Source organism: Astyanax mexicanus, chromosome 1 (genome assembly GCF_023375975.1).
Source record: "Astyanax mexicanus isolate ESR-SI-001 chromosome 1, AstMex3_surface, whole genome shotgun sequence".
NCBI lineage: Eukaryota > Metazoa > Chordata > Actinopteri > Characiformes > Acestrorhamphidae > Astyanax > Astyanax mexicanus.
The window spans coordinates 85,252,678-85,518,151 of record NC_064408.1 but is presented as its reverse complement, the minus strand read 5'-3'; the positions used below and the strand labels follow the sequence as shown (position 1 = coordinate 85,518,151).

The 265,474-nt window shown below is 38.1% G+C and overlaps 1 protein-coding gene across 3 annotated transcripts; it reads right to left on the bottom strand.

Annotated features, from left to right (window-relative positions):
• Positions 1-21,934: 21,934 nt before the first annotated feature.
• On the bottom strand, positions 21,935-263,191 carry fut8b (fucosyltransferase 8b (alpha (1,6) fucosyltransferase)). Of its 3 annotated transcripts, XM_022684459.2 has the most exons (11): positions 263,040-263,191; positions 217,154-217,240; positions 119,576-120,083; positions 103,162-103,277; positions 81,890-82,055; positions 71,816-71,930; positions 62,481-62,718; positions 46,102-46,348; positions 27,252-27,428; positions 26,022-26,172; positions 21,935-25,199 (listed from the first exon to the last, which is right to left on the bottom strand). In XM_022684459.2, exons 3-11 carry the CDS (start codon positions 119,776-119,778, stop codon positions 24,858-24,860), a joined length of 1,755 nt encoding a protein of 584 aa, XP_022540180.1. In that variant the 5' UTR covers positions 119,779-120,083; positions 217,154-217,240; positions 263,040-263,191; the 3' UTR covers positions 21,935-24,857. The 3 variants fall into 3 exon arrangements, with proteins under 3 accessions (XP_022540180.1, XP_022540200.1, XP_022540209.1); XM_022684479.2 differs by lacking the exon at positions 217,154-217,240; XM_022684488.2 differs by lacking the exons at positions 217,154-217,240; positions 263,040-263,191 and adding an exon at positions 262,638-263,004.
• Between the last annotated feature and the right edge of the window lie 2,283 nt (positions 263,192-265,474).

Sequence of the window (265,474 nt, the reverse complement as noted above, 5' to 3'; positions counted from 1 at the left end):
CTTGTCCCCCTACATTACTTTTACTTTTATACTTTAAGTAGTTTTGAATCCATTACTTTTACACTTTTCCTTGAGTAAAAAGCTTGAGCTTTCTTAAACCCTAGTATCTATACTTGTACCTGAGTAATAAATGCCAATACCTTTGACACCTCTGGCTGTGGTCTCACACCCTGCTGGCTTTGAATGTGGACCTTTTTTGTCACTGCTGTAGATTTGTGATTCAAATAAACGCTGCATGCTTGAACATTTATCCTGCACCAACAGTCATTCATTACACAAACACTTGAGGCCGTGTTGTACAGTGAGGTATTGGCGCTGACACCTACGGCCTTGCGCCTACAACTGCAGCACACCAACGCCAATATCTCAAGGTACAGCACTCTCTCTAATGTGTTATTGCATAAACTGGAATGTGTTGTGCTGTGGGAATAAATCTAAATAAAAACTGCACTTAAGGTTTGGCATGAGTTTACTTTCACTCATCTTCTAAAATGAAAATACCAGCTCATGACAATCCCACTGCTGAGCACTCCACATCATAAGATAAGACCACAATACCAGTGTAGTAGTTAAGTGGCTCATCCTGCAAAATTGCTTGAATTCTTAATATGGTAAGCCTGGTTTAGTTTTTAATTGAGACACAATAATAATCAACCAAATAGAACAAAATTAACATTTACAAATACTGATCATTGAGGCACAAAAACAGAAAGGGCCTGTACAGCCCTGTATGTGGGATATACAGTGTGTGAAAATGTGTGTACCCCTTCATGATTTTATATTTTATTGCATGTTTGTTATTCTAAAAAGTTTCAGATCATCAAACAAATTTAAATATTAGTCAACACACATAAGACAACAAGACAACACACGTAAACACATAAAGCAGTTTTTAAACTAAGGTTTCTCACAAAATCGGATTACTGTTACACCTGTTCTCAATCAAGAAATCATTTAAATATGACCTGCCTGATAAAGCGAAGTAGATCAAGAGATACTCAAAAGCTAAACATCATGCCAAATTCCCCCAAACAATTGAGGAACAAATAAGAAATAAATTAATAAAGATCTATCAGTCTGGAAAAGGGTTTAAAGCCATTTTTAAAGTTTTGGGACTCCAATGAACCACAGTGAGAGCCATGGTAAAAACATGGATATGGCCGGCTGACCAAAATTACCCCAAGAGTGCAGCACCTACTCATCCAAGAGGTCACAAAAGACCCCACAACAACATCCAAAAAACTGCAGACCTCACTTGTCTTAGTTAAGGGAAGCATTCACTCCACCATAAGAAAGAGACTGGGCAAAAATGAAAACCACTGCTAAACAAAAAGAACATTAAGAATTGTTTTAAAAACAATTTACAAAAAACAAAAAGTCCTAAAGGAGAATGTCTGTCCTGGAGAATCTGTTCGTGACCTTAAGCTGTAACAAACTTCTGACTTACTTTTTACACTTCTGTTGGTCAATCTCAGGATGAAAAAAGTATAAAATGTTATGTCATTATGTTATTGAATGTACCTTACTTTTCTCGGCTGTGTAGTGTGCACTAAAGAAAGTAATGAAGAATTAATCAATCAACTCAAGGCCATCGTTCCTCTTGCAGCTCTTTCTCTAATGCACTACTGCATGAAAAGCAAGTGACTGAACTGTACAGTGAGAATAATGTAAATGATAATCTAAACTGCACTAAAGGTTCGGTGTGAGATTACTTTCACTCATCTTCTGAAGTGAGAATATCAGTTGAAGACAATGCACACTATAAGCTGTAGAGGCTGCTAGACACCCTGTGTGTTCTGTCTATACACGCGAGAGGGATCGTTATGTTTCTGAAATGGCAAATAAAAGCACACGTTTCCCGCGCAGCAGCCCTGAATTGGCTGTTAGAGCTTGTATAGTCCGCTGTGACGAGGCTGTGGCAAATCAAAAGCCACAGAGACTAACGAGCCGGCGGCTGCAGCTAAAGAGCCTAGACAGATGCTGCAAAACCCTGCTGAAAACAAAAAACGGCATAATACGGTGAAGAACAGAAACAGCTCTGGGCACGACGTGTCCCTCACTGATCCTCGAGCGGCTTTGTTTATCCGCAGTCTAATCTCACCCACAATGAGATAAACATATCTGCTCTTAGATCAGTGACTAGAGGAACATTTCTGTTTTCAGCACAGACCACATTCATCCACAACACTCAGGGGACTGGTGTAATGCTCTGTAAAACTCCCACTGTTTACAAGCTCCATATCATGAAACTCCCTTCACTCGTTTAAAATAAGAGATAAACTGTCAAACTACAGATACAAAAAATGTGCTCAGTCCAACCGGTACACAAATGGGAACTAGTGCAACAATAAGTTCATTTTGAGTCTGTGGCCTCACAACCATGAACTGATTACCCATAGGCTTCTGAATGCATTAGGTAGATACTTAAGATTTAAAGGAGAACTTTTTATTGTAATAAAACATGATAAAAAGTACTTACCTTTGATGAATAGCACACCTCCGTTCTCCCACAGCGTTCCCAGATCCAGACATTTTAACAGTTTGTCCAAACACCCTTCAGACTGGGTGACACTGAGCCAAATTTGCCCAGATAAATCGCTTTTTCCACCGTTATCCAGGCTCACAGTAGCTCCACACCTCCTTGCTAGAATCCAGAGATCCCTCACATTTAAAACGAGGAAATAATAACTTAAAAAGTGCACAAGAAGCTTATTAAAAAACACTATTTACAGCTCTGTGTGCCGCCATCACTGTTCTGATAATGACAGACATAAACAGTATATACATAGATATATATGCATAACAGCTGGCACCAGGAGACAGGCTATATATAGGATATATACAGGATGCAGAATCTATCTATCTATCTATCTATCTATCTATCTATATATATATATATATATATATATATATATATATATGTCTGTTATTATCAGAACAGTGATGGTGATGAAACATAAAGGGGGTACAAAACTTAGCTTCAGAAGGAAAAAATACATAATATCAGCTCTTAAAATTGTGTTATATTCATCCAGATTGAATTCAGGTTTTATTCTTTGTTTTCCAATAAAGAAAGACATTGATCCATTCACGCCCATATTAGGAACTATAGGTCTGAGCTGTTTTTTTTTTCTATGAGACACTGACTGCATCCTCGTAATGACACGACTGCTATAGATATTTGTGAAATTTGAATATTTCTACATATACGATAAACTAACGCCACTGTGTACTAGACTGACATCATATGGTTGGCCTTACTATAGTGCCCAAACAAACAAAAAGCTTGGTTCTGTGTGGATATGGCAACTATAAGCTACAGCTTAAGTAGCGCATGTTGTTATACTGTGTTATACTGTAAAGTGCTGTTTAATTCTCCAATAAAGGAAAAACAGGAAGCTTGATCTGCTTTTTAATCAAGGCACAATAGAGGTCAACTAATTAGAACACAGTTCAATTACATGTATCGATCACAGAGGCACAGAAACTGAAGGGCCTGTTTAATTAAAGGAACTCCCAGCATGCTTTGCAGTTTCCGTTTTCTGTATGTTGGAGGGAGCATGGTTCTGTGTTTGTGTGGCTTAGTTGTAGTGCTTCCATTGGTGGGACGTTATTCACCATTATGTAACTTATGTGGTGTTGGAATGGAGAGTAAATAGGAGTCTCTGCTGGTGGAGCTGCCACTTAAGAGAGAACGACAGCATGCTGATGGTCATATCGTGCTCTTTCCTGTAATAAATAGTTGTTAAGTTGTTAAACTCGGCCTTGTTACTCCAATCCAGGTGATACTACACTTCCTGCCAGCTCTGTATTTTGCACTAAAACAATCAACATATATGTTAAGGAGAATCAGTCAATTCAAAGCCATTATTCCCCTTAAAGCCATAAATCCGTTTTTACTGCGTATAAATCTGTCCTGGATCAGATGAGTCAGAGCAGACTGAGCTGTGTATTCACACTGGCCTCTATTTAAAGGAGAAAAGACTTGTCATCAAGATCTTAAAAACGCTAAATAAGCAAAAAATAAGAAAGAAGAGAAGGAGAGACAGACAGAGAGAGAGGGAGAGAGAACACCAAAAAAGATAGAGAAGGATAGAAAAAGAGGGATAAAGAACAAACAAGAACAAAGTTAAATACGTGAATAGAATTAAGAAAGAAAGAAAGAAAGAAAGAAAGAAAGAGAAAAAATGAACAAAAGGGAGAAACTGATTTGGGGAGAAGTGTAAAGAGAGAAAGTGTAGAGATAAAAATGTAAAAAAAGATGATGTGAAAAGAAAGATATGTATATAGGGCAGGGGTGTCAAACTCATTTTGGCCGAGGGCCACATTGGCATATTGGCTGTCCTCCGAGGGCCAGATGTAACTTATAAATATAAGAAAATGTAACCAAATGTAATATATGTAAATGAGTGTAATTACTCCTTAATGTTAAATAACTCTCAATATATTATTTATTCAATCAAATATTACAGTTGCATGGAAAAAATGTTTGCTTGTTGCTCTATTAACATAAATCCTGTTATGAAATCCAAAAACTCCATCAATCAAGAACCAAACTATACAAGTGAATAGAAATGACATAAAATACAAGTTATATTAACTTTGATCAAAACGTTTGATACTGAAAAGAGGCTTAATTAATATAAAATCAAAAATTGTGAGCTGTGACAGATTTAGCATTTCCTCATCCAACCACTAGTGGGAGCTGCAGCAGCACAAGCCCACAGTCTTTACTGAGTCAGAGCTACAGCCCAGCCACGGGCTACAGGACTCAGCTGAGCCAGTCTGGAGCATTTTTAAAATTTTAAGTTCTTCTGTGTATGAAATAAAATAACCCCACTAACCGGATAATACAGCTCTCTACAGTTCATCTTTCAGCCCAATCAGCTAACAGCAGCCGTTTAGAGCATGAGTCACTGCTGGGATTACATTATAAACAGGTCAGTTAGCGCGCTGCTAACCTCAGGATGTTTATAACTACGGAGTTTAGAACACACCACGGCTGCAAGGTTAGACTGTTGAAGGCTACTGGAGACTATTAAAGGCTATTGGAGGTTATTGAAAGGGTTATTGGGGGCAGAAATCAGTAAAGGCTGGTTAGATAAGTGATTCACCTCCTCGTCCTTTGCTGAGGTGAAACTGCGACTAGCGCTGTCACAGTGATGTTTATTAACCTCATTAAAACAGATTTTATCAGCTATTGTCTTATAAATATTTACACATAATTTATATCTCTTCTAAAAAGCGTTTATTTTGGTCAGTAACACAAAATGCATACCGCCTTGAAGCACAGCCGTCCGTCTGCATCAACTTTTCTTTTTCTGGATATTATGGGATAAACATGTCTCAATTCCACCCGCGAAGTTACACCTTCCCTCCGGCAGGGTTTCCACATCAATGACTACACTGCCGTGTAGTGGCAGTAAGCCGTAACTTTGCGGGTAATACAATCGACAAGCATTGTGGGAAATGTAGTTTTTGGTCAAAGCACGCTTCTGACCTATTTATTATAGACACTAAGATTTTACAAGCTCTCGCGGGCCACATAAAAAGACGTGGCGGGCCACATTTGGCCCGCGGGCCTTGTGTTTGACACATGTGATATAGGGAAAGGTGTTGTGAGATATGTGTGGAGACAAAAGTTGTAGATAGAAGAAAATAGTAAAAGGTATTGGGGGAAGTGAGAGGTTTAGAGAGAGGAGCTGTATCTGTACAGAGAGAAATGTAGAGAGACAGATGGAGAGGAATGGATGTAGAAAAGAAGGGGAAGACGGGGAGAAAAGAGGTTTACAGAAATAATGGTGTCGAGAAAAGAGGTGTAGACAGATAAGGGTGTAGAAAAAGGGGGTGTAGAGACAAATGTGTAGAGAAAATAGGTGTAGAAAGATCAAAGCTGGAAAGTAATGAATTACATTTACTTACATTACTGTAATTGAATAGATTTTATGAGTAATTTGTAATTTTTAAAGCGGACGCGCCGGCGCACGGATGCTCACACGTAGAATAACGAGGCAATAGCTTCCTCATGCAATACAAAATGTGTCCTGTCGGGCAGAGCTGTCAGCTTTCAAAACTTCCACAATAAACCTGCGAAAGCATGTGGGAAGTCTTTTTAACATAAACAATCAGCTTAAATGTTAAAAAAAAAACATTTAAATAGCAGTTAAAGCATAGCAATTGCAAGTTAAAATATAACAATGACCTGTAAAACTATAAAAATACGGTTTATAGCCATGTGTATGACCATAACTTTTTAACAGTAAAGACAAAAATGGATCATAGAAACCTATACCACTCATTCTTGAAAATGGGGTGGTCTGAACAAATTCTGCCTGAAAGTTACAAATTATTATGTGAAATAATAGTTCATTAAAACTATTTAATTTATGATTTGTTGTACTTCTTTACATCAACTAATTAAAAGTAACTATGTAACTTTTACTCAAAGTACATTTTAAATTGAGTACTTTTTTACTTTTACTCAAGTAGATTTTTAGATGGGTACTTTTACTTTTACTTGAGTAGAATTTTAGCAAACATTAAACTGTAATTGTAAACTCAATTACACATTTTCTGTACTTGTTCATGTGATGTTTAGTAAACTGCTGAGAGGCATCAGTGTTCGTTTTGGAAAGCAGCAGACTCCTCTTGCAGCCCTGCCATGTTCACCATTCTTGTTTAGTAATCACTTAATGGAAAACATTTACATTAGCCCCTGTGAGAAGGGGCTTTAGTTGCCTAGTAGTTACCCTGGGTTTTTTGGGTGACCTCACAAACTATTCCACTCCCTTCTCTTAGCCTGATCTCTGTTGGTTTACCTTGTCTAGTGTTGGTATGACGTTTAAGCAGTGGTGTGCAGTGAGGCCCTTCTAACCCTTCAGAGAAAGGGTGACAGTAAATGCTTGTAAATAATTACATTTTAATATTTTTTAATCAGGTAATATACACTGCTCAAAAAAATAAAGGGAACACTCAAATAACACAATATAACTCCAAGTAAATCAAACTTCTGTGAAATTAAACTGTCCACTTAGGAAGCAACACTGATTGACAATCAATTTCACCTGCTGTTGTGCAAATGGAATAGACAACAGGTGGAAATTATTGGCAATTAGCAAGACACACTCAATAAAGGAGTGGTTCTGCAGGTGGGGACCACAGACCACTTCTCAGAACCTATGCTGTCTGGCTGATGTTTTGGTCAGTTTTGAATGTTGGTGGTTCTTTCACACTTGTGGTAGCATGAGACGGACTCTACAACCCACACAAGTGGCTCAGGTAGTGCAGCTCATCCAGGATGGCACATCAATGTGAGCTGTGGCAAGAAGGTTTGCTGTGTCTGTCAGCGTAGTGTCCAGAGGCTGGAGGCGCTACCAGGGGACAGGCCAGTACACCAGGAGACGTGGAGGAGGCCGTAGGAGGGCAACAACCCAGCAGCAGGACCGCTACCTCCGCCTTTGTGCAAGAAGGAACAGGAGGAGCACTGCCAGAGCCCTGCAAAATGACCTCCAGCAGGCCACAAATGTGCATGTGTCTGCACAAACGGTTAGAAACCGACTCCATGAGGATGGTATGAGGGCCCGACGTCCACAGATGGGGGTTGTGCTCACAGCCCAACACCGTGCAGGACGCTTGGCATTTGCCAGAGAACACCAGGATTGGCAAATTCGCCACTGGCGCCTTGTGCTCTTCACAGATGAAAGCAGGTTCATACTGAGCACATGACAGACGTGACAGAGTCTGGAGACGCCGTGGAGAGCGGTCTGCTGCCTGCAACATCCTTCAGCATGACCGGTTTGGCAGTGGGTCAGTAATGGTGTGGCGTGGCATTTCTTTGGAGGGCCGCACAGCCCTCCATGTGCTCACCAGAGGTAGCCTGACTGCCATTAGGTACCGAGATGAGATCCTCAGACCCCTTGTGAGACCGTATGCTGGTGCGGTTGGCCCTGGGTTCCTCCTAATGCAGGACAATGCTAGACCTCATGTGGCTGGAGTGTGTCAGCAGTTCCTGCAAGATGAAGGCATTGAAGCAATGGACTGGCCCGCCCGTTCCCCAGACCTGAATCCGATTGAACACATCTGGGACATCATGTCTCGCTCCATCCACCAACGTCACGTTGCACCACAGACTGTCCAGGAGTTGGCGGATGCTTTAGTCCAGGTCTGGGAGGAGATCCCTCAGGAGACCATCCGCCACCTCATCAGGAGCATGCCCAGGCGTTGTAGGGAGGTCATACAGGCACGTGTAGGCCACACACAATACTGAGCCTCATTTTGACTTGTTTTAAGGACATTACATTAAAGTTGGATCAGCCTGTAGTGTGTTTTTTCACTTTAATTTTGTGTGTGGCTCCAAATCCAGGCCTCCATTGGTTAATAAATTTGATTTCCATTGATGATTTTTGTGTGATTTTGTTGTCAGCACATTCAACTTTGTACAGAACAAAGTATTCAATGAGAATATTTCATTCATTTAGATCTAGGATGTGTTATTTGAGTGTTCCCTTTATTTTTTTGAGCAGTGTATATCATAGCTATTGTAAGTGTAAAAATTTATTTTATAAATTAACTAAAATAAAAAAAAACAGCAACTAATTCAAAGCATTAGTCTGTGTTTTTTAGTTGCTACAGGACTCTTATCTGACTGACAGCTGTTTTAACCAATCAAAGCTTTTGTAAATGGCTTCTGTCCCCACGTGGCTGCGTGCCCCTTCTCCTGATTTTGAGAAGGGTGTAGTAATGAATCTATTAGCAAAGTCAAAGGACAGTCTAACCAATCAGATTCATGATTTTCACTATGTGGGCGGTATCATGGCTGTCTAACCCCTTCTCAGCGCTGTGGTAAAGGTGTTACACTTTGCTTAGATTAATTCAATAGATCGCTAACTATCATGGAATTGCAAATAAGACAGATATTGTGTAATATTGTATTAAAAAGCCTTTTTAAAGGCTGTCCTTTAATGTGAAACTAATCCACAATAATAGGCCGCCTGACTGGTGAGTTTTTGTGTGTACGTAATGTTTTGACTGCGCTGGTGTACTGTAGACATACAAATGAGTAATCTTTGTTGAACGGTTGTACTTGTAGGCAAATTAAACATTTATTGTTGGGTCTATTGTACACTTTTGTAGGTTGTAGCTGTATTTGTGGGCTGTTCATGTAGTTATTTTAATATTTATCTATGTGTCGGTCGGCTGGCGGTGGTGTGGGGGTGGGGGGTTTAGGGGGGTTGGTTGCAGAGTTGGCGTGCAGGGTTACCAACTATATTCACTGCACAGTACTGCGTTTATGGTCAAATATATGTAGAAATGTAGAACATTCTAAATGGTTTATTAGGGTGTCAGGCACCAGATTATCTATCTATTGATCTATTACATGTTTATTGAAATCTGTTTTAGCACTGACCTGAACTGCACTCAACTGAAGTAAGAGAGAGTGAGACAGAGAACAAGGAGAGAGAATGAGAGAGAGAGAGAGCTGTGGTCCAGTGTAAGTGTGTGGGTGGAGCTGTGGTGAAAATGCGAGTCAGCATCTTTCTTCCTCCAGCCCTGACATGTGCACCATTCTTGTTCAGTATAATCACTTGATGCTGGACTCATGGACAATAACATTAGCCATTGTAAAAAAAAGGCCTTTAGTTGCTTAGAAGTTACCTTGGGTTTCTTGGGTGACCTCACAGACTGTTCCACTCCCTTCTCCTGGCATGATCTCTGTTGGTTCACCTTGTCTACTGTTTAAGGTCAAACATATGTAGAAATGTAGAACATTCTAAAGATGTTTCTGAGGGTGTCAAGCATTACAGTATCTATTTATTTATATATTACATGTTTATTGAAATCTGTTTTAGCATTGACCTGAACTGAACTCAAGTGAAGTAAGAGAGAGTGAGACAGAGAGAACAAAGAGAGAGACAGTGAAAAGAGAGAGAAAGAGAGAGAGAGAAAGAGCTATGGTCCGGTGTAAGTGTGTGGGTGGAGCTGTGGTGATAATGCGAGTCAGAGAGGAAGCTACGGGATAAAGGAAGTTATTAACCTCGGAAACAGAGTTAATTAAACAAACCCTCCACACCACTGCCTTCTCATCAGATCAGAGAGAGAGACAGAGAAGGACAGTGTGTGTGTGTGTGTGTGTGTGTGTGTGTGGAGCAGAAGAAGAGGAAGATGATAGCTGACTCTTTATCGAGAGAACACTGCCAATGTCAGGGGGATTTAGTGTGTGACTGCAGTCGGGCCTGTGTCCTCTCTGCTGGAGCTGATATGTCACACAGTGATTATGGGCGAGCGAGTGTGTGAGATAATGGGAGAGAGAGAGGCTGTTCTGTTTGCGTTTATACAGAAGGCCTCTCGTCTCTCGGGGTGAAGGAGAGCACAGCCGGGGCGGCACTGGAAGTTACCTCCAAACACCCCTAAGGGTTTGTGTGCAAGACCACACTTTAATTTCTTACTCTTTCAACTTCAAAACTCACCGACGGTACCCAAAAATGAACGATAAATGATTTTCTGAATAATTCATAGTGGATACTGAATAATTCATAGTAAATACTAAATAGGTCAGAGTGCAGACTGAATGATACACAGTGCACAGAATAGTCAAATAGTTCATAGTGCACACTACATAATTAATGACCTACAAAATAATTAACAGGTGATACTGAATAATTTGCTCTGAAGTCTGAATAATATTTAGTCATTTACTTAATCATGCATTGTACAGACTGAATAATTCATAGTGGATGCAGAATAGTTCATAGTAGATGTAGTAGTAGTAATTAATACCAGTTACTCAATATTTCATAATGGATACTGATTAATTCATAATGGATGTTACATAACTAATATGAGTTACTGAACAATTCATAGTGGATACTGAATAACTCACAATGGATACTGAATAATAAGTAATTATGTAGTATTTTGTAGTAGAGAGTAGTAGTAGTTAATAGTGATAGCAGTGTTTCTGCTTTAGATACTCTCCTGCAGGCTCTCAGTTTTACTAGCTTTACTAGACATTAATTTGTTGCCAGTCGTGTGCTTTTTTACTCTTAATGTTTTGTAAATTCTTTAAGCTTTTGGATAATTCAAATTGTTTTGCATTTACATTTTATTCATATGCTTCAAAAAGAGAAAACTAATTTGGTTTTACATACTTTTTTAGACTCAGTATTAACACACATGACGATGTTTCAAAAAATGCTATTCTGAAGGAATCACTGCCATTTTGAGAATCAATGAAAATCAATCAAACCTTTTACATTAATTACTCTTTCTTGACAATATTTTAAATATTTGAGGTTCCATAAAATGAACAGGAATCACAATATGCTAAAATGTGATCAGAAACCAGAGTATCTGAAGGTGATAGTGAGTATAGGAGTAAAAAAAAGAGGACCCAGCATTGAGCCTTGTGGGACACTGGTGAAATATGTTCTTGTGGCTCATGTTGATCTTTTACCTGCTTTTACACTGATACTACCATCTATCTATGTAGGATGCAAACCATAAAAAAAATCACCATATTGTATGCCAGTGACTGATGAACAGAGAGACGGACAAATACACAATACTCAAAAAAAAACAACAAAAAAACAAGACATTTAGAAAAAACACATCTAGCAGTGTGGGGCTTTTTTTATCGTAAGTGAGCAAAAAAGTTACTGTAGCGTGTGCTGCTTTCCAACCTGTAAGAATGGTTGGAATCCTGGAAGCTCTTTTGAGTGAGAAAGTAAGACAGCTGAGAGTATCTTAAAGGATCATAGAGAGGAAAGAATAGAGAGATATCTGTCAGCGACTGCTGATGTCAGAATCTGTGCTTTTTCAGAATGGATGCCACCCCAGCTATCTTGAAAGAAGTTGGTAGAGGACTGGATGTCATGGAGCTGTTTTTCATGGATATGATGGAGGGATTGTAGAGCAGGATGTCATGAGAGAAGTGATGCAGGTGGTGGGATTTTTATCTGATATCAGGATGCAATTTGCAGAAAAAGAGCAGAAGTTAAAGAGTTGGAAAGGAGAGAATGAGGCCAGGTGAAGGGAAACGGAGAGAGTGGATAGGAACGGTGGACTGTTAGGGCATTTTTTACAGCTGTAGTTTGTTTATCTGGTCCAGATATATTAATGAGCATTTTCTCCCTCTGTTTGGTTTGGTTTCACACAGGCATAAATCTAAGCACACTGTTTTATGCGTACAATGTTTGTTCATATCTGTGGTAACTAATTAGCGTTATCTGGCTAATATATCAGATAAAACTGCGCCTTATCAGCAGTTTAGCTCAAATAAAAGGAGTATATTTGCAATCTGGGTCAGAACGAGACCGGATCTCCACTCCAGAGTTAGTTTGGGACAAGACCGAGACCACCACCTCTAGCTGGTCTCAGTCCAGTTATTTGGATTCGAACCCGAGTACGAACTGTTTTCACACCTGCTTAATTAAACCGCACTAAAGGTACAAACAAACCTGAGTCTGTTTTAACCGTACCAAATAGTGCTGGTGTAAAAAATGCCCTTAAACATCCTCTTAAGTTAAAGAGAGGGAACAAATAGAACATAGGATAACATGCATAACACTTAATCTCAAAGTATAGCAATTAGTTTACCCATTCATCTACTTCACTAAACAGACTATGAATCCATAGCTTGATTCCAAAGCCTAGGCTGTAGTTAAGATAGAAATAATATAATATTATATACATATGGAACAGTTTAACCAGGCTTTGCAGTAGTGGCCATTTAAAAACTGTGTGTGGTAACATTGCAGTGCAAAATGTGTGTGCTGCTTTATTTCCTCACAGAGATAAATTATAATGATAAAAAACAACATTAAAAAACTGTTCTTCATCCTTTTTTGCCCAATTTATTAAGTGCTCTTTTTCCCTTTTCTTTTTAGAGGATTATAGATCGTAAAGGAAACATCAGCTGTGTCCTTAATATAGCTCTCACCATCGGCTGCATTTTCTGCTGTACATGAAGGGTCTTTTACTATGGAACAGCCTTACATAATGTGATTGCTGTGATGTAAAAAATGCATCCCACCTCAACTACAGCCTAAACTTTGTAACACAGCTCATTCTTGAGACTAGGCACATCTTTAAATGCTGAATGTGGACACGTGCTCATCTAGCTTTTGCTTTCAATGGAAATTAAGGGTATTACCAATCAGTTTGTCCCTCTCTGCTGCAGTAACTCTGTATCTGTATGTACTCTGCTAAGAAGGTCCTTACACTAACACATGTTAGAAACTACATTCTTCATGCCATAATATCAGCCTGAACACATTCTAATGCTGCACTGACTCCAGCAGTGAAAGCTGTGATTGAAATGCACAGGCTGTAGAGTAATCCAGAGTGGCTTTGGATCAGCTGGATTGTCATGTTCATGCAGATTTGAAGTTCTGAGGCCTGTTTGGTTTGACTTCATAGTCTGTTGCCCTCGCCTTTCAGGAGAAAGCCAATCAGCTTGCTGGTTTTCAAAGCCATAATACTACTCATAAAACTGATTTAGAAAATGCCAAGATGTGAAAGGCTGTCATCTAAGCTAGAGGGGCTACTTTAAAGAATCTAAAATATAAAACATATCATGGTTTGTTTAAATCTTTTTTGTTTACTAAATAACTCTGTATGTTCTTTGTAGTTTGGATTATGAAGAAAGTATTGATCTGCGATGCAGAACATTTTAAAATAATGAAGAAAAAAAAAAACACTGAATATAGAAGTGTCAATACGTTTGACTGTTTTTGTATGTGGACACACCCCTTTGCTTACTCACATATTGTCTAGAATAGAACACCTAAAGAAGAACCTATACTACACAATTCCTAATGCCAAGTGTAGTGTAGAAGAGTATAAAGCCCACAGCATTGAGCTATGGAGCAGTGGAACTGTGTTCTCTGGAATGAAGTTGCTCCAACTCATACTTTTGGGATGAATTAGGGAGTTGGGGATGAGGTGGGCTGGTGCTCCATTCTGACCTGGTCACTAACATTCTTTTGGCTAAATGAAATCATATCCTCACAGACATGCTCCAACAAATAGAAGAAGTAGAGACAGTTACTCCAACAAAAACAATAGTAACTATTTCAATACCCTTAAATTCAGTAGAAACAAAGAAAGAGCGGGTGTTCTAACACTTTTACACTTAAAGTGCCGTTCCTCCAGGACATGGTGCTACATTTACTAAAAAATCAAATGCAGACAGTTAGAGATTAAATATAATACATCCTGAATTCCTGACCAAGGGAACAACCCTCTTATCTATCTGTATACCATGGGGGAAAAGTCAATTTCATATTTCAAGATTGCATCACTTTTCAATTAAAACCTAATACATTTTTAGTTAAATTCTCAGCTTAAATACAACTTACATGAATAATTAGATGTATTGTTATGAATAAAAATGATGAATGAAAGAAATTTTATTTGTTCTCAGAAATGCTTTGAAAAGCCTGAGAAGTACCGAATACATACAGAATAAGACTTAAGACCATAAATGTCATTTATTAGTTTTTTGTCTTTTTTGAAAATGCTTCTTTCCATCAGTATCATCTTCAGTGGGATTTAGACTAGTTGACTGATTTGGTCAATAACTTTTAACCCTAAAAAAATCCATAGTTGTTTAAACAGTACATTGTCCTGCTGTAAGATAAAGTGTATGTGAAGCACTGTGTTGGATATAGACAGTTTAAATGCATTGCTTTTAAAACCACTGATTTGAGAAAGAAAACACAATACAGACTGTCTCAGGAGGTACTTGGGTCCTGCAGACAGAAAGAAAACGAACCAAAAAAAAAAAAATCCAAAGTGTGTTACTTTTTATTTTTTCATTTACTTTTTAGATTTTTTAGACTGGGCTACAAAAACCCACTGTCATGCCAGTGGCAGGTGCTTTGCTTCGTTGTGACAGTGGCGAGGTTTCATACACGAGCGCAAATGACGGAAGCTCTAAAGAGGTTTTAGAGAGATGCTATAGTGCTAAAATGATGGGGCCTGATAGTTCTGACAGCTCATCAAAGCAGGGGGATGTTTCTGCTGGCCATTTCCCAAATCTACCCACTTCTGGACAGTGACAGGTGCTGTTTGGACTTTTTTTTAGCTGTGTGTCCTGCAGTAGAAATAGAGAAACACTTTTATATAGTTTTTTTTAAAGAAGCAGAGACAGCAGCACATTACGGCACCTGGAGAACAAAAGGCTAGTCAAGAACTAGCAAACATGCTGGCAGTTAAATAACGATCCTGACTGTCTGCGGGTCTGCTTGGCAGAGTGGCTCTGCAGTAAGTGCTGTTTCAAGCTTAGATTTCTAAAGCTAAGCCGAGCCATTGATAGAGAATAAAGGAAGGCAAATGTGTAACTAGGTTTATCTCTCCCTCTCTGATCACATCTCATTGACAGTCTTGTATTCTCCTCTAATTCTACTGGGAGGCTTTTCTGGAGTGGCGAGGAGCTTCCAGACTGTGTTCTCTCTGACCAACTTTCTGACAGCTTGTTGTTGGTGTGAATGGTTTAAGAGGTTTGAAGAGATTAAAGAGAAGAGTTAAAGAATGGCTCCTTAAGTCTTAGAAGCAGAGCTGATCCGGAATTCCCTGGCTCCCTAAGCAAAGTTTTAATAAGGACCATTCGTACCTGAACTCTGTGAGCCAAAATGTGACCATTTTAAATGTGACATTTTTAAATAGGTGATTTTTTTTTTACCTTATATATAATAATTTGAATAATCTTATATAATCTTTTAATTCTTCATGGTAATAAAGAACTAAGATACAGTGGCGTAAAAAAAAAAAGGATTTGCCCCCATTTTCTGATGACCAAACAAACTTTAATATCCGACAAAGATTTTGAAAGTTTTGTCACATCAGTCTAAAAAATGTTTACCCAAACTTCTGGAGATCATCAAGATGTTTTAGTAGCAAATGTAAAATGGGCCTTTATGTTCTTTTGTGTTCTTCCAGTGTGTTTTGCCTTGGAACTCTCCCATCGAGACTGTTGTGGACCAGTCTCTGGAGTCCCAAAGCTTAGAAATGACTTTGTAACCTTTTCCAGACAGATAGATGATCAATGATTTAGTTTTCTCATCTGTTTTTGATTGGTTCTATTTAAGTGATTTCTTGATTCTACGGGTCTGGCAGTGATCAGGCCTGGTTGTGGTTTGTAGTGAAATTTAACTCAGATTTCCAAAAAGTGTGATTAATTACAAGAATTTTGTTATAACAAGAGTTTCCTCACAAGAGTTACAGCTTTAATGCTTTAAAGAGTTTCATTTAGTGTTTGAGATTTATGCAAATATGAGCACATTTAAAGAAGCAGATGTAGAATTTAGGGTGGAATAACTATATCGGTCAGAAATAAAGTTGTAGCACTTACATTTAACTCCTAACAGGGAAGAGAAACATCATATAAGCAGCTGGCAAACACTGATTTTGTAACAGCTATAGCCCTTAAGGTATAATTGAATGAAAAAAAAGCCAACATAGCAACATAGTTTTTAGCTTTGTGTGACCTGACATGCTGCAGCAGTTACGTCCAGTGAAAATAGTGGGTAGCATTTAAGGTTGAACTGAATCTCGTAATACCTACTTTAACTCGTTTTGTTAAGGTGGAATGAAGTATTATGGAACTGTTAAATTGGTAGACAGCTCTAATATCTTCACGTGGCTATGGATCCTAGACTATAATTTATTAATGACTCAACCTTGAGCAGAACACAAGTGTACCTGACTGCTGTTTCTGCAGTTCACACTGCCGGAGTATTTTTTTTGTTTATTTATTTATTTTTTATTTCCTAAAGGATTGCTTCGCTTCATCTTTTGATTGATATGTCATAATACAAAATGTAAGCTGAAATTAAATGTTACTCATGCAACCAATTACCAAATACTTACAAATGATATAAAGTCATATATAAAACATAACACATGCCAGTGATGTAATAGAAGAAATTGCTGTATCTATAATTAAAAGAATGCAACATGCTGATTACTAAAGAAAGCTTGTCTCACAGTCTGTTCTAGCAACTTCTTCCGCTGTTGTTCTCGCTGTTAGCGTCTCTAATAGATACACACATCTCGGGTCAGCGACGGCAGCCCGCTAGATAAATATGCACAGGCAGAATGTGTTAGGTGTGCAGCATGTGGCACACCTACTTTTTATCAAAGGCCGCGGACAGAGACAGATGGCTTGGAGTGGCCGAGCGTGTGTAGAAGTGTGTGTGGGACGGCAGTGCGGCAGATAAGAGCCCAGCTCTAAATCATCGGTTATCTCCTGCTGACCACAGTCGCACACTAATGGTCATCCCAGCGGGAGCGGGGAAATGCAGCACAGGTTCACAGTGGGAAAGTTTGGCCTTCAGCACGGACAAACCACACTCGAGGGAGAGGGGCAGAGACGTTCCCCCAATACATCACATTTCTGTTCATGAACAGAGTACCCTTACACCCAGCAAAAAGAGCAGCCATTCATCTACCAATTTATATCCAGCTATGTTAGACCATATTTGATTCCTCCACTAGAGTACCACTTTTTCAGTGTTGTTCTCCAAAGAAATACCTTTAAACCACCATTAGAGGCTATTAACTAATAATACAATACATTACATTTAGCGGAAACTTTTATCCAAAGCACCTTACAAATAATGATGTACATTTAGCAATAGAGGACATAGAGGTTTGAGGCAAAACACATTTTTAGACAGGGATTAAAAGAGGCCAAAGGGAAATAGTAGGATAGAAGAGGAAAGGAGGGGAAGAAGGAAATTAGGTTAGAAGTAGTTAGTTTGTTAGAGGTGTTAGGAGAGTAAGTGCTGTTTGAAGAACTCTGTCTTCAGGAGTTTATTAAAGATAGTGAGGGACGCTGCTGATCTGGTAGTGGAAGGTATTTTGTTAGAGGTGTTAGGAGAGTAAGTGCTCTTTAAAGAGCTCTGTCTTCAGGAGTTTATTAAAGATAGTGAGAGATTCTCCTGATCTGGTAGTAGAAGGTAGTTTGTTAGAGGTGTTAAGAGAGTAAGTGCTCTTTAAAGAGTTCTGTCTTCAGGAGTTTATTAAAGATAATGAGGGATGCTCCTGATCTGGTAGTAGAAGGTAGTTTGTTAGAGGTGTTAGGAGAGTAAGTGCTCTTTGAAGAGCTCTGTCTTCAGTAGTTATTTAAAGATAGCGTGGGACGCTCTTGATGTATGACTTTGTATGAGAACAGTCTGGATTGCTGTGTGTGGTTTGTGTTTTGCATAGTGAGGCAACGATTATTGGAGGAGCGTAACGGCCAGGAAGTAATGTAAGCCTTCAGAAGTGATCAGTGCAGGTAGGAAGGAGTTGTTCTGTCGTCACCTTGTAGGAATTTGTAAGAGCTCTGAATTCAATGCGTGCAGCAACTGGTAATTGTGGAATAAAATAGATTAAAATCCACTAACCGAGAACTTTTTTTTTTTTATAACATTTTTGGCCACTAATAGAAAAGCTCTTTATTCTTGAATTCATATTCAATCTTATTCAACCTTTTTACTTACCCGTTCATATACCAGCTAATAGAAAGTCTTGTTTTCTTTTAGCGTTATAGCATTATTTGGCCACTATTAGAGTAACCTTTATGTCCATTCACACAGTATTAGTATCAAACAATATTATTATAGAATTATTTCCAGCCACCAATAGAGTAAATGTTTGTCCACTAAAAAGTAACATTAAATTCACTCACAGAAAGACATTTTACCCAACAATAGATTACCTTTTTTCTGCTAAAAGAGTATCTTTATTCTCCACTAAGTTTATTGTAGCCACGAGTAAGTTCCATTTTTCTGTACATTATTTATTTATTTTTTTAATAGAATAGAATAGTGCCTTACCAGTGGCTCAGCATCATTATTTTCTATCTGTATGTGAGAATTTATTTCTTTGACCAAAAAGGCATCGTGTTTAGCCATAGAAAATCTTGAAAGACCAAAAGGTCAAAAGCACTTTGTTGGTTCTAAGAAACGGAGTGAATCCAGTCTGTACTGCATTTCCAGAAAAAAGAAAGGACATTTTGTCCTGAAATACAGGAAAACATGCAAACACTCACTCACACAAACACTGCTGGAGGAGCTGAGCTAGAGATAAATAAAGGCAGACACAGAGGGACTGAAGGACAGTTTCAGTTGTGCACATTAGCCGCCGGGAACAGACGGCCAATTAACGCAATAATTAACTGGACTAACATTTCTTTTAAACAAGTGTTACGGGACACAGTGACAGCACAAACACGCTTTAATTGAAGTGCCCTCCAGTTAACTTGGGCATTTATTAAGCCCTGGAGGCGCTCTTACAGAGGGAAAAAGAACAGTTCAGAGAAGAGCTGTTTGAGTGTGTGTGTGTATGTTTTAGTTAGAGGTGGCTGAATTGGCGGTGAATTGTTGTCTGACAGGAAAAGCAATAAAGAGGCTTATTTTCCTCCGTTCCCCTGTGAACCCATCTCTCCTGTGAAGCTCAGAGTGAAAGAAAACCTGCTTTACTGACATTATGGAGATAGAGGGAATAAAGAGGGGGAATAAAGAGAGAGAGAGAGAGAGAGAGCAGATGCTTGAGTGATGCAAAAGAAAATCACACTGGACTTTTACCACCTTTGTGTGCTTTAAACACAAAGACCTTTTTATTAGAAACACCTGCCTTTTACTTAAACTCACTGGCCACTTTATTAGAAACGCCTGTCTTTTACTTAAACTCATGGACATTTTATTAGAAACACCTGCCTTTTACTTAAGCTCACTGGCCACTTTATTAGAAAAACCTGCCTTTTACTTAAACTCACTGGCCACTTTATTAGAAACACCAGTCTTTTACTAAAACTCTCTGGCCACTTTATTAGAAACGCCTGTCTTTTACTAAAACTCTCTGGCCATTTTATTAGAAACACCTGCCTTTTACTAAAACTCTCTGGCCACTTTATTAGAAACACCTGCCTTTTACTTAAACTCACTGGCCACTTTATTAGAAACACCAGTCTTTTACTAAAACTCTCTGGCCACTTTATTAGAAACGCCTGTCTTTTACTAAAACTCTCTGGCCACTTTATTAGAAACACCTGCCTTTTACTTAAACTCACTGGCCACTTTATTAGAAACACCTGCCTTTTACTTAAACTCACTGGACACTATATTAGAAACGCCTGTCTTTTACTTAAACTCACTGGCCACTTTATTAGAAACACCTGCCTTTTACTTAAACTCACTGGCCACTTTATTAGAAACACCAGTCTTTTAATTAAACTCACTGGCCACTTTATTAGAAACACCTGCATTTTACTTAAACTTACTGGCCATTTTATTAGAAACACCTGCCTTTTACTTAAACTCACTGGCCACTTTATTAGAAACACCTGCATTTTACTTAAACTCACTGGCCACTTTATTAGAAACACCAGTCTTTTAATTAAACTAACTGGCCACTTTATTAGAAACACCTGCATTTTACTTAAACTTACTGCCCACTTTATTAGAAACACCTGCCTTTTACTAAAACTCTCTGGCCATTTTATTAGAAACACCTGCCTTTTACTTAAACTTACTGGCCATTTTATTAGAAACACCTGCCTTTTACTAAAACTCTCTGGCTATTTTATTAGAAACACCAGTCTTTTAATTAAACTAACTGGCCACTTTATTAGAAACACCTGCATTTTACTTAAACTTACTGCCCACTTTATTAGAAACACCTGCCTTTTACTAAAACTCTCTGGCCATTTTATTAGAAACACCTGCCTTTTACTTAAACTTACTGGCCATTTTATTAGAAACACCTGCCTTTTACTAAAACTCTCTGGCTATTTTATTAGAAACACCAGTCTTTTAATTAAACTCTCTGGCCACTTTATTAGAAACACCTGTCTTTTACTTAAACTCACTGGACACTTTATTAGAAACACCTGTCTTTTACTTAAACTCACTGGACACTTTATTAGAAACACCTGTCTTTTACTTAAACTCACTGGCCACTTTATTAGAAACACCTGCCTTTTACTAAAACTCACTGGCCACTTTATTAGAAACACCAGTCTTTTAATTAAACTCACTGGCCACTTTATTAGAAACACCTGCATTTTACTTAAACTTACTGGCCATTTTATTAGAAACACCTGCCTTTTACTTAAACTCACTGGCCACTTTATTAGAAACACCTGCATTTTACTTAAACTCACTGGCCACTTTATTAGAAACACCAGTCTTTTAATTAAACTAACTGGCCACTTTATTAGAAACACCTGCATTTTACTTAAACTTACTGGCCATTTTATTAGAAACACCTGCCTTTTACTAAAACTCTCTGGCCATTTTATTAGAAACACCTGCCTTTTACTTAAACTTACTGGCCATTTTATTAGAAACACCTGCCTTTTACTAAAACTCTCTGGCCATTTTATTAGAAACACCAGTCTTTTAATTAAACTCTCTGGCCACTTTATTAGAAACACCTGTCTTTTACTTAAACTCACTGGACACTTTATTAGAAACACCTGTCTTTTACTTAAACTCACTGGACACTTTATTAGAAACACCTGCCTTTTACTAAAACTCACTGGCCACTTTATTAGAAACACCTGTTTTTTACTTTGACTGGCTATTTTTATTAGAAATCTCTACCTTTTATTTCCACTCTCTGACCACTTTATTAGAAACACCTACCACGTACTTTCGCCCAGTGGCTGAAGGTTGGCACAGGAGGTCATGGCTGCTGTAAAAAGGACAATAAAAAGCTAAAAAACTTCATTTAAAGAAATCAAGGTTGCACACCATTAATATGTCCTTATTATAATGAGCTGAAATGTATTCTTGGTGAAAAGCCCAGCTCTGAAACCCCTTGATCATTTCAGTGATGCTGGTGAAGATGTGCAACAAAAATACTCATATCCCAATGAAATGCGTAAAATGCAGAAGACAAACCAATGTAACCCAGAGAAGCTCATATAAACACTGAACACAACAAACTCTTTATGGCCTCCTGTTTAATTGATTTGTGGTTTTATCAAACACAATGCCCTGGAACAGAAAGTACGCAAACTTCTTCTTTTTTTTCATTGAAGACAATCTGTCATGACAAAGAACATTAAATTCCTTCAATATAAAATAAATAGAAATCTCAGAGTCAGTTCTCAAAGTTGGGAAAGAGATGCAGCAAACAAACAAATAAATTAGTTTAAACATAAACACATAAATAAATAGAAAAGAAAGAATAATAAAAGCATAGTTACTAAAAGGACGAGTGTTTAGAGGAGTGCTAATTAAAGTTAGTCTACTATAGTGAGTGTGTGCACCACTGTATAAAACCACATGGTATATTAACACAAGAGATATTCCCTAAAGCCTGATCAGTCAGTCAGATATGCACAAAGCACCACTGGGTTTATTATTACAGATTCATTATGACTGACTGTTTTTAAATTATGTTTGATTTATGTGATGTTTATTATTATTATTATTATTATTATTATTATTATTATTATTATTATTATTATTATTATTATTATAAAATAACAAATATGGTTTTGGGCTCATTCAGAAGATGCCTCTGTTAACATCAAAATGCATTTGTTAAGTGATTTGTAAATCAAAATAAGTCATGTTTTCTTGGGCTCATTTGATTGACAGTAGAAACACATTAGATGACAACTGGAGTAAAATACTATAAATAATAAAAGGAGAAAAATTTTACAAACAGTTTGAAACTGACATATCACACAAAAACCACCAAAATGGCAACAGTTAAATGGGAGTCCTGAATGTAAAATATTTGGAGTATTTTGAATTAACCCATTCTTCCTGGATTTATTACACTACATAAAGTAAAATTAAAATTAATGTCAAACAGTGAAAATCTCCAAAACATCTCCTGATTGGCCAGTTGTGTAGGTTGTACGGCATTATAAAAACTTACTTAAACACACAAAACGTGCTAAACAAGTTACAAATTTCCTACTATCAGGAATATGAATGAAATAAGTTCCAAGGAGTTTGAAAGGCATCGTCTGAATGAGCTCTTACCACAGAGTTCAGAACAGATCCTTTAATGCAGAAACACTGTAGGATATTAATCTAGCTTTAAGATAAGTTATATTATATTTATATATGTGCTGTGTGAATGTGTATGTGTATGTGTGTGTGTGTGTGTGTGAAAGAGAGAGAGAAAGAGAGAGAGAGAGAGAGAGAGAGAAAGAGAGATGCTGTATATTTGTGTTGTTGCCCTTTTGAGAAAGTGACTCTTCTATGTGCTGATTTAGGAGTGTATACTAAATTAAACATGGTACTGAACACTCACACACACACACACACACACACACACACACACACTCACACACAGTCAAAAGTAAAGTTATGAGTATGTGAAGAAACTGACTTACCCAAATGTCCTTCTGTACCTACTGTTGCTAGAGAGGCCAAGCGTTGCCGTAAAAAATACAGTGGTAAAAGTCCCATTCAACCAAATTAAAAAACTGGCATTTTTGTGTATTTCTGTAATATCTGCACCAGTTAAGGTGAAACAGAAAATTACGACACTGTATGTTGTTGATAAATTCAATAAATATCTCTGGGCTAAACTCTCATGTGTTGGAAAATTTAATATGACATCTTCCTTAGAAGATACTAAACACTTTAAGGAAAATGACTGTGGGGAAAGTGGGCAAGAAATATGAATTATCATATATATTTACCGTTTTATTAGAATGAACATATTTAAATATAATTATAAATATTTATTTACACTTTATTTAATGAAAGTATTATCAGTTTGTGGGCAGAGCATCTGAGTCTGAGACAATATTCACTCACATATTCACTCATAGTCGGTAAATACAACAGAAACATTGTTTAGTTTTTATATAAAATTGTGTTTTTGTAAATGGCACTATATAGAACACTATATATGATATAAAATATGCGACTTTAAACTATACAAAGGTAAAATAGGTATGACTTACAGCTAAAGGATTTAGACTTGCTTATACCTGCAGTATGATGATTTGCCTAAAACTTAAATCTAATGTATGTAATGAATGTAATCTAATCTAATCAAATCTAATATAATCTCCACTGGATCCGTCCTATCATACTGTTCTCATGCAAACAAAAATAAAACTTCAGATTAATTTTTATTTTTTGTGTGTTCCTATTAGGTTGAATGGGATTTCTGCCAGTGCCTGATGTTTAGCAAAGCAAGGCCAACCTACCAACAGTCTCTATGAAAGTACTTTACGGGCAGATCAGATAAGATCATCAGTATATGGTAACACACGCAGCAGGAGAGGTGAGTAGAGTGATGAAGAAGAAAGTCAAAAGGCAAGAAGAGTTTTTAAAAACATCTCAAATTTGAAATAAATAAAACAAGCATGAGACGGGGGTTTAGGTTTTTTTCAACGTCTCTGAGCTGCTGATGTGCTGAAAACGAGATGCACTTCAGTCACATTACAGAGTCTGCTGCTGCTTCCACTTCATCCAGGAGAGTCACGTCAGGTGCGCCAGGAGTCACTTTACACACACTTTAACACACACACACACTCGGTGCCGTCAGTGTCGACGTGTGTCTGTTCTTGTGGATTGTCACCTGTCTAATCTGAGCAACCTCTGAACAGGAAAAAGAACAAAAAAAAAATCACAGTCTTTGGAGAAAAAGAAGTTGACAGTCCTGATTCTCTCTCTTCTGTATTCTACTGAATTCTCTGCATGTCTTTCTTTTTATTTCTTCTTTCTTTTTTATCTTTTTCGCTTAATCAGCAAACTCCTCAGGCCCTCCTGTTTTAATTCATTTGTGGTATATCAAACACAACGCCCTAACACAGATCATACGGAACCCTCAGCTTTTTTCTTTTCGAGGGCGACCCCCTTAGCAACAAAAAAAGGCATAATTCTGCTTCATTATTTCTTGCGCTGAGGTGTGATCAGTTTGTCTGCCTCAGGATAAGTGGGATATTTCACAGTTTCGATCTTCTCCTTCACTTTGTAAGAAGGGTACAGGCCCGTTCGTCCTAGCCTGCGGTTCACGCCCTTAGAGAAGCCGTCCCAATGGTTCCCTGCGACTCCAATAACATCACCTGGCTCCAGAGGGATGTCCTCGGCATTCCTGGGCTGGTGGGGGTAGATGGCGATCTGATTGTGGGCATTCTGACCTCCGAAGTAATAAATATCGTCCAGAGAGTAGAAGAAAGAGGAGGCGTCTGGGTGAAGCATCTGCATGATCTCATAAGCCACCCTGCAAACCTGAAACCAGAGTAAAGATCATTTTAAAACCACAAAAGCATCTTTTTTTTACACAAATTTCCCAATTTCTCCAAGTGAAAATGATCAGCCTGGTGTCTGAAAACAAGCAATTCAATTAGCCAATTAGCTCGGTGTGTGTAAACTGCACGTCTATATCTTGACACATTCGCCTCACACTGTGTCACACTGTGTGAAGTTGTTCAGTAATCTTGAACAGAATTGATTACGTGGTTTCTGACACTGTATGATACTCTGATATCTATAAACATGAACTAAAGCACCGAGTAAAGCTAAACACAGCAGCTGCAGCCGGAATTCTGCTTCTGCATCTGCTCATTTTTTATTTATAAACTCCTAATTTAAGTTAATAAGCGGAAGCAGAACTAATTAGCAATACATTAGTCGGACCGTCGTGCTGCAGACATTCAGTCAACCCTTTGTTGGGTACTAATGAACACATTACTGTCTGTTATCTCCAGGAAAACACATTTTCTCTGATAAATATTACTGTTAGTATTGAAAACAAATCTCAGCATAATTTCACTGCACGAAAAATGTGTTATAAAATAAGGCAAATGCTTTCAGAACAAACTGAGAGACAAACTGAATGTGCAATGTATAATATATTTTAAAAAATGTGCAATGCAATAATAATTAAATTCAGAGTAATAAACCTTTAATTGAATAATGTTTTGCTAGTGTGTTTTGATAAATATTGTTTCATTAATTGTTTCATGTTTTGTCTCAGGCATAAACAAAGCACAGGCATTAGTGATACAGTAGTGTATGTGCCCAAGAGTCAAGAATTATGTGTGTGTGTACCTGTGAGGAAAAGGTGCAGACCAGGAAGTCAGTCTGGGACAAGAAGTGTATGTCCAGTATGACTCCTCTCAGAGAGTTCTCTGTGTATCGGTTATGTAATCCAGCTGACCACGAGATGGAGTTATCACTGATAAACTCATAATCCGGATATCTGAAGAACACACACAAACACACACACACACACACACACACACACACACACACACACACACACACACACACACACAAAAAATACAACCTGTTGAATCAGGGATAAAAAGCCGCTTACATTGCAGTATGTGTTTATTTACTCCACAAAACACTAATTTTAAAAATAAAAGCAAATAACACAGACACCAAGTTTAATTGTGTTCATTACAACATCTCTTATCGTGGGACTCTAGTATGATTGTGTAAACTTGATTGTATTTGTTATTTTTAATGGCAGAGCTCTTGTTTTTTAGGGATACGATTTGGGTTGGCTTGTTTTTTTAACTTTAAACAATTCAAAAATATATATTTTTTAAATATACAGTATCAAATTCTCTGTTTTTTAATTTTTTTAGTTTCTGCATTGTAGATTTATATTAAAGTCATCAAAACTACAAGAAATAACATATGGAATTATTTAGTAAACAAAATAAATCTTTAAAGTAGCCCCTTTTCCTTAGATGACAGTTTTGCACACCTTGGTTGGATTTTCTCAGTCAGCTTTATGAGGTAGAGTCACCTGGAATGGCTTTCAGTTAACAGCTGGGCTGAACTTGAGAGCATCAGTCGTGCTGTGAAGAGTAATGTTCTAATCCATATTATGGCAAGAACTACTCAACTAAGTAAAAAAAATAATACATTAAGAAATGAAGGTCAGTCAATTTAGAAAAGTGCAGTGACAAAGACCATCAAAAATGTTAATGAAATGATGAAACTGGCTCTCATCAGGATCTCATCAGGATTGCTCCAAAAAAGGAAAACCAAGAGTGATCTCTGGTGCACAGGATGAGTTCATCAGAGTTGCCAGCCTCAGAAACCACAAGTTAAGAGCATTGCAGATAAGAGCACTTAAATGCTTCACAGAGCATTTTGGTTTGTTTAACACTTAATTTTACTACATTCTTATTGTGATTCTTCATAGTCTGGATGACTTCAGTATTAATTTACACACAAAACATGAGAAGGTGCGTCCTTCTAAATAGCATTGATTAGTGTATTTAAACAAAAAAAAAATACACATACAGTATGAAAATAACTCACTTGGTCTTTGCCTCTTGTAGCAGTGATGGGTCATCGGTTGCCAGATATACTCTCTTTTTGTCCAGCTGGATGCGCTGGGCCATATGCTGGAACTGTTCCTCCACGTGCACCATGTACTCCTCTATGGGGTGGAACGCTGCCTCTGTTCCCACCTTATCCGTCCGTCTCACATGCACTCTGCAAACACATATTCACAGATAGAAGAGTAAATATAACTGCAGACCACACATATAAAACCTGAAAAATGAACAAGAATAATGTGGCTTGTGAGAAGAAAGATCCACAGTAAACAGCACAGTTCTTTAAGGAAGAGCTCTTTTATTTAGGCTTATCGAAATCTTACAGCAAAGAAAAGTACCAGGTGGGTGAAACCAACTACCAGCAGGATGACTAGATCTGCCACGAACCAGTGTAATTCATGTACAACCCAAAACCAGTCAAGACAGCAACAACACAGCATATTATAACTCTTATAACACGTCTGCTAGATTTAGAACATGAACTACTGTAATCTACCACTAATTCCACCTCTTCCCAGCCTAATACCAATACAGTCCCCATACGGGCATAATTCCTGGTAGGGGTGTGCCATATTGTATCGTACACAATAATATCGCCAACATTTTTGAATATTGTTAACAACATTATGTTGTTAACAATATCATCTCACCCACCCCTAATTATCACATCAGGGTACTACTTTTTTGCTGAAAAAAAAAAAAGGGCCATATCGCCCACCCCTATTACTTGGGTTATTACTTCACTTTTTGAAGTATACTTTTATACTTTACTTGAGTATTTCTGTTTCTTAATGTTTTTTTTTTTTTTTTTAGATTTGTCACGTCTGGTGCTGTTAGCTCCTCTGTCCCTTCCACACCCAGCTCTAACGGAGGTTCTCAGGTCAACAACTACATTACCCAGAATGCACCACCCGCTGACATCACGCACACACCTGATCACATGACACCTCACCTGCTTCCTCCAGGAAGTCCCGAATACTGATTACTGGCACTATAAAAGAGCACTCCACACAAACACCCACGCCGCGTATTGTAGGTTCTCCTCTTTACAAAGCGTTACTTTATCTCTTGTCTCAGTTTATCTTGTGTATGACCTTGCCTTTGTTTTCTTGACGCCGATTATTGCCTTTGCCTCTGATATTGGATTGCCTGTGTATTACCTGGACTGTGTTTTCACTACTGCCTCTTGGATTACCTCTGATACTGGATTGCTTGTGTATGAACTCTGGACTGTCTCTCGTTTATGGTATGGTTTTGTCTACGTTGCTCCTGTTTTTGGTGATTACCTATTTTTCTGTACCGACTACGTTTTACATCTGTTTATTCAAAAATAAACAATCTTTTATCAGTATCTGTATGTGTCTGCATTCTGTACAAACCATGACAAGATTATGTTTGTAGATTGTGAACTTTTGTAGTTTTTTTGAAAACGTACCCTTTCAATTTATCCTTTAAATAAAATACTTAAATATTTTATAATTTGAATATTTGTACTTGTACTTAAATATGAGACTTCTGTAGCTACGCCATTCTGTTGTTCAGTGTAGAAATGAATAAATATTTCTGTGTTCAGGTTGATGTGACATCTGCATTCATTCTTACAGCTCTTCAGTGTAAACATGCTGGTTATTAAAGACGTTTTGAAGCTATCCGTGCTCTTTGTGTGCAGTTTGCTGGGTGGTTGTATTCTCTTTTAGAGTGAGGGAGTGAATAAGAGCAGGTCTGATCTCAGCTCAGAGTCTGCTCTGTCCTCCACAGACCCCGGCAGATTCTGGCATGAATTCTGCATATTTGTTCTTGAAGCTCTTTCTTTCCCTGAAGTCCATAAAGGAGCTGCTGCAGGACACTGACCTGCTCCACTGAATAGAGTGCTCTTTTATACTTCCATCACCGACACTCGTCTTTTCACTCATGTCCCAGTGAAGAGACTGAGAGATTGAGAGAGAGGGGGCAGTGATAGAGATGTGTATAAAAGAGAAAGAGCACAGTGACGGGTGATGTAGATGTTCACAACAATAAAAAAACATAAAAAACAGAGAGAGAAAGAGAGAGAGAGAGGAAGGAGAGAGAGAGTTTTACAACTATATACTATATTATAAAATGCAAGCAAGGTTACTGCATACCATTAATAAATCAATCTGTAGTATTGACCTGCACTGTTTCTTAATCTAAACTGTGATTAAAAGCATACATTATCATAAATCCCATATGTTATTATAATACTACAATGTTGACAAGATTAGTAAATATATATTACAAATTAAACTATCACTGTTACATATGTATTTAAAAGAAAGTTCCCAAAATAGTGAATTTCACTGCCAGAAAACACTGAGTGCACCTGTGTAGTTTTTAATGTTATGTTAGTATCAATTTAGCAGCCTTAACTAGGGGTGGGTCGATTGATTTAAAATATTGATAGTATCAATACTAACATTGGTATTGGGTATTGATCGATACTTATGTGATGAGATCGATTCTTTTATCTTTTATCTTCAGTACAACTCCAGGTATTTACAGAGTGACCGACTGGCCGAACAACACACCGCTCTTCTCTCACTTTACTCATTTAGCTCAATTAGCCCCTCCCCTTTTCTAAAACTAAAGAAACTGAAAAATAGATATGCTACCTTCAAAAGGATATAGTTATGCCTCAAACCTGAAATATGAATATGGCTGAATAAATATTTAATTTATTTTAACTGTTAAAGGAACATTAGGAAAAAAAAATTGAATTTGTTAATTGCAAATACAGATTACCACCCCAAAAGGGAAATTTAAGTTTTAAGTTCCCTAATAAAATTATGTTTATTTGCCTGAAAACTTTGTCCTGTGTTTTTTAAAGGAAAACTTGCAAAATAATTCAATAATAAGAAAATTCAAGTTTTCATTAAACTTTGCATACTGATGATGCACTGACGTAATAAATTCTGATATATTGCTCTCCCCTACACACAAGTAGATGGTAGTAGTAAAGAATATTGGTATTGGTATCAGTATTGGCAATACTGGCCCTGTATTTACTTGGTATTGGATCGATACAACATTTTGCAGTATCGCACAGCCCTAACGTTTAGTTATCTCTTTCTCATACTGGATTGTAATGCTATTGTTACATTAAATATTCTATCTATTCTATCTATCCACACATTGCAACTAGTACTGGGCATAATTCTGACATTCTAAAACTAAAGTTTGGAAAAAAGTTTGAAATTTTATTTCAATCTGAACAAAAATTTACATTTCAGCAATATGTAAATTGTACAATACAACAGTAATAAAATCTATACAACTTGCATGTTTACCTCTAAACATCTTTTCAAACCTCTATTTTCTGTTTTTATTTCTCTTCATCAGTCCATCACTCTCTCTCTCTCTCTCTCTCTCTCCTTCTCTCTATCCATCCGTGGTCCTCTCGGTGATGGATCAATACCGCCCTGTTTCCCCTCACCGCTAACACACACTTTCACACTCTTTAGCTTTGCCCCGGCTCTTATGCGGCTGAATGACTGCACCCGCAGTGTTTGTAGCGCGCTCGTGTTAACACACTGAAAATCCAGCCGGCCCATCTCTGAGGAGAGCCAGAGAATAAACCGAGGTTTCTCCCACACCCACGACAAGCGCTTTCATCCGCTCTCTTCTGCACTGTCTCTTTTTACACTACAGAAACGCTGCCATCTGTGGAGTGCACCGCAGTGCGAGCACAGACCTGTTAGATCAATAACACAAACAGCTGGGCTACGGCTCACTTTCTGTACTGATACTCCACTGTAGAGCAGCACTTGTTAGACTACACAACACCTTCATAAACCTTTCACCAACTGGCATAAGCATGCATAAACAGTTTTAAAGGCTTATTTTAACAAGTGTCAAGTGTCATATATGCTGCTTTTGTTAACCCTGAAGTTATTTCAGCCAGAAAATTCTCAAAAGATCTGTAAACAGAAAGAATGCACTATTTTTTTTTTCCTGACATCAAACTAAATGAAACATTTGGCCAAAAGTCAAATACCAAACATATTTCTTTTTAGGTTTTTATTTATTTTGCCTCTTTTTTTCTTCACTGTGGAAATTCAACATATTTCTTTTTCTTGATTTACAAAAAAAAAAAAAAACATTTGCAAAACCACAATTTTATAATTTTTTAAACATTAAACATTAGGGCTGCAACTAATAATTAATATAGTACTCGACTAATCTTATGATCATTTTTTCCAGTTAGTCGTTTAGTTAACTATATAATGTAATCATGATTTCATTTATATCATGTTTTACCTCACCTACCCATGCCTTCACACTTGCTGAAGTCACACTGTTTTCCACTTTCTAACGTATCGTAATATAACAAGTTCCTCCAGAAAACTGAATACATAAAAGCTATAAAACATGAATATAAATCTGAGCTTGATACCATAATCAAATGTATTTGGAATAGTAGTCTTTCAAATGAAGATAATAAAAAAAATAATTGTCAATGAGATTTCAAGCTAATTTTTATAATTGACATTTGTTACAACCCTATAGAACATCCCAGCTGATAAACCAACAAAGCACAATATTTATATTTAAACAATGTACAGAAATATATATTTTTTCCCATTTTGTGTGAATCATTTCAGTTGGAATAACCTTTCATTAATATGTATGAAGGTTTATCTCAGTTATTGCAGATTATGTAGGTGTCATAAAGCCTTCATAAGGGGCTCAAGGAAAAAAAAACTGACCACTTGTTTTTTTTTTTTAACTGGACACCCTTTTAAATTTGTGACCATCAGGCATGTTATAACAGGGTATGCACGCAAACAAGCTCAACACACAACTTTGCTCATTATTTTGATTATTTATGCTCAGTACACTTTGAGGACGATGTTATGATTATTCATGGTCAGAATGGCCTGAGGATGATATGATTACTAATGGTGAGGAAGCTAATGATACTAATGATCGCCCGGACGGTTGATTTATCCTTCTGCAAAGATCTGCAGAAATATATTTGAGGTGGAGCAATGTGATAATGGGTAGTTGAAGGCTCTCAGAGATGATCCCAAACAATCCCAGTAGAGTTATTTGGAGAGATCAGAACCCTCTTACCACTCCTTTACACCTAAATAACCTTAGTTTGGAAAATGCTTTATGAATGAATGAATTTCAACATATATAGCGCCTTTCTAGAAACCCAAGGACACTTTACAATTAACATGTTTTACACACAAGCATATTATTACACATCAACACTCTTCCACACACCGGTGAGAAGCGGCAGCCAATAGCGGAGGACTGCATCGGGCACTACAGCATTTACCCAGGACAGAGTGCCAATCTATATCTGGGCACAGTCATACATACATTTACACACACAAACTTACATATATACCACACTTTACACACATACACACCAGATCAATTTAGAGTAATCAATTTCTCTGGACAATTTAGAGTATCCAATTTACCTGATCTCCATGTTTTTGGAATGTTGGAGGAAACCGGAGTCCCCGGAGGAAACTCACACAGACACAGGGAGAACATGGAAACTCCACCCAGATAGGGACTTGAACCCAAGATCCCAGTGCTGGGAGGCGAACGTGCCAACCACTAAGCCACTGTGCCACCTTTAGGCCTCTAGTCATCTAAATGAGATGTTTGAAAGTACTGAAAGTAGAATCGGAGTGAAGAACCTCTTTAAGGTTGGATTAGTCTTTGACCCAAGTGGAGCAGCACTCAATAATGCTTTATGACTCCTCGTGCTATAGCAATTTTTCCATGCTGCTCAAACTGCTACAAATTCTTTTGGAGAATTGCCAGGTCAGAATGAAGCAAGGACACTCACCGATTTGCCAGAATGTGAAGCTGAAGAAGTACTGGAGACATGTTCCAAACATCACTCCACTCTTTATCGAGGGCTAGTCAGCAGAGACCTGTGTAAGCACAGCTCAAGATGCTAAGCTAAGGCTAAAAACTTCCACTGATTTCCCAAAGCTTGACAGAGCTCAGGCAAAATCAATAAACAAGAACTCAACCTTGTTAATGTATAAGTCAGTGGCATACATACACTTTTCAAAGCAACTCTAATACTGTTCCACATAGGCTTGGAAAGCTGATGCCTGAAAGACCCTATATGCTAGCATTGCAACAGGGCAATAATACAGTCAAATCAAGCTCTTTAGTGAAGGGTTTTTTTAGCTGCTAATAAACCTAGAAGAGGCTTTTCCTCACAGTAAAGGCCATGGAGCTAAATCTGCAGAGATGACATCAAACAGAGGCTCAAAGAAAGCTAGCAAATATTTAGCAGCAACTGAGAGCAACACCAGAATTAACGCTCTGTTTGTGGGTGATTTCACTATCAGGAAGCAGCAAATCATCTGTATCCTCATCAAACCACTGTCTGCATTCATTTATGCTCTTAAATGAACCTCCCAGCATTCTCTCCCAGCACAGGAAGAACAATCAAATCATTGTGCATGTAGATCAGAAAGGGAAATACTGAAAAAAGGACTTTTGATTTGATAGATTATTTATTTGATAATTTTTTTTTACAGTAAATATTTATTCTTAAAAAGTATATATATATATATATATATATATATATATATATATATATATATATATATATATATACAGTACCATTCAAAGGTTTCTAAACACCTACTCTCATTCAATTTATTTTATTACTTTCTTTCTATGATTTTTTTACACTATAAATTTAGTTTTAGAGACTACATTAAAGCTATACAGGAACACATGCAGAATTATTTTGTAAGCAAAAAAACTAAATATGTTTTATAGTTAAGATTCCACATTTAGTAGCACATTTATCTTTGAGGACATATCTGCACACTCTTGGCATTTTAATCTTAGTGTCTTCATGAGGGAGAGTCACCTGAAATAGTTTTCTTAGCATCTTGAAGGAGTTTCTGGAGGTGCTGAACAATAGTTGCTGCTCTTTCTGCTCCAGCTTATTTCAAATGACCATCTCAGTTGGGTTGGGGGGGGGGGGTATTGTGATTGATTGATTGATTGATAGATCAACCCAGCCCCCTTGTTATCTTCCCCAGGTGGTCTATGTCTGTGTCTATGTATATATTTCCTATGTTTTCCTTTTTTCTCTGTTGTGCTTTTTCTTCCTTTTGGCCCAGTCTGGTTTGTTTGGTCCCTCTTTGTTACTGATTTGTTGTGGTTTGATATCTTTATCTGTATATTGTTTGTTTGACACCTGTTAATGTTAAGCCTTGCTTTTTAAGTTAGTCCTTTGTTATTTGCTTTACAGTCTTAGTATTTGCCTCTTTGTTTATTTTTCTATGGCTTCAATTAAAACCAACTTGCCCTTGCATCCGGCCTCCAACTCTGAGACGTTACAAAAAAGGCAGAGCTTTCTCATAATGAGACAGCTAACACTGTGCTGTCTACACATCATATCATTGTCAAGTGCATTAAATACACTTGAAAAAACATGTCAGCATTCTCTTTCAGCCCAGGGTGAATAACCTGATAACTCAACATTTTACAAATGCTAAAAAAATAAAAACGGCCCGATCAAACGCTTACAAGCATACATCTTCCAAACAATGTTTTTTTTTTTACCAATGAAAAGACTTTCATTGTGTACCTGAGTAAACCTTGTATAAAAAGTCTATTATGCTGACAATTTCTACATGTTTCTATGCAAGACTGGAGTAAAATCTTGAAGGAAAATCTGCTTTTTGTTCTTCGCCACATGTGTGCCCCTTTACAGCCCCCTCGATCTGTCCGTAGAGATCATCAAATATCACACCACAAGAGGATGAACCAACTTCAAAATATCATTTCACAAGAGGAGACACTACAGATCAGAGCAGAGAATCCCCACCACTGGAGGACATCTCTCAGACTGACTTTCAGACACTAGATGAGAATTATAATGACATGGAACATCTGCCATGGTCACTGCCATCACCAGCAGAGTCACTACAATCATCTCTCTCAACCTCCACCCTCTCCAGCCTCTCTTTCTCTCAACTTCTTGCCTTTCGCATATGGATTCCACAGGGAAGACGGGGGAAAACTGCTGTGCCGGAACTAAACTTCCCAGATTTCACACAGGAAAGTTCAGTATCCTCCATGTTTCACCTTGAACAATCTGTAAAGTCACTTCAGCATCACCAGCAACAGCCTGTCCACTGACAGCACAAAGCATGGCATGCTCAATAAGCATTACTGATGGCGGCAGCAGAAGGGTACAAAACACTGTCAGCACTCTTTGAAATGTTCCGGGTCCCCGCTATACTAGAGACGGTACTGACAGCTGTTCTGAGAGCATGTATTCCCTGCAGAATTCTTTATTCCTGTGTTTAGTGGAAACAGAAACAGAAAGAATGGAGTCTACATAGCTGATACAGTGAAACAGCTTAATCTACTGTCTGCATCATGTCAGCCTCACAGTGCCCCAGGGGCTCCTATTATCTCTACAAAGCTAGCTCTTATTAATAATAAATGTTGAGTTTCTTACACAATGCAGGAGTGTAACAGTTCTCATTGATGCAGCCTCTACAAGATCAAGCTTCATTCCACTACAATTAAAAAAAAAAAAAAAATCAAATAAAACTTAACTACAGGTCAGAAAATTAAGAGCTGTGGACAGAGGTCAGCCAGTCGAGTCAGGGGTCCAATCTATACATGAGGAAGCAGCCTTTAGCATTTATGGAATTGATTGACAAAAAAAAAAACTCAGTATGGGAGGTAAATCATCCCCCCAAAAAAACTGAAATAAAAACCCAAATGCTAAAAAATACAAACAAAATTAAATCACTTCATTTGCAATTTAATTCTTCACTTGAACACGGGTCATATGTGATGCAAATAAATTGAAATTAAAAATGGCTTTTTGCCATTTAATTTTCATTAACATACAGGTATTTTACAGTCAAATCTAAAATGAAAAAGCGTATTAATAAACTCTGTATTTGCATTTTCATTTTAGTGTTTTCATTTCTGTTTTTTTATTTTGGCAGGATTTAGCCCCCATAACCTCACATCTGGTCCACAAGTTACAGTTCGTATATATTGTTCACAATGGGGTTTTCTATACTGCATAACCAGACAGAAAAAGTTGGGACAATGTGGAAATGCATTTATTTATTTATTTATTTTTTTTTTCAGTTTAGATAATATGAATCTGAGATATTTCATGTTTTGTCTGGTCACCTTATTTTTTATTGGTTAATATGGATCCATTTCTGCATTCCAGGCCTGCAACACATCCCAAAAGAAGTTTACAATTCATCAATTACTAGCAATTTAAGGCTAGTAATAAAGTAAAAATGACCTAGTTTTTGTATTTGAGGAGCAAACATGCATGGAGGATCTAAAGTTTCATTTGAAAATCATTGATTCCCAAAGAAATATTCTACTGAATTTGCATATTTCTTCCTCTACAAGGCATAATTTATAATACGAGTTCTGACGTCAAGAGGCATTTCGTTGTGTGTACCAGGATGCCAATTTATGACTAAAACTAATTCTGAGATCATTTTCCAAGTCACACAAGTCAAGAAGTATTTGGTAAAGGCTTATTTTTTTAAATACTTTTTTCATATTTAGTTTTTATTTCATTTCAGGCGTTCATTAATTATTATAATATTGTGTCATATTGTCTCTCTTTATATAGTGTGTGTGTGTGTGTTATGTTGTTGTTTACTCTGTAGTTGTACCTGATGATGAAACTTAGATGGAATATACACTACCGTTCAAAAGTTTGGGGTCACATTGAAACTTCCTTATTTTTGAAGGAAAAGCACTGTACTTTTCAATGAAGATAACTTTAAACTAGTCCTTACTTTAAACAAATAAACTCTGTACATTGCTAATGTGGTAAATGACTATTCTAGCTGCAAATGTCTAGTTTTGGTGCAATATCTACATAGGTGTATAGAGGCCCATTTCCAGCAACTATCACTCCAGTGTTCTAATGGTACAATGTGTTTGCTCATTGGCTCAGAAGGCTAATTGATGATTAGAAAACCCTTGTGCAATCATGTTCACACACCTGAAAACAGTCTAGCTCATTACAGAAGCTACAAAACTGACCTTCCTTTGAGCAGATTGAGTTTCTGGAGCATCACATTTGTGGGGCCAATTAAACGCTCAAAATGGCCAGAAAAAGAGAACTTTCATCTGAAACTCGACAGTCTATTCTTGTTCTTAGAAATGAAGGCTATTCCATGCGAGAAATTGCTAAGAAATTGAAGATTTCCTACAACGGTGTGTACTACTCCCTTCAGAGGACAGCACAAACAGGCTCTAACCAGAGTAGAAAAAGAAGTGGGAGGCCGCGTTGCACAACTAAGCAAGAAGATAAGTACATTAGAGTCTCTAGTTTGAGAAACAGACGCCTCACAGGTCCCCAACTGGTATCTTCATTAAATAGTACCCGCAAAACACCAGTGTCAACATCTACAGTGAAGAGGCGGCTGCGGGATTTTGGGCTTCAGGGCAGAGTGGCAAAGAAAAAGCCATATCTGAGACTGGCTAATAAAAGAAAAAGATTAAGATGGGCAAAAGAACACAGACATTGGACAGAGGAAGACTGGAAAAAAGTGTTGTGGACGGATGAATCCAAGTTTGAGGTGTTTGGATCACAAAGAAGAACGTTTGTGAGACGCAGAACAAATGAAAAGATGCTGGAAGAATGCCTGACGCCATCTGTTAAGCATGGTGGAGGTAATGTGATGGTCTGGGGTTGCTTTGGTGCTGGTAAGGTGGGAGATTTGTACAGGGTAAAAGGGATTCTGAATAAGGAAGGCTATCACTCCATTTTGCAACGCCATGCCATACCCAGTGGACAGCGCCTGATCGGAGCCAATTTCGTCCTACAACAGGACAATGACCCTAAACACACCTCCAAATTGTGCAAGAACTATTTACAGCAGAAGCAGGCAGCTGGTATTCTATTGGTAATGGAGTGGCCAGCGCAGTCACCAGATCTGAACCCCATTGAGCTGTTGTGGGAGCAGCTTGACCGTATGGTACGCCAGAAGTGCCCATCCAACCAATCCAACTTGTGGGAGCTGCTTCTAGAAGTGTGGGGTGCAATTTCTCCAGCTTACCTCAACAAATTAACAGCTAGAATGCCAAAGGTGTGCAATGCTGTAATTGCTGCAAATGGAGGATTCTTTGATGAAAGCAAAGTTTGATGTAAAAACAATGTTATTTCAAATACAAATCATTATTTCTAACCTTGTCAATGTCTTGACTCTATTTTCTATTCATTTCACAACGTATGGTGGTGAATAAATGTGACTTTTCAAGGAAAACACAAAATTGTTTGAGTGACCCCAAACTTTTGAACGGTAGTGTATATATATTTTTTTTATTTAAGTAAGACCCAAGGACGAATAGCAGGGACATCTTCTCCAGCAAATAGGGGATTCAGTAAATAAACAAATAAATAAACAAATAAAACAAACTATCCTCAAATAATTTAAGACAGTGGTTCTCTTAACTGTGGCCCTGGTGGTATTTGAAGCATCCCAAGATGGTCCACTAAATGTCTTAAAATTCCTATTTTCCTATTTTTTTCCTATTTAACATTACGATTGTCTGTGTTTAGTTATTTACCTGTTTAATCTGTATGTAAGCGTGTAACACTACAGGTCTTCACTCAGAGAACTACTGTTTTAAATTCATTAACATCAGTTTTATCGGCCCTAGAGTAAAACCCTGTGGAACACCTCAATATCTGCTCTATCAACCAACAGTTCACAACAGTTTCTGCTTTATAATTAATAGACAAATGAGGTAAAAACTCTTGTTGTTTTCCTTAGTCTAAATCCTTCTGAGATATCCTTCTCAGTAGAAATACTCTATTAACCAGAAACAATAATCAAACATTTTACAAAAGCAGGCAAGCTCCACAAAACAGGTGAAGAACAATTGGTTTACAGATCTAGCTTACAGTGTATAAATAGCTGTGTGTGTGGTAACTGCATGTGTTTCTGTGAAATGGCTTGTAGGTGGTACTTGGAGGTTTTAGTTTGGTCATTGGTGGTACATGGTCTAAAACATTTGAGAACCACTGATTTAAGGTGTCAGGAGAAATTTTAGTGCATCAAGAACAAGGGCACAAGTTGCTTGATCTCCAATCACTTAGATATCACTGATAGAACTACAGGGGTTGGACAATAAAACTGAAACACCTGTCATTTTACTGTGGGAGGTTTCATGGCTAAATTGGAGCAGCCTGGTGGCCAATCTTTATTAACTGCACATTGCACCAGTAAGAGCAGAGTGTTAGCAGGGTAAGAGCACAGTTTTACTCAAAATATTGCAATGCACACAACATTTTGGGTGACATACCAGAGTTCAAAAGAGGACAAATTGTTGGTGCACGTCTTGCTGGACCATCTCTGACCAAGACAACAAGTCTTTGTGATGTATCAAGAGCCACGGTATCCAGGGTAATGTCAGCATACCACCAAGAAGGACCAACCACATCCAACAGGATTAACTGTGGACGCTGTAAGAGGAAGCTGTCTGAAAGGGATGTTCGGGTGCTAACCCGGATTGTATCCAAAAAACATAAAACCACGGCTGCCCAAATCACTTCAGAATTCAGTGTGCACCTCAACTCTCCTGTTTCCACCAGAACTGTCCGTCGAGACAATAAATTATTGTGGTCTAAAACCAGGTGTTTCAGTTTCATTGTCCAACCCCTGTACATTGGCAATTGATTACTTTGGCATGTGTTACTATAAAGAATTAGAAACAATGCATTTTATAGGAAATACACACAAAAGAGCTTTGCTACAAATGTCTTAAAAAGTGCCTATCTATGGGTGCCCCTATGCTCTTCAAATAGAAAATCCAAAGGGTGCTTTCTCTATTAGAGTAAATGTGGTTGGAGGCTGTGCCGTATAGGGTTAATGTTCTCCTGCAGGTGAGAAAGCATGATGAAGTGCCTCTAATAATCCCCCTCTAATAGAGAAGTGCCCACCAGTGGATTAAATGTGATACAGTGCTGTAAAAGGTAGAGGCGTATGAGTGGGAATGAGCGGAGGTCTCCTAATGGAAGCCCTCTCAGTGCTTTAAATATGATGTGGTGCCCTATAGGTGTCCTCACAACAGAATTAACTGTATCTCATGGTAAAAGACAAAGAAAATTGTTGTTAATGATGCACATTAGAACAAATAGAAATTCCAGTTGTTTAACCTTCATCTATTCCTTCTATGTATGTTTTCAGTTTTAGCCACACCCCCTACAGAATGTTCAGATGACAGGGGGGCTTAACAGAATTTAAGCTGTAACTCTGCTGCATAGTGTATAGAGTTAATACAGCAGGCTTTATTTGTGTGAAGTAGGTGAGTGTATGTTGTGAAGTAGGTGACTTTTACATTTTTTCACAACTGAATTTCACAAATAAGAGCCAAAACATACACTCACGTTTACAATAAAAATGATGCATGCAGCAGTACCTCTGTTTAACAGAAGCAAATACACACATTCTCTCTACAGTAAAGTGTTTAACTGTAATCTTCAACTATTGCAGGCCTGATTTCCTCGAAACAAATAAGAAATCTCAGTCTGATATTGTCCTTTACAAAACTGTACCAGCACATTCTATTAAAATAGGCCGCTCTATAGGGGGGAAGACGTGAGGGAAGACTCTTAATTAATAATGCATCATGAAATTTATAAGTAATGCATTGGTATCTGCTAAGAAGCAGCTGCACTTCCCCAAGACTGTTAATGAAAAACAAATCCTAGATTACTAACTCCAGTGTATTTATATCCTATTTTAAACATGTAACTGCTAATTATCAAACTGCATTTATTTATTTAAAATTACATATTAACTCTATATATATATTTTAGATGCACTGGATATGGATAATTGATCCCAGACCATTTTCTCATTTTTTGTGTTAAATATAAATTTCGAGAAATATGCACAAGGGATTTGTTGTAATCTGTTAGTGTCATAAACACATAATTGAGAATATAAGACACATATTACTTGTGATTTATCATTTTTCTTATTGAAAAGAATAAAAAACAACAGTAATAACCACTTAAAGGTCTGAACTACTATCTGAAAAAAATACAGTGCATCCAACAAGAACAAAGCCTCATACTGTGCAGCAACACCATGGTAGATAACAGAAATAACTGTTTCTACTCAGTGCTCTATTTTTCTGTGTGCAGCCTGAATGCATGAACACATTATAACTCCCCTGGATAAAGATTTACTTCAGGAAACCCGCATTTCCATTCTGCTGGCAAATGGAAATCTGATCACTGTACAGATAAGCTACAGAAGAAAACACGAGCAGATAATGGATGATATCTCACGGTTCAATGAGACATTCAGTTTCAGACCAGCTAGGCAAGTGTTGTTAACAAGTACAGTTCACATACTCATTCTGACTGGACAGCACTACTGTAGTGTATGCTGGTGATCTATATATTTATATAAACTGTACACATTAAACAAACTTAGGTTTACAAGCAAAGCACAGTGACATGCATGTTGGAACTTCAGACAGTAGCCGTGTTGTTGACTGGTGTGGTTGTATTTTTTCATAAATGCATTGTCTAAAAATAAAAACGAATAAATAAAATAAAAAAAGGAAATTATACAAAACAAACCCCCTAGATTCTTCTGCTTGACATTAATTATACAGTGGGATACTGAGAAAATTCTGACTCTTCAGATAAAAAGATGAGTCATGCAATAAGTAGTTTTCTTTTATGTAAAAAAAAAGAATAATAACATAGTTAATCTTAAGCAGGATTGTGACTTACTACCAAATAAATCGGACTAAAGTGTATCAGTATTTTAATGTAATGTTTAATGATCATTAAATGGAAGTTTTATATCATTTTTACAGGTTTTGCGTTTTTTATTAAATACACTTTATATTCAAATGTTTGTGGACATCCCTTCAAATAAATGCTTTGAGCCATTACGAGCCCTTCCTTATACCCTCTGAGGGCACGTTACGATGCTCATTGTTATCTTACACCCTGCCAACGGCTCATTGCGCATACACCCCTGCTGATCACACACAGGCACAGACACACAAGGACATGCAACATTGCACAAACCCAACTATTACATCAACAATAAACAGAATACAAAAAAAAAATTACATTACTGTTCCAGTAAAAGACCTGCTCACACACCTTCAAAGCATGAATGAGCAGGTCAGTTTCCTCTGCTGAGAAAATACTAATCCACCAAAGTCAGAGTGCACTTGCCTCTTAAAGGGAATGACAGGAGACACACTGATTTATTTTACAATACACCCAAAACACACCCATGATTAATTATGAGAATTAATTCATGCCTTTTAGCGCATTAAGAGAAACACAAGGTGTACTTTTCCTGCCGTTATGATAGCAAAGACATCCTAAAACAACATAGATCAAGATGTGGGAAGTTGGCATGGTTGATGGCTCACCTATATACTGATAAAACAAGGCCCTTAGAGTTAATTCCATTGCTGACACAGATGTGTAAATGCACATAGTTGGCATAGCTAGTCCAGTAACGGTAGATACTGTAAGTACTACCAAAAGAAAATAATTATTTGGAGCAGATTTACATAAATCTATTTGCATCATGAAACAGTGTGTTCTCTGGAATGATGGACCTCCAGCTTATAGTTTTGGGTTGAGTTGGGGAGTTGGCTATGAAGAGGTGGGATGGTGATCATCCAACATCCTGACCCATGCTTAAATCTAGTCTAAAATAAAGACAGTTACTCCAACAAAAGCAGGATAAAGTATTTTTAACACTACTGAATTGTGAAAACACATGATTAAGTAGGTTTTCCAATCCGATTGTCCATAAAGTGGAAAATGCTAATTAATGAAACACATTTTGAAAGGTTGGGCGCCTCTCAGCTTTTGATGGACAGTGCATTCATGTTAAAAGTGTGAGAGTGAATTCATCCTCATGCTCCGACTGCAGATCCTGCTGACCTTGGCTCGGACGCTGCATATTTGTCCTGGAAGCTGCTTCCTTATCCTGAACGCTGGAAAGAACAGAACGTCTTTTTTCTGCAGTCCATAAAGAAGCTCCTGCAGGACTCATACCTGTTCTCCTGCAGGACCCTGACCTGCACTCCTAAATAGAGTGCTCTTTTATACTTTCATCACCACACTCATCTTTTCACTCCCATTCCCAGCGGAGAGAGCCAGAGACTGAGAGAAGAATAAGAGAGGGAGGGGTGATGGAGACATGACTAAAAGAGAGAAAAAAAAGGACAAAGACGATGAGGAGCGATGTAGACACTGAATATGAGAGAGAGAAATTCACACTATTGAATGGATAAGGATGGGAGAGTGAGAGAAAGAGAGAGAGAGAGAGAGAGAGAGAGTATGGCGTCACATCAATGTCAAAAGTCGTGGGCGAAAAAAATAACAGGTGAAAAAAAATGAACCAGCATGTTTTAACATTTTGCATGTGTGTAAATTAACTTCTCTTGAGCACAAATGTGAAACTTGTGAGCAAAAAAAAGGGAATCGTGTGCGCTGAACAGAATATCACTCTCAAGCTTCACTTTTCTCCTCTCAAGTGTTTTTTCTTCCTCTCCAATTCACAGTTCTTCTTGCGCTATGCATATTACCTGTGTCAGCAGTTTGTGCTCAACTGAGTTTTTTGCGCTCGATTTTTAAAAGGGGTGGTTTTGATAGTTTGGGGGCAGGGTCAGGGTTGCCTCCCTCAGCGAACGCTATTGGCTAATATTTCCAGGGTTTGTGACGGACCGCCTACTAACAACAGCCGGAGGAAAGCGGAAAAAGAAGGACAGCAGGAGCGTTAACTGGATATGCTACAATCAAAACAACCCGCTCTCTGGCGCTGTTAGCACGGGTTAGCGCCTGGAGTAATCGCCATCCTCCGGTTCTGGGAGGTAGGTGGTCCGTCACAAACCCTGGAGATATCAACCAATAGCATTTAGCATTTGCTGAGGGAGGAGACCCTGACCCTGCCCCCAAACTGTCAAAACCACCCCTTTCAAAACTTGAGCGCAAAAAAACTCACTTGAACCAAAATTGCAGGAGAACTGTGAATTTGAGAGGAAAAAAAGCACTCGAGAGGTGAAAAATGAAGCTCGAGAGTGATATTCTGTTCAGCGCGCACACAATTCTCTTTTTTTGCTTGTGAGTTTCACATTTGTTCGCACGAGAAGTTCATTTACACACGCAAAATATTAAAACATGCTGGTTATTTTTTTCACCTGTTATTTTTTCACCTCCGACTTTTGACATTGATATGACGCCATATGAGAGAGAAAGAGAGAGACAGAAAGAGAGAGAAAGAGAGAGACAGAAAGAGAGAGAAAGGGAGACAGAAAGAAAACATTGTTTTTGTGCTACAAAAACTGAACTTCAAAGAGTTCCCTTAGCCCTATGAACACTATGCAGATACTCTACACTGTTACATCTGTAACACACTATTTCTTCACTACTTCTACCCAATTTCTATTATCAACTGTTACACAACTCACCTGTAACACATTCCACAAGTTAAAATATATACCCATCATTCATATTGTTAAAAAACTGACCTGTAATACACTCTACACGGTTACAACACCTACTCGAACATACTCCACACTGTTACAACACTAATCAGTAACACACTCCACACTATTACTACAACAACATTTAACTCTCCACATTTTAGTGATTACTCAGAACTGTGTTGTAATCTAATACCATCACAGTTCACCCGCAGGTGAGACAGATAAAGATGAATATATTCCTGAAGAAAGAAGAACAATTTCTTCTCATTTATTTCTTATTAACAGTGAGAAGATGAAAGGACAAGATAAAGGGGAAGAGAGCTCCTGCCACTGACCATTAATGATCAGGTGGTGGAAAGAGTAAATTTAAATTTCCTTTTCTGTGAAACGGGATGATTTCCTCCAAAATGTAGTCGACCAGGTGTTTGATGTCTCAAGTCTGCTTGGTTCCTTTTGCACTGGAGCTGTGCAACCAGTATACCACTGTGCTACTAACCGCACTTGCTTTAAATCATATGGAGTTAGTCTGTCTATATTTTGCAAGGATTCAAATAATTAATCTTGATTAATCACATTATTTGTTTAGTTAATCACAGTTAGTTGCATTTTTCTTGTTTGCTCAGATGAGGTAAGTGCATAGCTAGTGCAAGTGGGACTACTTACGAAATGGGATTGGGTAATTTGCCTTCCATATTGATAGAAAAGTGGTTTAAAATGTTAAGTAAATTAAATAAAGGTACCAGGGTACCAAGGTGCCAAGGATGGGAACAGGAAGGTGCCAATGCACTGTTGTAGTATGGTTGTAGTTTTAATCTGTGTTAAGTTTAAAGGCTTATTTCATTTATTTTACAAATTTGAAAGGCCAATTGCACAATCCTATTTCATATGAACTCGCAATGTCACTAGACATGTACTCAACACTTGCAGGGTGAAGACTAACAAGTACCATCTATATTGAAGTTTACATGAACTTCCATAGCTGGTGTTACTATATTCACCTAAGTATATTAGAACTTTGTGGGTGTATAAGGATTTTTTTTATCATTATTTATTAGTAGTCTGACCTGAGGAGGATGGGTCCCCCCTTATATTTGAGCCTTGGTTCTTCCCAAGGTGTCTTCTTCCTCCAGCTCTAAAGGGAGTTCTTCCTTGACACTGTTGCTCACTGTGGGTTTTATGTTCTATGTTTAATGTTTTGTATTTTGTCTGGTTCTCTGTTCTGCCATCAGATTTCTGCAAAACTGCTTTGTGACATTTGTTGTAAAAAGTGCTACATAAATACATTTGATAACACTAGAAGGTACTGAAGGTATGAAAAGTGAACTGACCCGATTATTGGATGTTTAAAGCCCAGTTTGACGCTGGCCTCCTGCATCTCCTTCTCCAGCCAGGCCTGCGGACGCACCAGATACTTCACAAACTGAGAAACCCACCAGACCGAGGGATCACCATGGAGGCGCTGGAGCCGGGGCGCCAAGTCCTCTGGGATGGCCAGGGGCAGGTAGGGGGGTCTGGGGTGAAGACTGTCCACTATAGGCAGCTCCACCACCTGGATGTCCCGGTCATTATCCTCACCTAGAGTATACAGACAGTAAAACAAAAAAAAATAACTCTGCTTTAAGAGGTAAATAATCATAAAGCCATTGATAAAAGTCAGTCATTGATGACGTGTATTTGTAAAATGTAGTTGTACGATTTTTTGCTAAAAATCTCCCTGTAGGGCCCTCTGTAACTACGCCCCTGGCTGGATCAAACACGCTGTCAGTCTGAATATGATGAATTTACTTTAATACAAGGAAAATAAAATTGGTTAGGGAGAGAGCTAAAATGAAACTAAACTTACAACTTACTCTCTACTCCATGTAATAATTCCAAATCAGTAACAGGAATCAACCCAAATTCTCAACCCAAATGTTTTAAAAAAGACGTAAAAACTAGACACTTAAAATTGATGAGTTTCTTTGATTTTACCAAATTGAAAAACCTCTGAAATATAACCAAGAGCAAGCCATCAAGCCAAGCTCAACTGCTTGAATTTTTGCAGCATAAAGAAGTGGCATAAAGTTATCCAAAAGCAGTGTGTCAGACTGGTGGAGGAGAACATGCTAAGATGCATGAAAACTGTAATTAAAAACCAGTTATTCCAACAAATACTGATTTCTGAACTCATTATTTGAGATCTGAAAGCTCTGCATCTTTTTTGTTATTTCAGCCATTTCTCGTTTTCTAAATGAGACAATAAACAATATTTTATTTGGGAATTTGGGAGAAATGTTTTGTGTAGTTTATAGAATAAAACAACAATGTTTTTTTTTCTCAAACACATACCTATAAATAGCAAAATCTGAGAAACTGATTCAAAGACTGAAGTGGTCTCTTTTTTCCCAGAGCTGTAAATTATATATATATACAGTGAGTCCAAGAAGTATTTGATCCCTTGCTGATTTTCTTTGTTTGCCCACTAATAAAGACACTATCCTTCTGCACTTGGTAGATATATTCTAACATGGAGAGACAGAATATCAAGACAAAAATCCAGAATATAATTTTAAAGAATATATTTTAATTAATTTGTATTTCAATGAGGAAAATAAGTATTTGATCCCTCTTGCCAAACACACTCAATACTTAGTGGCAAAGCCTTTGTTTGCAAGCACAGCGGTGAGACGTTTGTTGTAGTTAACCACAAGTTTAGCACACACACCAGGGGGAATTTTGGCCCACTCTTCTTTGCAGATCCTCTCTAAATCATGAAGGTTGGTGGGCTGTCGCTTGGCAACTCTGACCTTCAGCTCCCTCCATAGATTTTCGATCGGATTGAGGTCTGGCGACTGGCTGGGCCACTCCATGACCTTAATGTGATTTTTCTTGAGCCAATCCTTTGTTGCCTTTGCTGTATGTTTAGGGTCGTTATCATGTTGTCCCTCAGGATTGTGCGGTACATGGCTCCATCCATCTTCCCAGTGATGCGGTGAAGTAGCCCTGTACCCTTGGCAGAGAAACACCCCCAAAACATTATGCTTCCACCTCCATGCCTGACGGTGGGCACAGTGTTCTTGGGGTCATAGGCAGCATTTTTCTTCCTCCACACATGGCGGGTGGAGTTGAGGCCAAAAAGTTCAATTTTGGTCTCGTCTGACCACAAAACCTTCTCCCAATAACTTGGTTCATCTTTCAAATGATCATTGGCATACTTGAGGCGCGCCTCCACATGTGCTCTCTTCAGCAGGGGTACCTTTCGGGCACTGCAGGATGTGAATCCATTGTTGCGCAAAGTGTTGCCAATTGTTTCCTTGCAAACTGTGGTCCCAGCTGCCTTCAGGTCATTTGCTAACTCCTGCCGAGTGGTTGCAGGACGATTTCTGACCGTTCTCAGCATCATTGCCACCCCACGAGGCAAAATCTTCTTTGGAGCACCGGGCCGAGGTCTGTTGATTGTCATGTTATACTCTTTAAACTTTCTGATAATTGCACCAATAGTTGTTACTTTCACATCCAACACCTTACTAATCTTTTTGTAGCCCATTCCAGCTTTGTGAAGGTCAACAATTCTGACTCTGAGGTCCTGTGACAGCTCTTTGGTTTTACCCATGTTGGAGACTTGAAATCTGTGTGATCTGTCTGATTCTGTGGACAGGTGTTTTTCACACAAGTGATTAGTGAGAACAGGTGGCTTCAGGTCAGGTAACAAGTTGATTGGGAGTGTCTAACTGGTCTGTAAAAGCCAGAACTGCTAATGAATACTAAGGGATCAAATACTTATTTCACTCCATGAAATACAAATCAATTAATATATATTCCTTAGATTTATTTTCTGGATTTTCTTTTTAATATTCTGTCTCTCCATGTAAGAATACATCTACCATTAAAAGTATAGAATGATCATGTCTTTATTAGTGGGCCAACGAAGAAAATCAGCAAGGGATCAAATACTTCTTGGACTCACTGTATATATATATATATATATATATATATATATATATATATATATATATATATATATATAGCTGGTGTAAAAGAGCAGGGAAATCAGAGAGCAGCTTAAAGATCCCTGTGCACTTTGTACTATCCTGTCCTCACCGTCAAGGCAAAACATTTGACATGTAATGATTAATGTCACTATAAAATGCACATGGAACATTAAATCATGGGAGGATAAAAGGTGCCGTGCTTATATTTGACCTCATCTCTTGGGAACAATGTGACTGAATATAAAATCTATACAGCATGTATAAAGCTGAATGCCCAATACATCATCCTCTGCTCATAAATGCACAGCGCTGATGGCTGGTATGCTATTTAAATACAGAGCTAAATCAGGATTTATCTGGAAGTGCACAGTCAGCAGAATAGTGACGTTAATCATGCTATTTGTATTGCAGGGAGCAAGCTGGACAGATAGAGAGAGGGAGAGAGAGAGAGAGAGAGAGAGAGATGTCTGATGTACAGAGTCCTTTGTGACAGTTTCAGGCTTCAATTAGACACATTGTATATGTTCAATACAAACAGAGACAAAATGTAAAGTTTTGGGCGAGATTAATAAAACTAAGCAATAACAGAGCTACACCTCGCAAAATGTATGCAGCAGTAATGAAGTCCTATTCATAATGTCATCGTACTGCTGCTTAGGGCAGCACTCTCTCTTTACCACTGCAGTACTTTTACATGTGACCTCAGCAAATCCAATGCATATGAGGCATTAAGCACTGGGCTTTAGTCATTAATGCAATGCATATTACTAAAGAGCTTAGTGTCTGTTTGCGTGCACTGGAAAAAAAGTTTTACCCAATAAACTTTTGCAGCATTGAAAATAAAAATAATCACAAAAAAACAAGAATTAAAACGGTGTTCATTAAAATGTGTCGCGATTTTATACCACATAAATCTGTATAAATAGAAAAGAGGGATTTGGACAGCGACACAATCTTAATGATTTGGGCTCCGCATGCCAACACAGTGGATTTGAATTGAAACGAGCGAGATACAACTAAAACGTAGAATTTCGGGTTTATTTTAAGGGGCTAAAAAGAAGACTGTCCTATGAAGCATTTATAAACTGCAACATTGGTACCACTTTAAAATAAGACTACCTTTATAAAGGGTTTATAAATGGTTTGCAATTTGTTTATTAATGGTTACTAATTAGGTTGTAAATGTCTTAAAAATCATTAATAATCAGTTATAACACATACGTAGAAAGGGCAACAATGACCTGTTGTTTGTCAAATAGTGAACCCACAGCCATCTATATTGTTGCCCTTTCTACGTATGTGTTATAACTGATTATTAAGGCTTTTTAAGGCTTTTACAACCTAATTAGTAACCATTTATAAACTAATTGTAAACAATTTATAAAGTCTTTATAAAGGTAGTCTTATTTTAAAGTGGTACCGCAACATTTTCTACAAAGCTTCCTCATTTCAAGGGCTCAAAAGTAATTGGCCAAATGGTCTTAAAGCTATTTTATAGGCTGAATAAGCTATTTTTCTGTTAATCCATCAGGTAATCAGGTAAAGCAGGTAAAGGTCCTGTTGGAAGTGTTACATTTATAAACTGTTGCTGTGAAGCCACTAAAGGAACATTTAATGGAAGAGAAACAGACCATCATTAGGTTTCATCAACAGTTTGGTACATTCTGGTTAAAAAGAGCGCAGTGCTGAACTCAGGAACTCAAAATTCCTAATCGTCCATGGAAGACAATAGTGGTGAATAATCACAGAATCATGTCCATGGTGAAAAAAAAAAACTGTGGCCTGTTACCTTGGTATTTTATAATACATTTATCCCTAGAACACTAACATTAAAATTAGTAACAGCATCACTAAAGTTGGGTATACACTGTATGATAAGTTTTGGAACCCTTCTTTAATTTTACAACATACAACATCACATAAAATCATGGATGATCCTATAAAAAAGCTGAAATATTGGAAAATCAGATCATCTTTAACAGGTAATGTCCTAACAAAAAAAAAATGCTGCTGGGAACTTAATTTTTGGTCCACTCTTTCCTGGGACACGTGAGCACCTGATTTAAACACACAAACTCTAAAATCAAGTAAATTACACCCATAAAATATGTTACTCTCTATCACTAACGTCGTATAAAAATCACACAAACGCATGCCTCTTAAAAAAACATAGATGGGAGGAGGGAATAAACCATAACATTAATGACATCAATGAGCCCTGAAGCTACCTAAAGTCCCATACAGCTCAGACAGCAGCAACACAATGAAAATCACATGAAATGTGATGAACGTGATTTTGTTTGCAAAGTAACTTGAAAACACGTGGTTCAAAGAGATACTGTTGTAAGTACAGGAGGCCACCATTAGGCTAAAAAAACTAAATAAATCAAAATCATACAGAGAAAGAAAAGTAAATTCAGGAGAGGGAAAAACAACTCAATTTAGTAAAACAGAAGGAATGCATTGGGAAGCTCAGCAACATCAAAGAACCTGTAAGACAACTGAAGACAAGTGAAGTTCTAAGTGAAAATAGCCCTTTCACAGAATGTATTCTAGTCAAGGACACACAAGGCTTATCATTGTCAAAGTCAACAATCAAGAGGTGCCTTCATGAATGGTAATACAGGGGTATACCTGAGATGCAACCACTGGTAACACTCAAGAACAAAAAGACCAGATTACACTGATAGGACACATCTAACAAACTTGCCTAACTCTAACAAGATTCTTTGCTTGTTGAAACTAATAATAAGAGATGAGGGATACATAATTTGAGCATCGCCATCGTGATGTGCGCATGCGCAATGGTCACATCACAGGACGTGTGAAATCAATTAAATCAAACACGTCATGTTGCAATGTTTTGATTAGATACACAGTGCTGTCTCTGTGTCTGTGTGAGTGACATGCTGCTGCTGCCTGAGAAGCACAGGGCGGAGGGGGCAGGAGTAAACACGAGGTATCCATACAAGTGGTTGGGCACGTGCTTGTAAAGGCATGTGTTGAAAGCTGTGCACCTCAGTTCAGCACAGTTGGAAAGATATTTCCTGTTACTATATTTATATATATATATTGCTAAATATAATTAACCCCCTAAGACTTTAGATTGGTGTGCAAACCTAATCAAATTAAAAAAATTATTATTATTATTATTTTTAATTCAAAAACAGGATCAGAAGGGCCAAATTAGTCTAAAACAACATTTTAGATTTCTATACTAAATAAATAAACTAGATCCAAAAAAAATTGGACGCAGATTTTTAACTGGCTCGTGTTTCTGCCTGAACTGGCTGTAGAGACTTTTGACTGAGATTCCCGTCATTTTGTTTTCAATCAATTGATTGTAATGCTATCATGCGACCACTAGATGGTACATGTAGTGTCGCCAACATTTAAAAAATGTAAGAATCATGGTGTAGAGAAGCAGAAATGTAATGTCCTTATATGAGGATGCAGGGTCTCAGGAGGTTAAGTATGATCTAGTGCTGGCTGTTCTTTTCTAATTAATTCTAATTAATATTTATTAATTAAAATATTTATAAATGAACGGCTTTAAATTCACTTGTGTTTTAAATGTGTGGTTTGTTGTTGTTGTTAATGTTGTATACCCCTTCCTTAAGTGGCTTCTTCTGTTTACCAGATCCTTATTATAAAAACAAAAAAGGTTTGTTGGTTACATTAAAGGGTTAAAGAACTGAGTTAAGAGTTATAGTGGGGTTCACCCAGTGGCTAGTTTGAGACAAATGCTGCCTTCAATTAAACTTCGGTTATGGCATAACTTAATTTTGGGACAAAGTCCATGCCAGTAACCCCCCCTACTTAGCCCTATATGCACCTTTATTCTCACTTCACTTTCATGTTGAACAACTTTGCACCCTCCACCTCCCCATCTCCCACTTATTTTACACTGTTAAAAATAAAAGGTAATTTTCCGGCAGCAGGAGATGCCAGAAAATGTCTGTAAAAAAAACCCCAAAAATACGGTCACATTTAAAACAGATATAAACCGTAAAAAATAAGTTATTTTACAAGAATGTATCCAATAATTACATGAAATCTTTCACTTTATCACTCCTTAACATGGGGCCTCGGCTTCTAACATACACTGAGTAACTGCTCTGAACTCCAGCCCAATAGTCATTCAGGTTTGCCTCCCACAGCCGTCCATCAGGGGTTTGGGCCATACTAGATTATATTTACAACTGTGGAACTGCTAAGCATGACGTGAATTCTATAGACGTTTTTTTTTTTGGGAAATAAAACGTAACATTTGTTTACTTTTCTTAACTTCTGTGATCAAGTATATTTACAATTGCTACAAACAAAACAAGCTAGAACAAAGTAAAAGCCTTAGGTTAATGATATTCTAATCCAGTAGAAATATCAGTAATGTGTATTTTCTTCACAGCTGAACAAAAGTAAACCATTAAAAATAGAGTGCAGTTCCTAAATCATCTTTTTTATTACAACTCAAAGTCAGAGCCTATGGAAAAATCCAAGTTTCCCAGAGGTAAATATTTTTTATATTTTTTATATTTATAGTTTGTGGTGGTGTTTCTGTGCATATTATATTCCAGACATGACTCGAGGGCAGCATTAGGCCTCCACACAAGCTAAAAGAATATGTTTATTAACAGAACAAAAGTGATTAAGCTCTGAGGACCCGGGGCTTCAGAAGTTTTCTTAAGAAAAACATAATATCTAAGGACTGAACAAGACGCGGGTCCAGCATGGGTCTGCACATAACTTACAGGTAAAATCAAATATACAACCCCGTGGTCATAGCAAACAAGCAATCAACAGGCTGAGAGAGTCTGGCTCGTACACTTCGATTATTGACTTGTGGAAGTAAGTGGGATTAAAATAGCTTATCTGCAGAGAAAAACATGTTTTTCTCATTTTCATCACAATGCATGCACATAATAAAGCAATATAAGCCACTGCACTGCATCGATTCACATAAAAAACAAAACAAAAAAAAAACACTCAAAGTTAAATAACCTTGACAGAACTTTGCAGGACAGATGACCCCACGAAAAAGAAGACACTGAAGCAGAAAAGGATGACGATAGATAAACATGGACGAGTCTGCACAAGTACCAGCCTGTCCTGTGTCACTGTGGGTCATTCAGGCATGAATAGATCAGGCAGATGGGAGCAGGCAAGACACTAGGCTTTGTGGACACTAGTAGGTGCAAGCTACAGCTTAAAAATGAAGAGTTTCTTTGATTTTACCAAATTGAAAACCTCTGAAATATAATGAAGAGGAAGATGGATGATCACAAGCCATCAAACCAAGCTGAACTGCTTGAACTTTTACACCAGGAGTGGCATAAAGTTATCCAAAAGCAGTGTGTGGTGGAGGAGAAAATGCCAAGATGCATGAAAACTGTGATTAAAAACCGGGGTTATTCCACCAAATATTGACTTCTGAGCTCATTTCTAATTATCTGCAAATAAATGCTCTAAATGAAAGTATTTTGATTTGGAATTTGGGAGAAATGTTGTCTGTAGTTTCTAAAATAAAACAACAATATTTATTTTACTCAAACATATACCTATAAATAGCAAAATCAGAGAAACTGTTTTAGAAACTGAAGAGGTCTCTTATTTTTTTCCAGAGCTGTATGCTGGGTTTTAAGAACCCAGGCGGATAGGATATCTAATTGAATCCAGCTGATATTCAAAATAGAATTAATGCAACTCTTTATTCTAAAACGTTCCTGAAAACATTTTTTATGCAATTTTCAAGTTGCATATTCCCAAACATTACCTACAAAAAGGTTTCATGGGTTTACATTTTTTTCTAAAAAAAAATAAATAAATAAAATGAATTTGTGAAATGAATTGCCCTTGAAACATTTCTTGTATTATACAGACTATTTCTATAGAGCTCTATAAAGAATCATCCACAAAAGGGTTTTCTGACAATGCAAATAAACTTTGAATCAAACCAACCAAACCAAATGTAGTGTTTAGATTGTCCTGATGAGCCTGAACCAAACTAAGACTGGGTCGGGCCAAGGTTTCCCACTACTTTTCTCAGGCCCTGTCTGGTTGGGTTTAAGAAAATGCTGTGTGAGGTAGGCCTATGTTTTAATGCTATTTTTTAATAATAATAAAAAAGTAATGCCATGACAATTACAATATAGAAAAATAACAAATCACACAAAAGGAAAACTGTAACTCCCTACTATTGGGCTCAGGCTAATAATGAGAGTTTATGGGGCTGGCTGAGTCTGGGTCAGAGGGAAAGTGCATGGGCCTGGCTGGAGTTTTTGGCCCTGATTTAAACTCTAAACAAATGATTCTTTCAAAAAAGAAGCCACATTTCCCAATATGTTCAGAGAACTTTCTTCTTTTTTTTTTTCTTGCGGAAAGTGTTAAGAGAAAGTCTACATCAGATTCATGACATTTACTGCAGAATTGTTCACAGCTAAGCTTTTATAATGATGGGTCCCATGGAAAACATCAGTTAATGTGGATGAAAACTAACTGTAAGTGGCTTTTAACAAGAACATTTTTGCGAACAATTTGAAAAAGAAATGTCAGTCTGCAATTTTTCATGAACAATATCTTAGAAAAGTGAATAAAGAAATAAAGATTAGTTTGAAGTAAATAAATAAAAAAGTTGTATGTGTGTTAGAAGCCACAGCAGCATAAAATACGCTTGGTTTAGTATATGTGCTGTGTTTCAGTTTATGTAGGTTCAAAGATTCTTTGTAGTTTTAAACCTAAAGTAAAGAAAAACTTATCTCCAGCAGACAAAAATAGGTGGGAAAGGACTTTTATTATTTTATTATTTATTAACACTGCAGTCTTTTCATCACTAAACTTTCAGTCTCTCTTTTGTTGTGAGTATTAAACTCAGTCTTTGATGAGTGCGAAGTCAAGGGGGGGGTGGTGGAGGTGCTGTCCTGTGTGGAGTTTGATCGGCTGCAGTCGTGGTAAATCAAACCTCAGTATCAGACGCACTGGGAGTATAGGTTGTGGGTGCATCAAGACATCCTTTTAGCACTGTGCTCATATAACTGGCCCAGTGAGCGAGAGACAGAGAGAGACAAAGAGAAAAAAGAAAGAGAGTCACAGAGAGAGGGCCGCGAGAGAGCGGGTAAGTTTTATCTTCCATATACTCAAAGCTTGCTGAGAGAAAGTTGCTTTAAAAGTCACAGAATATTATATCGCAAGGTGACACCCTCTCTCACGCTTTTTCTTCTCTCTCTCTCTCTCTCTCCTTTTTCTCCATCTCTCTCCTTCTCTCTCAGGGTTTTACTGTGAGTAGCGCATGGCTAGAAGCAAAGGTCTGTTTGAAACTGATTAAAAAGGTCACTTAGCATCTCCAGAGAGACATGGCGGGGAGAGAGAGAGAGAGAGAGAGAGAGAGAGAGAGAGAGAGAGAGAGAGAGAGAGACAGAGAGAGAGAGAGACAGAGAGAGAGAGAGAGAGAGAGAGAGAGACAGAGAGAGAGAGAGACAGAGAGAGAGAGAGACAGAGAGAGAGAGAGAGAGAGAGAGAGAGAGAGAGAGAGAGAAAGAGAGAGAGACGAAAAGGAATGATGATACAACAGGAATTGTGATATTTGGAGACACTTTAACAATAAATGATCACTACATGTTATAACGTGTATTTGCATTTAAGACAATTACAAAATAATTACATTTGAACAAAATAATTATATTATCTGAGGTAAAAAAAAAAACCTTTCTAATACTGACACTCCTGAAACTTCTCCTGTTCTGCTTTAGGGAACTAACACTACCATTTAATGGTCAATAAATCCCCCAGAACAACCCAGCTAACAGAGAATGTAATAAGAAAGTTTAGCAATGTTTAAAAGGTTAAAGGAAGGTTAGCCAGTAACGTTACAAAATAATGTACTCAACATTTTAATATAAGGGCTTTCACTAAGAAAGCTAACGCTAGCTAGTTAGCATTTAAACCTAGTTAATATAGCTATGTATACAGTTGGTTTTAACATTAGCTGAGTTAGCTAGCTAGCTAATTATATGTTAAGCTAACTACAACAGTTAAAGAAAAAGCTAAAGTTCACATATGCTGTAAACAGGCTGTAAAAATGTAAAAAATCGTTGATATTCAGTTTTCCAGGTTTTCATCTGCCTAATTAACATCACATAAGGTTTGTGAGTGACCACCGAGAAGTTAGCTAGGTTAGCTAGTTATCTAGGCAGCCACTGCTTTGTTTATTTATACAAAGATTTTAGGAAATGGTTGAGATTCCCATTTAATGTTTAATGACTGGGTTAAAGAAACATTTCGGCAGAGATAAAATGTTGAACTTATATTTGTAATTAAAAAGGCTGACTGCTATGTAAATATAGAATATTTATGGATTTCTCATGAAGGTAATCATGATGCCAGTCCTGCCCATCAACAAAAAGAGTCAATCAGCTTGCTGCTTGTGTGGAGAGCAGAGGAGAGTCAGTGCTAGTGGGTAATCCCTCTTACGCTGTGGAGATGTGCGTAGAAGCAGTACTCATAACAAGCAGAAAAATAGATATTTTTGTGCCTTTTTGAGCCAAAGGTTACAAACTGTTCATGCTGTTTCTTTTCGATTTTGTCAGTGATGTAAAATATGTTGTCTAATTGTAAATGACAATTAGAATTTCATTTTGAGTATTTTGTTCCCCCCTATTCAAACAGATAGGAGCTTGATCTTGCATTAGGTTATATAAATGCACGCCCGCGTTGCCAAAATGGCCGCCAAATGAACTGACTTCTCTATAAAGACTTTGGTTCAGTTCAGTTCAGCAGGATGAGGAAATTCTGGGAAATTTCCAGACTGTTTTTAATCTGCTTTGACCTTAAAAGTCATGTAGTAATGTAGTACCCATGGCTTAAGCTAACGCTGGCTTAACATGAAGACTCTGGATTTATCACCATAAAACAAACTCTATAATTCGTATAGATCATTCGGATGTTACTAAACTTTGTTTATGTGGACAAACATATTGCAGATTTCTCCAATAACACTGAAACTGAGTCTCTTGAAAAATGTAAGCTGCAATATAACTATAAAGTGGATGCACTAAACACTCATTTTGTATCATTTCTGTCATTTTCTATATTTTCTATTAAATACATTATACAGACCAATGTATTAAGACACCTGCTCATTCATCGTTGCTTTCGGAATTGAGGGTAGTATAAGGAGTTTATTTTGCTTTTGTTGGAGTAGCTGTCTCTACCATTTCCATTTTCGTTACCATTACTATTGCTATGAAGATGTAAATGCATTCAACAGTCAGAATAAGGTTGAGGTGAGGTCAGGATGTTGGATGTTCACCACCCCACTTCATTCTAAAGGTATTCGATGGAGCACCATAATTTCAAAGAGACAACAAAGTCCTTTACAATCCTGGGAGGCTTTTAAATCACCTCTAGTTTATGTCTTAGACATTGTTCCAATAGGGTCATGTTTATCTGCTTCAGAGTCCATTTCTATTGGTGATACTCATCCAAAGGGACTAGACAAGCTTTGTGTGTGCATTTGCACATCTACTGTAAGTGTCAGCAATGGGTACAAAGTAAAATTCTCGCATTATAACAGCACGGCCGCTGACTGGCTCTTAAAGAAATGACTCAGGACATGTAGCCCCCCACAACCCCATACCCACCACACACACTTTGTTCCACAATTTGCAGTTCAGCTTTCACATGAAGTCTGGCACCAGAAGAGCCTCTCCTAATTAAGTCTCTTTTATACAGCAGCCCTGGCTCTTAGGACTCAATCACCAGCCAATGAAATAACCTCCTGCAAAAAATGTGCTCTCCCTACAAAATTAACCAAAAATAAATAAATAAATAAATAAATAAATAAATAAAATAAAACAAAACTGAAAAGCAGCAAGCCAGGCTCCTCCAACGAACCGGGCCTTTGCGCACAAAGTGCAGGGCACGCGGGAGCATGCTCAGAATTTAAATTGGGCAAGCCATCAAATATTTAACAGCAAAAAATATTCTTGAGTCTTTCTGTACTTATATAAGAACATTGCCAGCTCATGCAAAAGGGTGTGGGGGTTGGGGGGTAGTAGAAAAGAAGGGATCCACTATTTTTCCTTTTTTTTTTCTTTTCTTGAGGCTGGAGCACTTCGGGCAGAGTGTCTCTGATAAGCGATTCCCCCAGCAGCCCTAACTGTGTTAATTAGGACACAAAGTGTAGAGAACATTTCAGCGTGTCCTCAAATCCACACGTACAAATTACTACTATAAGAATCTCCAGGCTGAAGGTGTTTCACTGCTAATCTGATGGAGCGAGCATCTCTGTAATGGAGACCATATGTGCTTCACACAGGTGTGAGAAATCAGAACTGTGTTATACTGGAAAAGGTCCAGTATTTTTACATAAAAGATTCTATGTCATATCCTTTATAGAACATTTACATTCATGTGGAGGTTCCTTAAACTTTAAAAAAGATTATAAAGATACCTCTGGCGACTCTGTTTGTGGCATGCTTGCAGAAATGGCTGTTTCGCATTCACTCTCCCATACAGCTTCTCCTTGTGCAAAGTGCGCTGTATTGTTGACCGATGCACAGTGACACCATCTGCAGCAAGACGATGCTGCAGCTCTTTGGAGGTGGCCTGTGGATTGTCTTGGCCTGCCACTTCTGGGCTTAACAAGAACTGTCCTTGTGGTCTACCATTTCCTTACTGTGTTCCTCACAGTGGAAACTGACAGGTTAAATCTCTGAGACAACTTTTTGTATCCTTCCCCTGAACAACTATGTTGAACAATCTTTGTTTTTAGATCATTTGAGAGTTGTTTTGATGAGCCCATGATGGCACTCTTCAGAGGAGATTCAAATAGGAGAACAACTTGCAATTGGCCACCTTAAATACCTTTTCTCATGATTGGATACACCTGGCTATGAAGTTCAAAGCTCAATGAGGTTTTTGGTTTAATGCATATTGCACATTTTCTGTTAGTACAATAAACCTCATTTCAATCCTGAGATATTACTGTGTCCATCAGTTATTAGATATATCTAACTGAAATGGCTGTTGCAAACACCCAAATATTTAGAACTAAAAATGATTAAGATTAATAGGGGTGCCCAAACTTTTTTAATATATATTTTTTGTGATACAGTATTACCACTTTCACTATTACACAAGTTACATTATAATATATTAACTAAACTTTTACTATAGTAAAGTATCAATTGCCATACAGTTGTCATACTGTACTATGGTACTACTTACTCTTTTCACATATAAACAAACACACAAACAGATGTACTGCTCACATTTGGCTACAATACTTTCAGTATTAAGAGTATCAGAAATGTTAAGTTCTATTCTTTTACTATGTTGTTTAGTTAAAATTGGATTTAGTCTATTTTTAATACTCAAAACGATGTTTTTTAGTTTCAGGTCTTGTTTAAACAGAATTTTGCAATCAGAAGAAGTCTGTCAGAAGTTAAATAAGGCAAAATTCCTTAATGCGTCCAGTAATTAGCATTGATACCTTCAGAATGTGTTCGAATATTGTCTTAAATGTATATTTATGTCTAAATCCACAAGAATACATGTAAGCAGATGCAAGTTTGAGTGACTTTTGAGTACATAACAACCTGCTGACAACATTTATCCTTACAACAGATCATGCTGTAATTCTTTTATGAAGTATTTCTCACGGGTAGCTCATTAATAAATAAGAAGCATGATTTGGTTGTAATGAAAATTTAATGTTGTGTGAACAGTCTTGTTATTAATAAACATGGTTAAATGAACAGACATAATTTAAGCAGATACTGTATAGAAAACCGTAGTGTCAGGACCCAGCAATCCTTTACTAAACAATTTTACATGGTTAGAGGTGTGTGTGTGTGTATGCATGTGTTAATGTGTGATAATTTAGGCACAATTAAAACTGGTGAACATAAGCTTCCAAAACGTAATAGCTACATTAAGCTGGTAGCTGCAGGAAAACTACAGAATTAAGCCTCTAACAGGAAGTGTTATGGCGTATTAAATACATTTGGAGGATTTTTTTTTCCACTGAACCTCTGCTTTATCATGTTGTGCTGTTACAGGTGTAAGTGGAAGCTGTAGATAAAACTAAACACTATGTGATACACTATCATACACGCTCTGCTAGACATCAAGTTGTGCTTTTCTGTGTCCGTTTAAATGTGTCTCCTCTGAGCTACACTTCAGTCTGCACACTGCAGCACAGAGATTAGCACCACAGTACAAAGCTAAAGCCATGAGAGAGTGCACGGAAGGGTGGGGGGGGGGGGGGTTTAGTCGGTGTACAGACTTCCTTCAGGCCTTTTTGATCCTTTTTACTGAAAAAGTAATTATTAAACTTATAATGACAAATAATAGCTGCCCAACCAAACCAACCCATGTCCTCATTCTGATCTACAAACTATATTACAATCCCAGTCACTCCAACTGTCCTGCACAAACACAGAAACATCAAAAAAACACAAATTCTAAATGACAATTCTCTTTAGTTCTAGTTCTACAGCTATAATGATTACTCAGTTAAACTTAAATACATGATTAAACACCTCCTATATCACAACTGACTTCCTCTCTGATTCTGCAGTCATTAGTGTGACTGATTATAATGCATATTTTAAACTCAGCTCTCCCCTCTAGACTGTGAAATCTATTTCCACTTCTTAATGGAATAATTAAGTTAAATACTACATACATTTGGGATCGCTTAAGCTGATGAAATCAAACTAACTCAATGAATGAACAGCTGAGATTCAAACTCTGTTGTATTTTCATCAAATCCGTTATTCAGTATATTCTACATAAGATTAAATTGGGTTTATTGTGTTATATTTTCTGAAAAAAAAAAATAAAATAAAAAATAAATAAAATAAAACCCTCACTGAGACCTGCAAAGGATATCCCAAACATAATGTCCTAAAGTTTGATTATGTACCAAACCTTTATTATCAACCTTTATTTCACTTAGGAACACATTGAGGCTGACCCGAGCATTTAATAAGAAACTAGAAATAATAAGGAATAAAATTGTAAAAAAAAGTAAAAAATAAAAGAAATACTAATTTTAAATCAACATTTAATAAATAGGAGTAAAATATATGTAAAAATAAAAAAATAGAAAATTCTAAAAAACCATAAAAACAAAAGTCAAGAATTTATAAAATATAAAATAAAAAAGATAATAGTAAAAGAAAAGTAAAATGATAAGAATGATAAAAAATGATAAAATGAATAATAATGAACCAAGAACATAAGAATTAAAATATAAAACATTAGAATAAAAAATAAAAAGTAATAATACAAAATAATAAAAATAAAAATAAAATACATTCAAATTCAAATAATTAGAAAAAATATAAACTCATTTAAAAAAAACTCATTTAAAACAGTCACAGGCTTTCTGGTGGTGATTAGAAACTAAAGGTTTAAAATGATTTAGTGTTCCCAGCGAGCTGAGCTTTCGTTTCTTGTAGGAAATTCCAGTAGTTTTCCACTGAAGCTAAAAGCAGATTTTCAACTAAAATCAACTAGAAGACCAGGCTTAATAAATTCTCTCATTTTTTCATTTTATTTGTAGTAACACTTATCCAAATAAGCTCCTCCAAGCAAACTGCTAAAGATCTAAAAAAAAACTAAGCGATTGCTGTTTCTGAACTAAGACAATGTCAGTTCAGGGGAACTGTGGAAGTCAAGATGAGTTTCTGATTGTACCTTTTCAATAAAAAATGAAGATCATCCCTGCTTACCTGACCAGTGTCCAGTTGATGCTCCAGTGCGGTCAGTGCAGGTGTCACTGACTGGTCTGAAGACGGTCTCCCAGCCGTTGTTGGCGTATCGCCAGTTGTGAGACTCCAGGATGAGAGTGCGCTGGGTGCCGTATGCGATCATAAAGCAGTAAACCACATGATGCAGCTGGCAGCCATAACCACAGCCCTTATTAATGTTACACACCAACTTCCGTGCCTTGCTGCAGTCTGGAGGATTCTGGGAGCACAGAAAAACAGAGAGAGGAGAGAGAGAGAGAAAGAGAGACTTTATTTTTATTGTTTTGGGGATTTTTTTTTTTTTAATGTTTAGATGTGCAAAAACTGTCATTCAAAAAATGAATATATATAATTCTAGTCAAATGTTGCATTTTCATGATCATCACTCTGGTTATGCCTTCCATTATGTATTTATGGTGCTCAAGTGACACTGCAGATTAAGAAATGTTAACTGCCCACACATCTTCAAAAATGGAATGCACCCACTATCAGACCTCACACAAACTTGTGTGGAAATTGTGGATATTAGTGTTTGTCACCACTCTTAAGATAACATCTCACAACTTATACAGGTGTGAGCGTTCCCAAGCCGTCCCCTCATGAAGTCCTCATGATAAATTTACATACTGGAATCCCATGACTTTTGGCGTGTCAGTGACTATTCTAATTCTAAGGCAAAAATGTCGGCACACTGTAAAAACAACTAAACTAAGCGCTGGAAATTGAATAATACTTGCAGCATTTTAAAATCTAGGGCCTTCATCAGGCACAAAACATGAAAGAAAAACACACATACACATAGACACATTCACACACACAAACACACACACACACATGCATATATACAGCTCTGGAATAAATTAAGAGACCACTGTAGTTTCTGAATCAGTTTCTTTGATTTTACTATTTAAAGATAAATGTTTGAGTAAAATGAACATTGTTGTTTTATTCTATAAACTACAGACAACATTTCTCCCAAATTCCGAATAAAAATATTGTCATTTAGAGCATTTATTTGTAGAAAATGAGAAATGGCTAAAATAAAAAAATGCAGAGCTTTCAAACATCCAATAATGCAAAGAAAATAAGTTTATATTCATAAAGTTTGATATTTGAATATTTGGTGAAATAACCCTGTTTTTTATTCACAGCATGTTCTGCTCCACCAGTCTTACACACTGCTTTGGGATAACTTTATGCCACTCCTGGTGCTAAAATTTAAGCAGTTCAGTTTGGTTTGATGGCTTGTGATCATCCATCTTCCTCTTGATTATATTCCAGAGGTTTTCAATTTGGTAAAATCAAAGAAACTCATCATTTATAAGTGCTCTCTTATTTTTTTTCCAGAGCTGTATGTATATATTTACAATTATTCAAAAATGACAGAAATTGCATGTACAGATTTTGCAACTCGACAATAGGGACCCAAATGAACCATCTATAGTAGCTCAAAAAAGGCCTAGTATTAAGTTTTTATGCCAGTGTTTCTAAGCGCACGTACATTATGACCCATGTGAAGTGAGATTGCTCCGATGTCCTGTATGCTTAAGACTGAATACCTTGTATCCATGTGTAAAATCACATTTTGCCTCACCTATAATTACCAGGTGCAATGTTGCGCAATCCACTCTTTGCACTCTGCACTGTCTGCACATCATATTTTATCCTAAAGGTCTTAAATGGTTAGTTGAACACTTAAGAACAAGTTTTGGTTTTTCTCTAAGAACGTGTTGGAATTTGTAGAGTCTGTAGATATAAAATATTTAAAATAAAACATTAATTATGGCATGTATAAAGGTCTTAAACTTACTGAGGTATTGGTATCAACCAGTCACTCAGCCACATTCCTCAACCTCAGCAGAGAGCAACCAAGGACAGACTACTGAAAGCCAGCTAAAAATATAACAGTCACACTAGGAAATGTCTGGTGTGTTGACAGTGTCTGAGCTATGTCTAGATTTTCCTGGGTTTGATCCTTTTTCCATTGCCTATTACCTTGCCTCTGATGTTCATTTGAGCTACAGCAGGGGTGCATAACTCCAGTCTAGAGGGCTGGAGGGTTGGAGGGTCGGTTTCCGGCAAAGTTTGGTAGTTGGGCTACTCAAGAACACTTTGATTTGCTGGAGTCTTGATTTGTGCACCCCTGGGGACGTCTATCTGGGAGATAGGGGGCACTGCTGTGGTATGCTGGTCAGTATCTCATCACCCAGCATGGAGAGAGACTTAATGCAACAATACAAGGGTAACCTCCCCACATCTGTGACATGTAATGCTCCAACCAGCTTTAATTAGCTTTCCCTGGAGTTCCTCATAAGCGTGGCTATTCAACTGGATAATCTGCTATGAGAGAGAGAGATGTGAATCCTCCCACAATATCACTTCTCCTCCACCTCCTAAGCTCCAGCCAGACCCCATGCAAACAGGCCAGACACACCTCTCAGCTGTGAAAAGAAGATGCACCATAGTAGCTTTGTTTCATAGCCTTATATTTTGTCACCTTACAACCACATTTGAAGTGACCAACACACAGTAGCACATCATTGTGAAGTTAAACAAAAATGATACATGCTTTTAAACATTTTAATCAAATAAAAATCTGAAAAGTATTTAGCCCCTTTTACTCTGAACCCCTAAAAAAGAATCCAGCGCAGTCAATCGCCTTCAGAAGTCACTAAATTAGTTAAAAAGGAGTCCAGCTGTGCGTAATTTAGTCTCAGTATAAATATCCCTGCTCTGTGAAGACCTCAGTGAGGCTGTAAGAAACTTACAGACAGGTCAGAGATACAGTTGTGGAGAAGTTTAAAGCAGCGTTAGGTTATTAAAAATCCATCATCCAAAAACAGAAGAAACCTAAAAAGAAATGACCGTCCACCCAAAGTGAAAGATCGAGCAAGGAGAGCACTAGTCAGAGTCGCAGCCAAGAGGCCCATGGTCACTCTGGAGGAGCTGTAGAAATCCACAGCTCAGGTGAGGGAATCTATAAATTGTTAACTCCACAAATCTGGTCTTTATGAAGGAGTGTCATGAAGAAAACCATTGTTGAAAGAAAGACATAAGAAGTGTTGTTTGCAGTTTGCCACAAGCCACATAAGGGACACAGCAACCATGTGGAAGAAAGTGGCCTAAATGCAAAGCGATGTGCATGGAAGAAACGTATCAATGCAGATCACGCTGAACACGCAATCGCCACTGTGAAACATGGTGGTGATAGCATCAAGATGTGGGGTATGAGTACTACTGCAAGCCACTGTATTGGTCAGACACATGGACTAAACAGACTAAAAAGGCAATGTAGTGACATCACCAGAAATGTCCTGCCTTTTTTCCAACTGCAATGCAAAAATTGTGTGCTTTTTCATATCATGGAAATGAATTATTTTAATAAAAACTAACTTTTTAAAAACAAACTCATCTTGCTCATCTCTCTCATTTTGCTGTTCTGTATGTTCCCCCTTTCGTTTTTGTATGTGAACAGAGAATTGTGGGTAACTGTGGGAAGTCCTGAGAAGAACACATGCATTTTTTTTAGCTATATATGAAGGATCCTTCAATTTAGAACAGACTATTCTTATACAGAAGCCAGGAAATACAGCCTAACTTGAATGAGGTGAAGTTTCGCTAGAGTTTATTGTGTTTATAACTCTAATTTTTCTCTATCTGTTCTGTATCATCTACATCTACATCCAAAGTCCAGTCATGCTCCAAAACATTTCACACCCTCAAAGAAAACTTGACGGGGTAAGCTTTTTGCTTTCTTTCCTCTCCACAAAACTTTGTCTGTAACGTTCCCTTGTCAATCTTCTTCCCTGAGCATTCAGCGTTTTTAGATTTTGGTTGCTTTGGTTTATTAATAAGTCCCTGGGCAGCTCCCAAAATCTCACAGCCTTCAATACTCTCCAAAAAGCAGTTACTATCTATGTTTGGAAGAAAAACAAGCAGGAAATGGTATATTCACAAAAACAAAGACCCAGTATTAGCCCAGGTAGAAGCCATTTATCAAGATAAAATCTGCCTATTTGTCATGCACTTCCCGATTCAGAGATTCAGATTCTTTTCAGATAAAAGACTCAAAACATCCACTATTTCCTGGCCATGTGCAGAAATTGTATCTCGGTTTCTCGACTGTGTGCACAGGTGTTTACTGTTGCCCTGAGCAGCCACCCCTATTAAAAGCCTGCAGATATATAGGCCTTTAGAAATCCCTGCAGAATATCAAGATCTCATGGAGCTTTGTATCAAGAAAAAAAAGAAGCCACCTGTCTCCCTAGTGATTTCACAATCCAAGAAATTCCAGGCCAAGGACTCACCCGCACGCAGTAAAGCTTATCCTCTCTAACCCACAGAATCCAAGGTTATGGAGGAACATATCCAGGAGGCCTTACAGCATAGTTACATCCATCCTTCATCATCGACGGCTTTAGACCTATTCGCTTTTTCATTTGCAAAAAGTATGAAGGACAGAAATTTGCATCCATGAGGTGGTATTTTACATTTAATTTCACATGTTTGAATGTTAGGTGAAAACAGATGTAATGTCACATGGATACACTGCATTTTTTCTCATCCAAACCCTAAAACTATACTCCCCACCACCTACAGATATCATGGCTTCTCCTGAGAGCATGTGAGAAAATTCAGAGAGACCCCAGGGGAAGTTCACAAACCTAACTTTTGTATCCAGAGAGGTGAGAGACTTCACACATGTGGCGTCATACAATACAGTACTACAGTACCAGCCACAACACATCTGGGAATAACAAGTATAACATGTACCAAACAGCTTTTTACTGATATTTGTGCCCTCTTTCTTCCTAGACATATACTGTATCTTATATACTCTTTCTTACAGACTTGCGAGTATCTATTGAAAACACTGGAATAAACAAACAAAGAACCAAAAACTGAAACAAAACGAAACACAGATAACATAGAAACATGAACGCATAACAGAAGAACAAGGAGGACTATAAATACACATAGACGGGGACAAGAAACGGGAAACACCTGAGAACGGGTAACATAAGGGCGGAGCTACGAACAAACAGGTAAGCACAAAGAAGACAGGGGGGCAGAGACACAGGATGAACACAGGGTACGTGCAGAGGAGGATAAATAAACAGACTAGAGAGACGCGAAAACAGGACGAAAGTGTGACAGAACCCACCCCCCTCAACGTGCCAATCCCGGGGCCCGGCAGAGGAGAGGGGCCAGAAAAAAAACACAGGACAGGACACAGGCTAAGGTGTGACAAATATAATATATTATATTAACTAAAAATGCACTTTTATATATATACATTTTTTTTTTCTAAAATCAAGGGTATTAAAACAAGTTGGTACCACATTAAAATACGACTACCTTTATAAAGGATTATGCATGGTTTATAAAGGAGTTTACTAATAGTCATTAATTAGGTTGCAAATACTGCAAAAAAAACTTATTAATCAGTTAATAATTATATAACAACACATAAACAGAAATGGCGACAGTGAGTTGAAAATTTGCAAAATGGTAATTTCACACTCATTTATACTGTCAATACTCTTACTTTGTCATCTTAATGTTTTTGTATGTTTTAACTATTTACTTTAAATTAAATGACTACGTTAAATTAAATTACTATGCAAACAACGGATCACCGTTGCCTTTTTAACTGATGTGTTGTAACTGCTTATCAATGGCTTTTAAGGCATTTACAACATAATCAATAATAATGCATAATATAATTTATAAACCATTTATAAACCCTTTGTAAGGGTAGTTTTTTTTTTCCAGTGGTACCAAAAGTTTTATCCTGCTATATTGGATTAACAATCTCTGCTGTCCAATAAGGGCTTTATACTAGATGTCAGATGTTGGATGTGGATCACCACCCCACCTGAAGTAGAGGTTGGGGGCATAGATGGATAAAGCACCATCATTCCAGAGAACACAGTCCCCCTGCTCGACACCTTAGAACTGGTGGGATGTATTTTCCTCTTGGAATGGTGCCAACAGGTTTATATTTATCTGCTTCAAAGAGTCTATTTTACAGGAAGTATTAATTTGCAAGAACTAGAAAAGCTGTGTATTTGTGTGTGCATTTGCACATCTGTGTCAGCAATGGATTCAAACTAAAATAGCTGAGAAGCAGCATTCATTAAATAGGGCTGTCGACAAACAGTTGACCATTTAGGGTATGATAATCCAAGCTCTATAATTATGCACTGTTTTCAAATCACCAAGGCAACTCTCTAAAGGGAAACTAGTTCCTCTGCCTACACTTATGGCCAGGCTTTTAATGGCTGCTTTGAACTGATCCTTTTCTGTTTTTCTAGGGCAAAATAACTATGGGTTGTGAAGGAGAAGATTCTGATATAAACACTGGTTGAACACAGTAAATGAAAGGGTCAGAAAACATACATACACCATCTTAGATGATCAACTCTGAGATGATAAGGCAAATTAGACTCAGCTAAAACACACTGTGAAGTCTCTGATCTGTTGGCACATTCTGAACTAAAATAGTTGCACCTAAAGTAGTTGGAATGCTGTTTGGATAGAAGATAAACGAGCATTGTCCTGGTAAAATATAGCGCACTGGAGAGTGCATTCAGAAAAGGCAGGGCCACTGGTTGAAGGATCTAATTAACTTAATGTTAGGTTGATTTGGCATCATACAAAATTGTATACCACACCTCTGCCATTCTAAATCACTTCATGACAGTCTGGCACGACAACATTGCTGTCTTTGGCAAAAGTTGATGTGGTATTAATGGCAGTCATGCGTTATGCAGCCATCTGCCAATGGTGCTGTGAGTAACAGGATGACTGCTGAGTCAATCCATGAACACTGACCAAGACATCAGTTCTCCCTTCTTATGGTTGGTGTAGATCTCCTGGATCCTTCATGTCACTGGTGTATGCATTGTTCTACCCACGGCTATCAACAATGTGCTGTAATAACACCCACAGTATTTTTTAATTTTTTTAATTTTTTTATTTTTATTTTTTTATTTATTTTCTTATAATTTTAGCAAACCAAATATTTAAATATGACTGTATGGTATTATGTAACACATAAAGCTCTGGAAAAAAATAAAATACCACTTCAGTTTCTGAATCAGTTTCTCTAATTTTGCTCTTTATAGCTATATGTTTGAGTAAAATGAACATTGTTGTTTCATTCTATAAACTACATACAACATTTCTCCCAAATTTCAAATAAAAATATTGTCATTTAGAGAAAATGTGAAATGGCTGAAATAACATAACAGATGCAGAGCTTTCAGACCTCAAATAATGCAAAGAAAACAAGTTCATATTCATAAAGTTTTAAGAGTTCAGAAATCAATATTTGGTGGAATAATCCTGGTTTTTAATTACAGTTTTTATGCATCTTGGCATGATCTCTTCCACCAGTCTTACACACTGCTTTTGGATAACTTTATGCTATTCCGGGTGCAAAAATTCAAGCAGTTCAGTTTGGTTTGATGGCTTGCGATCATCCATTTTTTCAGTTTGGTAAAATCAAAGAAACTCATCATTTTTAAGTGGTTTCTTATTTTTTTCAGAGCTGTATATATAACCAGATTAATTACTAAAAATGAACAATATGTCACATATTTGAACTGGTTTCCTAGTATGGGTTTTGTTTCTTTAGTTACAATTTTAGCAAACCAAATATTTGCATATGACTGTATGGCATTTTTCAAAATACATGTAGGGCAAAATTCATTAATGTCCGTTCACATCAGAAATATTATGGGCGGAAATTCCCCGACCATGCCATGTTGAGAAGGTCATTTATTTAATAATAGGCATTGGATACTTTTTTAATTATTTAAATAAATACATTTCCTGCTTTTACTTACAGTTTTTTACTTTTGTCATGAGTAGTCTGATGTGACCAACAGACTTCAGAGTGTCAAAAACGTGTGTGAATGTGTGCGCATGTGTACTCGACCTGTCATGGACGACAAGGCGAGTAATTCCAGATTAAGCAGTGAAGTGAGGTGTTGATGATCCTGCTAAAGAGAGCAGCTCACACTCACCCAGCTTCCCACCATCAAATTGACTTCTCCAGCCTTACTATTTAGTTTTGTGAATAGAGGTGTAATGAATTCCCCTTAATTATACGAGAATATGTTTGGTGTGTAGCTGTGCATGGTTGCTGATGTGTGTGAGGCAGGCCGAGGGATGGGGTGTGAGTGTGTGTGTGTGTTTGGTAGAGTGATGCTGAAAGTGCTGGGTCGGCATTACAGTGTGACTGAGTGGCTTAGCATTGCCTTTGTTACACAGCACAACTGTCTCATCAAATAAAGCCTCAGCGCTTATTCCCAGCTTAGCGCTAATGAAGGAGCGCATAATAACCCTTTCTCTCTGAGATCCTTCAGAATAAAAAGTAAAGAATATAATAAATACGCCACTGCAAATGCCTCCCTGTAGCCTGGTGCTGATGGGAGGAAATAAAAGTACAACAGAAACGCAGTGAATCAAAGCACCAGTGATCTTACATTTTACTGCACTTTAATTTCATCCCTGAAGTCCACTTCTAACATTTATGTGGGTTTATGAAGCACAGACTCATTTGACCTGACAATTTACAAACCTTCGGCCGTTATAATTAAACAGGTTGACTGTTTAGTGTGCCTTTAAGACTCGTCTATGCAAATGGCCTCTGTTCCGATTGGCTGGCTTGGATTGTGCCACCATCAAAAAGCAGTCTGAGCTGACACAATTCATTTGCTCCAACTAATGCAAATTCTCTCTCTCTCTCTCTCTCTTTCTCTCTATCTCTCTCTCACACAGACACACACACACCTGATGGGGCCCTACTGCTGCTGCTGAGGGAAGACAGAGAACCGCATTGGAAGAGATGAGAGATGAATAAATAATGATGAAGAGAGAAAGAGAGAGAGATTTAGAGGGAAACCCCTAAGCGTTGCCTACAGCCGCTGTTAATGTTGCTGTCTCGCTGTTTTCAACCAGAAAACACACACATACACAAACACACACACACACACGTCTGTGTTTTAGATGTCTATGAAGCCCAGTTTTTGTGGGTTTGTGTTGAAGGCATAGTCTGCTAGTTAAAAAAAAGACTGATGGCTCAGTGTTTTCTCTCTCTCTCTCTCTCTCTCTCTCTTTTTCTCTCTCTCTCTCTTTCTATCTATCTCTCTCTATCAAAATACCATCAACAAATGTCCCATATCAATATAGTGAGAGTGTGGGTCTAAAGAGAAAGACAAAAATGAAAGAGCTCAGATGACCACAGGCAAAGAAGGACAAACACCTCATATCCAGACATCCCCCAGCATGCACTGGGAGTCATATACCTGCAGGAAGGATATCCTGTTCTGCACCAGGACAGACAGATCCTTGGCCTCTTTCTCCCTCCACTCTCCGGCCCCGTCCGCCTGGCTGAGGTAGTGCAGGTCCGTCATGATGGACCTGAAAAAAATAAAAAAAATAAAAAACACACACAAACTAAATTTTCCACCTTTTATCAGTTCCGCTTCGCTCAGTTAATCCTGCAGAATTTCTGCACTGGACAGCAGAAGCAAATAACTAGTAAGCAAAAATACCTTTCCTCAATAGAACAGCTGAATCAGTTGTTGGTAAGAAGTAATGAGTAAGAGTCAACACTGCAGACCACTGGAATTTTATAGAAAACTTTATTGAGTGAACTAAACCTTAAGAACATGCTGAGTTCATTGTTGGTTAAATGGTGTGGTTAGAAAGTAAGTATTGGATTTTTAATCTTTTATATTTATCTGGTTCTCAAGAATTTGCTACAAATGTGTCAAATCGTTTTTATGCTTAGAACTGTACCAGTTGTTGAAATGTGGTGTTCTAGACAATGTTGCACTGACGTTTAATTAACATCAAAGGGTTGTGTTTTTCCTGGTACATGTACAGTCAAAAGTTTGGACACACCATTTCATTCAGTGGTTTTCTTTACTTGTATTTCTACATTTCTACACTGTAGATTAAAATCAAAGAACCTTGAATTTTAAAGAAACACGTATGGGGTTATACAGTAAAAATAAATAAAGTAATAAAGTATCACTTTATTTGGATGGTCCATTAGAGATGCCTTACAGGTGCTTAACTCGCATTCAACTGCATGTCTATTAAATGCAACTGAACTCTAAAGTGAATGAAAATGATTCTCTATAGCAGGGGTCACTAATAGGCGGACCGTGGACGGTTCCGGACCCAGACGTTGTCCAATGCGGACCCAAACCGATAAACTACAGTGAAGGATTTAATTTTGACAGTGATCATTTAAAGCGGCGTAACTTTTTCTTGTTCGCACTGCAGCGGCGCGGCATTGCTCCCAATTGCTTTCTCCACCTTTCTCTCGCAGCTTGGTGGCGTGTCTCCTGAAAGAGCAAGTGGTTTATCTGCCACCAGCAAGAATGGCAGAGCTGTGGTTCAGTGCTGTGTATGAATGAGACAGTGTTATTCTTTTATCGCCCGGTGAACCCCGCTAAAACATCCAGTGCTCTCCTCTGCCAATCAGATCTGTGCAGACCGCTGCTCCGGCTGTTGAATTGGGACGCGGGAAAATCCGCCTTTATAAAGAGATAGAGAGCCCGAGAACTGGCGGATAAAATGAGAATGGACAGAAACAGAAACACCGAGCGCGAAAGAGAGACAGGGGAGGAATGTACAAAAAATCTATATTTTACTATATATATATATATATATATATATATATATATATATATATATATATATGCACTATGAAATGGAACCCTACACCTGACCATAAACCTATCTCTAATCTTAATATTTTATGGGTTAAGTTTAATTTTAGATTTACAGTTTAGGCTGAGATTTGGGTTAGGGCTGGGTTTTACAGTTGAATTGTGGTTTAGGTTAGGCTTAGGTTTAGGTTTAGGTCTAAGGTAGGTTCTATAGAGAATACTTTTCATTCAAATAAGAGTTGCATTTAATAGACATTCGGTTGAATGTTTGTTGAGTTTCTATGAGTCATCTGTTTTGGACCATCCAAATAAAGTGATACCCAGTATAAATATTATTTATACTGCTGGTTCTGCAGCATAGCCACTTTTTTGACAGATTTGCATACTCTTGGCATTCTCTCAGTCAGCTTCATGAAGTAGAGTCACCTGGACTGCTTTCCAACGGTCTAGAGGAATTCCCAGAGGTGCTGAAAACTTGTTGGCTGCTTTTCCTTCACTCTGCAGCCCAAATCTTCCCAAAGCATCTGGGGTTTATGTTGTGATTTTGGAGGCCAAACCCTTTTTTTTTTTTTTTGACTACATAAATACATATGTGTTTCTTCATAGGTGATATCTTTATAGCCAAACCTATGAATGAGGTATATGTATGAATGAACTGTATGAATGAGAAAATGTGTATATCGTTGCTGTCTATTGAAAAATAAGTATTGCCAAAAGAGCAACTTTACAAAAGAGAGAAAAAAAACCTTCTAAACTTTCAATGGAAGTATATTTCATTTGAAATTAAATTTCAGGTGATTTTTTAGGTATTTCTATTGGTCTTTTCATCAAGAAATGGCACAGTGTAAGGAACAGTTTGTCTGTTTAAAATGTTTAAAATGTAGTAAACTAAAAATGGACAAAAATGGAGATACTTGTTTTATGTTAGACAGCGACAATATATGTCTGGTACTATATAACAGGTAAAACACAACCCTTTGGCATGTACTGTCTCACACGATTCTCCAAAACACAATTCACCATAAAAACATATCTTAATAAATGTGCCAGGACAGTAAATGTCAGGACAATATATTCCAGGAAAGCATACAACAAAGCAAGGTGCCCAAAAGAAAAAAGAACCCAAGACAATAAGTCAGATTAGTCAGATTGATATAATTTAGGACAAAAAACACCAGGCGTAAATATACTATAGGACAATATACTCCAAGATAAAAATATACAGGGAACATAACACAGGAAGATGATAAAATCTGCACCTAACATCTTTGGTTACACATAGGGCCCATTCCCTCCCCCTAAACTCTACACTCCCTAAGCTGCTGTAGCCTTTTATGATCTGATCAGCAACATTTAACCCAAACATGAAGACCCGACACCTAACAGCTCGGTTTCTGTGGCCGTTTCTGATCCAAAACACCTAACCTTACCATCACAAATACATTACTCCTCATCCACTACACCACAAGCTCTTCACAAGGGGTCATCAAGGCCCACAACACCTCTGGAAAAGCTCAACAGTGAATTAAATATGTAATCATGCAAACATATCTTAAACAATCTATTCCAGCACAATGGACACATTCCCACACAACATATCCCAGGCCAACACACATTTCACAGCCCAAAATTCCTATCATCTAATATTAGGACAGAGATTTTCCTTAGGCTGCTGTGAGCTGTCCAGTGCTGAACAGTGCTCTCACTGCAGATGTTTAGGGACTGTCAGTGTGTTCTGGCCGTCAAATATGACCCGGATCAGTCTCACAGATTCTCCACAGTATGATTGAGATTTCCAGTTCTCAATATATTCCCTGTGCCAGTGTGCAGTGTACATCCACCCACACACACACACATTAGTGCACACTGAATCAAACCTGTTGCTGCTGAAAAATATACACATAAATATAAATATAAATATATACAGCTCTGGAAAAACAAAAAAAAATAGACCATTTAAAAATTATCTTTTATTTTATTTTACCAAATTAAAAACAGAAAAACAAGAACAATCAAGAGAAAGATGGACTCATGCCAGGAAACCAACAATTTAATTAAATTTAATTAAACTCTATCAGTTCTGCCAAAAAAAAATAATCAGATATCCATACTTTTTTCTAGAAAAGTGTGATGAGAGCCAAATGTCCCTGGTTAAGGTATAACTTGGTAAAGGATATTATACCATTTAATAGGTAAAATATCTGTCTGTATATTAAAAATAAACAGAAATCTTGAGCAACATCTATTTGTTTGTTCTGTTAAAGATATGTGTACCTGTACATAAACTCATTCAAGCCAGCAAATAGATATACAGCTCTGGAAAAAAATAAAAAATAAGAGACCCCTTCAGTTTCTGAATCAGTTTCTCTGATTTTGCTATTTATAGGTATATGTTTCAGTAAAATGAACATTGCTGTTTTATTCTATAAACTACAGAAAACATTTATCCCAAAATCTGAATAAAAATATTGTCATTTGGAGCATTTATTTGCAGAAAATGAGAAATGGTTGAAATAACAAAAAAAGGATGCAGAGCTTTCAGACCTTAAATAATGCAAAGAAAACAAGTTCATATTCATAAAATTTTTGCAGTTCAGAAATCAATATTTGGTGGAATATCCCTGGTTTTCATGCATCTTGACATGTTCTCCTCCACCAGTCTTACACACTGCTTTTGGATAACTTTATGCCACTCCTGGTGCAGAAATTAAAGCAGTTCAGTTTAGTTTGATGGCTTGTGATCATCCGTCTTCCTCTTGATTATATTCCAGAGGTTTTCAATTTGGTAAAATCAAAGAAAACCATCATTTTTAAGTGGTCTTATTATTTTTTTCCAGAGCTGTATTTTTGTTTTTCTAATAATGATGTTTGTTATGACTCATTGTGCCAGTCTACAGAAATCATTGACAGCCTAATATTGCTATGCTATTTATGTCCATCGTGAATGTATGTAAATCTCCTACTCCTACTCTCCAACTGTATATATCATATTTACATTCTGAATCAACAGGTTTGAGGCAACGCACACTGGTGTTTGTGTGTGTGGGTGTGGGCTGGCACACACTGACTGACTTTGTTGCATAACTCACTGTCCTGCAACTGAATGAATGGAAATATTATGTAAACAGTTGGACAGTTGCACTTGCACATGCCCAGTGGGAGTAATAACAGTAAATCAGATTGTTGCGGCTGCATGTGTGTATGTGTACGTTTTCCCACCCGTGTCCGGCACGCTTAAATGGTCCCATCACTTATTTATCCTTTGCATTTCTGCATGCTAAATTAGGATGCCATCTGTTCGCTCCATGTATAGGTGAAGGCAATATGGCGTGTGCACTGATTAACACTGCGTTTGTACAGGAATAGTTTGGAGAAAGATTCATTTTACAGCCTTCTTCTTTACTCCAAATATAGTCAGCCAATCAGCCAAGACAGAGCAAGCTGCCACAGACAGCAGCAAAAGCTTAGATGTAGCATTAATGTTATTTTTTCACCAATCCAACACTGACTGATCTGATCTGAATTTCTTATTGATGAGCCGATATCAGCCGATACTGATCTGATCTGATGGTTGTGTTTGTATAAATAATATATCCACATGGTTAAGATGAGCTTGTAATGGGCTTGTAAATAAGGTTTAATTAACAGTTTTAAAATGTAATAAGCCTCCACGCAGTACTAAATGCTCTGTTCAGTGCTGGTCTGAAGACCATACTCTACATGTGATTCTTCTGTGAGTTAAAAAAAATAAAAATGTTTTTTTTTTTTACTTTTGTTTTTTACATTTTGCGACCTTTTTGACAACCACAAACTTTGTATTTGTATTTTATTGAGATTTTAAGTGATAGACCAACACAAAGTAGCACATCATTGTAAAGTGGAATGAAAATGATACATGGTTTTCAAAATTTTAATCAAATAAAAATCTGAAAGGGGTAACCAGCAAAGACTCCAGCCCCCTATATGAATACTATAACAGAAGCACCTGCAATTACAGCTCTACAAGTCCTTTTTTGTATATGTCTCTACCAACTTTGCGCATCTAGAGACTCAATGAGCTCAGTGAGGTAGGTCAGGTAGGTCACCATCCAACACATGAATGAGTTTGGGTAGACGGCCATGTCTTGGTATGTTTGCAGTTGTAGAATACTTTTTCTATTTTTGGATGATGGATGCTCAAAGCTTGGGATATGTTTTTATAATCTAACCCTGCTTTAAATTCTCCACAACTTTATCTCTGAGCATTTATCATGTTTGTTCCACTTCAAAAGTATGTACTAACCAACTTTATGTTGTTCTATCACTTAATATCTCAATAAAACACATTTAATTTTGTGGTTGTAAGCTGACAACGTGAAAAAAAAGTTATAGGGGTAACAATACTTTTGCAAGCCACTGTAGTTATGGATATTTACAAATATTAAAGAGTTTTCAACTAAATTCTCCTATTTACCTACTGATGACTCTCCTCAGTACTGCTGGCTAAGCAATAAATGTGGGTGTAAATAGTGCTACGTGTACAATAGATTATGCTCTAAAAACTGTCACAAAAACAAAGTCTAGCAACTGGATTGATTGATTCAAATAGTTGATACACAATCCATTAAAATGGGCCTGTATCTGCTTCAATCCTAAGTTACTTGATTGGCTTGGGACATTCCTACGTAACACCACACCTACAGCCACTGATAAAAGCTACAAAGAACTGTGCTGCACAATCTGTATTTTCACAGATACAACATACATGGAATTGCTGCATGTGTCTAAGAAAAGTTGTTGAAACTATCTATAAAAAAAGTAATAGTATGTCAAAAGTTTTCAGACTGATTCAACAGTACGACTCGACACAAAAGAAATCTTCTGTCCACCATCTTTCTATTCTCTCTTCTGGGCCAAGAAAATAAATGTACAAAATCCAAGGCATAGTTAGGGTTGATTACAGAGAATTATACCACAGTTAGTTCCAATCCTGCAATGTGATTGGCTGAAAGGCGTTTTATGAGTGACATTATGAGCCAGTAATGCACTGTAACCGAAGCTCTCCGTGTATTACTCCTCCACATACAGGTAACCTAGCAATGATGCAGCTCTTACAAACCAAATGCGATGTAATTTCTACACCACTGCGAGCCGTTGGATCCCATAGGCACAGTGCAGAAAGGCCATGTCTCCAATAGGCGGTGCAGGCAAAGAAGCGGTCCCACAAATAAATAAGCCCAGCGATTTGAAAATACGCATTATTACACACATTATCAGCCACCAATATCAGGTTAAGAGCTGTTAATAATAAAATAAAAGCTTAATTGTATATATTTACCAGTTAATATAGGGTATTTTAAGCTGAATGTAAGGTGGACTCTTGTAATTCCATCTTGCCGCTGGGGGCGCCGAAGTAAACAAATCTTTAATTCTTAAACAATATTTTCTTTCAAAGTCAAATGAGCACCGAACTTTAATCTACACAGATTTCTCTCCTGAAAACTGTTTTTATTTGGCTGATAATAGATAATAGTTGCTATTCTAGCAACAATGCAGTGCTTACAGCGCAGCTACAAACAAAGCAGCAATGGAACAATTTTATCTTGCGAAGTGTTTATAACCAAAAAGACCGCATTTTCTCATCCTTTTAACTCCTAAATCTTTTAGTAAACAGTGATAATGGAACTGTGGTATAATCGCAATGATACACTCGAGGTTCCTGCTATAACCTGTAATATTGGCACTCCTCTGCTGCTCTAAAGCACTCGGCCTGTAGTCTCATGCCTACAGTATTACATGTTATAGCACCAACCTCTCGTGTATTATTGCTTAAATATTGTTAAGACACAGACACAAAACAGACTGTTCATTTAGGAAATCTGCTCACTGCTGGAATATGTAGACGCTTGGACGCTTGAAGGACTGGTGATTTGAGCCACAAGCTAAATCAGGAGCAGAATTCCAGGCCTTCTGTATCAACATTAGTAAAAATCTCACTCTCAACCATGACCTGAGACTGCACTGCACTGTGACTGACCAGGCAGCCGAATACAGCTCTAATAGAAGGGCAATTACTGATCCATTACCCATTAATCAATAATTCAACACAAAGAAAAGAAGCAGAGAGAGAGAGAGAGAATGACAGAGCAAAATGAAGTCAGAGACAAGAGAGCAAAATGGAACAGAAAATGAGAAAAGAGTGATCTGTGGTAAACGGAAACAGATAATGAGAAAGCAATTACTTTTATTCTTACTATGAATATTCTTATTCTTAACTGCAGCACTATCATTCTTCAACTTCTATAATACAACTAAACTGTAACTTTAGTTTATCTAACAGCTGTAATAATCAAAGTGTAACACTGTATTCTCCTCATTTCTTAAATGATTCATCTGTAACAATACATTTTATTATTGTAACAAGACTAGCGTTACTAACAATACATGCTGCTAACTCTGTAACATGATTAAACTGTAACACTAAAATTTACAGATGGAAAGACTGATCGTCTATGTATTGGTATCAGACCATTTTCAGCCAAAATATGCAATTGGCCAGATTCTAGGAGTTTAAATTCGCAACACTACATTCTCCATTCTCTCCAACTGAACCACCATAAGCATACATTTCTGTTAACCTCTGTAACATGATGCAACTGTGACATTACATATTACCATTTCGGTACAAAAAATTTAATGTAACACTACTTTTTTTTTACTTCTGTAACACAGTTGAACTGTAACACTTCATTCTCCTACTTCTGTAACACAGTTGAACTGTAACACAACATTCTCCTACTTCTGTAACACAGTTAAACTGAAACTCTACATTCTACAGTTTTTTGTAATACAGTTACACTGAAACCCTACATTCCACAGTTTCTGTAACAATTAAACTGTAACACTACATTCTCCTACTTCTGTAACACAGCTGAACTGTAACACTACATTCTCCTACTTCTGTAACACAGTTGAACTGTAACATTACATTCTCCTACTTCTGTAACACAGTTGAACTGTAACACTCCATTCTCCTACTTCTGTAACACAGTTGAACTGTAACACTACATTCTCCTACTTCTGTAACACAGCTGAACTGTAACACTACATTCTCCTACTTCTGTAACACAGCTGAACTGTAACACTACATTCTCCTACTTCTGTAACACAGTTGAACTGTAACTCTACATTCCACAGTTTCTGTAACAAAGTTGAACTGTAACACCACATTCTCCTACTTCTGTAACACAGCTGAACTGTAACACTATATTCTCCTACTTCTGTAACACAGTTGAACTGTAACATTACATTCCTCTACTTCTGTAACACAGTTGAACTGTAACATTACATTCCTCTACTTCTGTAACACAGTTGAACTGTAACACTCCATTCTCCTACTTCTGTAACACAGCTGAACTGTAACACTCCATTCTCCTACTTCTGTAACACAGTTGAACTGTAACACTACATTCTCCTACTTATGTAACACAGCTGAACTGTAACACTACATTCTCCTACTTCTGTAACACAGCTGAACTGTAACACTACATTCTCCTACTTCTGTAACACAGTTGAACTGTAACACTACATTCTCCTACTTCTGTAACACAGCTGAACTGTAACACTACATTCTCCTACTTCTGTAACACAGCTGAACTGTAACACTACATTCTCCTACTTCTGTAACACAGTTGAACTGTAACTCTACATTCCACAGTTTCTGTAACAAAGTTGAACTGTAACACTACATTCTCCTACTTCTGTAACATAGTTGAACTGCATTGCATCATTCTCCTACTTTTGTAACACAGTTAAACCCAAACTCTATATTCTACAGTTTTTGTAAACCAGTTTAACTGAAACACTACATTCCACAGTTTCTGTAACAATTAAACTGTAACACTACATTCTCCTACTTCTGTAACACAGTTGAACTGTAACACAACATTATCCTACATCTGTAGCTCATTTGAACTGTAACGCAACAGTTTCCTACTTCTGTAACACAGGTAAACTGTAACACTACATTTACCTACTTCTGTAACACAGTTAAACTGAAACAGTACATTCCATAATTTCTGTAACACAGGTTAACTGTAACACTACATTATTTTACTTCTGTGACAGTTGAACTGTAACACTACATTCTACAGTTTCTGTAACAGTTAAACTGAAACACTACATTCTCTTATTTTTGTAACACAGTTAAACTGTGAATTTGCATTCAATAATCAAGCCATAACAGTACATTCTTCCACCTCTGCAACAAAATGAACTTGTAAGGCTGCTAATGCTATATTACACACTCATTGTAACATGATTAAATTGTAGGTCCCTCTGGATGAAAAGCAATATTCCGGTTGGAGTCTCCAGGGTTCAGCTGGCAGGAGAGGAAGCTGTTGTGAGTCTAAATGCAGATGAGGTGGAACAGGAGCAAGTGGTGAATTCAACACTCGGGTGGGTCCCAGAGCGGATAGAGCACAGTGGGTTGTGTGTGACGCTGGTATGAATGTACTGGGCACAGCAAAATTGCTAGGCACAAAACAGATGAGCTACATTTTAGAACTGCACAGGTGTATTCATGTGGAACTACGAAATACGTTTAAAGAGATCATTAACATCATTAACAGAGCTATTAGTGTTTTAACTTGATTCATTGCTGATATATCTGTCTCTATATTTACAGTGTGTGTGTGTGTGTGTGTGTGTGAGTCTGACCTCTGCTGGTGTCCCAGGTCCTGCAGCAGTGTGTCTGTGTGTTTCTGCAGCACGCCTGGATCCACATGGCTCAGTTTCTTCACCTCACTGCGGACAAAATACCAGAGCTCCTTCACGCCCTTCTCCACCTTCCTCCTGTACTCCTCCTGCTCCCGGCCCGGACCAGCTGCAGAGAGAGGAGAGAGAGAAACACAGTATAGAGTGTTTAGAATGAGTAATTGTGTGTGTATTTCCAGCTCCATGCACTGTGGACTGAACCTCTCAGTACACTAACATCCCTGTTGTGGGGATCTTGGGCCAGTGTCCATATCCAATATTACACATTTATATGCCAATATATACATTTATAACATATAACAGAGAGACCAGACACCCCGTACATCTTTAGAAACAAATGCTACATGTATTCTGTATGTCACATCTTAGCCTGTGTCCTGTGTTTTTTCCTTCTTTTGGTTCTATGTGCTTCTGCCCTCTGTTTTCCTGTCTGTGTTCCCAGCCATGTGCTTTTCTTAAGCACATGGCATTGTTTTGTTATTGTCCTGTCTCCGCCTTAGCCCCGCCCTGTCATCTGTAATCCCTCCTGTCTCATTTGTAACCCCACCGCCTTGTTAATTTCACAGGTGTCCCATGTGTGTGCCTGTGTATAAATACCCCATGTGCTCCTTTGTTCTCTGTCGTGCTTTTTGTTTGTCCTGTTACTCTGTTTGAATCTTGGTTATGTGTGTTTGTTGAGCCTTTGTCCTGCTGTGTTTTTGTCTACAGTGTTCTGGTTAGTTTTCTTTAGTTTGTTTCTTTGTTTGATTATTCTGCTTGTTTGTTTAAGTCTATTAGTTTATCCTTTGTTTTACAGTGTTTGTTTATGTAACCTTATTCTTTTTAGTTTGCCCCTAGTGTTTTGTTTATTTTCATTATGGAAAATAAAAGCGACTTGCGTTTGCATCCTGCCTCCTCTTCCGTGTTACACTGTATTTTCTATGTTTAATGTTTTGCCTGATTCTTTGTCCTGTGATCATGTTTTTGTAAAGCTGCTTTGTGACAACACCAGTTGTAAAAAGTGCTATACAAATATATTTGTACTGTCCTCACTAAGGTGTAGGAACCCAGTTAGACAGTAAGGTAAACTTTCCTTATTCGTGATGTAAGCTTTTTATTGGAAATTCTTCTCATCCACTCACAAGGTCAGGAAAGTGAAACTAAAAATAAAACAATCAAGAATATAATTAGGTTCTAATTCCTTTCTATAAAGGCTAAGATAAGTAATTTACATAAATCAGACAAGCTAAACTAATGACCTTGACATTCACAGTCACATGCAGTGTCAAACTAACCTATAGCTAGCATTTAGCATCATCAAACAATTGTTTTTACTCTATCATCCACAATTTCCTTTATAACTATTTTTAACACCATAAATTCGACATGAACTATGAAGTTACCAAAAAAAAACAAAGTCTAATAATATTAACAAAGGAATACATACAAGTGATGCCTCTGCTGGGGCAAATAAGTCCAAATTTCTTTGGGAGGCCTTCTTACAGCACATTAACCTCAGCTTGCCTTGCTGCAACTAACTTCCTGCCTCCCACTTCCTGTTTCTAACTCTGACGACATACGTCAAAATAAAAGTCTACATTGCTGTTACATTAATTGCACATTAAATAAAAGTCCCAAAATGTTTTATATCTGCCTGAAGGCAGCACACTCCCCGTCTGACCTTAAAGGTCACTATTAACCAATAATGTCACTGCTTTTAAGTTTCAGTCTTTGGCAGCAGAAGAACTACTTCCGACACCGGTCTCAGGAGCGGCTTGGATTCTTTGCCCGCTGTCTTCAGCTCAACTTTCCTCACTCTGCCGTCCCTGCCAGGGACCACCGGTGTAATCACTGCCATGGGCCACGCATTGCGTGCAACTTGACTGTCCTTCAGGATAACAATGTCTCCTTTTTTCACATCCCGTCGTATCTCTCTCCACTTTCGTCAGGTTTGCAGAGTGGGAAGGTATTCCTGTCGCCAGCGGCGCCAGAAACAGTCTGCAAGGGCTTGCACCTGTCTCCATTGCCTGCTGAGAAGATCCTTTCCCGTGAATTCCCCATGTGGTGAAGGAACTCCTGCCTTCTGGGTGAGAACCATCGACGGGGACAGCACAAAGGGTGACTCTGGGTCAGTGGAGACTGGAACAAGGGGTCTGGCATTGAGTATTGCAACCACCTCTGCCATGAGAGTGTTCAAGACATCATGAGTGAGCTGGACATTCTCCTGCAGCAGGATGGCATCCAGGATCCTTCTTGAGAGGCCTATTAAACGTTCCCATGACCCTCCCATGTGTGATGAGTGAGGTGGATTGAACACCCATGAACACCCTCGTTGGCTCAAGAACTGCTGGACTGAACTGTTTTGACTGAGTCCCAGTTCCTTTGCAGCAGCGACGAAGTTCGTTCCGCAGTCTGATCTTATTTGCTTAGCAGGTCCTCTGATCGCAAAGAAACGTCTAAGTGCATTAACACAACTAGAGGTGTCCAAAGAGTCGATGAGCTCAATATGCACGGCTCGGGAGCTCATGCAACAGAAGAGCATCGCCCATCTCTTGTTTTGGGCCTGTCCGCCTCGTGTGCGCCTTGACACGACTGGCCAAGGTCCGAACACATCCACTCCTACATAGGAGAAAGGTGGGCATGTGTGTAGTCGTTCCGAAGGTAAGTCGGCCATAAGTTGTTCCTCTGTTCTGCGCCGTAACTTCCGACACACAACGCACTTGTATAGCTCAGAAGCAATGAGCCGTTTTCCGCCTATGACCCAAAGGCCTGTAGCTCTCAGGTTCCCTTCTGTGAAGTGTCGCCCTTGATGCTTAACATCTTCGTGACACTGCCGCACTAATAGCAGGGAAACATGACTGTTCTTGGGCAAGATGATGGGATTCTTTTCCGGACTGCTCAAGTCAGCATGTTTTAGTCTGCCACCAACGCGAATCAGATCTCCTTCAAGAACTGGTCTTAGCTTCTGAAGAGAACTGTCTTTAGTTACAGCCTTTCTGCTCTCAAGTGTTCTGAATTCCTTAAGGTATGCATCTTCTTGCGCTGCTCTGATAATGATGTGTCTGGCTTGAGACAACTCATCCGGATTTCGTGGGAGGTTGCAGTAGTGCCACCCCTTGCACTGACTGGACTTGTTCTTGTAAGATCTGGCTATGTGGATGAGTAGAGAAATTGCCCTAGTGAGAGAGCGCATTGATGAGAAGCGCTGGAATCGTGCGGAATTGAGTCTTGTGATTTGACTCTGAGTCAAAAGACTGCTCACGTCAGGGCGTATCTCCGCGTCTGATTCCGGGTTTAAAAGTTCAAATACTTCCTTCGAGGCTTCATCAAGTGGACTTTGTTTGTATAGAAAGTCCGGTCCCGTGAACCATGTGGTCTGTGCCAGTTGCGACGCAGGAACTGCCCGAGATGCGTGGTCAGCAGGGTTGTTTTCTGTACTGACATAGTGCCACTGGTCAGGTGTTGTGAACTGACGTATTCTGCGAACTCGATTGTGAACGTAGACATAGAAGCGTTTGGTCTGATTGTGAATATAACCCAGCACTACCTTGCTGTCACAGTAGAACTTAACCGCATCCGGCTTCATGTCCAGCTCGTCTTGTATGAGTTCAGCGACTTCGACGGCTAATACTGCGGCACACAGTTCTAGCCGAGGGATAGTTGGTTCTGACTGTGGAGCTAGCTTAGCCTTCCCTAAGATGAATCCTACTTGGATGTCTCCATCAGCTTGTTTGGATTTCAGATACGCCACCACTCCAATGGCCTTGGTGCTTGCATCAGAGAACACACATAACTCTGTGTGCTCAGCCCTGGACAGTGATGTCGCAGTGTATGCACGTGGGATGTGCAGCTTGCTTAAATCATGCAACGACTCTCGCCATGATTCCCATTGTTTCAGCTTTTGCTCTGGTAGCGGTGCATCCCAGTCACACATGTCGACACTGAGTTCTCTCAGGAGACTTTTGCCTTCAATGGTCACAGGTGCGACCATGCCCAGCGGATCAAAGACGCTGTTCACCGTAGACAACACTCCTCTGCGAGTGAAGGCCTTCTTCTCTTGCGAGACAGCAAATGTGAACGTGTCTGTTGTGGTCTCCCACAATAGTCCTAAGCTGCGTTGCACAAGCGTAGCTTCACCACTGAAATCAAGGTCCTTCACGACTGCCCTGTCTTCTGGTGCAAAGGCTTGGAGGACGACGTCGCTGTTTGAAGCGAACTTGTGCAGCCTCAGGTTTGACTCACTGAGGGAGGCCTGTGTTCTACGCAGGAGGCTGATGGCTTCAGCACTAGTAGGTAGGCTAATGAGCCCATCATCGACGTAAAAATGACGTTCCACGAACTGGACTGTGTCCGCTCCATGTCTGTAGGCACCTTCTTGGATGGCCCTCCTGAGACCGTAGATGGCGACAGATGGTGACGGACTGTTTCCAAAAACGTGGACCCTCATTCTATAGTCGATGATGTCCTTGGACATGTCGTTGTCCCTGTACCACAAAAAACGCAAATAGTTCCTGTGGTCGCTGTGAACAAGGAAGCAGTGGAACATCTGCTGTATGTCAGCGATCACTGCAACCTGCTCCTTCCGAAAGCGGATCAGCACCCCAATGAGTGAATTATTGAGATCTGGTCCTGTGAGAAGAACATCATTCAGAGATGTTCCAGAATATTTGGCACTTGAATCGAAGACCACGCGAATGTTCTCAGGCTTTTGTGGGTGATAGACTCCGAAGATTGGCAGATACCAACACTCTTCATTGTCTTCTAGTGACGGAGCTACTTCTGCGTGTTTCTTTTCAAATACTTTCTTCATGAATTCCAGAAACTGGTCTTTCATTTCCGGTTTCCTCCATAGTGTCTTCTCCAGCGCAGCGAAGCGAGTGTATACTTGTTTGCGGTTGTTGGATAAGCGCTGTCGAGGGACCCTGAAGGGTAACGGAGCGACCCAGTTGTTTGACTTGTCTCTGTAGACTTCTCGGTCCATGATCTCCAGGAAGATTGTGTCCTCAATGGATGGGGCAGGTCTGTTGTCGCTCTCTGTCTCGTTGAACACTTTCTGTCCAATGGCGTCCAGTGATGGTTTTGTGGACTTACTGTTCTGCTTCTCGCCATGAGACATAGTCTGAGTCAGCTTTATGAAGCTTTTGCAGGGTGTAAGGAGAGAGGGACGGCCATTCTCCAGCACATTGGTCTTAAATGTCCCCACGACTGGTCTATGTGCACTCCCTAAACACACATCCCCGACAAGCACCCATCCTAGTTCCAATTTTTGTGCGAAAGGAGCATCTGGAGGTCCACTCACTTGCTGCAAGACTTTATGGACTCTGACGAGATCTCTGCCGAGCAGGATAAGTATCTCCGCATTGTGGTCAAGCTCAGGTATGTATGGTGCTACACTCCTGAGGTGTGGATGGTGACGGGCTGCGTCAGGTGTGGGTATTTCAGAGCGATCATTGAGTATTTCATTACACTCAATTAGAGGCGGAAGTGGTAGACTGGTTTGCCCATCCAGAGATTCAACTTGGAACCCTTCTGCCTTGCGGCCTGACGTCTCCACCAGCCCCGCACAGGTCTTAAGTGAGTAAGGGAAAGACTGGCCTTTGATGTTAAAAAGCTCAAAGAAGTCGGATCTGACCAATGAACGATTACTTTGGTCGTCCAGGATTATGTACATCTTGGTCGCTTTCTCACGTTGACCTTGGGGATATACTCGTCCCAGGCAGATCTTTGAGCAGGATCTTGCTGTTCGGCCTGGACCACAAACCTGTGTGCAGCTGGAACGGTGTGACTGTGCTGTCACCAGCTGGTACTTCTTCCTCCCCGCCGTTGTCTGGCAGCGGTGGACGCCCTTTCGCAGCTTGAGGTGGAGGACCTGGGTGCATGGCAGCATGATGACGGTCACTGCCACACTCAGCACACTTCAGAATTGCCTTACAATCTTTAGCGAGATGACTAGCGGACATGCAGCATTTAAAACACATCCCGTTGTCTTTGAGAATGCTCTTCCTCTCCTCAAGCATCTTTCCTCTGAACGCTCTGCATTTCTGCAGCGGGTGTGGTTTGTTGTGGATGGGACAATTTTTCTCTGGCCCTTCAGCTTTTTTCTCAGGTATATCTGCAAGCGGATCTTTACCTGAAGAAAACTCTGTCTTCTGAACAGATACTTTGCTTGCAAAGTTGCGTGAAGCTGCTTTGTCTGATTTCAAACTGCTGCTGTTGCTAGATGGTAGGACAAAACTGGGATCGTTCCTTCTCCGTGCTTCGTGACTGATGAAATTGACAAAGACATCAAATGGAGGGAAATAGCCGTGGTTCTTTTCTTTAAACCTTGAGCCAATTGCGAGCCATTTCTCCTGAAGCCCATAGGGTAGTTTGTCAACGATGGGCCCAATTCCCCTGGCTGTATCCAGGTATGCCAATCCTGTGAGGTAACCTTCTCCTCTAGCACCTTGCAGTTCCATGAGGAGATCGCCTAGGTCCCTCAGTTTCCCGTAATCTTTTGTTGATATTTTTGGGAATTCATCCAGTCGTTTAAACAGAGACTTCTCCATGACCTCGGGCGCAGCATAACACTGCTGGAGGCGCTCCCATGCCTTCTGTAGTGCTACATCTGGGCGTCCTACGTGCACAGAGCGTATGCGCTTAATGTGCTTGACAGACTCTGGTCCGAGCCACTTAATGAGCAGATCCAGCAATTCAGTGCAAGTGAGCCCCAGGCCTGCAGTGGCATTATCGAACGATGACTGCCACGCCATGTAATTTTCGGGTTTGTCATCAAATTGGTAGAGGCTGGTGCTCACTAATTCTCGACGAGCCAGGTAACGTGCTAGGTGTTCTGTTTCAGGTGCCACGTGTGAGGTTGATGGAACATTGCGAGGAAGGTATGGTGGCGTCATTGCACTCAGCGCTGGTTTCTGAAGGAAATGCGCTTTCTTGGCGTTTTCAGGGCGTCCACTATTTCGATTTGGACTAGTTTGGTTTCCAGTATGAGGTACGCTCTGATATGATGGCTTGCTGTGGCCAACTGGCCTGCTGAGAGCCTCCCCCTGTTCATGTACATCATCCTCGTTCGGACCTATCGCTGATGAAGGGTGCCATGTAATGTAGCTCTCTTCAGACATTGCTGCATCATGTGCTGGGTCGGGAAGAGACACTGGAATACCGTGTCGGCGCAGTGTGGTTTGTGCTGCAACATACTCTTGCGTGCGTGTTGCCATTTCCTCTTGAAGGACCTCATGTGAAGATAAACCAGACTTAACTGAATTCTCTTGATATTCAGCCGATTCCAACGCTTCAGCCTGTGCTTCTGCTGCGGCTGCCTCCTTTTGTGACTCAAGTGCGCTTAATTCAGCTTCCAGCTTTGCCTTTCCCAACTCTAGATCTGCTTTAACCCTTCCCAACTGTGCCTCTGTGGTAGCCCTCTCAACTTTGAGCCTTGCCTCTTTCTCTGCAAATTCAGCCCGTACCTTTGCAGCCTGTGCTGCTGCTCGCGCCTTGACAGCGGCACTGGATGTAGATGAGCGAGAGCTCCTTGACTTGTGTGTATGTACTGATGCATTCTCAGCCTTCTCACTCATTCTTTCTGCTATTTTAGATGTTGCACTCCAGCTGAATTACACTTTTTCACTGTACTGTCCTCACTAAGGTGTAGGAACCCAGTTAGACAGTAAGGTAAACTTTCCTTATTCGTGATGTAAGCTTTTTATTGGAAATTCTTCTCATCCACTCACAAGGTCAGGAAAGTGAAACTAAAAATAAAACAATCAAGAATATAATTAGGTTCTAATTCCTTTCTATAAAGGCTAAGATAAGTAATTTACATAAATCAGACAAGCTAAACTAATGACCTTGACATTCACAGTCACATGCAGTGTCAAACTAACCTATAGCTAGCATTTAGCATCATCAAACAATTGTTTTTACTCTATCATCCACAATTTCCTTTATAACTATTTTTAACACCATAAATTCGACATGAACTATGAAGTTACCAAAAAAAACAAAGTCTAATAATATTAACAAAGGAATACATACAAGTGATGCCTCTGCTGGGGCAAATAAGTCCAAATTTCTTTGGGAGGCCTTCTTACAGCACATTAACCTCAGCTTGCCTTGCTGCAACTAACTTCCTCCCTCCCACTTCCTGTTTCTAACTCTGACGACATACGTCAAAATAAAAGTCTACATTGCTGTTACATTAATTGCACATTAAATAAAAGTCCCAAAATGTTTTATATCTGCCTGAAGGCAGCACAATATTTGATTTGTTTTGTTTATTTACTTCATAAAAAAACCCATACTCTAAATATTTTAGCTGTACTGCTAGTAGCACAGTGTCACTTGGTCTTTTTCTGGCATACAATAAATTCATACAATAAATTCATACAATAAATTCATACAATAAATTCATACAATAAATTTGTCAGCAAGTTTTGGTTTGAAATATCAACCAAATCTATGCATCGGCCCAATATTATCCTGCGCCCCTAGTAAAAATACTCATTTCCTGTCATTGCTATTGATTGTTACGGCCATTGCTATTGATTATTACGGCAGTGTGACCTACAGCACCGAGAACCCCTTATAGTAGCCTTACATATCACACTGAAAAAAATGATGCGTAAAATTTACTTAAAAAAAGTTTCGCAACTTTCTGCATCTGCTTTTTAATGTAAATTTAATTTCATGTAAATTTAAGTAACTTCAACTCGGTATCAAAACTTGTTGATGTTACACAGAGAAAATTAGTGTACGGAACTTCAGTTAATCCTTTGTTTTAGTAAATTTACTTAATTTCTGCATAAAATATTACCTAATTACAATTACTTTGTCAGGGCCAGACAGGAAGGAGACTGGTGCAGATACAATAAAATAACTTTTATTAAAGTTATAGAGTAAACAGGGGTAGTCAACAGAAACAGGGTCAATACCAAAAATGCACAGTGTAGAGAAACCATACCATAAACGGAGGACAGTCCAGAGTTCATACACGGAAAGGCAGTAACACAGGTTAGGCAAAAATCCAAAGTACAATATACAGTCCAGGTCATACACGGTAATCCAACACAAGGGAGCAGGCAAAAATCGAAGTCGGTAGAAAACAAAAACAGGATCATACACGGAAAATAGCAAGGGCAAGAGAAACGCTTTGTATTGTAGGATTTACCAAACAGATACTCGGCGAGGTGTGAGCGTGAGCATGGTCCTTAAATACACTGAGTAATCAGTACTCGGGACTTCCTGGTGGCGTCATGTGACGTGTCATGTGATCGGGAGTGTGTGTAGTGTCATGGAGTGGTGCGTTCTGGGTATTGTAGTTGTTACTGTGAGAATCGCAGATAGAGCTGGATGTGGGAGACACAGACGTGCTTTCAGCACCAGACATGACAGTACCCTCCCCCTGAGGAACCGGAGCGGAGGCAGAACGGGGCCGACCCCGGCGACGACCACCCGGCGGACAGGGAGTACCGGCGGGAGGTGCAGGTGTCGGAGCGGAGGTGCCAGACAGACGGGGCTCACCAGAGCGAGAAACCCGACGAGTTGGAGCAGAGGAGGTCGGAGGACGCTTGGGACGTCCACGGGGCCTAGGAGCAGGCTTACCAGGAAAACGAGCATGAAACTCCACGAGCAAGGCAGGGTCCAGCACGTCTTTGGCAGCCACCCAACAACGCTCCTCCGGACCATACCCCTCCCAATCGATAAGGTATTGGAGCACACCCCCACGTCTGCGTGAATCCAGCACCTCCCGGACAGCATACGTGGACGACCCCTCCCCCTCCACAGCCGCGGGTGGAACATCAGCCGGTGCAGCGTCAGCGAGCGGACCCGGGACCATAGGCTTGAGGAGAGATACATGAAAAGAATTATTAATACGATACTGAGGGGGTAACTCCACCTTGTAAGTAACTTCATTAATACGTGACAAAATCTTAAGAGGACCAATAAACTTAGGCAGGAGTTTTCTACAACTACCCTCAAACCTAAAGTCCCGGGTAGAAAGCCACACCCGATCTCCTGGTTGGTAGTCTGGGCTGTCACCACGGTGCTTGTCAGCACGCTCCTTGTACACACGCAGTACCTCAGAGACTTTACGATGCGTGTCTTCCCACACCTGCTCACTGCGCTTCATCCATTCATCCACAGCCGGCACATCAGTGGACACCGCTGTCCAGGGAGCTAGAGGAGGCTGAAAACCCAGAACACACTGAAAGGGGGTGAGGCCAGAGGTAGTATTAACTAGGGAGTTTTGTGCAATTTCAGCCCAAACGAGGTATTGTGACCAATCAGTGGGATGTTTGAAGCAGTATGTGCGGAGGAATTTCCCGAGTTCCTGATTAACCCTCTCACATTGACCATTACATGTAGGGTGGAAACCAGAAGTGAGACTGACATGTACACCGAGATGTTCAAAAAATGCCTTCCACACACGAGAGGTAAATTGAGGACCACGGTCAGACAAAATATCTTCGGGGATACCAAAGTGTCTAAATACATGCATATAAATAGCTTGAGCAGTTTGGAAGGCAGTAGGCAGAGCTGGGAATGGAATAAATTTAACCCCTCTAGAGAAACGATCAACAACAGTGAGAACTGTAGTATAACCCTCAGATACAGGCAGATCAGTGACAAAATCAACAGCAATATGCGACCAAGGTCTCTCAGGTACAGGGAGAGGTAGTAGCTTACCGGCTGGAAGGGTTTTAGGCGTTTTACATTGCGCACAAACAGAGCAGGAGGTAACGAATGAGTGAACATCAGCACGCATAGAATTCCACCAGTAACGGGCAGAGAGTAATTGTAACGTGCGTGTGACACCAGGATGACCAGAGGTTAAAGCGGAATGAGCCCAGGTGATGAGCCTGTCTCGAAACTGGACGGGTACGAACGTTTTACCCTGAGGACAGTCCTCAGAATCGGGCTGATTAGCGTTACTTTGGCGAATCTGATCGTCTAACTCCCATTGAATGGCTGCGATCTGAACAGAGGGAGGAAGAATGCGTTCAGCCTCCTGGGGCTGGGATGCGCTGTCCACAGTGCTGTAAACCCTGGACAGCGCATCAGCTTTAGTGTTACGGTTTCCCGGACGGAACGAGATCGAGAAGTTAAATCGAGAGAAGAAAAGAGACCAACGTGCTTGTCTCGGATTAAGTCGTTTAGCCGTGCGGAGGTATTCCAAATTCTTGTGATCAGTATACACAGTAAACGGATGAACGGACCCCTCCAGCCAGTGACGCCATTCTTCTAGAGCTAATTTCACAGCAAGAAGTTCCCTATCCCCTATCCCATAGTTACGCTCCGCAGGGGAAAGCTTGCGTGAGAAGAAGGCTACAGGAAACAATTTGGGTGGCGACCCACTACGCTGAGAGAGAACCGCGCCAACACCCGATTCGGAAGCGTCCACTTCCACTACGAAGGGCAACTCGGGATTAGGGTGCCTAAGTACAGGGGCTGAAATGAACGCAGCTTTCAGCTCACAGAAAGCGCGATCCGCTTCGGTTGACCACTTCAGGATTTTAGCAGCCCCTTTAGTGAGGGCAGTAAGGGGCGCAGCAATGGAGCTAAAGTTACGGATGAACCGCCTATAAAAATTAGCGAAGCCTAGGAATCGCTGGAGTTCTTTAATGGTCTGGGGCACAGGCCAATTAGTAACGGCAGTCACTTTCTCATCGTCCATCAGGACACCGGAGGAACTGATAACATAGCCGAGAAATGTGACCCTTTGCGTGTGGAACTCACATTTCTCGGCTTTGGCAAACAGGCTATGTTCTCTCAGGCGTTGGAGAACTTGGCGGACATGCTGTATGTGTGTGGGGAGATCTGGGGAATAGATAAGGATGTCGTCTATAAAAAGGACAACAGAGTGATTAATTAGGTCACGAAATATGTCGTTCATAAAGGACTGGAATATGGCTGGGGCGTTAGCAAGACCGTAACTCATGACCAGGTATTCATAGTGGCCGTTGGTGGTGGAAAACGCTGTTTTCCATTCGTCACCCTCCCTGATGCGAATGAGGTTATAAGCACTACGGAGATCGAGTTTGGTGAAGTACACGGCATTACGTAACTGTTCTAATGCTGCTGGGATTAACGGGAGCGGGTAAGCGAACTTTTTGGTAATGTCGTTTAAGCCTCTGTAATCTATGCAGGGTCTCAAACCCCCATCCTTCTTCTTCACGAAGAAGAATCCGGAACCAACAGGGGATTTGGATGGGCGGATGAAACCTTGCGCCAGAGCTTCACTAACATACTCTTCCATAGCCTTCTCCTCATCACGAGACAATGGGTACACACGAGCTTTGGGCAGTACAGAACCCTCTATTAAATCAATAGAGCAATCATAGGGGCGATGCGGAGGTAACTCGGTAGCTTTAGATTTACTAAACACATCAGAAAAATCATAGTACTCGGAGGGAATAGCAGGGGTATCTACAGAATTAGGGCTTTCAACAGAGGTAGATTGCAAAGAGAGTGAAATTAAAGATAAACAGTTCTCACGACAGAAAGGAGACCAGGCAGTGATGTCTCCCAGGCTCCATGAAATGACGGGGTCGTGTGTCTTTAGCCATGGCGCTCCCAAAACCAGTGGATGTTCCGTGCGTGGGAGCACATAGAGAGAGAGCTGTTCCACATGTAGAAAGCTGGCCTGCAGGGTGAGAGGAAGAGTCTGCTGGGTCACAGGTTTGGAGCGTACAGTCTTTCCATCAATGGCATGGATGGGGATAGGTCTAGGGAGATCCTTCGTGGGTATGGCGTACTCCTCAACCAGATCCAGGCTGATAAAGTTCCCCTCCGACCCAGAATCTACAAGCGCTGAGACACAAAACACATCCGTTGGAGTGGTGATAATAACAGGCAACACGAAACATTTTTCTTTAAGTTCAGAAACAGGGGTACATACCACGTTAGCGCGTGGAGTACACTCCACGCGCTGTCCCAGAGCAGACGCTTGAGCAGAATTGGGCCGGAGTTCACAGTCAGCCCTCAGATGACTTGGACCACCACAATAGAGGCACAGGTGAAGGCGAATGCGACGCTGCCTCTCAGTGACGGATAGTCTGGATCGTGTGATCTCCCTAGGTTCAGAGATGGATGCAGGTGCAAATTCCGGAACTGGATTCCCGGACTGGAGTAGTGCAGGGCGAACCACAGGCGTGTGGCTAACAGCTTTGGGTTTACGGGAAAGGAGCTGATCCAGACGGATAGACAGAGTGATCAGCTGATCCAGGGTGAGTGAATCGTCCTTGCATGCAAGTTCTCTTTGAATCTCGGGGTTAAGTCCGTGTCGAAACATGGAGATGAGAGCAGGATCGTTCCAACCGCTGCTAGCGGCTAACGTACGGAACTCCAGAGCAAAGGCTGCCACAGATAGTTTACCTTGCTTCAAGGTAATCAGAAGCTCTCCACTAGATTGCCCATAGCGTGTATGATCAAAAACGCTGCGAAAAATAGACAAAAAAGTGTCGTAGCTGGATTCAGAAATGTTCTCCCAAATAGCTGTAGCCCAGTCCAAAGCCTTGCCAGACAACCGAGAAATTATAAACCCGATTTTAGCTTTATCAGAAGCAGGAGGTGAGTTGCTAAAAAACACGGAGCACTGGAGCAGAAACCCATTACACTTCTCAGTGTTACCGTCATAGACTTCGGGTTTACACACAGCGAAAAAGGGAGTAGTGGTTTCGTTAGGGCTGGCTACAGGACTAACCACTGGGCTAGGGTTCTGGGTGGATAAACCCCGGAGATGACTTATAATCTCGGCTAGCTGCTGCTGTTGGTTAACCTGGTGGCGTGCTAGCTCATCAACAGCTTGGGTCACACCAGCGAGCGTTTGCTGGTGCTGACCTAGAAGCCGACCCTGGTTAGCCAAACCAGACTTAATAGACTCTGTATCCGCAGTCTCTGTCATTACGGCCGAGTATCTTGTCAGGGCCAGACAGGAAGGAGACTGGTGCAGATACAATAAAATAACTTTTATTAAAGTTATAGAGTAAACAGGGGTAGTCAACAGAAACAGGGTCAATACCAAAAATGCACAGTGTAGAGAAACCATACCATAAACGGAGGACAGTCCAGAGTTCATACACGGAAAGGCAGTAACACAGGTTAGGCAAAAATCCAAAGTACAATATACAGTCCAGGTCATACACGGTAATCCAACACAAGGGAGCAGGCAAAAATCGAAGTCGGTAGAAAACAAAAACAGGATCATACACGGAAAATAGCAAGGGCAAGAGAAACGCTTTGTATTGTAGGATTTACCAAACAGATACTCGGCGAGGTGTGAGCGTGAGCATGGTCCTTAAATACACTGAGTAATCAGTACTCGGGACTTCCTGGTGGCGTCATGTGACGTGTCATGTGATCGGGAGTGTGTGTAGTGTCATGGAGTGGTGCGTTCTGGGTATTGTAGTTGTTACTGTGAGAATCGCAGATAGAGCTGGATGTGGGAGACACAGACGTGCTTTCAGCACCAGACATGACATACTTAATTATTTACTTTACTTTAATTCATACAATATTATTATGTATAATTATAGTTAAAACACACATTCAAATATTTACATAATCTCAAAGATTTATTTTGTAAACAGACGAAGTCTCACTCTCTCAACACATGGATGGCATGTGTAGTATACTAAAAAGAATGTATTACATGCCATCCATGCAAATATTACATGCAAATTTAAGCAATTATAACATATTATCTGTAATAAATTATTTGAGTAATATTGTATAAATTAAGTAATTTGAATAAGGTAATATTGTATGCAGAAATTAAGTAAAGGTTACAAAAAAAAGATTGATTCAGCAAAAATAAATAAAGTAAAGTTTACTAAAAGAAAGGATTGACTGAAGTTCAGTTCTCTTATTTACTCTATGTAACATTTAAGTCTTGAAACCGAGTTGAAGTTACTTACATTTTTCTGAAATTAAATTTACTTTAAAAACGCAAAAGCAGAAAGTTGCAAAACGTTTTTAAGTAGATTTTACCCATCATTTTTTTCAGTGCAGGACAAGATTTAAGATTAATTTGTCCATGTCATGTTCTCGCCCTGTTCCCTGTCTCTCCTGTATGTCTCAGTGTTTTTCCTGCCCTCCTGTCTGTTTATGTACCTTTCTTCTCTGTGCCTGTGTTTTTTTTCCCACGTGCTCCCCTGCACATGGCCCTGTGTTCCCTTCATGAATTATCTGTAGTTTCTTTTATCTTTCATGAAACTTAAACTCGTTTGGTCTCTTTCTGATAGTAAATACTGTACCTCAACATTAACTGTGGTAAAAGATACATGTAGTAGGTCCTGTGATGAATGTTAGGATAGTTGGGGGATTTTATGAGAATCCTGAACTTGCTAGGACAGTCTGGCCATGATGGCAGTTGTTTGACTTGTAAACAGTCTAAACAGTGAAATAACTGATTACTAATTGTTCTGAGATCTTTTTAAATCCCTTTTCAGCCTCATCTGCATATTTTTTGGTGTTTAATTAAAGTTGCAGTCTTCATTATTTTTCATCTAAACTAAAAGCAGAAGGATTTCTGAGAGGAGAAGGGGTCAAATATTGTGTTTAATGGAATGACCATCCCTTCTAAACCTAATATATTCATTCTAAAAACTGGGGTGTCGGGTCACATTTCGCGGGGCTCTTCTGGCCACGTCACACGTTTTAGGTGCTTATGACACATGTACAGCCTCTAAAAGAGGATCTGGCTCAGTTTTACTGAACACAGGAGCGGCTGGTGGAGCAATGGAGACTTCAGAAGAGGAAACTCAGAGCTCAGTAGTGTGCTCTCTCTCTCTGACTGACTGAACATAACCTGGAATCGGATTCACCGCGCTGAAAGGAGACAACATCTCACCAGAGAGGGCCCTAAATCCCAAAACTTACAGACATAAGCTTCAAACACATTCTATTTCTCAGTATTATTGAAATTAAGATCAATTGTCCATGTTTTTAAATATGGTAAAAAAATGTTTTTTTATGAGGTGTCCCATTTTTTTTTATAAATTATGTACAGAGAGAGAGAGAGAGAGAGAGACAGAAAGAGATAGAGAGAATGAATGAAGGTTAACTGTACATGAGAGCTTGGACACACTTGTTTAATTCCTTTCAGAGCTGTAATTTCATTCCCTTTGGAAAAAAAAGGTGAAATTCACTTTAAATCATTCACCCTGGTCTCTTCTTTTACTCTCTGCTCTTATTCAGTCTTCTTCTATCGTTCCACTCCACCTATTCAGCAAACCAGAGTTTCTCTACTTAACCTCCACTCTCTCTCTCTCTTTCTCTCTCTCTCACTCTCTCGCTGTATGTAAGAGGACGATTCAAACACTAGTGTAAATTCTGTGACTTCTACCTGTAATACCACACACTTACCATGAAGAAGGTTACCTGAAATTAACAGAAGCTGTTGCTATGAGAACAGGCCAAGGTGACTTAAGGCATAATCATCTTGAACCTACTAAACTGTGTCCTTTTGCAGCTCCTTAAGCACAAGTTCCTGCTCAGTGCTCCCTGATATCATTAGCAACAGCAGCTGCAATGCAGAAACAGGGCCTTATTCTAAATTGCATTTTCACTGAATGTTGTGTAAAACATTCAGAAAAGTGTATGCTATTACAAACACTTCAAATACAGTTAGATAAGGGTCACAATGCAGTATACAATATTCTGCACATCCAAACACCACTAAAACATGTCCACAGATTATATACACAGTAGAGGTGTGCCAAAAAATCGATTCACATAAGAATCTTGATTCTCATTTACTACGATTCAGAATCGATTTAAAATGTCCCAAAATCGATTCTGCGGGGCGGGTTTTAGACTGATTTTGGGCTGGGTATTTTTGTTGGACCTGGCAACCCTGGGGATAGCGCTTGTCCTTTCAAACGGAGATCTTCCAGACACACACAGAGCGTAGGTGTTTGAGAATCACCGGTAAGATGGCAGAACAAGCACTATATTACATTAGATTAACGTGTAGTTTCAATGTTTTATGGCAGAATGCTTCATAACAAGCATAAAAAAGATCGCTAGTAGTTAGTTTCAGTAACTGTTAGCTAGCTATCTAGCTAACTTTCCAGTTCCACCTTAAATAACGCTACAGGTGGCAGCGGGCTGCAGCATTTAAGGCGGAACGGAAAAATAACAATAAGCTAATCAGAGCTAATTTCAGCTCCTCATCACAGAGGAATTAAGGAATGGACCATATGAATTAATTTCTCCACCTCCTGCCCCCTTTCTGAAGAAATACAACGACCTTAAATTAACTAGTTAATCAGCAGCTGCTCCTGAACTTTAGCGCTCCACTGCTATCATCACATCAGCCCAGCAGCGTCACCTACACACCACCGCTAGTAGCCTGGTAATAAAGCAGTGTTATTTATTATTTATTTATTGTTCATTAACGTCATTGTGATATCCCAGTGATTCCTCTGTCACTGAGGACCCACATTCCTGCACATTTTATTGTTTTTGTAACACATTACCTGCTCCAGGACCAGTGTATATTATGGAGGGTTTTTTTTCAATAAGATTCATAAGCCAGAAGCAGAAATTTTTATAATTCAAATCGTTTTAAATCAAAAATCGATTTTGAATCGAATCGTGGCCCCCAAAATCGGAATCGAATCGAATCGTGAGATAGTAAACGATTCCCACCCCTAATACACAGTCTTGTATTGTAAGGAATATTATGACCATCTCCTTGTTTCCTACACTCCATTTCTATTGTCCATTTTATAAGCAATGACTTTTATTTCTGGTTATACTGTATTATCTTCATTTTGCCCTGTTCCTCAATGGTGAGGATCTCACAGGACCACCACAGAGCTGCTTTTTTTGGGTTGTGGGTTTCACGCAGTACTGCAGTGACACTGACATGGCGGAGGTGGTTAGGGTGTGTTGTGCTGGTACGAGTGAATCAGTCATTGAGGTGCTGCTGGAGTTTTTAACCCTCTATGGAGAGAATTGTATTTTTTTCCGGAGGAAAAGTATAATTTTTTTAAAGATTGGGAGTCCCTGTGGATATATCAAATATGCATTTATATTTTGACTTTTGATAACAAACTGAATCAGGTGTTTTAGAGCAACGAATGACACAAAACAGTCTACATGCATAACGTTGATGCATGCAAAACGAATGTATATATAAAAAAACACTTTTTAATAAGATGATACTTGATGATACACTTTTTAACAAAAAGATTTAATAAGAAACATGATTCGTTTCTTTGATTTACCTAATTGAAAACCTCTGAAATATAATTAAGAGGAAGATGGATGATCACAAGCCATCAAACCAAACTGAACTGCTTGAATTTTTGCACCAGAAGTGGCATAAAGTTATCCAAAAGCAGTGTGAAAGACTGTTGGAGGAGAACATGGCAAGATGCATGAAAACTGTGATTAAAAATCAGGGTTATTCCACTAAATACTGATTTCTGAACTCCTAAATGAGACTTTATGAATATGAACTTGTTCTCTTTGCCTTGATGTTTCTTTCCAACTTTGCAGGAGAGAAAAAAACACTTGTTAACCTTCAATGGAAGTCAGTGTATAAAGAGTTTATATCAGGTATTTTTAGAGACATTCTGTTGGTCCATTCATCAGGATATGTTGATACAGTGTAAAAGACCATTTGTGTGTTGGAATTATGTAGTAAAATAAAAACCAACAAAAATATAGATACTAGTTTTTCATTGGACAGCGATGATAATGTTGTGAGAGGGTTTTTTTTATAGTGGAACCTTTTTCATAGAAACATTTAACCATGTAAAGATCCATTAAACATACAAAATGACATTAATTTGGTTATTTAAGGTACTATTACTCCATATTTAACTACTATATTTAACTTCTGCCTGATAGACTATTAGCGACCTAGTTATGCTAACTAATTACCAGTCTGAACACAGCTATCATGACAAAGCATTAACATGATTTTTTCCACAGCTGCCTTACTTTCATTCAAAACAATGAAACATCATTGTGCAGCATCAAGGACGATGAAATCCTCTAGTCAAATTAACACTGACCCTCCATTTATGGACCACCATAAAACAAGGAGACACGAAATGAGCACAGTGTCTCCTGTGGTCAGCTCTACAGCCTCATATATATAAGTGAGTGTGTTCTGCCTATAGCTGGCTCTGGCCCTGCGTGTGCTACTTACCCTGCTTAGATGACCTTCATTCCTTCTGTTATATTCTAACAGGACAATGAGAAGGACGCTCAGGGCTCAATGGACTAAGTCCTCTGCTCAACGCTCAAGCGGAAATAGGACAGATTTGCCTGTGTGTGTATTCTGTACAAACTACTCAGGTTTTAGTCCTCGTTAGGTGTCCCGCTGCTTGTCCTGCCCAGCAACAGCCATAGACATGTCTGTGATTACAAATATCTGTAAAGATGGGTCTGATAATAGCAAAAAAAAAGTTTTTTGACTCTTGGGTTGTATCAGTGTTGCCCTAATCACAGTAGCTCATGTCATATATAGTTTCTTGGTTTAAAGGTGGATATAGGTGGGTTTATAGGTGATGGCTCAGTGGTTAGAGCACCAGGTTATAGATGACAGGCAGGGCTGGAATTGGAATTAAATTTAGCTTTGGACATTTTCTAGATCAGCCCACCCAGTTCCTGTATAAGCACCCATATAGGCATATTTACATGACTCTATTCTAGAACAAGTAAAACATGATATATATATATATATATATATATATATATATATATATATATATATATATATATATATATATATATATATATATATATATATATATATATATATGTTTGAGTAAAATTAACATTGTTGTTTTATGTTTTATTCTATAAACTATGGACAACATTTCTCTTAATATTGTCATTTAGAGCATTTATTTGCAGAAAATGAGAAATGGCTCATATAAACAGTTTAGAAATCAATATTTGGTGAAATAATCGTGGTTTTTAATCACAGTGTTCATGCATTTTGGCATGTTCTCCTCCACCAGTCTTACGCACTGCTTTTGGATAAATTTATGCCACACCTGGTGCAAAAATTCAAGCAGTTCAGTTTGGTTTGATGCTTGATCATCCATTTACCTCTTGATTATATTCCAGAAGTTTTCAATTTGAACTAGGAAGCCATTTGGTAAAATCAAGGAAACTCATGTTTTTCCAGAGCTGTATATATAACTTTAAGTATCTTTTCTGCATTTTGGAATCACATTCTATGTATCAGTCTGTCTATAAAAAATCTACAACATTTATTAATGCATTTTCTTATAGTAAATAGTACAATTAGGGTTTCCATCCTGTCTCAGTAAAGTTCTAGAAGTAAAGCCTGAGCTTTCATATTTAATGCATATCTAATGCACAAATCACGCAATTCTATTTTTAGCTCTTTCAGCGGCCCACGCACAAAATGGCTAACTGGGAATTGTAACGGTACTTCCTATGGCCAGTCTATCCCTGAAGACTTGAAGAATTGTGGGTTTGATAACTGGGTTTGACAAGCTGCTCTTAAGATGCTGTTGGGCCCTTAAGAAAGACCCTTAACCCTTTCTACTCTCTGGAGGCAGCAACAATGCCCTCCTGTCATGTGTGCACAGTACATCACTAGTGTGTGTGTGTGTGTGTGTGTGTGTGTGTGTGTGTGTGTATGTGTGCCCATTAAAAGCATTTTTAATCCATCTGGGACCAACACTAGTATGGTAAATATGGCTGCCTTTTCTTGCTAACAAAACAACACTATTCTGTGAAATGTTGTAGCAGGTTTTTTTGTTTAGGTTTTTATGAATGAGCCTTAAATATTTTTTTTTACATTTTTTTTATTTTTATTGAGGTTTCAGACTGCTATGTTATTAGAAGGCTGGTTGGGCTCCACTTCTCTAAGTTGTTAAGCAAAAACAGTGATATAACTACATTTGGTGCTTCTAGGAAAATCTAAACTGCTAAAAATCAGCTTTTTCGCTTAGTTAAGGATTCCAATCAAGACAGTGACTAATAATCTCTCCACTTTTACAATGTGACTGTAACCCAACTGATTTACCACCTTACCACTGACTCATATAGTCAGCATAGTTAGTTCACAATAAATCATTGATAGATATGATCATTTTATCTTCTGTGCTAATACAAAAACATATTTGTGTCTGTTTGTAGAGGTGTACACCACCTGAGATTCTCTAATACTCAAATCCTCCACAAACCACCTGCAGAAACAGTAAAACACACACACACACACACACACACACACACTCTCTTACCGTCTCCAAAGAGTCTCTGGTAGTTATGTATTTTCTGCTTTGCTCGACTCAGTTGCTCCTCTAAAGACCGAAGCCTGCCTGCAGACACGGGCCGATCAGACTGGCCTTCAGGAATCCTACAGAGAGAACACACACACACACACACACACAGTATTTGAGTTTGCTGGAACCACAGACTTCATGAGGTCAAAATTTGTAATCTTTCCAAAGGAGCAAAATCAAAACTGCTTTAAAATCACACACACACGACAAATCCATAAACATTACTAACTGTCAACTAGCCATGAGTACAATCAACTGTTATTAGCTATTACAATCCAAACTGTACAAACTGAGTACTGAGGAAACAATAGAAGAGCAATAGAAAATACAACAATAGAACAGAAACACACCGGGAGAATTTGAGGGAGACATTCACCAGATGTATGAAGTAGCTCTAAGCTTCTAATCGTGTCCCTTTTATTTGCTTAATTGCACCTGCAATCATCATCTGCACTTGATTCCAGTTTCTATTTTTTATTCAGTTATCATTTTATTTCAGATTTGATGTTGCAGTATTTTACTTTTACTGGTTTATCTAACATTTACAAGATATGAAGGAAGATATAAAGTTTTTTGTGTGTTAGTTCTAAAAAAAAAAATTAAGTATTGTGAACGTTTACCTTTCACTGCAGGTGAGACAGATAGAAAGAAGGAGAGAGAGAAAGAGATAGAGACACAAACAAAAAGAGAGAGAAGGAAAGCAAAAAAAGAAAGTAGCTGACTTTTTAATCAACATATTTTAAATCTGCAAAAAAAAAGGCTGACAGGAAAAAGAGCCAAATATCACAAAAACTGTATAGAAAACTAATAAAAGCCAAACCAAACTTTTTGATGATGAAATTATCATCTTCTTTCTTAAACTTTAATGTATCAAGCCTATTAAACCTGGTACTACATTTTGTTTAATTAGTTTCACTGTGAATTTCCACACAGTGAACTGTTATTATTTTTAAGCTAAACATTTTAGCACTACCTTAAACTTACAACCACACCAGTGTCCAGCTTGTAAAGCAAAAAGCAGTGGTGATTCTCTGATCAGTTGGCACGGGTTACTGGTGACAGAGCTATCCTCCGTCTTTATGTGTTCCACTGCTCTTCCTGCCCAGTGACTGCTCTGAAAAGATCATTCTGCTCAAATCAGATGGAGTCTGCTGGAGTCTCTTCATTCTGCTTGTTATAAAGCTGCTCCCAGTCACATCTAAAACTTACTTTTATGACTGTATTGGATGTAAATGATTTATTTCACATCTTTTTTTCAGCTGAAATTGTGTAATTGTGCAGAACGTCTGGTTTGGACTGAAATGCAGCTAGTGTTGATTATGATTAGTCAGTGAATTAGACGCGGTATAATGTCCACTGCAGTACAGCTCAGCAGCACTCTGTTTATGGCTCTTTAGTGAATTTGCTTTTTAAAATTCTCCTACAGCCTGTAATCACTAATTACAGTGTGAATGATGTTTCTCTTCAGCCTGTATCGACACACTCTAAACACCTCCTGTCACAAACAGGCCGCTAATGAGCGTCTGGGAAGCCATTTAGGCTCAAGTGGGGCTTAAAACGTTAACTAAACTCTGGTAATTCAGCAGCACACAATAGACCTTAACAAACGGATCAACACATCCACAGACATCCCGCTCGCTTTTAGCAACAATTAGCCAACATTCCCTATTAGATTCATAAAAACAAACAGGCTCATATTTTTCATTTTTCTAACAACATCCAGCAAGCGCATATGAATGCTGCGTGTTACATATTCATGTGAAAACGAATATATTAATAATAATTCTGCCAACATATGCATATGCATAAGGAAATTAGAAGCAGCAGGAAAGCAGCATGTAAGCAAGAAAAAAAAATATAGCATGTGAAGTGACAAATCAGCATTTTACACAGAAAGAGAAGTGGGAAACACTCTCTCTTATCAAGTATAGCTTAAATTGCGTAAAAATCTTACACACACACATGCATTGTTTAAAACGAATCTTCTCTGCAAATTCTAAAAGCAAAAAACAAATCTTCCAAAAATTAATTTGAATAATAACAAGAAGGCTTCCACAGCAGATGCTCATAATGCTTCTCAACACACCTCAGAATTTACAATGGACTGCCTCAAGAGATGCAAGCTGAAGGTTGTGCCATGACCCTCACACTCCTCCGACCTAGTTATCATCAGAAATCTGTAGATCTGTAGGCCTCAAAAGAGCGGTGCAGCCAGACGAGCCATGAGTCACACAGAACAAGTTTAAGTTTATACAAGTATGCAATTTTGAAACTCTAAATGATAGAAACCCAACTACCTACAACTGACTTTCACCAGATTGTCTGTATATAATATAAACATTTGATTCAATATAAACATCTGCATATCCACATCCAATACAATGGGGCGTGAAAGTGGGTGTAAAAATATGTATATGTGCAAGAATATGTAAATAATTATATTTGGCTATTTATATTTTTACTATTTTCTTGTTATAAACTTAATAACACTGTATTTTTCCTTTTGTTGCCTTCGTTTTTGAACATTATACAGGTAGAACACTCCTGTATTTAACAGTTTTGGAGGATTACTTGCTCTAAAACGTCTGACTCAAATTATCTGTTTGTTATCAGAAATCATTATAAAATTTTATTTTTAATGTATCCACAGGGACTCCCAAGCTTTGTAATTCTTGCTCCTAAAGAAAATTATTCATGCCATAGAGGGTAAAGGTAAGAGGGTAAAGAAGTAAATATCACTGGAAGAAGTCTAAGGGCTCTATTATACATGTAGTGCAACGATCAATTGTGGATCACGCTGCTGGATTTAGGGGCGTGTCCTGTGTCTTTGGTATTGTGAAGATGCAAAAATACGCCTTGCGCAGCTTAAAACACTCAAAAGGCATGAACTAACTCTCTTCATTAATCGTTGGCCATAACGTAAAATAAACCAATCAGACTTTGGCATATTTGTATCTTAACAGTGCAGCGCTTTTGTGCGTCTTAGCAGAGGATACTGACCTGCTCATTCACACTGTGAAGGTACACCAGCAGCTCATTTTATTCCAATTTCTGTTCATTTTTGAGGTAAAACTCGGGTTTATGTGGGGCAGCACGTCTATGTGAGTGTTTAACGAGCGGGAGTGTGCACACACTGAGGATGCACAGTGGGCACAGCACTCCTGCATGGCTAAGACATGATTGGGCAGCTGACTGTTGACTGTTGTCAGGGTTTTAATCAGTCAGTGGCGCACCTGCTAAGATAGAAACATACCAGAAATTTACCTAAACACACCTCATTTCCAGACCACCACACTCATCAGCGTGAATAAATTCCTAAACTAAAAAGCTATTCTTCAAAGCTATTTTAACAGCAGGGGTGCAAGGCATGAAATATATAAAATATATAGGATAGCAAAGAACATCGCAGGGTGTACGAAAGGGCACTAAATCTCCCTCTCTCTCTTTCGCTCTCGCTCTCTCTGATTTGTTTCCTCTCTGACTTTGTCAGGTCCCTGTGGTGTTTCTCATCTGTCTCTTCTCTCCTCCACCCTCTGCTTCTCTGCACCATCCATCCCTCCATTCCTCACCCACCAAAACACTTCTCAGCATGAAGCACCCCACAAAGCATTCATCAGCATCTTCCACCTACACAGCTCCCTACTGTCTGCGTTTACAACACACACACACACACACACACAGCTCCTACACCACAATGTGCCCGCTCCTTCGAACAGTACACACACCCTTGCTCTCAAATCTGTAGTAATTGAACTTTATGACTGTTGAGCTACAAAGCCAGAATGGGTCCAAATCACATTTCTGTGAGTTCAGTTCACTTATAGTGATTTTAAACTTTGATCCAGTTTATTTATTACAAATGTGAACCCTGCTCTAGTTCAGTATTTCTGATAGATGGAACAATGCTGAACCCCCCTGTTATGTCAGGGACAGCAAGGGTGTTCCCAGGTCAATTTGACCCAGTGAATGTGTTATTATCCAAAAGATGCTTGAAGCCAAAAGAATCCTAACATTATTTAATATATGTTTAATTATTATTTAATATATGTTTATTTAATATATGTTTAATAAATATTTAATTATTAACTCAATTACTAATTACTCTATCAATATTTAGTGCAGTGGTGTTCCTTACCTCTAACAGGTAATAGTTCAATTAGTATAATTCACTAATTTTTCTTAAAAAATACATGTTTAAACTTTTAAACATGTTTAAAAGACTAACATATAAACAACAATAGTTTTGCATAACATTGAAACATAACACTGCAATTTAGTTTTAGTTTTGTTTTTGGTCGCAAATATGTGAGATGAAGCATTTCCATAGTATATGTTAATTACCCTAATTAAGACAAACAAGATAAGTTTCAGTGAAAAAATACTTTTACTACTATTTTTCCTAGATCCTTAAACTTTAAAACAGGTCAATTTGACCCGCGACATAAAAGAACGGTTATCCTAGCAGTGACATTGATTATAGTAAAAATTAGTGTGAACACAAGCTAGGTGTTTCTAATAAAGTGACCAGTGAGTGTGAACACAAACTAGGTGTTTCTAATAAAGTGGCCAGTGAGTGTGAACACAAACTAGGTGTTTCTAATAAAGTGGCCAGTGAGTGGAAGCATATGGTAGGTGTTTCTAATAAAGTGGCCAGTGAGCTTAAACACAAGGTAGGTGTTTCTAATAAAGTGGCCAGTGAGCTTAAACACAAGGTAGGTGTTTCTAATAAAGTGGCCAGTGAGCTTAAACACAAGGTAGGTGTTTCTAATAAAGTGGCCAGTGAGCTTAAACACAAGGCAGGTGTTTCTAATAAAGTGGCCAGTGAGCTTAAACACAAGGTAGGTGTTTCTAATAAAGTGGCCAGTGAGCTTAAACACAAGGTAGGTGTTTCTAATAAAGTGGCCAGTGAGCTTAAACACAAGGTAGGTGTTTCTAATAAAGTGGCCAGTGAGCTTAAACACAAGGCAGGTGTTTCTAATAAAGTGGCCAGTGCTATTAACTGTCTCATTCTGCTGTATCACTCTGCTGTAAAAAAAGTCATAAGAATTTAATATGGTAAGTTATAAAAAATACATAATTACATATATTAAAAGATTCTGTATGTGTAAGATGTGTGTCCCAAAACTTTTGAAGGGCAGCATAAACTGCTGGAGTCACCAAGTCTTCTCTAACTTCATCCCCTCAACCCCTCAACCTTCATCTGAAGTGGCCCTGTGCCCTTCCTACACAACTGCTATCACTTACACACAGCAATCTCACCCCACCTCCCCTCCACCCACACCCACACACACACACACACACACACACACACACACACATCCGAACTCCCCTGCCACTCAGAAACCCCTCCACATAATGCTCCCGGCTCTGCTCTTATCCCCTTATCCCCTCTCCTCGCCTGGAGATATGCCCTCTGTGTTCCCTATACCCAAGGGTGTAGTTTGGGATTTGGAAGGGTTTGGTGGGACTATACAGTAGGAGCTTGATAACAGATCAACTATTTCAAACTGAAATATTAAAAAAAAAACAAATTCTAGAATAAATTAGCTTTACCATCACAAAAATTCTGTTAACAATCGATCACCACCTGTGATCATACTCATCCTTCTAGTACCACCTACAAGTCATCTAACAAGAACACATGCCTCTCCATACATCATCTCTTTCGATAACGCTTTTCACCAACTGAATGTGTCTAAAGGACCTTTAACTTTAACTGGAATCTGGTTCTTTTTTTTCAGCCTTCTGTATTAAAGCAGCTTCACACTGCACACATATACGTGCTGGAAGACGGAATCTTCTCAAGTTTTTTACTTTCTTGCTCCCGCACCAGACAGGTCTGACCAATCAGAGGACACAGGGTGCTCACATGGTTTATTGGTGCACATGTCTTTAGGTTTATGCCTGTGTGAAACCAAACCAAACAGAGGGAGAAAAGCTCCAAGTAAACAAACTAATCAACTGATTCAGATCAAAGTAACAAACTACAGGTGTGAAAACGCCTTAAACCTATTTCTGAATTTGCGGGCTAGATAATGCATTTTGTCTAATAAGACTGCTTGGAAAGCATCAGAAAATGCGGAAACTATTCACTTTTTCTCCGGCCAGTTACTCAACCCACTCATTAGGACTCCCCCTATCACTAGTGATGCCCCAACACACCAGGAGGGTGAAGACTAGCAAACGCCTCCTCCGATACATGTGAAGTCAGCCAACGCCTCTTTTTGAACTGCTGCTGATGTAGCATTGCCGCATAGCATCACAGCGAACTCGGAGGAAAGCGCAGCGTCTGAATGTTACATCAGCTCACAGACAATGGCAAGCTACATGAACGGGATTCAAACCGGCGATCTCCTGATCATGGTGGGAGCACTGGGTTCAATTGTTGGGCATAATAAATTGATGTTAATAATTATTCTAGTAGTGTAGCTGTTCTCACACAGGGAAAATGCAATTGCGCCAAAATGCATAACAGAGAGTGCAGTTTTACTGCTGCTGTAGTCTTTCACACCCTGTAATCAAGCAATACGCAGACTGTATTTCTGTAACTTCTGCTCAAATGTAAGACAAACCGAAACTGCTTTCACTTTCCTGTGTAAAGCCTGGCAAATGATAGTAATCCTTTACCTGCGTCCTGTCTGACTCTGAGTGCTGTGTCTGACTCTGTATGATGTGTTGGGCCAGCATGTTAATGTTGTGGTCAGTCGCCCCCATCCACACTGAGAAATAGCCCAGTCCTGATTCACTCCAGCAAACAGCTCCATCAGCACAACATACCATTGTATGATGTATAATTTATATGGTAAAAATAATCCAATATATTTATAAAAATACTGGGACAATATATCATCCATTAAAAATTTTTATTATGACGGGTCTACATAGAATAACTGGTAGTTCACTGATCTTAAAATAAGCAGTACTGTTCTCTTCTTGTTAGAACTAATACAGTATTTATATTGTAAAAATAATCCAATATATTTATAAAAATACTTAAAAAAATAAAAACCCTGGGACAATATATGTATCATCCATTGGAAACTGTTATTATGACAGGCCTACATAGAACAAAGGGTAGTTCACTGATCTTAAAATAAGCAGTACTGTTCTCTTCTTGTTAGAACTGAATTTCTATTCCTACAGTGTTTCCAATTAAATTACCAGTGAGAAGAGAAGACCTGCAGTATTTTCAGCTTTTCCCAACAACTTCTAGCTAACTTCAAAAGTGGCAAGCACAAAAAAAACAGCTTGTGAAAAATCTTCAGACTGAGCCTGTGTCTGCACCCATCAGCCCATCACTCACTCTCTGTTCTCTAATCAGTTTCACTCTCTGTCTTTCTGCCCATTAGATGTGCTTCAGCTCAGTGTGTGAGTTCTATAGCTCAGTGTGTGTGTGTGTGTGTGTGTGTGTGTGTGCCCTCTTCTGTCATCTCCTACACACGCTCCACAGTAACCCTCATGACCTTCTGTCTGAGGCACCACAGCACCTGCCAGTCCACCAGCACAACGTCATCTATCACACTGATGAGGGAGGGACAGGGAGCGAGAGAGCGAGAGAGGGCGGGGGGCAGAGAGAGAGAGAGAGAGAGAGAGAGAGAGAGAGAGAGAGACTAAAAGTAAAATAGAGAGTTGAGAAATATTAAAAGATGGAGAAATGAGTGAAGAAAACAAAGAGTGATAAAGTGCATTAAGAGAGCAGAGACTGTAAAAATAAAAGTGCAAGCTGAAACCAGAGCATAGAGAGTAGAGGGGAGAGAGAGAGAGAGAGAGAGAGAGAGGGGTGGGGGGTAAAGAGGGAAAGAGAGGTAGGGGGAGAGAGAGTGACAGAGAGAGTGACAGAGAGAGAGAGAGAGAGAGACTAAAAGTAAAATAGAGGGTTGAGAAATATTAAGAGATGGAGAAACGAGTGAAGAAAACAAAGAGAGTTATAAAGTGCATGAAGAGATGAAGCAGAGAGTGTGAAAGTAAAAGTGCAAACTGAAACCAGAGCATAAAGAGCAAACTGCAGAGAGAGAGAGAGAGGGAGAGAGAGAGAGAGAGAGAGAGAGAAATGTACAATTTGAGCAAAAAGTGCTGCTGGTTAATTTGGTCTCTAAATGACCATCAGCTCAGCTCATTAACCTCCGTCTGCCTGCTGGACACCGATACTGCTGACCACTGGGGCAGCGCACGGCCGGGAGTCAGAATAACACATCATTACTGATGGAGAGTTTTAGCTGATTGTGAATATTTTGGATTTGAATGTATTTGAGAGTCAGGGAAGGCCAATTCAAGCACACCCTTCACTCCAGCTTTAACTACACAACTGCTTAAAAGTAAAAGTAAAAAAAAACTTTATTTAATCCTGTAATTAAATCCCATTTGGGTGCAGATACACCAGTATACCTACTTATTCATACAATTATTTAAATCAGCCAATCATCATTAGATCAGCAGCATTCAGATTCCATCAGAATGAGCAAAATAAGATCTGTGAATGAAAATGAGTGAAAATGTGTTTGAAAAAGTGTTTGAGAACTAGAAAAATGTAGCCTGTTCTGATGAATCTTGATTTCTGCTGAGACACACAGATCAAAACCGGTGGAAGGAGTATATCGTTGCTGTCCAATGAAAAACACTTATCTCCAAAACAACTCTCAATGGAAGTCAATGTAAAAAGAGTTTATTTCAGGTCATTTTTAGGAATTTCTATTGGTCCGTTCATCAAGAAATTTTTGCACAGTCTGAGGGACAGTTTGTTTAAATTATGTAGTAAACTAAAAATCGACAAAAATGAAGATAAGTGTTTTTCATAGGACAGCAATATTTGCCACTGTGTCACCATAAAATTGGCATCTCTGTGGTGCTGCTCATAAGAGGCGTGGACCTGTTTTTCCTGTAAAGCGGCTTTGTGACAACCTTTGTTGTAAAAAGCGCTATAGAAATAAAAAAATAAAATTGAATATTAGTATAATGGTTTAATGGCTTTAATAGTGGTTTTAAGTGTTTTTTTTGCCTCACCAAATCTGAATCCAATTAAATATGTGAAATAACACTTTATCTGAAGGCTACCTTCATAGAGGCTTCATAGCACTATATTGACTAGCACTGAATTATTCTTTTTATAAAGTAGTCTTTGAATATTGATAAGTAGCTTATGCTATTACTCATATAAAATCAAGCACAGTGTCGACAGTGACAGTTGTTTTATTATTGTTTTTAGAAGGTATGATTCTAAACTAATGTTGGCGGTGAACGTTTTCTCAGGTTAAAAATAATTAGTGAGAAAATGATTAAATTAAATTAAATTAATTAACAGAGCAGTGACCAGTCCAATCACATTCTTATCTATAATGAAGTTTATAAAATCCATAATACAGTTTTACTAGGAATATTTTGCAAGAAAAAAAAAAAAACAGAACTGTGTATGTTTATGTTTGTTAATTACAGTATTTTTTATTAAAAGAACAGAATAAAATTTCCCCATGTTATCAGAATAGCCAGGGCCCTGTTGGTTATCTGTGATTGAATTGTAAAAGCAATAAGAAGTAAAAGGGGAGGGATAAAACCTGCTGCTGTATAAACAAGCTGCATTTCTTCACAGTTATTGTTGTGTCAGATTAAAATGATTAAAACAACTGCAGCTTTCCCTAAGTATAAAATTATTGGGAACAACTACTACGTTATAAATAGCGTAAATTGCAGTAAAACATTTTTCTTGTCTATATAAAGGCTTGATCTGTATGAACATGGAGGTATGTCCGGCTTTTGCCGGAGCAACAGCCTCTACTGTCCTGCTAAGACTTTCTGCAAGGTTTCAAAAAAAAAAAAAAAAAAAAAAAAGAATTGATGTGAGGATCAGAAGATCCATCGCTCCGCAGCTCAATGCTATTGGGGCCTTTATACCCTCATTATTAAATATAGTGCAAGAAGCTTTAATATGTTTATCTGCTCCAGATAGTCCTATTCTCTACATATTCTGTAATATTCTCTACAGCATCTAGACAAGCTGGATGTTCAATTATAAGCAGTTTAATACATTTAGATTTAGTGTAGATCACAACCTCTATGTAATAACAGGAGCAGAACATTCTCCAGAGGAAATACATGCTCAGTTCATAAATATTCATAAGGCATATATATCTTGCTTTATCATGTGACTACATACACACATACTGTAGATGTGTATACAAACTCATATGTGTGTGTACACGTCCATATGTCTTGCTCATATGCAGCTCGTGATGAAAAATGAAGATTTTATGAAGGAACAAAGCTTTGGTTTCCCCGGCAGAACATTGCATTTATTTAGGATAAAACTGAATCTGTGTGTGGCAGAATGAGGTCGGCTACAGTATGGAGCTTTAAAACATGCAGCTACCTCACTGAGAGACGTAATAATCACAGCTGTGGGAAAAAATGGATTTTTGTGTCTGCCAAGTACAGTGAACAAACCCCACACATCCCTCTGAGGAAATCGCATCAACTACAAGCGCCAACCTGAATGTTTATGACCTTTTTTTTTCACCTTTTAATATCAAACCTGTTCTTCAGATACCATGAGAAAAAAGCTATTTTGGCGAAACCCTAGACATTAATTTCCTGATAGAGTTGCAGAACAAAAGCAAGTACATTCTTTAGAATGGATTTCAGCATCCGTTACTTATGTGGTCTGGCTGTTATCTGAAGCCCTATTCGAAAAGGATTAGCTTCATGTAGGGAGGTGGAGTCATGCATTTTTACTACAGAACATCAGGAAAATATATGACAGATTTACATATGTACGGAGCCCCTAAGTTGACATCATGAAAAAAATAAAAAAAGGCGTGGGAATGAGATCCTAAGGCATGGGAAAGAGATTATTAAGGCGTGGCCACGACTTATTAAGGCATTGGAATGAGTTAATAAAATTTAGCTGGAGAATAATAAAGCTTGCTTTTCTGAAAAAAAAAAATGCCCATAAAGAAACTGAATATTCATCAAATCATCAAAGCTCCAATCCAAGGATGATCTTTTGTAAGAAAATGGAGAGTGAACTGGTTTATTTTTATTTGTATATCTGATTGAATTACGGTTATATTTTGGAGTCTCTTGCAGTGAGACAAGTAAAAGACACTTAACTCTCATACTAAAAGCTGATTGGCTCAGATGCAGACAGTATGCAGACTTGTTTACCTACCTTAGGCAGTCAAATTGAAAAAAAAAAATGGGAATCCTTTTCAGATGGGCCACCCTAATAGAGGTGCCAAGACCACCTTGGTTTAAAAAGAAAGAATTTTTTAAAGAAGTTTTATAGGCAGAGACAAATGTGGACTTTTTACAACAAATTCACAAAAATATGTTTGGAGGAATTTGAACTTTTGCTGTCAACAGCAGACAGTGAAGCATCATGGTTTGGGCTGCTCTGTTGTCTCATGCTCTTATAATCTTTAAAGGAACAATGGCTTGGTAGGATTACGGAAAAAAATGAGAAGAGTGGTGTTTTGGACTGAGACTCCTGAACTTTACCCTATACTGTGATGCTGTGGTGTGACCTGGGAAGGTATGTGGCATCCATAGAATGCTGGATTGGGAAAATGATGAACTGAGAAAATTGAATGAATTGCTCAAAATACAACCTTATTCACAGCTACAGGAAAAATTTGGTGGAGGGAATTACTGCTAAAGAAGAGATATTATACACTTTATCTTTAAAGAGTGCACTTATTTTTTTTCCTGCACTGTGGATGTTCTCTCAATGTGCGAATTAAAATACTGTTCGTTAATTTTTTTCTTTGTTTTGCAATGCACAAATATAGGTATGTTAATGTTATTGTGAATCTGTAAGAATTTAGTTTATTATGAAAATATTGTTAAAAACAGGGTCCTGAAAAAGGTCCCTGAAGCAATTTGAGCCAGACAATCAGTTCAATAGGCTGTGTTTGTATATTGTATGTTGTGACTTGTGATAAAGTATGTAGAGATCTAGCTACAGTACATCTAAATGAATCTCTTTTACTTCTTCAACTCTACACACATATTGGAAATCAAATAAAACTGAAAACACAAATTTCATCATAAAAAGTACAGTAAGCCTCAGGCTGTCATGCTGAACAAAACTGCAGTTCAATACATAACAATTTAGTCACTACAATCAAACACACTGCAATTGTGATTTACACACTACCAATCATTCACAAATGAAGCGTGAGGAAGAGGAAGTAGGTCAAAAAACCTATATAGTTCCCTGCAAAGTGGTCTCCACAGGAAATTCAGATCATTTAAAGATAAGTCCAAACCACAGGCAGTGAAAACACTCAGCTGGAGGGAAGTTCACACTGTGTTCTGAGTAGTGAACAATGATTTGTCACTTTGTAGGAAGCCGAGGGAAAGTTTAAAGTAATCAAGATCATCAAAAAGGAAAACTATTCGCACTACGCTGTCTCTATCTCTGCAGCACAGCTTCAATGCAGGTAGGAAAAGAAAATCTAACATACTGTATTAGCAGAAGTAAAACACAAATTTTAAATATTCACTGTTTTTTTACAGACCAGAGGGGGATTAGTTTTTCTTTTGAGCTAAATTGCCTAAACTCTAGAAAAATCACTATTTTTGAAAATATAAAGTAAGTTTTTAGGCCATGATTGAAGTCAAATCGTGCAACAAAGTCTGCCATCTTAGGTACGGCGTCCTGGGGCTGAGAACATGTCAGAACTGTCAGTTAGCGTTCTCCTCCAAATGCTTTCAGCTGTCTAGTGATGTTGCATTAGTGGCAGCTGGAAAAGATACTGTGGCATTTGGTGTGACTCAAAAACGCACACTCAAAAAGTAGACAAAAATATAGTTAAAGTAGACACCATTCCTCTAAGCTACCCTACGCTACGTGTTTACTAGTACTGTAGTAAATTATGTACTTAATTGTGTAATTGCCTGGCCTCAGTGTTTCTGTTCTTCTGGAACAGGCAACCTCTTATCCAATTAGGTATTAAAAATAGTTAAAAGTATTTTTTCATTCTGAAACTTTTTCTTCTTGCCTTAAAACAAAAACTAAAACAAAATTGCAATGTTATGTTTCATTGTTATGTAGAACTTATGTTTTTACATTGGTCTTTAAAAAGTAAAAGAGTAGTAAAACATTAAAAAAAGGTTGAACATGTATTCTTTTACGACAAAATTGTGAATTATCCTAATTGAACCATTATCTGTTAGAGGTAAGAAATAAGAAAATCAAAGTGTTTCTCTTGCCCATGTTTTGTTTATTTCTGTGTATGATCTTTTTTTCATATTTTTATATTTTATATATATATATATATATATATATATATATATATATATATATATATATATATATATATATATATATATATATATATATATAATTTGCTTGTGACTCTGCCTGTTTTTGACTACAATTTTGGATTAAACATTTTTTAATAAACCTTTTATTTGTATTTTTGTATATTTGTAGCTTGTCTAATCTCTGCCTGGCCCTAATAACTAGAGATTACTTAATTTGGGGTAAAATCTGGGAAGAATTTAAGAATATGATGCACAACTCGGATACAATCATCATTTGTGACCCCAGAACTATATAAAATAATTGGCTGTCCAAATCTGTGAATTATCTGTCAGTTAACTAAATATATATAACTAAATATACTGGATAGATTAATTCAAAACTGATTAAACTAATCATACAGCATTTATATGTCTTCCTTCCTGGTCTCTTTTCCTCATTTGCAGTGCGGGAAGGCAAGCAGTGCTTTTGTTGTCATGGATCCAGAATATACAAAGGATGTATATGTCATGTCAGAAGACCATGTCAGAATGACGAAGGCTGGGATGGAAATAAGGATAAAGGAACATGCTCCAGAGACTGCTAACAAGGTTACCCATCTGGCTGACATTTCTTCTCCATCAGAAAAGACAACAGAGAGTAATCTCAGCAGGGAAGACTATTAATCCTCAAACCCCAAATCTGATAAGGATGAACGGGTCATGGTCGTGCCTTTGATGGTTCGCAAGGCTGTAACCAGTCATTTTACTGCAGGGAGTTACGTCACATTGTTCTTATGGATAAGGTGGTGAAAGACTTGGATTAGCATGCTGTTACAGTTTTCCCAAACCACTCTTCCATGAGGAACCTCAACATGCTATTCAGATGCCAGGTGATATAACCACAGAATTTATTGAGGTAGAACTGGGAGGTACCATGGTTTAAGTGAAACTGAACCAAAATGCCAAAGTAGAGTATAGTAGAGTCGTAAATGCACATGAGAACTAGTGATGTCACACCAGAGTATCTCTAGAGAAAATACCCACTTAGAGTGAGTCCAAAAAGAATGGAGTCAAATGGAATAATTGAGATAATCAGAGTTTATAAATGCCTGATCATTTTTATGAAAAAACAAAAAAAAAACTCAATTAATATTAATAAACCTTTTAAAATCTGCTCTCCAGCATCAGCTCACCAGAAAGTCAGCAATGAAAGTATCTATTTTGCCTAAAACCTTACAAACAGATACATTTTCTTTGCTTTTTAGGTAAAATACAACATTTTACTTTCTAAAATTAAAGGAATATCCAAGTAGTTAATAACTATTTTTTGAATTTCAACACTGGGCAAAACGATCAATAAATAAATCTATTAGACTTTTTTCAAAATGTGACCTCGTGATGTCAAACTAATGGCAACTTATACAGCTATATATATTTATATATATTTCATTCCGTATTGACGTCAAGCACATCAAAGATCTCTAACAGCCTGGCCCATATCCAGTCCTTGCAGAGATAGACGTCTGCACTGACTGAGATGACTGGCACTGTAATCTTGTCTGTGGATCTGTACAGGAGATACTGATAGAGCTACAGTGTGTACAGGCTGACAGAGGGCTGTCCAAATCATTCAAAACATAATATAGTTTAGAGCAACTCTGCTGTAAGACCTGTGCATGAGGATAAAGACACTCGCAATCCAGTGCAACTGTGTTACACTGTCTGTAGGAATTTCCCTGAAAACAGTAACTGAAAAAGAAAACACCAAATACTTATTTCACCTTTTTTTGTTTGCATGAAAACTATTATTATATATTCAGTCCTTTTTTCAGAAGTATAATGGACACAAAACCCTAAAACTCCTCTCACGAACACACTCAGTCAGTGCAGCTCAACAGCTGGGAGTTTAGAGCTAAAGAGACCTGTGCTTAATACAATAAGTGTGATATTAATTTAGGTTCTAGTGTGCATGCGTGTAGGAATACAACTGCTTTGCTCATAAAATGAATGAAAAGCAGCTTCTTTAACTTTAAAAATGTGGTTATTTCGTTATTCTGATCAATTATTCAAATCAGTTATTTCTTATATTCTTTACTATTGTACATAGTTTTATTTTTAATGATTTGATGAATAAAGACATGCTTTTTTAAATGTAAAAAAAATTGTCAAAAAATCAAGTCAATATTGGTTTATTCATTAAAAGGGCTTTTCACTAGGATTGTCACTAGGCAATGATGGGATACTGTTGCCATTGTTAAAAGTTCTTTAAAGTGTAGGGGCCCTATTTTAGTGATTTATAGGCGAGCTGTCAACCGCACACCATACAGCTTGATTTAGGGCGTGTCAGTGAGTGTTTGGTATCAAGAGGAAGGAAAAAAACTGCTTTATGTGGCTCGAAATGCACAAAAGGCATGAACTAATTGTGTTAATTAATCATTCGTGTGTTTTGGGTGTATCAGGAAATAAACCAATCAGCGTGTCACTCGCCATTTCCTTTAAGAGTCTGGTGTGCTCTGACATTGGCGGATTGATATTTTAGTGGCACAGAGCTTCTGAGCTTCTCAGTAGAGGGAATTGACCTGCTCATTCACGCTGTGAAGGTAAAAGTTGTGTTTGTGCACTGCTGTGTGTTCTTGTGTGTGTGTGTGTGTGTGTGTTTTGGTAACAAGCAGGGGTTTAAGCATGTTGAGTGTGCACAGACCACCTGCATTGCCAGGACAGGAATGAATGTCTGACTGTTGACTGTTGTCAGGGTTTTAATTAATCAGTGGAGCACCTGTGTTTTTTTGTGCTGACAAGACAACAATACATTTACAAGCATCTTTACTATTTTAATGACGTGGGCGCAAGGCGGGGTGTAAGATAGTAATGAGCATTGCGACGTGCCTTGTGCAGCGTATATGCTAAGATTGGTGGGGTAGTATTTACATTATTAACCCAAACATCATTCCTGACTGATCTTATTACGACATTAGCTCAAGCTTTGCTGCAATAAAACAACATTTTCAGGGTTTCATTCAAGTTTATCCCACTTCAAGTTTATTCCAAAGCTCAGGGGGTCCTTCCATCTTCACCTATTCCCTGTTGGATGTAACTTTACACCAGAGGACGATCAATGGTCTGAATATACACGTACCTTAACGCCTGAGCCATGCGCCGCAGGTCCTCGTTCTGCTGCTTCAGACGCTCCAGCTTGGTGAGGATTTTGGCCAGCTCTCTGCTGGAGCGGGGTGTGTGCTCATTGTCCCGCACCAGGTGCCCCCCGATGTAGAAGAGCAATGTCCCCCAGGCCAGCAGCACCAGGGCTATCCAACGCCAGGACCCCGCCCACGGACGCATGCTGAATCAGACCTCTCGTGCTCCACCACGGTCACCACAGCAAGGGTACGACCATCTCAGAGCAGCTGCCTGCACTGTTCTCCTGTTGTTCTCTTGTTGTCACTCACTGGACCGGATGTATTCATGTGCACATATCAGAACACTGGTGATGCTCAGGCATGGTGACTGGACAAAACAGCTGGATGTAAACGTAGCTGGTGTTTCAGTGGTCTTTCTCTGGCGGCCCCCTGTTTTACTTCAGCTCACTTTCCGGATTTCAGTCTCATGCAACTTCTCACAAGATCAGGTTTCTCTTCATCATTATACTGTGGACACAAAGAAAGAGAAGCACAATGAAACTGTGAGTTAGAGGACAGTGGTCTGCCAGTAGATGCAAGTACACATATTAGTATCTGCAGTTATTATGGTATCTGCATTTGTGATCTATTACATCACAACTATTCTAGAACAGTTCTAGAAAGTTATACACATACAGTGGTATGAAAAAGTCTGGGCACATCTAATAATGTTATAAGATTTTCCTTTATAAATCATTGGTTGTTCAGATCAGCAATTTCAGTTAAATATATCAGATATAGCAGAAGAACACAGTGATATTTGAGAAGTGAAATGAAGTTTATAGGATTTACAGAAAGTGTGCTTTAAACAATAATTCTTTAAACAAAATGAGCACCCTTGTTTTATTCATTTGAATATCTTTGGCACTAATTATTGGAACACAAAATTAGTTTGGTAAGCTCATTGACCCTTGACCTACATACACAAGTGAATCCTGAATTATAAAAAGGGTTAAGGTGGCCAATCACAAGTTTTTCTCCTCTTTACATCTTCTCTGAAGAGTGGCAACATAGCAACCTCAAAACACAACTCTCAAATGACCTGAATCAAAGACTGTTCAACATCATGGTTTTAGGGGAAGGATACAAAAAACTCAGATCTCAGAGATATCTGCTGTCAGTTTCCACTGCGAGGAACATAGTGAGGAAATGGAAGAACCACAGACACAGTTCTAGTTAAGACCTGAAGTGGCACAATAAGAAAAATCTCAGATAATCAGAGGAGAAGGATGGTGAGAACAGTTGTAGCTCCAAAGACCTACATCATCATCTTGCTGCAGATGGTTTCACTGTGCATCCTTCAGCTATTCAGCGCACTTTGCACAAGGAGAGGCTGTATGGGAGAGTAATTAATGCAGAAGAAACCTTTTCTGAGCACACGCCACAAACAGAGTCGCTTGAGGTATGCTAAAGCACATTTGGACAAGCCAGCTTCATTGTAGAATAAGGTTCTGTGGACTGATTTTTTAAACAGAAATACAGCTGTCTGAAAAAAAAGGATTTACTCAAGCAGGTTTGTATTTTAAAGTGATAGCACTGGTTTTAGACAGCAAAAATGCCATAAGCATAGATATTAAGCCACACAAAAGAAAAAAAAACATTTTATGTTTTGTGATGCTATCACAAAGTATTATCTCTTCAGGTAAGCGATGAAGAGATGAAAACTAACCAGCACATCGCTGATAAGACATTCTGAACAAGGTCTTTTTTTCCTGAGTGAATAAATCATGTTAATTTGTCAGAGAAATATCTTTTCTTTAATTCTGAACAAAGCTAACATCAGCTAGGCTAGTTAGCCTAATTAGCAGAAAATCTACAGCATGGCTGATCACACTACAAAAGCTTCAGATAAGCTGCAGAGCCTTTTCTGTCTTAACAACTCTCCCTTCATTAGGCACTCGTCTTTCATCATAGCAAAGTATAACACACTCACTTGCTGCAAATTCAAGCAAAACTGCCATTTCAAAACATAAACGTTTATGAATAATGGTGCTGCAAACGGTTATTTGAATGATGCCATATAGGAACCATTTTTGATTTTATATAAATATATATATATATATAATTAAAAAAAAAAAATAAATCACAAGGTGTCAGTCTTACTGCTCTGGACTCTAAACTACTTAAATACTCTAATTCCCAGCATGCCCTCACACTGGACTTCCCTGATTCCTCTGATCATGTGCTGGGGGAGCAGGCGTTCCTGCTCCCCCAGTTACTGATTGTTTCCACCTGGCCTGTCTTGTATGAATACCCCTCAGTTTACTCTCTATGCCGCCAAGTATTGAATGTAGTTATCAAGCTCTTCTACATCACATTTCCCTTGTTTATGGCCTTTTGCTACTGACTTGTTTTTGTTTCCAACTTTCGATTTTTGCCTTGCCCTCGCTATTGTTTATTCCGTTGCTGCCCATTTTTGTGTATTTTTGATTACTCTTTTGCCATAGCCCTCTCTTTGCTGGATTCGCGCTCTCGTATCCCCCACACTTAGCTCTACCTGCGATCTGCAGCCTCTGGACTACATTGTCCAGAATGAATCCACCACACACTGACATCAGACACAATTGTGATCACATGACACAGCAGATGACACTTCCAGGAAGCAGATCACCTGAATACTAGCCCTATAAAAGGGCTCATTTGCTCACTGACGGTTTATCCTCATACAACACAACACAATTTTTCCATTGCCTGTGTCCTTGCTTTGTATTACTGATTTTGAGAGCGTGGTGTGTTGTAAAGTCTGATGGCATGTGGAAGGAAGGACCTGCGGGTGCAGCAGCCGGGCACTGAAGGAGCTGTTCAGTGCTGTCAGAGAATAGTGCATGGGGTGGGATAGGTTCTTCAGCATGTTCTTAAGCTTAGTCCTCATTCTCCTGTCTCCTACCACCTCCACTGGGTCTAGAGGACACCCCAGGACAGAGCTGGACTTTCTGACTTCTTGTGCCCATTTCTACTATTACGACTCCGGAAGCAAATTTAGTTAGTTGAATTATTTAATGTTTGAACAAAATATTTGTAGGCGAAACAAGTACACGTATATGTTCGTGAAAGTCGTATAGAAACAATTTCATGTATTAGAGTCTTTGGCGTAGGCCCGTCATCGGCCCAGGGCTTGATACATCTGGGCTCTGCAGATCCTGTCGTACACTGAAGACAGGGCGGAGCCAACCCCCGGGCAACCAAACGGGACCAACCTGGAGGCGGCGGGGAGGGAGGAGGGGAAGAGCGACCAACAGCGTCTGAAATGCAGCAAGGTACTGAATGAGTGATCGTTATTTAAAGCAGAAGAGAAAATCTGATTGGATAGGTAATTAGGTGACGTAGCATTGGAGTCTATAGTAGAACTTACGCTGCGCTTTCATTTCTACTATTACGACTCCGGAAGCAAATTTAGTTAGTTGAATTATTTAATGTTTGAACAAAATATTTGTAGGCGAAACAAGTACACGTATATGTTCGTGAAAGTCGTATAGAAACAATTTCATGTATTAGAGTCTTTGGCGTAGGCCCGTCATCGGCCCAGGGCTTGATACATCTGGGCTCTGCAGATCCTGTCGTACACTGAAGACAGGGCGGAGCCAACCCCAAAAGTATAAATTATAAATATACCCACCGCAGATCTTTACCTGGTTTCTACTTCCTGTAATAGAAAAAAAAATGTTTAATTAATAATAGCATAATACAATGTTACGATTTTATGTTGCACCGAGATTGTGGACAGTGGTGTGTTTTATTTATACCATGAATATCCCCATGCATGAGTGAGTTTATTTATCATTTAACTTGTGAATTGCGTAATGTGAGCACATGCTGGATGCATCTAAATGTGGGTGTTCTGTGCAATAACAAGCAGAGTTAACATGAGTGTAGTGCCCAGTGATGCGCTTGATCGCGCCAACTTTCCATGCTGTTAGTATGGGCCGATGCCCTCGTTCATACATGCGCTTGCTGCGAGCCTTGAGCGGGGAGCGCCCCCGAAGCGCAAGGGCGCGAGCCCTCTTCCATACTCTAGATACTAGCTCGAGCGGGGTGAGCCCTTATAATTCATTCATTTCATCTTTCGTTATTCTTTTATGCGTAGAGGACGTCCCCAAAAGACATACGGTAGCATGCCTTCTTTCAGTCTTTCGTTCATTCATTGTATTCATCCGATCATACGCGGGGAGTGCCACAAATATGTAGGCTGCGTGCCTACCTCATTCTTTTATTTATTTCGTTCATTTGTTCATTCTGTATTCATCGATCATAATATTACCTTGCATTAAATTACGTTTAGCCGACTTTTTGTCTGAAGCGACTAAGATACAGCACAAATATGTTATAAGATAAATACAGAAATAGTAGAAGGAAAACATTATACAATAGGGCCTAAAGGAGGTCAGAGGGAAACAACGGGATAGAGGAGCGAAGGAGGAGAGAAGGAAAATGAGGTTAGAAAGAAAGAGAAGAGGTTATGCGAGGGGTGCGCCCTCGAGCAGTCGAGCCACGGGCTCTACATTCATACACTTGGGCGTCGAGCCCGAAAAGCATGCATTGCTGTTAGTGAGGGCCAAGGGCCAAAACATGCATCTAGGTTGGGCGTTGAGCCCTCATGCGCGGGGACCGCCCCCAAAGCATGCGTTGCTGTTAGTAACGGGCTGCGCGCCCTGTAAAACGCTGAGCGCGGGGTTCGACCCCTGAAAAAACATGCTGTTAGTAACATGCAATAATCCTCATGTCATGTCGTCTGGGCTGTGAGCCCAAGATAAAGAGGAGATTGTCTCCTGGCATGTGTTGATGTAAATGACCACGGGCCATAATGCATTAAGCTATAGGTATAGACATGTGATAATCAGCAGTGTTGGGAGAGCATCACAGATCGTTTTAATACTGGTTAATACTGTTAGTGAAGCATTGAAACAAAAGCAAATGTTGATGTATAATAGATCATTTAAATCGCCAGATTGATGCACAAATTAACATACTCTAAAGTATGTAGTACTTCCACCGCCTCCAGTGTTTGCTTATAAATAATACTTACTTAGACAGTGTTGAATGAGCTCGCTGAGCGTTCAGCAGTAGGTCCAGTTCTGGTCTAAGTGTGTGACAGGTGTGCTGAAATTACCCGTCTTCTTCAAGTAGCAAATGGTGACGTCAGCTTCGCTGAGGATGTGGCTGCGTCGTTCCTAAAGAGAGCGACCAGCGTAGCAGGATGGAGATGGTCAGCGTTTCCTAATTGACATTTGACAGGTGAAATCTGACCACTGTTTCGCCATAGGGTAGCTATTAGGTGAAACCAAACAGAGGCGCATAAAGTTTAGAAGAGCGTGAAAGCAGATAGCTGCCCCAGAAGTGAAGACAGAAATAGAAGTGCACTTTTAGTATTTTAATTGTAAAACAGGGCCCTGTTATCTGCAACAGAATGTTTCGCGCAAACAGAAATGAAGGAAGGAGTAGAGCTTAAATCAGACAGCGTGAGGCATTGAACTGATCAAATAAATATTGTCGGCGCGCGCTCGTGAAATGCCTGTGCGCTTAAATCCATAAAAGCTGCCGTATGCAGTGGAAACATAGGGAGAATATATAAGACTTGTAAATTAGATTTATTTCTGTAAATGGCAAGCTATATTAAATTGAGGAAGAGGATTTTTGCAATGCCTTTGAGGAGTAAGCATATAGCTGGATTAGAAAACGAACTCGGATAATCTGACTATTACGACGTTCCTTATTAATTGGCATCAATAATTTTGTAGAGAGAAAGTTTGTTACCAATTATGAAATTAATTTATAATTACTGAGTCCCAGGTAATTAAATTGAGCAATGACATAATCGGAGTGCAGAAAGAACAACTTAAATGAGGATCGTGATCACAGCTTCGCGGTCACAACGTATTTTATTAATAATTTCAGAGAAAATAAAAAGTAATGAAACGCACGCGATCACCACCGATCATTTCGTACAGAACTGAGAGGCAGATCCAGGGGCGAGGGTCAAAATTAATAGCCAACAGTCGGCAAACTATCGCCCTTGGAAATAAATACCCAAAACCGACAAACAGAGCGGCGCTCGCACCGAGCGCAGCCGAAGAAACGGCGCCGAGGAGAACAATGAGAAATACCGGACCACAACCAAGAAAGCGAGACTAGAAAAGCCACGAACGACACAGCAAACAGAGAACACACGAAAAGCACCCAAGCGAAATCGCGAACCCAGAGACAGATAAAGATACAGATACATAGATATGAAATAGCCCTAAGGAAATGTAGACATCCAGCAGCAACAGCACGATTCATAAGAAATAAAGAACAGTAAGAATAAAGAAACACACTATATACGGATCAAAACACAGAAGAACAGAAAAGATAAGATTAAATAGAAAAGAAAAGGCAAGAAGAAGATAAGCCGGGAAGCAGGTCAGCAGCAAACAGTTTTAAAACGCAGAGGAAGACATATTCCTTTAAACTAAGCTTTAACAACTAATCCATTTTACAGGTACAATAATTCGTAAGAGTATCAGCAGTACCATTATTATTATTATCATTATGTATGGTTTATATAAATAAATATACCAATAAATAATATACTACAGTTGGACAATTCATTGTACATCAGTTCGTATTCTAGCATTATGTCTAATTAGTACTAGCACCACTAGCATTATTATGAACCATTACACATTTATTTTTCGTGCTTATTCCACGTACAGCACACGATGAGCTGCATTGAAACGTATGAAGGTGCTACAAAATAAAGAGTAACATCGGCATCATTATTATCAATATCACTATTATTAGTACTAATATTACTACCATTACCACTATTAGTACTATCAATATTATTACCATTATGAATACCGTAAACTAGGCAGAGCAGTAGATGTTGCCAACTGCCATCAATAATTTACGGAGCAAAGTGCAAGGAGCAATGACATGGAACGCAAGAGACTGAAAGCACTGAGAAACACAAACATGCACATGATACAAAATATGACGAAGAAGCGAATACGTGAAAACCCAATCATGAGTAACTGCACGTGACAGTAAGGGAGGCGAGGTCGGGGAAGAGACGACGGAAGAAGGAAGCAGTGAGCGGTAGAATGTTAGAATGTAGTCAAAAGTCCGGAAAATCAACAGAACAGCGAACAGAAGACAGAACAGAAAAAAGAAAAAGAAAAGAGGTAGAAGAGCGGCCAGCCATAAGGTCAAAAGACCGCGAGAGGACCATCCACGCGCCGGGGGCAAACGGGCTTCGGAAGGAAGGCAAAAGAAGAACCTTACCTTGTAGGATGACAGCACGCAAGCGCGGGGAAAACCATAGCAGCATCAGCAGAAACAAACGGCCTACCAAAAGCCGGGCCAGGCACGGCAGTAGCTAAACAGGAGGAGGAAGAGGCCAAGCAGCAGAGGACCCAGGCAGAAACACACGCGGCAGCGCAGCAGCAGATCCAGCAGAAGCGCCAGGTAGGGCAGTAGCAGCAGCAGCAGCAGAGCTGGCAGAAGCGCCAGGTAGGGCAGTAGCAGCAGCAGCAGCAGCAGCAGATCCGGCAGAAGCTCCAGGTAGGGCAGTAGCAGCAGCAGCAGCAGATCCGGCAGAAGCTCCAGGTAGGGCAGTAGCAGCAGCAGCAGCAGCAGATCCGATAGAAGCGCACCAGCAGCGCAGTAGCAGCAGCAGCAGATCCGACAGAAGCGCACCAGCAGCGCAGTAGCGGCGAACGAACCAGGAGCGCGCTAGGCAGCACAGCAACATTAGAAGATCCAGGCAGGAGCGCGCCAGTCAGCTCAGCAAAAGTCAAAGTTCCAGGGAGAGCGCGCCAGAGGAGAAAGATACGGGCAGGTCCGCGCCAGCCGCAGCAGCAGCAGAGGCCAGGGGAGGCGGAGCGAAGGCAGAGGGGCCGGGTGAACCGGTGCTCAGTTACAACTTGCCACCCTATCGAACCGCGCTATTCTAGTACACAAATAAAGTAAAAACGCTAGAAAAAGCCCCATAGTCAAACATGCTTCAGCAGGAATACAATAAAGCCGAAACAAAATATCGGAGGACAGTTAAGAGTAAGGAGGGGAGACCACAACTTAACAGAAAACCACGAAATAAGAAAACAAACAAAGGCCCCGCGCATGGGCACTGGCGTCGAGAAGCACATCACGACGGGTCGCACAATACGACAGAACACTGCGTTACAGGGAGAGGCAACCCGGAAGCAGATCCACAGCGCTCTTCGACAGCGACCAAACCAGAGTCCGAACTCCACGCCGAGACAGCGACCGCCTGAAGGACCGGGACAGCCGGGGCTTATCTCCGACAGTGGGCTGGGGCGGCGGCGGGACAGAGCAGGAGGGGGTAGAGTAGCGGGCTGCCAGCCAACGGCGCGGCGCGTGGCAAGCAGATTGCGTCTTCCGTGCACAGCCGACCGGACGTGGGGAGCAGCAGCCGTCAGTAGGAGCGGGAGGCGTCCGACGACAAAGCGGCCAGCAGTAGGAGGTTAGCAACAGGAGGCCAACACGAGACGCCGGTCGGACACACTAGAAGCGAGAACGGGACATAAGCGAGAGAACTGCGGACAACGTCAGGAAGAGCGACCAACAGCGTCTGAAATGCAGCAAGGTACTGAATGAGTGATCGTTATTTAAAGCAGAAGAGAAAATCTGATTGGATAGGTAATTAGGTGACGTAGCATTGGAGTCTATAGTAGAACTTACGCTGCGCTTTCATTTCTGTTAGTATTTTTGTAAGTGTCAGATGAAAATGGTTCATTATATATAAAAGACTTAATAAAGATTAGGCTCATAAAAAAAGTTCAACAATTAGAGGCTACAGGCAATATTAATTAATGAGAATGATGAAAAGCCCTTTGCCTGGTCTGCGATTCAGTGTTCTATAAAGCTTATCCAGACCCTCAAGAGCTTCTACAATAGAACGTCAGAAAGAGAGAGAGAGAGAGAGAGAGAGAGCACAGAGAGGTCAACTGCTCTAACATCTACTCCAGTGAATACAACACTCTGAAATGCAAGAGCACAATACAGTCCTCTCTCTCTCTCTCTCTCTCTCTCTCACTCTCTGTCTCAGTAAAGCCCTGCCTCAGCACTCTCTGACAGGCTGATCAACACACTGCAATTCCATGCGGAATGTGACAGCGCTCCAAAAGCGTGTGTGTGTGTGAGTGTGTAGACACTGTGTCTGTAGGAGAAGCTGTCTGTCCACACACTGAACAACTCTACTTCACTCAACTTCACTGCTGGCTCAGCACTCAGCACACTGAGACACACACACACACATATATATACACACTCACACGCTTTCTTTCTTCTCTTTTTTTCTCCCCCCCACACACATAGAATCTATAGCATGTCACTCCGGCAAGGTGACGGGATGAGCTCGCTGGAGCAGCTCGAGAAAAAAAGCCCTGTATCATCACTTTTCAGAGAGAGAGGAGGGGGCACTGAGCCTTTTGATGCACCCTCATTGCACGTTAACAGCCCATCACATTTCATTACAGCAGAGACGGAGGAGAAAGAAAGACTGGAGGACCCGGAGCGCAGGAAAAGAGACTGCTTGAAGAGCCGCGGCCATGAAAGTACAGGAAAACGCAACAGAAACAGGAACTGACACTGACACACGTGTGTTCTTTACTGTTTATGAGCGGAGACATGAATGATCTGTCTTTTCACTAGTTTCTACTGTAACTGTAGCTTTGGGGTTGTAAGAGAGAGAGAGAGAGAGATTTATAAATGAGCTGAGGTGTGAAGAGACGAGGCCTAAAACCTTATTCTTGGCCTATGTTCATTGGTGGGATTACTAATTTACTTTTGCACTTGTATGGCTTTGATTGACAGTCCTAGAGTGATAATACATGGAAACATCATGTGAAATATACATATATACACTTGACACTGAACATTTTAACATCTCAGCTGGATGTGATTTGGTTGCATTGTCAAAAATGTTATGTCCAGTATTTCATTTTAAGATAAAAAATTTTTTTTTTACCTATTCAGGTGAAAAGAGAAGCATTTGGTGCATTTAAATGTATTTCTGTGTATATCTTTCTATTTACTGTCTGTTGTAAATCTATCTATCTGCATTATATCGCATCACAACGTTTTTGTGTTGTAGTAATATATAACGTCACGGTAGCGATTTTAATTATTAATTTAAATAAAAAGATCGGAGCAGACAGAAGTTAATTAGACAGCAATAGAAAGCAGTGTTGATACGTCAGATAACAGATGCCTGTGCTGACCGCCATCACATTTGTAGTCCACTGGATCAATCTGGATTTTTTTTTATGAATATTATTGTGTGTTTTATTTACTATTTTCTCTAAGATTTGATCTTACCAATCACAGTAATATTTAAAAATATATCGTGATATATTGAGTTGTGACTTTTGTGGACAATATATTGTCCCAGAAATGATAGCGATACACAATATGTCTGCAATATTAAGACACAATTTTAAATGCCACTGACATAATGATAACAGAATAGCATAAAAAAGCGATTATACACTTTTTAAAGACAAACAAAGTTTGAATTTATTCAGTTATTAAAATTAGTTTGGGAATTATATACTTATTTCTTCACCTCCTTTAGTCCAGACTGTGTGTATGGAGTCAGAGTTATTGTATCATGGCTGGTTAAAATACTGTTCACTGTTATATATGTGAACAAACATACAACTAAACACAATAGACAATATCACGATTATTAAATCTTATTGAGGTCAGGTTCATTTACTGTACAATAAATTGATATTGCAATTATTGTGACAGGCCTAACTGAAACCCCTGTATAGTGATACATATAATTTTGACAAGCTCTTGCCAACACACTGCCCTTTTATATATAATAGAAATATGTGAAATATGTTCATATTAACATATGTTCTTACCATCGTCACCATACTATGCATGGGATTCTTACTTCCTTTATTATGTGAATACTGGTCCTGGTAGACAGCAAAACCTGTGATTTTCCATCTTTTACACACTACCTCAGTGTTCTGCCATACTGCTCTCAGGCTGTTCAGACAATCTTTAAGGAATGACAGGTCAGGAGGGATGCTAGTCAGTGCTAAAACGGTCACAGGTTAAGAGGTTCAAACACATATTTAAGGCTACTATTATTAGAAACCTGTGTGAGAACCTAAGAATCTGTCCCCAGTTTTAATAATGACTGTAGCAGACCAGCTTCCCATTATCTGTATCATGCTATTAGTAACTTAGTTAATGATAATGCTATACAAGCTAATGCTATATGTGTACAATAGTTCTTGTCTCTCCGTGGTTGATTGTGTAATTATGCCATGACTAAAAGTAGAGGGGAAGCAGACTAGTAAGTGGCAAAAGAAGAGTCACCTTCAGACTCAAGACTGAGATACATACAGCTGTGGGAAAAAAATGAAGAGATCACTTCAGTTTCTGAATCAGTTTCTCTGATTTTGCTGTTTATGGGTACATGTTTGAGTAAAATGAACATTGTTGTTTTATTCTGTAAACTACAAACAACATTTCTCCCAAATTCCAAATAAAAATATTGTCATTTAGAGCATTTATTTGCAGAAAATGAGAAATGGCTGAAATAACAAAAAAAAGATGCAGAGCTTTCAGACCTCAAATAATGCAAAGAAAACAAGTTCATATTCATGAAGAGTTGTGAGAGTTAAGAAATCAATATTTGGTGGAATAACCCTGATTTTTAATCACAGTTTTCATACATCATACATACATACTTGTTTTGTTCTCCTTCACCGGTCTTACACACTGCTTTTGGATAACTTTATGCCACTCCTGGTGCAATAATTAAAGCAGTTCAGTTTGGTTTGATGGCTTGTGATCATCAATCTTCCTCTTGATTATAATCCAAAGGTTTTCAACTTGGTAAAGTCAGACAAAAGTATAATTTTAAGTGGTCTCTTATTTTTTTCCCAGAGCTGTTCATTCAGACTTAAAAAATAAATAAAAATAAAAAATCAAAGCCAAGTCCTTAGTTCAGAGCACAGCTCGGGTTTACGTTCACACTGTCCATAAATGCTGCTCTTGGAACAGATTTCTATTCTACACTCTGTACACAAGAGACTATCAGCAGGTCTCAGAGGGATCATTCAACACACACTGGTAGAGGTCATGGCGCTATGAATACTGAAGAAAGAAAAAAAAAAACTTGCACAGTATCTCATCACAAAGCTGCCAGAAGGGAAGACGTGCTTGACTTTCACTCCTGAATTTAATATAGAGAACTTACTGTCTCCTGTACTGATGTTTCACCACTGCATATGTATTGTTAGCATGGGAAAGTTTCCAGTTACTGAAGGAATACCAGTGCATGTAAAGCAAATGATAAAAAATATATAGACAGACAGACAGATAAATAGTAATATAGTTGTATTGAAAGGGACAGGGAGAAAGGGAGGCTAAACTTTAGCACTGTGACAGTAAAGAACAGGTTAATGCCAGTTACAGCCACTGGAAAAAAGTATGATGTAAAAGAAATGTGTAAAGTCACAGCCGCCATGTCGTTTACAAAAAAAAAAGTTTAACTTAAGCCCTATCTGGACGGGATTAGTTTCTCAGGGGGTCCTGGGGTAATTGTCTCTTTTATTCGGGGCCCTTTGTGACTTTATTCCAGTCCAGAATGACCATGTATGTGTTTTTCTCAAACGTCCTCTCAGAAAATTGCAGGCTGAATTACCTGCAGGTAATTCAGTGGTTCTCAGGTAATACTCCGTGGTTCTCCAGTAATTTTATTCCAGTCCGGACGCCGCAATCTCTGAGTTTCGTTACCTTGTGTTTAATAAAATAGCAATTTGTCCACTGCTACACACTGTAATAACACTCCAGGCACGCGTTTCCATGGAGATCTGCGTAAATACAACAGCAAGTGGAAATGGAGGAGCTACTGAACATGATGTCATGTGATCGAGAGAGCCTGAAATGCAATGTTTTATTACTAAGTAGAAGTGTCAGATATTTTTCACACACATCTCCCTTAAAAAACGAATCCCGTACGGAAAGGCTTAAGTATATATGTAATTTTTTTTTTTTCGTAACTATTGATCTTGGAAGCATAATAACATATGGAAAAAGAAGCCAACAGATTACAATACAAAGCTTTGCTTTGCAAGAACCACAAGAACAACAGTTATTCCACACATGATCTTAAAACAAAAAAGTAAATCTAAGACTTAAATACAGACAAAGTACTAAATCAATCTAAAATAGTAAAATACAGAAACAGAGCTGATAGGAATAAAACCTTGTGACTAATGGAATTTTTTCATCCTGTTAAATCAACACACTGTTTATATCAGCAAATACACATTTTGTTAGTGGTGGAGCATGATGTCATTATCTGTCTGGAACTGTATCTGTTATAGATTCTATAGCTGCATTTCAACCAGAGGCTGAGGCCAAGCTAGACTGCATTCTCAGACTCTGTGTCACAAAAGTCTGTTCCAAACTGAAGGACTCTTCATACACAGCCTGGAAAAGCAGTGTATATTTGGAGCGATTTTGAGGCCAGAACAGATGGATCCATCAAGACCCTCTGTTACACACAATTCTCTGTGCACACCAGTCAAAAACTTGGACACACCTCCTTTTATTTAATGTGTTTTTTTTTTCATTTTATGATTTTTTACATTGTAGATTTAACAATAAAGACATTAAAGCTATAAAGGAACACATGCAGAATAACTTTCTGAACAAAAAGTATGATTTATACTTTAGATACTTTTAAGTTACCATTTATCTTTGATTACAGATCTGCACACTCATGGTATTTTAATCTCAGTGTCTTTATAAGGGAGAGTCACCTGGAATAGTTTTCTCGGCATCTTGAAGGAGTTTCTGGAGGTGCTGAACTACACTGCGAAAAATTCCAGCTCATCCCAAATCCCATCAAGTCACCTACTCAGTTGATCAGGTTTAGATCAGGGGATTAATGTGGAGGACTAATACTGTTTTTACTGTTTACTACATAATTTCACATGTGTTCCTTAAACATATATGTATTTAATATTAATATACAATGTATATTAAATAAATTAAAAAAGAAACAAATAAAAACATTGAATGGAAATGTGTGTCCGAATGATTTTCTGGTACTGTACATTTAATGGGAAGGGGAAAAAACATAAATAAATAAATAAAAAGTTTTTAAAGTGTTAGTTTTAATTAATTTCCATAAAAAAGAAAGCTTCCACAGTTCTCTCACAAGTTCCTTCTTTTTTTTTCAATGTCAAAATTGAAAGAGGTGGTCTCTGATCATGTCACTGTGAAGCCTCTAGAATGTTTTTGCTTTGCGTGAAGAATTCATAAGACAGTACTTTACTGCAGTCTAGGTTTTGAAACACAGCTCACATCTGTATCTGTATTGAGATGTAAACCATCTCCATGTGGATGCAGCTGAGGATTTTCATTATGCTCCTATGATTTAATGAAGATGCTGAAGAACATGTGTGCTGAAAAAAGTGTACATAATTTTATATGTATTTATTTGCATTATGTATTTTCTGCAGCTGCCAGCAGTGATCTGCTGCCCTGTGCTCTGTGTGAGACCAGCGTGGGCTGAATGGAGCAGGAGGATCCGCCGGGAAAAGTCAGGGGGGCATTTTAAACAGTAAATGTTAAACTGAACTAGAATCTCCATCAGTAAATATGTTAATACATTCAGATATGTGTGAATCCCCCCTTTGGGGGATACAGTCATGTGATACAGTTTGTGTAGAAATATGTTTTTATTTTGGAGATCAGTGAGACAATGTGTTAAGGTCCGTCTACTGAAGTGAACTGCTGAATGCTAGGAGGTTCAATGCTCTGTTTACACCTAGCATTAACATGCCTTGAGTGATCCAATCACAAAAGACTGTCAAAACACCTGGCCGTCCATGCCTGGTGTTTTTGCTTGTTACAGTACGAGTCCTCAGCCCATAACAGGTTGTGACACCAGCTATCTTTGCGTTAGCTTGATTTTGTAGCTAACACACTCAGCTAACTGTAAAAAAGCAGCATGTACCGCCACTCACCAACAGAGGACCTGGACACTGTAGTGGAAAAGCTGGTGGATCTAACCCAAAAAAAAAAAAAGCCAAACACAAGATCTCAACAATAATTAGATCCCAAGTGAAAACCAAAAACAAGATCTCAAAGAAGGAGATCTTAAAAGAAATTATGAAAGAAAAAGGTTCACAAAAGAAAATAAAAGGTCTTAAAAGAAAACAAAAATGTAAGTCTGTTTACAGAAAGTCTTTCCTAATTTGGCCTGACCTGCAACCCCAAAGGTTCGGAGTTCAAATCTCATCAGCATTACTTAAAGACCCCATTCTCTCCATTAATCTCATATACACCGAACTATATCTGCAAATACATATATACAAACGAATAAATAATACTAAAAATATCTAAATAACTAAAAACATATAATACAGCTCTGGAAAAAAAAAATATGAGTTTCTTTGATTTTGCCAAATTGAAAACCTCTGGAATATAATCAAGAGAAAGATGGATGATTGAATTTTTGCACCAGGCGTGGCGTAAAGTTATCCAAAAGCAGTGTGTAAGACTGGTGGAGGAGAACATGAAAAGATGCATAAAATCTGTGATTAAAAACCAGGGTTATTCCACCAAATATTGATTTCTGTACTCTTAAAACTTTATGAATATGAACTTGGTTTTCTTTGCATTATGTAAGGTCTGAAAGCTCTGCATCTTTTTTGTTATTTTAGCCATTTCTCATTTTCTGCAAATAAATGTTTTAAATGACAATATTTAAATTTGGACTTGAAATAGACATAGAAATGTTGTCTTATATAATAAAACAACAATGTTCATTTTACTTAAACATATACCTATAAATAGCAAAATCAGAGAAACTGATTCAGAAACTGAAGTGATCTCTTATTTCTTCTAGAGCTGTATATAAAAAAGTAAGCTCTGGATTTGAGTCAGCCTCCCCCACTACATCCTAACACTAACTCATGCAGGCAGTGCTTTGCTTTCGGGGAAACATAAAGATGCTTTATTGTTCATATTACAGTAATAACATAGTCGTATGCGTCTCTGACTACCTCTGTATGTGGTTTGAGTGATCTGATGGTGCACTTACTGTACATAGTAATATTGTGATACAGGTCAGACAGAAGTAAGAAAAGTAACACTGACTGTAAAAGACGTTTCAGTATCTTATTCCTGTCAGGAGAGCTCCCAGAATGCTTTTTGTGTTTTATACATAGGTAGAGGGGTTGGACAATGAAACTGAAACACCTGTCATTTTAGTGTGGGAGGTTTCATGGCTAAATTGGAGCAGCCTGGTGGTCAATCTTCATTAATTGCACATTGCAGCAGTAAGAGCAGAGTGTGAAGGTTCAGTTAGCAGGGTAAGAGCACAGTTTTACTCAAAATATTGCAATGCACACAACATTATGGGTGACATACCAGAGTTCAAAAGAGGACAAATTGTTGGTGCACGTCTTGCTGGCGCATCTGTGACCAAGACAGCAAGTCTTTGTGATGCATCAAGAGCCACGGTATCCAGGGTAATGTTAGCATACCACCAAGAAGAACCAACCACATCCAACAGGATTAACTGTGGATGCTGTAAGAGGAAGCTGTCTGAAAGGGATGTTCGGGTGCTAACCCGGATTGTATCCATTAACATAAAACCACGGCTGCCCAAATCACGGCAGAATTCAATGTGCACCTCAACTCTCCTGTTTCCACCAGAACTGTCCGTCGGGACAATAAATTATCGTGGTTTAAAACCAGGTGTTTCAGTTTCATTGTCCAACCCCTGTATATTTGCAGCCATTATGAGTGTGTTTTGTGTTATATCGTCTGTGTGTTTACATAAATGTTATTTGGCTTTGGGTAGACGATCATTTACCCTCTTGGTGTTGGGTAAGAGGGTGGATAAGGGTTCCCACCAGTAAGTTATCTTATTTTATAAGGGAACTAATGCTCGTTTGGGTTTTTTTCACTGGCGGTCTTTCTTCCGTTGAAAAAAAAATAAGTTTGCTCAGTGGAACTATGGAGGTCTATGGTCTGGCCTCGCTGTGATGCTACATATTTTTGATGCTACATATTTGACCATTCTAAATAAACATAGCATATTCATATGCTTTATATGCACCCTTGGATGGAGAGGGGTCAGGCCAAACCACTCAACCTCTATAGTCATGGCTTTAATTAATAACTGATTAAAATGATTAAAAAGCACGTTGGTGAGATTAATTAGATTTGTTATGGCCACCATGAGTTACATGAGTTACATGATTTATGTGGGAGGTGTGCTGTACCCGCTTTGTACTCATGCTTTTAATTAATGAAGTGAAATCAAGGCCAGATTAATGGCTTTAAAAATACATTTCCACATAGGAGAGCATTAGCACAGCCATGGCCACGGCCACTTACAGCTAAGCTACGCCATGTCAGGCTAGCACTTAACCACTGTGATATAATCACAATGTTAAATGACTGATAATAATGGGAGAGGTTGATGTGGTTCTGTGAAATGGCTCTTTATGTGTTTTAATGTCTGTGTGTGAGTGTGAAAGTGTATGTGTGTGTGTGTATGTGTGTGTGATGGCTATCAAGAGCACTTCAGCTTCACTGAATCAATTTGTCGACAGTGTTATAGGTGTGTGGAACAGCTTGAGGAGCCTTTGTTGCTGTGGTGTTAAACATACGTATACACTAGGATACACCGCCACATACAATACAAGCGGTGTAAACTTCTAATCTAATTTGAAGACAATTTTTGAGCATTGTTTCATCATAAAATGTCATTATTTCTAATTACAATTAAAAATTATTTTTTAAAAAACACTGAAAATGTGAACCTAAGAGGATATACAGAATTAACACGGCAAAGGTGTGAAAACACGTTTTAAATGAGTCTAAATATCAGTGTATAAACTGACATGCCCAAAGTCAAAGGATAGCAGTATGTAACCTTATAATGTTTTACTTTATGTTTCTCATCAGTTCTTTTCTTGTCTCTTTCTGTTCCTTTCTTTTTTCTTGCTTGTCTTCTTCAGTCTGCTTGTTTTCCTGCCTATGTTCTCTAAAACACTTGGCTCTGTTTTGTCTGCACCCATGCCCCACCCTCTCATTAGTGTTCCCACCTATGACGTATTTGTAACCCCGCCCCCTCTTTTTCTCCCCCAGGTGTTCCTTGTATGTATATGTGAATATATACCTCATGTTTTCTTTTGTTCTCTGTCATGCTTTCTGTTTTATCCTTCCATGTTTCTTGTTTTGTTTGGATTTGACCTCTTGCTTGAATTGTGTTTTTGTTAGTCCTTGTTTTTCAAGCTAGTTATTTGTTGTTTGTTTTAGAGTCTTAGTATTTACCATTTTATGTTTTATTCTACAGCTTTATTTTAAAACTACCTTGCACTTCCATCTGGCATCCGATTCTTGAGTCGTTACACCTCAGGGGACACCTTGGGAATGCCCACAATTGTATGCGCTGTGAGGTGTTTTCTTGTGAGTGAGGCTGAAAGCCGTGCAAATTATCAGAGTTCAAGCAAGGGAAGATTCCTCTATTTACAGTGTCACATGTGTACCAGGAAAACACCACAGAAGGCATTACCCCCCACAGTGGACAGTGACATCTGCCTAGAATTGTCCATGTGAACAGACAAACAACTCTGTCACATCCAAATTCCGTGCAGGAGCCCCCACATGCAAACCCCACAGGTCAGAGTAGCATATCTCCTAATTTCAATAGGACATGGCAAAAGTCATGGGACACTATTAATTTCTGTCCCACTACATGTAGAATGTTAATTTCTACTTTATAAAAATATTATTTAACATTATGTGATGTAAAGATAATCAAACGAACTGTAAAAACTGAAAAAAGGCATAAATTAAAGATCACAATAGTGAATATTCATATCACTGATTAGAACATTTAAACATTAATGCAGCTGAATCTGCACTTTTAGATCCCTGTATTATAATCAGCTGTAACTGCAAAAGCCCATTAACAGCAACATACACTCTCTCTCACACACTTTCACAAAACACTCTCTTTCTGTGTTCCCAAGTTCCCTCTCACACTCATTCTCATTTTTCCTCCATCTCTGTCTTTTCCTGTTTTCTTCTTATTTTTCTCTTTGCCATTGCATTACTCTTTACTCCTTCCAGTTAGCTCTCATTTCCTCACACTCCCTCTTTCCTTCTCTGCCTCTTTTCTTCTCACTTCTTTCACTTTCTTTCTTGTTTCTCTCTTATTTTCTCACTTTCTTTGCTTTTATTCTGTATGTGACTGATTATAACATTTAAAAATGAATGCAGCTGAATCTGCACTTTTAGATCTCTGTATTATAATTCAAATATTTAAAAATATCTTAATTTCTTAAAATACGCAATCACAATTGTTTTTGGCTAAAATTTGGACCAGAATCAGATCAGAATGACTTGCCTGTTGTGCTTATTTTTATTTCAATGTACTAAAAAAGAGTAATTCAGATCATTATTCCTAAAATAATTAAAAAATAATAATAATAATAATAATAATAATAATAAGATTCATTGCCTCTTTGATACGATTTAATTTATTTGCAGTGTAAGTGTAACTGCAAAGCCCAATAACAGCAAAACACACTTTCTCTCACACACTATCCCACAAACTTACTAACACTCGTTCTTTCTGTTTACCACAGTTCTTTCCCACTCTAGTTATTCACTTTTTCTTTCTTTCCTGTCTCTGCTGTTTTATTTCTCCCTCACTCTTCATCTTCACATACCCTGTACTCCTCTTTGTTGTGTCTCGTTTTCCCACACTCCCTTTCTTTTAATTGTTCTTTACTATACTGTATCTTCCCTCTTACCTTCTCTCTCTCTCTCTCTCTCTCTCTCTCTCTCTCTTTCTGTGTCTCTTCTTCTTCTTCTTCCTTTCAGTCCTCCACATTTCTCTCTCTCTCTCGTTCTGTGCCTCTTCTTCTTCCTTTCAGTCCTCCAGCTTACTCCTTCTCTCTATCTTTCTGTGCCTCTTCTTCTTCTTCCTTTCAGTCCTCCACCCTACTCCCTCTCTCTTTCTGTGCCTCTTATTCTTCTTCCTTTCAGTCCTCCACCTTACTCCCTCTCTCTGTCTCTCTTTCTGTGCCTCTTCTTCTTCCTTTCAGTCCTCCACCTTACACCCTCTCTCTCTCTTTCTGTGCCTCCTCTTCTTCTTCCTCCTTTCAGTCCTCCACCTTATACCCTCTCTCTCTCTCTCTTTCTGTGCCTCTTCTTCTTCTTCCTTTCAGTCCTCCACCTTACTCCCTCTCTCTCTCTCTTTCTGTGCCTCTTCTTCTTCTTCTTCCTTTCAGTCCTCCACCTTACTCCCTCTCTCTCTCTCTCTCTCTCTCTCTCTCTTTCTGTGCCTCTTCTTCTTCTTCTTCTTCTTCTTTCTTTCACTCCTTCACCTTATACTCCCTCTCTCTCTGTCTGGCTGTGAAGCAGCAGATTAGTGCACACTCCTCACTTCATTCACTCCACACTCCTCACTGTGCAGGGTGAGAGCTCTGACAGATGGAGAACGGGTGAAATGGCCGTCAGTGTGTGGGTGTGTGAGACGTGCTGAGCTGTGTGTTCTGCGTGTATTTGTCTCCGGTAAACAAGTTTGCATCGGAAAAAAACAAAAAACAACAACAAAAAAAAAAACAGTGACTCAGATCGGCCCTCCGTCACGTTTTCACGAGTTATTGTGTCACTTTTGAAGTTTCCCACCATTTTTTATTCAACAAAGCTGGTAACAGGCAGCAGGTGGACAGACACCAGGAAACTGCAGCACGCTGTGCCTATCAAAGAGAATGTATAACAGGACATAGCATACACACCCCCCTCCCCCCACAGACACTTTATCACCCGGACCCCCACCACCCTCATGCACCTGTAGCTCCACCCTGCTGCTGTAAAGTTGGATACTGTAGCTCATCTGTTAATGCAGGGTTTGCTTTGTTACACTGGCATGTGTAGAAACGTCCAGCTGAGCCAGATACACTTGTACCAGCGCTGCATGTAGGGCACCATGTGCCAAGGAAGGCATCAAAAATCAGACTTGTGAAAAATCATCATAATAATAGTAATATTAATAACAACATATTTTAAATAAACACATGTAAAGCACATGCAGTTAATACAGTTGGTACCCCTTCTGCAACACCCACCACACACCCCACCGCTGCCACCGCCGACTTACACATTGATGAGTATTACAATAACTACATATTCTATGTCTTAACCTAGTTATAGGAACTTAGTTAAACATTAACAGCCCACAAACACAGCTTCAAACTACAAAAGTACACAATAGACCCAACAATAAATGCCTAATTTTCCTACAAGTATAGCTGTTCAACAAAGATTACTCATTTGTATGTCTACAGTTCGCCAGAGCAGCCAAAACATTAAGTACACACAAAAACTCACCAGTCAGATGGCCTATTATTGTGAATTAATTTCACATTGAAGGACAGCCTTTAAAAAGGCATTTAATATGATATGACACAATATCTGTCTCATTTACCGTCACAATTCCATGATAGTTAGATAACTATTGAACTAATCCAGCATGAGCTCCGTTTATGACTAAGCGACGTGTAGCACCTTCAACACAGCGCTGAGAAGGGGTTACACAGCCATGCTCCCGCCCCCAGAGTGAAAATCATGACTCTGATTGGTTAGATTGTCATATGACTTTGCTAAAAGACTTATTACTTTTCCCCTTTGAAAATCAGGAGAAGGGTCACGCAGGCACAAGTGGGCAGAAGCCATTTTAAAAAGCTTTGATTGGTAAGAACAGCTGTCTGTCAGATAAGAGTCCTGTAGCAACTGAACAACACAGACTAATGCTTTGAATTAGTTGCTGTTTTTTATTTTAGTTAATTTATAAAATATATGCTTATAGTTTACAATAACTACAATATATATTTCCTTATTAAATATTATGTAATGATTTACATGCACCTATTGTCACCCCTTCTCTGAAAGGATTAGAAGGGCCTCACTGCAATATGGCCCTAAAATAATATCACGATATTTCAAGGTATTTTATCGATAACAATACTCTTGGTGATATGACAAAACACTGGATTAAAAAAATAATAATCAAGAATACACAACTGCAACAAAATGAAAATTACATTTTATTAATGCATATGATATAATGGGCGGCACAGTGGCACGGTGGGTAGCACTTCCGCCTCACAGCAAGACGGCCTGGGTTCGATTCCCGGCTGGGGCAACCCGGGTCTTTCTGTGTGGAGTTTGCACGTTCTCCCCGTGTCTGCGTGGGTTTCCTCCGGGTTCCTCCGGTTTCCTCCCACAGTCCAAAGATGGCATGTTCAGGCTGTTTGTCTGTCTGTGTCCGTCTGCCCTGCGATGGATTGGCGGCCTGTCCGGGGTGTATCCTGCCTTCCGCCCGATGCCTGCTGGGATAGGCTCCAGATAGGACAGCCCCACACCATTCCCCTCCCCGCGACCCTTCACGGATTAAGCGGTTGACAATGAGATGAGATATGATATGATATCGCACACTCCTAATTGAGATACAATTGAAAAATACAAGAGGTTTATCAGATTTGCAAAAGAAGTCAATAATTCAGAAAGTAATAATACTAATAATGCACTCCATTTATATTCTTATCCAGGATTAAAGTAAAATAAATGATACTGGACTGATATAATCTGTCTCTGGTAGATATATAATGGGAAATGAGAACAGTATGAATATTTCTTTTTTGCAAAATACAACAAAAAAGTAGAACCCTGATGTGATAATTATGGCTTGGTGATATGACATGATATTCCTGGGTATAATATCGTTCACGATATTCAAAAATGTTGGCGATATTATTGCGTACGATGGGATATGGCAGACCTCTAGAGACATATAAAAAAAATTCATTCTACAAAATGTGGAAAACATTCATTTAAATTCTGGTTCATAGTAACATGATTACTTAATTTAATTTCTTTCTGGTATAGTTTTGTGAAGAGAGTCTCCTGTTACAACACATGCCAAAGATGTACCACCAGATTCAAATCTGGTTACTAAGAACATCACTGAAAAACACTGAACTCATTATCATGTTCCTAAAACTAGTTTGAGAAAACTTTGTGAACTTTTTGCTTCGTGACATTATGCTGGAAGTAGGTATGAGAACATGTCCCATAAGCATGCCAATTAAACATTTCCCACGCCTTTCCTCCACCTCCACCAGTCTGGACTATAAACAGAAAGCAGGTTGGGTTCTCAGCAGACATCGAGGCCATGTTTTCTTAAAGTGTTTTTTTTTTTACATCAGCACTATTTAGTTCATTTAAAACTGACTCTGGTTTGTTTGTATCCTTGATGCGGTTCATTTCAGCAGGTGTGAAACCAGTAATCACAATTGGGTGTCGACCAAAACAACAACATCCTGCGAGACCTGTGAGAGGAAGAGGTCTTGGTCTGGTTCCGAATGAACTCTGAAGCAGTTCATCTGTGGTGAAAACATGATCCAATCTCGATCTGACCCAACTATCAAAGTCAAAGTCAAAGTCAAAGTGGTTTTTATTGTCATTTCAGCTATATACAGAGTACACAGTGAAACGAAACAACGTTCCTCCAAGGACCATGGTGCACATAAACACAGTGTAGACAGAACAATAGTGCAACAGTACAAAAGTGCAGACAGACAATACAACACCATACAGACAAAGAATAATAAATAACAAGACAGTGTGCAAATTTTGCAGTGTGCAAAAAAGACCAGGTGAGGTAGTAATTACTCTATTACACAGTGTGCAATAGAGTCCAGTGAGGTAGTAGGGTTTTTAGTGCTTTCCATTTTCTGGGGTAAGTGGGGTAAGAGTGTATGTGCATGTACAGAAAAACCATCAGTTCAGTCTCTGCAGTTAAGGAGTCTGATGGCTTGGGGGTAGAAGCTGTTGCAGAATCTGGTCGTGCAAGTATACTCAAGTATACTCTATACTTTTATTCGAGCTGAACGGCTGTTCAGGTGCAGTTTAACCTGATTTATTACCCAGAAAAATAAAACAGCAATGAACAAACACTGTCTCTGGTGCTGCTGTATGTGCAGTGTTTACTGCTCACAGCCTTGCAACTCTGCTTACTATGCAGATCCTATTGGATTTTAAAATGCCATACAGCTCTGACCAATCAGAGGAGAGATAACTTGCTCACGTGGTTGTGTGAAAACAAACCAAACTGAGGGAAAAACAAACTCATTAAATAGTGAAATGAACTACAGGTGTGAAAAAGCCCTTATGCCAAGCTCACACTACACAACATTTTTGTCCCTCTCGATGTTCACTATGTCAGATTAAGCAGATTAAGCAGTTATTTTCGTTTTGTGTCATTCTTGGGGGACTGGCAACACTACAAGTTAGTCACCGACCAATCCTCGTCCGCGTCCTCGTGTGAGTTCGTAGGTCATCACACGGGGGAGAAGCATAAAATCTGACGATCAGGGCTACAGAAGCCCTTTTGTGCTCAGAAAAAGTAAAAAAAAAGTGGGGAAAAGTGACTGTGGGCTTGCTCCTGGGTGACCCAAATGGACATTACATGCTTCATGTTTTGCATAGAGAATCTGAGATATGGTAAAGATGTAGCTACTTAGGTTTCAGTGCCTGTAAACAGAATATATCTTGGATGAAGTAGATTATTAGACGATTATTAGATTATTCTTCTGAGCACCGCCCCACTTTCTTCTCCCATGTTTACATCTGTGCGCCACAGAGCGCTCTGTCTTCCTATTGGTCAGAGTCAGGGAGCACGTCGCGGAGCAGCATGTCAAACTAGGCGATAAAATAAAAAATAAATTCTAACATGCTAGTCTTCCCGTCGGATGCTCTGACGGCGTCGCTCACGTCAAATTACTGCTCTATAACTGCGTCACACTACACGGACCTTTATCACTCACGACTCTGAAATTCGGATCTGACGCATGTAATTTGTTGGCGCCGACAAAATCGGGTCAAAATCGGGCTAAAATCGTGTTGTCTGATCCGGGCATTAGTCACGAACTGACCAGAGCCTGTATCCACTGCAGCCTCAGCTTTCTGTTCTTAGCTGACAGAAGGGGAATCTGAATCATGGTCCTCTTTTGCAGCCAATCTGTTTTACGATTGGATGTTTGATGCATTAAGTTACTGTAGCCATTCTGTCAACTGAAACTCTTGATGTCAGCCTTTAACTCAGATTTGAAAGTGAGTTGATTCATTTAAAGTGCAGTGTTTCAACCCACTGCTGTGAAGACAGAATCAAAATGGAAAAGTCATGTAACTGTGGTGACCTGAGTGATTTTATACACAGAATTTGCAAGATCTCTCTAATTAATAACTCTACTTACTCAGTGGGTGTGTATAGCATATAGTACATAAAAATGGTTTAGTGGTACCCTGTTTGTCTGTTGTTTGTCTGTTATAAAGAAATAGCTTTTGCAATATTAAGCAGAAAATATAATCTTACAAATTAGGACTCCTAAATAGATTTTGCCTTAAATATACAGTTCCAGGACAAACTTTGGAATTTAACTTCAGGATAGGAGACCTTAAAATTTCAGGGTAACGCTTTCTTTTACAGTACCCTAAGTTCTAGGTATTAACTAGGTAATAGTGAGGTACAAACTCGGAAGTACTAAGTAATTATTTTTGGTAACAAGATGGTAAGTACCAGGAAAGTCTTGCCTAATTACACTGAAACGTCTAGGTATTAATCAGGTAATAGTGAGGTACAAACTCGGAAGTACTAAGTAATTATTTTGGGTAACAAGATGGTAAGCACCAGGACAGTCTTGCCTAATTACACTGAAATGGAACTAGGTAATAAACAGGTACATGGGTGGTACAAAGTCCAAAGTACTAGGTAATTATGTTGGTTAACAAGATGGTAAGAACCAGACAGTTCAATTTAATTACACTGAAATATCTCACAGGTTCTAGGTAATAACCAGGTAAGTGTGAGGTACTAACTCCAGTAACATGATGATAAGTACCAATACAGTTTCCTTACCCTGAAATATCTCGCATGTTCTAGGTAATAACCAGGTAAGTGTGAGGTACTAACCCCAGTAACATGATGATAAGTACCAATACTGTTCATTTTAATCAGTCTCTATTTATTTGACTGAGAAATCCCTAAAAATGAATTTAAGGTTTATAGAGTGGAATTCTTCACTAGGAAGACAGCACAGGAATGGAATACTTGGCCATATGTTTAAAGACATTAGAGCATGTCACAAGGTTTAAGGGTGAAAAAGTATACCATAAGAATAAAGTGTTGAATATGTGTATTTACCCCCTTTTTAAACATAATTTGTAGAATAAGGTCTTACATGTTAAATATATATATATATATATATTTATATTTAACTTATATATATATATTAAAACTGCTTAAAAATCAGGGTTATTAAAACTACCAAATATTGATTTCTGAAATCTTAAAACATTATTATAGTTGTTTCTAAATTAATATTAACTGCTTTTGTTTGCATTATTTGAGATCTGAAAGCACTAAAGCATCTTTTTCATTATTTTGACCATTTCTCATTTTCTGCTCTAAATTACAATATTTTTATTTAGTATTTGGGAGAAATGTTGTCAGTAGTTTATAGAATAAAATAACAGTGTTCATTTTACTCAAACATGTACCTATACATAGTAAGATCAGAGAAATAGAAAATTTGAAGTGGCTTGGAAGGGTCAATGGGGCGAAGGCAAGCTCCTGCCCGCAAGCTGCTTACCCCAATAAAAGCTGTCCTCAGCTTTCATTGTATATATATAAGTTCAGTAATGCATGCTTGGTTGTGTCAAAAAAGAGATAAATAATAAACAGTAAACAGTTCTGTTTTGTTTTGAAGTTGTATGTTGTTCTTTTTGAAGTGCTTATTTGTTGAACTACATGGTAAGAACTGAGTAAAACCAGAGAAATAAGCTCTGCTCTCTTTTACAGTCCTTTTACTCCTTTATTAAGCAGAAAGTTCTGTTAGTTACACAGTGTTTTACATGGTACTTACAGAAAGTTGTGTCACATTTAAGTAGTTATTATATATATTTTAATATATATATATATATATATATATATATATATATATATATATATATATATATATATATATATATAAAATAACTACTTAAATGTGACACAACTTTCTGTAAGTACCATGTAATATATATTCTTTTGGGTTTCTGAATGGGTTTTTGTATGTGAAACGTGAAACATCCAGTCCTGTAGGGGGAGCAGTGCCAGGGGGCGGGCGCTAGGCTGTGGCTTAGGTGAGCAACAGGAGATGGGTCTCAGATTCAGCTGAGAACTCACACTGGGAACACCGTGTCTTCTCTGTATCCAGGTGGGGAAATATGTGGAACTGTGCAAGTATAAATGTTTCCAAAGCACTATAACAGGGATATTTGAGTGTATATGTTCGTTAAAAGGTTTTGCTGTGTAATATGAGCCGCTATGGTCTTGTGTGTTGGTGGACGCTCAGCATCGGGGAGCATTCACTCCCGCGGCCCGCTAGCCGCGCGCCTGGCCGGCGCTCTTGCCTTTGCCACTAGCATTAGCCACTGCCCCCGCTAACCGCGCGCCTTACCGGCTCCGCGCTGTTATTCCTCTCGCTCTTTCGGTCGCTAACTTCGCTCTATAACCGTGTTTAAGCCTGTAATTATCTCTCGTGTGTTCGCGCTCTAGTTTTAGCTATTTTCGCTCGGTAATTGTGCCCGTGTGTCGCTGTTTCTCAAAGTAGCTCGGGCTAATTTCGCGCCGTCATTCCTATTGTTTCTCTATACATTTACGCTAGCATTAGCAGTCGCTGTTAGTTAAATACATGTTTATTAAAAGTCAAGTCAATTTTATTCTCTTTTTAAGAGCCAGTTTGGCCTTGTTAAAGTAAATATAGAGCCTCTGCCAACCACAATAATGAGTTATTACAGCTAGATAAGCTACAGTTTAAGGTTTCTCTAAGTAATCATGTTTTTATACACTTTGTTCAAGTTTTATACTTTGGTCAATTCTATACACTCTATGCAGATACAAATATTAGAAACTCTGCTTAAAATGAGATTTAAAAGCACTAAGATGTAGTTAGTGTGCTCAGTAAAAGTTAAAGGTGTTTTTGGTAATGTAGTGTGTTAATATGAAAGAAGTTTGAGTATTGGTATATGTATGCATATGTAAATGTATTAATATAGAGTAGTATTTTTATATTCATATATATATATATATATATATATATATATATTTTTTTTTTTTTGTAGAAACAGTATTAAGAGGGTTTGCTGATTAAAAAGTAAAGGTAATATGTACTGTGATATACAGAGTTTTGTTAACTGAAAAAAAGTAAAAAAAAAAGGATTCTCTGTGAATGTATGTAAAATGCAGATGAGATGCAATGTGTATGTGAAACTGCAAAAGAAAGAGAAAAGAGACCAAAGTAAAAGTGGTTTAGTTTGTGTATGTTGTTAAATAAAGAGATTAAGCTGAGAACTCACTGGAAACACCGTCTCACTGTGTCTTCTCTGTATCCTGTATTCAGCTGATCTAGGCCCTGCTCACCCGGGGTCGCAAACTGTTATAGCCTAACCCACGCCTGGGGAGTGTAACAGTTAGTGTTTTATATGGTACTTACAGTAGGATGTTCTACAGAGGGTTATTTGTTGAACTACATGGTAAGAACTGAGTAAAACCAGAGAAATAAGCTCTGCTTTCTTTTACAGTCCTTTTACTCCTTTATTAAGCAGAAAGTTCTGTTAGTTACACAGTGTTTTATATGGTACTTACAGTAGGATGTTCTACAGAGGGTTATTTGTTGAACTACATGGTAAGAACTGAGTAAAACCAGAGAAATAAGCTCTGCTTTCTTTTACAGTCCTTTTACTCCTTTATTAAGCAGAAAGTTCTGTTAGTTACACAGTGTTTTACATGGTACTTACAGTAGGATGTTCTACAGAGGGTTATTTGTTGAACTACACGGTAAGAACTGAGTAAAACCAGAGAAATAAGCTCTGCTTTCTTTTACAGTCCTTTTACTCATTTATTAAGCAGAAAGTTCTGTTAGTTACACAGTGTTTTATATGGTACTTACAGTAGGATGTTCTACAGAGGGTTATTTGTTGAACTACATGGTAAGAACTGAGTAAAACCAGAAAAATAAGCTCCGCTTTCTTTTACAGTCCATTTACTCCTTTATTAAGCAGAAAGTTCTGTTAGTTACACAGTGTTTTATATGGTACTTACAGAAGGATGTTCTACAGAGGGTTATTTGTTGAACTAAATGGTAAGAACTCAGTAAAGAGAAATAAGCTATTTCTTCTCTGTTATCAGGTATTGACCTTTTATTTTCAAATCAAATAAATAGAGACTGATTAAAATGAACAGTATTGGTACTTATCATCATGTTACTGGGGTTAGTACCTCACACTTACCTGGTTATTACCTAGAACCTGCGAGATATTTCAGTGTAAGGAAACTGTATTGGTACTTATCATCATGTTACTGGAGTTAGTACCTCACACTTACCTGGTTATTACCTAGAACCTGTGAGACATTTCAGTGTAATTAAATTGAACTGTCCTTGTTCTTACCATCTTGTTAACCAACATAATTACCTAGTACTTTAGAGTTTGTACCACCCATGTACCTGTTTATTACCTAGTTCCATTTCAGTGTAATTAGGCAAGACTGTCCTGGTGCTTACCATCTTGTTACCCAAAATAATTACTTAGTACTTCCGAGTTTGTACCTCACTATTACCTGGTTAATACCTAGACATTTCAGTGTAATTAGGCAAGACTTTCCTGGTACTTACCATCTTGTTACCAAAAATAATTACTTAGTACTTCCGAGTTTGTACCTCACTATTACCTGGTTAATACCTAGATATTTCAGTGTAATTAGGCAAGACTTTCCTGGTACTTACCGTCTCGTTACCAAAAATAATTACTTAGTACTTCCGAGTTTGTACCTCATTATTACCTGGTTAATACCTAGACATCTCAGTGTAATTAGGCAAGACTTTCCTGGTACTTACCATCTCGTTACCAAAAATAATTACTTAGTACTTCCGAGTTTGTACCTCACTATTACCTGGTTAATACCTAGAACTTAGGGTACTGTAAAAGAAAGCGTTACCAATTTCAGTAACCATCTACTCACATTAGTTTTTCTTCTGGAAACTGGTGAACTACTTTGCCTTACTTACACTACTGTCAATCACTGTATGGTCTAAACTTTTAGGAAAGTTTTCACATTTTCTCTTACACATTTTCTAGCTATTTATTTCATTTAATAGTCTAATTATCAGGTAAAAAAATCCACAAGGTCAAATAGAATTAAACAGAGTTAAAAGATTGCATTGAGCCATGTAAGCTGTCGTAATACAGTTGCAGAAAAAAAGTGAAAGAATTTTAAAGTATTTAATATATTTCCATTCAATAAAAATTAGGGCGTACAAGCTGAGTGAAAGGTGACACTATATCATTTCTCAACACTGATGGGGAACATCACCAACCCTTCACCAGTGTGGACGTTAGAGTGAGGGAACACTTGTCATAAACCTGCAGAGAGCATGGTGCTAAAAATATTAATAACACACATTATCATACCTCAAAGCTTCCAGAAATGTGAAACGTTTGGAAAAAGGTGTTCAGGGCTTCAACTTCAACTCCAGAGGTTTGAAGAGCTTACAGAAAGGCTTAGAAAACATAAAGAGGATTGCAAAAATTTGCAACTGCAACATCATGCTTAATTTATGCTACAAATATTCAGCAAATATCGCTGATATGATGCTGATTATTCTCACAGTTTTCTCACCATTTCAAGTAAAGTGATGCTTCAGGTAAAAAAAAACTAATTCACACAAATTCTTCCGCTACTCCTCATGTAGCCGTGCAGCCATAACATGTTCGGTGTTTAAACGTTGCTTCTAGAAGACAGCAGAAGTACACTTTTGAAGAAATTAGCATTTTAAACAAGAATAACATTCCTTGGATGCAGCCCATATCTTCATATCACTGCCTCAGGCATCTGTGATTGGCCCTAATCATCACCTGATTTGTCCCGAGAGCTCCTCCTAACTGCAATTGGTCCTATTGTCTACCTTTTACTCTCTGATTGTTCTTTATTTCTGCATTCACTGTTCTGAGACCTCCCACTGACAGTGACCGGTGCCGATCTTTACCTCATCTAGTCCAACAACTGAGTTAAATTCAGTAAGATATTTTGTCACGTCCCCAAACAAACTGCCAATGCTCACAATACTGCCAATTTATCTGAACTAAAACAGATGCACAGATTAATTGGACAAATTTTGCCAAACTTATGCCAAAATATCTGAACTAAATCAGATATAAAGACAAATTCAAAGGCAAAAAGTCATACAAGCAGTTATTACTAATTGGAGATACTATTAGATAAAAGTACAGCAAGGTAGTTATGCTAAGTGACATTTCATTTAAGATAATATAATTTTTTTAGAGATCCTAAAAAATGTACTGCAACATTTATGTCATTTTTCCAAGGTCAATTACAATACAAATGTAAAATATACAGCTCTGGAGTTTCTTTGATTTTTTTTGAGCAATAATATATTATTATTCCTGAAATTTCAGCAATTATAATATATTATGCATCATAAAATTATTTGAGTAATTTTGTATAAATTAAGTAATTTGAATAAGGTAATATTGTATGCAGAAATTAAGTAAAGGTTACTAAAAGAAAGAATTGATTCAGCAAAAATAAATGTAGCAAAGGTTACTAAAAGAAAGGATTGACTGAAGTTCAGTTTACTTATTTACTCTATGTAACATTTAAGTCTTGAAACCGAGTTAAAGTTACTTAAATTTATCTGAAATTATGTAAAATGCAGAAAGTTGCAAAACGTTTTTTAGGTAAATTTAACTCATTCATTATTTTCAGTGTACAAGTTGAAATTGAAATTGAAATTGGTGGAGTATAAACTAGCCTATATTACACATTAGCTTAAAAGCATTAGCATAAAAAACAGCTCAAACCAAGGGCAAAACTAAAGAAGCAGTGTTAGCTGAATTAGCTTTTAAAGCTCCAGTACAGAAATACAGAAGCTGTCTTGGATGATGGACAACATCTGGGGTGTGAGTGAAATTATGGAAATGAAAATGTTCTTTCACTTTAATAACCTGGAAATAGATTAGCTTTCGAGATGAGAAAGATTTGCTAGTGTCGCTGTACGATGCCATAGAGGCTTCTGTGGGCTGAGTGGAGTTCTGCGATTCTGCTGACGACTGGGAAATTTCATGCCAGTAGGCCACTTTGCGTTTCTCTCTTACCGAAAAAGGCTAAAATAAAATCCATCTGAAAGCAAACCCCCCCCCCAACCTGCTCCGTCCTCAATGGAATACGAGATGTGTCCATTTTGCTCGGCTTCCGGAAAACTGCAGGCGGTAGAAAAACAGAAAAGGGTGTTTTTTTTTCATGAGCAGAATCCATTGTTTGTGCGCTAAGTGTAGTTTTATCATAACTGCGCTATCTGCTCCGGAGTGGCCTTTGCAATGGGGGTCAGCTCAATAGACCCTTTTTGCAACAAGCCATGCTTTCTTCCCATTAAGGCGACAGCAGGGTAAAATTTACTTCTGCTCCAAACACAAACTCTGGCAAAATGTCACTGGAGTGTATCAGCGCACTCAATCACTAAGCTACAACTGCCATATTTCAGTTTTAATGCTTTCCCCGACTACAGACAGTAAACTTTAGCAGTGTATTCGAGCTCGGAAAAGCAGTGAATAAATGAACTGATAAACAGAGCTAAACTGATGATGTTGAGTTGTGTTGTGTGTTTGTGAGGCTTGTTTGTGAGATGTTTGCTGCAGTTAGCAACATGCTAACCTGAAACAGTCTGTATAACATCTACAGATCTACACCTCACCAGAGATGTTTTATACAAATATCTGTAGTTTTAAATAGAGAGCAGACTTTTAATTTGCAGCATAATCTCATAGATAAAACCTTTTTTATTTATTACAGTGCAGTATAATCCTAACCTGCTCTTTAAGTGTTAGTGCAGGTTTATGAGCTGTAAAGTAGAGCAGAACAGAAGTGTATAATATAGATGTGATCATTTTCAGTGCTGGTGGTTAACTATCCTGACCTTGACCTTCCAGCAAGGAAGGAAGCCTGTGCAGAGCCCTGGGGGCAGATTGGTGCAGCACGTGCTACACTATTTAACTTAATTAGAAACTATGAAAAACAGTTTATACTGTAAAAAAAATACCTATACCAGCAGCACCAATCTGGATGACCATCATGACGAACATTACCAGCATCTACTTAAAGCTGTTTTGTCTGCAGTTATAAATGTATATGTAAACAACATGCCTTCTGTCAATCGTACTGATGTATTTCTGTTTCTCATGGATCCGTTTTCATGGATACTTTCTTTTTTTGGTTAAATATATGTGTCAGGGATTGCGGCAGGGAGGACGCGAGGCGGACGCAAACACAGGTAATTTATTATCCAGAAAAAAAACAAAAAAAAGAAACCAAAACTAAACGCAAAAACAACATACAAGAACAGACATAACTACTAGAATAAACACTACTGGAATAAACTAACAAAACAGAAAACAAAGAAAGAGACCACCTAAAAGACCAGACAACCTAACACTGAAAACACAGGGGCATAAATACACATGGAGGGAACAGGAAACAGGAAACACCTGGGGAGAGGAAATAAGGAGGCGGAGCTACAAATGAACACAGGTGGGAGCACTGAAGACATGGGCGGAGACATGAAGAGCCATGTACAATATAGTATGGTCTTTGTTTTGCAGATAAATTTATAAAATTATATTTAGATGTCTGTATTAAGTGCATAAAGCACATTTAGACACATGTATTACCATAGATTAAATAGTTAAAGAGATGAAAACAGGTGGTATGTGATTTGTACTGGTATCGACACATGGACAATGTTGCAGTAATGTTTTAAGAACTTTGAAGAGTGGTATTGTGAAGCTCCTAGTTCTCAGAGCATTTTAAAGCCATAAAATAAAACCATCCCATCTGTTCATGTATATTAAAGGTGTGCGGAATTCCATAATGTTTATAACTGTATTTATTAGACTGTAGTTCAGTGGTTAGGATAGAGGACAGAGATGTTAAGTAGCATAGAATTTTCCAGTGGTCCTGTGATGTACTGTATTAGTGTAATGCATGTGAAGTATTGCATCAAAAAAAACAACAACTCACAATTGGGAGGCTGAAGGATCAAATGCTGTGCTCCAAAGTAGAGTAAAGTACATGCTCCGAGAGAACCGAAGCTATGAAAGAGTGTTCTGTGGGCGGAGCTTGGATAGGTCAGTTGAATTTGTCCTGCTGCGCTGGAGTGGGTTCGGTGCTGATCCTTCACTTGCCCTTTCCTTCTCTCAGCTCAATCTTCTTTAACAGCCTCCCTCATTCTCTCACCACTCACCCGTGCAAAAGGTCGAGCTGAATGACCTGCTGAAAGTGCGACTCTGCAACGCACGTCTATACGGCACGTCTATACGGCACGCCTGCGGACGGCTGTACATCACCTGGGCTACGGCCCGTTCTATAATAAACAGCTTGTGAAGAAACTCTGAATAATGGATGAATGTGTACTGACTTATAGCTGTGTTTAAAGGCAAGGCACTTAATGCAAAACTTGCCCTTGACTTAATGTACAGGATCTGTGGTGTATGTTTGTGTGTGAGAGTGAATGTGAGTACGTTTGTGTCTAAGTGTTTATGTGTGTGTGTGTGTCTAAGTGTGTGTGTGTGGGGGCACCTCTGGTCAGCCCAGGGACAAGTCAATCTAGGTCATGTGTCTGAGGGAGTGAGTTTGGTGCTCTTTCAGTTCATCAAATGAGGCCAGAGGCAGAGGAATGCAACAGCTCAGCAGCACTGAAAACATCAGCCTGAATCAGTTCACTGCTCAGATCACCCCTCATCACACTGATTCTAACTTCAGCTGATAAAAAAAAATCCTATAGATAAGGCCTGTCACAATAACTGCATTTGTTTGGATGAGTTCAGAAATCAATATTTGGAAAACAATCACAGTTTTCATGTATCCTGGCATGCTCTCCTCCACCAGTCTTGCACACTGCTTTTGGATAACTTTATGCCACTCCTGGTGCAAAAATTCAAGCAGTTCAGCTTGGTTTGATGGCTTGTGATCATTCAGATTCCTCTTTATTATATTCCAGAGTTTTTTTTTTATTTGGTAAAATCAAAGAAACTATCATTTTAAGTGGTCTATTATTTTACAATACTGATACAAATAACATAATAGTTATATCCTATTATATCCTAATAATATCCTAAACAGAACACATATGTTTTATCTTTTAATAAGACAGTTATGTATGTGAACATATTAATTAACTGTATATATATATATATACATGTGTAAGTGTGGAAATGTTGCACCAAAATAAAGCCATGTAAAGTCCAAGAAACATTTCCCCCTAAGTGACAATATAGAATATAATATGAAAAATTACAACAATGATTTACTGACTGATACAACTCTAAACTGTCAATTAACTCTTAATTATATTTTTTTGTAGGGAGAAAAATTATAATTCCTGTACGATTGGAAGTCCCTGTGGATATATAACTTTTATAATTTGACTTTTGAAAGAAACAGATCATTTGAATCAGATGTTTTAGTGCAGGGAAGCACCCAAAACATGCAGTAGGGTTCTATCTGCATAACATTGTTCTATCTGCATAACATTGCCCAAAAGCAACAGGGGAAAATGTTTAAAGCAAGAATATAGTAAGAATATAAACAGCCAAATATACTTCTTTACACATTCTCGCACATTTACATATTTTTACTTTTTAAAACACCTTTTTTGCCCAATTATACTGGACGTAGATATGCATTTTAACATTATGTTACAAATAAATACATGAATATTAACTGACAATCACACATTTATCTAATCTCAGAAGTGACTGAAACTGAAACATTCTATATAACATCAATACAGAATAATGATGATAAATCTACATCAGCATAATGTTGACTGAAGATAAATCTATACAGCCTTTATATCATCTGTTACTGATCTATATCAATATAGTCTGATTATCGAGTGGGCTGATATTGGTGGAAGTGATATTGATATATCTATCTATCATCTCATTAAGTGATACTGATGTATACAATGGTGTCATTCTGTTTTCATGCCCATCCAGAAAGTCAGGCTTTATAATCTGTGAGCTTTGGGTGACCTGCAGCTGGTTCGTGTTTATTAACAGAGCACAATAATACACACACACACACACACACACACACACACACTCCACTGTGGCTCCCTGCAGCTGGAGCCGCTGAATCTTTCATGAGCTTCTGTTTACTGCCTTGCACTTCCAGATCAAGTGCACACAGCTCTATTAAGACACACACACACACACTTCACACTGCATGTAGCAGCTCTATTAACACACACACACACACACACACACGTACACATATGCATACCCCAGTATATATACACACCACTTTTAATGACAGTAGTAAAGTGTGCACACACATGGGACACACAGCTCTATTAATGGAAATGGTGCAAACACATAGAGCACACACATACAGCATGCTGGTCTATTAATGGAACACACACACACACAGCTGAGAAAACCAGATCAGGAAAATCATCTGTATCTTCAATTGACAGCTAGAGACTTTTTAAGATGGCAGATGTCTTTAGCATTTTAAGAAAAAGATTATATATTTTATATTTATATTTTCTCTGCTTGGTCAGTACTTGGTTAGTTCTCCAGTGTTTTGGATTATTATAATAATACTATAAAGCCACATCCACCACATCGTCCATTTTTTTAAAGACATTGGGATGTTTATTTCCAGTATATGCTGGTACTTCATGTATATGAATCTTTCACTGATTCTCTCAGTGAAAATATTTTGTGCACCATTGGCAGCATCAGAGCTGTTCTTTTTTATACTGTAATTCTGTATCTCTTCCAAAAATCTGCCCTCGAAAAAGTATAAAGCAAATATGTCACATAACATTAATAAGTAAGACATAAACAAAGACAATGACTACAAAACACATATAAATATGTACACTTAATTTTGTCAAGAATGTACACAATATAGAAATATTTTAATAGTGTTTAATGTAGAGATAAGCAGTTAAGTGTAAAGTGCAAATTGTGCAAAGTGAATGTGTGACATAATGCTGGGCAACTGAGCAGGTAGCATAATTATTATCATAATCATCATCATTATTCTTTTTTTAAGGTGGTGTTTACATTGACCTTATTTTTAATTTTTATTTTAATTTAAACTAATTTTAAACTAATAAAATGTAATAATATTTAGTTAAAAAAGTTCTGAGTGTGTAAGGTGTGTGTTTATGCGGGGGTTAGTTCTGGAAGATGTTCCTGGTTGAGAGCACAAATAGCTTGTGGGAAGAATCTCCTCCTCATTCACTCTTTTACTATAGTATATTAAGTCATATTTTTTTTAATATAACATCAATGTTTTATACATTGTTTACGACTCTTTTCTATATAGTTATCCACTTGTTTTATATATATTTTTCATTTATTTAAAAAAAAAAAATACTGCTAACAGTGCTCACTGGTATAACTCCTCTCTCAAGGTTACCACAGAAAAAAAAATCTGCTGACACCAGTCTGGTATCCTACCACACACACACACACACACACACACACACACGCACACACGTCCTCTGGGAGCTGCCTTCCTGTGTGAATGTTTGTGTCTGTGGGATGTTTGTGTAAACAGTTATATAAAAAAGGCTGTTAATTAGAGCAGGGGACGTAGCGTCAGTGAGAACGTGCCACTCACGTTCATTAATTTTTATGTTCCTCTGTACAGCAGAATGAATCACAGCCGCACCTGCTGCACCAATCTGCCCCCGGGGATCTGAACAGGCTTCCCTCTGTGCTGGAAGGTCAAGGTCAGTGTAGTTAACCACCAGCACTGAAAATGATCATTTATATTATACACTTCTGCTCAGCTCATAAACCTGGTGCTAACACTTCAAGAGCAGGTTAGGATTATACTGCACTGCACAATGATGTCATTTTAACAGGGAATTCTAACAGTGAAAAACTCTTGATAACAGTAACTAACTGCAAATAGCAATAAACAATTGTGTTTTTCTTAATATATTTTAACCTGTCTTAGTATTTTAGACTATCAGTGTGTAAGCTCAGAAACCAGGGTACTTTCCCTTGGGTATTTAGTAATGTTATATGTTGTAATGGTTGTCTGCCTGGCCACAGTGATGTAGGCCATTAGAGCAAGTTACCATGTTCTGAAAGATCTGAAAGTGCTTAGTTATTCATTTTCTCACAAAATTTGAACACAGTCTGGCAGAAGGGAAGCAGAACCATTTACTGTATTTTTCGCAGTGCGCCTTTTAATCCAGTGCACCTTATGTATGAATTTCACCAGTCAGGTTGTAAGGATAGCACTGTTGGAGCAGTATTACCCGAAATGAGTATTATCAAACTGTAGTAAACTACACGTTTACCATGGTAAAAAAGCTACATGGGATTAACCACTAGCTAATATCACCCACAGTTCATCAGTGTAGTGGTTAGCGGCTAATGCTCCATCCTTAGTGCTGGAGAAATTCGTTAATCTAAGCTTGCTGTAAATAAACAGAAGTGCTTTACTCACCTAAATAAACAGTTTTCAGAAAGGAAATCTGTGTAGATTAATATCTAGCACTCGTTTGACTTAGAATTTTTTTTTTTTTTTTTTAGAAAATATTTTTTTTTTGTTTACTTAGCTTAGGTTTACTTTACCTAACCACCCACCCACCACTACCACTTAGTGGTAAGACTTGCTGAATTAGAAGTGAAACATGGCAACACCCCTGTTTCTTACTAGTGTTGCATATAATGCGCTTTATAATCCAGTGTGTCTTATGTATGAAAATATACCAGAAAAAAGACGTTCTTAAATAGTAGGCCTTATATTTTTTAAGAAACAAAAACACAAGCTAACGTTGCCTGAATAAACACTGTTTTTAAGTATTAATTCAATAGCAAGGCTCAGCTTGCTCAGCCCTGCTCAGCAAGGCTATACACAAGGTGAGTTAGTGACAAGCCCATAATGCAAATATTATATATTACATAGCCAATAGGAAAGGTAAAATACTGGAATTCAGTATACAGTACAACAAATCCATGTGTGGACTCACACATGTCATCGCCAAAAATAATTGTTTTTTTGCTATTTTGACAGCCTAATGTTTTTATTTATTCATTTATTTATTTTATAAGGTTTTGCATTCAGTGGACCTATCTCTTCTAAACACACTCTCTGGTGAACTATTCCAACAGAACAATGCTCGTCCACATGCCGCTTGCCTCGAAGACCCAGATGCTATGCCATGCCCAGCCACATCTCCAGACCTATGCCTGACTGATAATGTGTGGAACGTTATTTTTGATGCGCTATCAATACTGCACCTCTACCACACAATCTGCAGGAAGATTTGAGCTGCATGGGATGGATTATGGCAGGACCAGCCTCTAGTAACACACAGTGTAGCACACAGGCAGTATGAGGAGAGTTATGTTCACAACACAACCAGTTTTGTATATGGGAACATCATTAATATTCAACCCTAACGAGAGACTGCCGCTTCACCTCAGTTTATATCACAATACTTATACGTTGAGACTGATAATAATATTCAGGCCTAACGAGAGACTGTAGCTCACACTAGGTGTGATATACACTCAGTGAGGTGGAGCTACAGTCTCTCGTTAGGGTTGAATATTAATAACAAATTGTAGATGCAGGAATGAACTAGTGCATAAGCTTATTGTTATAGGAAAGTTGCTGTTTGTAACTGTGTACAGTCTTTCTTTTCCTTGTGCTGTTTTTTTTTTTGTTCTTTTTTAATTGTTTTATTGGAATTTTTTGGAATGCGCTGCCACTATAAGCGGGAGGTCGCAGGTTCGAACCCCAGATCATGCAGCTTTGCCATCAGCTACCAGTGTTCAGAGGGAGCACAATTGGCCCTGCTACCTCCGGGTGGGTAGATGGCGCTCTCTCCCCATCACGTTTCAAGGTGGCGCCGGGCGACACGAGGCGTCTGTGAGCTGATGTATCGGAACCTAGCCGCTGTGCTTTCCTCCGAATGCGCTAGCTGCTCAGGCAATGATTCATCCGCAGCAGCTCGAAAAAAGGGGTGACTGACTTCACACGTGTCGGAGGAGGCGTGTGCTCGTCCGCATCCTCCAAGAGTTGCAGGTGCCACTGGTGATGGGGAGGCACAAATAACCAAATTGGGAGAAAATAGGAAAAAAATAAATAAATACACCTGTCAAATCTGTCAAACAGCGTGAAAATCATATATGAAATCACTGCAGAGCAGTGTAACACAAATGGTTTAGACAGTGGAACACAATGACAGATCACTGACGCTGTTAAAGGTTTATTGTAATAAGAGGTTTCACTGCTGGTCTCCATTAATAGGCCAATCATTTCCCTCATTTCTTGGTGCATTTCACGTTCAGTCTGGCATGGACATTTAGAAGTGATAAAACTCCAACAGTAAACACTGCAGTCCTTCAGAACGAGTGTTTACACACAGAAAACACTGGCATATCACCTTAACCAAACACTTCAACACCTCAACACCTCAACACTTCAACACTGTTTTGATAGCTTGGCTTGTCCTCTACATATTTCACACTTAAGTCATTAAATTAGAGTCAATTCTCACTAATTAGAAGCTCATTTCAAATGAATACAGCATAAAACAACGTGATTGATGCTCCAACACCGGTGAAATCTTAAATAAATAAAAACAAGGGGCTACTGATAATTACCTTGACGCTGTATTGTCTTGTTTTTAATTACCATTGATCTATAGCTGTGAGGCAAACCTGACCTTCCACTCCTCTCACATACCTATACCCCAACCACAGTGTGTGTGTGTGTGTGTGTGCGTGCGTGTGTGTGCGTGTGTGTTTTCCCTGTCTCTCCGTCTCTCTCTCCGGTAATGAGCTACAGTGACAGGTGACCTTTCCCCACTCGGAGGCCGGAGGCACTGTAGGAGACTGAACTGTCATATCATTAAAGCGATAGTCCGCAAAAAGAAAAAAAAATACATATATTTAATTTCCACAATGTCTCCTTCAGCTCAAAAGTATTTAGTCAGGACTTGTATGGTGTTGATAATAATGAATAATGTAGCTAATTAGTATTATTAACCTATACCATTTTATCTCTATGCCAATTAGAATGGCTTTAACTGGATATCTACACCATCACACACTCTTCTCAAACTGTGTGGAGCTCTTTGATTAATCCCTAATAGAATGATGTTTATAACAACAATATATACAATATATAATGTCTCAATATTAATTATTTTAAACTTCAGTTGTAAACTTTTTAACCTGCTTTGGCTGTTACCTCAGAATTAGCTCACCGACAGAACACAGAACACAGCAGCAGTAATACTACCCTGCAGCGCGTACTGTAACAGTATTAGACGTTCTCCTGACAGAAAACGTTTGTCATCTGACATTATGACTAACATTCGACCTGAAATTAACGTCTATTGACTTTGGTGGGGAGCGTCTCTGCTGTTCACACCAGGGCTGTACCAAATTCAGAACTAAATTCCAATTCAATTCTTAAATTTGATTTTGAATTCAGGAAGTGGAATTGCAATTCACTCAGAATTCCATGAAATTCAATGGAATTCATAATGCATAATTAATATATATACAATTAGGCTTTACAGTATATATTACATATAATTACAACATCATTTTACACAGATATTAATGTATGACAACAAATGAACATTAAAAATATACTCTATTAAACAAATCCCTTTTAAATTGTGGAAAGTTATAGGACAGTACTTTATTTCCCAGAATACCTTGCTTTTTCTTAAGTGTTCAGAATGGTTTTCCATGGTTTTCCAAGGTCACACTAGTAAAATAAGCTAACTGAGGACCAGAGCTATAGCAATATGCAAAATGTGCGTGTTCATTAATGGAATTTAGGCTAAATGTCAGTTCAGTTAGTTATGTGTCTGTACTTTTATTTGAAAAACAATATGGTAATGTATCAAGATTTTTTTTTCTAAATTGGAATGAATTCAATTCCACCTCTTGTAATTCCAATTCAGATTCACATATACACGTTTATATATTATTGCCAACTCATATGTTTCAAATAAAAAGGGTTATTTCATCTTGTCCATTAAGTGGTAACTCATAGCTTTTACTGCTGTTTAAAGAATTATTAAAGAATTATTTAAAGAATCACGATTTCTAGTCCTGGTGATTCTGAATCGATTTAAAATGCTCCAAAATCGATTTAATTTTTTTTTGCCGCTCCTACTCCCGACGGTACTGCATACTGTATTATGCGTCCACTTGGCCACCGTAGAAGACATATTAGTAGTAATAGTGGAAGTAATAAAAACTAGTATAACAATAGTAGTAGAAGTAGTTGTTGTTGTAGAAGAAACTAGTATAACAATAGTAGTAGTAGTAGTAGTAGTAGTTATAGCAGTAGTTGCAGTAGTACTACTACTAGTAGTAATAAAAGCTGCTATAACAATAGTAGTAGTACTAGTAGTTGTAGTAATAGTAGTGTTAAAATATTATAATTGCTTTAAATTCACTGCAACTATTCTAAAAACACTGAAACAGTTATCACAGTGTTGCATCACTGGAGGGGTGTGTGCAAAGTGTGTTGGGTTATTCATGGCGTTTTATTCTTTGTCTTTATGTTCCTGTTCTTTGGAAAAAAGGAAAAAAAAAACTGTTTAAGGACTGAAGACAGTAAATGATACATTTTAAATAAGGTTGTTCTTTTAAATCTTCAGCTGTGAGACTAAAGCCTTTGTTTGTTTTCGTACTTGGCACTTTATAATGCACCGCACGTGTTAATTGGATACAGGTCTGTATTTAGATGAGCACAAGCCCAGAGAGAGGCCTGTAGAATTTCTGGACGTTGTTGACATATGGCTTGTGCCGTGTATGAAGCAATCTTAACTTGTGTTTGTGAATGCAGCAATGTATGCTCTTCAGTGACCAGGGTTGTTAACAGGTCCCTAAGCCCATTTACGCAGATGTATAATGTAGTGCTGACTGAGGGATCAAGAGTTACAGGTATTCAGATCAGATTTTTTATTTAATTTATCTGGATTCTCTGAAGGTTTTGATGATATTATGCATCATTAAAAAAGTAAAAGAAAAAAACAATTCTTACTTAAAAAAATAAACTACAGCGACACACAACACAGTCACAGCTTTTTGTGTCTAAATCATAAATTCATACAAATAAGTGAACAGTATGACAGAAGACTCTCTGAGAGAGGAAGCAGGGAAAGACTAGGGTTATGAATCTGTTTCTGCCGCAGCAATAGAATGGACCTTCTGCAGGACGTGCCACAGCACAATAAAGGCGTGATGGCGGGGGGAAACCGCGTTTTGCAGCCTCCAGAGCAATAAGTTGAGGTTGTAGTGTAATAAACAACATTGCCCCAGCCCAACTCACGACTCCACCCCCTAACACCCCCTTCATCCCCTCCACCAGTTCTCTACTGCTAAATTTACCGCCTGCGTTTAGGCCTGCTGCAATACTACAGAGGCCACAAGCCCAGCACTTACCACAACTGCCTTCAGGCCAAATAATGAGAAACGCAGCGACTGACATGGAGAAGACGATGACACAGGGGGAGGGGACAGATGAATATCAGCGGCAAACTGGAGTGTCATCAAAGATTAAACAGCGCAAAGTAAAAGAAAATGTGATGTGAAAGAAAAGGCCAGCTTAGAAACACCACACAATACACTTTGTCTCAGAAGTGCATTCATCACATCTGTTCAGCCTTTCTAATGATTCTACTGCTCATCATGTCTGTGTGTCATCCCTTATCTATCTAGAGCTGTCACTGTCATTTTGTTACAGTAAGAAATTGCAATTTTTAAATGTTTGGACACACCTTCTCATTTAATGCGTTTTCATTATTTTCATGACTATTTACATTGTAGATTCTCTCTGAAGGCATCAAAACTATGAATGAACACATGTGGAGTTTTATGTACTCAACAAAAAATGACCTGGCCTCCACAGTCACCGGACCTGAACCCCATCCAGATAGTTTGGGGTGAGCTGGAGCACAGAGTGAAGAAGGCAAAGGGGCAACAAGTGCTAAACACCTCTGGGAACTCCTTCCTTCAAGACTGTAGGAAAACCTTTTCAGGTGACTACCTCTTGAAGCTCATTGAGAGAATGATGCCAAGATTGGGCAAAGCAGTAATCAGAGCAAAGGGTGGCTATTTTGAAGAAACTAGAATATAAAACATGTTTTTAGTTATTTCACCTTTTTTTTGTTAAGTACATAAAACTCCACATGTGTTCATTCATAGTTGTGATGCCTTCAGTGAGAATCTACAATGTAACTACTGTAAATAGTCATGGAAATAAAACAAACACGTTGAAAAAGAGAAGGTGTCTCCAAACTTTTGGCCTGTATTCACAGGTTTGAGGCTCCACAATGTGCTGACATTCAGTCATACTATAATACTATTTAAAAAGTACTGTATTTTTCAGACTATAAGGTGCACTTATAATGCTAACCGTGGCTGACTAGCACTGCTAACCACGACAGGCTAGCACTGCTAAGCACAGCTGGCTAGCACTGCTAACCTGGGGTAGCTAAGCGTTTGCTAACCGCAGCTAGCACTCACCCTTAAACAAAATACTGGAATTCTATGCTTACTGTAAATAAACAGAAGCGCTTTACTCACCCAAATACATTTTTTAGAAGAGAAATCTGTGTAGATTAACATCCAAAGGGTTTACAAAGTTTTTTTTTTTTTTTTTTAAGAATTACAGTTTTGTTTACTTGCACTACAATTTACACATTCACTTATTATGTTCCATATACACACGTTAATGAGATGTTGACTACTTAAAAGTCTGCACTTTCCTTTACCTTAACTTCAGATTATCCACACTCAAAAAAGTAAAAACAAAATTTACAGACTTAACAATAATATCCAGACTCTATTGCAGTTTTCCAGACAGTAACTATCAGTGACATAACTAGGATTTTATGTACCCTACCGCAAAAATTAAATAAATTAAAAAAAGGAATGCGCTCAAAAATGACATTTAAGGGAAATGTGCCAAATGTGCCACCATCAATTAAATCATCAGCAGAGATCATCTCAGTTGGTGGTTTATTAAATGGATATTTCCTGACAGAAGAAAAGCGGTCTACGGCAGTTTGTTTGCTAGCTACTCTAAATGTCAGAGGGAATGTGAGGCTGGATGACGCTGAATGAGTCTGAACTGATTATTTTTTATTTTTTATCTTATCTTCTGAGATGTTCTGCTTTCTATTTCTTGAACAATTAAAAAACAATTAATCTCCCTCCTTTCTGAAGACATTTAATGCTCTAAAGTTAACTAGTTAACCAGCAGTTAGGTTGCTGAACTTTAGCACTGCACTGGTATAGCTAAATCTGTATCAGGTTCTCCAAGGATTGTCCCTATTCTTAGGGGCAGGATTTCACCCCTTTCCCTTAAAACAGAGTTCCAACACAAGAGAAATGGGTTGTACATTAGTAAAATGCACTTAAATGTGAATGAATTTTGAAAAAAAAAAAGTTTTTTTTTTTTAAAGTAAAGCCTTAGCTGATTTATAACATAAATAAGAATATATATAAAAAAAAACATATCTGGTGTTTATGTGTTTTTATCCAGGCAGAGCTAAACATAACAGAAAACATAAGGTACCACTGCACTGATGATGAAATGAAACATTATTTTTTAATAATAACAATAAACAGCTATTTTGGAAGGTTAAAGAACAAAGTATGCCCTTCACTGACATTTCCTGAACCATTATATTAATCCGTCTTTAAAAACGGCCATAAAATTAAACACAACCATGAGAAACTGCTCAGTATTACATATTTCTCTGTAAACTCACTGAGAAGTGTTTTTTATCAGGATACTGTGGAGAGTTTAATTCTCTTGCTGATGCAGAGCTTAATTAACTTTGAGTTTTTTGGCATCATTTCAATTATTCTCTTGAATTTAATTCGACAGCTGGATGGAAATCTGGAAATCCACAAACATCATTCAGACACTAAACGACAGTAAAAACAGAACACAATCATTAGTGTCTGCTTATATAAATATTCATTAGGCACTAACAGGAATTCCCTGTACACCCTGTCATCTTTGTGGTAACTGCTCCTTTAAAAAAGTAAACTGTTTCTAAACATGTTTAGAAATAAACAATATTTCTCTTAATATTTGACATATTGTCTCTACACTTATCTGGGGTAAGGCTTAAGCTGTCCAGCCTGCCATGATAAAACATCACAGTGATTCAAATAAATATAGAACATCTAAATTTACCTTTTTTATAATTGTATCTAAATTTTTTCCCCATTTTCTCCACAATTTTGCACAGCCAATTACCCAACCCACTCATTAGGACTCCCCTTATCACTGGTGATGCCCCCCAACACCAGGAGAGTGAAGACTAACACATGCATCCTCCGATACATGTGAAGTCAGAGCCACTGCCTCTTTTTGAGCTGCTGCTGATGCAGCATTGCCGAGTAGCATCACAGTGCCTTCTTGGAGGAAAGTGCAGCAACTCAGTTCTGATACATCAGCTCACAGACATCAGCCTTCTGCTGATCGACATCACCCTTTTAGAGTGATGAGGGGAAAGAGTACCATCTACCCATCCAGAGAGAGCAAGGCCAATTGTGCTCTCTCAGGGCTCAGGTAGCTGATGGCAAGCTACATAAACAGGATTCGAACAGTGATCTCCTGATTATAGTGGCAGCGCTTAGCCTCAGAGCCTCATCTAAATGAATCTTCGACACGGAACAAGGAAGCCATGAACAATTCAACATGGCTGTAACTTTAGTAAAATGCTAATTTTCACTAAAATTGTCCAACCTGTCATATAGCTTGTCATAACAGGATGGACAGTGAATTAACAGTGAAAATAAAAAGAAGGTAGGATTTAAAATCATCTTTTTTTTTGAAACAGACAATTAATATTTTAAGCTTTAAAGAGCAAAATTCCCAGTATTCGGAAAATGACTCTTTTTGCACTTATTTGTGTCAGGGATGTTGATCAGTCAGGGGGACATGGAGCGGACGCAAGCGCAGGTAAGGGTAATTTATTTAATAAATAAACAAATAAATCAAGAAACAAAGAAAGAAAACAAACTAGAAAAAAGAAACTAAAAAAAGACGGAAATAAACAAAACAGGACAATTAAATAAACAAGAATAAACAAGGAAATCAAACAAGCAACAATCAGGCGCAATAAATCAGAGAACGAGAACATAAACGTGGAATAGACAAGACAACGGAGGTTAGTGCAAAGACCGACAAACAAAGACTGAAACAATGGGACTATATATAGACAGGAACACACACAGGAAGTAGAAACATTGAACACAGGTGAATGGAAAACTACTGGAGAAGAAACGCAGGAATACAGGTCACGTGGGGAACACCACAGACACATAAGAACAGACAGGAAACAGGACAAAGACGTGACAATTTAGAACCAGTCTTATTCCAGTAATTATTATTTACTGCAGTGATGTAAAAAAGAAAATCATGCTTTTAAACACACACACACACACACATCCACCAGTATTTAACATCACTCCAGTTCATTCAGACACTACTACTGAGTTTACCAAAAGAATAAGCGCAGTTTATACAGAGCCTGACAGCGGTTTCAGTGGGAGTGTGGGGAGATTGATTGGTTAAGCGTGCTCTGCCTGGGTGAACTGGTACACAGAGAGACTCTCATTAGCTAAACCTGCAGCTAAAAGCTGAAGAGGCTGTGCTCCGTCTCCGTCTACAGGCCTAACCTGCCACAATGATGAAGTGGGCGGCGCAGCTAAAGATGCTGTTTGTAACGCTGCATATTAATTACTCATTTGCGCCTGGCTGATATGAATTTGAATGTGTTTAATGTTTTGTGTTTTGAGGAGATTTTTTTTTTCTCCTCATGCACGAACGGATTTCAGTCAGAGCTTTTGATATGAATATTTTGGTGAATATATTTACGACACTGTTTCCAACTGTCTAGACTTTAATGCAGAGACAAATCCTGACAATTTATGCCTTCAATCACCTATTTCCCTCCAACTCATTCATCTCTGTCAACTAAATTTATTATGACAAAGAAGACTGCTACGTGACAGACATTGGAAATAGTTTTGTATTGCATGAACAAGTAGCAATACTTGTTCCATTATTCATTTACTTATTTAAGTATTTATTTATGTATTTAGATTTCATAAAATATTCCTACTTTCATTTACAATCAACTTTGCATTTTCTTTTTTTTAATCTGTTTTATAAATAGTCACACAATAAATAAATTAATAAATGAACGTACTTTTTAGCCAAACAGTCAGGTCTATGGAACATGCTACTATTTTACAATCATTTCTTATCTAATGTGATATACTTCATGAAGAAAAAAATCAACAATCTTTATTGAAAACAGAGTCTTTTAAATTTAAACCTTGATTTCAGAATTTTACAGTATTTTTGACAGTTTTTGTTATTGATGGTTATTACTCATCATGAACTCCACATGTTTGTGCAAAGGCCTCTGATGAGAAGATCAGGTCCACCTGAGACTCATCTGATCACAAGCTTCATTGGAAGAGCTTAGACTTAAGACATATCTGGGCCTTGTGCCCTGTGCAAGGCGTGTCTCAATGCTCATTGCTATCTTACACCCCACCAACGGTCTATTTTCACGCCTTCCACCTGTGTTGCTTAATTAGCAAAGACAAATGTATATTCTGATGGGTGTGGTGGTCTGAAAGTGAAGTGTTTTCAGCTAAATTTCTGGTGTATTGCTATCTTGGCAATGGAAAACACAGGAGCGCCACTGACTGATTAGAACCTAGACAACAGTCAACAGTCAGACATTCATTGGGAATGGCAAGCGACATGCTGATTGGTTTATTTCACATTATATCCAAAACATTATTACCCATGATTAATTAAGATAATGAGTACATGCCTTTTGTGCATTTTGAGCTACACAAGGTGTATTTTTTGCATACTCAAAATACCAAACACACACCGACACCCCCTATTTCAAGCTATACAGTGTGTGGTCAAGGGCTCACCTATAGAACAATAAAATAAAATAGGGCCTGCGAAAAGATATTGATATGGTCAATGAGGCACATTCTTCTCCATTTTAATTGTATTATCTTTTCTTTTCTTTTGGAGAAGTTTCCAATCTCCAAAAGATTAAGGCAAATGTTAACTTGAGATTGCTATTTTGGCATTACTGTCATATGTTTAAACTGTAGCAAATTTAAACACACAAACAAACACATAATTATGGATATACTTTACTTTTCAGAAGCTTTTTTACCTTTTTTTTTCTGATGAAAAAATAAAGATCCCTTTAAAGAGTTTCCATACTGATGTGACTGGTGTTTGGAATGTGTGGCACGCTCTCTGGAAATCTATGGCACTGCATCCAACAAAAGTGACGGCACGGCTCTACTCCTTTAATACAGAAACAGAAACACAGCAGCTCACAGAAAGCTCCAATTCCCCAATCCAAATGATCCAACACAGACTCACAGCTCACTAACTACACTGATGGCACAATTCAATCCATTAAAGGAGACAAAAACACAGCAGCCAGATGTTAGGCGCAGAAAAAGAGGGCTAAAGAGACTGCAGAATAGAAAGAGAAGATGAGGGAATCTGTGTGCAGCAGCGGAGACGTGACTGAGAAGCAGGAGAATGTGATTTGAGAATGATTTGGAGAGGCGATGTGCTGCTTTTCCATTTCAAACACCTGCAAAGAGACGCAACCTCCTCAACTGGAGTGACCTGTTACTGAAATATGATTTAAGCACTCACACAGAATGAGAAAACTCAATCTGACCCAAGCTCAGGGGCTAAAAACAGCTGGCCCATGCAATTTTACACATAAACACCTTTACATCCACAGAGAAATGTGTAATCTACAAAAAAATCATTCTCTGCATGATCTGAGACCTGATTTAAGAGCAGAGCTGGGAGAGTAGCAGCCTGGACTCATTCATAGTGAAACTGACCTTAAAGCAAGTAAGACGGAAATAGTGTTAAAGCTGAAAATGTGCCCAGATCAGACTTAATGCACCTGGATTTAACGTACATTATATGTGTACTTGCGGATGTGTTTGGACAATAATTTAATATAATAAGAGGAATAATGTTATGCACACTAGAGCGAATAAAAGAGAGAGAAACCAATACCACAAGATATTCAACACAGCATTATTATAAACTACCAAAAGCTAAAACTATAAAACTATATGTGTAGAAAACTGAAAGCAAAATGTAGTTTAAAACAATGAGTACAAAGACACTAAAGACCTACAGTACCTCATACTAAAGACCAGGGGTGGGTTTCCCGAAAACGATCAACCTTAGCGAATAACGAACGAACTAACGAATGACGTGAGTAAAGAACGAGCCAGTTCTGCGAGTGTTTCCCAAAGAGCTTCGCAAAGTGAAAATTAACGAAGGAGGTTAAAGAACATCTTTGTTGACTCCTCCCCCGAAACAGCGCACTTAATCGATCCACAAATATCGATTCAACACTGCCAATATGCAGTATTTATTCACTATTACACCCTAAAAACATAGAAATGTGTTGTAATCAACAACATTATACAAATTATAATATTTAAATTACAAAAGGATGTACTTTGGCATTAATAAAATACTCCTAAAGGTACATATGACTAAATAAATACTCGAAAATCTAATCTATTTTAAAACATTAAACTTTTTTTTACTTTTTTAAAAATATTATTGTTAATATATATTATATTAATAGATGTTATACTAATATTATTAATAGTAATATTGATAGTAATATTAATTTATTATTATAATTATTAATAATATAAAAATAATATATTAATACATATATATATATATATATATATATATATATATATATATATATATATATATATATATATATATATATATATATTAAAACCAAAAGGAGTATGTTTTATTATACTTTATACACTCTGTAAAGCTCCAGCTCATCCTAAATCACCATCTCAGTTGGGTTTAGGTCAGGGGATTGTGAAGGCCATGCACCTTTTTGTTTACTAGATTATTCCATATGCGTCAATTAATAGTTTTCATGGTTTTAATATTAATCGCCAATAAAAAAATATTAAATAAAAACATTGAATGTGTCCAACTTTTGATTGGTATTTATGAGCTGACACACCCCAGAGTTTGCCCAGATGAACGGCCACAATGTTGGTTAGAAGCACCTGATTAAGGAATAATATTAAATATTACCTGCACATTCACCGATACCCTTTACAATACGTGTAGGTGTGATTAAAGACACCGCAGGCGTCCCCTGCACCGGACCTACAGTACCAGGAATTTTCCCAATATCATGGAAATATATTGTATTGTGCTGTAATTCCCTGGTTGGAAGTGTATATAAGTGTGTGTATGGTACAGTAACAGCCTGATTACAGAATCCACGGACTTGGTGACTTTGCAGCTTTGCTTAGACCGTGAACATCATCCGCAGGAATCTGGATTTTAATTATTTATTCGTGGGTTTGATTGGTCAATTCCAATGTGCCCAGTTAGATTACAAGCCACAGACAAAGTTGGCATTATAATATAATATAATATAATAAATCATTCACTCACTTACTCACTCATCGTCAACCGCTTTATCTGTTAAGGGTCGCGGGGGAGGGGGGGGGGGGGGGGTTGGAGTCTATACCAGCCGGCATCGGGCGGAAGGCAGTATACACCCTGGACAGGCCGCCAATCCGTCACAGGGCAGACATACACACAGGCACTTCCACTCACACACTCACACCTAAGGGGCAATTTTTAAGTCTTTGGACTGTGGGAGGAAACCGGAGCACCCGCAGACACGGGAAATAATATAATGTAATGTAATGTAATGTAATGTAATGTAATGTAATGTAATATAATATAATATAATATAATATAGTATATTAATACAGTGAAAGAAGTTTATAGGTGGGCTAGGGAGATTTGGGCAGAAGAAAGGAGATGAAGTGACAATTTTTTTATATTCTTTTATTATTTATTTAAAATTTTCTGTTCATTTTTTGCTCATTTTTAAGTTTAAAATTAGCATTTTAATGAAAAAAAATCTATCACAAAAAAATCTATCACAAAGACACATTTAATTAATTTATTTTAACATTGAAAGTGGTGAAATCAACAATCCGAAGCCATCATTAACACTTATATTAGCTTTGGGGTCAGTTTGAACCTAGTCAGTGTTCCATGTGTCTGATAGAATAATCTTTGCACTTCATATTTTATGATTTTTTATAATTAAACAATGAGAATCAAGTAAACAAACAACAACAAAAAAGAAAACCAACTGTACCAGTATTTGTTTAATAAGTCAATTTGACCCCAGGCTGTTTTAGCTGTTTAAATATCAATATTTTACACATTTGTGTTGGATAATATTCAGGTCTCTATAATATGCAATTGTATAATCTTCCAAAAAATCTGTTTTAGACCCAAAACATCAAATTAAACCTAGTGGTGAAGGGTTTTAGAACATCTGATGGAACCAGGAGGCTTAATGACGAAAAGTGGAACTACATACAAATACTAAACTACAAAACTACATGTGTACAACGGTAATCTACAGAGCTATTAAAGAGTGGAATTAATTACTTAATAGATTTACTATGTAAAATTGACAGCAAAATACAGTTTAAAAAACAAACAGTCCTTAACAGTTAAGATGAACTGTGGAGGGAGTTTTAGGTGACACACATTTCTGTATATACAAATCTGTATTTCTTTTCTTCTTGTTGTGTGCTTATAATTATAGTGTTAATTGTGTTAAGTGTTAACTGCTTGTATGTATTTTTCTATCAGACCCCAGAAAGAATATCAGCTATTGCTATAGCAGCTAATGTGGATTCAAATTAATATAATAATTTATATAATTTGACCTTTGTAAACCGTCTCAGTAAATATTAAAACGTGAAGATTGCAGACTTAATTCAATACGTTTAAATAAAAATATATAATATTTATTAAACCATTATGAGCTCAAAGTAATCAAACAAACTTTAAAATTATATTACATCAGAGGATCTGCTGCTGACATTTATTTTGGAGCCAGATCCCACAGGATACCTTCAGGTCCATGCCTGAAATAGTCTTTTCTTCATTAAAGATTGTATCAGCTGTCTCTGTGAAAGATGTGATGTTGTTTTTGACTTCATCACAGCCTCCTCCTTCACTCACACCCAAACCTCTTTCAATCTCACACTGAGAGTTTCACTCAACAGCTACCAAATAATAATACCAAATCTAGAATCAACTCCAGACCTTATCCAGACTTCAAATCTGATACCTGATACCTGGCCATTACATTGTTTATCAGTCAATTTTACAATTACCTTTAAGACTGTGAAAATATCTGAGAGGAGCTATGTAGAAAATGGCTGAAATTCCTTAACAGTTAATGGAGTTACACCCTTCAAATTAAAGCTGGGTATACATATAACAGTATATGTATACAAATACAGTCATATTTAGTCATATTTGGTCAAATACAGTCATATTTAGATCTTATTAAAACAATATAGAAATTTTAATATTTGATCTTCTTAATCTTTAGCTAAAAGTAAAGTAATTACTTTGCAATTAAAAAGAAAAAAAAAAAGATTTCAGTTAATAAAGTAGTATTAAATATTAATAAATAAAGGGAGATTCTAAGTTTTTTCCTTACAAATATATTGCATTTGTATAAATAACATTTTATAACATAACATAGCTGTGTATAAACACAAATACAAATACCATGTATAAATAAACCTATTTAATATATGCTGTGTGTGTGAGTGTGTGCGTGTAGAAAAATGAACTGAACTAAAGGCTTCTATGAAGAAAATAAACAGGTAAACTTGCTCAGAGCTACAGGGGCGGTGTTGGTAATTGCGTGTTGTGTACAGCTGTCAGGTGTGTATGAGAGAGTGTTTTGATTGACAGCCGTGTTTTAACGGTAGAATATGCGTTTGGCCTGCAGGACGGGCTGAAGGACGCCCTGCTGATTGATGAGCTCTATTTATATCAGCTCCTTTTAAATGCATCAGGCATGGCTGACAGGACCACACACACACACATACAGAGAGAGAGAGACTGAGAGAGAGAGAGAGAGACTGAGAGAGAGATATGCATCTTACAAATCTTTGTGAGGTTTTTATATGGATTTATGTAAAAGAAAGCTAACTTGCATCCTCTGGAATCAAAAACAAAAATGTCCTACTAATTGTCTCTATGAAAAAAGCATGTTCTACTCATTGTTCCCTGCTTTAAATGAGCATTTTCTCCGCAAAACATAGCACATTTCAGTATTTTCACATTTGCATATTCAGTCTCTATAAAGGGCTAAATACAAGTACACACACACACACACCCATACTGCTGATCCCCAGCACAATAGCTGAGGCAGCGCTGCAGCACCTTATTTGTCAGTCTGCTGGAGAGACAGGCAGAAATTGATGGAGCTGTAGAGTGTGTGTGTGTGTGTGTGTGTGTGTGTGAGACAAAGTCTTAGCAAAGGCGAACCCACAGGCCTTCAGTCGGTCCATCAGCCTCCCTGCAGCTTTTAACAGCGCTTTGTCTTCATTACATCACAATGAGGCTGACAATTAATGAACAAAATGACACTTTTATTTTGAACCTCTAATGACAGTCTGCTCAGACAGCCAGGAACACCACTGTTCTTTCAAATCACACTGAAAGCAGCAGTTCAGCACAGAAATCTCATTTGCACACTTTTTACCTTTTGTCAGAGCGTTGAGGCTAATGTAGCTAACAAGCAATTAAGTCTATACACCGCTAGTCAAGCCTAGACCACAACACACTCACCTCAAAGTGCACCTAGTTACCCAATTAAACAAAACACTACACTATAATACTATAAATATGAATGCTAGCGTACTGTAGTTATTACAGCAACATAAGCAAGACAGAAATCAGAATTTAGTGAACAACTAAATGATGATTTAGGCTTGTAGTTAGCATCATGCTAACTGGTGTATAAGCTATCATTATTTGTTAGCTACATTAGACTCATAGCTCCACTTTAAAAGAAAAAATCAACTAGTAACAAATAATAGTGTGTATGTCAGTTATAAACATTGTTAAATGGTTAAGCAATGTCTGAACTAATTATTAACTGCCACTAGTTAAGAAATTATAAAGTATTTTGGTTACATTTTATTTTGAGTGGTTCTTTTTAAGTAAAATAAACAATTAGCATTAGCCAAAAGACTCTCAGTAACTTATCAGCAACATTAGTGATGTAGCAGCATCTGAACATTCAGCAGATCATCAGCAGACATTTACTGAAGATGTCGACTGAATTCAGTGTTTGTTTTTTTTTTGTTTATTTAGAGTGGTGATTTCAATATTTGTTGATGTTAACCTGAGAAATTTCTTATCATGTTACTGTTATGGGAAAGGGAGGTGTTGGATCCAAGTGCAGAGAAAAATAAAAATATATATTTATTTACTTATTTATTTATTTATTTATGATTAATTGTTTTTTTTATTTATAAATATGTTTTAATAGTATTTATATGAAAAAGGGTGTGCTTACGGAACTTGGTTTGGTTCTTTACAGAGGAGACTGACAAATGGGTGGAAAAGAACCTGAAGAGGTGTAAAAAAAAAAAAAAAAAGGTGGGAAACAGAACAAAGGAAATGCCACAAAATGGCACGTACAAATAAAAAAACAGCTTTCAGCTTCAAATAAACCTAACTAAAACACAATCAAACTAAAAACAGACTGAGCACACCTCAGTCCTCTCCTTTTTGCTTTCTTTTGAGACCTTTTATATCTTTAAATCATCATTTAAAAAAAACTTGTTATCTTTGTCTGTTTCATACTCTGTATGAATGTTAAAAATTAAGCAAAAACAAAAAAAAAATCTAGGGGGGCAAATACACCTCTGTATAAACTATATTTATCTTGTAGGAACCTGCCACCAGCCCTCCTAAATAAAGCTTAGCCTTGGTGGCCGATCTTCATTAATTGCACATTGCATCAGTAAGAGAAGTGTGAATTAGCAGGGTAAGAGCACAGTTTTACTCAAAATATTGAAATGCACACAACATTATGGGTGACATACCAGAGTTCAAAAGAGGACAAATTGTTGGTGCACGTCTTGCTGGCGCATCTGTGACCAAGACAGCAAGTATTTGTGATGTATCAAGAGCCACGGTATCCAGGGTAATGTCAGCATACCACCAAGAAGGACCAACCACATCCAACAGGATTAACTGTGGACGCAAGAAGAAGCTGTCTGAAAGGGACAAACTTTAGACACCAGACCTGTGAACACTGATTGATTACAGTATATTTGATCAGGTGGGAGGGGGCTGTGTATATGTGGCAGGCTATCACTTTAAAAAGGCCACTGAACTACAGCTTTAATATAATGATGAATACATCTGGACTGGCTGTCAGGTGCGCTAAATAACAAAAGGTGAGCAGAGGCTCTTTGCTAGTATTCTAACAGGCTTGGAGCCTCGCGCCGGTGTGTCTTACCTGTGCTGCCAACGTGAGCTGTGTGTGCGTGTGTGTATTGAGGGGTGTAGCTGTAGGGTTTTGATTCTGTGTGAACCCGATGCTTTCTGAAAGCACTGCTGGCGGAGGCGGGATGGAAAAACCCACATTGTGAGTGTGTGTGTGTGTGTGTGTGTGTGGAGAGAGAGAGAGTGCAGAGGGGATATGAGGGGGAGGAGAAGCCTGCAGATGATGACCTGCCCAGATGAGAGTGTGAGAGTGTGTGAGTGTTAGTGTGTGTGTGATGCTGGCAGGCAGCCCTAGTGGAGACCCCTGGCTGTTCCTGCAGATGTTGTTTGTCTCACACTCTGGCAGTGGACAGAGGGGGTGCATGCAAACGAGTGTGACAGGTGTGTAATTAAAGCGATAGTTCTGAAAAATATGATTCCTATTTATACGAGTCTAATGTAGCTAACAAGTAATAGAAGGTTATGTACACCAATTTTGAATGATGCAAATTACTGCATAAATTAGCTCATGCTTGCCTCAAACAGCCTCAGTTGCAATAAGTATGAATATTCAGGATGATGTTTTTTAAGCTTTCTGATATACAGTTATACAGCTTTTTGATACATAGTCTATGTGTACAGATATCAATATGTACTATAGGGGTAGTTTCCCAGACAGGGTTAAGCCTAGTCTTGGACTATACAGCCATTTGAATGTAGATTTACTATTAAACAGAAAGTACAGCTCTGGAAAAAAATGAGAGCACTTAAAAATGATGAGTTTCTTTGATTTTACCAAATTAAAAACCTCTGGAATATAATCAAGAGGAAGATGGATGATCACAAGCCATCAAACCAAGCTGAACTGCTTGAATTTCTGCACCAGGAGTGGCGTAAAGTTATCCACAAGCAGTGTGTAAGACTGGTGGAGAAGAACATGACGAGGTGCATGAAAACTGTGATTAGAAAACAGGGTTATTCCACTCAATATTGATTTCCTAACTCTTAAAACTTTATGAATATGAACTTGTTTTCTTTGCAATATTTGAGGTCTGAAAGCTCTGCATCTTTTTTTGTTATTTCAGCCATTTCTCATTTTCTGCAAATAAATGCTCAAAATTAAAATATTTGTATTTAGAATTTAAGAGAAGTTTATAGAATAAAACAACAATGTTCATTTTAGTCAAACATATACTTATAAATAGCAAAATCAGAGAAACTGATTCAGAATCTGAAGTGGAATCTTAATTCTTTCCAGAGCTGTATACTCTATGACTAGGATTAATCTTAGTCTGTAAAATTTGACCTGCAGTACACCCCCGCTCATTACACACAGACATGCAGCAGTGCACGAACCCAACTTTACATCAACAATAAACAGAATACTAAATAAAATAACATTGCTGTTCCTGTAAATGACCTGCTTACACACCGTCAGAGCATAAACAAGCAGGTTAGTCTCCTCTGCTGAGAAGCGCAGAAGCGCTGCACCATTAAAATAGCAATTTGACAAAGTCAGAGCGCACCTGGCTCCTAAAGGGAGTGGCAAGTGACACACTGATTGGTTTATTTCACGTTACGCCCAAAAAATAGCCATAATTAATTAAGAGAAGTTGTACATGCCCATTGAGTGCTTTGAGCCACGCAAGGCATACTTTTCCCGTCATTCCGATAGCAAAGATACCCAGACACGCCTTAAATCAAGCTGCACAGTGCATGCTCAATTGATCACCCATAGTCTCAAAGCGTTTCGACAGCTAAACATCTAAGTCAAGGTTCATGTGTTGTATACAAGTTTAAATTGTATACCTTTGGTCAGGCAAGTTTGGTTTCACACTACACTGAAGAACTATCATCATTAACTATATGGGCTGCATTTCGATATAATCAACACTGATTGGTTTGTAGAAGTGTTGTAGATGTGTTTTCAGTTTTTAATGTATTTGTATTTAACATGTGTTACCTACTTTCCCTCAAACAAAGAGTAAGAGAAACAAAAGAAATCTAATATTGCATTACCCTGAGAATTAAGCTGTTTTTGAAGCTAACTGTTTTAAAATGTGGACACCTGATGAGGTTCAGTGATGGATATTGTACTAAACTGGCATGTGTAAAATTAGTGACAGAGTTACAACACTTTTCACACTTGCTATTTTGATTCAGACCAAACTGAAAAGTAAAAAAAAATCCAGAACAAACAAGGCAGGAGCGAAATAATCCGAAAGAAAACTCAGACATCAAACATGTCCTGGCTGATTTGGTGAAAGCTGGAGAATTGTGTACATTTGACTGTTTGCCAAACTTTCACTTTAAAGTGGCTGCAACTCACACATCCTTCCATCTCTCTCTCTTTCCCCTTTTCTTAAAACACCCAACCTCCTTCCTGGCTCCTGTCCTAGAGTCAGCCTGTCCCAGGGAATTCCTCACACGCTCGTCTGTCGGCTCCGAGCTGGAGGCGGCATCGAGCCACCTGGGCACACGCCTCCGCATCAGGCTGAGAAACAACCTGCCTCCAGGCAGCTTCCATTACACACAGCTAACAAGCGCTCCAGCACGGACTCCAGTCTGTCTATTATCCGACTGAAAGCATTTCCCACACCTATTGTTAATTTCCCTTAATAGAGTTATTAATACTGCATGACACCGCAGCTCAAAACTCCTACCTTTCACTGCTATTCACTACTGATACCTACCTCAAGCTCCCACTCACTGGCCACTTTATTAGAAACATCTTAATCTAACTTTTATTTTCTGGCTACATTTTTGGAAACACATAACGTGCACTTCCACTTACTGGCCACTTTATTAGAAACACCTACTACTACTTTGTGCTTTCACTTATTGGCCACTTTATTAGAAACACTTACTACTACCTTGTGCTTCCACTCACTGGCCACTTTATTAGAAACACCTACCTTGTGCTTCCACTCACTGGCCACTTTATTAGAAACACCTAATACCTTGTGCTTCTACTTATTGGCCACTTTATTAGAAACCCCTAATACCTTGTGCTTCTACTTATTGGCCACTTTATTAGAAACACCTACTCCTACCTTGTGCTTCCACTCATTGGCCACTTTAATAGAAACACCTACCTTGTGCTTCCACTTACTGGACACTTTATGCTGTAGTTCTACTGGACACTTTTTACTAAAACACTTTTAGTAGAAACTATATTAGAAACCCTTTCCCTATGTTTTTACGTACTGTCCACTTTAATAGAAACACATACCTTGTATTTCTATTTTGGGCTGCAGTCAACGAAACATTCACACACTTGATTCTGGATATTAGACTATATGTTGGTCAGCACACTCTGAGTAAGCCTCTAGCTGTGCACCTGCAGTGGGGAGCTAGGCAAGAGGGGTTTTAATAATCAGGCCAGGTCAGGTGACAGTGCTTTTTATCTGTCTGTATAGGCAGTGATTTAGCGGCTGTAATAAATGGTTAAGTCTGGCCTGTCAGGCCGTGCTGATGTGTGTTTGATAAGGGTGGTTTATGTGCTGGGAGAGGAACCGTGTGAAGCACTTTGTTTGTGCTTTGGCGCTGGTGTGATATGCGGTGTGATGTCATGTTTTATTCATGTTTGTTGGGAGAACATGTAGCAGTAATCGCTTTTGTGCAAATATCGCCTATCCTGCTGGCCTGCAGACCCTTTCACTGCCACTATAGAACTGTCTCAGTGAATCTGTATCATATTTATAAGCTTCTCCAGGAGGTGACGACCAATTCCTACGCTAAAAGACTCTTTAGTGAAAGCATTTGCATCTGTAACAGAACATCTGATCAAAGCTTATCCAGCCTCACACACCCTGCGCTCCTCTCACACACTTCATTTATCACTACAGAGCAGACGCGCTCTCTACTAACTCTTCTAACAACACTTCAACTCTTATCTCTTTAATCACACTTTAATCACACACACACATACACACATACAAAAGAAACATACTATACAAACTTCATAATGGATTTAAATTATTACACAATTATTACTGACCGACTGTAAACACTATATACATTGCATATGTATATTGGATTAAAATAAATACACAAATGTTCCTGTCAGACTAGTAAAATCACCCACTTTAGATTCATACTGGATTTAAATCAATACATTCTTACATATTTACTCTCAGACTGCAAACACAACACATGCTACACAATCATATCAGATTAAGTGAGTCTACAGTTATTACTGATACACTGTCACAACTACACACTGTAGATTCATACTGGATTTAATTTGTTTATAGTTGTTAGTTTTAGTGTCAGATTATAAACACTATACACACTCCAACTAGACTTTTTTTTTATAACACAATTGTTACTGTCACGGTGTACACAGTACACATACTTCAGATTCATACTGCATTAAAGTAGCTCCACATTTATTATTATTCCACTTTGATTTTTGGGGATTAAAATTATTGTACAACATATTTAGTAGAGATGGCATACAATATATTGAGAGTGCAATTTATCGTATTTTTTTGCTTTTAATACAAGACTGAAATCACTGTAAAAACTACAATCTCTCTGCAAATTCATACTGGATAAAAATCACTCCACATTTATTGCAGTCTGTTTATTGCTGACTGTAAAAATACACACATGGCAGATTCATACTAGATAAAAATGAATCTGCAGATTCATACTGGACAAAAATCACTCCACAATTATTAGTGTTAGACTGTAAAAACTACACTGACTTCAGATTCATACTGGGTAAAAATCACTATGCAGATTCCTACCAGACAAAAATCACTCCACAATTATTAGTGTTAGACTGTAAAAACTACACTGACTGCAGATTCATACTGGGTAAAAAACCCTCCACGTTTATAGCATTCAGACTGTAAAAATACACACACGACAGATTCATACTGTATAAAAATCACTCCATGATTAATAGTTTGGCAGGTAGTAAAACTGAACACACTGCAGATTCACACTGGATTAAAATCATGGTGAATCTAAATCTACTGTGGCTCTACCTGGGTTTGCAGGTGCTTCCTACACTGTTGTGTCTGTGCTCTCCATCCACATCCAAAATCACCCCCCCCCCCCCCCCCTTTCCCGATCCCCAACGCCGGTGAAGGTGACGCGGTCTCCAAGGTTACAGCACACACACTCAGAGCATACTGATTCAGCTCTTATCTGCACAGCAGGAGCTGCGCTCCAGCAGCCCCAGCGCTCTGAATTCCAGCACAGAGAAAAGAAAAGCAGCAGAATCCCAACTAACCTGCTGCTGCAGCAACACACGCCACAATTAACACACAATTATTACACTCCACAGATTCATACTGGATTAAAATTAGAACATCTCTATTACTGTCAGACTGTACTAACTATACCACAGATTCATACTGGATCAAAATCAGTACATCACTTTTACTGTCAGACTCTACTAACTACACCAAAGATTCCTACTGGATTAAAATCAGTACACCGTTATTACTGTCAGACTGTAAAAACTATATGAATCTTAAATTCATACTGGATTTAAATCATTCTTTTGTTATTACTGTCAGACTGTAAACATTACACACACCAAACATTCACACTGGATTAAAATCAGCCAATTATCATTACCATCAGAATATAGAAACTACACACCACAGATTCATAATGGATATAAATAATTATTTTGTTATTGATGCCGGACAGTTAAAACTACAAACACTACATGTTCATACTGGATTGAAATCAGTCCATCATTATCACTGTCAGACAGTAAAGATGACACACATCACAAGTTCATACTGGATTAAAATCAGTTCATGATTAGCATTTTTTTAGACTGTAAAAAATACAAACACTGCAAATACAAACTGGGTAAAATCAGTCCATGACTACAAGTTTTTCAGACTGTAAGAGCCTGAGACTTAGAAAGGAAAACAGCAGAATATGAACACATAAGACACACAACATGGCAAAAATTACAATCACAGGAAGTTACAGATTTAAGTTATTTATACCCTACTGATTATGTGATTGAATATCACTGGCTCCCTTTGATTTTCCAAAACAGTACAACAGTACTGTAGAGCAGTACCTGCTGATGTTGCAAAAACGACTCAAACGGAACAAAAAGCACAAGAGCTTTACACTTCCAGACCTTCTACTGGAAATGGATGAATCAGCACCTCAACATTCATGGTCCATGAGATGCATCATTAAATCCAGGACTGATTCTGAGGGATTTGTGTGGATATGACCTATCAGCAAATGATGTTACTAATTGGAAGCAGTGTAATTCAGACCTGGCCTAACATATGACCTGTTAACCCAAGCAAAGAACTCTGCATGGAATATAAATAAGGAGACCTAGAAATGAAAAGATCCAAGGATTTAATAAGGAACTTTATTGAATAATCTAAATAGACCTCTTGAACTAGAACTCTAGTGTGATAGCCAGTGAGACGGACACTAAAAACACTGAATATATTGCAGCTACTAACTGTTAGTTTTGTAGATGTTGTAGGAGTCGTAGGTGATTAAGCCACAATACTCAGTTTATATTTTTAATTAAACCTGTTTTGTATATGTATTTGAGTTGTTAATTATAATTCATTATTTATATATATATATATATATATATATATATATATATATATATATATATATATATATATATATATATAGTGAAGGAAATAAGTATTTGATCCCCCACTGACTTTAAAAGTTCTAATACAAAAAAATAAATGAAACGTCTCATAATTTTATGCCAGCTTTATTTTAACAGTGCCAACTAGAATATCAAAAGAAAAACTGAGAAAATTAAATGAAATGAAGAAAAAAAAACATTTGCATTTCATTGAGGGAAATAATTATTTGATCCCCTAGTAAAACATCATTTAATACTTGGTGGCAAAACCCTTGTTGGCAAGCACAGCAGTCAGACGTTTCTTATAGTTTTTTTTATTAAGTTTGCACACACTTCAGGAGGAAAAGGACATTCCATGACCTTGATATGCATCTTATGGAGCCACTCCTTTGTTTCCTTGGCTGTATGTTTTGAGTCGTTGTCGTGCTGAAAGACCCATCCACGACCCATTTTCAGTGCCCTGGCGGAGGTTGTCACCCAGGATTTTGCAATACATGGCCCTGTTCATCTTCCCGTCAATGCGGTGAAGTTGGCCTGTGCCCTTAGAAGAAAAACACCCCCAAAATATAATACTTCCACCACCATGCTTGACGGTGGGGATGGTATTCTTAGGGTCATATTCTGTATTTTCTTCCTCAAAACACGTCGAGTTGAGTTGAGGCCAAAGAGCTCAATTTTGGTCTCATCTGACCACAGCACCTTCTCCCAGTCTCTCTCGGAGTCATTAATATGTTCATTGGCAAACTTGAGGCGGGCCTGGACGTGAGCCTGCTTGAGCAGAGGAACCTTGCGTGCACTGCAGGATTTTAAACCATTACGTCTCAGTGTATTACCAATGTTTTTTTTGGAGACTGTGGTCCCAGCTGCCTTGAGATCATTACTCAGCTCCTCCTGTGTAGTTCTTGGCTGATTTTTAGCCTTTCTCGTGATCAATGAGACTCCACGAGGTGATATCTTGCATGGAGCACCAGGCCTGGGTTGATTGACAGTAATGTAGTACCTTTTCCACTTCCGAATAATTGCACCAACAGTTGTCCCCTTCTCATCCAGCTTCTTACTCATGGCTTTGTAGCCCATCCCAGCCTTGTGTAGGTCAACAATTTTGTCCCTGACATCTTTAGACAGCTCTTTAGTCTTGCCCATGGTGGAGATGTTGGAGTGTCACTGAGACTGTTGGCAGGTGGCCTTTTATACAGGTGACAATTTGGGACAGGTGTCTCTCATCCAGGTAACGACTTCACTGTGATTAGGGTGTGTCAGTGGTCTGTGAGAGCCAACATTAGTCAATGTTTTACTAGGGGATAAAATACTTATTTCCCTCAATGAAATGCAAATTATTTTTTATTTCTCATTTCATGTAATTTTCCCTGTTTTCTTTTGATAATATATGTGGCACTGTTAAAATAAAGCTGGCATAAAATTATGAGACGTTTCATTAATTTTTTTTGTATTTAAACTTTTAAAGTCAGTGGGGGATCAAATACTTATTTCCTCCACTGTATATATATATATATATATATATATATATATATATATATATATATATATATATATATATATATATTTAGAGAGAGAGATAATTTAATCCTGTACGGATAGTTAGGCATGCCATAATATAGTCAGAAAACAGTGTGAGCGCAGCTAAATAAAGGTCATTCTGCTGCAAGGAAGTTACAGACTTTGGCTGCTTTACCCATTAAATCCACTTTACTTAACCTTGCACATTAATTACAGATCAACTTTATTGTAATTTTGATATTAATTGTATTAAAAATACTATACTATCAATGAACATCTGTTTTCTTGTCTATTTTCATACATGCATCAAATTAAAGTGTATTAATAATTTATTATAAGGCGCATTTTAAGCGCCAGGTTTCCCTGGGGAAAGTAAACAAAACTGTAATTCTTAAAATAATAATAATAATAATAATAATAATAATAATAATAATAATAATAATAATAATAATAATAAATATTTCAAAATCAAACAAGCACTGGACTTACAGTAAGCTTAGATTTCCAGTTTTTAGCCAGTTAGCAGCAGCGCTAGTCGAGGTTAGCAGCAGCGCTAGTCGAGGTTAGCAGCAGCGCTAGCTGCAGGTAGAAGTGCTTAGCACTAGTAAATGCTGCTCAACAGAGCTACACTGAGGAACCCTGACAGTTCCGGTAAGCCAGGGCTCTATCAGCTAGCGGTTCGTCCAATATAGCTTGTTTTAACACTGCAAACACGCAGACTAAAGTCCAATATACTCACCTCTGACTGCCGAAAGAGCAAGCACTGCGGTTAGCGGCTAATGCTAATGTTGCTCTCAGTCTCAGTGCTAAAGAACTTCACCGAAACTCAAAGATGCACTGTCAATTTTTTGGTAAATGTAAGGATTTAAGTGTGCCTTATACTGCGAAAAATGCAGTAATAATTATTTTGGAACAATAAATCCCTTAAACTGACCAAAAATGGTTTAATCCAGACCCGGTAAACACCAATACCCAGACACCATGCTCCGAGTTCTCTTTCTGCTCTATTATATGATGTTTTTCTTTGTCAGCACAAGTTTTCAAAGCCTCTGATCTATAATTGCTGCTTTGTGACTTTTATTTTGTAGTAAACAGTGCTTCATAACAATTATCTTTACTCAAATTAAGGGGATATTATTATAAGAGGTGGTATTATTATAACTCATAATGTGTTGGTCATTCTTAATTTGATGTAATTGTATGTAATGTAATTGATCTGCTGATGGCACTGATAGCAACATTAACAGTAATAAAGCATTAATGCTAACACTATACTCATATGCGTCTCGTATGAGTCTAACAACAGTCACAAAGGCTTTCCAATAATGAGTGGATTTCACACGCCTGAGCGGATCTTAAGCCCAACACTGTTTAGAAAGACGCTTATTTAGACTCTGCATAATTAACTCTTAATTGAGCACTTAATCAAAAGTCTAATTTGCCTTGAATTAAATAAATACTGTAAGACCAGCTTAAGGATATCAGGATATTACAGCAGCACACTCCATTACAGCACAGTTAGTCATTCATACACACACCAAGTCACCAGGAGTAGTGTGTGTGTGCCTGTCTGTGTCTGTGTCTGTCTGTGTGTGTGTGTGTGTGTCTAAGTGTGTGTGTCTGAGTGTGTGTGTGTATGTGTGTGTGTGTGTGGTGGTGGGGGGGGGGGGGTCCTTCTCTGCCCAGTCTAGTGTTGGCTAATGGGTGTTTCGCTCCTGTTGTTGCTCCATGGGCTCTCTGTGTCTTTTTCTCTCTCTCACTCTCACTCTATTTCTCTCACTCTCTCTCTCTCTTTAACTTTCTCTCCCTCTCTCAATCCCTCACTAGCTCCCTCTCTCTCTCTCTCTCTCTCTCTCTCTCTCTCTCTCTTTCTCTCTCTCATCCTGTGCCCACACACTGAAGCCTGGCTACATGTGAGTCACCCAGCAACCTAAATTACAGACAGAGAGAGAGAGAGCAAGAGAGAGAAAGAGAGAGAGAGAGAAAGATACAGAGAAAGAGTGTGTGTGTGAGAGAGAGACAGAAAGAGAGGCAGATAGAAATAGGTGAAGAGAGGTAGAGAGAGAGAGAGGTGAACAGAGGTAGAGAAGGATAGAGTGGACAGTGATAGAGTGAGAGAAAGAAAAAAAGAGTGAAAGAGGTAAAAAGAGAGAAGCAGAAAGAGGTGAAAAGAGAGTTATGGAAACAGGCAGAAAGAAAGAGATGGAGAGAGTGAGAAAGAAAGAGAGGCAGATAGAAAGAGGTGAAGAGAGGTAGAAAGAGGGGAAAATAGAGAGTTAGAGGAGACTAATAGAATGCAAAAGAGAGAGAGAGTAAGATAGGCAGAAAGAAAGAGGTGAAGAAAAAGTTATGAAAAGAGGCAGAAAGAAGAAGACAGAGAGAGAGTGTGTGTGTAAGAGAGAGAAAGAGTTAGAGAAATAGGCAGAAAGAAAGAGATGAAGAGAGAGATTTAGGGAAAGAGATGAAGAGAGAGAGTTAGGGAAAGAGGTGAAGAGAGAGAGAGAAAGAGTTAGGGAAAGAGGTGAAGAGAGAGAGAGTTAGGGAAAGAGGTGAAGAGAGAGAGAGAGAGTTAGGGAAAGAGATGAAGAGAGAGAGAGAGTTAGGGAAAGAGGTGAAGAGAGAGAGTTAAGGAAAGAGATGAAGAGAGAGAGAGAGTTAGGGAAAGAGGTGAAGAGAGAGAGTTAGGGAAAGAGATGAAGAGAGAGAGTTAGGGAAAGAGATGAAGAGAGAGAGTTAGGGGAAGAGGTGAAGAGAGAGAGAGTTAGGGAAAGAAGTGAAGAGAGAGAGAGTTAGGGAAAGAGGTGAAGAAAGAGAGAGTTAGGGAAAGAGATAGAGAGAGAGAGAGAGTTATGGAAAGAGATGACGAGAGAGAGAGTTAGGGAAAGAGGTAACGAGAGAGAGAGTTAGGGAAAGAGATGAACAGAGAGAGAGAGTTATGGAAAGAGATGAGGAGAGAGAGTTAGAGAAAGAGATGAAGAGAAAGAGTTAGGGAAAGAGGTGAAGAGAGAAAGAGTTAGGGAAAGAGATGAAGTAAGAGAGAGTTAGGGAAAGAGGTGAAGAGAGAGAGAGTTAGGGAAAGAGGTAAAGAGAGAGAGAGTTATGGAAAGAGATGAGGAGAGAGAGAGTTAGGGAAAGAGATGAGGAGAGAGAGAGTTAGGGAAAGAGGTGAGGAGAGAGAGAGTTAGGGAAAGAGGTAAAGAGAGAGAGAGTTAGGGAAAGAGATGAAGAGAGAGAGAGAGTTAGGGAAAGAGATGAGGAGAGAGAGAGTTATGGAAAGAGATGAGGAGAGAGAGAGTTAGGGAAAGAGGTGAAGAGAGAGAGAGTTAGGGAAAGAGGTGAGGAGAGAGAGAGTTATGGAAAGAGATGAGGAGAGAGAGAGTTAGGGAAAGAGGTGAGGAGAGAGAGAGTTAGGGAAAGAGGTAAAGAGAGAGAGAGTTAGGGAAAGAGATGAAGAGAGAGAGAGAGAGTTAGGGAAAGAGGTGAAGAGAGAGAGAAAGAGGCAGAAAGAATCTGTAAGTAAAGTCTATATAAAATTTTATAATTGTAAAAGTTAACATAAATAAACTCAGCTGAGAGTCAAAGAGAAAGAGAAGGTTAGAGAGAGAGAGAGAGAGAGAGAGAGAGAGAGAGAGAGAGAGTCATAAATGCCAGCGATATCTATAAAAGGATGAGACACATAAATAACCAGAGCTATAATATCTTTCATTTTATCCTTATGTTGACAAAACGTGTATAAGATGTCATTCAGATGTGTGTGGATTTGGCTCACATGCACTGGTCATGTCCTGCGATATTCAGCACTGTCCCAAAGATGTGTGAGCTAGTTATAAAACCCAGTGCTATAGTTGCTATTTTTGGACTAAAATCCCAGTTTGACCTGTGAACAACTTGACGTCACTGTGTTCGAATCTCTGTTGGCCTGCAGACAAACTCTTTTACAATGGAAGTCAGTTAGTCCTCCAAAGCAGCACAGCAGCTTCATGATCTGATGCTCAATTTACACAGATCAAATATACAATTACACGATCACACAAGCTGTTCCTCTCAAGGATTCTTCCTCTTGACTTAAGGGAGATTTCTTTGCCATTGTCGCCACTATGCTGACTCAAAACAGCCTTTGACCAGGAGCTCTGTAAAGCTGCTTTGTGACAACTTTGCGACAAACGGCAAGTTTAAGTTCATTTTTATACTCTACTCACATAAATTAAAATACATCATTTAGTACCACCTATCTCAATCAGCATGAGTTTACTCCATCTTGAATAGAAATATTAGATTTTTACTCGCACAGGAATTGAGTTGCAATGTTTAGGCTGTACTGGCCTTACTGGTTCTCCTACCCAGCAAGTTAAACACCACCATACAATCCCACAATCACAAAGTGATGATAAATGTGTTTATTGTACAGACGGTGTCAAACAAAAAATACAAAAATTGTACATAAGCAACAAGACAATATTTGTGTCATCAACTACAGTATTATACAACGGTATTTTGCATTTAATAACCAAAGAAAACTTTACTAGCCTAAGAAAAGACTATACTGAGCCACACATGAAGCAAAAGTCACTATCATCAATTCCAACAATGAGGCTAATAAATGCAGGTCATCCAAAGTTTACTCTTCTCGAACATGCTTTTAAACTAAAGATAGATATTAATTAACTACTCTTATGTACAGGAAATGCCTTCTAACTGGCATTGTGTGATTAAGTGATTACAACAGATTCAATCTATGTAATCCAATGTGCTCTGCTATGACTACTTTCTGTTTCCTAACTTCTGGGCATTTCTCTGTTCTCCCAGTAGGGGGTGCTAAGCTAACAAAAGATTCAATGGCAGAGCCAGAACATAGCACTACTGAGGTAGCTAGCTAGCTAAATTAGTGACTAGAATAGCACGGCTTAATATATATATACACACTGTATATATTCATAATTAGAATAGTACTGTTTAGGTAAATCTTTGTGCTTTATTAGTTTGTGCTTTACGGCTGCTTGCTTACTATTAAAATGTTAAATATTCAATAAATATTTGTATATTGTAGTTTTGTAATTGCTCATTTCAAAAGCCAGATAAATACATTTAGCCTTTCAGTTAAATACAAAAAATAAAATCCAAAAAGTCCAAAATTTTTTAGTCTGATCCCTAAATCAAACTGAATGTGTTCCTCTGATACATTGGCTGGGCATTATTTACACCCACAAACATTAGACACTATTAAAATAACATTATAGAACTACTCATGTTACAGCATGGACAGACTGATTGGGGAATCCCTGCTTTAGCCACGTGTGATTCTTTATATCTGTCCATTAGCTGTTTTAAATCTAGATCGTCGCTTGGCCCGTGGAACAGGAACGTGGCCGTGGTGTGTTGTGCCAAATTTCCGCTGACTCTGTGACGGCCCTGTCAATTTCCAGCTGATTTCACACCCAAAGAGACTCTAAACAAACTTGGCCGCAATCCGGTCTATCAATAATTGCTCGGTCTAGACCGAGGAAATTGGCACCTGTCCCCAAAACCCATTTTTGCCCTTTTTTTTATTCCATGCAGCTCCTTCACTTCACAACCCTGTCGTCTAATGCCAACAACTGTTGCCTAGCAACTCTATATTTGCCCAGAAAAATCTGCTCCATTATTTATTTTTTCAGATGCACAAAACAACAAGAGATGTCCTCAGGATTCACACACAGCAAAATACTAACACACAGCATGTCATCCATTCAGACTGAGGACAAATAAACAGACATAAAGTCTTCAGGGAGATGTATGGGGCTGAGAATGCGAATGAAATGATCAAATGAATACATGTATAGATGGATGCAATATATAGGCATTCTTAATAAAGTGGCCAGTAAGCTGAAGTACAAAGTGGAGAAGGTTGCGTAAATCAGGAGCACATCTTTTAGACGTTCCATTAATTTGGTAAAGGTTGATATTTGTAGACTTTTAGACTTTTCTCTGAACTTCTGGGTAAATTCCTATTCTTTCATGCTATTTAATGGTTTGCATCTTCTTTTAAAACCGCTGTACTTTTGTTCAATTCTTTAATCCACTTGTGTTGTTTTCCTTGGTCTACCTGTTTGACATCTGTTACTTAGTACACCAGTGATGACTTTCTTCTTCAGGACATTTCAAATGGTTGTACTTACTATATGCAAAATATTTGTACAATGGCTCTTGATTTTCCTTTTATCATCTTCACAACTGCTTGTATTTGACCCATGGAAAGCTCTCTGTTTTTTATGTTGGCTATAAATGCACAATCTGCTCAGACTTAAACTGAGCATAGACATTCAGTGCTTTATTTGTTGATTGAATAATCAATGTATTGTGGGCAACATAACACACCTGATTAGAAAAACAGACAGGTGCTATATTCTGAACTGTGTCTCATATATTCTGTAGATGTAAATAATAAAAAAAATAAAGCTAAAATGTTTATCTTTTGTTACATATTGATCTTTTAATGTCAAACCCAAATGTTTTCTGTCTCAGTGTTTCAATACTTCTGAAGTGGACTGCACATCTATCTCAACAAAGAGATAATTGACATTCCTTCAGGAGCATCAGTATAGACATGCAGTTAGACCCCGGTTACACCCTGCTGACTATACTCTCTCACACGTTCAAACACACACACACACACACACTCAAGCTGGAAAACCCAATCTCCCTGGCTGCTGGAGCGAAGTGACGTCAGGGTCGGCCCTCACATACACACATGCACACACACGCGCGCTACCCCCACCTTCCCGCTTAGGCAAATGTTTATCTGAATCCACGCTCTGCTTAATTTGACAAGAGTGCCTGCGTCTCAGACGTTTCGGGATGCAAAACGGTAATTACTGCAAACCGGGCCTGGAATAATGAACTCGTTAGCATGCTCAGCCTCCTGGAATTCATTAGGTCCTCCAGCCTCTGCTTCAGATCAAAGAGCATTCCCACATGACCGTGCAGCGGTATCGGACACTGAATCGAATTACGCACTGAATAATTGATGGGATTTAAAGTGATAGTCTGAACAAAAAGCAAATTTACACAATTTGCCATTTCCCTCAAACACAGTCTGAAGTTCACTACTTTAGATTTGCACTAAAGCTAGGAGGCTGATACTGCGATATAAACCTCCAGTGATGGAAGCTTATACCCGACCAATCAGGTTGAAACTAGATCTATGTCTAGACCAACACACAGTCACCTAAATCCTTGTGTCCATGTGAGTTGTTCAGTAGTCTCTAATAGACCTTTTGATGCTGGATTTCACTGTTTCACATAGACTGAAGTACATCTCACAGATCAAATCAGTATGTATTTTATAATACTGGGCCATATGATGTCTGAATAATAAACGGCTAGACGATTTTGAAAATAGAAGCTGTTTTAGCTGTTTAAACTGTCATTTTTTTCTCAGAAAGATTTTCTCATACAGTTCTACACTTTTTTACAGACCTATATTGCTTCAGTGGCTTGAAAAAGTATTTATACCCTTTTTACTTTTTCTCAATTGGTCACCTTATAGTCACAAACAAATGTATTTTATTGATATTTTAAGCGATAAAGCAAAAAAGAGTAGAACACAATTTTTAAGTGGAACAGTTTTCAAAATTTGAGGTCATTGTCTTGCTAGAAGGTGAATCTTCTTCTTTTGCATCTCCAATAAGTTTTACTTACAAAGGTTTTTTAACTTACAGTTGTCCTGTGGACTGATTTCTGCAGCTCCTCCAGAGTGACCATGAGCCTCTTAGCTGTTTCTCTGACCAGTGCTCTCCTTTGCTCGATCTGTCAGTTTGGGTGGAGGGCCATGTCTTAGAAGGTTTGCAGATGAAGAATACTTTTTCCATTTTTGAATCATGGATTGTACAGTGCTCCTCACAATGCTGAAAGCTTGGACATTAGTTTTATAACCTAACCCTGCTTTAAACTTCTCCACAACTTTATCTCTGACCTGTCTGGTGAGTTTCTCGGTCTTCATGATGCTGTTTGTTCACTAGTGTTTTCTAACAAACCACTGAGGCCTTCACAGAACAGGGGTATTTACTTAATACTGAGACTAAATTACACACAGCTGGACTTGACTCACTTAACTAATTAAGTGACTTCTGAAGGCAGTTGATTGCCCTGGATTTTATTTAGAGGGTTCAGAGTAAATAGAAGTGAATACTTTTGCACATCCCCCTTTTTATAGATTTTTATTTGATTACCTTTTTTTTTAAACCATGTATCATTTTCGTTCCACTTCACAACAATGTGCTACTTTGTGTGATCTATCATTTAAAATCCTCAGAATGTCATAATACTAATAATGCACTCCAAATATCTCCATATATCCAGGATTAAAGTAAAATAAATGATACTGGACAGATATAATCTAGACTCTAGTAGAGATATCATGAGAAATGAGAACAATGTGATTTTTTTCTTTTGCTAAAAACGGCAAAATTTGTATTCTGAGGTGATAATTAGGGGTGAGTGATATGGCACCAAATTTAGGGTATAGTATTGTTCACGCTATCCAAAAATTTTGGCGATATTATCATGTACGATAAGATATGGCACACCCCTATTTAAGAGGTATGAATACTTTGCAACCCAGTAGGTTGTTTTTTCACATTGTTGGAAATTGAATGTGGCTCCTATAGATGTTTTCAGGTCTGCTTTCAGTGCTATTCATTAGGTTGAGGTAGTGTTGGTGGTCTACCAGGTATTGTATGGTTGTTAGGGGCTTCACTTTCTCTGATTACATTTTTAAACTAAAGTTTTGGATTTTTTCACTGATTTTCCACCTTTTTCCAAATAAAAGTTAATAATCATCTGTCCTTCTTAAAAACGTTTGCCAAAAAATAAGGAACTTGTACTGTAGAAACAATAACACGGGCCATATTCTAATCCTAAAACTTTATGTTTTTATAAGATCTGGTGTTTGGTTGTATGTACATATTTTTTTTTTATGATTTTAAGCAAACAGCATCCTGTAGTTATCTTTGGAAACACTCAGACACACACACACACACACACAAATGTAAATCTGAGATATGTGTGTGTGTGTATTACATGCGTGCATGCACTCTGTGCAGACAAACATGGAGATGAGTCAGGAACTTCTGGCTGCTTCTGTCTCATCTCATTATTAATGGTATATTTTAGATCTCTGTATTAGGCACAGAGGGGTAAAAAGAGATATGTGACAACTACCACGCTCCAGTTAGCACAACAAATGACCAGATTAATGAAGTCACTCACACACACACACACACACACATTTATGTTTTTGCAATGCCAGTATGTGGTGACTCATATTACGTATAATAAGAAAGTCTCCCATATGTAGGCTCATGTCCAGTATGTTTAAGTATTTGTCATATAATATACCTATATATGCAGTAATGATATTATTATGTCCATTTTTGGAATACATAGCAATCCATACAGTAAAGTGGAATGCATTAGTTTCAGTTATGACACTGTTTTGAAGCATCATTACTAAGATAATCATCAGTATTCTGAAAATAAAACAATGCAAAAAATATATTCTGTGTTTATAAATGCAGTATGTTCACATCTAGCAATTAGCCAACAGACTATAGCATCCCCCATAGCAACACTGTAACCAACTCCTGTATAATGATGTTCTGTTGTAAAACTGTAGAACTCAATACATTTTGAGATGCCCTATAAAAACAGCTGCCAGCTGTATATATAAAAGTAATATTTGAGATAAAAATGGATGGTTATATTGAAGAAGTTATAGATTTAAAATATAACCATACAAATATATATTTTAAAACAACCATAATCAGTTTGGACTCGTGCCTAACATATAAGTATTATAAATATTAATAGAAATGTATAACAATGTAAAGACATTTTTAATGCATTATGAACATGAATAGAATGCATCATCACTTAACAAAGCTGCCTTAAAAAACATGTTATAATTACTTTTAACCATTTATTAATTGTACTTATATTAAAATTGTTTATGTTAGTTTATGATACATTATAACTTGTTTTTCCATTTTGGGAACATTATTATTATTATTATTATTATTATTATTATTATTATTAGTAGTAGTAGTAGTAGTAGCATTTTTATTACTATTATTATTATTATTATTATTATTATTATTATTATTATTATTATTAGTAGTAGTAGTAGTAGTAGTAGTAGTAGTATTAATAATAATAATAACAGATACATAATATTTTAACCCAGATGTGTAACAAATAATAACAGTTAATGACATGAGCACAATATAATCACAATTCATTTTGCCTAACAAGCATGTCTATAATGGGTTATACATTTTTATAAATATGTATAATCATGTTTATAATGTATTATGAATGCATTGTAATCTGTTATGAGTATGTGTATAGACTCTAATAGACATGAGATTTATAGAAAGTGTTACCGAACGTTCTAGGATAAATTAATAAAAAATATTGTATTTATTTATTAGGTTTATTAATATTTATCAGTGTTTTCACATGTAATTTTAAAACAGGCTGTTTCAGTTTCAGTTCCAGTGTTCCACTCTTAACTAGGTTGTTCTCCTGAGCCAACGTGGGCTCTGGAGAACAACACCGATTTAGTCTTTGTTCACTCTCTACTAATTTTAGGTCATTCCACCACTTCAGCGCTACGACTGAACTATTTTGATGTTCTCCAATGTCATCTGACTCAGAGAAGGGCGGTGAGCACAAAAATAGATTTCCAGCTCTAATCACCACGGCAATATTGTTAATAAATACGAGCCCAGCGGGGAACAGATTTCTGATCTTCAGACACTGAAAAACTGGTTTCTTTAACACACAAAACACACAGCACTGCTCTACACTGGCTTCAACCCGTATGATAATTTTGGAAAGTAATGATCAAAACCGGTCGAGGAGTCTGAGCAGCTGTACGTAATTCAACAGGCTTTGATAAGTCAATACAAAAGGGGCGGTACTGTGATAATTATTCCTCAAGCAGTATCGTACATTTATGAAACATCAATAACTGTAGCTGTGGCTCTATAATCTGACTGATATGATAATAAGATGCTCCCACTATTATAGGAGCCATTGTTCCCTATATAATTAGCTTAAAGAAGTGTCAGATTGCAATGCTATTCTGAAAGATAATTACTAAAGGTTACCAGGAACCAGATCCTGCAAACAGAGGCCCTACCTTTTCTAAACACACATTCCAGTGTGCTCTTCCAACAAGACAATGATCATCCACATACTGCTGACATCTCAAGAGCTTGCCTAAAAACACATATATGCTATGGTATGGGCAGCCCCATCACCAGACCTGTGCCTGATTGAAAACATGTGGGATGCTATTTGACGAGCTATCAACACTCCACCACAAGCTGCGTGTAATATACTATCGCTAAACACCATTAGGAACCTCTACAACTCTACAGCATTATGAATTGACAAGCAATGAACATTCCACAAGAATGTTGATTCCACCAGAATGTTGACCATTAGGAACCTCTACAACTCTACAGCATTATGACTTGACAAGCAATCAACACTCCACCACAAGCTGCATGTAATGGACTATCGCTGAACACCATTAGGAACCTCTACAACTTTAAGACTGTCCTTATCAGTCTAAAAGTTTAATTATTTGTAACGGGTTTTGTTCCTTTCGATTGTAAACGGTTTCTCCATTATTCTAATTCAATAAAACAACAGTGTCACAGTTAAATGGCCTAAATGGGCCTTTTGGAAAGCTCAGCTGAGCAAATTTTTTTCCAGGTAACGAGTTCTGTGATTAGTCTAACGAGTAGGACAGGTGCGGTGAACACCTGATTTGCTTTCTGCACAAAAAATGCATTCAAAGAATTTCATGATTGCACTATTTCAAATTATTCTAATTCGTTGACCAGCACCTGTAAATTCAACCAGATTACATCTAAACACTTGCTCTAGGTTACATAAGTCCTCATTATAAAGAGATCTGGGATTGTTCTAAACATTTTTATATGAAACACATGGGTTTTGTGGCACAAGCAAGTGGCTTTAAAGGCAAATTAAAGAAAATATGCAAAAATGCTCTTGGACACCAGAGGGTTAAATACATTCAGATTCAGTTCTACAGGTTTTATACGTTGATGTTTTCTGCCCATGTTTTATGCATGACATCATGAAATGGTAATAAGAGCCTAAATACATGCTGTTAATGGATGGTGTCCATGGGAAAAAGAGCTTCTCTCACTTATATTCCACCCATTTTACTTTAAATGTACTAATTTAAGTTTAAGCAATACCGGTGGTCACCTTTTAAACCTGTAGGTGTAAAGTTGTACCAGTCTCTTGAAGATCTGTTGCATATATCATAAATACAGTCAGTGATCATTTATACAGCTTGTGGATTCTTGTTAGAGTGAAGGATCTTGAGAGGAAATGGAGCTGCACTCGCTGTTAGTGTTAGTGTGCTGCTGGATGATTTAATCACAGGTTCACAGAGTTCAAAGTTCAAACTAGGAAAACATACACTGATATGCAAAAAAGTCATGGAACAGAACTAGCATTGTGCCCCATGACTTTTGCCATGCCTCACTGCAGGGAAAAGTATGGACAACTGTAGCCAGATGTTGCTGCTTACGATCATTACCACCTACTGTGCTGTTCACTGGGGGTGTTAATGCCTTGTATGATGTATTCATGGTACACACGTAATCTGTGATTGGCCCGCTGAGCCTCATGATCCCACCCACTCGCAGAGTCAAGGACGTAGCAAAGCAACTAATTGACTCAACGCAGAAGTATAAATCATCCTTTACTGTACACCAGCACAGTGCAGCTGTAACTCATCAGCCCATGTTTGGCTTATTTCTTCTTTCCTTTCTGTTCTTGTCTTGTGTTCTTTTCTTGCTTGTCTTCTGTAGTCTGCTTTTGTTCCTAGTTATGTGTTCTGTAACATGGTCATTTTGTTGTTATCAATTAGGCTTAGCGGGTATGCCCTGTCATCAATGTTCTCACCTGTGTTTCATTTGTAACCTGCCCCCTCATTATCTTCTCCAGGTGTTTCTTGTCTGTGTATATATATATATATACCCCATGGTTTCCTTTTCTGTTCTCTGTCCTGCTTTTTTGACCTTGTTGTTGTCTGTTTGACTCAGTCTTGCTTTGTTTGTTCTCTTTAGTTAGTGAGCTTGTTTTCTTTTACTTCTTCTTCTTCTTAGTCCTTGCTAGTCTTTGTTATTATTTGTTTTAAAGTCGTGTTTTTTGTTTTATTCTTTAATTTTTTATTTAAATATCGATACCATTACAACCAACTTGCACTTGTATCCTGCCTCCAACTTGTTACAGCAGCTACCAGTGAGAAGTTCTTGATAAAGTCAGAGCTGAGCATATGCATATATAATATATTCAAGGTTTTCAGTGTGTATGTATGTGTGTGGGTATCTTGTTTTGAAGCTGCACACCAGAGATGGTTCACTTTACAGTGGCATAGTGCTGACTGTGTGTGTGTTTCTATAGGAGAATAGTTTAAGGTAAGGAAACACTGAAGCACACTGAAGATAAAAACGCATTCAGTGATAAAGGAGAACTTGCCAGAGGATTTCTGGGAAACTTCACAAACACTGTGACACCTGTGAAAGTGCAGAGAACATCAGAAAAACACAAAATTGAGAGGTAAGAATGTTAAGTGATAGATCTACAGCAGGGTGGATTCAGCCATTATCTCTAAAAAAATATATATTTTTTAGCAAAGTTGGATGCAGGCAAAACAACCTCTCAACTTTTAGAAAAATAAGTTTTCCAGTAAAAAAAAAAGTATTACAGTGACAGTCAAGGTCATAAAAATATTTTTATTAGTGAAAAGACCTCAGGGCATTTTAGGCCTAATGATTTTGGAAAAAAACATTTGTGATTTCAGTTCATTTTTATTCAGCATAATGACTGCAATTAAACTCTTCAAATATTACAGTAATTGTTTGATTTCTTTTTAAGTTTAGCTCGGTGGAAACCATTAACTTCATTTGGATCCATAAAACCCATGAGAAAATAAAGTCTTTCTGATGTACTTTAAGCACATTTTTTGCCTTTTTTATAAAGTTCGGGCCCATGAATCTATTTTTTCTTTTTACTTTTTTGTTAAATATGTGTATTAGTAATAAAATAATGCACTGATAATCTATGCAGACAGGCTAGATAAAATACTTTGTGCACATTTGATTATTTTATGTACTGTGTCATTTGTTAGTGAAGCTCAAACCCAGGGGGTACAGGGTGAGTCAAAAGTCACACGACACCCTTTTATTTCAAAAACAAAGTGGAAAAGAAAGAAAAATGAAATGAAAGGGAACATGACATACAGTATCTAAATAACCCAGCAATTAATGGGTGAGAGGCTATGTCTTGAAGATGGGTGTGCTGTGACTTCTGACTCACCCAGTATCAAAAAATGTATTTAATAGATTTAGATTAATATAAAAATATTAATACAATTAAGCGATACATATGGAATTATGTAGTTAACAGTAAAAAAAAAAGGTTTTTGTCCTCCACAATCCCCTGATCTAAACCTGATCAACTGAGATGGTGATTTGAGGTGATTTGGGATGAGTTGGAGCTTCACAGCGTGAAGGAAAAGTAGCAACTATTGTTCAGAACCTCCAGAAACTCCTTCAAGATGCCACTGAGAAACTATTCCAGGTGAATCTTCCTCATGAAGACACTGAGATTAAAATACCAAGAGTGTTCAGAAGTGTCCTTAAAGCTAAATTAGTCTATTAAGAAGTATCTAAAGTCTAAAACATATTCTGGTTTAACACTTTTTGTTCAAAAAACAATTCTGTATGTGCTCATCTATAGCTTTAATATAGATTATTAAGTTTAAGTTTACAATGTAAAAAAAAACATAAAAAGACAGAAATCACATTGAACGAGAAGAGGTGTGTCCAAACTTCTGACTGGTGCTGTATATAGTGTGAAACCAAAACTGCAGGAGTAAACACGAGGTAACCGCATGGTCCTCCATCCACATGGTTGTGTATGTGCTTGTAAACGGGCGTGTGGAAAGCTGTGCACCTCAGTTCAGCACAGTTTTGCGCAGATATTTCCAGTTACAGCTGAATTTATGCTTTTAATCCCAGAAAAACGCTCTTATTTACCTTTTAAAAAGCAGTTTAAATGCCTGATTAAAGGGCTAATTGCTGTTGTTTTGCTGTTTTCCTCAGGTTTTGAGAGCTCGGCACTGGCTCTTGATTGTTCAGAACGTAAGACAGCGCGGGTGGGGGTGGGGCTTGAGACGTCATGAGCCTTCCAATGTTTAATATTGCGATTATATATCGCCTAAAAAAGAATATTTGCAATGTAAACTTTTTCCAATATTGTTCATCCCTAGTCTGTACTAAAGAAACATTCTGTGTCTGTCAATCATTAAAATAATCATTAATCATTAGTAGGAAGAAAATGTTAATTAATCATGATATTGATTTGGGGTCATACAGCCCACATCTAATCACACATCTCTTTCACACACATGGTTCTTTATGAGTCCAAAAGTGGTTATTCTATGGTAGAGGTGTTTAAATCTTCTCATTCATTAGCAGTTCAGTCAGAAGAACTAATGTCTCTTTAGTTTAGTTAACCTTCATAACGCAGCGGTGCAACATACTGCTGCGCTGTCGAGTGAAAGGAGAAACGGAAGCTCATGCTCACGGGCCACTAATAATGTAATCTTAAAAGTGATGCCTCGGGCCAATTAATATCTGCCTGTGGGAGGCATTTGGGCCCAGGGCCAGACTTTGGACACTCCTGTTCTATGAAATCACTTGAAGAGCTTTTTGTATCTTCCCTGCTGCCTGCTCTCCAGACCAACTCCACCGCCACAGACCCACATGCACTGAATGTAGCTAAACTGATATTCTGTAGAATTAATTTATATGTAAATGAGTTATGCCTGGTTCACAGTACACAACTTTTTGAGTTATCAGGTCATTGTGTTTTTGATACTATATGACTGGTTGTACTGTAATCATGAGTCTTTCAGTTGTTGAGAGTTTCACACTACATGATTGGTCTCATCTGGCTGCTCTACAAAAACACAATTACGGTAGTCACAAGAAAACATGAGAACTGAACTATATCAATGTCAAAAGTCAGGGGGGTAAAAATTTCACGAGCACAAATATGAATCTTGCAAGCAAAAAAAAGGTTATTGTGTGCGCACTAAACAAAATATCGCTCTCAAGCTTCATTTTTCTCCTCTCAGGTCTTTTTCCTCTCAAATTCACAGTTCTCGAGTGCTATGCAAATTACCTGCAGCTGCTGTTTTTGCTTGAGTGAGTTTTTTGCACTCGAGTTTTGAAAGGGGTGGTTTTGACAGCTGACAGGGGGCGGGGTCAGGGTCGCCTCCCTCAGCGAACGCTATTGGCTGATATCTTCAGGGTTTGTGATGGACTGCCTACCTCCAAGAGCCGGAGGAGGGCGGAGAAAGAAGGACAGCGGAAGAGTTAGCTAACTAGCTATGCTAACATCCAAACAACCCGCTCTCTGGAGCTGTTTGCCCGGAATTAGCACCATATTAAGCGTATTCAAGAACTAGCGATGCCACGCAAAAGATACGTTCAGAACACTTTCTATGAATTCTATGTCAATTATAATTATCTATAAACATACTCATTATCACGAATTATAAAGCATTCATAAATATTTAGAAGAAAGGAATAACACATTATAGCATTACATGCTCTCAGTAGACACTAGTTTACTACTTTATTACTGCAGGCAAAACTACTTACTCAGTATAGCTGTTATGCTTTATTGTTTGCAATATATTAAATTCACTATGTGTACCATGATCTCTTTATTACCATTTGTGCAATATTTGTAACCTGCAATATTGTTACCTTTGCATCTACTATTGATCTGCTATTTATTCACTGTTAGACCATGTGCAAAAATACCACCTACCATATTAATAACTCCTCTGACTTTATCTTAGTTGCACTAGATGTATATATATATATATATATATATATATATATATATATATATATATATATATATATATATATATTTTATATATTTTTTAGTATTTTATTTTTTTTCTGTAATCTTTTGTATACATAGATTTATTATTATTTGTTTATATATTTTCCTGACCTGTTTTCCTGTACTTGTAACATGTTATACATCATATATCTGTCACTGCTAATTTATTCGGTCACTATTATTGAACATGACCTTAATAATATTTGATAATAGTCTTTTGTTTTTAATTGTACGTTTGTTCACATATATAACAGTACACAGTATTTTAGTCAGCTTTAATACCTGTGACTCCATACACACACTGTAAACTGCAGTAGGTAAATAAATAAGTATAAACTAAATTAATTCTAATAAATGATTAACTCAAAATTGTGTTGTCTTTAAAAAGTGTATAATTGCTTTTTTATGGTAGTCTGTTATCATTATGTCAGTGGCATTTAAAAGTCTTAACATGACAAAATTATCATGTATCGCAGTAATGTTTGGGAAGATATATCGTCCACAAAAAGTTATTATCGTGACAGGCCTATAATATTTAACTTAAAAATGATTACACATTATTAAAAGTAATTACAGCGTGCTTTGCTAAGGGCAGCTTTGTTAACGTTCTTAATATTTACATAAAGACCTATAACATCTTATAATCATATCTGATTAATTCATAATGACTAATAAACGTAATGTGTTTTGTATATATATATATATATATATATATATATATATATATATATATATATATACGTTTATAAATATTTATAACCATGTTTATGTATGCATTATGTGCTATGTGTATTATGTTCTGTAGGTTGGATATGTGGTTCTCTCTCTCTGTGCGTTCCCATTTCCTATAGGTAGTCATTGCTCTTGACTCAGAGTCATGACTGGTCCAGATATTAAACCTGCTAGATGTTTCCCAGGCTGTGTGACAGTGCACACTACACAACTAAGCTATGCTGAATTACAAATGGATGATTGTTCAGTGTTGTTTCCAAAAATATACTGTGTGGAAGGAATGTTCTAACCTTTTAACCCTCGTCCTCAAACAACTCATCAAAGTCTCATCAAAGCCTGACGATCAGTGGAAAGGAACCTTTTGCACTTACAGCTGTGGAAAGACAATGAATAAACACCTGGATGCAGAGAAGAAGCGAGAGAGCAAGAGGAACGGACGAACAAAAGGAACTATCGACAGGGAGAACACAGACGTTCAGGGTGGATAGAATGAATAGAGGGAAAAAACAACAACAGGAAAATCATAAAATAAACAGCGAGAAACTGTAAGAAGGTGGAAAAAAAGGTGAGGAAGAGAAACTGAACAGAAAGAGACCGGGTGAGGAGAAGGTAAAGTGGACCAGCAGCGGGAGAGAAAGCAGAGAACAAGAAAAGAAAAGAACAGAGAGACTGTGTGTGTGTGTGTGTTCATCTGCATTAAGATGTACTGATCAGAATGAACACGCGGCAGAGATGAATCTCTCAGCTGTTCCACTGCAGGAGGGTTCTACCCACAGTTCCTCTCTCTCTATGCACAGCCTCTGTTCCCACTCTGCACCAATTATATTCCTGCAACACTCTGCCTACTCTGTCCCCATTCTGTCCCCTATTTGTGCCCGCATGTTGCCCATTCTACACTGCTTGATGTGCTTGATATCCACTCTTGTGCCCACCTTATAATCACTTTGGTCTTATACTATTAATGTTATATGCCAATTCTGTGCCAACTGTACTCAATTCATGCCCACTCTGCACTTAATCTGAGCACAACCTCTGCCCACCTTACGGCCAGCCTCTGCCCACCTTATGCTCACCCTGTTTCTACGACCTTACGTTCACCCTGTGCCCACCTTATGCTCATTCTTGTACCTTGTCTTGTCTGCTCTCAATCAGTACTGACATTATGCCCACTCTGCTCCTACACTGTGCCCACCTCCTTCACTTTATGCCCACACTGCACTCGCTACTACCAGTGACAGCTGCCAAAAACTTGGGTCAGCACTTCATCCCTAATCCAGTCCAACACTCTGTGAGTTAAGTAGAGGGTAGAGGGGTCACAGAGAAAAAACAGAATCAGGGCAACGTAGCTCTCTTTTAAAAAAAGAAATGCATGCAATTTGCAACAAAATAAAAACATAGAGATGTAAGAAATCCATTATTGGCTCTGGAAGGCCACTTCAGGTTCTGAATCAGTTTCTCTGATTTTGCTATTTATAGATATATGTTTGAGTAAAATGAACTTTGTTTTTTTATTCTATAAACTATGAACAACATTTCTCCCAACTTCCAAATCAAAATATTGTCATTTAGAGCATTTATTTGCAGAAAATGAGAAATGGCGGAAATAACAAAAAAAGAGGCAAAGCTTTCAGACCTCAAATAATGCAAAGAAAACAAGTTCATATTTATAAAGTTTTAAGAGTTCAGAAATCGATATTTTTCATGCATCTTGGCATGTTCTCCTCCACCAGTCTTACACACTGCTTTTGTATAATTTTATGCCACTCCTGGTGCAAAAAATCAAGCAGTTCAGCTTGTTTTGATGGCTTGTGATCATCCATCTTCCTCTTGATTATATTCCAGAATATAAATAAGAAACACTTAACCACCTTGACATGGATATCCCGCAGCACACAGACCAGGAGAAACTGATTCATGAGGTGGAAAATAGATAAGATTAAACGATAAGAGTAAACTTGCTTGTTAATAATTAATTTGTGTCTATTTTGTACAGTGGGTATTGGCACTGGTTTGTTTATCTTTCTTATATCTCATGGTACATCATGACTTTTAATATAGTATTGCATGCATAAATTAAAGCCAACTGATTATTGGTTAATGCCTGAATACGGGGGTTTACAGGAGCACCTGTCGACCATCTTTGCGCCACAACTGGGCAGTTATTTCCAGTCATGCAAGCCCAGTCTTCTGTTTGTTTGAATTAAGAGAGACCAAAATACTGGAAACCAAAGGTCAGAATACATTTCAGAAATATGTTTGGAATCATTGATAAAAATCGAAATGCTAAATGAACAATAATGCACCAAAAATATGATTTTTTGACCTGTTATGTCTACTGCACTTGCGCAGATCTCCACATCTTTTGTCTCTTTCTGCTGAAGGGTGGGACTTTATCCTCATACTGACGGCATGATTAGTGTTACGAGAACTCCTATTCATACTGCAGTCAGTTTCTGCCTGTACTGATGTGTTACAGCTATCGTAGTATTTACATTTTATATGTTGTACATTTTGATGCACTTGTGTGTGCTCCTGCCTGGGATCCACTTTTCCACATAGACATAACATGTGTTTCATCTGCAGATACACTGTTACAGTCCTGATTCTCATGTTGTAGCGTCACCTGGACATGCAGCAGCTCTGCCACTCTGGGGAAAGGAGGACACGCTCTGAAAACAGGCGTGTCTTTTTCTTCTCCTGATTTAAATAAGTCGTGAGAAGACAGAAGAGTGGCAGAGAGAACATTTCTCTTTGCGCTTGTGATTGAAGTCTTCCTCTGTGGTGGTTGGCACCAGAGCCAGATGTTATTGTGGAAGTGACAGCTGCACCGAGGCTCTGCACCGTGGGCTTTCCCTGCTGGAGCTGCGCTGAAGCAGCAAACACACACACACACACACACACACACACACACTGCCACACAGCACACACATCTCTCTCACACACAGCGCTCCTTATAAATCAGCCTAAAGAAGATTATTGAGCTGCAGATTCAAAGGTAATTGCTTTAGGAAATTTGAGGAAAACTGATTTCAAATTATTACAGTCATACAAAAGTTTAAAATAAAATCTACCACCAAGTATGCAAATACACCGTAACTCTGCACTGAAATATGCTTTTTTTTGTTTTCACACAGGGAAAAATGCAGGCTTAGCAAAATGCATCCCAACAAACCATGGGACATCATTCCCTCCCTGCTTATTGGTCAGATTTTCACAGTTTGAAGTGGGACCAAGAAAGTAAATACAGCAAGAAGGTTCTGTGTTCTGGACTAGTGCAGATTTCCGAGCAGTTTATAACATTCGAGTAACAGCAGTAAGATATAGTACTTTCACTATCTAGCATACCAGATTAAACTGGTGCCGTTTATCACAGTGAGTGAAAGCACAAGATAAGTGTTTCTAATAAAGTGGCCTGTTGGTGGAAGTAGAATGAAGGTATTGCCAGTGTGTGGAAGCACAGAGTAGATGTTTCTAATAAAGTGGCCAGTGAGTGGAAGCACAGGGAAGTTGTTTCTAGTAATGTGGCCAGTGAGTGGAAGCACAGGGAAGGTGTTTCTAGTAATGTGGCCAGTGAGTGGAAGCACAGGGAAGTTGTTTCTAGTAATGTGGCCAGTGAGTGGAAGCACAGGGAAGGTGTTTCTAGTAATGTGGCCAGTGAGTGGAAGCACAGGGAAGTTGTTTCTAGTAATGTGGCCAGTGAGTGGAAGCACAGGGAAGTTGTTTCTAGTAATGTGGCCAGTGAGTGGAAGCACAGGGAAGGTGTTTCTTATAAAGTGGCCAGTGTGGAAGTAGAATGAAGGTGTTTCTAATAAAGTGGCCAGTGTGTGGAAGTAGAATGGAGGTGTTTCTAATAAAGTGGCCAGTGTGTGGAAGTAGAATGAAGGTGTTTCTAATAAAGCGGCCAGTGAGTGGAATGGAAGTAAAATGAAGGTGTTTCTAATAAAGTGGCCAGTGGGTGGAAGTACAAGGTAGGGGTTTCTAATAAAGTGGCCAGTAAGTGAAGTACAAGGAATCTGTTTGTACTAAAGTAGTCAGTGGGAGTGTTTTGAAAGTTCCACGCAGTGCCTGTAAAACCACCTTCACCTGCAGCAAGCAATGAGCTACACACACACACACATCATACACACACACACATACACATATTTTGTCACACATACCCAACCATGCCCACACACCACCGACCACCTACACACTCACACACAGATGCACTCTCACCCATACCTACCCACGCTCACACCCCCACCCTCCTACACACAGAAACACACTCACACACACACTCATATTCACAGTGCTCTATATTCAAATACAGCACCTGAATAACACGTCAATCGCACATAAAGAAAACAGAACAGAGGCTTAGGGCAAGTAGGCAGGCAACCAGAAAAAAATCATCTGAAAGTGGAAAGAATAGGTGGTGTAAAGTGCGGAGCGGGAAGCGGTGCTGTTAATGGAGAAAGCAGAGGTATGCGAGGCACTAGGGCTCAACAATGCTGGAAGAAAAAGTCATTCTCTGATATTTTAGCTTATTGTGATAAATGCCATGATGTTTTAAAAAAAGTGGAAGGGAAAGAGGTTACTTAAAGTGACAGTCTGTAAGACTGGGGGATTTGTGGATTTGAATATTTCTCTGTTCAGAATGTGGAATTGCACTGGGCATGGGGTATAGTACTTTTCAGCGTAATATAAATACACAATTCTGTGTTTTTGAGTACACTGATTTTTAAATGTTGTTCAATTATGAAAAACTATTACATCCAACAAACTTACCAGAGCACTCTGTTTTTAAATGAGTATATTAAGATGATTAAGTCAGGATACTGATACCGTTCATTTGATAAATCTGTCCCCTCCAAACTGATTCATCATAGTGACATAGTGCCCTACTGGCTGCCACTTCTTGCCATAAATTGTGTGCTTGATGATGTGCATCAAGACATTTTGATCAAGTGTTTTAATGAATGCACATCTATGGGTGCTCTGCTGTTCTTTCAGTAGAAAAAAGGGGTCTATGCCACAGTGTCCCAAAGGATGCCTTTTCTAGTAGAGAAAATGGGATGTGGTGCTGAATTGGTTTCTCCAAAGAGATCATGGTATTCATTTGGATGGCATGGATTAATGCAATGCAGTGCCCAACAGGTGCCCTTACTATGAGATAAACTGTATTTGATTAAAAAAATACTTTCTTGTCATTTAAAAGCCAGATTCTATAGAAGCCACACCTTCTATAGAATACACAGGCCCTAGATCAGGGGTCACTAATAGGCGGACCGCGGTCCAGGTCTGGACCCAAACGTTGTCCAATGTGGACCCAAACCGATAAACTACTGAGAAGTATTTAATTGTATACGTGCTTTGCGGCGCAGTAAACTCACAGACCAGTCACGTGTGGTGTAAGATCACCAAAAAGGCTCTCCTCTGCCAATCATATCTGTGCAGACGCGGTAGGGAAAAAAATTATAAAAAAAAAAAACACACCGCTCCTCACACGGGATCGAACCCGTGTTGTCTGGGTTGCGGTCTCGCTGCTCCGGCTACTGAATTTGGACGCGTCCGTAAAAAAACACTGATGAAACGCCGTGAAAAAACACGAGAACGGGAGGAACGTAAACAAAATCTGGCCAGAGAGGCATTTTTTATTATTGTTTTATATTTTTTCATTGTGGTTCAAACAACCATACAGGATATAGCACTGAATCATAACACAAGTTTACAATGGGTCTGGACCTTGGCCTGTCGAAATTTTCAATTTATATTTTTTTGCCCCTGCCGTTCAAGCTGCTTGAGAACACCACTCTCTATTATGCTAATTATTCATTAAAATAAACTGTACTGATATTTACAATAGCTGACCAAAGAAACATTAGTTTAGGTTTTAAATACACTTTGGAATTATTGTTCTCAAAATGACCTCAAAGCTATTATATTTCCATGTCTCGTAATTAACCATAATTACATTTTTTTACTGCAGTTCAAAAAAGGTTAATATTGTTTATTGCTGACGGTGCAAATGAACTGAAATCAGCCATAAATTTACATATATATAAAGTACATTTCCGTCTGACGCTAACACGCCAAGTGTAACTCACTGTGTAAGAAAAAATGTATGCTTGAGCATTCCTCGGATAACGATAACTGATTTGCATATCTGAGATGATTCATCAAAAAGAGCCTCCATGGCAACCAGCCTTATATCACACATCCAGATTTTTTTTTTTATCATCCAATAATTTAAAGAGCTCCACATAGGAGATTTCTTGCATTTCTGCTCTGTGAGCTGCAGTTTGTTATGCTCTGAGATGAGGTGACCTGAAAACCTGGCGTGAATATATATGGAGTAATAAACCAGTTATAACTGATTTAATTTAAACATGTTACCTCATCTTAAAATAACTGCTTTTTTTATACCCTGCAGCCACAGGGTAAAACCACTGAGAGGTGAAATGATTTATAATGTTTTTTACAACAGCATTTGCCAGTATGTGGGCTCTATATATTAGGCACCAAGTGAACAGTCTGTTCTTGTATTTAATGTGGTAAAGTCAGGAAAGATAAGTAGGTCTATGCATCTGATGATATAGCTGCATGATTTCAAAAATGTATCTCCATTTCTGCTTTTTACTTTGTAGCTGTAACACGTACCTTGCAGCGTTTTTTTTTTTTTTTTTTGGATGGTTAAAATTCCATGACAAATTTCCCAATAGAAATGCTCCAAAAAAACATTTTTAACTATTGTCCAAATTTGTATTTCTTTTCATGTATTGTGGCCACCTTGGAAACACTATTTATTTGTTTACTCAGTCACTTATTGTTCATGAGAACAACAACAATAGTATAATATTATAGCATATGTTAACTTTCAAATACCAAATATAGCAACAAACACCTAATGAACAAACACTTGATATATACAGGGGTTGGACAATAAAACTGAAACACCTGGTTTTAGACCACAAAAATTTATTGTCCTGATGGACAGTTCTGATGGAACAGGAGAGTTGAGATGCTCATTGAATTCTGCCGTGATTTTTTTTGTGGATACAATCCGAGTTAGCAACCGAACATCCCTTTCAGACAGCTTCCTCTTGCGTCCACAGTTAATCCTGTTGGATGTGGTTCTTGATACATCACAAAGACTTGCTGTCTTGGTCACAGATGCTCCAGCAAGACGTGCACCAACAATTTGTCCTCTTTTGAACTCTGTTTTGTCGCCCATAATGTTGTGTGCATTGCAATATTTTGAGCAGAACTGTGCTCTTACCCTGATAATTGAACCTTCACACTCTGCTCTTACTGGTGCAATGTGCAATTAATGAACCCCTGTATATTTGAAGCACACCAACTCTTTTTTACGTGTTTGACAACAAAAACATTTTTAGCAGCTAATGATCAGAATTCCCTGGTCAGTATGATTATTTGAGTTATATTGCATTAATATATGAGTTTTCCTATAAGTCTACTGCAGTGGGCTGTATTTATTTACTGTTTCAGTGCAATACAACAAAAGCACAGTGCAAATACTGCTGTTTGTATTTCTGCATTTGTTTAAGTTAGTGTACCTGTACAAAAAGAAGAATATCCATTTAATTTAAAGTTAAAATAAAGTTTCAGTTTATTTCAAATGAATATTGGCGTTGTTATTTTCTGCTTTTTAAATGCATCTTTCCTAGTAAAAAGCTGATTTTTCTCAGTGTTTTATCTTTTAGGATTTAGGAGGATAAAAAAAACACAGAAATAGTGAAATAAATTAAGCTAATGGAATAACTGTCTAATAACAGCATCCAATCAGCTGATTACAGTTTCTATGCGGTTTATTCAGTTACTCTATTCTGTTAGATATTGATTCTGTTGTGGGCAGGATCTTTAACTGCTCTTTATAAGCTGTCTGCTTGATACATGCTGTTGTTCAGTGTTCTTCAGTACACTTTGGCCACCTTTCCTCAATACCACTCTCATATATTTTATTACATAAAGCTGTGCCAAGAAAATAATGTTCAAAATGAACTGCAGCACGGCGGAGGCATTTTCCGTGCTAAAGTCTGTGCTGGACAGAAAACGAAATAAATTAAAAAACCTACTTGCTCTGCCGCCAGAGAGTACAAAACCACAAATCTCCTTCGGTAGGAGAAATATACCTGGCGTGATGGAGCTTGATCAAGTGTAGGGTCGACAACAGGGTCAATTTCTCCTTCTGTTATTCTGACAGGCTGATCCATGGCTGCAGGAAACCAACTACAGCCACCAAAAGCATGTGGCCAGGTCACAAATCGTAAAACAAACAGGAAGAAAAGGCCAGACTGCCCAGACAACAGATGCTCGGATAAGGTGAGAAGTATTAGTGAGGAAAAAGTACTTTATCTGTGAAATGTTAGCAGTCTGCTAGCGCCACAGCTACACAGGTCTCGGGATCAAGCTGAGATCTACTCACACAGGTGCCAACTATGGGGATGCATTGTGCTGCTTGTCCCAAAAACTAGACAAAGAAAAAGATGGTGGCAATCCTTTGCATTTCCAAGCAATTTCAAGCAGTGAAACTCCTGCAACCCACAATTTTCATGCATATTGATAATGCCTATTGATAATGACTCTATTGAGGTGACACTTGCAAATAATAAGTGCAGTATCACATTATTTACAACTAGGGATGCAAGAATACATATCAATATATTGATGTATTGCGATACTGTATCATTTACAAAACACAGTATAATTTTTTAATTATTAGTTGACATGTAAAGATTAGAGTCAGACAGTAGTTGATCTTGTGCTGATTTTGACTGAGTGTTTAAACCCCGCACTAGAGAGCAGAACTTTATAAAAACGTCATAAAAAAATTGCGATATATCTCCTTGCTTACAGTATTGCAATATATTGATGTAATATACAGGTCTGGATAATAAAAATAAGAGACTACTTAAAAATGATGAGTTTCTTTGATTTTACCAAACTAAAAACCTCTGGAATATAATCAAGAGGAAGATGGATGATCACAAGTCATCAAACCAAGCTGAACTGCTTGAATTCCTGCACCATGAGTGGCATAAAGTTACCCAAAAACAGTGTGTAAGACTGGTGGAGGAGAGCATGCCAAAATGCATGAAAACTGTGATTAAAAACGGGTTAATCAAAAAGGGTTAATTAAAAAGGGTTATTCCACCAAATATTGATTTCTGAACTCTTAAAACTTTATGAATATGAACTTGTTTTCTTTGCATTATTTGAGGTCTGAAAGCTCTGCATCATTTTAGTTATTTCAGCCATTTCTCATTTTCTACAAATAAATGCTCTAAATTACAATATTTTTATTTATAGAATAAAACAATGTTCATTTTACTCAAACATATACCTATAAATAGCAAAATCAGAGAAACTGATTTAGAAACTTAAGTGGTGTCTTATTTTTTTCCAGAGCTGTATATGTTAATTTGAACCCAGTATCAAGAAATGTATCGTATCGCAAATTTCTTGCCAATACACAGCCCTAATCAGTAAATTTAATAGACATAGTGAGCATCCTGATTAGTTTCTTTTTGGGCTCAGTTGTTCTACCAGTGTCCTCTGTGGGTCGTATATTTTCTCATTGGTCTGTGTATGGAGAGAGAGAGAGAGAGAGAGAGAGAGAGAGAGAGAGAAAGTGAGGAAAAAAAGAGAAAAAGGCTAGAGAGAAAGAGAGATAGAGTAAAAGGGTTTTTAGGACAGGGCTTTTGTTAAAAGCCTGAAATTTCCTTCTCCACGCTTCAACACTTGTTTGCTTAAAAGGCAAAACACTCTTTCAGAGCGCTCGACTACAGAAAGCAGCACAAGGAACGATTATCCACTCCACATGGACACACTCCATTAATACACTCTCTCAAACTCACACACACACACACACTCACACAGACACAGTATTCTCTCCCTCTCTCTAAACTACCACACATATTAGTTAATCACTGGCAACACCCTTTGATTATTTGTCCTAATCTCCTGAGCTTAAAGGCCAGACTGGTGAATCTGTCTTTCTAGGCAAAGCCCAGCGTATCAGAGCAGCCTGCCTTATCTTTCCCTCAGAAAGTCCGGCACGCTAGATCTCCTAAACAACGTCTACTGACTAAGCAAAGGAGAATACAGTATCTGACCTGTTTAGCAGAGTTTTTTTTTTTTCTCGACTTTAGGTAAATTAGATAGGTAATAGTTAAGTGCTCAGCAAGTGTTACAGCAACTCTCCACTTTATTAGACCTAAAACACTGTCATTCCCAATACTACAAAAACAGTCGAACTGATGAACTGATTTCTCAACTTTACATTTTTTATGTCCTTCCAAAGTAACTCATAAATAATTGGCCAAATGTGTTAACAGCTCAAATATTTATGGCTTAATTATGTCTCACAATAGACGCAGCAGGACACTTGATTTGTATACCACTATACCACTAAAGATTCAAATTTTCTTTTTTTTTTTACATTATTTAAGCAAAAATACAAGAGAGGGCGTGCTATAACATGTAATATTGGCACTGCTGTGATGCGGTCGTAGGCACGAGGCCGCAGGCCAAGTACTGTAGATCAGCACAGCAGTGCCAATATTACACATTATAGCACAAACCTCGAGTGTATTATTGCTTAATTATAGCACAGTTTTATTATCACTGTTTATTAAAATTAGTGCTGGACGATATGGCCAAAATTCATATCACGATATATTCCTTAATTTCGGTCGATACAATATAATTTCGATATCGATATAAATACTTAGAAGGCCACAGAAAACTGCGAATAATCCCTGCAATGGAAATATGTACCTACTACTGTCTGAAAATTTTATTTAAGTCTTTGAAACCTCCTTTCACGAAAACATTATAATACTTAAGAAATAAAAAATAGTCAAGATAAATCAATGCTCAATTTTATTTGCATATAGCAAAATAAAAACATGACATCCCTGTCAAACATAAGCCTATATAACTATTACCAATAAAAATAACTTTAAATTAGGACAGAAGCAGAGCTTCTTATTCTTTTGTAAACAAATTTAACAGATCAAAACAAAAGTGTTTCAACTAGGATATAGAATACAAGAAGCCTTTATACACATAAAAGCAACAAGATTTTCCAGTCAAATAAACAAACTTATAGGCTTTATCAACTATAAATAACTTAGTTACAATATAAGCTACAAAAGTGCTTCAGCCAAAATACAACTCTTTATAAACATAAAAGGAACATGATATCCCCGTCAAATAAACAAACCTAAAGGATTCATAAACTTTAAATAACTTAAATAACTTACAACATAAGCTATAAAAGTGCTTCAGCCAGTATAAGGAAAATATTGTATGTAGTGGAACTGATTGAGGTGGTGGAACAGATTAGATGTTTTAACGTTACCGCTGCTGGTCGGCTCCACTCTCCGGCACAATTCGCAGCAAACTGAAGTTTAGCAGACCTTCGAGAGTTGAACCAAATCCTCACCACTGAATTAGACCTCCCTCCTTCAATTGATCACTTGTGGAAGCGGCAGGGGCATTCATTTTGCATCAAAAATGTCCCGTGCTGGGAGCCAAGAGGACCCGCGGCGGACCGAGAGGACCCGCGACTGACCGCTGACCGAGCGGACCCGTGGGTGGACCGAGCGGACCAGAGGCTGACCGAGCGGACCCGTGGGCGGACCGAGCGGACCCGTGGGTGGACCGAGCGGACCAGAGGCTGACCGAGCGGACCCGAGGCTAGGCTAGGCTAGGCTCGGCTTGGTTCCGCTCCGTTCCACTCCAGCGCGGAGCATTTCAGATGCGAACCGAGCCTACCTTAGCCTTGGATCCGCTCGTCCCGGCTCCGTTTGGCTCCAGCGCGAGGCATTTTAGATGCGTAGCGGACCCGAGCCTAGCGTAGCCTAGCCAAATCTAGCCTAGCCTAGCCTATCTGGCTACGTGCCTATGTGATTACATCATTACGCACAGAGATAGTCCAGCTACGGAGGCTGATTGTGTTCAGCTGTGCGGCGAGCTGACGCCAGTAAAACGCCTGTCCGTGACAGATTCTGTAAATAATACATATCGATATACAACAAAAATGATATCACCGTTATTGAAACATTTCTTATCGCGATAAATACCGATATCGAATTATTGTCCAGGCCTAATTAAAATATTTTGAGTTAAAGTGGACGAGAAAATCTGATCTCTTTGTTTATAAACTCTCCACAAGTTAAAATAGTTTCAGTGCTGCTCTACTTGTAGCTGCTTATTTGTGGAACTGGGTCTTTGTCTGCGCCACCTATTGGAGACATGGTGTTTCTGCACTGTGGGGCTATGGGATCCAGCGGCTCTCAGTGGTGTATAATGACATCGCATTTGGTTTGTAAGCGCTGCATCCATGCTAAGTTACCTCTATATAGCGGAGTAATACATAGAGAGCTTCAGTTACAGTGCATTACCGGCTATTAAAGTCACTCATAAAAACACCTCTAACTAACTGTGGAATAATCTATACTTATGGCAACTATCTGAAGTATTATCTTCTTATCTATAAGTCTGACCACTGTCTATTTTAATTGTGCAGTTTTTTAATCTACTGAAACATCCTATATAACTTTAATTAATGAGCAGCTAAACTTCTTTTAGGCAGATCTAAATGGCAATCAAAAGTTTCTGCATCCTTCTACTCCATATACAGGCTGTATGGCCTGGACGGTGCAGAGTGCATTCTGGGAGTTTAAGAACACACTGCTACTTCACTACATTAAACTCTTTGATTTCAGGGAAGCAGAGAAAAGTCTACTTCATGATATGGACCTTTTAAAGCTCCCACTTCAGAGAGAGTGTATGGGATGTTTGGTCCTCAGGGATCAGTAATCTCAGCAGCGTTGAACACAGAGATGTGATTCGGCGGGGTTTGGTCCAGCCTGCCGGCATTAACTCACAGCTCAGCCTGCGCTGCCAGGTTAATCCCAAACACAGGACTTATCTGCTGAGAAAGTTGCTACAGAGATAAACATCTCGCAGGGTGTCTTAATTAGCCGGCGGAGGCCATGAACAACTGAGGATTATGGAATGGAGGTGGATGTAGGCCGCTGTCTTTGTCAAGGTCAAGCCTGCTTTACAAGCTTTCCCAGGGTGTTGATTCCTGAGCTTTTGAGTTCCGCCTTTTAGTTTGCTTTTGAAAGTTCAAAATGTAGGTTAAAGCAATCTGTGCAAAAAAAAATCTAATTTATTAAATTTTCCTGCTTACCCTAAATGTAGCCAATCAGCCGGGACATCTTTGAAGTCTGTGCTTGGTCAGCTTAGCTTTGCTTTCTGTGTGTTACGCCTCTCACTTACTATTTAGCTTGTTGGAGAGTGCTTAACCTGCTGCTGCTCTTTCTGCTGTCTGCATTTTCCACTGGGAAACGTTTCTAAGCACTGAGAAAAGACTTCACAACTTATGTGATTAAAATATATACATATATTAAAAATAATAATAATGTCTGTCTGTATTTATTCAAATATATGAACTGTACTGGCCTTTTTTTATTTTTATTATAAAACTTTGGCTGGCAATAAATGGGGGTTAAATTAGATAAATGGTAAACAGAAAAAATCTAGATTTTGCTCCTGTAATATTAAGTTAATTACACATAATCAAGCTCCTCCATTAGATTGCATGGCTCAAGCTGAGCAACGAGTATGACCAAGCTTGACCATGCTGGTTTAATAGCATGACCAACTTAGATGACCAGTATGATTAGCAAGGCCTGGTCACTGGTCACGTTGCATGACCACCATTAGGAGTGGGTGATGTAGCCCAAAAATAATAACATAATATTTCTGCGTATTTTTATATAACAAAACGTTGTTTTTTTTTGTATTAATTTCTGAAATATATGACTGCAACAAAATAAATAGTAAGATGTCAATTAGTATAAATATATCTCATAAATTCAATATAAGTCCTGTGATGTGACTATTGCACATGTGCACATCGCGATGATGATGCTTAAACAATATATCGTGTAGCCCTAGTTCAAGTGCTGCCTAACATAATACTAGAAAGCCATAGCAAGACTAGCAGAAATTAGCATTATCAAATTATCCAATTTTACAGCAAACTATCGTGCTGTTTTAATGTATGCAACAAATTAAAAACAAAAAAAAAAAGCAGAGACTCAACTTCTTCCCCACCTATTTCAAAATTTGCAGTACATTATTGATATGTGGCTTCAAATTTAGATAGATTTATTAGAAAATACAATGCTGTAAACTCCCTGAGACCCCCCATCCCCACAACCCACCATTTTTACCTACTAAAGTTACTGTTTTATTATTCCAGGTGGTGGCGCTAATCATAAAAATAGTGCAAACCTGCGGTAAAGAATATTGGTTGTCAAATTCCTTTGAAACTGACAGCAATAAATAAACAACTCCTGCTATTTACTTATTTCGGAGTAATTTATCCTCTTCAGAAAGTTTCGTAGTGAATTGTCAGAGCAACACAGAATCACAGTATTGTGATAATCAATATCGTGAGATGCCCTGTGATTCCGACCCCTAGTTTTGGATAGTATTGTACTGCAGACAGAGATCAGATGAAGATGGGTTTGATTTCTCATTGGAATTCCCTGTTTCACTTTAAATAAGCAGGCCTGAATAGAATAGAAGAGCTGCACTAGTTAAAGAGGAATAGAGATTGGAATAAGAAGCCCATATCAGCCTTGTGAGATTAATGCCTCACATATGGTGCGTTGGTGTGTATCTGGTGCTGGTTTACTCAGCAGGCAGTGTTCAGAGCATGTTACTTATTCTACACTGCAGATGTAGCAATTTTCATATGTAAATCACATGAAGATGGACAACAATGTAAAAATAAAACAATGTGGCAGAAAAAAAGCAAGACTACAAAAGCTGCTTGAGGAGGCAGAGACTGAAATTCCCCACAATAGCAGCTCTATCTGAGCAGCTGCGCAGTGAAAAACACTGAATTTCACATATTAACTAGTCAACACATATGTCTTGATTAATTTCACATTAAAGATAACATCACAGTGAAGATACAGTAGCAGCAGAAACACAGATGTAAACTGAAGCTTTTACCTTACTGGCAAGTTTGTTCACTCGGCGACAATCTTTGCAACACCTCCAGGCAGGTCCTTCCAGTCACACAAGACCAGGCTCTGCTCTCTATGAATTAAAAAAGAACAAAATACTCATAACTGAAGGTCAAAATACCCATTTGTATAAAGAACATATTTTACCTAATAATAAAAGACAAGATAAAGATGTTGTGAACTTTTTTTCGGGTTTTGCTCTAACAAGCGCACAAACAAACATGATAGTTCAGCTTGTTCTGGATGCTGCTCTTGCACAGATCTCCACTAGGCTCACCAAGCTGATTTGCTCTTTTTGCTGTTTGGGTGGGACTTCATCCATAACCAGACACAATGACAAAATGTTACTAAAACTCAAATTAATATTTTAGTCAGCAACTAGCATGATGCTAACTGCCAGTCTAAGTAATCTCTAAATCAGGGGTGTCCACACTTTTTTTTAAAGGTGGACAGATTGAACTATGTTGAAATACTTAAGTACCAGTCTCTGTTTCCAAAAATATTATTCATAAATAATTTAAAGAAGCATTCAGTACCTTTCAAACTTACTGTCAATATTCACTCTTGTTTTTTTGTTCTCTCTTCACTGAGCTTTTTTTTAAATGCTGAGGCTTTTTAGGCTGTGAAGCAGCTGAGGTTTCAGCTAAATCAGTCCTGCTTGCTAGCTTCAATGCTGCAGCACCGCACACTCGCTGTTGTGTATTGGCAACCTCAGGGGTGGAGTTAGTGTTGGGGAACAAGCAGCAGGCAGAGTCAGAGGCAAAAACAAACACAGATACCCAAGACGGACTGCACACCTAAAATAGTAATGTATGGGCTGAAGCCCTGCTGACAAGAGCTGCCAGTGCCTCCACTCAGCATGTTTTCTTAATATCCGATGATACTTCCTGATCATTTTATCATTTACAACTAAACCTATAATTCCTAATGGTCCTTTAACTGTAATAAAATGCAAATATGAAAAACACAAACTTCCAGAACAATATTTATCTAAATTTCTTTTTTAGAACAATGACTGTGGCAGGATATGAAAACAAAGAAAAGATCCACATCTTACAACAGATTATTTAGTCCGATGCATCTTTAAAACATTTAAAAGAAATCCCAGCAACATGCCAGTGGGCCACTGATGTTTTTTTATTTAAAAATGATTCTGAGGGCTGAGTAAAGTCTGTCCTCGGGCCACATTTGCCCCCAGTTCAGGACTTTGGAAAACGCTTCTCTATAAACTGAAAAAAAAAGCAAGGGCTTCACAATGACTTGATGCTTGATTTATTTTTACATTAGAGATTAATAATGCCAGGCCACTGTATCTTTATTTAAATGTTATTTCTCATAAATTACTGTACAGTATTTAAAATAGGCCTGGACTTTGTCATTACTGAGCAGTGCTATCACATTTTTTTTTAATTCCAAATATATGCTGATAGCATGGTGCTAGTCTCTAATAGGGAAGGGCCTCTGGCTCTGCTCGGACTGCTGTGTAGTGATGCCCGTGGGTTTTCTGGAGTGGAATCTGACTTTCGACTCCTGCAGCTTGAGGGAACCAATGAATCATTGTCAACCAGCTAAACACAATTTACTCTTCTAAGCAGTAGTTGTTAGATGTTAGCTTGATTGTCTTTACACAAGGCTAGAACTGGCTCTGTTTTACTTAACTGATGTGCAAATTTTAAATGAACTTTTCCCCAAAATGGGAAAAAGTTCAAGAGGTATGAACATTTTTGCAAGCCACTGTAGAAACCTCACTGCGGTCATATCAAAGTGTGCTTTAATCAGGCACATACTGATGGAAAAGAAAGTAATGTGATACATTGAAGCAGTCACATAGGAAAGGAACCAATCACATAACCCCACACACAGCAACAGGAGCAGATAGCTTCCACACCTGCAACGTCCATAACAAAGTCTGCTCGATAAAAGCAAACCCCTAACCCCCGATTTCAGGAGGACCAGAGATCGGTACTCTAGGCAGCTTTCATACTTGCCCAAATGTAGTGAACCAGCTGGTGCAGCTGGTGTAAAATCACCCTAAAAAGAACTCCTCAGCAGTGTAATGCACTGTTTAAACACTCACACACTGTCCCACTGACTTCACTCTGAGAGATAACTATCCTATTATCGCAATACAGCGCAGGATCATTTCTCGGCCGCATCATCTGCCCCTGACTAATCCTAATGACTTCATTACAGCTGATATGCAGCAGTGTGAGCCCTCTGACACGTCTTGACATAGGCAATAGGCATTCAATAATGTCCACAGCAGGTAAAGCTAATTAGAGTATTCAGCAGTGGCATGCTGTTCACTAGAGCATCTATTAAAAGATGTGCTCGAGTGGGAGAGGCACACACACACACACACACACACACACACACACTCACGCACATCACTATTCCCTATCCACTTAACTCTCAATCAAATACACATCACTCAAAGGGCCCATATCCTACATTCTTCCTAAAATATAGTCCACTTATGACATTTGTGTGGGCTTATTTACTAAATCTGACTCTGGGACAGAGTGACAGAAAATAAACTTCAGCTTTAACGATCCATTTGTAAAATTGATCCAAAAGTTCAAAATGTTTCAATATACAGCTCTGGAAAAAATTAAGAGACCACTTCAGTTTCTGAATCAGTTTCTCTGATTTTGCTATTTATAGGTATATGTTTGAGTAAATGAACATTGTTGTTTTATTCTATAAACTACAGACAACATTTCTCCCAAATGCCAAATAGAAATATTCTCATTTACAGCATTTGTTTTCAGAAAATGAGAAATGGCTGAAAAAAAAACAAAAAAGATACAGAGCTTTCAGACTTCAAATAATGCAAAGAAGAAGTTTTAAGAGTTCAGAAATCAGAAATATTTGTTTTTCATGCATCACAGTTTTCATGCATCTTGTCATGTTCTCCTCCACCAGTCTTACACACTGCTTTTGGATAACTTTATGCCACTCCTGCTGCAAAAATTCAAGCAGTTCAGCTTGGTTTGATGGCTTGTGATCATCCATCTTCCTCTTGATTATAATCCAGAGGTTTTCAATTTGGTAAAATCAAAGAAACTCATCATTTTTAAGTGGTCTCTTATTTTTCCAGAGCTGTATAACGTAATTTATGATGTGACAGATCATTTCAGTTCATTTATTTGCAAAACAAAACCTGTTTAGGACAAGCTCATTGACTGGTTTGATGTAGTGTAGTCACATGACCTAGGCAGAGCTAGTTACACTAGTCACATCTTAGTGAAGCGCTTGTCCTGTGGTATGCATGGGTTAAGTGGGCTGTGAGTGGGAAAAGGTTGGGAACCTCTGATTTAGGCTTTCCAAGAATGGCCGCAGAAGCACATTAATGCCAAATGATCTTAAAGACTGCAGCTTTAAAAATGTAGGATAGCATCAGTTATATCAGTTATGATTTAAACTTTTTTTCAGTATTCTTTGCATACTAAATGAGGAGTAAATAATTTACTTGAGATTAAATCCAGTGGTGCTTGAACATCTGTGCACCTTTTTTAAAATGTTCTATTTTTTCTGCATAGTTATGAACAAACACATCATCAGATTTCCATACACAACCTAAAATTAGATAAATCAATGGACTAACAGGGATGACAAGGTGAGGGGGAGGCGCCCTGTTTTAATTAAAGATCAAGGATCTATCAAAGTCTGCTCATCACATGTTTGGAGATTTCTGAGGATGTTAGAAAAAGAACTGTTGATGCTCATCAGGATGTAAAAGGTTACAAAAGCTTCTATAAAGAGTTTGAACTTCACCTATCCACAGTCAAACAGATTGTGTACAAATTCAGGACATTCAAGACCATTATTACCCTTCGCAGGAGTAGTCGACCAATAAAGGTCACTCCAAGAGAAATGTGTGCTATAGTCTAGAGATCACAAAGGACCCAGGGTAACTTCTAAGCAACTGAAGGCCTCTCTGATATTGGTTAAAGTTAATGTCCATGAGTCTGCTATTGTGTACATTGGAGCGTTGTCAGGAGAAAGCCCCTGCTCGTCTGCAGTTTGCTAAAGATCACATGGACAAGTTAGAAGTTTATTGTAATAATGATTTGTGAGACCAAAATAGTACCTTTTGGTTTAAATGAAAAGTGTTATGTTTGAAGAAGGGAAAACACTGCATTCCAGCATGAGACCCTTATTCCATCTGTGAAACATGGTGGTGGTGGTGGTAGTGGTAGTATCGTGGTTTGGGCTTGTTTTGCTGCATCTGGGCCAAGATGGCTTGCCATAATTGATAGAGCATTGTTTTCTAGATTATAACAGAGAAAGGAAAATGTCAGGACATCTGTCTATGAACTGAATCTCAAGAGAAGGTGGGTCATACAGCAAGACAATTAATGTTTTGGAATTGCCAAGTCAAAGCCCTGATCTTAATCTAATCAAAATGTTGTGGAAGGACCAGGAGGACCAGGAAGGGGCAGTTAATGTGAGGAAACCCACCATCATCTAAGAGTTGAAGCTGTTCAGTAGGGTGGAATGGGCTAAAATTAATCCAAGCCGGTGTGTAGTTATTGCTGCAAAGGGGGGTCACACCAGATACTGAAAACAAAAACTTCACATACTGCCTCTCTCAAATATGTAATATTGCATAATTTTCCTCAGTAAATAAATGACCAGGTATAATATTTTTGTTTTCCTGTGTTCTCTTTAACTACTTTCAGAAAATCTGATGATGTTTTAGGTAGGATTGCACGATATATCGTTTAAGCATCATCATTGTGATGTCACTAAAGGCAATTAAATCAAACACGTCATGTTGCAATGTTTTGATTCTTGAAACAAGAAGTAGATACACAGTGCTGTCTCTGTGTCTGTGTGAGTGACAGGCTGCTGCTGCCTGAGAAGTGCCGGCGGGGCAGGAGTAAAAACGAGGTAACCGCATGGCCTCCATCCACATGGTTGGGCATGTGCTTGTAAACGCACATGTTGAAAGCTGTGCACCTGTGTCCAGCACAGCTTTGCACAGATATTTACAGTTACAGCTGAAAAATGTTTTAAAAAGCCATTTAAATGCCTGATTAAAGGGCCGATTACTGTTGTTTTGCTGTTTCCTCGGGTTTTGAGTGCTCGGCGCTGACTCAGCTCTTGATTGGTCCAGATGCGAGACAGCGTGTGGGTGGGGGCGGGGCCGGTGACGTCACGGGCCCTGCATTGTTTAATATCGCAATATATATTGTCGAAAAAAAGAACATTTGTGATGTAAAATCTTTCCAATATCGTGCAGCCCTATTATATGGTATAATAATTCTGTTTACTTGTGTTCTCTTTAACTACTGTTAGGAATTCTGTGAAAATATGATGATGTTTTAAGTCACATTTATGCAGAAATGTAGAAAATATAGAAAGGTTCACAAACTACAAACAACACCTCTATATGAGCCCTTTAATGAAGGAAAAAAACTTTTAATATTCTGGCTTTCTCTTCAGGGACCCGAGGTCTGCCACGCTGCGTTGCCATCCTGAATGACTCTGCCTTGCCTGGTGCTGTCACCTCATCTCTGCAAGCCTTATTAAGGCCAGTTAGTGCCGAATGTCATGTTTTTACTGCTCTCGTAAGAGGAAATGAGCTCCACAGAGAGAGAGAGAGAGAGAGAGAGAGAGTATAGAGCTTAATGTCTTCACACACCCCTCAGCACAGAAAAAAAGGGGTCCAGAAATCAACAGTATGAGGCTAATCTTTCAGAATACCCAGTGGATGCTGCACTGACAGCAGGAATGAAGGCATATGCAGGCAGGCATGGAGTGATCGCCACTTTTAACACCACTCTGAGACCAGAATAATAGAGGAATAATTATTCTTCCTCTCGCAGTTTAAGGCCATGCTCTTTGCATTATATTCCCTGTTGCGGTACATCAGAAATCTGTCTTACAAACAGTTTTATAATGTTCATTACAAAAAAAATTATAAGCATATCATAATAAAATCTATGTAAAATATTTCATTTTGGTAATTGTTTGGTAATTTGAATCCAAAGCAGAACAAAAACATACAAAGGCTTTTTATAAAACCTCATTAATTATTTAATTAAAGGGGCTCTGAGTAGCTCAGCAGACCAAGACACTGCCTCTAATGATAGTGATGCTGCATCAGCAGTAGTTTGAAAAGTGGCTGACTTCACATACAGCTCTGGAAAAAAAACAAGAGACCACTCTTTAATTTTTACCAAATTGAAAACCTCTGGAATATAATCAAGAGGAAGATGGATGATCACAAGCCATCAAGTCAATCAAGTTTATCCAAAAACAGTGTGTAAGACTGGTGGAGGAGAACATGCTAAGATGCATAAAAACTGTGATTAAAAACCAGGGTTATTCCACCAAATATTGATTTCTGTACTCTTAAAACTTTATTAATATGAACTTGTTTTCTTTGCATTATTTGGGGTCTGAAAGCTCTGCATCTTTTTTGTTATTTCAGCCATTTCTTATTTTTCGCAAATAAATGTTCTAAATGACAATATATTTATTTGGAATTTGGGAGAAATGTTGTCTGTAGTTTATAGAATAAAACAACAATGTTCATTTTACTCAAACATATACCTATAAATAACAAAATTAGAGAAATTGATTCAGAAACTGAAGTGATCTCTTAATTTTTCCAGAGCTTTATATCGCTGGAGGCGTGCGGGGGATCTGCAAGTGATAGGGAGATAATTTAGTGAGAGAATTAGTTAATGTTAAGGTTAATAATAACAGGACCTATATTTTTCAGATGAACCGGGTTGTGATAAGTACAGAGTGTTTAATTTGAGGAAGGAAGTCTTTCTTCATGCTCGGCTCATTTGTGAGGAGGCATCTGGGAGCGGTTCTGCTGCTTTGTGAAAATGCCTGCTGTAAAGCTCAGTACAAACAGAAGCAGCAGAGCTAGAACAGAGTCTATAACCTGAACCATCACCTTGCAGAACAGCCCTAAAGCCCCACACCCTCCACACTGATACACACGGCTTTATAGTGTAAACACAGACACACCTGCCTCACTCCTCTCCTCTCCATAAATCTTCAAATCATATTTCTATTCCCCTCTCCTCTCCTCCATATATTTATCTTCTCATTTCCCCTCCATATTTCTCTTCTCCTCTCCATATTTCTCTTTTTCACTCCATATTTCTCTTCTCCACTCCATATTTCTCTTCTCCACTCCATATTTCTCTTTTTCACTCCATATTTCTCTTTTTCACTCCATATTTCTCTTCTCCACTCCATATTTCTCTTCTCCTCTCCATATTTCTCTTCTCCACTCCATATTTCTCTTTTTCACTCCATATTTCTCTTCTCCACTCCATATTTCTCTTCTCCTCTCCATATTTCTCTTCTCCACTCCATATTTCTCTTTTTCACTCCATATTTCTCTTCTCCACTCCATATTTCTCTTCTCCACTCCATATTTCTCTTCTCCACTCCATATTTCTCTTTTTCACTCCATATTTCTCTTCTCCACTCCATATTTCTCTTCTCCTCTCCATATTTCTCTTCTCCTATCCATAATTCTCTTTTCCTCTCCATATTTCTCTTTTTCACTCCATATTTCTCTTCTCCACTCCATATTTCTCTTCTCCACTCCATATTTCTCTTTTTCACTCCATATTTCTCTTCTCCACTCCACATTTCTCTTCTCCACTCCATATTTCTCTTCTCCTCTCCATATTTCTCTTCTCCACTCCATATTTCTCTTCTCCACTCCATATTTCTCTTTTTCACTCCATATTTCTCTTCTCCACTCCACATTTCTCTTCTCCACTCCATATTTCTCTTCTCCTATCCATAATTCTCTTTTCCTCTCCATGTTTCTCTTCTCTTCTCCATGTTTCTCTTCTTTATATTCGTCCTCACTCTCCATATGTATCACCTCCATTTCTCTTCTCATCTCCATATTTCTCCTCTCTTTACCTCTCCATATTTCTTCTCTCTATATTTCTCTTCTCTACACCTCTCCATATTTCTCCTCTAATCTTCATAATTGCTCTCTCTTCTCTGTATATCTTCTATCGTCTTCATATTTCTCCCCTCCTTATGTCTCTTTTTCATATTTGTCTTCTCCTCTCCTCCCCATGTTTCTCCTCCATTTTTTTATTGTCCCCCTCACAAAGAGTACTATATCTCCCGTCCTTTCTATATTTCTCCCGCCTTCTACTTTCTTCTCCTCTCCTTTATTCACTTGTCCTCTGTTCTCTACTTTTTTTACTCATTTCTATTCCACTTTATTCTTCTCTTTTCTCATGTTTTGTATTACTCTTCATTTCCTCTGTCTACTTATCTTTTCTGTTTTTCTCTGTTTAGTTTTTTCGTTCCTTTTTTTTTCATTTGCTTCCATTTCTCTTCTCTTTTGTCCTTTTTTCCTTTCTTTTGTAAAGATATACTGTAGATTATTTGGGAAATGAAATGCATCAGGGGCCTCCACCGCCACAATATGTGTTGTTGAAGTATTCTTGAAATATTTTATTTTTCATGTATTTTTACTCACCATGTTCAAAGCAATGCATGATGATGCATTCTTACATTTGGCAAGGACAGGCAGGCGAAAGGCCACTGTGTATACACACCACACACACACACACACACACACACACACACATGCACACATATGCTGTGACACACCTAGAAGAAGCTATGCCAATTGGCAGCCTTAGGCACCAGTTAGCATGTGCCAGGTAAATCCTTCTGAGCCTCAACAGATACACACACACGCACACACACATACACACATTTTCACAAAGGCTGGTAATAATATGGCATCAGCCATTGATGTCCTGCTCTTTTATCTACCCAGAGCTTTGTTCCGGTGACCTGTTTGCTGACCTCTCAGCCCATTCTGCTTCTATCTGGCTGTTGGCCACGTGTCTAACAGACCAAAAGAAAGAGAAAATCACAGATGAAGTGCACTTACTGGACATTTCATTGTAAAACCCTGCTCTTGTAGCTCCTCTGCGCTGGGGAACAGTGAGAGACTGTAGCCCATCTGTTGGTGCACAGTTTGTGTTCCTCTGGCCGTGCTCTAGCCCTCTTTCTGACCACAGAGCTGCTCTCTGCAAAGACCTCCCAACATCACTGTGCCAAACACACTTACTGTACCAGCACCACACACACACACTACTAGAAACACTACCATGTCAGTGTCACTGCTGAACTGAGAATAGTCAAACAAGCAGAAATAAACAGCTAACAGTGTCCTGTGTGCATCGTCCTGTGTTCTTTACAGTTTCATAACTGTATCCCATAACTTGCATAGGTTTCAGGAGGTGCCATGTAGACTCTGTAGTCCACTTCACTATCTCACACTCCTGTTATTTCCCTCAGTCTCAAGCTTTCATTAGCATAATGCATTTACAAGAAACAATAATCAATAATTTGCAGATTGAAAAGTGGGTAAGGCCCTAGTGAGTGGTAAGTGGCCATAGTAGGTGTTACTTAACCCTTTGAACCCTAGGCTGTTCTGGAGTTCCTCTTTTAGGTCTTATAACACAGTAACAATTATTAATAATTATTAATTATTATTATTAATAATTAACACAGTAATTATATAATAATACATGCCCTGATCTCTTTTACTCCAGAAGCCATACAGCTGCTCAAAAATATAATGAATTAAAATGTAAAAGGAAGCAGAATTGTTATATTTTCCTGGAACTGATCATGTTTTGGTCAAAATTTTACCAAGCGCTTGTTTTTTTTTAACTTTACATATATTCACACCTAAGATATCTTTGGTAATGGTAAGACTAGATTGTTTATGAGTTGAAAGTAGGGGTGTGCCATATCGTATCGTACGCGATAATATCGCCAAAATTGTTCAATATCGTGCACAATATTTTACCCTGAAATATCGTGCCATATCACCCACCCCTATTTATCACATCAGGGTACTACTTTTTTACTGTTTTTAGCAAAAGAAAAATCCACACTGTTCTTATTTCTCATTGTATATCCACTAAAGACAGATTATATCTGTCCAGTATAATTTATTTTACTTTATCCTGGATATATGAAGATATTTGGAGTGCATTTTTAGTATCATGCCATTCTGGCTCACTGACTTCTGTTACAAATCTGATTTATTTCTTGTATTTTTTAAAATCTCAGTTAAGGATGTGTCATATCATATCGTATGCAATAAGAAAATTTTATATTCATTTTGCTGCAGTACTGTATTCTTGAAATATTTTTTTTTAATTCAGTATTTCGTCATATCGCCAAGAGTATCGTTATAAATATAATAAAATATAGTGATATTATTTTAGGGCCATATCGCCCACCCCTAGTTGAAAGCATAAGAATATTGATGATAGTCCATTACATAGTTTATTATTACTTTGACAAGATACATGGAGAGCATCAGGCGGATTTATTTTTCTTGATAATCACACCTCTAGGATACATGTAGATTATTAAAGAGCACCCTATGCATTTCAGTATATTGATCAAGACCAATATGGCTAACAATTTAACTAATAACAAAATTGATTAACTAAATAGATACTTACTTTCAGCTGCTTATAATAACAATAAATATATAATAAAGAGTTATTCCACTAAATGATGAGACAAAAACACTTTTATTTAGGACACACAATGAAAACTATTTACTAAAATGTAAACTTAATGTAAACTATATAAAATAGTGCCATACCTAGCTTTAGTTTGAGTGCAGGTAGTTTCACACTTTTCTGTGGACACTATTGGGTCATTTACGGATATTATTTAGTTTGAAATATCATAGAAATATATTTGAAGCACTAGAAGTAAATAATATGGGTTGGGGAAAAGCAAACTGCAAAGATTTTTTTTTTTTTTGTGGTGAAAATCCCTTTTTTCAACACTTTGAGGAATCAGTGGCGATGATGACGTCATGCAATTTATTCAGAGAGCTGAATGTGAATGTAAATACAACTGATTATGTGTTTTGAGCAAATAAATAGAGTTATAATGGACGAATAAAACAAGGAACTTAGAAGGAGATCTTATTTTTAAGGTGTATTTCTCAATATAGTTCTTGCAGATTCTTTACCGCACTGGGCAATAACTACTATGATTAGAAAGAGTACGTTCTGCTCTTTCTAACCACATATGGTTAGGTTTGAGAAAGGCTGCCGAAAGGCTGAACTCACTGGTTACTCCACTGACAGAAGCACAAATCCTCTGCCTTAACTGGTGTAGTTATGGATGACCAGTTCTTTCTCAAGCTATATTGCAAATCTGTCTTGTCTTGCATATTTCATCTTTAAAACAGCCATAGACTTGACTACTGCAACTTCCTTTTGGCTGTTTTTCCATTGTGAGACATCAGACCCCAGCAACTGATTCAGAACGTGGCAGCACAACTCATCTTTAATCTACCGAAGTTCAGTCATGTGACACCTCTGCTGTGATCCCTCCACTGGCTTCCTGCTGTGGCCCATATCAGAATCAAACCCTTGACGCTGGCCTACAAAGCCAAAAATGGACCAGCTTCTTTATACTTGATGGTAATGGTCAAAGCCAGATCAGCAATAAGAGCTCTTAGAGCAGGGGTCAGCAGATGTGGCCCACAAGCATGAAACATCTAGCCTCTGAGGATGTTTGAACTACACTGAACGATAATGAAAATAAATAAATAAATAAAATGCTTCTCTGGTGAGCTTTTGTTTACATTCCTCCCTGTCTCTCTGCCTGACTCAGTGTGACTTTAGTTTCCGCCCGTTCTCGTTTTTCAGCCCGTTCTTGGGATCCCTATCTCTTTATAAGCAATAGTGTATTGGACCGCGACCCTGAGGACACAGGTTCGATCCCGTGTTTTTTTTTTTTTTCTTTTTTCTTGGGTTTACCTGCTTTGAATTCGACTGTTCTGCAACTGTGTTCAACAACCCTCTGGGCTGGAGAGCTACTAGTCTGTAGCACTCCATCCCATTACACTTCATTTTTTTCAAAACTGATTTTTTTTTTGTGGCCCGCCATGTAATGGCTTGGAAAATATCTGGCCCGCGGCCAAACTTAATTGCGACCCCTGTCTTAGAGCTTCCAGTATGGCTTGGCTCGACTCACCATCCCTCAAGACCCACAGAAGACTGACATCTTTATTTTTCTTAGGTCTAGTATCAAGGTGGTGGAACGAACTGGGTTCCACTGGGTGTCAGAACAGCAGAATCACTCTTGGTCTTCAAACGTGGACTGAAGACTCATCTTTTCACAGAGTTCCCAAACTAGTTCCTAAAATAAAGATCATTTTTTAAACTAGTGTCAAAACATCATTGAAGCTTGATTTATCTTCCTGATTCTAGTTTCTACAAATTAGCTATGAATCTTTTTTATAGTAATCAACAAAGTGCTTTTGTAAGTCGCTCTAAATAAGGATGTCTCCTAAATCCCCTAAATGTAAATGTAAATATAATACACCTCCACCATGTCAGTGTCATTGCAGTGTTGAGAATGACCCACCACCTAAAGAATAGCTGCTCTGTTTCCTGGTCCTGGTCCATTGAAGTATAGGGTGAATGGAGGATAATAAAGTACCGTATTTTTCGGACTATAAGGCGCACCGTATTATAAGACGCACCATCAAAGAACGCCTATTTTCTGATATTTTTTCCATACATAGGGCGCATTGCATTATAAGGCGCATTAAGTGACACTAGAAAGGGTGCCTATATCAAAGTGAACAGGGGTGGCGCCATGGCGGGGGGGGGTGTCTTGCCGGTGGAGCGTCTCAGTATACAAATCTAGCTCTTTCAAAGTCAAACGAGTGCTGGATATTAATCTACACAGATTCCTCTCCTGAAAACTGTTTATTTGGGTGAGTAAAGTGCTTCAGTTTATTTACAGTAAGCTTAGATTTCCAGATGTCCACTAAGGCTTGCTGCACCAGCGTTAGCATAGCTATCCGCTAGCACGCTAGCTAGTCCCCTAAACTAGTAAAGTTAACCCAAACTTAAACGGCAGCGTTACACTGAGTAATCCTGCGTGTTCTGGTAAGACAGTGAGATATTAGCTAGCGATTCGTCCCCCGTAGCTTGTTTTAACACGGTAAACAAGCAGATTACAGGCTGATAAAACTCACCTCTGAGAGAGTTAGTGCTTAGCTTCTAGCTAATGCTAGCCAGGCAAAGCAGCACAGACTTACAGGCCGATAACTCACCTCTGAACAGGGAACGCTTAGCGATTAGCATCTAACTCTAATAATACTGCTCCAGCAGTATTAAAAGTACTAAATTTAGATAATACTGATCTCTGAACAGTGAAAAAGTTAGCTAGCTTAGCGGTTAGCATCTAGCTAATGCTATTGCTGCTCCAGCCTCGGAGCTGCACGGCTCTGGACTCTGTATAGCACTGAAACTCTCTATAACGCTGCACGGAGTGTGTGTTTACTGCTCCTTACAACCTGACAGGTAAAATCCATACAAAAGGCGCACCGTATTATAAGACGCACTGTCAATTTTTGTGAAAATTAAAAGTTTTTAAGTGCGCCTTATAGTCCGAAAAATACGGTATACAGAGAAACAGATACAGAACTACAGTCTCTAATTATATTTACTGTAGGTATTTCCAAGTGGCCATTGAGTGTATTAACTATATTCAGTGCAGTCACCATCACCAAACCATCAGAAGTCTAAAATACACCACCCAAACGTGTAAAAATACCATGACTTATCTCCAAAAGCCCTTTTTCGTCATCAGCTGCATGGTGTCAGTAACACTGCTGCGAGAGCTCTGTTAGTCACCAAACCTTTGTGTGTGGCTTTTGCAGTGAGGGGTCACTCAGTGGGGACCCCCTACACTGACTGCTATCAAATAACCTTCCATTACAGAGGCTGCATTCAGAGGGGAAAACAGGACCCCTACATGGTCCAGACAAACCTACACTCACTTATAAACACACACACACATACACACACATATATGTGTATTTTTATCTTGCACTTCGTGACGTCAGTCATGGAAAAAAAAAGGAAAAAGAGTCTTCAAGTCTAAAACTAAGTTGTGTACTCTGAGGTCTTTCTGGAACTTTAGGATCAAGCTGCTCTATTCTGTTTCTACTCTCAAACATGTATATTAAAAATGTGCCCTTTAATAAACAAAAAATCTAAAAAATATATTCTCCTGATGTAACATAATATTCTGACTTACAAGGTGAATAAAGAGAATATGAATTTAGCTACAGCACTGCTGAAGTGACATTCTAAAGCGGATCTAATCAACAAATCACACAATAAAAAAGGTCAAATGTAAGATACAAAGTGCATTTACTGAAGGACCTGCCGGTGTGATTGCAGCTCAGCAGTGTTGCTGTGACACAGGTGGTTGCTAAGGGTTTGCTATAGTATAGATGTTGATTTCTCTGTGGGTGTGAAGGTGTTGCAGCAGTACAGGATTCATTTGCTAAAGTGCTCCCAAGTTGGTGTTAGTTGTTGCTGAGGTGTTGTTTAGTGACAATTCACTTTCTTTTCTCTTTGCTAAGGTGTTGTTGTGGTATTTTGTTGGTTGCTAATGTGTTTGCTAGTGTGTTGCTATGGATCAGGTGCTATTTGTTGAGGTTTTGCAAGGTGATTAAAAAGGTTGCTATGATATTTGTGTTGGTGGTAAGGTGTTGCTATGGTACAGGTGTGGTTGCTAAGGTGTTGTTAGATGGTTGCTAAGATATTTATATGCTCTGAGTATTGAATTAATTTGTTGTGTGTGAATGTTTGGGGTAACAGTCACATTGCAATGCATTTCTGTGTGGATGTATTTGTGTCTGTGTGCATACTGTACAAATACTACTGCACTTAAAAAAGAACCTGTATACAAGAAAACGATTCAATAGCTTATCAACACAGACAGGACAAGAGTAGAAACAATTTTGATATCTCCTGACACTGTAAGAAGAGCTACAGCATAAAAAATAGGTCAAAAATAATAGAAAAGGATAAAATAAAACTTAAAAATAGTTGGTAACATTTTACAATTAGGGTAGTATTATTATTTTTTTTTATGATTTTATTTCTACTCATTAGGAATCCCCCAACTCACTAGTAATGCACCAACACACCAGGAGGGTGAAGACTAACACATGTGACTTCCTCCGGTACATGTGAAGTCAGCCACCGCTTCTTTTCCAGCTGCTGCTGATGCAGCATTACCGAGCAGCCAGCACGCTCGGAGGAAAGCACAGCGGCTCGGTTCCGATACATCAGCTCACAGACGCCCTGTGCTGTGGACATCACCCTAGGAGTGATGTGGGGAGAGAGCGCCATCTACCCACCCGGAGGGAGCAGGGCCAATTTTGCTCCCTCTGAGCCCGGCAGCTTAATGGCAAAGCTGCATGAGCGGGGGTTCGACCCTGCGACCTCACGATTATAGTGGCAGCGCTTTAGTCCGCTGGACCACTCAATGCGTATTATTCATTTTTCACTTTTATTAATTTTTCAATACATTATTATGAAAATCATTCGTAAACATTAACATTATACCACATTTATTTCCAACCCTGCAATGTGATTGGCTGAGAGGTTCAACAATGTTTATTACTGCTGTAAGTACTGTTATTTGTGTCTCTTTTTGTAAAGTGTTACCAATTTTTTTTCTGATTAATAGTAAATAATTAGAAAATAACTAAAAGTAATATTTTTAAACACGTTTAAACATATGCAATTGTAAGAACCTGCAGTTCTGAAACCTAATAGATACGGTTCGTGGATTCTTGTTATAGTGAAGGCACTCGAGAGGAACTGGAGCTCCACTCTACTGCTGTTTTGGTTAATTTGCTGTTTTGGTCTCCTGTGAGCGCCATGCAGCTCAGTCTGTTAAACATTAAAAATACTGCCTGCACTAGAACAGAGGATTTGCAAGATCAAAGCAGAAAACGTGTCAATATTGTTACACTTTTAAGCAGCATTAATAACTGATCATGTGAAAGCATTTATTAACACGTCATTTTGCTTCATGTTTTGAAAGTGTCTGTTTCAAGAGGTGGCTGGCTTAAGGGGCTGAAGAAAATAAAAAAATAAAAAAATCACACAACCATTTCACTGCTTCTTCAATTCAAGCCTTCTGTGCACATCACTGCAGTGAGCGACTCACCTGCTCCCATTTACTCACCCGCTGCTGGATCTGGGTTTTAAAAGACTTTTTGGAGGTTGCTAAATTGCCCTGAAATTGCCTCACCACTCCTCAGCCACTTGCCAAGCGTGATGAACATTACACATTGGGCCACTTCAGATGGACGCTCTTTTCACACAGATATTACGGCTCTACAAAGAGCCAATGAGCTTTTGAGACACTGTAGAGCGCTGCTTTACTGGGGGGAAAACTAGGATGATTTTTAGACATCCCAGTCTTCCATCAAACACACAGTTTTTTGGTTTAATATAAAACGTAAGTGAAATTTAGGTTTACAATGTAAAAATTAATAAACACAGTAACCCAGATAGTATGGTGATATGGCACTGCTGGCCCTCGGTCAGTGCTGGAAACCTGCATGTGAGCCAAAAGTGCTCCACATACTGAAAATTCACATTTGGCCCACATTTACCAAAACATTTCAGGTCCACTTCTGGCACAGATATGGCAGTCCTGCCTTTGGAAAACTGTATGTAAGCCAAAAGTGGCCCACATTTCAAAAACGCATATTTAGCCCACATCCAGATTTTAATATTTTTTTGGCCATCATTTTGCGATAAGCATCTGGCCTGGTTTAGGCCTAGTTGTGTTGTTCAGTTTTGGCTGAAAAATGTCTTTAATCTGGTTTGTATGTGGATCATATCTTGCAGTGGGATGCAGTCCACCCAAGTGCCATCAATCCATGCAGCACAAGGACCAAATGGAACTGGTGAATGTGGGCCAGAATATATTTGCAATTTTGGAATTGTTTAAGGCTGGAAACACATAGGATCCTATATTACATTCTGCACAAGATGTTATGTGATGCTCATTGCTATCTTACACCCTGCCAACAGTCTATTTTCGCACCTTGTGCCTGCACCTTTTACGTGCAAAAATGCAACTTTTCCATTAAAATGGATTAGACCAGTAAATAAAATAATATTGCTGCTTATGTAAATGACCTGCTTGCGTACCTTCACAAAGTGAACAAGCAGGTCAGTTTCCTCTGCTGAGACACGCAGAGCCACTGCACAGAGGCACTGCGCCGCACAGTCAAAGTCAGCACTCACATGGCTCTTAAAGGGAATGACAAGTGACACGTTGATTGGTTTATTTCACCTTATGCCCCAAAACACACCCAAGATTAAATAAGAGAATTAGTACATTCCTTTTGTGCGTTTCGAGCCACACAAGGCATACTTTTCCCGTTGTTACGAAAGCAAAGACACGCTGAGAGGCCATAAACCAAGCTGCACAGTGCACGGTTCACAGCTCACCAATTGATAATTAAAATGGGGCCCCTAAAATGATAACTATTGAAAAACAGTCAAGTTTACATACACTCATCGTGGACAAGAATATGAGAAAAAAATATGAAAAAAAAAGTTGGGTGTATGAGGTACATTTTTTACATTTTTGAAAACCAACACAGGGTTAAAATAAAAATAAATACAGAAATGTCTTTTAACAACCCAAGAACCACCAAGTCACATTCTTGCCATTATGGAGAAGCTGCTAAAGCACAGGTGTCGGTGTCTACAGTCAAGCTAGTTTTAAATGTTCATGGACTAAGAATCAAATGATCTATCAAGAAAGAAGCACCTGAAGCACTTGCTCTAGAAATGACAGCTTCACATTTGACTAAACTTTGCAGCTGAACGCATGGACAAATAAACAGTTGAAAGATGTGTTATGGACAAAGGTGTTTTAATGGGGTAAAAGTGCAGCATTCAACCTTTCCAAGAGCACTGTACCAACTGTTAAACAAGGTGGTGGTAGTATCTTGCCCTCTATTTTGTCAAAAGTGGATGAAATAAAGAATAATAATTAAGAAAAAGCAATACCTTACTAAACTAATCAACTAAAAAAGGCTGACATTCAGACAAACCTAGGTGACCCCAAACATGCACAAACAGAAATTACAGAATGTATAGATAAGGCTTATATTAAGACCTTATATATAGACCTCAGGTATGTGGACTTTGCTTTAAAATTGCCAATGAATATTAAACAAATATGTGTAAAATGTATAATATGCATAACTATGTACAAATGGATTGCCTGAATTGCTTCCAGACACCCTTACGTATTTAAACTTTTTATTTTACTTTTATTTTTTTTAAAACTGTATGTTGCACATTCCTTTTTCTCTATTAGAGTAAAATAACTATTCATATAACTATTAAACATAATAGTTAAAAAAATGAATGAAAGCTCAATATTGCTATGACATTTACACTTTTGGCTCCATTTGGCTCATAGCTCTAATGCAAAATTGAAGACGCAATACTTGGGTGTTAAACATGTTTTTGGTTAATTTGACGTACATGTGGAAAAGGGGCTTTTTTCCTGATTTATCACTTTAAAGTTCTTCTGTTAATGATCATCCAGGACTGAAGCATTGTTTATTTAGCTGAAGAAAGTCAAGACTTCCATCAGATTACAAAGATGATGCACTGTTGACTTTTACCAGATGACTGCAATCTTGCAGAACGCAGGTGTTCCCACTCAGACCTAATTATATCAGCTGTCAATCACACTCAGCAATCACACACACCGTCCTGAGCCACTTCAAAATGTTATTCAGCCCCGTGCTCTCGTCTTGACGTGTAATACAGACCCATGTAACGGCTCGGTGTATTCACAACGCGCTCACATCCAGCTAATACCAGCAACCTGCACGAATCAATGCGGCCAATACAGGTGCACACGCCGCATTATGAGACCCAAGATAATTACAACCCTAGTAGGTCTCCACAGACAGGGCCGGGAGTGTGACAATGCATTGATTACACCAGAGAGAGAGAGAGAGAGTGTGTTATCCTGAATAACATCACTGCATGATTTTGGCTGGTGCCGACAATTCCATTACAGCTGTGATGTCATTTGCTATACCGTAAGATCTCAAGTGTTCTATTGCTTTAATACAGTTTAAAATATAATAGAATAATATCTTCAACATCTTATTTATACTTCTAATTAAGATTTTTGCAAGTCTGATGATTTTTTAAGCCAATAAAAAATATGTAGTAAAATGTAGTAATAAAAAGTTTATATATAATTCTGTAATATGATTTAAATGCTATTGATAATAGGCCAGTCACAATATCTGTTTTTTTGTACAATATATTATCCCAGAAATAACTGTGATAAAATAATATTTTTATTTGAGGACAATTTAATGCCACTGACATAATGATGATATAAAATAATAATAATAATAATAATAATAATAATAATAATAATAATAATAATAATAATAATAATAATAATAATGCAAGTACACCCTATAAAGAGCAATGAACTTTTAATTATTAAGAATTAGTCAAATGTTGGCTAAGAAACTAATATAATTTTTAATTTTGTTTTAAACAAAGTGGTCAAATCAGCTCATTTAGCTTAATGGCTTAAAAATACATAATGGTAAAAACTGATGTGATGCAAAAATGTGATTTTGCTATTTATAGGTATATTTGTGTGAAAATGAACATTGTTGTTGTTTCTATAAACTACGGAGAACATTTCTCCCAAATTCCAAATAAAAATATTGCTTTCAGACCTCAAATAATGCAAAGAAAACAAAGTTCATATTTATAAAGTTTTAAGAGTTCAGAAATCAATATTTGGTGGAATAACCCTGGTTTTTAATCACAGTTTTCATGCATCCTGGCATGTTCTCCTCCTCCAATAATATTTAAAGCGATTTGTTATTATGACGTATTTAAAATTATTGAACACCAGAATCATAAGTATGTCTCAAATAGGTTATTACAGAACATATTTGGAGTCACAAATCTATAGTCATAATATATTCTATGAGATATGAGATGGTTCTGTTAGACAGAACACATCTGTACATTTAGAGACTACACATTTCTATGCTTCCTGCAGTCCTTTGTGACGGTTATTGTTATTGGGATTGGGTATATGAGTGTGTGCAAGTTAAATTATTTCCAGAGCTCTCCTGGAAAATGGCCAGTATTCCCAGTTCCCCTCCGACAGTAGATTATCTAATCAGTTCTTCATTAAAGTACGACAGGTGAGCTGCTGGTGGAATTATAAACTGATGCTATAATACATGAATAGATATTTATATATATATAATACTTTAATCTAAACACAGGACTAGAGAGGTTTTGAATAAACAGGTATTGATTGGATTAATCCTCATGACAAATGACTCTACAATAGCATGATTAATAACTCCACAACTAGAGCATTCTGTTTTTATTTGGTTGAGTTCCCTCCACATGTTTTCTGTAATATTTGTCTCAATTGTCAGTAAAATGTTGACAGAGGCTGTGTGGTGAATAATTGTGTGCTTTCTGTTGTAGAGTTTAAAAATACACTGAATCTGTCAGGTCGGTTTGAAAGCGGTTTCCTTTCATTCATTTAACTTCCACACAGCAGTGCCCTAAACGTGTTTGCGACAGGACCCATCAGACATTTTTCAAAGGTTTTTCGTTAAAAACTCCACCAGAAAGCCATCTGGGCCTGGAGCTCTGCCTGCTCATCAGCTGAAAAATTAATCTAATGACTTGCTTCCGTCTTCAGAAACAAGCGAGTAAACAGAGCAAGATGCCACACTGCATGCTGGGAACGGTAACAAGCTGCGAGTTGAATTTATTGAGAGCAGATATAAGCTCAAGGGGGTCAAATAGGTATTTTTGTTGTTAGGCTTCACTATAGCTGCATTTCCATTTTAGAAGAAATGCCTCCCTGACTTCTCCTCCACACTTCTGCCTCCATCTTGAGGAGCACGGCAGTTCTTAAGCAGGTCAAGACACCTTTCTTCTGCCACTTTCAAACCATATTTGACTTGAGAAATGGGAGTCTACTGTCGAACAGAGCAGTGCCAGAGCAGTGCCATTTCCCCACACACACTGCACATAAACTGATACAGTAACGTTCATAAGCTGCTTTTGGATGTCATTCATCATTTTGCCTCTGAACTAAAAAATATTATTGCGATACACATTTTTTTTGTAAGTTTAAGACTTTTAAATGCCACTGATATAATGATAACAGAATAGCATAAAAAAAAACATCTACATACAAATTGAATTAATCTTTTTTTATAATTAGTTTGGAAAATTATATACTTATATCTTTACTTACTTTAGTCCACACTGTTGTAATGAGTCACATTTATTGAAGAATGACTGGCTTAAATACTGTTCACTGTTATATATGTGAACAAACATACAAATAAACACAATAGACGATATCACGATTATCAAAAATGATTGAGGTCATGTCAGTATCGGCAGTTAAATAATAATATACTAAATATGTTGAGAATACCTATGGTTAACTTAAAATGAAGTTATGTGAATGTTACTAAAGTTTTATTAACTTGAAAGTGTGTGTTAAAATAAAGATGAATTGTTAGTTTATTTGACTAAACAGATCATTTTTTAAAAAGGACAAACTGAACACTTAAGTTGTTTTAACTAACTGCTATTTAGTACTATTTAGTAAACCACAAAAGCCATGGGAGAATGTGGCGCTACATTGCTGTAGTAAAATCTCCTAAGATACACTGAGTAAAATCTAATTAAATATTGAATTGTTGCAAAGTAACATTTACTGAAAAATTAATAGTTAAATACACTTAGAATTCTGAGTGAATATTACTTGAATATATGCTCTTAAATTTACTTGCTGTCAGTTTTTGATGATTCATTTTCATTGACAATATTATCCCACAATGCAATGCAAAACGGAAAGAGAGAAGCTGCTAATTTCTGGAACAATATAAGAAAATATTGCAGACAATCATGCAGCAGTTAATTGTAATTAGATTCGTTAGGCAGCTGGAAAACCACCATTTGTTATATAACTGTCTATAGTTTCTGCTCATTTGTTGGTCTTTTTGCCTTCAGTAACAGTTAAAGAAAAGCAATATAAAATAAGGACATTAATCAAGATAATAAAATATCATCACATTGACCACCTCTAGTGTCAACACACATGCAATAGTTATCTTGCCCATGTTCCAGAGTAAGTACAACTCTGGACAAAAATAAGAGATCACTTTAGTTTCTTAATCAGTTTGTCTGATTTTGTTATTTATAGGTATATGTTTGAGTAAATGAACAGTGTTGTTTTATTCTATAAAATACAGACAACATTTCTCCCAAATTCCAAATAAAAATATTGTCATTTAGAGCATTTATTTGCAGAAAATGAGAAATGGCTAAAATAACAAAAAAGATGCAGAGCTTTCAGACCTCAAATAATGCAAAGAAAAGTTTATATTCATAAAGTTTTAAGAGTTAAGAAATCAATATTTGGTGGTTTTTAATTACAGTTTTTATGCATCTTGGCGTGTTCTCCTCCACCAGTCTTACACACTGCTTTTGGATATATTTATGCCGCTCTTGGTGCAAAAATGATGGCTTGTGATCATCTATCTTCCTCTTTATAATAATCCAGAGGTTTTTAATATGGTAAAATCAAAGAAACTGAGAAACTATTCTGCTTTAAAAGTCGGTGTGAAATAAAAAAAAAAAAAACAAGGGACATTAAGTCTTTTTTCACTGTTTTTTTTAACTTATGTGTTCAAAATCGATGATAAAACGATGATAATTATAAAAAAGTGCAATCAGATTCCAACTGCAAGTTATAGTAACTAGTAAGAAATACTGAAGTAAGAAGCAACTAAATAAGCAATAAAAGTCCCTCCTGAGCATAATGTCAACCCTGTGCTGCAAACCAGTTTCTGTCTGATTGAAGGCAAAAGTAGACACTGCATTTTTCACACACACAAAGGGTTTTTTTGTCTGCTTTTCCTCATGAATACTGGAGTAGGTCTTGTGTCCAGCTGTAGCCTTCAGCCTTTGGTCAGCAACAAAGTCTGGTGCATGAATGCTGCTGGCTTTCTTTGCAGGGGTTTCTGCATCACACCACACAGCTGTTCAACAAGCTCCTCCGTGAAGTCTTTTGGGTCATGCGGTCCTGTTTCATGAGTTCTCTGTGGAGAATGTACTATGCACTGCACTGGCAGCGATGTCCAGGAGGTAAAGTAAGAGTTCTGTGCTGTGTTGTGTAATACTGGATCAGTTGGTTCAATAAATACAAACCTCCCATGAACCTGTTGTCTTCCATACAGCTGTTCTTCTTTCCAGTGTGTGCTGAAAACAGCCCGAAGCCTCTCTGGGTTAGGTTGTTCCTCGCCATGCTGAGTGGATGATAGAAGACATTACAGGCATTTCAAACCGTGTTCATGAGGGGTTTGACCTGGAACAGTCCGTCATGCTCCACCGTTCCTCTTTTGGCATCGTTCACTCCGTCCTCATCTGGGTCACTCCTGTAAATTCCAGGATCCTGTCCGGTATCTGTCCTTTGACATCACCTGCGATGGAGAAGGGACTGAAAACAAGCTGCCTTTCTCCCCCAAAACCACGATGTTGAACAATCTTTGTTTTTTTAGGGCATTTGAGAGTTGTGCTTTGAGGCTCCCATGTTGCCACTCTTCAGAGAAGATGAGAAAAAGAGGAGAAAAACTTGTAACTGGCCACCTTAACCCTTTCTCATGATTGTACCTACCTGTGTATGTAGGTCAAGGGTCAATGAGATTACCAAACTAATTTGGTAAGTGTTCCAATAATTAGTGATACAAATATTCAAACAAATAAAACGACAAGGGTGCTCAAATTTATGAACCTGCCTAATTTTTCTTTAAAGAATTATTGTTTAAAGCACAATTTCTGTAAATCCTATAAACTACATTTCACTACTCAAATATCACTGTGCTCATCTGCTCTATGATATATTTAAATAAAATCGCTGATCAGAACAACCAAAGTTAAAAATTATTAGAGGTGCCTAAACTAAATAAGAGATCACTTAAAAATTATGAGTTTCTTTGATTTTAACAAATTAAAACCTCTGGAATATAATCAAGAGAAAGATGGATGATCACAAGCCATCAAACAATACTGAACTGCTTGAATTTTTGCACCATGTGGCAAAAAGTTATCCAAAAGCAGTGTGTAAGACTGGTGGAGGAGAACATGTCAAAATGCATGAAACCTGTGATTAAAAACCAGAGTTATTCCACCAAATGTTGATTTCTGAACTCTTAAAACTTTATGAATATGAACTTGTTTTCTTTGCATTATTTGAGGTCTGAAAGCTCTGCATCTTTTTTGTTATTTCAGACATTTCTTATTTTCTGCAAAAAAAATGCTTTAAATTACAATATTTTTCTTAGGAATTTGGGAGAAATGTTGTCTGTAGTTTATAGAATAAAAAACAATATTTATTGTACTCAAATATATACCTATAAATAGCACAACTAGAGAAACTGAATCAGAAACTGAAGTGCTCTCTTGATTTTTTTTTTTTAACAAAACCCTTGCTAGCAATCCCCATATTTAATAAGTATCATCAATTGCAAATGACACTAAAATAAACACTAGCTATTAAAAACAGCTTAACTTAGCCTGATTCAGCCATCAACTCATGACCTCCTCCCCCTGGCCAAAATAAATGAATAAGCGAGTAAATAAATAAATGTTAAAATTAAAGAGGCAACAGGAATGGTGTGAGTGACACTGACAGCGCCTTGCCTTCGGTCCAGGATGCGCATTTGCCAGTAGCTGAGTAAGTACCCTGCAGGAATTAATGGCCTGTGCTGCTGGCAAACGCACAGCCAATGGGGTAAGCAAAACTGGGCCATGAAGGTTACTGAAAAGCTGCAGCATTAAAACTGACTAGTCATCACAAGAACACAGAGAAACTTACTTGCTGTTTTAGGACAGTTAAGTTTTACTCTGCGGTGTTGCTTCTGCTGCTGCTCTGCTTTACAGTTTCTCACTTTGCCGCTTTAGTGTGATTCAGAAAGAGAAGAACAGAGTCAAACACACTTCAGTTCCTGTGCTGAGAGAAGCTGGGTGGACTCAGAAGTTACACTGCAGGGGTAGAAGATTCTCACAACTCTTCTTTCTTTCTTTTTTTGTAAGAATGCTTTAATTTTGCTGCAGTCATCATTTCACTAAAGTGAATGTAAGCTTATAAAGTGAGTTAAGGTTACTCTGCACACCTCTGCCAACATTTGCGTTGTGTTGGGGCTTCACAACAGGGATGGTACCTCAGTTTTGCTTATGGGGGTAAGAAATAATTGAAATGAACATTAATCAAATACATACAAATATCCCAGCAAGCAACAAAGAAAGCACAATACATTTATCTTAACAGTGCGATTCATTAATTATGAATTTACTTCAGCAGTGCTTTTCCCTCTAATCGAAAATATAGCTTAGTGAGAAATTTTTTTTAAAGAGAAATGTGTTCAGTCTTATGGTACACAGACAGATGCTAAGTTAAGCTAAAGCTAAGCTAGGTACTTTCTTAGCCCTGTACAGCTTGTATGTTTCAGCTGAAAGAACAGCCAGCTTGTGAACGAGTAGCGAACACGACTCTGGACAAACACCAAAACACCTTTTTCAGCTGCATGTTTTTGGTTGCCAAATATTCTCTGCATCCCTACTAGGCTCTTATGAAACAGCATGTGTATACAGCACTGTGTGTATTGGTTATAGCACTGACTTCTGTCCCTTGTTTCTGGCAGAAACTTAACTCAAAATTCTCTTTTGAATTCTAGCCTATTCACACAATCTTGTTATATGGTAAATGTGCTCTGGATAAGAGTATGTGCTAATTGCTGCAAATGCAGCCGGTGTAGTATATAATGAGTATCACCATCTTCTACTGTGGGAGACCAGGGTTTAAATCTCTAACTAGTCAAGAATACAACACTACATCAATAAGAGACACTGGAAAAAATATAGGACAAAATGTAACATCAAAAAATCTCCAGTAAAGCCACATTAACCCTCCAGTATGGAACCATTCCCTGTGAAAACACAGGAAATTTTTTATAATGATTTTTGGAGCAAAAAAAGAAAATAATTATAACCACAGTTAAGCTTAATTCGTAAAATGAGAGATCATGTAATTGGAAATTATTTTTAACATATTATTTTAACTGTATGTTAAAATATGTTCATATTCCACACATACTGTTCCTGTCAGTTTCACCCAGCAATAACAATACATTATTCGAATGGTAAGAAATTAGACTAAAACTGATGCCAATATATCCTTATCTGTTTTGTTAATTATTATGAATTGGCAATTTTATATGTGAACCATGGTCTGTAGGGCAATTGAATAAAACATTTTGATTATATTTATATTAAATCAGGAAAAAATTATGCTTATGGAGAAAAATATTGTTTTATCACATTTTGGATTGTTAACCATGAAAGGGATACACAATACTGTCAACAACTGCACAACCTGAGTTATGGATAGTACAAAGAAAATAAGAAAGGGTTGTGTGTGTATTAACTGAAAATCAACTGCATGTGGGTCATGCAAGACCAGACTATGGAAGCCACATAAAAACATATGAAAAAAGTGAAAATGGAAGTCCTAGTTAAGGAGGATTTAAATATCCTCACCAATCACAGAATTGAATACGTTTAGACAGAAATAACAGGTCATTTTTCCAACTTTTTGTGCAGGATTGGTCACTAGTTTAACTAAACATATTTAGTTAAAGTTCTTGCTGCTCATCAGTTGCTGTAAGCAAGGGTTCGCATACATTTCCAGAAGAATACTTTTACGTTGGGTAATTTTGCTTAATAAATAAAATGTAAAAACACTGTGTAACTTTTGCATCATTTTTATACAGCTCTGGCAAAAAATGAAAGACTACTTAAAAGTATGTGTTTCTTTGATTTTACCAAATTAAAAATTTCTTCAATATAATTAAGAGAAAGATGGATGATCACAAGCCATCAAACCAAGCTAAACTGCTTGAATTCTTGCATCAGGAGTGGCATAAAGTTATCCAAAAGCAGTGTGTAAGACTGGTGGAGGAGAACATTTCAAGATGCATGAAAACTGTGATTAAAACTTTATGAATATTAACTTGTTTTTTTTATTATTATTTGAGGTCTGAAATCTCTGCATCTTTTTTAGTTATTTCAGCAATTTCTCATTTTCTGCAAATAAATTCTCTAAATGACAATATTTTTATTTAGAATTTGGGAGAAATGTTGTCCATAGTTATCCATATAGAATAAAACAACAATGTTCATTTTCCTCAAACATTTACCTATAAATAACAAAATCAGAGAAACTGAATCAGAAACTGAAGTGCTCTCTTGTTTTTTTCAGCGCTGTATGACTTTAGTTTTTGAACATAAGATAAACTCACATACATATAATACAGTTTAAACAGACATTAAGAAACTACACACCACATCACAGATCAGAAGGCTGTAATGACTAGTCCTCAAGTCAATGTTTTCACCAGCATTTGTTAGTGTGAATTAGACAATAGCACAAGCAACACAAACTAACCCAAATTAGTCAAACTGTTCCTTAAGAGAGAAACCAAAACAACCAGCAAGTCATAGGGATTAAGCATCTCCCTGATTCTGCGTTCACTCTGGAAATATAAAACGAGCTGAAATGACTAATTAGCACAGCAGTGGCACCTCCACATTTCTGGGTCTACTACAAAAAAGCGTAGCAGAACAGTTCGGTATGATCACAGGCTCAGCGTGTCAGCTTCATTCAGAGATGAAGGTTAAAGCAAACTGCATAGCTAGGAAAACCACACAGCATGCGGCTGAATGTAATCTACTAACGTTTAAAAGAACTGGGACATGTTTCCTTTGAACATTTCTGAAAATACTGTATGAAACTGTCTTCCTATCTTACCTGGTAATTCAGAATATATGGTTAATTCTATTAAACATATAAGGTGTGCTAGAAACTGAGCTTTATACCTGTAAGTGAAAATCACAGATCCCTATTGCTGCTGGGCAGTATACTGGTTTATATGGCATTTCTCACATTCTGCTATACCGCTGCAATAGAACAGCGCCGCAAAAAAAGCACAGTAGCAGAGCTCGCTAGCTAATGCTAGCCAGTTAGCATAACAAGCTTACACAGCTCAATGAAGAACGTGAGAACAGAACTCCTGGAGCTTCTGCTGCTGCTCCTTACAATATGAGTAAATATAGCCCTTTTAAATATATTAATACTGTAGCTTAAAGGATAATATAGTAGTAATAGTAATACACACTAACCTAAATGTATTTTTAACTGGAGAACCAAGGGAACTGTAATAAACTAATTGACAACTTCTTAAATACTGTTTAAATACTATTCAATATTATTATATTGTAAATTGATATTAAACAAAAGAGAAATTTCTCTTTTGAATAAACATTGAGTATTTTATGTCTGTTTATAGCCTTTACGGAAATAAAATATTTTGCTAGTTTTGTAAAGAAAGCCGTGTTGCAGTTGTTGGCGTATCTCTTTTTAAGGACTGTTGTTTAAATTCTTTAGCTGTTTTTTTGCTAATGGAAGTCTGATTTTTTCATATATTGAGTACATTTTTTGGAACAATGTAAACCCAATAGTCAGTGGCGCAAAAAGAGGGTTATGCAGCGTATGCGATGCATAGGGGCGCTGCACTAGAGGGGGCGCCAAATCCAAGCCCCAAATGAATTTGCGGAGCGCAGTGGGAAAGTAATGACAGGGCACTGACAATTTTAAAATGCATTCAACCCCCCCACCGCCCGCTGACGATTTTAAAACGCATCTCTCCCCCCCATTGTATGTACTCTTAGCCCCGAGTATTGCAAAAAAACATAAATAAACAATAACATTAAGAAATACCGTGATATACCGTGAAACCGTCAGAATCGTACAAAATACCATGATATGCCTTTTGGTCATACCTCCCAGCACTACTCCCTATATAAAGCATTCATTTTTTTGTTGACTAAATACAACAGGATAGTAAGGGATTTTGGAAGCTGTGTTATATGTGTGTGAGCTCATTACTTTGCGACAGCTGATTGCATCACATAAACAATCTGAATGTTGGCCTTCCTCAGAGAAGCTGCACACAAATCTTCAACCAAACAATGCAATGGATTATGGGAATTCCATGTCAAATAGGGTACACAGTACATTTGTACACAGTATATTGCAGTGCATTATGGGATTGTTACATTCACTCTCCTGAATGTTCCTGCTCTTTCTTCCTCAAACAGAACAGGAGCAACGAGCTCTAATGCAGACTGCAGATACAGCATTTCTGATGGTTGAAGTGCTTCAGACACAAAATAAAAAAGAAACACAAAACAGCAGCCAAAAACAAATCACAGAATGTTACTTTTTCAGTCTGTCATCTGCTCAGTTACTGCCCTGGCTTATTACGATTCTAGCACAGCACCCTGTGGTACAAGGATATCCCCTCCTCTACAACAACCCAGGAACATACTTATTTTCATTTATATGCACAGCACTACTCAAATAAGGAAGCAATTCATCCTATAGCCGACTATTCCTATACATCCTATAAGCTATTTAGTGATTCTTCATTGCGATATTAAGTTTAGTAAGCAACTTTTTTTTTCATTTGTAATGTTTTTTATTTCTATTCAAACAACCATTAGTTGTTTGGTGATGTACAAGCTACTGTTTCTTTTACATTTAATATAATGTTTTAGTATAGTCTAATATTTTTTTGTATAGAATAGTAAGCAGCCCACTTCAGCCTTACATTACACCAGCTTTTATCTTAAACATGGTGCAAACATCATAACCTCATTGCATTTTAGTTAAGAAAAAATGGAAAATATGAAAATCACTATAACTTAAAAAACTCTATAAAACAGTATTTCAGTTAATCCAAATAATCTGATTAACTTCCCAGCCATACTAAAAAATATATTTTTTGGACACAAAAACAGTGAGCTTGAAGTGTATACTTTACAGTTTAATTTCCACATATAGGCTACATGGATTGAAGAGTGAATAATACATTTTGAAACTGCATTGTTTAAAATGTCTTTTAAAACAAAAATTACAAGCAGGCCTCTTATTGATGCCTCTGTACCTCAGAAACAAATACTGTCCAGAAACAAACTATTGTCCAGAAACACATGATCTACTGAGCAGGAATGCTTGATCACAGGGGCACTATTTGTGGAACTATGAAACAAATCTCAGACAGTTGCTCAAAAGCTTATTCTAAAATCCTGTGATCAGAAGCAGATTTGGCCTATAAGATCAGATTGGACACTGCGGCTGCAGACAATTAGGCAAAGCTGTCAGTTTTGTGCCAATAAACCCTGATTACAGTTTTACTGGAGAAGGAAATGTAATGTAGGGGTGGGCGATATTGCTCTAAAATAATATCACGATATTTCAGGGTATTTTTGCGATAACGATATACTATATATATATATTGTGAGGAATACAACTGTAAAGTGTTCTAATTTTGTAAGTGTCTTTAGAATGGTACATTTCACACCTGAACACTGCTAATGAGTTTGTTTATATCTTAACCATTCACACATTTAACATATTTGAGGCAGGGTCCTAAAATATGGCAAGCACAAATACTACATCACATGTATGTTATTTTCACATCTTAAAGTAACAGTATGTTAATGTTGAGGATTTAGGGATTTAGTGAGCTCTATGGGTAGAATATGTAATTGCATCAAGCATGCGAAATAAATAGATTTTTGTGTTATGGTGTGGCCTTTTTGCCAAATTTGCATGTATTCAATAAATAAGGAAAGTTCATATGAACAGAGATTGAGTGATTGGCTTTCCAAAATGAAAAATTAAAATCTTTTCTGTAGTAACTCATGTACCTCATGTAATAACATGAGGTATAATCAGATATTAAGGAAACATGCTGTGCTAAAGCACCTACAGATCTTGTCAGCAGAGCTTTAGCCAGTATTTTTTATTTGAACTGTGCAGTACATCACTGAAATATCTTTGGCATGTGGCCTCTGAATCTGCTCACTGCCATTCCCCCAGTCCCATTTCCATACTCAGGGTTGTCAGGTATAGACAACCGCTCAAAAACAGTGTGCTGTTGCAATCATGGAAACAGGCGAGCTGGCTATTTTCTCTTGAACAAGTAACCACTGAGCTTCAGTAAGGTTTCAAACCATAGCTGGATAATTTATTAAAACCACTAGTAAAGATGTAAAGATGGGCATTTTGGACATTAAAACGTATATATTCACTGATAAGCTATGGCCCAAGACTCATTATCGCTTGCACCTGTGTGTCAATCTGGAAACCCAAGTGAGCCTTACATCTGTGGGGGGAGCAGATAGGGCTAAAAAAAAACTATTCCCAGTGTTGGACTCCTGTAGACATTTCACACAAAACAAGTGTAAATAGCAATTTATCTGCAGGGGAAAATATGCTCCATATCATTCATTCTAAAGCATGTTTGGAGAAACTGAAAACAATTACTGGATCTCAGAAAGCTCCAGAAGAACTGAGGTGAGCTATTTAACAAAGGTAAGTACTTTTTATCATGTTTTACTACACCCAAAGTAAATTTCACACCGGAGTTCTCCTTTAAGGACTGCTCCTTTAATCATTTTATTTAGCAGAAATCTTGGATATTTGTTGAAATTCACATAATAATAATAATAATAATAATAATAATACAGTGTGTGTTTTTAACAGTTTAGCAGACTTGCAGTTCTTTCATTCTCTTACATTCTTCATGAAAGGATAAAATATCAGCCTTACTGGCTGCCTCCACTAGCTGCACTGTAAAGCTCTGCTAAGCGCCGTAGAGTGATTAAGAGAAGCAACAGACTCAGAGAAGCTGCCAGCGCTGCAGCTGGAGGAACAGACGCAGCTTTCCTCATTCTCGTCTCCAAAAACTTTCAGAGGATGAGCCGCTGCTGGAGCGACCCCGCGCAGGACTGGCTGCTTCCTTTGTTTATTTGTTTGCTTTTTCAAGCCCCTTTCCTAACAAATCCCCCGAGGACGGCGTCGGAGACAAACATACACACTATCTGGGCCAGAATGCGCCACATGAAAAGTGTTCAAGCGCTCAAAAGCCTGCCCGAATTAAACAAAATGATATGAAGGGACAGCGTCCCTGCTTCAGATTACCAAAACCTTTTTCATGTGAGAGAAAAACAGGGGAAAGATAAGCAGTGAGGGAAGCGGCAAAGTTCTCAGAGTACCAGCGACTGCTGTACACGCTATCACAAGCTCCTATATTTAAGAAAAAAAAAATCTAATCCAAGTACAGAATGGAACAGAGATGTCAGCACTGTTTAAACACTGGATGCAGCAAAAGCTTTTAAATCTGCTCTTTTTCTCTCAGTTCTCTTATATTTATTTGATGTGAAAGAACATGATCTAACAAACCAGAAACGTCTTGAGATTTCTTTATTTTATTTGTGTCACAAACATCCTTTTTAATCAGACAAGAGTTCTGAGGAAAGTATTCAAAGTTTAACATACTTTAAACACTGCATACTGGCTTTAGCTTTAACTAGAAACATTATATACTGTATCTGACAAAAGTGAGTACACGCCTCACATTTTTGTGAGAGATGCAGGAGAGAGATTGGAGAAAGTTCCACAAAGATAACTATCACTGCAGTCCTCCACCATTTGGGCCTTTATGACATATTAAAAAAACACAAATACGATTCTCTGGTCTGATGAGATGAAGATTAAACTTTTTGGCATTAATTCTAAATGGTATGTGTGGAGAAAACAGGCCCTGCTCATCACCTGCCCAATACAATACCAACAGTGAAACATGGTGGTGGCAGCATCATGCTATGGGGGTGTTTTTCAGCTGCAGGGAGAGGACAACTGGTTGCACTTAGGGGAAAGATGAATGCGGCCAAGTACAGAGATATCCTGGATGAAAACCTCTTCCAGAGTGCTCTGAACCTCAGATTGGGCCGAAGATTGACGACTTTCCAACAAGACAATGACCCTAAACACAGAGCAAAAATAACAAAGGAGTGGATTCAGAACAGCTCTGTGACCATTCTTGACTGGTCCATCCAGAGCCCTGACCTAAACCCAACAAAGCATCTCTGGAAAGACCTGAAAATGGCTGCCCACCAACGTTTCCGTCCATCCTGATGGAACTGAAGAGAATCTGCAAGGAACAATGGCAGATGATCCTCAAATCCAGGTGTAAAAAACTTGTTGCATGATTCCCAATAAGTCTCATGGCTGCATTGGATTAATGCTTGAATCTACTCAAGACTGAGCATAGGGTCTGAACTCTTATGACCGTGTGATATTTCAGTTTTATTTTTTTTTTACATTTGCAAATATTGGTAATTTTTTTTTTCCTACTGAAAGCTGTGTAACCCCACCCATCCCCATAGGTTTCAATGGCAAAACAGACAACATTCAATCACGTTTTTTTCTAATGTACTGTAATTCTACCTCCTTTATTTAAATGCAACAGCTAGTGTAACTCTGCTTATATTGTCAAATTTTTATATCCCCACAGAATTCGTTTTTATAAACGTTATTCAGCTCTATTCAAAAAAGGTGTGGTTATTGTAAAAGGGCTGGATATGGGCGGGACCAATAATAGACCGTCAGCTCCGCTCCGCTCCGCTCTGCAGTCTGTGACTGTGACGCATCACTCAGGGGCGGAGTTATTTAAATGAGTGGGCTGTCTCTCCACAGTCTTTCTCCCTCCTCTGGTCTCTACTGCGCAGAATCGGGTGTCAGGATCGCCAACATGGCGGAAGATTTTGGCTTCATTTTTATTGAATGAATGGGAACAGAGACACGGCGTCCATCTTTTTTTACAGTCTCTGGTCTGAATACTTTCCATATTCGTTGTATATAAATCTAGAAAAACTAAGATTAAAGGAAACATGACTCCTCAGTATGTATGACCAGTGATATTGCCCACAGGTCGATAGTAAAAATAAATAAATGAACAAATAAATAGTAAATAGGTGGTGATATTGCTCATACTGATGATGACGATGGTAAACAGACTTTGATATACATTTTAATCAGATTTTGCACACATAGAGTAGAGCATCAATACAGTCGCAAAAAGTCCACAGTATGATAACCATGCAACCATAGGCCAGGAAAGCAGTACCACTGCAGCCCTACTCCCAGCTGACACCCTGCTCTGGGGACACATTTTAATCAGATAAATCACAGATAATATATTGGGAACGACAGGGTTAAATGCATCGAAAAATAAACAAGAAGGACCAAATGGCCAAGCCTCAGCTCATTTAAAATCACTCCATCTCAACATCCCCTGTACTTCATCAGCATTACTGTAATGTGTAATGGAATCATTAGGGGCCCAAATGAAGAAGGACAAGTGCATTAGAGCAGCTGCAGGAACAACACATACACACAAGACAAAACAAGCACGCTCCCCAAAGCCCCGTGCACTCAGCCTAAACTACAGCAGCCTCAGCAGCAGCCAGCACTGACCTCAACTATACAACTGCTGCTATAAAGGACATTGTGTTTGATGATGCTTTTATACCACGCTGTCCAATGTATCCTCCTAATGACACGGGGCCACATTCATAAAACGTTCATAGAGTGGTAATTACTCCAAGCCACATACGCAGCACTGTAATTAAGTCCTCTTCATAAAGTCCCTACAGTGGTGACCAGCATGCCTAATAACCTCGGTACAGTCCAAAACAATACACTAACATGCCAGAAGTCATGGGATATGTAAGTCGATCATGAACCTCAGGAAACAAGTTTGGGATCACCCTCACCTGTATAAGTCGTGAGGTGTTACCTTGTGAATAAGGTTTCCCAGCATGCTCATGGCAATGAAATGTAAATTATTGGCATCTGAGCAAAGCCTGTTCACAGTATTCTTTAGCTTTGATGGGAGGAAAAAAGTCATGGAATAGAAACTAGTCCAATGACATTGGCCATGTCACCTTATGCAAATGAGCTAATACACAATAATGACCAGTGTCTGTTTGGATGCAAAAATCGGCACAATACACCAAAGAAAAAAAGAAAATGAGAAATCAGAGCAACAAATTCTAAGAAATGTAGGCCCCTATTTATTTTGTTATTTTTTTGGTCTATCATGTTTTTCACTTTCAGTTTTTTATATTTCAGATTTTTAAGTTTTTATTAGTGCTGTCACATAGCTGTTATATGCTTTGCCATTATTTAATCTAAATTAATCACATTTAATCACTTTCATCAAGGTATTCAAACTGTATAATTGAATTGAATTTTAGCTTTATTTGGAGCAAATGAAGGAAGGAAAAACTGACAGAGAATTAAAAGCTCAATGTACTGAACATCAATTAGTATATATCTGTATATATCTTAGGTCCTTTTTTACAGATGTACTTTAATTTACCCAAAAAATGAAATGCAAATATTCTAAAAAAAAAATTGTCCATTGTCATTATAAAAACAAAAATGGCAGATTAGCCTTTGAGGCTAACAGACAGTTTTATTCCTGAATTCTGTAATCCTGTCTGTGTTTTCATCATAGAAATCATAGGGCCCTAGACATACTGAATTCACTCAAAAGAAGGTATAGGTGTCTAGGTTTAGATATTGTGAAATATATAGTGGAATAGGTAGGGTATGATCAGAGTGAAAACGTATGGCAAAAATATAAAGCATATTTTTTTCCCTTTGATAAAAGGACTGATTCTGCATCCTTACTTTGTACTAGGGGTGCACCATATGGACAAAAATTGTGATAATAATTGTTGGATTTCCAGATATCAATGTGGAACATGATAAATTAGTTTTTTCGTTGCTTGGCTGCATATGTTTTTCCCAGTCTAAGAAGTATTTTGGTGTGAGCTTTTACTGTGGACCTTTACCTCGCTCTACCTCCATCCTAGTTATTTTACATGATCACTGTCTGCAGAGTGTACAGCTCCCTCTACAATAACTCTGCTCTTTTTATTTGTTTATCACAAAATTCACATCATTACAATAATAAAAAATATGAACAATAACACAGCCCTACTTTGTACATACACCTAACTTTGTCACATTTAAATGTGTTAACATTAATCGTTTTTTTCAAACAGATTTCCATCCAATTAATTAATACGCAAGCATTTGATGAAAAGGATAAAGGAAATTGCGAACATTTTCCCTTCCTGCATGTTCCATAGAATCATTACATTAATAAGAGCTACTGATGACTGAAATACTTTCATAAGCTTTAATTTAATTTCTCCTGAACAGAAGTGGCTTTATTTTCACTCTGTGGTCGGCAAACACATACTTTCAAGTCAGCAGATGCCGGAAGAATAGCTGGAATTTTCATCTAGAAGGAATCTAGTAAGGAAACCTTGGATAGTTAATGAATCATTAATGATTTTTTTTTTTAGAAAGCGACAGCTCACAGTTAGAAAGCTATTAAGTGGACTGTATGGGTGAGAATGAGTGAGTAAACATTCCTTTATACTAATGGCTCTATTTAACTCCTGCCAATCCACACTCAGTTTGATGGAGCTCTTATCGCTCCACAACAGATTTCCAAAACTGCTGATCACCAAACCTTTTAAAAGTGAAATCAGAGTCAACTTAAGGTGCAACACAGCCTGACCCTAACTCAAAATCATTAATATATATGAGCATCATGACGACCAGCCCATGACTACACTACTGCCATACGCTGCTACAAGTTTGAAATCAGCTAATAACTCTGAATATCTCCTAGATTAACTGATTACAGGACACGCTGCAGGAACACACTTCAGCTTCAGCTTATGGTGACTCAAACTTAAAAAGTAAATCCCACCAGTAAATCCCACTAGAAAGTGTATATAAAACACCAAGCACAGTACATGAATGACTGTGGAGGTGCAGACAAGAACTTCAAGTATGGTCATAAGACCATAAAAACAGCAAGGCTCTCCTTTTCCATTGTCAAAAGACTGCAAAAAAGTGTCACAAGGCATCCATGCCAACACCAACTACAATGCACCTACACCCACCTCGCTTCCAGATGCACATCATCTCAAGCATTAAACGGGCAATGCCATCTCTATCTCATTCTACCTGGCCCGCACCCACATGGGCAAAATATTAGGGATGCACCAAATATTTGGCAACTGAAAATAAATAAATGAATAAATGAAAATATGTAACAATTTATACAGAACAATTATTAACTTATGGTAGTTCAAGTGTTTCTTTCAGCAGCTGCAGTACTTTACAAGAACATAAAATGGTTCACTCAGTGTCATTAACTCAGTGAGTAATCCAGCTCAGAAAAACATTCAGCTAGCATCGCAGCAAAACTGCTCCAGTCCAGTCAAGAATGGCTGCTGTGTCAGTTAGTATTGTGTTTTTAACCCAGCAATAACAACCGAGGTTAACCCTTTCCTGTCTAAATGCCTAATAAAACTAAAATAAAAGCCCTCTGAAGGGTTTTTAATTGCAACTCCATAACGTTTCATAAAAATCTGCAATAATTGTGCAGCATTGAACCACTTTACACTGTACTGTGTCTACTGAGATATAAAAAACGTTATAAATAGTATTTTTGTCCCTACATGAGCTCACAGACATCTTGTGCTAAGCGACATCACCCTTTGGAGTGATGAGGGGAAGAGCTCCCATCTACCCATCCAGAGAGTGAGCAGGGCCAATTGTGCTCTCTCAGGGCTCCGGCAGCTGATGGCAAGCTACATGAACAGGATATGAAGCAACGATCTCCTGATCATAGTGACAGCGCTTAGCCCACTTGACCACTCAGAACCTTAAGCAAGTCAAACATACATATGGGCTATTAATTAATGCAATGCTGGAAAAAGTGGGAAAAAAATTATTTGGTATTCAGCCTTCAGTCAAATGTTTTTTATGTCTGGTTTTGGTCAAAGTGATTTGTTACATCAATATAAATCTGTTAGAATGATGTTTATAGACTTATTTTCAGCTTTTAATACAATCATCCCTCAGCATCTGATAGGAAAACTGAGCCTGCCGGGTCTGAACACGTCCCTCTGTCACAGGATCCTGCACATCCTGACAGGGAAACTTCAGCCAGTCGGGATCATGGACAGCATTTCCAGCACCCCCAGGGCGGTCCACTCTGCTGACTCACGACCGTGCTGCAAACTACAGCTCCAATCACATCATCAAGTTTGCTGATGACATGGAATGAGGAGTCAGCATATTGAGAGGAGGGGCAGTGGCTAATGGACTGATGCAGATTCAACAACCTGTCTGAGAATGTGGACAAACTCAAGAGATGGTTTCTGACATCAGGAGAATATGAGGTGATCCTCCCCACTGAATAATAACAATGCTCAATGATATCAGAATTAAATCGGTATTGAACAAAACTGCTTTTATAGAATCATCTGCATCGGGCAGCTGCATTGATTTCGCTGATTCTTGCTGACGTATTTATTGTACTCTGGAAAAGGACCAACCTTTATTTAAAGGTCACTTATATTTCTTTTTTTTTTTAGTTTCAATACATTGAATATTTTATTTAACCTGTTAATTTAAAAAGGAAAGTTTTAATCCTGTGACCAGTCTATGTGTTACACCTCAGCCCTTGTTTGTCGTGTTTCTTTTTTTCTTGATTCTTTATGTTCCTGTCTTGTGTTCTTGCTTGTCTTACTTTGCATTGAGTTCTGTAGCACAGAACTCTCTTGCCTACAACCAAGCCCCACCCTGTCTTTAGTGTTTCCACCTGTTTGTCATTTGTAACCCCACCCCCTCGTTATCTCCCCCAGGTGTTCCTTGTTTGTGTCTGTGTTTGTATATATATATATATACTCCTTTGTTTCCTTTGTTCTCTGTAGTGCTTTTTGTCCCCACAGTTGTGCTTTGTTTGTTCCAGCTAAAATAAAGTTATCTTTTTTTGTTGTTTGTTTGACTTGATTTGTTAGTCCTTGTTAGTTTTTTTCACTCAGTATGGCCGCTTACAAAACCAACTTGCATTTGTGTCCTGTCTTAAACTCTAAATTACTACGCTATGTAGTTTATATTTCTAACTGGTGGGCAATGGTGGCTGTAAAAAAAAATTGTGAGCACTGCAATGGTGTTTTTGCCTATTTTTTTCATCCGGCGAGTTCTACCAGCTCTCATATGTGTCACACAACGAGTGAAGACCCTGTGCAAGTTTCAGTTTTCTCCCATTTTCTTCGCAGTTTTATCACACTGATTGCCAAAGCCAAGCAATTTTCATCTCCACAAGAGATATGCTAAGAATTTAAATAGTTAGAGCACAAGGTTATTGATCATAAGGTTATACCCATGTTTGCTAATCGTCTGCTGTAGCTTTTCTACTAAACAGTACTACAGTACTAAAATGTACTGTTGAAACTGTAAATATAACAAATCTTCTTCAAAGTCCCATACATTAAATGTGAAAACTGTTAATTTACTAAAGAGATAAAAAAATAAATAAATCAAACATAAAGGGGCGGTGTGCCGAAAAGGTTTTAGACAGACTGTGGTTCATTTTATGTTGTGTTTAAACCCTGACCACTAGATAGCAATAGTGTACTCTGTTGTGAGATCACACTGTTATGACTGCATAAAAAGTGAACTTTACTGTTATTCTGATTTTATAAATATGATTTGATTTTTTATACTAATTTTTCTAAAATTTTATTTAATCAATTGTCACAATATAACGCAATACTTTGAATCACATTATTTAGAAAATCAACAAAACCTTATCTGAACAGGGGTGTCCAAACTTTTGCCATATCTGTATAAGCACTAAAAATAACAGTTTGTTTATGCTCTGTCAGAATTTTTGGACTCATTTCACAAAAGGAACAGCAGTGCACAGGCTGCAGATAAGATCAAGCAAAAACGTGTGTGAAGAAAAGACTTTGCAATGCTGTGCAACATCACATCTGACCCAGAACACCACAGAGAAGAAAGAAACTTTGAAAATCACAAAAAAACACACCTTGTTGGAGGAAAAATGCTCACACAGTGAGCGCATGAACATTAATCAGACCCAGATTCTTGATTCCTATCTGTATCATGTTTTATCCAGAAGAAATGGTTATTGTAGTGTTATTGTATGTTGAATCAAAATCAGGGTCTGTTTTATTAAGCTGGATTTATTATACATAAAGGGCATTCATAAAATGCTCAAAAGGAACAGCTTGGCCATGTATGCTAACATGTGCTAATGACTAATAATGAATGGAATCTATGAGACACCAATTAACATTATTGTTTAAAATGGTACAAATTAAAAGCTGGTGGTATGATTCTAAAATTGACTTTTACGTTTAGCAATCAGCACAGAAACATCATTTTTTTTTATTTGATGAAACACATTTATAAACCACAGAACAACCCTATCTGATGCTGCCTTCAAATCATGTTGGAAATATAGTTTTTACGAGATGAGTGCACATGACTATACACCAGAGTGGGAATTTTCAATGAGCCCTGACTTTACAAATTGGGGACGTTTCAGTAAAAAACCTCAGCTGATTTCACAGCAACTGTGAAAAACTACTGGTAATAATAGAAAGAATAAGAATAAGAATATCGGTTGCATACTGTTCATATTTTACTCTTTATTAGTTTGTATTTTTGCAAATACACTAGCTCTCTGTTAGAAAAAAATAGAACTAAATAGAAAAGGCATAATTTCCAAGGTTATGGTTAGGGTTACAAAATATCGATATTGCTATATATCGTATCATTTTTGTTTACAATACATTATCGATATGTGTCATCAAATATCTATATATTTATTGAAACATAGGCGCTCTAAACTTCCTAAGACTTTGACATACTAAAGTTATTGCTTCATTTCTCCACTGGTTGTCAAATTCTGTAAAACTGACACTAATAAATCCATAATTCCTGGTATTTGCTTATTTGGGGGTATTTTATCCTCTTCAGTAACTCAAGTATTATAAAGAATTGCAGAATCACAGTATCATGATACTGTTATTGTGGGCAACATATTGTGATAATAAAGTATTGTGAGATGCCCTGTGATTCACATCACCAAACCCATTGGAAAACCTCATACTTACAAGGTCCAAAGTTGTAAGTAAGAAGTTATCAGGTAGATTTAAAGACAGCAGGAACTTTGGAGGTATGGTCCTAATATTAGGCCTGTCACAGTAACTAATTGTTTTTGAACATAATATTGTCTCAGAAATATTTGCAATAAATTATTACTGCGATAATATAATTATTATATATAATTGTGCTTTTAGGACTATTTAATGCCACTCTACATAATTATAATGCATGAGGGAAATTAGGCATAATAATGCATTTACAAATTTTGAGAGAAAATAACTTTTATTAATGGAATAATGTTTAAAGAAGTTTAAATATCCTACTTAAAAAGGCAAAATAAAAGTGAACTACTGTCTTTAAACAAAGTTGACATAACAGCGCATTTACTTTACTGGCTTTACTAAGTAAACAAACAATATTGAGTTCAGCAAAATGCCAGCAAAACAATAAGGCTTCTCTTATATACTAATACGTTCTTGACTGACACCCCTCTGTCTAAGACAGACAATTAAACACAACACAGTGCGTGTACAGAAATGAGTGAAACAGGCTGCTTTACTGCTGTTTTCTCATGCAGGAGGACAAAGAATCCATGGAATGGATAGATAAAAAGGCAGAGTAAGGCACATGAGACTCGTGACTGAAGAGGCTACTGCTTACTGTCCAGTTTAGTCCACAAAAATACTGGGGAGAAAGAAATACTGTAAAGCATTGTTATTCACAGTGCATAGTTTGTATTTTGTTTACCCACAAGAGCAATATTAGCCTGATTAGAAAAAAAAAACATGGATTTACGCATCGCTAGCTGCAGAAAAAACAGGCCACTTTTCTAAATTTCTTATTTAGAAAGGCATATGCAAAGAAGTCAGGGAACATCCAACGACAGACAAAGCAAACCCCTGGAATTATATGATCTAATCTAATCTAGAGTTATAGACAAACACAATCTATCCAAACTAATACAAAACATTTATACTGCTCATGGCTTGTCTTAAGGCCCAATCCCATTTCTCTTTTGTGTCCCTACCCCTTGTTTTCCAGTGCAACCTTTCCGTTTGGAAAAAAGTTACAAGAGGAATTAAGAATTGGGAACATTCATGCATCTGATATAGATATAACTATAGCAGTAAAGTTCTTAAGTAATCTAGCTGATGCATAACTAGTTAACTTCTGAACAGATTTCGCTCATTCAAACATCCCGAAAATGTTTTTAAAAAGCTCTGTTTTAACGCTCTACATCAGGGGTCGGCAAGGGGCCGGTAGTGTTGGCTGCGGGCCAGATATTTTCCAAGCCAATACGTGGCATTTCCCAAAAAAAATCTTTTTTGGGAAATGAAGCAGGTAAACCCAGGAAGAAAGGAGAAATAAATAAATAAACACACCGCTTCTCACGCGAGGATCGACCTGTGTCATCAGGATCGCTGTCTGATATATTACCGCTGCCCCGGCAAGTAAACTGAGTTACAGGTGGGAAAAAAAACGCTTTATAATGAGAAAGGGAGCCCGAGAACAGGTGAAAAAATGAGAAAGCGGAGACTAAAATCACAGTTCATTACAGTTTAAACAACCTCACAGGCCAGACGTTTCTCGCTTGCTTGCACCTATTGTTGACCTATGCTCTACATACTAAAAAATGTTGGGTTTAAATCAGGTTTGGGCTCAAAATGACAGTTTATGGGGTCAGAATGGGCTCGGGCAGAACGTGCACAGGTTTGGGCCTGGTTGGGCTGGATTTTTTGGGCCTGATCTAATCTCAATATTAAACCACCTGTAGCTGCAAAAAGGTTCGTGCAACACTGAAGAGAATTTTTGGACAATTCCTTTCTGCAACTGTATTTCAGTTGATCAGTATTTTTGGGATGTCTTCTGTACCTTCTTCAGGTCAAGCCACAGCATCTCCACAGGGTAAAGGTCAGGACTCTAACCTGGCTATTCCAAAAGACAAATATTATTTTCAACTATAAATATAAGAACATTATTTTGATATATGTTGATATCTGTAAGTAAGCTAGTCATGATAATTACATTAACGTTCTTTAAAAATCAATTGTTTTATTTATTTAGAACATTTAAACTTTTTTATATCGTCAATGTTCACTGAAAAACAGCAACTTTAAGGGAGAAAGATAAAACCTTCTTAACTTTTAGTGGAATTCAACGAAAAAAAGGGGTTACATTGAATCAATATTACATTTAAAACGCAGAAGACACAGAGTTTTACTGATTTTGTACAGTGTATCCCTTGTTTCAATAACCACCACTGTGAAAAAAAAGTTCCACAATGTGTAATATCAGACTAAAACCCACTATCAATAACTGCAGTAACCAGACATAAAATTGTCTTTAGCTACGCAAATCTCAAATTCTGATTCAGATACAAATACAATATCATCCCAGTGCTAGACCATTTATACAAAGGATGGGTTGTACATACTGAATATTTAAAGTTTATGCAACTCTACTACATTACAACCTTTAATGTACAGCCTGCAGTGAAGTGTAGCACTTTCCTACATGTCCAAAATGATAAACATTCTTATAGGAAACTTCCAACAGAAATACCAACAGCATTCCTATATATCTAGTTCTAAGATACAGTTTTAGGGCACAGATATAGCTATATAATTACATACATAATCCTACATAGCTGCTTATTTTAAAACAACCAGTAATTAAGACTCTTCATGAATGGCCCTCACCTATAGACCAGTAATTGTCAATCTTGGTAATGGAGTACCACTGCTGTCCTGCTGGTTCACTCCAGTTATTGACTTTCTACATTACTGGTCACATCTCAATAATTGCATTAAACAGGCATAAAATATTTTTTGTTAACGTAAAGCTCAAACAATTATGAGTTGGAGTACTGAACATTCAGTCATAATTCTGTATCACAAAGAGATAGTTGTTAAAGTTAGTAATTAGTCAGTTAAAGTGTAGCACCTGAGTCTTCAGTAAGATACTTACAGGATAGTTTGTAGAAATTCCCAAAGTGTTTCTATCATTATTTCTCAAAATAGATATAATTACACAATAAGAAAACATATTGAGTGGCCCTTAGCTATAGACCAATGGCTTTCAATCATACAGTACCACTGCTGTCCTGCTGGTTTCAGTGTTTTCCTGCTGTAACACACCCAGTTAGTCTCAGCATGTGCTCTCCAGTTTATATAGTTCATCAGTTGGACCTGTAGGACACTGATACTCAGCACCAGGACTGAGAAAAGCATTACTATATAGAGAGACTAACAGCTTGCACCACTGACAATAACACAACAACAGCACTCAATACAAATCCATTCAGCCCAGACTCTGATCCTGGCCATGATAGAGCTCTAGTGCTCCCCTGCAGTAAAACTCTCTCTCACGTGTGAGAAAATCAGAGTTTCTACAAATGACTTTTTTATACCAGTCCACCATTCAGAATGACTGTAATCACTCTGAACACTCTAGACAGGCACAAAATAGTTAATGCAAGACTCAAATGAAATCTTATGTTTTAAAGAATTACAAAAAGATAACATTCTATTTGTTTGTGCAACTATACTATTCTCTTGTCATCAATAAAGGTTATAGTAATATCCAGCCTGCAGTGAAGTGTAGCACCTGCCGGAGTCTACAGTAAGATACTTCTAGGAAACTTTGTTAAAGTTCCAACAGTGTCCCTATCATTATTTTTAAGAATACATATGATTACACAATAAAAACAGAATTCTGCAAAAAATCTTCTTTTTATAGGAAATTAATTATGTAGAAATTCCAATAATTTCACAATCATTATTTATTTTTAATACATATAATTACACGATAAAACAGAATTCTGCGAAGACCTCCTTCTTTATTGGAAACCTTGTAAAAATTCCAACAGTCTTTGGATCATTATTTCTCATAATACATTTATTTACATAATAAAAACAGAATTCTGCAAAGATTTTCTTATTTAAATGAAACTTCCAACAACTTTAATCTTTATTTTCATAATGCATATAATTATACAATAAAAACAGAAATCTGCAAAGATCTTCTTCTTCATAAGAAACTTTATAGACATTCCAACAGTTTTCCAGACATTATTTCATACATAAAAAGCAGAATTCTGCAAAGATGCACTCATGCCATCTATTTTTATCTCTACAGGACATCATCATTCCACTAAAACAACACAGCTAACAGGCTATCCATGAGTGTCCCTTAGCTATAGACCAGTGGTTCTGAATCCTGGTCCTCAGTTCTGGAGTACCACTGCTGTCCAACTGGTTTTAGTGTTTTCCTGCTGTAACACACCCAGTTAGTCTCAGCATGTGCTCTCCAGTTCATATAGTTCATATCAGTTGGACCTGTAGGACACTGATACTCAGCACCAGGACTGAGAAGCACTACTATATACACAGACTAACAGCTTGCACCACTGACAATAACACAACAACAGCACTCAATACAAATCCATTCAGCCCAGACTCTGATCCTGGCCATGTTAGAGCTCTAGTGCTCCCCTGCAGTAAAACTCACCACGAATGGAAGTGGATGTGAGCGGAACTCACCTGGATAAACGGTGAACACACGCAGACAAAGGCCGGTGCTGATCAGCATCAGAGTCATGCGTGCATGTGCAGAGCGCTGGACCAGCCTGGCGTGGTGCAGACAGACAGCGCGTGTGCTAGTGTATCAGTGTGCGCGTGTCAGAGAAAGAGAGAGAGTGAAGTCAGTAGTGTGAGACACACACAAGAACCACGCCGCTGCGTAAACACGGTAGGCTGTGTGTGTGTGGTATATTTATATTAGTGTGTGTGTGTGCATAAGCGCGTGCGTGTGTGTGTGTGTGTGACAGCGTGTGTATCATGCATGAGCTGCTGCTGGTAGGCAGGGCAGACCGGCCACTGCTTTCAGTGACGTTTGTGCTCAATACACCCCCAAAAAAACCCACAGCGTATAAAAGCACGTACCTTATGCCCGCATGTAAACACGTCTCGCGCTGGCTCGCTCCGGATGTGACAGGCGCGAGCCCCTGTATCCATGAAACCAGCGTGTGCCGTGTTTGTGTGTGCCTGTGTGTGTGTGCGTGTGCGCGCGCGAGCTTGGTCCTGCTGCTGCTGCCTGCATGGAGACCCGAGAAGCGGTGGAGTCAGCCCCTCTCTCCACCCGCCTTCCGCCAAACCGCACCCTCAGCGCGCGGATTGGATGTGAGGCCTGGAGTTCTGAGCTGCGATTGGCTGTTAGGCTCCGGGCTTCTGCGCTTTGATTGGGTAATAGTTCGTGCCCTGGGGCCGGTTGCGCCAGTTGTGCGTAAATTTAAACGTAGGCTAGTTGTTATTATCACCGTATTTTTCGCATTATAAGGCGTTATTTAAAGTCCTTTAATTTCCACAAAAATCGACAGTGCGCCTTATAATCTGATGCGCTTTATGAATTTTAGCAGTCAGGTTGTAAGAAGCAGTAAAGCCACTCCGCTAAAGTACAGTTTTAGTTTAGTTCTTCAACACAGATACTGGAGTAGCATTAGCATTAGCTGCTAACCGCAGTGCTAAGCGCTAGCTATTTCACAGTTCATAGCAGAGTATATAGGACTGTAGCCTTCTGCTAACCCCAGCTAGCACTGCTAGAGCAGCATTAGCATTAGCCTTTAATTGCACTTTCACTGTTCAGAGGTGAGTATTATGGGACTGTAGCCCGCTACTAGCACTGCTGGAGCAGCATTAGCATTACCCGCTAACCGTGCTAAGCGCTAGCTCTTTAGCCGTTCAGACGTGAGAATATCGGACTGTAGTTTGCGTGTTTATTGTGTTAAAACAAGCTAAGTGGGACGAACTGCTAGCTAATGGCACACTGGGTTACCGGAACACTCATGGTTCCTCAGTGTAGCGCTGTTGGGTGGCATTTACAACCCAAATAAACAATGATCATTTTTGTTTACCCCCGCCCTAGCAGCGAGCCCTGCTAAATTAGAAAGGGAAACATGGTGACACCCCTGTTCTTTACTATTGTTGCTTAAAATGCGTTTTATACTTCAGTGTGCAGTGTGTATGAAAATAGACCTAAAAATCAATGTTCATTTATAATGCACCTTATAATATGGTGTGCCTTATAGTCACATTTACAGCTCATAATATATAATCTCTATACCATGTATTTTCCAATAATACATGATGTTAGGGCTGTTTATATTCATAACTAATAAAAAACATCTGTACTGGTTGACAACCGTGTTTCCATGACAACTTGTTATACATTGGTTTTTGCTATGTAAACAATGCGACAGTCAGTGCTTGAGTTAGTTGTTACTGGTTAAGACACAATAAATGGACTAGCGGTGCAAGAAGATTTAGTAAAATAATAGTTTGAAACTAACTAGTGTAACTAAAGACTTAGAGGCTTTACACACAAACGTGTGTGCATGAATTAGTTGTAATGTGAGTGTTTACTAAATTCAGATTTACAGTATTACTAAATCTAAATGGGTTGCACCACACAAACTAGTATATCGGCTGTAGACAGTCACGTGTTTTTACTATAAAACTGAAGAAACAGAAGTAAAATAAGGAAATAGCTCCTGAAATGCTATTTTTTGTTGCCTCCATCCTCATAATGTTAAATGGGTATTATGGATATTGTCTTATTTAGCTACAGCACGAGGGTTCAGACACCTATAAAACTAGGCTTTAAAACCCACAGTTTTTTATTTCATGAATGCAGGACTTTTTACCATTTTAACGGAAGGTAAGATGCTGTAAACAGGTAAACCTTGTTCCTCCCTGTGTCTGTGGGGACTATTAGTTGTGGCACACAGCTTTGCACATATTTGTACAATATTTTAATATTTGATTTTAGGACAGGTTTAGACCCAAAACAGTAGAAATATAGGGTAAAACAGTGTCTCAGACAACAGGCAGACTAAATCTAGAATAAAACAGAAATATTGTTCAATTAAATAAATAAATAATAAGGGCGATGATAATGTAATGTCTAATATAGTTCTGAAGTAAAGCAGAAAATGAACTACAGGACATTCTGCTGTTTTATCGAGAGCTTATTAACTTGTTTCTGCCACCCTCTCTGTGTTTTTTTGTGTACAAGCTTGGCTAAACTAAAACACAGTGTGACTGTGATGCTATAGCATTAGCAATATCTATATTAGAAGATGGAAAATCAGCCAAACACACAACATTTGCCCACAATCCTAAAGTAAAGCAAATGATAAATAAGGCAGACTGCAGAACAGCCTTAAACACAGTATACATTCCGCATGGCACTTAATAAAAAAGAACCTCACCATTATGTCACCTGTCAATTAGGGCTGCAACAATTAGTTGATATAATTGACAATGTCTATTATTAAATATGTCAACTACAAATTTAATTGTCGACTAATCGTTAATTTGTA

What these genes read in the sequence shown, in the direction of transcription:
- fut8b (XM_022684459.2), bottom strand. Translation starts at nt 119,778, where the DNA reads ATGCGTCCGTGGGCGGGGTCCTGGCGTTGGATAGCCCTGGTGCTGCTG. An exon ending in CGCATGGCTCAGGCGTTAAG is followed by an intron (nt 103,278 to 119,575) that starts GTACGTGTATAT and finishes TTCTCTCTGTAG; the next exon opens with GATTCCTGAAGGCCAGTCTG. An exon ending in CTACAAGAGGCAAAGACCAA is followed by an intron (nt 26,173 to 27,251) that starts GTGAGTTATTTT and finishes TGTGTTCTTCAG; the next exon opens with ATATCCGGATTATGAGTTTA.